The sequence below is a fragment of the Oncorhynchus keta genome, chromosome 3, assembly GCF_023373465.1.
Source record: "Oncorhynchus keta strain PuntledgeMale-10-30-2019 chromosome 3, Oket_V2, whole genome shotgun sequence".
Taxonomy (NCBI): Eukaryota; Metazoa; Chordata; class Actinopteri; order Salmoniformes; family Salmonidae; genus Oncorhynchus; species Oncorhynchus keta.
The window spans coordinates 17,618,855-17,905,493 of NC_068423.1; the positions used below are offsets into that span (position 1 = coordinate 17,618,855).

General features: G+C 42.4%; 14 protein-coding genes and 2 pseudogenes across 42 annotated transcripts in view; 8 read left to right on the top strand and 8 right to left on the bottom strand.

Moving 5' to 3' along the window:
- ccser2b (coiled-coil serine-rich protein 2b) overlaps window positions 1-8,442 on the bottom strand; it is a 120,390-nt gene extending 111,948 nt beyond the window's left edge. For both annotated transcript variants that reach the window (XM_035753752.2, XM_052491356.1), the window contains exon 1: window positions 7,793-8,442. The gene's annotated coding sequence lies outside the window, so the exon portion shown is untranslated. The remainder of the gene's footprint in view (window positions 1-7,792) is intronic.
- Window positions 8,443-9,672: 1,230 nt separating this feature from the next.
- LOC118368022 (zinc finger protein 501-like) lies at window positions 9,673-14,033 on the bottom strand. The gene is made up of 5 exons (XM_035751720.2): window positions 13,672-14,033; window positions 12,226-12,403; window positions 12,049-12,107; window positions 11,473-11,575; window positions 9,673-11,339 (listed from the first exon to the last, which is right to left on the bottom strand). The coding sequence occupies exons 1-5, from the start codon at window positions 13,861-13,863 to the stop codon at window positions 10,291-10,293; spliced, it is 1,581 nt and encodes a 526-aa protein (XP_035607613.1). The 5' UTR covers window positions 13,864-14,033; the 3' UTR covers window positions 9,673-10,290.
- A 59-nt stretch (window positions 14,034-14,092) lies between these two features.
- dnajc9 (DnaJ (Hsp40) homolog, subfamily C, member 9) lies at window positions 14,093-16,790 on the top strand. 4 transcript variants are annotated; one of them, XM_035751785.2, is made up of 6 exons: window positions 14,093-14,235; window positions 14,887-15,078; window positions 15,217-15,357; window positions 15,570-15,824; window positions 15,998-16,081; window positions 16,198-16,790. In XM_035751785.2, exons 2-6 carry the CDS (start codon window positions 14,905-14,907, stop codon window positions 16,306-16,308), a joined length of 765 nt encoding a protein of 254 aa, XP_035607678.1. In that variant the 5' UTR covers window positions 14,093-14,235; window positions 14,887-14,904; the 3' UTR covers window positions 16,309-16,790. The 4 variants fall into 4 exon arrangements, with proteins under 4 accessions (XP_035607678.1, XP_035607670.1, XP_035607661.1 ...); XM_035751777.2 differs by having other exon boundaries at window positions 14,231-14,374; XM_035751768.2 differs by lacking the exon at window positions 14,093-14,235 and adding an exon at window positions 14,273-14,479.
- Window positions 16,791-16,896: 106 nt separating this feature from the next.
- Window positions 16,897-20,665, bottom strand: nudt13 (nudix (nucleoside diphosphate linked moiety X)-type motif 13). 2 transcript variants are annotated; one of them, XM_035751730.1, is made up of 9 exons: window positions 20,556-20,665; window positions 19,915-20,012; window positions 19,660-19,802; window positions 19,319-19,426; window positions 19,041-19,147; window positions 18,798-18,923; window positions 18,531-18,642; window positions 18,165-18,319; window positions 16,897-17,583 (listed from the first exon to the last, which is right to left on the bottom strand). In XM_035751730.1, the coding sequence occupies exons 2-9, from the start codon at window positions 19,992-19,994 to the stop codon at window positions 17,392-17,394; spliced, it is 1,023 nt and encodes a 340-aa protein (XP_035607623.1). In that variant the 5' UTR covers window positions 19,995-20,012; window positions 20,556-20,665; the 3' UTR covers window positions 16,897-17,391. The 2 variants fall into 2 exon arrangements, with proteins under 2 accessions (XP_035607623.1, XP_035607634.1); XM_035751741.1 differs by having other exon boundaries at window positions 19,915-20,064; window positions 20,556-20,655.
- A 2,334-nt stretch (window positions 20,666-22,999) lies between these two features.
- Window positions 23,000-48,331, bottom strand: LOC118368064 (myoferlin-like). 3 transcript variants are annotated; one of them, XM_035751818.2, is made up of 53 exons: window positions 48,137-48,331; window positions 47,671-47,726; window positions 47,332-47,423; window positions 42,765-42,873; window positions 42,422-42,515; window positions 41,979-42,124; window positions 41,751-41,879; window positions 41,526-41,588; window positions 41,372-41,422; window positions 41,202-41,232; window positions 40,463-40,578; window positions 38,644-38,770; window positions 37,706-37,809; window positions 37,533-37,601; window positions 37,405-37,448; window positions 36,764-36,846; window positions 36,477-36,515; window positions 35,578-35,702; window positions 35,382-35,495; window positions 35,036-35,213; window positions 34,816-34,940; window positions 34,614-34,723; window positions 34,120-34,312; window positions 33,615-33,902; window positions 33,328-33,491; window positions 32,854-32,968; window positions 32,540-32,642; window positions 32,217-32,356; window positions 31,962-32,132; window positions 31,719-31,809; window positions 31,553-31,630; window positions 31,251-31,432; window positions 30,668-30,826; window positions 30,456-30,557; window positions 30,188-30,349; window positions 29,599-29,761; window positions 29,405-29,478; window positions 28,233-28,244; window positions 28,034-28,132; window positions 27,690-27,818; window positions 27,340-27,495; window positions 26,856-26,947; window positions 26,260-26,430; window positions 25,856-26,004; window positions 25,536-25,675; window positions 25,366-25,454; window positions 25,026-25,121; window positions 24,745-24,886; window positions 24,534-24,633; window positions 24,199-24,392; window positions 23,905-24,014; window positions 23,644-23,791; window positions 23,000-23,506 (listed from the first exon to the last, which is right to left on the bottom strand). In XM_035751818.2, exons 1-53 carry the CDS (start codon window positions 48,225-48,227, stop codon window positions 23,468-23,470), a joined length of 6,147 nt encoding a protein of 2,048 aa, XP_035607711.1. In that variant the 5' UTR covers window positions 48,228-48,331; the 3' UTR covers window positions 23,000-23,467. The 3 variants fall into 3 exon arrangements, with proteins under 3 accessions (XP_035607711.1, XP_052347442.1, XP_052347431.1); XM_052491482.1 differs by lacking the exon at window positions 36,477-36,515; XM_052491471.1 differs by lacking the exon at window positions 28,233-28,244.
- Window positions 48,332-48,670: 339 nt separating this feature from the next.
- On the top strand, window positions 48,671-58,847 carry LOC118368074 (centrosomal protein of 55 kDa-like). 5 transcript variants are annotated; one of them, XM_035751831.2, is made up of 9 exons: window positions 48,671-48,819; window positions 49,380-49,588; window positions 49,994-50,266; window positions 52,898-52,951; window positions 53,093-53,243; window positions 54,302-54,594; window positions 54,999-55,070; window positions 56,995-57,126; window positions 57,274-58,847. In XM_035751831.2, exons 2-9 carry the CDS (start codon window positions 49,403-49,405, stop codon window positions 57,472-57,474), a joined length of 1,362 nt encoding a protein of 453 aa, XP_035607724.1. In that variant the 5' UTR covers window positions 48,671-48,819; window positions 49,380-49,402; the 3' UTR covers window positions 57,475-58,847. The 5 variants fall into 5 exon arrangements, with proteins under 5 accessions (XP_035607724.1, XP_035607757.1, XP_035607739.1 ...); XM_035751864.2 differs by having other exon boundaries at window positions 50,012-50,266; XM_035751846.2 differs by having other exon boundaries at window positions 48,689-48,819; window positions 49,389-49,588.
- A 147-nt stretch (window positions 58,848-58,994) lies between these two features.
- On the bottom strand, window positions 58,995-60,981 carry LOC118368100 (retinol-binding protein 4-B). Its single transcript, XM_035751876.1, has 6 exons — window positions 60,898-60,981; window positions 60,528-60,634; window positions 60,222-60,358; window positions 59,880-59,986; window positions 59,457-59,669; window positions 58,995-59,291 (listed from the first exon to the last, which is right to left on the bottom strand). Exons 1-6 carry the CDS (start codon window positions 60,932-60,934, stop codon window positions 59,272-59,274), a joined length of 621 nt encoding a protein of 206 aa, XP_035607769.1. The 5' UTR covers window positions 60,935-60,981; the 3' UTR covers window positions 58,995-59,271.
- Window positions 60,982-67,299: 6,318 nt separating this feature from the next.
- On the top strand, window positions 67,300-83,695 carry LOC118363387 (cone cGMP-specific 3',5'-cyclic phosphodiesterase subunit alpha'-like). 2 transcript variants are annotated; one of them, XM_052491508.1, is made up of 22 exons: window positions 67,300-68,179; window positions 69,272-69,424; window positions 69,779-69,868; window positions 71,652-71,792; window positions 71,937-72,011; window positions 72,128-72,195; window positions 72,315-72,381; window positions 72,702-72,749; window positions 72,933-73,082; window positions 73,334-73,477; window positions 73,574-73,639; window positions 73,843-73,989; window positions 74,484-74,591; window positions 77,321-77,430; window positions 79,034-79,121; window positions 79,258-79,358; window positions 79,469-79,576; window positions 79,765-79,828; window positions 79,984-80,058; window positions 80,180-80,263; window positions 80,529-80,673; window positions 81,936-83,695. In XM_052491508.1, exons 1-22 carry the CDS (start codon window positions 67,718-67,720, stop codon window positions 81,980-81,982), a joined length of 2,541 nt encoding a protein of 846 aa, XP_052347468.1. In that variant the 5' UTR covers window positions 67,300-67,717; the 3' UTR covers window positions 81,983-83,695. The 2 variants fall into 2 exon arrangements, with proteins under 2 accessions (XP_052347468.1, XP_052347458.1); XM_052491498.1 differs by having other exon boundaries at window positions 67,304-68,179; window positions 81,933-83,695.
- Window positions 83,696-106,285: 22,590 nt separating this feature from the next.
- LOC118368109 (leucine-rich glioma-inactivated protein 1-like) lies at window positions 106,286-115,568 on the top strand. Of its 3 annotated transcripts, none has more exons than XM_035751895.2 (10): window positions 106,286-106,348; window positions 108,442-108,534; window positions 110,417-110,661; window positions 110,919-110,990; window positions 111,717-111,788; window positions 111,889-111,960; window positions 113,072-113,143; window positions 113,272-113,441; window positions 113,778-113,942; window positions 114,123-115,568. In XM_035751895.2, exons 1-10 carry the CDS (start codon window positions 106,301-106,303, stop codon window positions 114,941-114,943), a joined length of 1,830 nt encoding a protein of 609 aa, XP_035607788.2. In that variant the 5' UTR covers window positions 106,286-106,300; the 3' UTR covers window positions 114,944-115,568. The 3 variants fall into 3 exon arrangements, with proteins under 3 accessions (XP_035607788.2, XP_052347488.1, XP_035607782.1); XM_052491528.1 differs by having other exon boundaries at window positions 108,442-108,462; XM_035751889.2 differs by lacking the exon at window positions 106,286-106,348 and adding an exon at window positions 107,804-107,953 and having other exon boundaries at window positions 108,442-108,462.
- Window positions 115,569-115,902: 334 nt separating this feature from the next.
- LOC118368129 (solute carrier family 35 member G1-like) lies at window positions 115,903-119,342 on the top strand. 2 transcript variants are annotated; one of them, XM_035751936.2, is made up of 3 exons: window positions 115,903-116,318; window positions 117,485-117,587; window positions 117,687-119,342. In XM_035751936.2, exons 1-3 carry the CDS (start codon window positions 116,021-116,023, stop codon window positions 118,435-118,437), a joined length of 1,152 nt encoding a protein of 383 aa, XP_035607829.1. In that variant the 5' UTR covers window positions 115,903-116,020; the 3' UTR covers window positions 118,438-119,342. The 2 variants fall into 2 exon arrangements, with proteins under 2 accessions (XP_035607829.1, XP_035607820.1); XM_035751927.2 differs by having other exon boundaries at window positions 117,416-117,587; window positions 117,687-119,340.
- Window positions 119,343-125,514: 6,172 nt separating this feature from the next.
- Window positions 125,515-203,141, top strand: LOC118368161 (1-phosphatidylinositol 4,5-bisphosphate phosphodiesterase epsilon-1-like). 10 transcript variants are annotated; one of them, XM_035751991.2, is made up of 36 exons: window positions 125,515-126,010; window positions 132,402-132,530; window positions 135,588-137,112; window positions 163,440-163,689; window positions 179,002-179,318; window positions 181,924-182,069; window positions 182,245-182,506; window positions 182,723-182,934; window positions 184,677-184,712; window positions 185,037-185,670; window positions 185,931-186,086; window positions 186,202-186,319; window positions 186,546-186,693; window positions 186,933-187,055; window positions 187,420-187,556; window positions 187,962-188,200; window positions 188,364-188,425; window positions 188,545-188,710; window positions 189,036-189,143; window positions 189,359-189,475; window positions 189,653-189,811; window positions 189,956-190,088; window positions 191,710-191,751; window positions 192,777-192,901; window positions 193,053-193,170; window positions 193,528-193,665; window positions 194,407-194,700; window positions 196,271-196,434; window positions 197,221-197,482; window positions 197,771-197,889; window positions 198,065-198,193; window positions 198,298-198,495; window positions 198,735-198,905; window positions 199,139-199,351; window positions 199,667-199,775; window positions 200,474-203,141. In XM_035751991.2, exons 3-36 carry the CDS (start codon window positions 135,925-135,927, stop codon window positions 200,620-200,622), a joined length of 6,942 nt encoding a protein of 2,313 aa, XP_035607884.1. In that variant the 5' UTR covers window positions 125,515-126,010; window positions 132,402-132,530; window positions 135,588-135,924; the 3' UTR covers window positions 200,623-203,141. The 10 variants fall into 10 exon arrangements, with proteins under 10 accessions (XP_035607884.1, XP_035607893.1, XP_035607911.1 ...); XM_035752000.2 differs by having other exon boundaries at window positions 132,405-132,530; XM_035752036.2 differs by having other exon boundaries at window positions 125,516-126,010; window positions 199,667-199,875; window positions 200,474-200,621.
- Window positions 203,142-204,891: 1,750 nt separating this feature from the next.
- On the bottom strand, window positions 204,892-213,190 carry LOC118363392 (nucleolar complex protein 3 homolog; annotated as a pseudogene).
- Window positions 213,191-213,414: 224 nt separating this feature from the next.
- On the bottom strand, window positions 213,415-232,658 carry LOC118368201 (TBC1 domain family member 12-like). 4 transcript variants are annotated; one of them, XM_052491596.1, is made up of 15 exons: window positions 231,021-232,658; window positions 229,121-229,244; window positions 226,564-226,620; window positions 224,152-224,282; window positions 223,400-223,482; window positions 222,903-223,020; window positions 222,173-222,279; window positions 220,282-220,356; window positions 219,530-219,621; window positions 219,274-219,345; window positions 219,048-219,176; window positions 218,540-218,649; window positions 218,338-218,354; window positions 218,096-218,250; window positions 213,415-215,238 (listed from the first exon to the last, which is right to left on the bottom strand). In XM_052491596.1, exons 1-15 carry the CDS (start codon window positions 232,247-232,249, stop codon window positions 215,167-215,169), a joined length of 2,571 nt encoding a protein of 856 aa, XP_052347556.1. In that variant the 5' UTR covers window positions 232,250-232,658; the 3' UTR covers window positions 213,415-215,166. The 4 variants fall into 4 exon arrangements, with proteins under 4 accessions (XP_052347556.1, XP_052347550.1, XP_035607986.2 ...); XM_052491590.1 differs by having other exon boundaries at window positions 218,096-218,354; XM_035752093.2 differs by lacking the exon at window positions 226,564-226,620 and having other exon boundaries at window positions 218,096-218,354.
- A 1,134-nt stretch (window positions 232,659-233,792) lies between these two features.
- LOC118363398 (D(5)-like dopamine receptor) lies at window positions 233,793-235,141 on the top strand. The gene has a single exon (XM_035744223.2). It carries the CDS (start codon window positions 233,950-233,952, stop codon window positions 235,057-235,059), a length of 1,110 nt encoding a protein of 369 aa, XP_035600116.1. The 5' UTR covers window positions 233,793-233,949; the 3' UTR covers window positions 235,060-235,141.
- A 3,989-nt stretch (window positions 235,142-239,130) lies between these two features.
- LOC127913565 (general transcription factor II-I repeat domain-containing protein 2B-like) lies at window positions 239,131-240,236 on the bottom strand (annotated as a pseudogene).
- Window positions 240,237-275,814: 35,578 nt separating this feature from the next.
- Window positions 275,815-280,073, top strand: ppp1r3cb (protein phosphatase 1, regulatory subunit 3Cb). Of its 2 annotated transcripts, none has more exons than XM_035752125.2 (2): window positions 275,815-276,005; window positions 277,223-280,073. In XM_035752125.2, the coding sequence occupies exons 1-2, from the start codon at window positions 275,992-275,994 to the stop codon at window positions 278,169-278,171; spliced, it is 963 nt and encodes a 320-aa protein (XP_035608018.1). In that variant the 5' UTR covers window positions 275,815-275,991; the 3' UTR covers window positions 278,172-280,073. The 2 variants fall into 2 exon arrangements, with proteins under 2 accessions (XP_035608018.1, XP_035608028.1); XM_035752135.2 differs by lacking the exon at window positions 275,815-276,005 and adding an exon at window positions 276,320-276,481.
- Window positions 280,074-286,639: the final 6,566 nt, after the last annotated feature.

The window sequence follows — 286,639 nt, forward strand, 5'->3', positions numbered from 1 at the left end:
TAACCGGTGTCTGTATGTAGCCTCGCTACATTTATAGACTCGCTACTGTATAAAGCATGTCTTTTTACTGGTGTTTTATTTCTTTACCTACTTATTGTTCACCTAATACCTTTTTTGCACTATTGGTTAGAGCCTGTAAGTAAGCATTTCACTGTAAGGTCTACACCGGTTGTATTCGGCGCACATGACAAATTATTTTTTATTTTATCGCACAGGCGAATTCCAGTAACACAAATCCATCACAGGTACCTAGTGTTTTTCCATGGAAATCCAACAAATTGTAGACGATTTGCAAAAACAGCCACATGCTTTGTCTGATGAATTATTCAAAGACTCGAGTCATGGAAAGTGTCTAACAGAGGAAGAGCATGTTATGAGAACGGTAAAGGACGTACCCATCTGCTATCCAGATGAAGAGCCTGATAATTATGTAAGGAAAGACTTACTGTAACCAGTTTATGAGTGACTGAGTAATGTGGCCTTAACACCTATAGTTGCCAAGACAGACACAGCCTCCCATTCTCCTTCACCCCATAGACCAGTGTTTCCCAACTCCAGTCCTCCCAACAGAAAACCTTTTTGTTGTAGACCCGGACAAAAACACCTGATTCAACCTGCTTTTCCGGGGCCACAACAAAAATGTGTGCTGTTGTGGGTACTTGAGGACTGGAGTTGGAGTCATAGACAATGACTGAATGATGTACCATGGATCCACACAGGCCCACTAGTACTAGTGTTCCCCCACTACAACTCTGACTTCAGTGCTCTCAACTCACCCGAGAGACTAAGAGAACTGGGCTGAAGCTTTGACTTTTGATAAATTATATATTTTTGTATCTGTAATTCAATAAGAGCAGGAAACACTGATGGGGTTCCAATCAATGCTTCGGTTCATTAGTCTGCTTACAGTGGAAATGAGGCTATGATGTGAATCTTTCACGTCTGAATTCTCTAGGCTGTCTTGTCGATTAAAAACTCAACCTCAACAACACTGGTTAGGCTAGTTAAAGAGAAGCAACACCTTGTCTTTCCTTTTTCTTTCGCCCCAGTTCAGCGACGTTGGTCTGACTTTAAAGGTTATGAATGATGGATGTATTGTCCCAGTCAGAGTCCCCAGTAGGCCAGTCTGTTATCTGGGAGAATGGGCACCCAGCACGAGACTGAGGAAAACAGGTGCTTTCATTTTAATGATGGAGCTTGTCTGTCTGTCTGGAGCTGGGCCCCACCCAGCATGAGCAGAAATGGACAGGGAGAGGTGTCTAACTAGTCAGGCTGACAGGATCACAAGTAGTGGGTTGGAAGGATGCAGAGCAAGGCTACCTACGGACCTGCCCTGATGCATTAGGGGTCTACACACATAGGCCTACGCGTTTATGTCGTGTCCATCCAAGCAGACCGATGTACGCCCATTCTGCATTCTGTATACCCTCTGTCACCACCCCACCCTACATCCTTTGAGGAAGAGAGAACATTTATCATGCTCTAATTCACACGTCTTCGATGCTACTGTAACAGAAGTCCCCTGCCTTAGAAGGCCCATGAACCATGTACAATTTGTAACATCTTTTTGGAAAGAATGAGGTTAATGATACCAATATGGTCTAGATTTGACGCTCGACTTCATCTTTGAACTGATATGGTACTGTCATGGCGTAAAGACGTCCTTTTCAAAGCCATGTTGGTCATTGACGATGTTCACTGTTAAACAATGAAAGAAAGCCTCTTTTAGACATAAACGCTACTTGATTACTCGAGTCCAGGCTACCGCTGCGGGGAGCACAGATGGTTGTGCAGCCAGTCTGAAGAGCAGATGGTCAGAACCCTAAGTTGGCTGGCCGGCAGATGAGTGACCGGTTAGCCAGGTTCTGACATTACTGGTGTACCTTTCAACGCTGGGGGGGGGGTCCTTGGTTCTCTATCACCGATGCTAGCAGCTTTAGGCGGCAGACTGACGCTCCTACCTCTTTAGTTGACCAAGCAGATGCAACAATATAACGGTCAGTTAAATACAACAAGCGCAGGATCACGTTACATCCTCATCTATTGATCAATAGCAACATTAAACAGCAACAGAAATAAAGAATTGATCCACTCATTAACCTGTGCATGTTGCCTGCAGTCACAGGCAGTGGGCCAATTAAGTCATCAAGTAGTAGGACTCGAGTTGTGAGCACCATGAAATAAAACGTTCAACAACTTGAGTAGGATACGGCTAAGCCCTTGTTGCGTAACATGGTATGTTTATTGTGTCTGAGAAAAAGGCCATTGTCCCCTGAAAAAGTAATTGTTTCGTTTCCTCTGAAGTCAAAGCACACTAACAGAAGTAACCGAGCTACTGTGTTCTGCACTACCACGTGCTGGTCTTAAGTTATGCACTCACGTCCCATGTCACAAATGAGATGAGTAGGCTACATACAGTAAACTGTCATGTGGTTCAAGCAGAATTACAAAACAGTGCAGAGAGAAGAGGAGAGTGATGGTTTAGGAGAATCCTTTTCTACCACAGAGTCACTTGCTTATGATCAAATCCATCACCTCCTGTCCACACTTTCTTCCCTTCTCTCCTCCGTGCCGTGAGAAGAGGAGAGTACACTGCTATTCTTAGCAAAGGCCACAGGACGCCTTGAGACAGGCAGTCCTGTGGCACCGTCAGCGGAGTGGAAAACAACCGGATGCATCCTGTTTTCAGGGAAGATAGAAAGAGAGCCTGTGACACGACTCGTCAAGCAACTTTTACGGGATTGGTTGAACAGTGCAGAAGAGAACCTCCCTCGACAGTAATTTCTCTCGTCAGGACCAGAAGGAAAGAAACGCCGCTCAGGCATTTGTTAGTCGTGCTGCGTTAGATTACTCCTGCTATGTTAGGTTAGTCCTGTGCTGAATCTGAATGTTCTGTACACTCCACAGTAAATTGATCCCAGAATCCCTAATGCTAGTTCATGCTCCATATCACCTCAAAGGAGTAACATGTTCATAATACTATGAAGGATTTACCCTAAATAGCCACATTTAGAGACAGAAAAGGTATGCATGTTCCCCTCAGGAAAGGAAGAGGGGAGAGGAAGGGGGGGGGGTAGGCTACATCAGTGCCACCCTTTCAGGTGTGTTTGTTTGTCTCTCCTCCATCTTCCCTTCAACATAATGGAACAGAACACAAGGTTGACTAAGAAAATGAATACAGAACCTTACAGGTCATAGAGAATTCCCATGGATTATCACTATTAGCATCACACTAAACTCACCCTAGCCCCTACTCAAACTTAGTTTACACGATCTGTAAACCGTACTCTTTCATAGCCGTACTTGCCGTACTCTTTCATAGCGCCATACTAATGGGTAGACGCTACCCACAAAACCAAACCATTGCCCTTCCTCAATAGCAGCACAGCTGCCCGTGCCCTAAACAAACACATGACAATGCGCTCATCAGTGCTCACACAATACAAGGTTCCAAAGCACCAGCTGGGAAACCAAACAGAAGACAACTAAAGACAGAGTTACAGAGAGCTCAGGTGCAGGTTCATGAACCCTCAAATAGGCTTGGGCGGTATATACTATATCCCGGGCAATTTGGAAATAACCACAGGATGGTTTTTCAATAGCATTGAGACTATTTCTTGGAGGTTTTTCAATAAATTGTAATATCTGCAGTGGACTTGTGCAATAGGTTAGGAGATAAAGCAGATCCTGTTCTTCATTTCATCTGTCACATTATTTTACATTATGAAGCTTACTGTAGTTCCCCAGAAATGTTGAGCCAGTCGAATTTCAAATTGAAAGTCAGTGTTTTTTTGCTTCAATAGAGTGATCAGGGATGTGCAACTATAGTTTTCCTTCACAGAAAATACATTAGTGCAACGAATTCAGCAGAAAATAGCTTCATTTTCATCAGATGACAACAGAAGTACAACGGTGTATGGCTGACAGCCACAAGAGTAAATGAGCTTAAAATAAAATACAATTATTTTTTTGCTAAATAATATATAATGTTTATCAGAGAAATAATGTAGCCAGCTACATTTCCTAATGTATAGCTTAAAGTTAATCTTTCTTTTCTCTGGTAAAATGAAGGCTGGCTACACCAAGAAAAGTGCCAGAGAAAAGTAGCTACACATCAGTCAGAGAGCTATCTGCTGATAGAATGCCTGTTTGGGGAAGTGCAACTGAAGCACAAAATTAGTCTGATGCCGAGCAGAAATTACAATAAGGATATTAGATCTGCATTTGCACAACACAGCAAGAAATTTCTTACACGCCTTTTATCATTTGTGTGTTAATGCGACCCAATAGTGTGTTCGCTTTCTGCCGTGTTTGAGAAGTCAGCACTTTGGATGAGTTATTTGTACAGCTGCCACTGCTGGATTTCCTTGTGTTTTTTTCTCCTCTCGGTTCTTGGCCTGTCTACTCCTCCCAACCTCTTCTCCGAGCAGAGCAGGCAGGCCCGTTGCCCTAGCGACTCCAGACTCCACAGACACAGCATGTACACATGCTGCTCCAGAGCCAGTACTGTTCTTCCATCAGACAGCTTGTCTCAAAACTTTGTTCATTTGCATAATGTCTCTTTGCCTGTAAATGCCCAAACTCAGCAAAAATCACATTCAGTAGCTCCTACCTATATAAACGCAGCATGTAAAGTGTTGGTCATGAGCTGAAATAAAATATCCCAGAATTGTTCCATACGCACAAAAAGCATATTTCTCTCAAATTGTGCACAAATGTGTTTACATCCGTTAGTGAACATTTCTCCTTTGCCAAGATAATCCATCCACCTGACAGGTGTGGCATATCAAGAAGCTTATTAAACAGCATGATCATTACACAGGTGCACCTTGTGCTGGGGGACAATAAAAGGCCGCTCTAAAATATGCAGTTTTGTCACAACACAATGCCACAGATGTCTCAAGTTGAGGGAGCATACAATTGGTATGCTGACTGCAAGAATGTCCACCAGAGCTGTTGTCAGAGAATGTCATGTTTATTTCTCTACCATAAGCCACCTCCAACATCATATTACAGAATTTGGCAGTACATCCAACCGGCTTCACAACCACGTATAACCACACCAGCCCAGGACCTCCAAGTTATTCTTCTTCACCTGCGGGATCGTCTAAACCAGCCACCCGGACAGCTGATGAAACTGAGGAGTATTTCTGTCAGTAATAAAGCCCTTTTGTGGGGAAAAACTCATTCTGGTTGGGTGGGCCTGGCTCCCAAATGGATGGGCCTATGCCCTCCCAGGTCCACCAATGGCTGCACCCCTGCCCAGTCATGTGAAATTCATAGATTGGGGCTTAGTAAAACCTGGCTCAGTAAAACCGTTGACATTTTTGCATGTTGTATTTATATTTGAGATGGATTGCCTGTCTTTGCAATTAGTTATTTCGCTAGCAGCCTCCATGGAAATTCACTATTACTTGTGCTAATTTTGTTAGCATTCTGGTCATAAACACCCAATGGGCTTTTTCTGCATCTTTTTGGAGCCCCCTTGTGTACTAAGCCTGTAAAACCGTAAATCCCGATATGCGAGAAGGACGGTATGACGATACCGCCAAACCCTACCCTCAAAACAGAAACACAGTCTAAAAGCTGACTTCATCTCTGACTCTACCGGATAATGAAGCAACAAGGCATATTGTGTGTGTGTGTTACTATGTCATCAGATGGTGACTCAACCAGTGAAATTCATACCTCAGATAACAAACATGCAGGTCCAACAAAGAGAATGAATGGACCCTGGCCTGTGAGTGTTTTGTAAAATATGCCAACAGGCTACATCTTCTTCCCATGCTCCCACTGATAAGAACATGGGCCTAAATGTCTTCCTTTTGCTTCAGAGCCTGAGACAGACGGTGTTAACAAGAACAGCAAACACAAACCATTTCTTATCAGCCTGGCCACTTTGAATCACTGGCCAAACTGCTGAGGGGGCATTTCTTTTCAATGTATTTTCTCCATTTCCTCTGATGAAGGGCTCACAGCTGGATAGGTAATATGCCAGACTGTTTCTCAGGACAGACAGACTGTCCTACCTGACTCTAGCAGGCCACACAGGTTTGGCAGCGGACAGAGACTGCCACACCCCAGCAGGTACAGAGGCCCGGGCCATTAATTATCTATGGATAGAAGATAGGCTGGGCTGTCACACAGGGAAGAGCTTGGAGGAGAGGGAGCGGATGAGACAGAATGGGGCGTGTCCAGGCCAGTGGGCCAGGAGTGAAGATAGGCAACCTTAGTGTTCTTATTCCCCTGCTCCAGGGCCTCACGTTGCCATTCTTTAACCTAACTGCACATCCCACTGTATCAGGCCCATGTCCACTCTCTCAACTCTGGTGGGACATCATAAAGTAGGATGAGCAGGAACACTGCTTCATTATTTATCATCTTGTTAACGATCACAGTGGCAATTTAATCCCTTCCTCAGAGTGATTAAAGACACCCCAGAGAGAGCTCAGAGTCTTATGCAGGAGGGTGAAACGTTATAGAATGTTCACATAAAAATAGCCATTATGTTGAATATACTTTCTTCTTTGTCATGGCTCTAGCTCTAATACATTAGCCTACATATTTTCCATCTGCACCATTCTAAACCCTTCTGAACACAACCCCAATATCGAAACATTCAAGATACAGCTCAACCTTAGAGGATAGGAAATGTGTGGCTATATTATTTAACAGCTAGGACGGCATTTTATTTGTGCAAATTGTTCTTACTTTTTAACTCTGCGTTGTTGGGTAAGGGTTTGTAAGAAAGCATTTCATGGTAAAGTCTACACCTGTTGTATTTGGCACATGCAACAAATAATACTTGTTTATTATATAGCTGACTGTAAAGAGCGAATGTAAATCATAAACAAGCAAATGACAAGCATGCTTGTCAGAAACACTGACATAATAACATGCTAGTTACGTTGTAATAACATTGAGCAAAAACCTGAGTCACAAAATGTTCAGCATACCTAACATTGACTGACAATATCCACTAACAACTTAGGATACAGTAACCAAACAAGGACAGGCTTGACTGATAATTGTTCTCTGCGTCAGTGCATGCAGAAATCCCTGGCCTGTACTGGCTCACTGACCCCCATAACCTCATGCAAGGACTTCTGCCTCTAATGGTTACTTTTATTACGAGCTAGAGAAATAGTGTAGGTTACCACTGGGAATCAGGGTTCCCTGTGTTTTTTCTTTACAATTATGGAGCCAAATCCATACCTTAAATCCAACATAAGCTGCCTAGACCCTGACACATGGAAGGTTATTTTAAAAGAAGAAATGGCTTTTGTTCATCTCATTCACTCATGTGCAGTGTGGCTGTCCTCCATTGACCACCACACGAACAACTGAATCCATCACAGTTGCCAACTTGCTAAAGACTCTGTGGGGTCTTTTATAATGACAAGGCCAAAACATGACCCTTCAATAAGTCACTGTTTTTACAAGTTGCAGTTGGACTCACTTCCAATTGAAGTATGCATGGAATGCTGTTTCAGAGAGTAATTTGTAGCAGTAAAACAAGGGATTATTTACCTCTGGGCCAATTAGACTGGAGCATCCAAGCAGCAAGGCAAGTAAGGGGCCAACACTGGTCTGTGTCTGATGCTCATTTAGAAGTTGAAATGTTATAACATGCTTAACAGTATCTCTGACACATAGTAGTGTAAGTTAGGCATACCAATATACTGTAGCTGTCTCTTAGCTGCTGCAAAAGGCCTGAGAAGGGATTGTTAATGTAATGACAAGACAGTAGTACTTCCACTGACACACATAGGCGGCTCAAACTCGGACTTACCTATTGAAACAGATGATGATGCATTAACATGCACGACCGCAAATTCCTTAATTGACGACTGAATCGGCTGGTTTGATTGAATACCAAGTGCAGGTCCAATTGCTAACGTTGGCTAGTAAGCTAACTAGCAAATTCAAGCAAGCAGTAGCCTGGCAAGCTAGCTAGTTACCTCAAAAAAAAATTCAGTTAAATGACCTTACAAACACTGCTTGATATGAAAGCACCATATTGATGACTGAGCAAGTCAAATCCAAAACATTATGGCTAGTTGTCAAGTAAGATTAACACCTTTCCCTGAAGCAGATGTTTAGATTTTCTTCAGCCAGGCGTATGGCTATGTATGGTCCACCAAAGCATCAAGGTTTTGTCATCGCCTCTCTCCTAGTGGTCATTTGTTAATTCAAATTTCTTGTCAAATATTCATTGTCCGAAAAAACGCGAAAAAACTCGCCGCTGTCAAGTGCTCTCAGTTGCTCTGCTCACTGGACTCGACTCTCGCTGAATCATCCACAACCACATGCGCACTGCCACTGGTCTCCTAAACCTGTCCCTAGACAAAAACAGTTAGCATTGATACATTGTGGGAGAGAACGAATCTGACTAGGAAGATTTTCAACTAAACCAAGATAGACCACAGCCTGTCGTGTCAAATGGGAACAAATTAGTCATAGTGGGCAGAACAAACAGGGAGGTGGGCAGAGCCAAGCACGAGCTAGCGAGATCCTATTGGTGTGTTCTAGAAAATAATTTGCATATTTCCGTTAGGGAACGCAGACTCTGTGATTCGAATGTGTGTAATAACTCAATTCGCCTTTTCACTCATAAACGCTATTTTTTTAAACATCTTTTGCAAAGGGTAATTTCTACAAAAATTAGTTCACTCTGTACAGAACATATTTTAGTTTTGCAAACAGAAAACTGTATTGACATCAAACGTTTAATCGATGAGAAAATGTGCAGAAAATCCATCTCGTTCCAATTTCTCCCACTGGGCTGGTAGTGAGAGGAAACGCCAAGCGGATGCTTCACATTTATACATCCGGTGAAATGCAATATAATAATTTTTTGGAAGCAATAAAGGATTTATTATTTAAACGTGTCAAATATCCAGCTTTGCAACAGCCCAGACTAATGTCTAGGTTAACAGTGTTATCACATACTTAAATAATTAAAAAAAATAGGGAAAAATAAAATATGAAAACCAACCAAAATCAATTTTAATCACCAAAATGAGCCTCAAAAAGTTCTGCAACTGCAAATGTCAACTTTTCAACTGAGTTTATCATTCATTCATCAAATGTCATTAGCTGTGATTTGGACAGCAATAACGCAACATAGTATGGTTTCCATTTGAATGTGAATCCATAACTGAAACACAGTTCACACAGGTGAAATGCCAAACATTGCAGCATTGCATGTCTTTATTGATTACATTCCTGTAATTTAATGTGATATTTTTTTAACCAATTTGTTCCCTCCCACTACATATGTGTTGATTTGTCTCATTTACATCATAAAGTATAGAAAATAAAGGCTATAAAATAGTCTGTAGAAAACCTTAAAAAGGCCCAATGCAGACTTTTTTATATCAATATCAAATCATTTCTGGGCAACAATTAAGTGCCTTACTACAATAGATTTTCAATAAAATTGACAAATTGCTATTAGGAAAAAAAAGTTACTCAATAAATAATTTTGCTAGGAGTTGTCAGAGTGAGGGGAAAACTATCTGTTATTGGCAGAGAGGTTTGGAACGCTTTGTTATTGGTCTATTAACCGATATACCCCATGTTGATGTCACCATGGAAAGCGCAAAACTCCCACACATGCAAAATTGCAGATTAGATGGTCATGTGTAGATTGTATTTTCAACCAGCAACTATCAGGAAATAACACAATTTATTTTTATTTTTTTTCATCAGCTATTGTACAATATGATATAAACACAGGAACATTTTATTTAGCCTGCACTGGGTCTTTAAGAAACAAGTACATGTGGTAAACAAATTCAATCTGACTGATGTTGTGGAAGTACAGGCTAGTCAGCTGAGCGGTTCTGTTATAATACAAAACCTACAGCTTTTTCATAGCCCAACCTCCAGATTCAGTTTTACAGGCTTTTTCCAAATAATATCAATGAATCTCTGGCTGCAAAATGTTAGCTATATGCTTATTTAAGCTAAATAACTGATCTTATAAAAGTTGCATGATTATGTACAGTATACACTAACATTACATTATTCAACATAGGCATATTTGGTTTCTGCGTTTTACTAGTTTACTTTTCATAATTGCTTAAATGGGAACAAAAACACCTAGCTCCTGACAGCAAATCCTATTTCATAAAAAACAAACAAAACATTTTTGCCAAGGCTAAAATCAAGTTGAAGGGGGTTCCCCTAGAGATTAACGTGCCAGTCTTCCAAGACTCTCTTTAACAGCAACGCAATCGACAACAAAAGCCTCTCAAAGATTGAAACCGTTTGCCCATCACTATGTTAGGTTGAGGCATAAACACATTTGTGCATCTTAAGATTCCGTTTGTCTGAATACCTCTTCCCACATTTATCACAGATGTACTGTTTCCCTCCTGCGTGGACATGCCTCTTGTGTGTTCGAAGATGACTGCCCTGACTGAAGGTCTTCCCACAGATTTCACAGCTGTACGGCTTCTCTCCTGTATGGATTCTCTGGTGCAACTTCAGACTGTTGGCGTTGTTGAATCTTTTCTCGCAGAAGCTACACTGGAAAGGTCTCTCGTTAGAGTGGGTGCGTCCGTGAGACATGAGACTACTCTGCTGACTGAAGGTCTTGCCGCATTCTGTGCAGATATATGGCCTCTCTCCAGTGTGGATGCGCTTGTGTATTTTAAGATTAACCGATTGACGGAATGTCTTGCCACACAAGTCACAACTAAATGGCCTGACGCCTGTATGAATACGCTGGTGGTTCTTCAGATTGACAGCGTGGCGGAAACTCTTCTCACACTGAATACACTTGAAGGGCTTTTGTCCAGTGTGAATGAGTTGATGGGTCTTCAGTGTTACAGCGCGTGTGAAGCCTTTCCCGCACAGTAAACAGGTGAAGATTTTCTCTCCCGTGTGAATTTGCTGGTGTCTAGACAGATTCTGAGCCAGGTTGAAGCTCTTGCCACACACAGTGCAGCTGTAAGGCTTTTCACCCGTGTGGATTATCGAATGGGTCTTGAGGTGCGCCTGCTTGCCGAAGCATTTCCCACACACGCCACATATGAAGGGCTTCTCACCAGTGTGGGTGCGGATGTGATCATTACAACTCTGTTTGTGGGCAAATGCTTTGTTGCAGAACATGCACACAAATGGTTTCTCGCCAGTGTGAAGTCGCTGGTGGGATTTGAGGTTACTCTGCGTGGAGAAACTTTTCCCACACTCTGTGCAAATGAAGAGCTTCTTTTGGGCAAACAAAGTCTCCAATAGGATGTCTGTGGGGTTCACCAGGGGGCCATCGCTAATCATACCATACTGGTGCTCTGAAGAAGAGTTCCCTGCAAAAGCATCATCGGCAGCTCCTGTAAGACATGCATAAAACATGTCCGTGAACAAAATATCCATGAAAAGAATATCATCTCAGGTGGCAGTTAATACTATGATATGGGCTGATCTTATGCACTGTCAAGACACAAGTACTTGCTTTATACTTACTCTCTGCAATGGCCCCCAGGTCTATTTGCCCATGCTCGTCTTTGACAGAAACAGCCAAGACAAGGGGAGATTCTGGTGTGTCCAATTCCTCCACATCTGCAGACTACCAGCACAAACAGATTGATTAGGTGTGAAAATGTGGAGCATAATTGAATCATATTATAGAAATGGCACAGAATGGACACAGACTACAAACATTTAATGGTTTGCCTATTGAAACCAGCCAAAGTGTTTGCAGAAACTATTACATTGTGATAATGGCACCGGAGGGGATGGCTGCAGTTTTATGGGCTCTTAACAAATTACCTCGACTAACCGGTACCCCAGCGCATTGACTCTGTACCGGTACCCCCTGTATATAGTCTGGCTATTGTTATTTTACTGCTACTCTTAAATTATTTGCTACTTTTATTTTTTGGGGGGGGTGTTTTTCTTCAAACTACATTGTTGGTTAAGGGCTTGTAAGTAAGCATTTCACTGTAAGGTCTACACCGGTTGTATTTCAGCGCATGTGATAAATAAAATTTCATTTGATAACAATTCCATGACTCTTGAAGCAATCTGCAAAGAGCTTACCTCCATTGAAATAGTTTGCGCCACAGATTTACCACTTCCGCCATAAGAATGTTCCTCCGCTGCAACAATGAAAGAGAAGTGAGGCATAAATAGGTAGTTCTTCTTCAGGTGAAGCTAGTACTTTTTAGTTTTTCTTGTAGTGCAACAGATAAAGAAATAAAAACATCTGTTACTTACCCATTCCTCCAACTGACAGAATATTCAAGATGCTCGCTTGTGGTTTGGCTTTTTTCCCTCTATGGCCTTTGAAGGACTTGGATTCAAAGTCCATCAAAAACTTTGTATCATCCACAATTTTCATTATTTTACCCAATGCCTCATTGCCCAGTACCTCCATGATTGTGGCAAAGTCTGTCTGTAAATGAAAGAGATTATTTTATTTTACCTTTATTTAACCAGGTAGGCTAGTTGAGAACAAGTTCTCATTTGCAACTGCAACCTGGCCAAGATAAAGCATAGCAATTCGACACATACAACACAGAGTTACACATGGAATAAACAAAACATACAGTCAATAATACAGTAGAACAAAAGAAAACAGAAAGTCTATATACAAGGAGTGCAAATGAGGTAAGTTAAGGAAATAAATAGGCCATGGTGGCGAAGTAATTACAATATAGCAATTAAACACTGGAATGGTAGATCGGCAGAAGATGAATGTGCAGGTAGAGATACTGGGGTGCAAATGAGCTAAATAAATAAATAAATAGCAGTATGGGGATGAGGTAGGTAGATAGATGGGCTGTTTGCAGATGGGCTATGTACAGGTGCAGTGATCTGTAAGCTGCTCTGACAACTAGTGCTTAAAGCTAGTGAGGGAGATGTGAGTCTCCAGCTTCAGAGATTTTTGCAATTCATTCCAGTCATGGGCAGCAGAGAACTGGAAGGAAAGACGACCAAAGGAGGAATTGGCTTTGGGGGTGACCAGTGAGATATACCTGCTGGAGCACGTGTTACGAGTGGGTGCTGCTATGGTGACCAGTGAGCTGAGATACGGCGGGGCTTTACCTAGCAGAGACTTGTAGATAACCTGTAGCAAGTGGGTTTGGCAACAAGTATGAAGCGAGGGCCAACCAACGAGAGCGTACAGGTCGCAATGGTGGGTAGTGTATGGGGCTCGGAAGGATGGTCAGTTTTACGAGGGTATGTTAATATATGCCATTTAGCTGACGCTTTTATCCAAAGCGACTTACAGTCATGTGTGCATACATTCTACGTATGGATGTTTGGCAGCATGAGTGAAGGATGCTTTGTTGCGATATAGGAATCCGATTCTAGATCTAATTTTGGATTGGAGCTGCTTAATGTGAGTCTGGAAGGATAGTTTACAGTCTAACCAGACACCCAGGTATTTGTAGTTGTCCACGTATTCTAAGTCAGAGCCGTCCAGAGTAGTGATGCTGTAGTGATAACCAATGTATTATTTCAAAACATACCATGAATAGATTGAGGGTGGCTATTGTATTCATGCATGCCCCTTTCCATGGTATCTGCCACCTGTAACTGTTAATAAACATGATGCCCTATTGGACAACTGATCTGTGTTAAGGGAAAAGCTAGCTAGCTTGCTTCAGTATCCTAGCCAGCTGCTAGGCCTTTCCTCTCTCACTCATGGTGACTTACCATCTTATTCTGACTCTCCGTCTGCACTTTTGCCGATAATTCTTCATCCTCGCTAAGCCCCTGGGTCAGTTCCAGGCTGAACACGAAAACAGAACTGTCCTCTACAAGTTTACCTAGTTCGGCCACCGCCGCGTGAACAAGGGTCTCCATGACAGAGGCCAACTGGGTCTGCAACGCGATGAAATTTGACATTCTGTTTGTTGGTGTTTATCACGAGCTTAGCTAATTGACCACTCTTTTAGATTAGCATTTATGAAATATTAAGACAATACCACATACAGGTGAAGCTAGTACATCAATATATTTGATTAATTAGGAGTACAGAGACTCTTTTATTTGTGAATGTGCTCACACGGAAGTATTTTGTGAACTCCAAACTTCTAGTTCCGGTTTAGAAGGGAGTTGAGTTTATTAAAGAGACAGCTACTATATTTTGAAAGCTACCAAGTTGTACATTACCTTATTCAAACACACTGTAATGTGATTATTTTGTTTATTTAATACTTGACCTTCCAGGAAACCCCATACGTTTATTTACTTTGGCATTTAAACATCGGGCATCTGGTAATCAAGGGCATTGAGAATCTTTGAAGAGGCTGTTTCGAAATCCTGTGGCGCGCTCATATGAATTATACGATGACGCAAATACCGCGCCAAATTTTGTAGAGAGCTGCTTGCTTGTTGACAATTGGGAGCTAGAAAGGTACCTAGCTTGCTATCCAAAAGACACGGACACAATCACAATAATAACCTGTCATTCACTCCAGTCAAAGGACGCGTGAGTTGGGAGACATTCTTATTTTTGTTGGTATGTCCAGTCGGAATAGCTAGTTCCACAATTTCTGTAGGTAGAGGCCGGGGCCAGTTCCAGTGTCAGTGAGATATTTACGTTAGCTAGCTAGCATCAGCTGCTCGCTAAGTAGCGCAATCTAGCTAGCTAGTTAACGTTGAGCGACAAGCTAAATTATTGAAATTGACAGTCATGTTATTGACGATGTTGTGCGGTTGTAGCTCCGACTTTGTGCGTTTGGTTATTGTTTTGTGGAAGTGAATTTGAGAGAGACGCTACTGTCTGGGCAGAAAGAGAGCCAGAAATAGTAACGTTAAGGGGGATAGCGTAACGTTAGTTGGCTAGTTACATTAGCTATATCACTGCCAGTTAATTCCTCACACATTGTTTACATTTTATGTTGCATTTTTCTTTATTGGTCCTAGTTGCTAGGGGAAGCAGACATGGGTTTACTGGATCAATGTGAGGAGCTGTTCAAGACGTCAAACCTTTATGATGTAATCGGTGTCACAAAAGATGCATCGGAGGCAGAGGTTCGACGGGGTTATTATAAAGTCTCACTACAAGTCCACCCTGACAGATCACCAGGTGACGGGCAAGCCACTGCCAAGTTCCAGGTAGGCAAGACAACACTTACATTAAAAAAATAATGTGTGAACGTTTGTTTACCTTTAAAAACCTTGGTTGATATATTGGGAGGAGCAGGTGTCCGATGATAAGTTTCTGTCCTGTTTGATATCTTGATGTGTTACTAGACTCTAGGGAAGGTGTATGCAGTCTTGAGTGACAAAGACCAAAGGGCCATTTACGACGAGCAGGGCATAGTAGACGAGGAGTCCGACTCACTTGACCAAGATCGTAACTGGGAAGAATATTGGAGAACAATGTTTCCTAAGGTAGGACTTCAAGTTAAGCATTTTTCCCCCAGTGCAAGTTACAAATGGATACATTCAGTGCCTAGTGAAAGTCTTCACATCCGCCTTGCACAGTTTTCACATTCTGCAGCCTTAAATTAAAATCTCAGCTACAATGAATTAACACTGTACATTCAGAAAGTCCCATGCCTGGACATGATCAGTTATGTCAAGACTGTGCATTCTCTTTGCAGATCACACTTCAAGATATCCTGAACTTTGAGAAGTCCTACAAGGACTCTGAGGAAGAAAAGCATGATCTGATGCGGGTCTATGAGGAGCACAAGGGCGACATGGACATGATCATGGAGAACGTGCTGTGTGCCACCCAGGAGGACGAACCACGGATCAGAGCCGTCCTCCAGTGCGCCATCGACTCCAAGGTGCTGCTAGCTCACAAGGCTTTCACCAACGAGAGTGCTAAGAAGAAAAGCAGCCGCAAACGCAAGGTGTGTGAACTAATCCACCACTCTCTCTCTCTATATATATATATATATCCCTCAGTGCATTTTGAGTTTGTTTTATCTCATGCTCTTATCACAGACACATAGCTAACTTATACAGGTGAACATCAGTATGGTCACCATTGCAGCTGTCAATGTTTGTGTCATTGTGTTTCCAGGCCGATAAAGAGCGTAAAGAGGCAGAGGAGATGCAGAAAGAGATGGGCCTGAACAGCGAGGACAGCCTGGTGGCCATGATCAAGGTGAGACAGTTAGTTGACCAACGTGGTACAACGTAACTGTAAAACCATTACTGACCTTTTTTCGAAGCTGCCATTGGTTATGTATCTCTTATCCCCCTCCTTTTCTTTTATTTCAGAAAAATCAGAAGTCAAAAGAGGCAGGCTTTAACAATTTTATGGATAACCTGGAGGCAAAGTACTGCAAGAAAAGACCAAGCTCCTCCTCAGGAAGGAAGGGAAAGAAGTAACTTTTTTTTCTAACTCACCTCTGCGATGTTGCTAACAGTCATCTGTTTTCATTATATGTTATGATTAAAAGTTGATCCTGCGCAAAGACAGTTCTTGAGACCACTCTGTCATAGTGAAAGATGATATTCTGTTCATAAGTCACTTAGGACCTAAACATGGTCCGATGATTTGAGTGGCAGGGGATGTGCCTATATATATATGGGGGGGTGTCACTATGAAAGAAGTCATATGTATATTTCCAAAGATTTAATAAAAAAATAAATAAAAAAAACGATTTACTTGGTAACGGAAAGTCTTATCATACTAGCTTCTGTAACCAGTGGCCTAGATGGTTATGTAGCAACAACACATTATCAAGACATTGTGATGTAATGTTGCCGATTGGTTTTATGTATAGCCCTTAAGGATTATTTTATTTTTCACATTGCACTTAAATGTATTTGGTTTGTAAGTCAAAAAATAAAAGCGTCCAAAACGTTCAGTCTCTCTTGGTGGAAACAGCAGGCTTAAAATATGTATGTTTAGGCTTTATGGTTTTATTCAGTTAGTTTCTGTACATACACCAATCAGGCTGAAAAAAACATCAGTTTAGGTTTTATGGTTTTATTAATTTAGTTATCTGTACATACAAGTATGATATTATTACAGTACTGATACACTTACAACCATTCACTTTGTAAATCATTTTGAGAATCATTGCAATACTGTGGAGGTAGTTACAGTATTTAAACAAAATCAACAGTTTAAACTTCATAAAGGCCTAGTGATCACACAATTAAATGTATGCAAAAATGTCCTTTACAGTGTATATATATAATAAGAATAAAAAATGTTAGCTATAAGCCAAGCCCTTTGATGGTATTGCAGTATCTTTTGAAACACAATGTCCTGGTCAAATGCTTTTTTTCCTCAAGTGAGATGTATTTCCTGTCAGTTCCCCCCATGTCTGTTCTCGACCTGTATGTTTCATTCCCGTCTGTGTGTTACCAAGCACTTAAACAGTACAGTTCCTGCCTGGTCTTCTAAAATCATCTGTGTGGTGTATTTGCAGCTTTGATGCTCTCTGTTGTCCACCCATCTTGCTATGATTTGAGGTGTTGTTGATTGGCCCATTCCTGGATCAACCGGTTAGCTATGGCGTAGCTTGGTGGGACCCAGAACACAGTAGGCTCTCCTTTGTTGTTCCGTGGTGGTGCCTTGATCGTCAGCGCCTCTTGGACTTCCTCTAGGCTGAACCACCGTGCATCCTCTAACTCCACCTTATCCACACTGACCTGTTAGGCAAAGCAGTTCAGATCAGCAACGTATAATTAATTCAGTTTTCAACTTATGTTATTTATTTCAATGTACACTGTATTGACATGGAAAATATTTTCTTTATATAGAGCTTTTTTATTACAAGTATAATCTCAAAGTCTCCTTAAAAATAAAATGAACAAAAAACAATTGAACAAAACAAATGTGATCTGGCAGTTATTGGACACTAAATGTACAACAATGGATAAGCAGGGTTGGATTACCGACCTGCTTTTATGTTTGAGTAACTGAAATAACATATGAACCCTGCATTAACCATGACAAAATGTGTAGAATTGCAGAAAATCTGCTTTAAAATTGTAACACTTTATCTCTGGCCCATGGCAAAATGTGTAGAATTGCAGGAAATTAGCTTTAGAACTGCAAAATCTTCTCTCTGCCACCCAGAAATAGGTCAAAAAATGTTTGGACCTAGGCCCCAGATTTGGTTAGTCCAGGCCTGTGGAGAAGGCTTCGTCTAGATGTCTTGCTCACACTCAAGGCAAATGAATGTATGAACGCAGAGAAAGTTAGAATAGTGAGGCAGCCATTGACTGACGTGTGTCTTGTCTGGGTTGACGGTGGCGTGACAGGCCACCATGAAGGAGCTCTGTGGGAAGGGCCAGTGCTGAGAGCCTGAGTACTGGATAGACTCCACCTCCAGCCCCACCTCCTCAGCTATCTCCCTGCGGAGTGCCTCCTCCATGGTCTCACCTGTTGACACATTCAGGAACCTATACCAGTGCTTATGCCAACAGTAATATATTAGTCTTAACAAGTACAGTTATGGATAAGTGAGTTACATCTCTCAGGCTGTTTACATCTGGGTAGCATATTAGGACTGGATGTAGCCTATGTAATAGACATGTTATAAATAGTCAATACACATGCCTCATTGGTTTGAAATGTGCGGCATGAGACTCACCAATGTCACAGAAGCCTGCCAGTGCACTGTACATCCCCCGTGGAAAGGTGGACTGCCTCGCCAGCAAACACCGTTTCCCATCAGACACCAGTACGATCACCACCGGAGACATCTGTAGAAAAACAAGAGACACAACAGAACTACTTTTCACCCAGCTTGGGGAAATGTACTAACTACTCTATTTCATGATGAAAATCCAATGTGATATGAGAGCTGTTAAATAGCTGATTGACCTTTTATATTTGCTAGATAAGCCCTGTTTCTTACCTTAGGGTAATAAGTGATCCCACTGCTGTGACACACACGCTGACTGCCAGACTGGTTCCTTTGGGTGGGCTGCCCAGTGGAGCTGCAGAAGCCATTGGTCTGGTGCCAGCGAAGGAGCGCCTGCCCCTGACGATCAAAACATACACCCAGGTATTATAGCAAACACAGAGAGACACACGGTATAATACAATACTAGAAAAACACATTGCAACACTAGATTGGAGACTTGACTCCAATACCCACTCTGGCTACAAGCGGTGCCTCAGAACCTCTCAGTAGGAAGAAGGCTTTCCTCAGGTCTACGAAGGTTCCTCTACACAGCTCCTCCACAGCAGCCTGCTCAATCGCCCCTACAGCACAGAGAGACAGTCGGTCAACCTGTCGTCTGACCCAAGAGACACAGAGGACAATGTACTGTAGGTGGAGAACGAGATAGATTATTATTCCAGATGGGAATTTGATGTACCAACTAACTGTATGTTCCCTGAAGTAATGTATTACATGTCTGGATGTTCTCGTACCAACATCAAAGGAGAACTGTGCTTCGTTCTGTTCAGTGCAGTTGATGAGAATGGATTCCTTCACCATCTCCTTGTCCTCTCCAAGCTTTTCCAAAATCTCTTCTACATCTGAGAGGAACAAATGTATTTCCATGACGTGCATACTACATGTTTGTGTTGGTATTTACAGGTACATCTCTGTTGAAAGTTGTTCCTGTCAAGAAATGCCCATTTCTATTATGTCATTGCAATAATGTCACTCTCAATTTAGTGGATTCTGAAGTGAGAGGGGGCTGTCCTTGTTATATACAGTTAGTCTCAATCCTAGCTCCAATGGCACTAATCATCTGGCCATACAATACCTTTGGTCTGGAGAGCTGGGAGCTGGTATATTCCACTGTCAGTCCGCCGCAGTAGAGGAGCCAGTTTGTGATAGAGGAAAATATTCCCAGACTGCAATGCTGCTCGACATGCCACATCCTCCTCCTTTATCTTATTCAAGTGCCTAAATCAGACATGCCATAACTTTAGCATGAATGTAATCCCATTCAACCGTTATCTAACTTGCAGTATGTTTATTAAATGGGTGGGTATATCTGACAGTTGACTGAACTGACCTCATCCTGGACACATAGCTGGCGGAGGACCGTGAGACCATCCACTTGGGTCTGAAGAGAATCCTCAGTGGCTGGAGCATGTTTAGGGTCCCACAGATCTACATACAATGAGAACAATTGGTCCCAGGTGAGTTGTATTGTGTAGAACATCTGAAATAATGAACGCAATACAAATAAATATTACATGTAAACAAATTAAAAGGAATCAAGGTGAAACACAAAGTAGATGATAGTGGAAACTGTCTTTGTAGCGCTGTTCTGGCTTAACCAGGGGGCTGAGCTCTGGTTCCAATGGAGCAGAGCCTGCCAAAGAAGCCATATCGTGGTGAGTTCTAGTAAGAAACATTTCGTTTTAAACATAATTAAATAAATGCAGTGAAACCACATCTCAATCAATTTATGTACAAGTATGTTATTGCAGTCATATTCTTTGCATTTGAGTGTTGTCCTTCACGTATATGTTCATGTAGAGGACAGTGCACTCTGACAGTAGCCTAAACGTTGTACCGACTCTTTAGGACTTCAAAATGGAGGTTGTTTCGTAATGTCTACTATGTGCGGCACAAGTTCTTGCCAAACCACTCCTAGGCTAAACTAAACTGAAAACGTGATACCGTAAGACAAAATAAATCTAAATTCACCTTGCTTGCAGTCCAAATCCTCAAACGAAAAAAATAGAAAGGGAAAACAACTTGCGTCAAGGCACAGAGACCAAACGTGTTAACAGACAGAGCGTGCAGCGACCTCTGCCACTGACAGAGGGTATATCTTCTCTGTAATAGTGGAGTGAAATATAATTTTCCCTCATTCATCTGTAGTTGAGTTGTTTTTTATTGGAAAATGGCAATGGATAAGATTATTTTGTGTTGCAATAATTAACTATCATACTATCATACTATCATCATACTATCATATTAACCCACATATGCTGACCACTTCTTGGCTGCTTTTCCTTCACTCTGCGGTCCAACTCAATTGGGTTGAGGTCGGGTGATTGTGGAGGCCAGGTCATCTAATGCAGCACTCCATCATGCTCCGTCTTGGTCAAATAGCCTTTACACAGCCTGGAGGTGTGTTGGGTCATTGTCCTGTTTAAAAACAATTGATAGTCCCACTAAGCGTAAACCAGATGGGATGGCGTATCGCTGCAGAATGCTGTGGTAGCCATGCTGGTTAAGTGTGCCTTGAATTCTAAATAAATCACAGACAGTGTCACCAGCACCGTACCCCCACACCATCACACCTCCTCATCCATGCTTCACAGTGGGAACCACACATGCAGAGATCATCCGTTCACCTACTCTGTGTCTCACAAAGACATGGCGGTTGGAACCAAAAATCTCATTAAACCAAAGGACAGATTTCCACCGGTCTAATGGCCATTGCTCATGTTCCTTGGCCCAAGCAAGTCTCTTATTAATATTAGTCCTTTAGTAGTCACCAGGCTGTCCTCGCTGTTCAGGCCCATTTTCTTCACACAGTCTCCTCGGAACAGTTGATGTTGAGATGTGTTACTTGAACTCTGTGAAGCATTTATTTGGGATGCAATTTCTGAGGCTGGTAACTCTAACGAACTTATCCCCTGCAGCAGAGGTATCTCTGGGTCTTCCTTTCCTGTGGCGGTCCTCGTCAGAGCCAGTTTCATCATAGCACTTGAGGGTTTTTGCGACTGCACTTTAAGAAACCTTCAAAGTTCTTGACCTGTTCCGTATTGACTGACCTTGATGTCTTAAAGTAATGATGGACTGTCATTTCTCTTTGCTTATTTCAGCTGTTATTGCCGTAACATGGGCTTGGTCTTTTATCAAATAGGGCTATCTTCTGTATATCACCCCTACCTTCTCACAACACCACTGATTGGCTCAAATGCATTAAGAAGGAAAGAAATTCCACAAATTGACTTTTAACAAGGCACACCTATTAATTGAAATGCATTCCAGGTGACTACCTCATGAAGCTGGTTGAGAGAATGCCAAGAGTGTGCAAAGCTGTCATCAAGGCTCCGTCTTGGTGGCTACTTTGAAGAACCTCAAATATAAAATATATCTTGATTTGTTTAACACATTTTTAGTTACTACATGATTCCATATGTGTTATTTCATAGTTTTGATGTCTTCACTATTATTCTACAATGTAAAAAAAATGTAAAAATAAAGAAAAATACTGGAATGAGTAGGTAAGTCCAAACTTTTGACTGGTACTTCATATACACTGTATATATACACTGAACAAAAAATATAAACGCAACATGCAACAATATTAAAGCTGTCATTTTGTAAATAAGATTTTGTTTGTCACTGACTTGCCTAGTTAAATAAAGGTTGAATACATTTAAAAAATGAAAAACAATGCCACCATGGGGCACTCTGTTCACAACGTTGACATCAGAAAACCGCTCGCCCACATGACGCCATACACTCTGTCTGCCATTTGCCGGTACAGTTGAAACCGGGATTCATCTGTGAAGAGCACACTTCTCCAGCATGCCAGTAGCCATTGAAGGTGAGCATTTTCCCACTGAGGTCGGTTAAAATGCCGAACTGCAGTCAGGTCAAGACCCTGGGGAGGACGATGAGCAAGCAGATGAGCTTACCTGAGAGAGTTTCAGACAGTTTGTGCAGAAATTCTTCAATTGTGCAAACCAACAGTTTCATCAGCTGTCTAGGTGGTGTGGAAGTGAGGAAGCCGGATGTAGAGGTCCTGGGCTGGCATGGTACCACGTGGTCTGCGGTTGTGAGGCTGGTTGAACGTACTGCCAAATTCTCTAATACGATGTTGGAGGTGGCTTATGGTAGAGAAATGAACATTAAATTCTCTGGTAACTGCTCTGGTGGACATACCTGCAGTCAGCATACCAATTGCATGCACCTTCAAAACTTAAGACATCTGTGACATTGTGGTGTGTGGCTTTTTATTGTCCCCAGCACAAAGTGCGCCTGTGCAATGATCATGATGCTTAATCAGCTTCTTGAAAATTCATTCACCTGACAGGTGTGGCGTATCTCGGCAAAAGACAAATCTTCACTAACAGGGATGTAAACTAATTTGTGTACAATATGAAAGAAATAAACTTTTTGTGCGTATGGAAAAATTCAGGGATATTTTATTTCAGCTCATGAAACCAACACTTTACATGTTGCATTTATATTTTTGTTCAGTATATACTGTATAACCACAAAGACCCCCAATGCAATTGGTCTACTGATCATCATTCATCAGGGCCTTAAAACAATCATTTATTTAAAGAATCAGTGTGTATATGACCACATAAATGTTAATTACAAAGCACAGAGCATCCATTAAAAAGATTTTAAGTACATAAGGTTCAAGGAATGCTGATTAACTTGTGCAAAGATAATATTTAACATTGTTTAACATAATATAATTATGTCAGAGGTTGGTTTGAACAATATACTAATTATGCATTCTGTGGGACAATATTACACAAATACAGTTTAGAATACATAAAAATAGTCATGATATTTTGGGTTGAAAATACATTGGAAGACTTTGGTCTCTGTTCTTCTTGACATAAGAGCAAAATATGGCGTTTTCATTTGAATGGCTTCACAATTTTCATTGAAATGTAGTTCTGGAATGAGAAAAATTGTAATTAGGCAAGCATTAATCACATCAAAATGTACGCAATCTGTGTGTTTGTTATTTCATTCATGTGAATTTCATTTAACACAGTTTAATTGAACAGTATCCCCTCCCGCCTGTTCTTACCGGTAAAGAGTACAACAGGATTCCGACGAAGAGCAGCACTAGAATCAGTAGGATCAGTCCAATGAAAAGCCACTTGAATCTGCGCCACACAATGAACTTCATGGTCTTACAGGGGTTCGTGAACCAGAAGAAGGACGTGTCCGGACGCCTGTTGATGTTGGAAGAGAGGAGGAGACAGTTTAATATGGTCGATATCGGAGGTATACATCTCCATTAGGCCTATAAATGGGTGAATATACACAAAAGAGTGGAAAGCCTTACTTAGGGAAGTCAAGCTTTGGGTTCATGTTGGGTTCATCCCTGCCCTTCCCAGCAGGCTTTTCGTCCACTTCCTTCTCAGACACGATTTCCAGAGTCATCTCAACCTTCCCCTAAACATAACAGATATTAATTCATATTTATTCCACACAATGTATATAGTCTGTAATTTGCAAAGTAGTAACCTTCTTTAGAGATACTAAACATGGTTGAATATAAGATTACAGCTAAACCAGGTTGATTTATATACTCTTGATTTTGTCCGTTTAAAATGAATGACCTCTTAGCTGTACTCACACCAAGGACTTTCTTCCCATCCTGTTCAGTGACACATGGCCACCAGCCTCTGACAGACTTCTGAGCGAACAGTGAATTGGCCAGGTCGGATTTGGGTGGTCGTGCATCCATCACCTCCTCCATCATACTCAGGTTGCACGTCTTTGAAACCTTGGCCGGAGGGGTAAGTTTACGGAGATCCAGCTCTACCGTGCCTGTACAATGACCAGAAGACCATCTCAGGACCATGTGTTAAATAGCTGATTTGATCAGCTGGAGCAAAAATTATCATATGGTCATTTTTGGTTGAAAGAAAGTATTGTACGGTAATTCATAGTTCTAAAGAAATGTCTCACCCAGGTAGTCATCCAATGAGAACTTGTCATTATCCCAAATTTGAACAATCAACTTGGGGGGTATCCTGAACTCTGTTTTGTCTAGACTCCAGAAGTGCTCCTGTTGAAAAAAATAAGCAAGACTGACAAAATTGGCAGCAAATGAAATGTACCTCAATTTTTGTCTTACCACACTATTCCGTTTGTAATTGTTTCTCGAGCCTAAACACACCTTCTTGGAGACCAGACACAGCTGTTCAGCGGGCAGGTATTCAAAGCCAAAGACGAACCTCCAGTTGAAGTTGCCGTCTCCGTCCAGAGACCTGTAGTGGACGTCGGTCTTCTGCTTGTCCTCCTCCATACCTGGCATCCAGCTGGACCGACAGACTAACTGGTTAATTCATTTAGGTTTTCATGTGTTTGAACAAACCACAAGTGTGTTATATGCATGGCTGCCATGGTAATAGTCAGATCCTAATATCGCTTAAAAGAAAACCATTTCAACACGGATACCCTTTGACGTAGATATCACTCATGCGCTCCCCAGTAATACTAGTTTCGTCCAGAATGACATCAGAGGTGTTCCAGACAACAGCTCGCAGGAAATACCTTTAAATGGAGACATCGTATTCATGAATAGAATAGAAGATTATAGACTAGATCTGTAGCTCAGTTGGTAGAGCATGGCGCTTGTAACGCCAGGGTAGTGGGTTCAATCCCCGGGACCACCCATACATAGAATGTATGCACACATGACTGTAAGTCGCTTTGGATAAAAGCGTCTGCTAAATGGCATATTATTTATTATTTATTATTACTTTGAAATACCAAATTGTGAAATGATTCTCCTTACTTCTTGGCCTTGCGTGGCACAATGTCGAAGGGAGGTCCGGGAAGGCCCATGTTTTTGGGGAAAACATCCACCCACATTTGAAGGCATCCCTATAAGTGAGGGGCAAATACAGTTAGTCTCAGATATGGAGACATATTGAAGATAAAGAGGAAGACAACATGGATAGTGACCTGAGAAAGTTGGGGCTGGAAGCTGCTGAACAGTGTCCTTGTCTCCACATGCTCAGGCACCAGTCCATGTGTTCTGAGCACGTGCAGAGAGATCCGTTCGTCGGCAGGACCCAAGTGCTGGTGGATCTCTTTGTTGGCCTCTAAATGTAGATGGTAAACGTGAGTTACCTCATATTTAGGGTCCATGTTTTTTTTGCTGGTCAGGAAAAAAACACTACAGGCCCTACTCATGTCACACAAAACATACTCTGGTCCTCATGTCCCTAAAATGAAAGTTGAACGCTATGAAAAGTCCATAAAAAAAACAGCATATGAATTACCAAATTGAGCCAGGGTGTACTGAGTCCCATTGAATGACAGTGCTTTGCCATCATCTTCTGACCTGGGTGGAGGGACGCCTTTGAGGCGGGCCAGGTTCTGAAGGATCTGAGAGGGCTTCAAATGGTCACGCCATTGGTTGATTCCAGAGCTGTTTCATGAAGATCAACACAGCCGATCAATCAGAGTCCCCCATAATGATTATGGGCTCAATTCAATTAGAGTGCCTATCTTTCTCATTCATTTCAGATTGAGGAATGTAGTTGCTATCTGGACCTACACAACAGATGGCATGACACTATGACTCATATCAACACCAAATTAGAGTTCTGAAAATGTCTGACAAACTTAGATTTTTTGACGTGAACTATGACATAAAATGTACAGCAGGAACAAGTCTCCTCACATGCAGTATGTCTGAGGCAGGCCACAGTAGGAGCCAAAACGCGACAGGAAGCGGTTCTCCAGGTCAATCACTGTCTCTCCCACTTTCTCATCGCGGGTCAGCAGATCATAGTCATACACTGAGATCTTCAGGTCTTTGTCTTGAGGCAGAAAACATGACATCTCAAACATTCTGCAAAAAGGAGGTGTGGTATAAGTGTAGAGTAGAATAATATAAATACTGTTTCAAGTTGTACTATGCAGAAATCGTTATGGCATTTCCTGGTTGCTACAACTCTAATAGTTTACCTAATTTCAGTTTATGTGACAAAATAATATAGTATAGTGTAGAAAATCATTGTACCATCCAAACTGCTGTGGAAATATATTTTCCATTATCATAAATATTGTTGTTTCAGCTGGTGTACAAAACCGAAAGTAAAAGACGCAAAAACAACATTTAAGAATGGGAAGCATAGCCCACATAGAACATATCTACCGCTTCTTAGACTTGCTTTCAAGTAGAATGATAGATCTATAACTCACATTTCTATGTGAATTTGGTCAGGTCGCCCAAAAAGTAACATATTGCCACTTTAAATGAATGTGAGATTTTACCTTCCAAAAACAGGGTTGGTGGTATTTGGTAAGTAGTTATCTCGGTCCTCAATTGACTTCTTTCCCAGGGAAATCTTTATATAGGGATCACACTGTAAAGGAATGGCACATTTAGAAAACAAACATGTCATCATCAAGTATAGAAAAGTAGGTAAGAGAACAGCAACCTGGCAATGCACAGTGTGAGATCTTAGAATTCTAAGGTTATATAGAGCATGCAAGTTAAGCATTTCACTCTACTTGTGCATGTGACAATAAAACGTTGCCATTTTTGGCAAAACTGAGTTATTGACGTAACCTTTTTCTGTGCAACGTTCTCCACCTATATGGTGCTTTAAATACCCCAATTCATGTTGCTAAGTCAAAAAAAGAGTACAAAATGAGAATTGCTCACACCATTCAAACCAATGAGGGTTCGGAACTTTAAAGCCAATTATCTCAGAATCATCTTTTCGCAGATAGAATTCCAAGGCGCTGGACTAACCTGACCGTTGTTGTCCTTGGGCTGCAGGTCGATGCCTCTGACCACATAGATCCTGACCAGGCACTCCTGAGGCACGCTTTCAGGCAGTTCACGGAACTGGCGAGGAGGAGGAGCCACACCCGGGTCGTCTGATAGAGGGTACACCTTAAAAGAGCCCTGAAAACACAGTCATCCGTCATCAGCCATCACTGACAGGTAGCAAGTCCTTAACTCTACCACTAGAAAGGGATCGATAGCCTGATTTATGATGCGTTCTATCTTGTTGAGCCAATGTGGTTATGCACATGTATGGAGGCATGTACCAGCATGTATATGGAATTTGTGTAATAATAGTGAAACTGCTATTCCACCTTGAATTCTCCAACGACGGATGGATCATCCTCCTCATCTTCATTCTTGCCTCTCTGCAGTTTGAAGGTGTTGCAGAAATCGGTGAGTTGTTTGAACTCAGGAACATTCTCCAGTTCCTTATCATACACCTGAAAACAGAGATGTAGACAATTATATTTCACATTAACATTTTATTGGTCACATACACATGGTTAGCAGATGTTAATGAGAGTGTAGCAAAATGCTTGTAAATCAGTTATTCAATTTGAGTCCAGGAAAGAAAAACTAAATGCCAACTAATTATTGGAGTTACTTCAGATGTATGCAGCACAGGTGTATTCTGTGTGAGACATCAAGACTTCACCTTCAAAGTGTCATATCCTTTCTGAAGGTAAGGACGGCACTTCTCATGATCTCCAATGGAAGCGTAGAATTTACTCCACCAATCAACTGTCTCCTTCTCCTAATGTAAAAAAAGTGAAGATAGTATTAAATTCAAGACCGTATGTCACAGAGTGCTTCTTATGTGATAGAGAGATGTATGTAAAGTTTCCATATCTCACCTTCTCTGCATGCTTTTAAGGAAGAAGGGGATGAAAGGAAAGATAAGTAAACAAGGTATCAAGTCAATTGGAGAACCTTAATTGCATTTCCTTGATTGCACGCGTCCGCTCTCCTCGCCTCTTTCTCAAAACCCATTTGCGGAGAACGTCAGAGGGGAGGGACCTTCTCATCCAATGGGTTTTGTGAACGAAGCGAGGAAAGAGGAAGCAAGGATTCAAGGAAATGCAATTGAGATTCTCTGAATATCATGCCAGCTAGTGAATTTGTAAATCGGTGTCACATGAATCATGTGAATCATTGGAATCATTTAAAACGGTTTCACATGCATGATCAATCTGGTAGATGGTATAAAATCTGTTGTGGAGTGAAGGAAAAACTCGGCATACTTATTTGATACAATGATTTTACAGTTTGATGCAATGATCCCCGATTGTGATCCAATTTCACAATTGAATCATTATTGAATGAACTGTTAGTGCATGAGCTAAGATTGTCTAGAAAGTTGATAATTGATTAAAATGGTAATGGTATAATTTTCAGTTCTGTTATTTTAAGTAACATAACTTTAAATTATGATACTCAATTTAAGATGTTCCCCTGATCAGTAATATCGGTTGCAAATTTGGTATATTGAAATGAGTAAGCAAGATGTGAGAAAGCAAAGTCAAAATAATATAACAAAATAATATAGTTTCAATGTTGGTTTTTTTGCTTGGTTCTGAATAAGATCAGACAGAGATGTCCGTTTTTTTGTTTAAACTCAAACGTTAAACTTTAAAAACAGGTTTAAAGTTGAATTTAATTATATCTCATTTTGATTTACTTCTTTGGATGAATCACACATTTTGACTCTGCTCATACTCATTCCTTCCATATCTGTCATTTTATCTCTCTATATAAACATGTATCAGTGAGGCTCCCTCAACCCTGCGGTGTCATTGTCCAGCCTGTAGAGTTGAACTACAGATGACCATACATACAAGACGAGAAGTAGTGGTGGCCATTTTGTTGACTGCTGCTGACATGCTGTACACAAACTGCAAGTCAGAGTATCGACTATGAAATTCGGACTCTATTATTAGATGGAATAGATCTTAAAAGCTACCATAAGAGAGCGTAACAAAATATGGTGAATTTGAGAGGGGATTCCTATTCGAATGCTAAAGTATACCTGAGCTTCAAGCAGAGGCCTCCTGTCTTCCATGTCAATTCTGGTGTCGTGAGGAAAAGCAGCCATCAAAGCCACTGACAAAGAGAGATAGACAATTTTTATCTCATATTTGTTGATAAATCATTTCAATTTCACCACGGGGTGGTAGTATGCACGTGTAATAAGTAAGCGAGTCAGAGGAAGAGAATAGTTACTTTTGGAGGACATGGATGACTTCTGGATGATGTAGGGGTCACAGCGAAACTCCTCCAGAGTGTCTATGGTACACTGTCCAACCACTGGCTTCCTGCCAAATGGTCTGTGGTCGATCACCTTCAGCACGATGGGAGGTGTGTACATCTCCTCTTTGGGAAGAAGCTGAGGATGAAGATATGACAATGTTGAACTCGATACGCTGAGTGAGAAAATGAGAGGATGCCTACACAAATGTAGCACAGCCTAGTGGTTAGAGTGTGGGGCCAGTAACCGAAAGGTCGCCAATTTGAATCCCCGAGCTGACAATGTGAAATATCTGCTGATGTGCCCTAGAGCAAGGCAATTAACCTAATTGCTCCAGGGTCGCTGTTGATAATGGATTACCCTGGCAATGATCCCCCCTCTCCGAGAGTGTCTCAGGGGGAGTAGGGATTTGCCAAAAACACATTTCCCTTTCACACGTGTATAATACACACTTGTAAACGCGTGAAACAGGACAAATATAAGCACCCATCCATTGGCACGGTGTAAAAATGTAACAAAAGAACAGCACTCATGCCTGTGAGACCCCAAGCAAGCCGCTCTTACCACTTTAAGGAAGAGGACAGATCCAGGAAAGTTGGGGCACTTCTTCATGTTCTTGATGACAGCAGACTGGACCATCTCCCCTCCACACTCTACCACAAGGCTAGGGGAGGCCACAGTGGCCAACTGGTAGGGCTTCATGTTGCGCAACCCCCAGGCCAGAATCTGAAACAAACACACACTAGGTAACAAAATACATACTGTGGAAAGTGGGAAATAGCAGGTACATTTCTGTGGGAAGTTATAACATTACTGAAGTATTGCAGTTTACCTCAATAGCCATGAGCTGCACCACAGGCCGTATCCCCTGAGGCACCATGTACAGATTCTCCGCCCTCTTGGGAGGGGCCAGAGGGAGCTCCGTCTCGTTACCCTGGAGACACAGAGGGAGAGTGTTTTCACAATCCACATCACCCCTTTTCCTATAGGCCTACCCCACTAACTAACACTGCTACTCCTCCACATCCTCTTCTGCTGCTGCACCTTATCCTTCAGGATGAGCTCAGCAGCCACCAGCACCTCTCCAGCCCGCTGGTCCTTCTGTATGATGGGGGACCAGAGCAGTTTGGGGGTCTGGTCCATGCCGGGGTTCAGTTTCACCAGGGGGACACACACGCTCCGGCCCAATAGCTCATCTTTCCCCTGGGGCAGAGTGCAACATGTTAACCACCAGAATGACAATCACAGTTAATAGGGCACTATATTGATAACTCTTAAAGCTACAGTATGGAACTTTCTGGACGACCTGACCCAAATTCACATTCTCGTTGAAAGCAAGTCTAAGAAGCGGGAGATCTATTCAATGTGCGCTATTTCTATGCTTGCCGTTCTTAAGTTTCGTTTTTTGCGTCTTTTACTTTCGGTTTTGTATTATTATTATTTTAATTTTATTTTTTTCACAGTGGTTTAGATGGCACTGTGATTCTCTACACTATACTTGCCTGTTTTGTCACACATTCAGAAATTAGGCGACCTATCAGGATTCTAGCAACCAGGAAATGGAGGAGCGATTTTTGCATAGTGCATCTTTAACCTGAGTGACTGAAGGGACTTTGATCACACCCACCACCTGGTCCTTGTCATAGAACTCCAGCACCACGTCAGGGGGATACTGGGCGATGTTCTGCGGGTCCCCGTAGATCTCCACATCCTGGAAGATCAGGGTCTGGTCCCACGTGGGGTTCAGGGTAGCTTTTATGGTCTCTGTGGTTTTACTCATGTGCAGGAAGGACACATGGGCATATGGATCTAGGACAAGAGGGGAAAATGTTTTGTGTGTTAGATAATACGTCCACATTTTCATAATATGTCACATCGTGTCAACTTTCACTAAATCAAAACATGCTTTTGACAAGGAGACGTGCAGACCCGAGAAGCTGTCTTTGTCCATGGCAATAAGGTTCCTGGCCTGGTAAACGTAGACGCGAAGGTGGTAGAGGTGTGAGCCTAAAGAAAGAAAACCACCCACGGTTTAAGCCAGCATCACAAACAGAGAGAAAGATCCATGCCGACTATGTATAACTAAAGCACTCACTGTCAAACGAACAGGACACAGTAGGAGTATTGGCACCAAAGAGCTTGGAGGCATCAACCTCATCCTTTTTTTTCTCATCTACATCAACCCCCTGCAAAGACAATCAAGAATTCCTCCAAATGAATCAATAATGCATCTTACTCGACAACAGGGACAGACAACACATAGTGTCTTCATGCCAGGGAGAAGAGGAAACCAGCAGAAGCTGCAGCCCCTGTGGACCAGAGTTGTCCAGTTGCTCACCAGCGCCCCCTCCAGTTTGAATATGGCGGATGCCCCCAGGCGGCCAGCAGGGGCCATTTTCCTCCTCCAGCGTCTGCGTCGGATTGTGTCGGCTGAACGCTCCTGCCTGTGGAACTTCCAGCCAATCAGAGAGGAGAACTCCCAGCCTTCTGGGTCTCCTGGGTCTCGCTTCTGAAAATGGGGGAAATATTTGACATCCACAACATTTGATTATCTCTCAAGACAAATTGTTTCCTACTGGCACGGTGCACTGACCTCAGTGGTTGTACCAGCAGCTGATGTTCTCTTCCTGGGCCTGAATACTCTCCTCCGTCGGTGGACGTGGTACATCTTCTCTGCTGGCACCCAAGACTTGGGTTTGTCATCTGGAGGGATGGTGATTCCATACTCCCAGCCTGCATTCAGAATAAATCCATTAGAAATTGATACACAATGCTTGAAAATACTACAGGTCATTCTTACAGAAGTCGATTGCATCAGGTGTAAATGAGGACAAGACACATTAGAAATCCCAATTTAAAGTCACATTTTCCACTGCAAGGGCAAGCAGTGTTGTAGAGGTCAGTGTGAGAGCAGACCTTTCTCGTCCACAGCCCTGTTTTCATCTACGGTCCACTCATCCCCCCAGCTCCAGCCTGCAGGACACTCTATTTCCTCTGGTGTGTGGGTCTTCTCCCCATTCTGCAAACACAACCAACAACGCCTGAGAAGCCTGGACACCTTCTACCATGCCAGAGCTACAGGAAGCCCAAACTGAATAGGGGAATCTAAGTATTCATTGTACTAAATAATGATCCTGTTTTTATATAATTTTATTGCATCCAAGCCAGCGGTATGAATACACATGGTCATGATTTTTGTAGAGACACTAAATGGTGTGTGTTTTCCTAACCACGTCAGTGTAGGGCTCAGTGGCAGGCTTCCACTCTCCCCCGGGGTAGCGAGTCTCATTCTGGAAGACTTCATCCATGAACTCAGTGTGTCCCGCATCTGCCTCTGTCAACAGACTGGTCCAGCCACACAGAAAGAGATTTTATTACACACTCAACACTCCTCACTAACGGGTGGTTGATGGAAGGAGAAAAATGCTAATAACCAGAGAACTGATAGCTGGGTCATGTTCATTATGAACCAAAGGGAAGAAAACAGACTGAAACAGGGATGGACTACCTAGACTTGCCCAATAAGAAAATTATTTTTGTTTACCATTTCACTACAGTGTGCCCAACCTACTGAACATGACTGGTCTCTCCAGGGGAGAGTGAGGCAGAACCAGCCCATTTCCTTTGATTGTGATAAAGAGGGCTGATTATGTGTTTTTCTACAACGGTGGAATTCAGTAAAATTGTAAACAAACCGGTCTTACCCCTTTTCTGGGTCTATGAACCAGTCTCCCTCCCACTCCCAGCCTCGCGGGGGAATGAAGTTCTCTTGTTTCAGCTTCAGCTTGCCAGTCACATCAGAGCATTTGTAGCGTAAACCCAGACCGGTAGTTCCCCACTTCCCCAGCATGTAGGCCTGATTCTCATACTGCCAAAGGGGAAAACACACAGGTCACTTCATTGGCCATTCATATACATTAGACAACAATCTTCTCCATTACTATCAAGTAACACTCAAAAGGAAAAATGAGTCATTTTAATAGAAACATACCAATTCAGCAAACACACTGAACGTCCCTTCTGAGAAATTGTTGAACTTTTTCTCGTCTGCAGACAGGCCCAGCCACATGTTGACTCTGATCTGGACTGGAACCTTCAGACCCTTGTTTTTATCCATAGGGTACTGCATGAAGACATTCCTGGTCCTGCCACAGAACTGTCCACAGGCCTGTTCGCTGTAGGTGGAGTAGAGCAGCTGGTAGGCTGGGATGCGGCTGTACGCCACTCTCTTCTCCCCCCTCAGCATCCAGATGATCACATCAGGCATGCTGTTCTGGGGCTGGAGAGATACCATGTCAATTACTGTACATCCCCAGTTTTAATACAACAACACACAACTCTATATCTACCTTCAAGGGTAATTTAGAGGGCATTGTACATGAAAAGTGAAAAGAGACTAAAGACAAAATATTTGGCCATTATAGTCTCTGATTATTGATAGCAGCTTGCCATAATTATTTTTCATGGTCAGACAAACAGCTTGAACTCTGACCTACCTCCTCAGCGAGCTGCTTCAGTTTGTCCAGCCAGCCCTCGATGTCCCCCAGGGTATCCTTGATCTCAGTCGCCTCCTCTCTCATGCTCTTGGCCCCCTCCATGATGGTCTGCAGGGTGCTGTCACGTAGCTTCTTCATCTGGATGTCCAGGGAGGTCAGGTTTGAGTGGCCCTCCAGCTCTGGCACTTTCAAACTGGTATGATGGGGATTTGGTTAGATATGGGTAATTCCACAGTAACGGAACTACTAAAAAAAAAAGTACTTTAAAATGTATGCCGAACAAAAAACATTGATTTCAAAGTTTAACAAACCATACAACTCTATGCACAATGATTCAGTTGAACAATTTACACAGTAAATAAAACATATTTAAAAACACATTGGTATGATGGGGATTGGGTTAGATACACATGCTGGGTTAGGAGTCATCATTTCTGTGTTTATGCTAGATCTTTGAAACTCAGATTATCCCAATGTTGACTAATTAAATTTACCTGCTGAGGTCCTCGATCACCTGATTTACCAGCCTCAGCCAGATCTCAGCCAGACGGTTTTCGGGGACTTTAGCCAAGATGGCCAACTTCATCGCAGTGATGTTAGATTGCTGAAAGGAGCAATAGACTACAATTTTACACTGTATTCATACATTGTAGGCATTCAAACTGGTAAATTGGTGCACAAATCTGCATCTCGTACCAGATGTTCAGCTATGTACAGAATGATGTTGACTGCATCCAAACGGTGACTGATGTCCTCCCAGAATGATGTAATGACAACCACTGGTTTGGCATTAGCCCAGGGCAGGTAATAGTAGTGGTTACCTGTTGAAAATAAACAAATTAGTCCAATTCAAAGATTCTTGTTGAGGTACCAAAAACCAGATTAATTTGGTTCCTAAGGTGGCTTGGGCCCTTACCATCAAACACAGCACAGCTGTACTGGGTAGTGGAGGCCAGTGGTTTACAGGTAGTGTCCAGCTTGTTGCCATAGTTGCCAATGCTGACCTCAAACTGGATTGGTTCGCCAGGTTCCTGAAGCATGCTGGCACTATGGAACACTACACACAAACAGTACTTCCTCCTGCGCTGGTATTTCTGATCAGAAGATAAAATGTTTAGTTTAGATAGAAAAAAAAAACTAAAATGTAGCATGTATTTGTTTCTTGGAAATCTACACCAAAACAGGATATACCTGTAGGTAAGGCTAAAGTTGTTGTTTTTAAAGTAAAATGTATCAAGTAATTGGGGTATAGGTTACAGTACCTGGGCCACCAAGATGTCATCACTAGGGATCTCTTCTACAGTCTTGTCAGCCTTGCCTTCCAGTTTAGTTGAGAGCTCAACCAGGATTCTTCCTCGATAGGCCACCCCTTCACTCTGTCAAAAAGAAATGCATAGGTCATTTTCAATGTCAAGCTCAGAGATGGAGAGAAGTTTTAAATTCCCTTGCAGGACCTACTTTGCCATAGTTGAGCTCTTCGTAGGGGTCAGGAAGCCCAGTGAACTCTCTGGGACTCCCATACAGGTTGATATAGCAAGGCCCAAAGGCGGGCAGGAAACCCACCTCAGACTCCCCAGTCTTCCCTGTGGAGGAAATCATGTTTTTTTTTACCAATGTCTCGAAATGATGAGCTACTGTGGAGTTAGTTCTGCATGTCAGAAGCTGATGTCTTGGATGGAGAATAGTGAACATGGCACATAGGGCTAGCAAATCTTCAAAAACTACAGTTAGGGTATCTGCCCAGGCAAACTCACAGGAGTCATATGCAGTTTTGTGTGTTAGGTTACGCAAAGAATGTCAGCCTCACACAACAACTCAGAAATGCAACACATGCCGCAAATGAAGCAAAGGAGCTTGTTCTCCATCTTTGACACACACAAAAAAGGAGAGCAGTCAACTCTATAACAGCACAAACAAAACATGCAAATGTAATCAAACATGTATGACTGAATATCAAGGGTTAAAGGCAAAGCAACATTGTTTTGCTGTAACCTTTTGAGTACCGAGGAAGGTCAACTATGAACTGATATGTGTGTTTACTTCATTCAAATATCCTACTATTGTACTCAAAGGGCTACAGAAATGAGTGGACCGGGCACAACTCACGGCATTCACACATTCTCAAAGTAACCTCCAATGCCGTAATCATTGTCTGGGGGTCAAATTAGAACCATTCAAAATTCCTTTATCTCCATTCGAAATTACTTGAAATGTCATGCTGGGCTAGAATCAGTGGAATTTACTAATGTGATGTATAAAATACTGCAACTTGTTAGAGATACGGGGCCAAAAGAAGACAGATTTTTGCACTGGACAATACTTTAACAATTCACCACATATCTATTCATTAATGTAACCTTCAAGTGATGGCGAGAACCCATATCCTGCATGTTTGTCTATACCAAGAGAAAAAGACAAGTGCATGTACTCTATATTAGACAGTTACAACTGAGTATAGAGATGAATAGAGTTCCTCTGTTCATTTATCAACCAAAGTGAATGGATATAGTGTAATTATACAAAAAAAACACCATTATACTAGAAGCTACAATGACAATGGCATAGAAATCATATCCTTGAGCTATAGATATTGTGAAAGGGAGAAAGACAGTGTGGTGTAGTGTAATTAATACGAGAACCATACCTTGAACTTCGCCACCAGAGGATGCTATTTTGGCCAGATTCAAGTATATGGTGCCAATCGAGTCATTCCTCGTCAGGCGATCCCTGCATAAGAGGTGCGGTATCAATATGACATTCACACCCACCAATGTGAATGAACTTCACTTTCATCACATTTAGGGGACACATTGTTTTCCTAATCTTTGACTTGCACCCATTTCCTACTATTCCCACTTTTCCCTGTCGCAACAGACTGAGGTTACAGAGGTGTTTCCCTGCCAACAGGATCCCAGCCTGGAACAGGGAGGGACTGCCTGTCTGACTCATACTATAGCACTGCCGGGTTCCTCCCAGGCCAAATAACAACTGACTGACCACACTCTGGAGATGCATACAGGCAGGTAGCAGGGAGCGAGCACTAAGGTACTGTAAGGGGGCTGAATACACAATATGTACATTCCTGAGGTATTTATAACCCTTGTGACCAGGAAAAACTCCTGGCCCTTATTTGTGTAAAAACTGAGGAAGTGTGCATGTGAATACTGTAATAAAGCAGTGATGTGAGGCAGAGGAAAACTGCCAGAGCTCAAATGGAGTGATTTAAATGGATACATACAGTATGCCCATCATAAGTGTTCAGTGGAGGGAATGCTGTTGACTTACCAATCAAAGACGGTCAGTTTGATTCGTTCACACATGGAGGGGAACTGCAAAAAGATTTGACAGGATCATCGTTTTGAATCACAATTTACCAAAGCAGAAATCCAGTGTATTAGATTGTTTTTTTTTACCTTGACCTGAAGATTCAGCATTTGGTTCCATTCTGGGTTGGCATTCTTCTCAATTACTCGGGTGCACAGCTTCAACAATAAACATTCACATATCAACTTCACTGCACAACTATTTCCATAATAAACAAATCCTCCCCTTGCTTCGAATTTTAGGTGGAGAGCAATGTGAATACCCTTTTGCCAGCGAAGTGAGCCTCGACAAAAGGATCCACTAGATTCTTCTTGTCCCCATCCACTCCAAACATCCCCTTCAATGACTGGATAAAGGCATCATCCACTATGGTGAAAAACACACAGGTTAAAGGAGCAGTTCACTATTTCAACCTGAGGTTCGATGGTTCCTCAACCTGTAAGTTCTCTATGGCAGTTTCTCCTTTCAGGGTGAGGAACCATCTAACATCACGTAGTAAAATAGTGAACAGCTCCTTTAACTTTGATGTATTTACTTGCATCTTTGAAACAATCTTGCTTGAAAGGTACAGATTGAGACACTTCTAAATGAATAGCTAGTTCGGAAGCGCACCTATCTTTAGCGTAGAGAGAAAGCACTTGAGAGTTAGGCTGAAGAGTCTTCAAGCGTAAAAAGCCAACCACAACATCAGCAGCAGAACAAGCCAACCACAACATCAGCAGCAGAACAAGCCAACCACAACATCAGCAGCAGAACAAGCCAACCACAACATCAGCAGCAGAACAAGCCAACCACAACATCAGCTGCAGAACAAGCCAACCACAACATCAGCAGCAGAACAAGCCAACCACAACATCAGCAGCAGAACAAGCCAACCACAACATCAGCAGCAGAACAAGCCAACCACAACATCAGCAGCAGAACAAGCCAACCACAACATCAGCAGCAGAACAAGCCAACCACAACATCAGCGGCAGAACAAGCCAACCACAACATCAGCAGCAGAACAAGCCAACCACAACATCAGCAGCAGAACAAGCCAACCACAACATCAGCAGCAGAACAAGCCAACCACAACATCAGCAGCAGAACAAGCCAACCACAACATCAGCAGCAGAACAAGCCAACCACAACAGCAGCAACATAACAAGCCAACAACAACAGCAGCAACATAACATTATATATACACGAGTGGCATACTCTGGGGAATGTCTTCGGCCCGGAACACTTTGAGAGACAGGGTGACCCATCGCAGTGTAACCCCTGCTGGCAGCAGCAGGTTACTCTCTATGTCATCCTGGTCATCATTAATGTCCCTCTTCTCTACCTGCAGAAGCCACACACTGTTGTCACACTTCACTATGATAGGCACAGATGTTATTTTCCAAGTACACTACCAGTCAAAAGCTTTAGATCACCTACTCATTCAAGGGTTTTTCTTTACTTTTACTATTGTCTATATTGTAGAATAATAGTGAAGACATCAAAACTATGAAATAACACATACGGAATCATGTATAAACCAAAAAAGTGTGTATGTATTTTAATAGCCACCCTTTGCCTTGATGACAGCTTTGACAACTCTTGGCATTCTCTCAACCAGCTTCATGAGGTAGTCACGTGGAATGCATTTCAATTAACAAATATGCCTACTTAAAAAAGTCAATTTGTGTCATTTATTTTGTTCTTAATGCATTTGAGCCAATCAGTTGTGTTGTGATAAGGTAGGGGTTATACAGAAGATAGCCCTATTTGGTCATTGACCAAGTACATAATATGGCAAGAACAGCTCAGATAAGCAAAGAGAAACGACAGTCCATCATTACTTTAAGACATGAAGGTCAGTCAATCAGGAAAATGTCAAGAACTTTGAAAGGGTCTTCAAATGCAGTCACAAAAACCACCAAGTGCTATGATGATACTGGCTCTCAGGAGGACCGCCACAGGAAAGGAAGACCCAGAGTTACCTCTGCTGCAGAGGATAAGTTCATTACAGTTACCAGCCTCAGAAATTGCAGGCCAAATAAATCCTTCTCAGAGTTCAAGTAACAAACATCTCAACATCAACTGTTCAGAAGAGACTGTGTGAATCATGCCTTCATGGTTGAATTGCTGCAAAGAAAACACTACTAAAGGATACCAATAAGAAGAAAATACTTGCTTGGGTCAAGAAACATGCGCAATGGACATCAGACCGGTGGAAATGTGTCCTTTGGTCTGGAGTCTAAATTTGAGATTTTTGGTTCCAACAGCCGTGTCTTTGTGAGACGCGGTGTGGGTGAACGGATGATCTCTGCATGTGTGGTTCCCACAGTAAAGCATGGAGGAGGAGGTGTTATGGTGTGGGAGTACTTTGCTGGTGACACTGTCTGATGTATTAGAATTCAAGGCACACAACCAACATGGCTACCACAGCATTCTGCAGTGATACGCCATCCCATCTGGTTTGTGCTTAGTGGGACTATCATTCAACAGGACGATGACCCAACACACCTCCAGGCTGTGTAAGAACATTTTACCAAGAAGGAGAGTGATGGAGTGCTGCATCAGATGACCTGGCCTTCACAATCACTCAACATCAACCCAATTGAGATGGTTTGGGATGAGTCGGACCGCAGTGTGAAGGTAAGGGAGCCAACAAGTGCTCAGCATGTGTGGGAACTCATTCAAGACTCTTGAAGCTGGTTGAGAGAATGCCAACAGTGTGCAAAGCTGTCATCAAGGCTATTTGGCTATTTGAAGAATCTCAAATATAAAATATATTTTGATTTGTTTAACACTTTTTTGGTTACTACATGATTCCATGTGTTATTTTTTGATGTCTTCACTATTATTCTACTAAAATTCTAAAACTTTTGACTGGTAGCGTACATGTGACCTGACAAGGAGATTAATTTAGCTCTGACAAGTCATAATACAGGAATGGGTTCATCCAGATCATTAAAATACTCCAAATTAGTATTCAGTCACGAATCATGCCAACAGAAACCGTGAGAGGTAACCCCAACTATTACTGTACCAGTGATTCGTCTCCCGCCCCAACGATGAACATGCTGACTTTAAGGTACCCTCTGGCGCCCGAACTGGATTCATCAGGGTCATTCAGGAGGAGCCACTTCCTCATTACAGAGTGAGCTATGAGACAAACCGAGACAGACAGCCACATGCACAACATTTACCCCATTGAGGAAATGGATAACAGACACATTGTATGCAAATACTGTGGCGCTGAGCTGCGCCACCAAAGACTCTGGGTTCGCGCCCAGGCTCTGTCGTAACCGGCCACGACCGGGAGGTCCGTGGGACGATGCACAATTGGCCTGGCGTCGTCCGGGTTAGGGAGGGTTTGGCCGGTAGGGAAATCCTTGTCTCATCGCGCACCAGCGACTCCTGTGGCGCACCAGCGACTCCTGTGGCGCACCAGCGACTCCTGTGGCGCACCAGCGACTCCTGTGGCGCACCAGCGACTCCTGTGGCAGCCGGGCGCAGTGCGCGCTAACCAAGGTTGCCAGGTGCACAATGTTTCCTCCAACACATTGGTGCGGTTGACTTCCGGGTTGGATGGCGCTGTGTTAAGAAGCAGTGCGGCTTGGTTGGGTTGTGTATCGGAGGACGCATGACTTTCAACCTTTGTCTCTCCCGAAGATGTAGCAATGAGACAAGATAGTAGTTACTAAACAATTGGATACCACGAAATTGGGGAGGAAAAGTTCACAATCTAAACTTAAAAAATACTGTGCAAGGCACCACAAACATACCTGGTTCATCATAGATGAAGCCAACATCAACCTGTGGGAAGCAAAGGAAGATGGAAAATACCTCAGACTAATCAAATGCATAAGTCAAGAGTAATGGAGTGTAAAGTTAGACACTTTGGTCATTAATCCTTGAATGTTTTTGTAAGAGGTGGAAGGGAAAGATGGAGTACCTTGAACTCCCCCATGAGACTGTCAGCTCTCAGAGAGAAGGAGTCGTACACCTACAGAAGGAGAGTGCTCTTTATTAGAGTGAGAATGAAATGCAATACATAGTGACTGTTCAGATCAGCTAGTTCCATATTACTAACATTGAGTTCAACTTACCCGAATGCTGACATACTGATCAAATAGGTCCGATGGTAACATGTTGACGTTGTAAAAGAACATCTGTAAAGAGAAAAAGGAATCTGGGTGGTTTAATGAGAAAAGCAAATCCACATTAACCTTCAGGGCAAATCAACTGCAGTCATTTCTCAAGAAAGAATTCCCCATTTGCTAAGAACTCGTAGACTTAGTCAAATTAAGTGAAATCAATATGCCTCCTTTTACCTCATCAAAGAAGGGATTGTTTCCCCGCTTGATCCTTGTTCTGTGAGTCTGTCCACAAACATTCACCTTCACAACAGGTTTGATGTTATTCCCAGGGAGCTGTCGTCCCTCTAATATCCTGACACGGATCTGACGGCAAGAGATAATGAGAAAGGGGAGTCAAAACAATGTCAAATCATAACATACTTCTGATTAGATAGATGCTAGAACCACTATGCCAGAATTCACCTGAAAGTCCTGAGGTTTATTGGCCAGGGGTCGGTTCAATTTCCTGTTTTTCTTGACCAGTCTTTGGTTAGGGTTCCCAGGCTGACCAGGAGCAGAGGGACTCTGTCCTGCATCAGCGATGTCCTCATCCCCCTCTTCACCTCTACCTTCCATTGCAAACACACACAGCACAACCTCAACCACAGTCACCAGATAAAGTACAATCAACAGCACAAAGATTAGTTGTTGCCTTTAGTAACAAGGATTGAGGATTAACACAAGTATAACAGACAGCTCTTTTTCACAATCAGTTTGTTTACCAACTCATAGAAGTAGTGTAAGAAGGAAAATTACTACTTCAAAATGGAGATGGCCTAAATGGCACAGCCAGTGCTCTCACAGGCACCATAATGGAACAGATACAATGAGTCGTCTATCTAAGTCTATGAGAACATATGACGTACCAGAATCCCCTGCAGCATCTCCTGCCTGTGGGTCATTTGGATTTGGAGAGGCATTGGCTGGAGGATCATAATGAATAACAAGGCTCACCGTGGCCTGGAAGGTAAATAATTAGTGGAATAAATCAATCATCTCATTAAAATGTGCTGATATCAAAATGGAAAATTGCATGAGATTTTTGGTGCTCGTGGTTTTTGTAGTTAAGCTAATACAATGTAATGAATTCAAATGGGATAATGATATTGCAGCTGTTTAAATTTCAGCTGATTGTATGATTGTTTTGCCCATATCCCTGGTAGCTGGTGAGTAGCTGCAAACTCCATTAGTACATACTGAACAACTTACCCCAGTAGCCTGTCCCTTTTCATTGACAAGAGCCAGATCTTTACATGGAAAGGATTTGACTTGACCAGTTGCAAGGTCTTTCAGTGAGATTTTTGCAGAGCCGAGAAACCTGCAAAACAAGGCTAGACTTCACATATGGCTAGAGGTAAAAACAAATACCACATTCCTACTGTCACGTGTGCTTTTTTGGGGGGTGGTTCATGTTCCGTGTTTTGGTTCATGTTCCGTTTATTTATTAAAACACTCACTCCCTGAACTTGCTTCCCAACTCTCAGCGCACATCGTTACACCTACTATACAAAGGTGTGGTATGAACACAAGGAAATTCTGTTTGATAATGTATCTTTGATTAAACTTCAGGTGCATGTAAGAAATGAAAATACTGCAACAATATCCTTATCACTAGAAACCTTAAGAGTGGCTATTTGGCCACTAGCCAAATGAAACAACTACAGTGTCTATAGAACGTTTACAACTCCCTTGGATTTCTTCACATTTTATTGTGTTACAAAGTGGGATTCAAATGCATTTTTTTAGTCAATGATCTAGACAAAATACTCTAATGTCAAAGTTAACTTTTTCTTTTTTAAGAGTAATGAAAAATAAAACACTAATATAACTTGTTGAGATAAGTTTTCACCCCCTTGAGTAAATACATGTTAGAAACACCTTTGGCAGCGACTACAGCAGTGAGTCTTCTTGGGTAAGTCTCATAAGCGCTTTGCACACCTGTATTGTGCAATATATTCGCCCATTATTTTCAAAATTCTTTAAGCTCTTTCATGGTGTTGGGGATCATGGTTAGACAGCAATTTAAGTCTAATCTGCAATTTTCAAGCAGATTTAAGTCAAAACTGTAATTTGGACGCTCAGGAATATTCACTGTTTTCTTGGTAAGCAACTCCAGCGTAGGTTTGGCCTTGTATTGTAGGTTATTGTCCTGCTGTAAGGCATTTAGGCCATGAAGTATATTCCTTTACTGTGTTTTTGTTGCACTTTTACTTTAGTGCCTTGTTGCATACATATGCATGTTTTTGAATACTTTCATTGTTTTCACTCTGTCTTACAGTTCATTATTGTGGAGTCACTACAATGTTGTTGATCCATCCTCCATTTTCTACTATCACCGCCATTGAACTGTAGCTGTTTTAAAATCACCAATCAGAAGGATGGCTGGATGGCTCAGATCAGAAGGATGGCTGCATCTTTGATGTGTCTGAGTGGTTTAATACATAATCCACATCGTAACTATTAACTTAATATGCTTCAAGATATATTCAATGTCTGATTTGTTATTGTTACCAATCCACCAATCACTGCCCTTCTTTATGAGGCTTTCAAAAAGCTCCCTGGTCTTTTCACTTGAATCTGTGATTAAATTTCAATACTTGACTGAGGGACCTTAAATATGTTGTATGGGGGACAGAGGAAGGGGTACTCATTCAAAAATCATGTCAAGCCTTATTATTTCAGACGGAGTGAGTCCATGTAACTTATGTGATTTGTTGAGCCAAATTTTACTTCTGAAAAATGTACCCTTTCCTAAACAACAGGGCTGAATACTTATGCAACATCTATATTTTAGTTATTACATTTTTAGGAATTTGTTAAAATGTGCAGAATTTTCTTTTCACTTTGACATTATGGAGTATTTTGTGTAGATCAAAGACAACAACAAAAAAGACAATGAAATCTAGTTCAATCCCACTTTCTAACGCAACAAAATGTGAAAGAGGTTCAAAGGGATGTAGACTTTCTAAAGGCCCTGTATGAGAGTGCTGACCAGAACGATCTTTGACGCTATCAAATATGGAAGCATGGAGATTGTGATACATTAGGCTACTGACTCTAGCCATCATTGTAAATAAGAATGTGTTCTTAATTGACTCACCTGGATAAATAAAGGTTAAATAAATAAAATACAACTTCTTTATTTGAGAATAGAGATTACATCTAGTCATGAGTGCAGTGAGCAGATGAGGAAGGAAAAGCCTTCTGTGTACTCAGTGACATCACCGTGAGCAAGGCACAGGGGTGGCCTCCTCCCAAAGTTAACAAACCCACCCAGTCAAACACACCCACAAAGAACAGGGACCTGGCATCACACACGAGCAATCAAATAGAGATTTCATCAGAGGAGGCCGGTGAGAGGAGCTATAGGAGGATGGGCTCGTTGTAAAGACTGGAATGGAATGGGTGTAACGGTATAAAACAAATGGAAACCACATGTTTGACTCCGTTCCATGAACTCCACTCCAGCCATTACAATGACCCGTCCTCCTATAGCTCCTCCCACCAGCCCAACCTGGAGAGCGAAGCTAGTATATAATTTGACATAACTTGCCTTCTTACCACATCGCGTATGATCAAATTATGTTGGGAAGCAGGTAAATTAGGGGTTAAGAGCATTGGGCAAATAACTGAAAGGTTGCTGTTTTTTTCTCAATGTGCCCTTGAGCAAGGCACTTAACCCTAATTGCTCCTGTAAATCGCTCTGGATAAGAGTGTCTGCTAAATTACTAATATGTGAAATGTAATGTTACAACTTTTCCAAGGATTTGAACCTTTACCTTCCTGTCAGGAATAATGTCCATACAGATCCAGGTGGGTATTGTTAATAATGTCCTTTCTCTCTTTGTTTATTTGATCATTTATCTCTACTGGTCACTCTGCTCATGGGGAATATTACATCTCCCAGGCAGTGTTTAGACAAATCTCTTCTACATCTGGGAGGCTGAAACATGAATTCTCTGGAGAGTGACTATCAAACTGGAATGCAGGATAATAAATCAGAGGATGTTCCATCCTTTCCTTGTGACAATAGTAACATTTCTGTTATATTAACAAAACAACCCCCCCCGCAATACCTTCAGTCAAAAAAAGATTTGTGGACAATAGGGCTGGGTTAGTGAGTCAGTGAGCAGAATAGCAGAATATGTTGGTTCTTGTCTGTTGCTAGGGTAACGCAGTTAGTAACAGACCACTGTGGCGAAACTCTCTGCAATGGTATTATTGTCTGGATTACAATGCCAGCCTCTCATGATGTTATTTTCATTTCTCCCTGACTGGTGTATGTCTGTCAGCCTGACGTTCTCAGGTCATGAAATGCAGACAGGTGTGCCGTCAGAACTCGATCTGCTATTACCAAAGTGTGGAGTCCTTCCACCCACTGCCCATCATTTTCGCCAGCAGCCTTTCCTTTGTCAACCACAGTGGAAGTTTCCTTGTCGTAGCCATGTAATTTATGTTGCCCTGTTACATAGCATGAGTAATCCGGTATGTCAACACATAATGACAATGGCCAACCATAAAGTCAGGATCTGTGACAAAGATATATTATTTGTGTGACTCTATTTGTAGGGATCATTAGAGGAATTCCTGCCCAAATCTAATAAATCTAGAACCACAAGGTTAAATGTTTCTATCCCAAGTTGCTAGGGTTACAAAGTATCATAACAGACCCTGGAAAGCTAAGTGAGAGGAGAGTCCCTACACCCCCCACCACTAGTGTCAGACTAGGCTAACTCGATGGAAAGCGTTACTCGCAACTCGCAACAAACTGGAAAATCATAACCCTGATTCCAACTGTGCTGAGCTGCAGAATGTAGCTAATCTGTATGACATGCAATGAATTATACTTGCAGAAGCTTTTATCCAAAGCGACTTACAGTCACACGTGCACACATTTGAAGTGTCCAGGGAATCAAACTCACTACCCTGGCGTAGAATGCGCCATTCTCTACCAACTGAGCTACAGAGGACCACAGACATGTGGATTCACAGACATGATCATTTTACTGAATTAAATCTCACTAAAACCTGGACATTCTGTAACACGTGTGTTGTCTTCATAACAGACAAGGCTTTGACGATTTTAACTGGCAAAACCTTAGAAACTTTTTGTCTGTGATTACGTTTCCAGATTGTCACCATCTGTCTTTCCTTCTGTGAATGGAAAATACACTAGCACAACATTTAAACGTTGGTCTCTATCCATAGTGGCCTGAGCTCTCACGACTGCTTCGTCCTAACTGAATACAACATTTCCTTGTCGACAAGTGCCAACCAGCTCATCCCAACAGAACAAACAGGTATTCATTGTTGCCTGAGGCGGATCACCTCCCCAACTCACTGTGTGCAAGTCTGAGCCTAGCAAATAGGGTGTGGGAGTTACATGTTAAGCCAACAATGTGGTCTCCTGGAAGAGTGGTTATGCTAACTTACTTCATATTAACATTATCCCTGGAATCCATTGTGACCTGATCTGTCTGTCTGTATTTAACCATTTCGAGACTGCAGTTGACTCTTTCCCTTTGGGGTTAATTTGCAGGAGGTTGGTTTAATCTAATGACTACCTTCAGTAATATTGAACAGATTAAGTCAGAGATTTTGTAAGAAGTCCTGCCTCATCTTGTAACCACGTTGGAGACTAGACAGTTCTTTGCAACTTCATTTAGAGGACATCTCTGCTCTGTTTAAATGTTGAGGCAAACTGGGTTTCTCACTTTCCTAAATCCCACTATTAGTGCTGGTGTGTTAGGATGAAGTGTATGTCTGGGCCACTTACTTATCTTTTCCAATAGTTTCGTAGTCTTTCACAATCACATCAATGTAAGATGAGGAATCAAGCACAGAACCCTTCAAATCAAACTCAAGGACCTGTAATCAAACATGACATTTCTTAATTATAAATCAGGGGCACTGCCACCCCCAAGGGGTTGAGGTACACATGACACTAATTATATTATTAAGCCTATTAGAGAATGACAATATTATACAGAAGCCTACAATATCACACACACACACACACTATCAGGGTTGTAACTATTTCAAGTGTTTCAAGTCTTCTTTTGGCAATGCAACTTTCCCAAGGACAAATAGTCTGAACAGGAAACAAAGTACTTACTTCATTCCAAACTGGGTTGACTTCACTGTCAATTGTTTTGGTTTTCTTCTTTTCATCTGAAAGTTTTATGTTTTATTTAAAAAAAAACTTATTTCAGTCACCTTTTACACTTGCTAAGAATTCATTAAATTCCTAACAACTTCTAATTTACAGGGTAGAGTGGATGTCAATGCAGTCATTATGATAACTCGGGTAATATTGAATAGACACATTGATCAGTTTAGGTCCAGTGAAAAGTTATTGCCTACTTGAAAGGACTACATCCTGATTCAGCCAATCAATAGGTTACGCCATCATCATTCTGCATCTGACAACCTGTGTTCTTTCTCAATTAATAAACATGTTGTTATGACTCTACTGCCTTTTCTGCTACTGGGATGGAGACAATAAAGTAGCCCATCAGAGTTGTGTATCAAGATACAGAAAGAGAATCTTTGGGACATAAAAAGCAAGTGCACTTCCTTACCTTTAAAAATAATATTTGCTATGGGATCCGGAGTACTTCCAAGTTTACTTTTAGGCAGACCTTTCGCAGATTCTACCACAACCCGCAACATTATGATTGTCACTAACAGGAATCAGTATTGCTCTGTAATGACTATAAAAACCGAATCGCGTGCAGCACCATCACCTCCCCATCACTAAAGCCAACTGCATAATTTGAGGAAATAGCTCCCGTGTTAAATTTAGGAAAATAAGGGTGGGTGTGGATTTCTTTGACAATGGCAATGTGCTGCCATCCTGTGTATGTGTTGACAGAGGATGACAGAGGGAAAGAGTGGTTCAGTGAAAGTTGGATAAGATGGTAGATAGTTGACTAATTGCATGCTGCTATTAAAACAGGATAGTGATAGGACCAAAATAAATATAGACTTAGCTAATCGTATTTTCCATTCATATTTATCTATTCATTTGTGTTCCATGGCAAGTTTATTGTGTGCTCTGTTATTGGTCTGAGCAATAACAGTACTATGTCTCCATCTAGTGGTGGTTGATTAAAAAAGGAGTGCCCGCGTCATCTGACACCCGGATATGACGCTTGACGCGCTGCATTCAAACTTGTTTTCAACTTGGAAGCAAGAAAGTGTCCGTTTCATTCTCATAAATCAAGCATCCTAGGTTGTTATTTCGGAAACAGAGTTATACATTGTGAGTTATATTTTCTAAATATTTATAGATGCATCCATACATGTTTTATTAACAATAGAAAATAGTTTGGGTTGAACGAACAAAAGTTTAGCTAGCTAAATAAGGACGGATTGCTGGCTACCTATAGCTGTGTTGTTAGGCAGACCAGCACCTACCAGTATTTAACTTAGCTAGCGAGCTAGCATTAGCTACCAACTCAAGAAAAATATATAGCCAACAACCTAGCAGATGATCTCTATCTTGTTGGTAAGATTATGTTATATTTATGTAATTCAGTTATAACGTTTTGGAGAAATGTTTTTTTTTCCGGTTAGGCATGTTCTGTTTTGGGCTTGAGTTTGTTTTGTGTTTTGCTTGCCAATTTAAACAAATAACGTTAGCTAGGCCTCACTGCAGGTGCGACATTTAATTGGATGTATGCCTAATTAAATAAACAAACTTGAGTATTTCCTATTAGATTTACTACCTAGATGTAGTTAGCTTTGATTGAAAATGTGCAATTGAATGAGATGTGAGTGATTTGAATTGTTATACATTGACAAAAAAAAACGTAAAACTAGTTTTTCTAGGTAACACGCCAGACATGGCATCAAAAAGCACCAAGGATATCATTGTCAACAAGTTAGGCTTTAAAACCAGTGGCTCAAAGCAAGCAGACATGGAAATGGACCGACTCAGGAAGGAAAATAATCACCTGAAGAAGATGATGGATGAAATATCAAAACGAACGGCGAGGCCACCAGACTTGGACAAGAGCAACTTGCTAGAGGTAAGTTAACTAGCTAGCAAAATGACAAAGCATAGTTGCTTGTGCAGACATAGACTCTTGTGAGATGCTTAGGCTAATCTAGTATTGCCAGTCAAATGATTATTATAATGTCCAAATGGAATGGGGTTGACACCGTAGTGATGAGGTAGCCTACATCCACAAACAGGAAACATTTCAAACCAAAACAACCTTTGCACTTTATGTTCATAAACTTGTGACCACCAATCACTTTCACAATGTGGCTTTGTAGCAGTCTGTGGGTTTAGCATTGAGAACATCATGGGCGTGTTCCTTTGAAGACCGTTGGCTTTTGAAATTGTCTTGATGGAGTTGTGATAACATAAAGATGAATCATGTTCATTTAAGAAGAGAAATAAACTACCAAAATGTTGCAATTGATTGCAGAGAATTCTGTCTCTGGAGACGTTAAGGGAGAGGAACAATCAGCAGCTGCTGGCAAAGGACAAGGAGGTGGAGACTCTGAGACAACAGCTGAGTTCCAGTGGGGGAGAGGTGGTGGCATCGCTCCAGTCTCAGCTGGACCAGGGGAGGAGAGAGGCAGAGCACAGAGAGAAACTCTTCCAGTCCCTCTCGGAGGAGACGGGGAATCTGAAGAACAACTTGGTGGCAGTGTCTGCAAGGTGTCAGGAACTGGAAGAACAGTTTCCTGATTTCCAGGTTGGTGAGCGGAATCTTCAGGCTGCTGAGGAGGCCTAGAACTTGTTCCATTGTGTTAACCAAGGATCAGTTACGGAGAGAATGTATGTGTGACAGGAAGACACTTTAAGGTTCACGCCCCTCAATATTCTAACATTACAGTTTCCTGTATGAATGTTGTGGTTAGGCTGGGACATTCAAAATCTCAAGGTGAAATATTATTTTTGAACTCTAGATGGCAGCCTTTGCTCTCAGAATGTCCCCTCTGACATAATACTTGTTAACTCTCAGCTCAGGTGGTTTTAGTGCAGGGTTGCGTACAGTACGACAGAACGGGGTGCAACATTGAATTCATCTGAAAGGGCACTGTTCTGAACAACCAGTTGAAAAGCGTTGTGATTATGGTGGCCCACAGGGCGATTACTGTATGGTGTACTGCATAGGTTTTGTCTTTTTAGATGGTCACACCCATATTGATCAGGCCACAGCACCAAACGTAAGCAAATTTACCTCAAAGGCTGTTGACAAATGGTGCACACAGTTTTGGGGAAGCGTGTTCAGTACAAACCGTCACGCAACATAGCAAACGTTGAAGCTATCTGAACGCACCACAGGGGCTACTCAACAATATTCTTATGGGGGCCACTTTTTAAAAGGTAATTGCAGGGGCGCCAGACATTTTTGACATGCGATTAATCTTCCGGAGAACTATCAAAAACAGCACACACCATTATAAAGCACTTAAATGTTGCTAAAAGTAATTAGGTCATTTTTAAAATCCTTTGAAAATAGGATTTTCTTTTTACTGCCCTAACACACTGATGGTAATAACATGGACCAGCAAGCTATTTGATTCTCTATTTAAGGGGGAGGGGGGGGTAGCCTAAGCTAGGGGGAATTTCCCCCAGTCATTTTTTTCCCCCCACTCCCTTCTAATATTTCCTGCACGACTTCATAGAGAGAAACAGAAGGCACGTACGTGTCCCTGAGAGTCTTAGCTTTCAGGAATGGGGTGATATTAGCTTATTGCACACTGTTCACACAAGTCAAATTCATAGGAAGATTTATTTGGAGCTGCTAAAAACCATACTGATAGGCCTTGTCATTTTGGCAATAAACATCACAATTTTGTCTCCAGATTTTTTATATTTTTTACTAATGTTCAGAATTGATCAAGGGGCCAGTCTAAATTGATTAAAAGACCGGATCTGGCCCGCAGCCACCAGTTGAATAGGCTCTGACAGCATTTCCTATTTATCATCTTTCATGATTCAAATATTACATTTATTTTCCCAATTTCTTATCTATCCAATCTTCTTAGTGCCATATTTATAAGAGTGAGAATGACAAGTTAGCCATTTTATGATTACAGAGTTTCACAAGCATTTAATTGTTTAACCTCTTTGACCACTCTACCAGACAAGTATGACAGACCCTTCCCTCTGATAAAATGAGTTTTTCCTAAATTTAAAGCACTGGTATGGGGGAAATGGTTTACCACTAGTCTTATTCATGGATAGAGAACTATTTGTATTATCTGTGCTCTAATCCATATGTAACTTTCAAATAACCATGAGACTATGTTCAAGGCAATCCACCTCCTAACAGGCCCTCATCATCGGGGGCATTACCCTCCACAACAAAACCCCCACCGCACATGTTCAGTCATACAGGATGGGCAGACCATCTGGGAAAAGGTTGTCAAGCTTTTGATCCCAGTCCCTCTCCTCTCGAGGTGGAGTTAAGGGCCTGAGCAGACCAATGGGTTTTACAGCGGCGCAGCCTTGAGACGTACCGTCTCCTTAGGTCATAGGTATCATGTTCCTGGTCTTACCAGGCAATCAGATGTCAACCTGTGGGCCAACTTTAACATCATTATTATTATGAGATGGACCTGGCGTCGCTTTCCAGGGATTGCAGAACGAAGGCAGCCCCTCCAGGGATAGTTGGGCCTTGGTGTTATTGAGGATGTATCCCAGCCAGGCTGACTAGGCCGCTGCTGCCGAGAGGTGGCTAGGCCACTGGCTGGTTAAAGGACACCCTAGGCATTATATTATTGTATTCAGTACTTCACTAGAGGCGGCTTTGCATTTAGCTAGGCTTACTGCCCTTTTTAATGATTATATTATGTCCTTTTTAATCTTGATTTCCTTGTGTTTCTATATATATTTCCACACACTGAGTTTGGAATAATAGTGAAAATTATCATTATGCCCTTTTATAGTGGAAGAGCTGTTTGAAAAGACTGTTTTTGTGGGATGGAGTTTTGGCTTGCCTGGTGACGTCACCAGGTAGTAAATTAGTTTAATAATCCAATATGAAAGTGTTCCAAACTACTCTGCCAATAACATCTACTTTTCCCTTTCCCACTAGTCCCAGAAATTCCTAGAAATGGCTCTTTGCTAAGAAGCTATTTTTGTTTTAAATTCAAATGGTCACAGTAAGGTACTTAATTGTTACCCAGAAATGATGTGATATTCCGATTAAAAACGTCTCCATTAGACTTTTTAAGTAAAACATCCAAGACTCTTCTCCCACAGACCCACATACAACAGACCATGTCTTCATGTAGAAAGTAATTGTCTCTGTTGTGTACACCTCTGCAATTGTTTTGATATATTCTAATACCCGTGTTTCTATACTGTTTGATAGAATGGCAGGGTCCCCACCGGTGAGGTTGCAGTAGTTCAGGATCACCTGAGAGATGTGAGTTGAATAACTTGTCAAGATTAAAATTGCCATTTTGTTTTCGTCTTTGTCTGCTCAAAAATCGTAGTGCGTTGAGTGCTAAGAAAAACTGTATAACCTAACCCTTACCCCTGTGTCTTTTTTCCTGGGTTCCGTAAGGCTTTGGAGAAGAACCAACAGTGGATGGTTTATGACCAGCAGCGAGAGGCCTATGTCAAGGCAGTCCTGGCCAGAACCCTTGAGTTGGAGCAGCAACTAAATCAAGCCAACCAAGCTCTCCAACAACAACACAAAGAAGGCGATTCAGCCGGTAAAAAAACGGGGCCTCTGAGCCAGTGTGGGATCTGGCACTCGTTTGCTGTTAAGAGCAAATCCACTGTTAAAAATCGGCAGATCCCACAATGTTCTCCGCATTATAAAGGCTTATTTCACACACAAAAAATGTTCCATGTGGTTAAAATAATTACCCTCTAGGCCAACGCTTGTCAGTCTGTGAATACAGCATTTCTTAATTGGGGTGGTTCTACTAAGTGAACATGGAATTGTTTTAAGATAGTCATAGCACTGACCGTTTAGCTTTTTGATTTAGAATTTTTGGACCCTTTAGGTCTCCCCCCTCCCCCCAAAAATATATAAAAAATATTTGATGAAACATTTGGCCTTACTGCTATTAGCCTGTGGAAACGCATTGAATACCAGATTCATACATGGAAAAACTGATAGTACAAATAAATACATCTAAAGGAAGTTTGTTTTGAAGTGTCTGTATTATATTAAGAGATATAAGATGGATCAGGAAACTATTTGTATTTGTTTAAACAGATTTAACCCCTTATTTTTGGCACTAAACTATATATATAATTCCATTCATTTTTAAAGTGGTACCAGGCTGCTTTCAGGTTTGGCTTGTGGGCGTCCTAGAGCAAATGTGCGTGTTTGTGAGAGACTCACCTTTCCATAGAGGGGTCATATTAGTGTGTAGCTCGAACCGTTCGGATGCTACTGACAGAAGTTGGCAGATCGGCGATACTGACTTCAGACTACGCCTGTGACGCTTGTGGGTCTCGTAGACCTTATACTGCAGATGCCAAAAATGGCTATTGGCAGATGCGGTGGATTGAGTCGTAGCTCATGGTCAAAATAAAAAAAATTGGATATCTCCAGTTTAAACAGATGGATTTTGTATTATGCTAATTTGATTTCCTGAAATTAACTGAAGCTTATAATTAGTGTTTACAAATGAGTTATAATTAGCTATTACAAGTGGTAAAGCAAAGTATACTTGACAAACGGTACTTTCTAGTGCCCGATTCATAAGTGTTGCATAGAGGATCATATTTTATTGTAACCCTGCTTGATTTTCCCCAGCACCTGAGAAGTCTTCCCCCCAGCTGCAGGAGTACTACGACAAGCTTCTGCTGCAGGCCAAGCGGGACGTGGAGGCCCAGAAGGAGGCTGCTGCGCGGGCCCAGGGGAGGTACGAGGAGCGCTGCCGGGAGGTGGCCGAGGCCCGAGAACAGCTCCAGGCCGAGCGCCTCAGCAGGAGACACAGAGTCAGCGAGGAGAGGAAGTGCTTGGCTGACAGGATGAGGTCTGAGCGGGACAGCATGGACGCCAGGTTGGAAGACGAGAGGAAGAGGTCTGCTGAGCTTCTGCTGCAGGTACTGTTATACACCAGGGAGATACTTTGTGTGGTTTATTGTGCAACTTTGTTTGACCAGGTGAGTTCATTTATAAAACATTGTCATTTGCCACCATGACCTGTGGATGAGTTGCTGGGGAAAAGTTGGTTTTTAAATGAGTCGGGTTGTGTCTCGTTGAATATATACCGATCTAACAACAGTTCAATGTAGTTGGGGATTAAATAAAAATGTTCTGTGCTGAACCATATATACCCGCTGGAGAAGGGGGTTCGATCCCTGCCTCAGCCACTTTCTCGCCTAATGCTCCTCGTTCTTCTTCACACCCTCTACACTTTCCCACTATTCTTTCAAAAGACACAGTAATACTGAATGTTGATAGGACCTCCAATTTCCTTTAAGACAAAATACTGTTTTCTGTTCAGGTGAATCTACTCCAGAAATCTCAGTTAAATCAAAATGAGGAGCAGAGGAGAGTTGCTGTACTGGAACAGCAGGTATGTAGGTCGTTTATCCATGCATAATCACTTTACCCCTACCAACATGTACAAATTACCTCGACTGACCTGTACCCCTGCACATTGACTCGGTACCGGCACCCCCTGTATATAGCCTCGTTATTGTTATTTTTTTGTGTTACTTTTAATTTTTTTAAATCGCTTTAGTTTATTTTGTAAATATTTTCTTAACTCTTTCTTGAACCACATTGTTGGTTAAGGAATTTGTAAGTAAGCATTTCACGGTAATGTCTACAGTGCCCTCCACTTACATTGGCAAAATTGGTAAACTTGAGCAAAATGGGCTGTAAAAAAAAATGTCTTTGCTGTTTTCCTCTTGGCCTTTCATTCAAAATATTCACAAAAAATCTAACCTTTTAATTGAAGTAAAATTATTGAAAAAAATACATGTGAAATAAATATTTTTCTCCATAACATGTCTGCCACAATTATTGGCACCCCTATAAATTCTTATGAGTAAAATCTGACTGAAGTATATTCCAATTCATATTTTATGTATTTAAATTCACCTGAGTGATTAGGAATACTTAAGTGGTAAGCCATGACTTCCTGTTTCACTGGGGTATAAATATGAGGTGACATACAGGCCAAGTTCCCATAGTCATCCATCACTATGGGGAAAGACCCGAGAATACAGTAATGATGTGCGACAAAAGTTGTTGAGCTGCACAAATCAGGAAATGGCTATAAGAAAATAGCTTACCGGTTGAAAATGCCCATTTCTACTATCAGGGCAATAATTAAGAAGTTTAAAGCAATTGGAGGTGTTAACAATTGGCCTGGAAGAGGACGTGTGTCTATATTGACCCCACGCACAGTGAGGAGGATGGTAAGAGTGGCCAAAAAAACAGCTGGAGAATTGCAGATGTTAGTTAGGTCAGAAACTCTACAAAACTACGATCAGACGCCTCATATGTAACCACAAGTTGTTTGGGAGGGTTGCCATAAAAACAACAAACCCGGTCATCAAACAACAAACTCAAGCGCCTACAGTTTGCCAAACGTCACTGGAACTTTCAATGGGACCGGGTTCTGTGAGACCAAAATAGAGCTTTTTGGAAACAAACCCCAGAGGTGGGTTTGGCGTAGACAGAAATATATCCATGCAGAAAAGTACCTCATTCCCACTGTGAACTATAGTGGTGGATCTTTGATGTTGTGGGCCTGTTTTTCTTCCAACGGCCCTGGACAACTTGTTAGGATACATGTTAACATGGACTCTAAGTACCAGCAGATATTAAATCAAAACCTGACTGCCTCTGCTAGGAAGCTTAAACTGGGCCTTGGTTGGATCTTCCAGCAGGACAATGAACCAAAGCACACCTCAACATCAACACAAAAATGGTTCACTGACCACAGAATCAAGGTTTTGCCATGGCCGTCCCCTGGCCTAAACCCTATAGAAAACCTTTGGGATGAGCTGAAGAACAGTCCACAAGCATGGACCTTGGAATCTGGAGAGATTCTGGACGGAGGAATGGTCTCGGGTCCCTTGCCATGTGTTCTCTAACGTCATTACACATTATAGGAGAAGATTCTGAGCTGTTGGCAAAGGTAAGGAAGGAGTGCCAATAATTGTAGCACACATATATTTGAGAAAAAATATTTGTTTTGAGTTAAGAATTAAAACATTTATTTAATTTGTTTTACTTAAATTAAAAGTTCGATTTTTGTTAATATTTTGAAAGACCAAGAGAATAAACAAAAATAAAAAATGATTTACCAAGGGTACCAATATTAGTAGTCGGTGCATGTGACGAATACAATTAGATTTTCTATTGGCAACCTAAACCATTCCTGACTCTAGATTGTGAAATAGTCTGTTGTATAACATGTCTTATGCAATACAACATCCAAGATCTCTGCAGTGCTCTCTTGATTTGCTGTTGTCTATTCCCCCCAGATCCAGCTGTCTGCCAAAGACTTTGAGAACGAGAAGCTCGATCGGCACAGTTTACAGCATCAGTTGCACAAGGTCCTGAAAGAGCTGCGCAAGGCTCGGGACCAAATCACGAGACTGGAATCCAGCCATCAAGTAAGCAATTGCAAAATGTTGCAGTACACTTAAATTCTTTTAGACTTTTCTGCTTTTCAATTGTCATCATGAATACCTTTGCTATCTTCAGATAAGCAACTGTGGGACAATTGATTGGTTTCTATGTATTTTCAATTTCGTAAACAGCAGAGCGAGTCTCGTTTCTCTGAGCCAAGTTCTTACAACAAGCTGGAGTTTGATAGGCTGTCCATTGAGGATCCCATCCCCACCTCGCCCTCCAAAAGCCTTCTGGACGAGAGTTTCCTGGAGTGTCCAAAGTGTAGAGCCCCATACGCCACCAGTCAACACAGAGAACTGCTGGCCCACCTCGACTACTGTTTCACTTGAACAGCCTCTGGGAATTAACAAGGGAGTACATCTGGCCATTCTCAGTCTTGCTTTTGTCTATAAGATATTGTATTTATATCATCTTATAAGAGGAAGTCTATTTGGTTTGTGTTTATGCTCTTTTACATGACGATGTTTCTTTCCCATTTTATTTATGTGTCTACTGATGATCTACTGTAAGATCCTGAAGGTGTGTTTACCAATAAATCAGTGACTATTTTTGATTGACAAGAATAAACGATTTTGAATTATTATTATATATTTTTTTGTGATTTAAAAAAAAATCTTATGTGGATGGTTTTGTCATAGAACGTATGTAAGATTAGAACATGAAACAAGTGTTCACCACATAGGTCCTTTATTTTTTCTGTTGTACCTCGTCTTTCTATAAGCATTGTTTGCATTCCTAAGGTGTATTCCATCAGTTTTAAAGGCCCAGTGCAGTCAATTAAAAGTATAAAAGTACGAACAATTTTGACCAGTTTATTTAACTAGGCAAGTCGGCGAAGAACAAATTCTTATTTACAATAACAGCCTACCCCGGCCAAACCCTAACCCGGACAGTTGTGCGCCACCCTATGGGACTCCCAATCACAGCCTGTTGTGATACAGCCTGGAATCGAACCAGGGTCTGTAGTGACGCCTCTAGCACTGAGGTGCGATGTCTTAGACCGCTGCGCCACTCAGGAGCCAATGGATTGATCCCCAAGCCACAATCCTAATGCACCGCTTTAGTGTCCTCTACTCAGACCACTCTGATATTCCTAACAAAATTCTTGCTTGAGAATAGTTTTTTACTAAAAAGCCATTTTTCTTTATTTTTGACCATTTTAATGGACAACTATCACAGTAAGTTACTTGTTACCCAGAAAAGACTTGATATTGAGATAAAAATTGCTGCACTGGGCAATGTTACATGTGTGAGTGAGTAAGGCCAACTTCCGCCTCAGTTCTTACTTTGCAAACCAGCTCGAATGAGATTGCATGAGTAAGTCCTTGCATTAAACTATTTAAGGCCAAGGATTAGCGAGGCTTCTCTTGGGTAGGGGAAAAGAGGTTAATGTGTCTATTCAAGGAATGTTACAACAAGGACTTAGCTGTAAGGTTACTGCTGCAGAACACTGATATGGTTGGTTCCAGGCAGTGCGTTATGAATAATTCTCAGTTTGATGCCTTTTTTAATTTTATTTATACATTTTGAAACCAGTTTGGTGATAAATAGATTATTGTCCTTTTTCAGATAATTGGGTGTCTTTGTTTTTCATTTGATTAGATTTTTGTTTTGGCCTGTATCCAAAAGCTGTCTTTGCACTTTGTTATACACTGTACAAAAATGTGCAATAAAGATGATAGTGCAATGGCTATCAACACAATCTTTGAGTAATTGTCTTTCTGTCACTGTTGAATGGAAGCCATGTGGGACCATGCAGTTGTATGAATGGCAAACCAACCTGATGACATCAGAGCACAAAGTATGACTTGAAACCCTTGATGCTAATAACACAAAATAAACACTGAAATAGTACCATTGTGTTTCTATTTATTTCAAAAAGTAATTCAAGACTACATCATACAATGTCAATCAGTAAAGTATCCTATATCCTTCCTGATACATTCGGATACAAATCATTTGGTTGGTTGATGGCTGTCTTTGGTAACGGCAAAGTTCCCCAACTGCTGGAAGTGGCTGGCCAGTGACGGTTGGTTTGTTTTTGTTGTGGAACATGGTTTATATTTACAGCCTGATTCTGATATGTGGAATTTTACACCCATGATATCCATCTGACTAGTTCCAGATCAGCTGCTTTCACAGAAACCTGCAATGGAGGAATAAAACACGTTTACACATACTGCTTATACTGAGCTTATAATTGATATTTGGATTCCATAATAGTTAATTAGACCAGAAGTTGCACAATTGGTTTTTGCACAAAAGTAAAGTATTACTTTTAATTACTAAATTGACTTATAACGACGCTTACCAGTGTGTGAAACACGTCTGTATTTGCCGAGGAAGCAGATCTCCTTTTTCTTGTCGGTGACAATCTTCTGGTCCTCAGGCCTCAGACCGGTAGGGTGGCGGGAGAAGATGAAGGAGTATCCATCCAGGCAGGTGCCGTCCAGGTCAACTTCTCTGCAGGAGTAGTGGATGGCATAGTTGTCGTAGTCAGTGTCAATGACCCAGTGGTCATCGTCTATGTGGAGGAGAGAGGAGACAGAATAATAGCAATGGTTGGTTTAACAGCAGGCTTTGGACAGTAGGCAGCTTCATCAATGACATGCTATCATGTACAAATGAAGAATAGTCAAGTTATCCTCAATAGGTAGTGGTGTAACTCAATGGAACATTCTGTACAACAATAGGAGATTTTAGTCTTGTATTTTGAGTCTGTAGTCTTTCTTACTTCCAGACTGGAGGTATGCAGCAGCGCCCCAGTATCTCATCTTGAACTTGGCAGGGTCTGGAGTGTCCTCGAAGGTGCCGAACATGTTGGCACACATTTCCCAGTTGCTAAAGGGAGGAAAAGGAGAGTTTAAAGGGAGGATAGGGGGAGGAAAGGGGAGGGAAAAGGGAATAAAAGTGGAGGATAAAGGGAGGAAAAGGAGAGTTTAAAGGGGAGGATAAATGGAATAAAAGGGGAGAATGAAGCAAAGATAAATGAGTAAGTTCAGTAGAAGTGAATGCATGATGAATTTTAGAAGGTTTGAGAAACTATTTTGATCGTTTGGAAGTAAACAGAACTCACTTAAGGATGATAACTCTTCCCTGGGCAGTTGCAGTCATTTTGCCACTTCCATCTACTGAGAACTGAGCAACAACATTGTCCAGGAGGAACAGACCAACAGGATCTTTCTTGGCCACAGCATACCACCTACCAGTATACTGTAAGATGAAATGAGAGCTCTATCAATCTCTGCTCTGCATAACATACAATGAATGAAACTCCAGTTGCATTCTACATTGAACATTCCAAGTCTGATAGAACAGATTGGACAAGAGCAGAGATACTTTATGGAAAGTTACATTTTGGAAATGTGAATTTTGTTCTTACCCTGCTTCTGTCGAAGTTCTGCATGACCTGAATGTTTGAAACCTGACAGTCCTGTGCCCAGCATGTTGCCAGAACACAGAGGGCCACACAGATTCTCAGCATGTTGCCTTGTTGATGGATCCGTGGAAGACAGAGCCCAGAGACAAGAGAAAATATCACAACATCACAATCAGTACATCGGGCAATATACCACTCCATTACAGCTTCAATCTAAAAAGGTTGCAAACTAATCAAAAATATGAAAAGTGAGTTAAAAAGGTAATTGATAGTATTAAAAAACATCTGCCAGAAAAACCCTAAGCAGAGTACATGTAAAACCCTAAGCAGAGTACATGTAAAACCCTACTATCCCTTCCCATGTAGTTCATACCTTGTAAAGTCTGAGGTGCCTTAGAGCTGCTGTTCATCTACATACAGAGGTTTTTATAGTGTAGAGTCCTGCCACAGCCTGGGTTGAGTAAGAACAACAACAGATGTGAGACGGCCCCTAACCAATTGGGAAAACATTACGTAACTCCAACCAAGACTCCCATTTTGTCCAGATGTGTTCTGCACATTTGACCCCTGTCCCAAAAATGTGTTTTTGCTGCCTTATGAAACATCTGTTGTGGGTAAAGGCAAGAGCATATCTGGAATACTATACATTAGACATACTCACTATCAATCACTAACCGTGAAAGGTTCAGCTTCAGCAGTACGAGCCCCAGGTTAACGTCCAGATCCAGACTTTGAAAGAAATGTTTCAGCTCGCTTTTTCCCCCTGGAACAACTACAATATGTTACTTCTGGTTAGTCTCATCCCACTGGGCAAAAACTGGTCGAATCAATGTTGTTTCCATGTCGTTTCAACAAAAATGTCAATGTGATGATGTTGAATCAATGTAGAAAAGTGATTGGTTTTGAAAAAAGTAATCAATGTAAGGGAATTTTGTATTTTTTCACCCAACTTTTTACCTAAATCCAATGGCATGATGACTTCACTTGTTGATTTCACTATGAATATTCATGTTGAATTTACGTTACTTGATAACTCAACCAAATGTAAATCAAAACTAGCTGTTGAACTGACCTCTGTGCCCAGTGGGATGTCATTACTTGACTTTTCTTAAAGGTTCAATGCAACCGTTTTTATCTCAACATCGAATCATTTTTGGGTAACAATTAAGTACCTTACTGTGATTGGCTGAAATGTAATGGTCAAAAATAAACAAAAATAACTTTTTCGCAAACAGCAATTTCTCAAGTAATAATTTTGCTCGAACTGTCTGGGAGTGGTCTGAGTGGGGAGGGGAAAACTGAAAATTAGCTGTTATTGGCAGAGATGTTTGGAACTCTCTTTCTTATTGGTCTATTAACTAATTTACCGCATGGTTATGTCACCATGGGAAGCCAAAACTCCATCTCTCCAAAACAGGCAGACATTTCAGGCGGCCTTTTCAAACAGCTCTTACACTAAAAAGGCAATTTTCACAATTTCACAGTATCATTCCAACCTCATAGTGTGGAAATATTTATAAAACACAGGACGTGTAGTTTTTGACTGCACTGGGCCTTTAACATTTTTCACTTTTCACTCGAAAGCCATGTTAGGCAATCATGTTAAATATTATTTTATTGCTCAATGTTAGATAAATCTATAATAGATCCTATCCTGTATAGGACATCCTGTGGAGAAAAGAACATTGACTTCTAGTGTGCTATGCAATCAATATCAAAGAGAAAAACATTTCAGTGAGTGATCAAACAGAATGAATCAATAGTTGTATTCCATTGATCATACCACACCAGCAAATACCATAGGACATTATAAAGGCTTATACACGAAAACAAGTTATAAAGCATTATACCTGCAGGCTGTATGCAAAGTGTTATGAAATGGCCATATACAGGAAATGAGGCTGCAGGCACTTACTTTTATGGCCATAAAACCTTGATTTAAGGTGTAAAGCTGCCAGTAAGCATTCCAGGTAGACATTTGTTTTTCTTTCTCGGAATATATAACTGTCACCCAAGGGTCCAGCACCCCAGAAAAGGAAACTCGGAAAAGCCAAACATGCGTCTTATGTAACTTGGCACGGCTAAACAGCAAAAAGCATAAGTTGCCCCAAATAATGGCTGGACCAGTACCAGAGTCAGGAAAAAGTTAGATTTTTATCTGCTGGACATGTAACATAGTATTCCAAACCACAGTATATATGTATATACAGAACCAGTCAAAAGTTTGAATACACCTATTCATTCAAGGGTTTTTATTTATTTTTACTATTTTCTACATTGTAGAATAATAGTGAAAACATCATAACAATTAAATTATCATGTAGTAACCAAAAAGTGTTTATAAAAATCTGAATATACAGTGCCTTCCGAAAGTATTCGGCCCCCTTGAACTTTGCGAGCTTTTGCCACATTTCAGGCTTCAAACATAAAGATATAAAACTGTATTTTTTTGTGAAGAATCAACAACAAGTGGGACACAATCATGAAGTGGAACGACATTTATGGGATATTTCAAACTTTTTTAACAAATCAAAAACTGAAAAATTGGGCGTGCAAAATTATTCAGCCCCTTTACTTTCAGTGCAGCAAACTCTCTCCAGAAGTTCAGTGAGGATCTCTGAATGATCCAATGTTGACCTAAATGACTAATGATGATAAATACAATCCACCTGTGTGTAATCAAGTCTCCATATAAATGCACCTGCACTGTGATAGTCTCAGAGGTCCGTTAAAAGCGCAGAGAGCATCATGAAGAACAAGGAACACACCAGGCAGGTCCGAGATACTGTTGTGAAGAAGTTTAAAGCCGGATTTGGATACAAAAAGATTTCCCAAGCTTTAAACATCCCAAGGAGCACTGTGCAAGCGATAATATTGAAATGGAAGGAGTATCAGACCACTGCAAATCTACCAAGACCTGGCCGTCCCTCTAAACTTTCAGCTCATACAAGGAGAAGACTGATCAGAGATGCAGCCAAGAGGCCCATGATCACTCTGGATGAACTGCAGAGATCTACAGCTGAGGTGGGACACTCTGTCCATAGGACAACAATCAGTCGTATATTGCACAAATCTGGCCTTTATGGAAGAGTGGCAAGAAGAAAGCCATTTCTTAAAGATATCCATAAAAAGTGTTGTTTAAAGTTTGCCACAAGCCACCTAGGAGACACACCAAACATGTGGAAGAAGGTGCTCTGGTCAGATGAAACCAAAATTGAACTTTTTGGCAACAATGCAAAACGTTATGTTTGGCGTAAAAGCAACACAGCGCATCACCCTGAACACACCATCCCCACTGTCAAACATGGTGGTGGCAGCATCAAGGTTTGGGCCTGCTTTTCTTCAGCAGGGACAGGGAAGATGGTTAAAATGGATGGGAAGATGGATGGAGCCAAATACAGGACCATTCTGGAAGAAAACCTGATGGAGTCTGCAAAAGACCTGAGACTGGGACGGAGATTTGTCTTCCAACAAGACAATGATCCAAAACATAAAGCAAAATCTACAATGGAATGGTTAAAAAATAAACATATCCAGGTGTTAGAATGGCCAAGTCAAAGTCCAGACCTGAATCCAATTGAGAATCTGTGGAAAGAACTGAAAACTGCTGTTCACAAATGCTCTCCATCCAACCTCACTGAGCTCGAGCTGTTTTGCAAGGAGGAATGGGAAAAAATTTCAGTCTCTCGATGTGCAAAACTGATAGAGACATAACCCATACGACTTACAGCCGTAATCACAGCAAAAGGTGGCGCTACAAAGTATTAACTTAAGGGGGCTGAATAATCTTGCACGCCCAATTTTTCAGTTTTTGATTTGTTAAAAAAGTTTGAAATATCCAATAAATGTCGTTCCACTTCATGATTGTGTCCCACTTGTTGTTGATTCTTCACAAAAAAATACAGTTTTATATATTTATGTTTGAAGCCTGAAATGTGGCAAAAGGTCGCAAAGTTCAAGGGGGCCGAATACTTTCGCAAGGCACTGTATATACAAATGTATATACATATCTATTCAGATTCTTTGCTATGAAACTCTAAATAGAGCTCAGGTCATCCTGTTTCCATTGATCATCCTTGAGATGTTTCTATAACTTGATTGGAGTCCACCTGTGGTAAATTCAATTGATTTGACATGATTTGGAAAGGCACACACCTGTCTATATAAGGTCCCACAGTTGGCAGTGCATGTCAGAGCAAAAACCAAGCCATGCGGTCGAAGGAATTGTCTGTATGGCTACGAAACAGGATTGTGTCAAGGCACAGATCTGGGGAATGGTACCAAAACATTCCTGCAGCATTGACGTTCCCCAAGAAGCCAGTGGCCTCCATCATTCTAAAATAGAATAAGATTTGAACTGAGCAAACTGAGCAATTGAAGGATAAGGGCTTTGGTCAGGGAGGTGACCAAGACCCTGATGGACACTCTGCCAGAGCTCCAGAGTTCCTCTGTAGAGATAGGAGAACCTTCCAGAAGGCCAACCATCTCTGCAGCACTCCACCAATCAAGCCTTTATAGTACAATGGCCAGACGGAAGCCACTCCTCAGTAAAAGGCACATCACAGCCCACTTTGAGTTTGCTAAAAGGCACCTAAAGGACTCTCAGACCATGAGAAACAAATGTATATTGTCTGATGAAACCAAGATTGAACTCTTTGGCCTGAATGCCAAACGTCACATCTGGAGGAAACCTGGCACCATCCCCAGGGACTGGGAGACTAGTCAGGATCAAGGGAAAGATGAACGGAGCAAAGTACAGAGAGATTCTTGATGAAAACCTGCTCCAGAGCGCTCAGGTCCTCAGACTGGGGCGAAGGTTCACCTTCCAACAGGACAACGACCCTAAGCCAAATCAAATCAAATGTATTTATATAGCCCTTCGTACATCAGCTGATATCTCAAGGTGCTGTACAGAAACCCAGCCTAAAACCCCAAACAGCAAGCAATGCAGGTGTAGAAGCATGGTGGCTAGGAAGTGGCCTAGCCAGTCTCCAGACCTGAACCCAATAGAAAATCTTTGGAGGTAGCTGAAAGTCTGTATTGTCCAGTGACAGCCCCGAAACCTGAAGGATCTGGAGAAGGTCTGTATGGAGTGGGCCAAAATCCCTGCTGCAGTGTGTGCAAACCTGGTCAAGAACTACAGGAAACGTATGATCTCTGTAATTGCAAACAAAGATTTCTGTACCAAATATTAAGTTCTGCTTTTCTGATGTATCAAATACTTATGTCATGCAATAAAATGCAAATGAATTACTTAAAAATCATACAATGTGATTTTCTGGACCTCTACATGCTTTGTAAGTAGGAAAATCTGCAAAATCGGCAGTGTATCAAATACTTGTTCTCCCCACTGTATATAAATTATCTTTAGGGGGCAGGGCAAAGCGTATTATGAATGTTTTGTAACTTCATGAGGTGTTTTGTAACTTTGTGGTACACCCCCAACTGTACAATCCATCAGGTTGGTTACAGTCACCTGTGAAGTTTGTTTACAACCAACCACAACGATCTTCGCCAAGCAGCATCCGATCAGGGATCTACAGTGGAAAGGTGATGATAGGCTGATTAATCAGTAGCAGATGGTGATGGAGGGAAAGTCCTCCACATTTTTTATATCAACACAAGTCACCGGGTTGGTGTGGCTGCCTTTCTGGACACAGTGCTGCTTGTTCTTCACTTGGAGTCTGTTGACCCTAACAGAACTGAGAGGCAGCAGCCGGTTCACACACTACTGCAATGACAGACCGTGGGGTTTGATGGAATGGGATCGCTTTTTGAACACAACCAATCCAAATTGATTGCAGACTTTATGTATCTAGTCTATTGTTGTTTCCCTATTCGTCTCATTGGAGCCAGCGACGTTATTACCACATGGCTTTCTTCATGAGATTAACTCCTAGGTAGGGTGTCCATGTGACTAATCCATTCCACTGTACCAGGCCAGGCCCCATCTCTCTCCTTCTCTGTCAGGGAGGACATCCCACTAATCACTTTTACTTAATAAGGGATTTAGACTGCCATGTCCCATTGATACAGATATTTTATTGCCTTGCTCTCTGACTAGAATTCAGTGGCTTGCTGTGTTGGCTGGGAGAGAGAAAGACCCATTGTTCCCCGTAAACACATTATGGGCCGGTCTTAATCCCACATGTGAAAATAGACAGAGAAACTCGCCCTGTCCTGCCTTGCCAGACTGTGTGATAGGGTTACAATAGGACCATCTTTCTCAGAACTCTGATTCTCCTCACTTGGCAAGGCTTCCAGACTGCCCTATGACAGTGAGATTGAGGTCATTAAGATCAAGCACTTCTCCCAACACTGTTGACATAATGCAGTAGGTTTATCAATGTTTTAGTGGGGTGGTATGCACACATCCATGAAAAGACTTGTCCCAGGTGCCTTTTGTTCCACTCTATGTTTACCACACTGGATCCTACCAAGACCAAAACGGACTGGTCAAAGATATTACAGAGGAAACTCATTTAATTTAGCTCCTTTTTGAAATGCTTCACTGATGCATTTAACCTACCTACTTGGAATTTGTCTTCACTTTGACTGTAAATACAGGTAGGGCAATTCTTATGAAAACAAATCCCTGTGAGAGAGAGTTCTGTGGTGGGGAGGCTGGGACCAGCTATTACTTGCATGATCCCTCCACAAACCTTTCTCGAATGTTTGCTTGGAACTATAGTGGAGAACTGAAGAGTGGTTCCTTAAGGTCAACTGTCCAACTACTTTCTACTCAAGTGGGAATATTGGGTGGATAATATATTTGATGAGTCAACAATTTTGTCCCAAAATGAATATTCTCTACCACAGCTGGAGTAGGGAGATAGCGCGACAAAACAACCTGCCCTGCTTGACTCAGATTGGATTGTCCAATATAAAATTATCCGTGTTGGGATTTGCAGGTTAAGAAAGCTTAGGGCTTTAATGTCATGATGTCACATTAATTAGCGGGCCCTCTTATCCTTTCAGTCTGTAAGCCACTACATTCTGTCAGCTTGTGCAGAGTAAAGGACATTTTGGTGGTTTGTCCAGCACCACAGCAGAGGATGCAGGTCGGTGCAAACGGAGGCCACTAACTACCCACCGGTGCAAACGGAGGCCACTAACTACCCACCGTTTACACCTTGCGACTTGTCCGGGTGATGCGTCTGTGAGAGAAGGGAGGCAAACGAGAACAATTCAAAATGGGAGACAAGGATAGTGTGGAGAAGTACCTGGAGAGCAATCCCCAGTTCGCCAAAGAGTACTTTGACAAAAAGTTGAGCCCGGAAGTGATCGCGACAACGTTCGCAGAAAATCTCAAAGATCAATCTTCTTTCAAAGATGTCTCCCAAATTCAGGAGGCCAACATCATCTATGACCTGGTCAAAGAAATGCAATCGCAAATCGTTATGGAAAAGGTATTGCACAAGGTCCTGCAGAGAGTTTGCTTGATTTTGAACGCAGACCGGTGCAGTTACTTTGGTCTTCGAGCTAGAAATGGAGTAGCTGAGCTTACAACGACGCTCTTCAATGTCACCCCTACCTCCAAATACGAAGAAAACCTTGTCAACCCCTCTAATGAGATTGTGTTTCCAATCGATATGGGTGTAGTTGGATACACAGCGCACTCCAAAAAGATTCACAACATTCCGGATGTTACAAAGGTGAGTGTCATTGTCAGCAGGTGCCCAAGCGCCAACGCGCATATAAAATGGGTACATGCGCCAAAGCGGGCGTAAAATGTTACCAAAAGCAATCCCAATGTAATAACACTTGTTCTGTATGCACACTGTTCTTGTCAGATAAATGGAGACTTTGTATACATTTTTTTTAAGTCATTCGTTTCACACATAAGTTTGACATTTGAACTTATGTAGATTTGAGAAGATAATGAAAGTGCAACGTGTTCATCCATGTCTGTTCTCTGTGTCATCTATTTTTGTTAAATTCACTTTCAGGGACTTTTTTGAAGGTGTTGCCTATAGTCGTCTGTCTGGCATTGATTATCTGAGTCCAGAAGTCTGACCAATGCAAACTTTGATTAGTTCCTTTCACCAAGTATGCAGTGAAGTTACATGTATCATTGAATAAGGGATGCATTTTAAATGTTAATGTGGCCCGTGTGTCATGGTTGTTATCCCTCTATATAGTGCAGAAAATCCCTTTTACCTCCAGAAGCCATGAAACTGTCTTTATTCTGGTTAATTTGACATGAATTAATTGCATAGGCCTACATTCATTTATCTACACAGTATTTTATTCTTTAGTTCATTTCATATTTTATCATATTCAAAACAGAACTGTTTTATGATTGCAAAACTGTTTATGTTAAACTGGGGATGACTGAAGATAAATGTTGTAATTGGTCAACATATATTTCTGCATGAACACCCTACTGAATGTATAAATGAACTACAGAATTCGAGTAGGGGTTCAATCTGGGCTTTGTTAGCCAGAAGATGTCCATAATTTGGCTACTTTGATTAGCCAATGATATTTTCAGTGATATGAAAAGCATTTTTATTACTCTCGAGATAATGGTAATAGAATTGTGGCATTTCAATGACATCCATAATGTGCAGGTTACAAAAACCATGGCAAGCAGAGGTGCGTGTTTTGTCTAGTGACTGTGTGCTCAGTAGACCTTTACACACGGCATTCTCTTAATTCAGGGCTAAGGAGGCTGTTAGCCCTGGGCTTATTGCAGTGTGAACGCGACTAATGTCTTGATCCAATATACTTTATTTCACTTCCAGAATAACCGCTTCAGTGACTTTGTGGACAAGCAGACAGGATACAAAACCAAAAACATGCTCTCATTCCCCATGATGGCTGATAAGGAATGCCTTGGTGTTGCCATGGCACTAAACAAAATTGGGGCTGAAGAATTCTCAAAAGCCGATGAGGAAGTAAGTCCTGAGCTCTCAAAGGCAAATACCAGTCTTAGAAAGGTTTCTCAGTATTAGTCTTTATGAAAATACCTTTCAAATACCATACGATTAATACATAATAGCACAATTCACATGACATATACATACACTGTATAGCCTACATTGCCCTAATAATTTATATTACTTTAAAATAAATGCTAATACTGCAATAAAACTACCAGGGGCTCTCTAGATCAAGAGAGGTGGCAATACTGCATATTCATTGTTAGCACTGTGTGAGGGGTGTATGGCATCAGTAGTCTGGAGGACATCGCATCAGATGAATGCCTGTTTGCTGAACTGAGAATTGATTTAATCTGATTTGGTTCTCAGCTCTGGAACAAGTACTTGGTCTTTGCCCAAGTCATTGCCACGCAGCATCACACTGCATACATGTTCAACGTGGAATCCAGGAGGAGTCAGGTAAGAACCCAGTGTAATCCCACCATTCAGCACGAGCTGTCATCAACTGTGTCAATTATGCTGGCCCTTGAATACAAAGACAAAGTTCACCAAGGCAATTTGCTATTAGTGTTTGAAGAATATAAAGAGTGGTGTTAGGTATCAGTCATGCACTGCATTCGGAATGTATTCAGAACCCTTCCTCTTTTCCACATTTTGTTACATTACAGCCTTATTCTAAAATTGATTTTTTTTATCCACATCAATCTACACACATTACCCCATAATGACTAAAACAGGTTTTTAAAAATGTTTGCAATTGTATTAAATATTTAAAAAACAGAAATACCTGATTACCATAAGTATTCAGACCCTTTGCTATGAGACTCGAAATTGAGCTCAAGTGCATCCCGTTTCCATTGATCATCCTTGTGATATTTCCACAACTTGATTGGAGTCCACTTGTGGTTAATTCAATTGATTGGACATGATTTGGAAAGGCACACACCTGTCTACATAAGGTACCACAGTTGACAGTGCATGCCAGAGCAAAAGCCAAGCCATGAGGTTTGAGACGGGATTGTGTCGAGGCACAGATCTGGAAAAGGGTACCAAAAAACATTTTTACAGCATTGAAGGTCCCCAAAAACACAGTAGCCTCCATCATTCTTAAATGAAAGAAGTTTGGAAGCTCTTCCTATAGCTGGCCGCCCGGCCAAACTGAGCAATCAGGAGAGAAGGGCCTTGGTCAGGGAGGTAACCAAGAACCCGATGGGTTTTTCCAGAAGGACAACCATCTCTGCAGCACTCCACCAATTGGGCCTTTATGGTAGAGTGGCCAGATGGAAGCCACTCCTCAGCAAAAGGCACATACAGCCCATTTGGAGTTTGCCAAAAGGGCACCTAAAGGACTCTCAGAAAATGAGAAACAAGATTATCTGGTCTGATGAAACCAAGATTGAGCTCTTTGGTCTGAATGCAAAGCATCACGCCTGGAGGAAACCTGGCACCATCCCTACGGTGAAGCATGGTGGGGGCAGCATCATGCTGTGGGGATGTTTTTCAGCGGCAGGGACTGGGAGACTAGTCGGGATCAAGGGAAAGACGAACAGAGAAAAGTACAGAGAGATCCTTGATGAAAACCTGTTCCAGTGTGCTCAGGACCTCAGACTGGGGTGAAGGTTAACATTCCAACAGGACATCGATCCTAAGCACACAACCAAGACAACGCAAGAGTGGCTTCAGGACAAGTCTCTGAATGTCCTTGAGTGGTCCAGCCAGAGCCCGGACTTGCACCCGATCTAACATCTCTGAAGATACCTGAAAATAGCTGTGCAGCAACCTGACGGAGCTTGAGAGGATCTGCAGAGAAGAATGGGAGCAACTCCCCAAATACAGATGTGCCAAGCTTGTAGTGTCACACCCAAGAGACTCGAGGCAGTAATCGCTGCCAAAGGTGCTTCAACAAAGTATGTGATATTTCAGTTTTTTGTTTTTTTATACATTTGCAAAACCATTTCTAATTGTCATTATGGGGTAGTGTGTGTAGATTGATGAGGAAAAAACAAAAACAATTTAATCAAATTTAGAATAAGGCTGTAACGTAACAAAATGTGGAAAAGGTCAAGGGGTCGGAATACTTTCCGAATGCACTGTGTATCAATGATCATCATACTATACCTTCATATCAGTTAAAGTTTCCTGTAAAGCCGTGTTTTACCATGCAATCCATGACTTAACCATTATAACAGTTTCCCCATCAAAAACAACAACAACATCTATTATTCTCCCCTTGTTTCACTAGGTCCTTCTGTGGTCTGCCAGCAAAGTATTTGAAGAGTTGACAGACATTGAGAGACAGTTCCACAAAGCTCTGTACACTGTGAGAATCTACCTCAATTGTGAAAGATACTCCGTGGGCCTCTTGGACATGACCAAAGAGAAGGTTTGTTACTAGTGTATAATATGCTAAGGCATATTGCTGTTTTGTCACTGTCTTGAAATGGGCGCCATTTTGGATCTGCTCCCTGTGCGGTTTCGAAATGGGAACACTGAAGTCCTGATTACTGTCTTCCCTCTCTTCTTGCAGGAGTTCTACGATGAGTGGCCAGTGAAGCTGGGAGACGTACCACCGTACAGCGGACCAAAGACCCCCGACGGAAGGGTAAGTAAGCATCCATTTTCCGTTGATATGATTCTCTCTAAGCACTCTGCTCTTTTCTCTACTGCCTCGTCTATTACATAATCACAGCCAGTGAATGTTGTCCTGTGCATCTGCAGGAAGTCATCTTCTACAAGATCATCGACTATCTCTTAGAAGGACCCAAAGAGGAAATCAAAGTCATACCGTAAGTACCAGTAGCTTCTTGTCATAAACCACTCGTTATTATGCTTTCTGAAGAAACCAAAAAGTCTGAAAGTACCAAAATACATCACTCACTGTCTTACTCCCTCTGTTTCATTGTAGGGGTCCTCCTATTGACCACTGGGCCCTGGTGAGTGGGCTCCCCACTTACGTGTCAGAGAACGGCTTTGTAAGTTGATGTGAAAGAGTGCATGTAGTCCATACATTAACCACAGACCATATACTATCCTCACGCATGTAGGGCCAACTGTACATTGGAGACTTTTGAGAGTGATTTGACTGTTATTTATTTATTGATCCATGTATGTTTATTTAATTTGATCCCTCAGGTCCTCGGATTGATTGGGATGGGGGTGGGGGTGTAACTTAATTTTGTATGTATGTATTCATGTTTGCTGGCAAGATTATTCAGAAACAACAACAAAAAACATTTGATTGCGAAAAAGGAGTGATTTGACTTAAATATGTCTTCTTCTTCTTCCGCTGTAGATTTGTAACATGATGAATGTTGCCGCTGATGAGTACTTCACGTTCCAGGTAAGGACTATGGTATTGAGTATAGGATGACCTTGGTGTTACAATATATCAAGTCATCAGCAACATGTGCTATTTGAAGACGACCACCAGCCCTCAGATTGGTGTTGTATCGCTAAAACGCAATAATCTAGGGATCCTTCTCAAAGCGTTTACTAATCGACTTCATGCCGTTTTGTCTTTCAGAAAGAGGCTGTGGATGAGTCAGGTTTCGTCATCAAGAACGTCTTGTCCCTTCCCATCGTCAACAAAAAGGAAGAAATTGTGGGTATTGCCACTTTCTTCAACAGGAAAGATGGTAAACCATTCGATGAGCACGACGAACAGATCACTGAGGTAAGTGCACAGACATTCTCTCGCTCTCTCTCACACTCTCGCACTTTCTCTCTCTTTCTCTCTCTCTTTTTCTCTCTCTCTCTTTTGCATGTTCTCTCTCACACTCTCGCACTTTCTCTTTCCCTCTCTTTTTTTCTCTCTCTCTCTTTTGCATGCTCTCTCTCTCTCTGTCATATCAACCACTTCTCTCATCATTCCTGTCATGGGTTGTGAACGTATGAGGTGCTAAAGACCTGTCTGCATTGTTCCAGGCCCTCACCCAGTTCCTGGGATGGTCAGTGTTGAACTGCGACACGTACGACAGACTGAACAGAATGGAGTGGAGAAAGGACATCGCCCAGGAGATGCTCATGTGCCAGACTAGATGCACCAACATAGAAATGCAGAGTATCCTGGTGAGACCTGAGATATGTTAGATCTTAGACCTTCTAGACAGTGGAGATTCACAAAGGAAACTAGCCTCATGGGACGTACATTTTCTCTTTCCACAGAACACAAAGGAAAAGTTTGATGCGGATCCAGAAGACTGTGACCAGAAAGAGATGTACAAACTCTTGGTAGGATCATGTTTCAGGCTGCCAGTGAAAGTGGGTAGAGACACAATGATAATGTGGCAGAGTGGTGTGAGGGATCAACTTGGACAAGGGCATGATACCAAACACAGAACAGGTTATGAACAGGTTAATAACACTTTCAACTGCCTGTGAAAGTGGACTCAGCAAGTTAATAAACATTTGGTTATTCATTTGCCCTTGTGTAGAGATCAAATTGTCCTGTGGCCATAGACGTCGACCTGCTACTGTTCTCCTTCAGTGACTTCCCTGTGACTGAGCACGGCCTCATCATGTGCGGGATTCGCTGCTTCTTTGAGCTGAACGTGGTGGAGAAGTTCAAAGTGCCAGCAGAGGTCAGTCCTGAAGCCCCTGGCTAGTAAAGCAATCATGTTTATTTGAATGTAGTTATTTAGTTGTAACCTCAGTATTATACAGTAAATGTCTCCAGAATGCATTGCAATGTATAAACTGTGCATGACTCAATACATTCCTTTTGTCAAACTACTAGGCTATGTCTTACTGGTTTGCTCATACAAATCAAATCAGATGTTATTTGTCACATGCACCGAATACAACAGGTGTAGACTTTACCGTGATATGCTTACTTACGAGCCCTTTCCCATTAGTGCAGAGTTAAAAAGTAAGGAAATGAGCAAATAGAATAGAAAATAACAACAATAAAATAACAATAACAAGGCTATATACAAGGTCCCGGAGTCAATGTGCAGGGATACGAGGTAGTTGAGTTAATATGTACATGTACTGTAGCTCATGGTAAACGTGACAAACAGATCATTGGTCAAATATCCCTCATGTCATAGTGTTTCCTTTTCTCATGTACAACCAGACCCTCACGCGATGGATGTACACTGTCCGGAAAGGTTACCGTGACATCACCTACCACAACTGGAGACACGGCTTCAACGTGGGCCAGACCATGTTCTGTCTTCTACAGGTGAGTCCCTTTACTCCTACAGCACCAGTACTATCACCTGATACCTACATCGATTTACAGAATGACGGTGTATAACCTCACCAAAAGAAGAGTACAGTGCCTTGCGAAAGTATTCGGCCCCCTTGAACTTTGCAACCTTTTGCCACATTTCAGGCTTCAAACATAAATATATAAAACTGTATATTTTTGTGAAGAATCAACAACAAGTGGGACACAATCATGAAGTGGAACGACATTTATTGGATATTTCACACTTTTTTTAACGAATCAAAAACTGAAAAATTGGGCGTGCAAAATTATTCAGCCCTGTTACTTTCAGTGCAGCAAACTCTCTCCAGAAGTTCAGTGAGGATCTCTGAATGATCCAATGTTGACCTAAATGACTAATGATGATAAATACAATCCACCTGTGTGTAATCAAGTCTCCGTATAAATGCACCTGCACTGTGATAGTCTCAGAGGTCCGTTAAAAGCGCAGAGAGCATCATGAAGAACAAGGAACACACCAGGCAGGTCCGAGATACTGTTGTGAAGAAGTTTAAAGCCGTATTTGGATACAAAAAGATTTCCCACGCTTTAAACATCCCAAGGAGCACTGTGCAAGCGATAATATTGAAATGGAAGGAGTATCAGACCACTGCAAATCTACCAAGAACTGGCCGTCCTTCTAAACTTTCAGCTCATACAAGGAGAAGACTGATCAGAGATGCAGCCAAGAGGCCCATGATCACTCTGGATGAACTGCAGAGATCTACAGCTGAGGTGGGAGACTCTGTCCATAGGACAACAATCAGTCGTATATTGCACAAATCTGGCCTTTATGGAAGAGTGGCAAGAAGAAAGCCATTTCTTAAAGATATCCATAAAAAGTGTTGTTTAAAGTTTGCCACAAGCCACCTGGGAGACACACCAAACATGTGGAAGAAGGTGCTCTGGTCAGATGAAACCAAAATTGAACTTTTTGACAACAATGCAAAACGTTATGTTTGGCGTAAAAGCAACACAGCTCATCACCCTGAACACACCATCCCCACTGTCAAACATGGTGGTGGCAGCATCATGTTTTGGGCCTGCTTTTCTTCAGCAGGGACAGGGAAGATGGTTCAAATTGATGGGAAGATGGATGGAGCCAAATACAGGACCATTCTGGAAGAACCTGATGGAGTCTGCAAAAGACCTGAGACTGGGACAGAGATTTGTCTTCCAACAAGACAATGATCCAAAACATAAAGCAAAATCTACAATGGAATGGTTAAAAAATAAACATATCCAGGTGTTAGAATGGCCAAGTCAAAGTCCAGACCTGAATCCAATCGAGAATCTGTGGAGAGAACTGAAAACTGCTGTTCACAAATGCTCTCCATCCAACCTCACTGAGCTCGAGCTGTTTTGCAAGGAGGAATGGGAAAAAATGTCAGTCTCTCGATGTGCAAAACTGATAGAGACATACCCCATGCGACTTACAGTCGTAATCACAGCAAAAGGTGGCGCTACAAAGTATTAACTTAAGGGGGCTGAATAATCTTGCACGCCCAATTTTTCAGTTTTTGATTTGTTAAAAAAGTTTGGAATATCCAATAAATGTCGTTCCACTTCATGATTGTGTCCCACTTGTTGTTGATTCTTCACAAAAAAATACAGTTTTATATCTTTATGTTTGAAGCCTGAAATGTGGCAAAAGGTCGCAAAGTTCAAAGGGGCCGAATACTTTCGCAAGGCACTGTAGTTAAAAGTTCATGTTTGTTTAGAGACATTGATGCTGCCAACCAATGGCTGCCCACTAATGTAGGTCAGGGAGGTGAGCCAACTGTTTGATAATGGATCGTTCACCCCACCCCTCCCATTCTGTTTGATAGTAGATCGATCACCCCACCCCTCCCATTCTGTTTGATAATAGATCGATCACCCCACCCCTCCCATTCTGTTTGATAATAGATCGATCACCCCACCCCTCCCATTCTGTTTGATAATGGATCGATCACCCCACCCCTCCAATTCTGTTTGATAATAGATCGATCACCCCACCCCTCCCATTCTGTTTGATAATAGATCGATCACCCCACTCCTCCCATTCTGTTTGATAATGGATCGATCACCCCACCCCTCCCATTCTGTTTGATAATGGATCGATCACCCCTCCCATTCTGTTTGATAATAGATTGATCACCCCACCCCTCCCATTCTGTTTGATAATAGATCGATCACCCCTCCCATTCTGTTTGATAATAGATTGATCACCCCACCCCTCCCATTCTGTTTGATAATAGATTGATCACCCCACCCCTCCCATTCTGTTTGATAATAGATTGATCACCCCACCCCTCCCATTCTGTTTGATAATAGATTGATCACCCCACCCCTCCCATTCTGTTTGATAATAGATTGATCACCCCACCCCTCCCATTCTGTTTGATAATAGATTGATCACCCCACCTCTCCCATTCTGTTTGATAATAGATTGATCACCCCACCCCTCCCATTCTGTTTGATAATAGATTGATCACCCCACCCCTCCCATTCTGTTTGATAATAGATTGATCACCCCACCCCTCCCATTCTGTTTGATAATAGATTGATCACCCCACCCCTCCCATTCTGTTTGATAATAGATTGATCACCCCACCCCTCCCATTTTGTTTGATAATGGATCGTTTTTTTTGTGTGATGTTTTTTGTGAAGTAGAAAAACAAAAAGAGAAAATATAATGGATCAGCCCTTTTGCTTCACAGACTGGCAGGCTGAGGAAATATTACTCTGACCTGGATGCCTTTGCCATGGTGGCTGCTGCATTCTGCCACGATATTGACCACAGGGGGACCAACAACTTATACCAGACAAAGTAAGAACCCCCTTCGTTTACCTATGAGCATTCAAAGTGCAGATTGACGTTTATTGTCATGAGTCTTGTCTTGGAGGCAGAACTGAGCGAGTTCTCCTTAGATAGACCAGCTGCAAAGTCAAAACTGGTTATATTGTAAAAGGGTTAGGCATTAGGGTTAGCAGTGTGGGTAAGGTTAGGGTTAAGGTTAGGGTTAGGGTTAGGCATTAGGGTTAGCAGTGTGGGTACAGTTAGGGTTAAGGTTAGGGTTAGGCATTAGGGTTAGCAGTGTGGGTAAGGTTAGGGTTAAGGTCAGGGTTAGGGTTAAGGTTAGGGTTAGGCATTAGGGTTAGCAGTGTGGGTACGGTTAGGGTTAAGGTTAGGGTTAAGGTTAGGGTTAGTGTTAAGGTTAGGGTTAGGCATTAGGGTTAGCAGTGTGGGTACAGTTAGGGTTAAGGATAGGGTTAGGCATTAGGGTTAGCAGTGTGGGTAAGGTTAGGGTTAAGGTCAGGGTTAGGGTTAAGGTTAGGGTTAGGCATTAGGGTTAGCAGTGTGGGTACGGTTAGGGTTAAGGTTAGGGTTAGTGTTAAGGTTAGGGTTAGGCATTAGGGTTAGCAGTGTGGGTACGGTTAGGGTTAAGGTTAGGGTTAGGGTTAAGGTTAGGGTTAGGCATTAGGGTTAGCGGTTAGGGTTAAGGTTAGGGTTAAGGTTAGGGTTAGGCATTAGGGTTAGCAGTGTGGGTACGGTTAGGGTTAAGGTTAGGGTTAGGGTTAAGGTTAGGGTTAGGCATTAGGGTTAGCAGTGTGGGTACGGTTAGGGTTAAGGTTAGGGTTAGGGTTAGGCATTAGGGTTAGCAGTGTGGGTATGGTTAGGGTTAAGGTTAGGGTTAGAGTTAGGCATTAGGGTTAGCAGTGTGGGTACGGTTAGGGTTAAGGTTAGGGTTAGTGTTAAGGTTAGGCATTAGGGTTAGCAGTGTGGGTACGGTTAGGGTTAAGGTTAGGGTTAGGGTTAGGCATTAGGGTTAGCAGTGTGGGTACGGTTAGGGTTAAGGTTAGGGTTAGGGTTAGGCATTAGGGTTAGCAGTGTGGGTATGGTTAGGGTTAAGGTTAGGGTTAGAGTTAGGCATTAGGGTTAGCAGTGTGGGTACGGTTAGGGTTAAGGTTAGGGTTAGTGTTAAGGTTAGGCATTAGGGTTAGCAGTGTGGGTACGGTTAGGGTTAAGGTTAGGGTTAAGGTTAGGGTTAGGCATTAGGGTTAGCAGTGTGGGTACGGTTAGGGTTAAGGTTAGGGTTAGTGTTACGGTTATGGTTAGGCATTAGGGTTAGCAGTGTGGGTACGGTTAGTGTTAAGGTTAGGGCTAGTGTTAAGGTTAGGGTTAGGCATTAGGGTTAGCAGTGTGGGTACGGTTAGGGTTAAGGTTAATGTTCGGTTTAAAATCAGATTTGATGACTTTGTGGCTGTGCCAGATAGCGACCACTCTGCAGAGCTGCTGTCAGAACAAAATGCATGACGGGGGAAATAAATGCCAACCTGCACTCGAAGCACACAGTTTAGTTATCTGTTATTGGTTTGGAATGTGCCGTTTGGGGTCTAACGACTGGGTGTTACCCCTCTCTGACCTGCAGGAGTGGATCGCCTTTAGCCAAACTACACGGATCCTCCATCATGGAGAGGCACCATTTGGAGTATAGCAAGACGCTCATGGCTGAGGAGGTTAGAGACGCCTGACTCCAGTGTCTGTGTCCCAAATGGCACCCTATTCCCTATAGAGTGCACTACGTTTGGCCAGAGTTTGTGCACAAGGCATTTGCGGGAGTTGAACTTACATTTTTCTCTGCTCCTCCTTCAGAGCCTGAACATCTTTGTGAATCTCCAGAAGCGTCAGTTTGAGACTGTACAGCACTTGTTTGACGTCTGCATCATTGCCACTGATCTGGCCTTGTATTTCAAGTGGGTTTTTACAATTGTTGTTATCTCTGATATAGCTGCTTCTTAATATACTGAATCAGTATCATCTATCATGTGCAAACTGCTAATTTGACTGTTGGTCTGACCCCCAGAAAAAGAACAATGTTCCAGAACATTGTGAACGCCACTGAGCCAATGGAAACCGAGAAGGATAAAATCGATCATATTTCCAACAACCCAGTCAGGAAGGAAATTATCATGTGAGTAGGAATGTTCTTCTGTCCTCAATCTCGGGGGTTTGCTACGCGATTGCAAACTTGAGGCAGTTGGCCACTTTTCTTAAAGTGCACATTGCCACAGTTTACGGTTGCGTGTATAACATTAATGAAGATTCTTGTATAATTCTGGAATAATTCCTCTAACAGTACTGTCCCTTCTTGTGTGTCAGGGCCATGATGATGACAGGTTGTGACTTGTCTGCCATCACCAAACCATGGGATGTCCAGAGCAAGGTGGGTGCTATATCTGTCCACCATGTCATGAAACAAAACAACACAGGAAAACAAAATCCCTTTTTCCATTTCCTCCAAACAATATAGACCACAGGAAGCTCCGAGGTGCAGATTAGTACTGATACATTCTTTGCTGCTAATTCTCCACCTCATAGGTGGCTCTTATGGTCGCAGCTGAGTTCTGGGAGCAAGGTGACTTGGAAAGGACCGTTCTCGATCAGCAACCCATTGTGAGTTTGTGAGGGGGGGGGGGTCTGTTTATTTACAATAGATGTTTATAGAGTAATCACTGAACATATGTTAGTTCTCTGTTTGTGTTGATCTTACTCCATCCCGTTCATTGCTCCTCAGCCCATGATGGACAGAAACTGTGCAGCGGAGTTACCCAAGATGCAGTGCGGTTTCATTCAGTTTGTGTGTGCGTTCGTGTACAAGGTAACTGCCTGGCTGGTTGAAATTCAACCAAGCCCTATTTTTTTGTGTAGATGAGATCAGTTTCTCTGTGAACTATCAATATCAACTCCTGTGACAGGGCCGTCCAGTTTAGACCACCTGAGAGCCTAGTGGGCTTATTTATCTCTAAGTGTGCACCAGATAAACTCCCCGGCAGGAATGTTTGCACCGTAAAGGAAGATGTCAGGCTGAGTGACAGTCCCGGGTATGTGAATGCTTGCGATAAATGGGGCCTACTTGTGTGCAGGAATTCGCAAGGTTCCACGTAGAGATCACCCCCATGTTTGATGGGCTGAACATCAACCTAAAGAACTGGAAAGAGCTGGCCGACATCCACGCCGCCAAGATGGCGGCCATCGAGGAAGAGAAAAAGAAGCTTGAGGCACCACCAGGTGACATTTGAAATACATTCAAGTCTCAAAGAAATCAGGGTTGGAGTCAGTTTGGAATTTGGAATTTATTTCAATTCAAGCCATGAATTGAAGTTCTATTTTTAATTGAATTTAAGAAGTTTAAAAAATCTAATGTTTACATAATATTGGACGCCATATGTCAAAATAAACATTTATTATAAGATAGTACTTTAATAATCCCCCAAACGGTGATTAATAAAGTGATTTACCCAGAGTGTACAACACATTAAGAACACCTGCTCTTTCCATGACTGACCAGGTGAATCCAGGTGAAAGATATTATCCTTTATTGATGTCACTTGTTAAATATACCTCAATGAGTGTAGATGGTGTGGAGACAGGTTAAAGAAGGATTTTTAAGCCTTGAAACAATTGAGACATGATTTTATGTGTGCAACTCAATATTAGGAAGGTGTCCTTAATGTTTGTTTTGTATACTCAGTGTAATGACAGGTAGAAGAAATTAACCATTTTAATTTCATTGAATTAAATATACTTCCTTTAAAGGGTAAATCTGCAGTTGCTAGATGCATTTTATGTCTTCTAAATGAGATGTACCCACTGATTCTTGAAGAATATAACTTATAAATGCCTCATGAGCTTAGTTCAACTGTCGTACCCAATCAGAACCCAAATAAGCCTGTTTTACTCCAATGTTTGTAAACAAAGTACATGTAAACAAACACTATATAGCCTCAAACCATAGTTAAAAGTATCATTTTGATATCGTGGATGGTTAGTCCTTTCATCCATAGCACTGTCTATGAGTGGTAACATTTCTCCAGCCCCATCCCCTCAGCTTTTTACCGAAACAGGGGCGGGGAATACGCTTTGTTATTGTTTCAACTGCTGATTTCCTCTTTTAATTCAAATTCAATTCAAATTCAAGAACTGAATTAGAATTAAAGGGAATGCTATTGTACAATCTCCAGAGAAATATCCATACCACTAAGTACCATTATTTTAGACACAGTGCCTGAGGCTTGTCAATGCACACACTAGCCAAGGCTTCAGTGGTCATTCAGGCCACAAAGTTACCTAACCTTGGTGTTAAGGTTACCTAAGTAGACAAACTGAGACAGTCTTCTTACGGTTTATATTGCTGCTTCCTGTCTTGCTATTAAATCAAATCAATCAAACTTTTGATTTGATTTGTCTTTCTATGCATGTCATTGCTGTCTTGCTGTGTTGCTACTTGCTGGCTAACTGTCCTGCTGTCCGGTTTTCTAATTAAACAGCAGATGAGGTCCCAGAGGGGGGAAAGTCCAAGACCTGCACCATTGCCTAACCCCCTGGAGTGTGCCTCTGCCCTTGCCGTGTGGCGGAGGATCCCTAGGCGCAGCAGGCAGTCAGTGTGAAGTTGTATCCCTTTGTGGACTGACTCGATCGCTTCCCCTCATTCTCAGGACTTGATAAGCCAATCCTGATGGATCAACACAGATGTACCAGCAGTTGGAGCATTACCATATCTGGACAGCACAGTTAAAGTAGAGCATATCTTTCACAGATAACTAACTATAGGTACTACTTAATCGACAACTAACATCATCTATGTAATGAAACAAACATTACATCTTAACATCTGCCAAATGGCATATACTGTATTTAAAAACTATTTATTGAGACTCATTCTGCTCGGGGAAATAATTAGCTGTACATTTTTATCCATACTCTGATGGCCCATAAAGATATGAGGGTGAGAGTTCAGTGGACAAACTTTTATAACTGAGCTGTTTTATTAGAACAGGAATACTGCTAAATATCTTATATACACATCTCAAGATTTTTTTTACGAACAAATATGAGTACAAATGATAACACAAACTCTGTAGAAAGAGAGAGACAGACACTGCTCCTTTAGAAAGCTGTGCTGTAAGAGCACACGCTTCTTCCCATAACTCAAGCTTAAAAGGTAAACTTGCTACTGTGTTTTAGCAAGTGACAATTGACTTTACCGAAGGTTAATATTAGCAGCGATGCTGAAAACGTGCACACTCTTCTGAGCCTTGTGAAGGTATATTTGTGTTAATATGCTAAATATATATTTTTGGATTGTTTGTCAGATTTTCTACTTGATGTATTTTGAGAGTCTTTAGATCGTATGAACTGATGATCGATCTGGTTAGAAGTCGCGTTTGAGCATCAGGTATCCATTGCAAACTGTGTACAATTTGAAACTGCACAACATTTTCCCAATAACTTGAAAATGTAATATACATATTACTTGCTATTTATACATATGTGTATCATATATTGAAATGCAGTAATCTTTCAAAAATATAGATTATGCTATTATGTATGTGCATTCTCCCAAAAAATGTAGTTCATCACATAGGAAATGTATGTAAAATATGTACAAATTAAATCTACAATTTGCTTGTTACTAGGAGGCAAGCCTCGGAAATGTTCTATCAGGTTCGTGTGTCTTCAAGTACCTGACCATAAGATGATTTGATGGGATTGAGTTTGCTTGCCAGACAGCTTTTGAGATCTGCACAGCTTTAAACTTTAAATACCCTACTTACTGTAGATCAAGCAGGCTACCGAAGTCTTATCATATCTTTCTGTTTGTGAGGGCCATCATGTTTGTTTGATGGAGTACCAGCCTCCAATGTGGTCTCAGGCAGGCCAAAGTCCTTCTTTTCTTTGTTTGACCATTCGGGGACCTGTGTAAAATGTACTTATGCAACAGTGAGAAAGTTCATTGATGAACCCGATTGAATTGCAATGGGGTTCCCATAAAAATAACTCCTTACAAGTCCTGCCGAGACATCTCCTTTCGACCTACTGTAACAGGTGACTGAGGCGTCTGCGGAGGCAGTGGCTGTAAGCAGGAAACAATGCAGGCAAAGTTTGATTCTTTGCTTATGCAACGTGCCCGGTCAATCAAGAGCACTAATCCAATAAGAGTGGCTTTGACAGCCAACCTGCATCTTAAATGGCTTCTCTGAATCTTTGTTCCTAAAGCTGCTAGGCAGGGAAGGCCACTCGGCCTGGAAAGGTATATCTACTAAGAAAAAATGTATATAACATGTTCATCTACTAATTAAATTGAGAGAGATTAGAATTTGATGTCTGATGAAACGAATTCTACTGTATGTACGTGTCATAAGATGTAACGTGTTAACAAAATAAAGGCATACATCAAAGTCTGGGGGATTCTCGTCACATTCTTTACACCTGCCCACTGAATTCATTTTTACACTTGAACAATTTTACCCACTACCCTTGAAACAAGAGGAGATGGTGGGAGGAGCTATAAGAGGACAGGCTCATTGTAATGGCTGGAATGGAATCAATGGGATGCTACCAAACAAATCAAGCACATGGAAACTGTTCCATTAACTCCATTCCAGCCATTACCCGGTATCATACAGCTCCCCACACCAGCCTCCTCTGCCTTGAGCTTGACTAGCACATTGACATGCTGAATGAACTTGAAGAACCTTGGGGTAGACAGCCCTCCTCATGATGCCTGTATCGTGCTTGGGGATTACCCTATCAAGCTGGATTAGCCCTGGAAAAAGAAGATCAGCCGACTGGCGTGCTGCCGAGACCAATACACTTTGAGTGAGCACCTTGAGTGATGTCTGCGTGAGGTGTTTGCATCCTGTATCATCCTATAAACCTGCTAAAAAGCACATTTTTGCAGTACACTGCATTTACTATACGACAGTGTACATTTTAGGCATGACATTTTTTCAATCAAAGACAATTAAGAAAGCAAAAGATGATGAAATCAATGCAACCTTATGTCTGTGTCTGTGACCTGTAGGAACTACAGGCCTACAATACTGTGCAAAAGGAGATCCACACTCTTTAATGGGGTAGTAGGGTATATTAATGGGGTATTAGGCTATATTAAATGGGGCAGTAGGGTATATTAAATGGGGCAGTAGGGTATATATTATCATGGTTGGTTATAATAATAATAATAATAATCATGGACGGTTATCATGGATGGATATCATGGTCGGTTATCGTGGACGGGTATCATGGATGGATATCATGGTCGGATATCATGGATGGATATCATGGTCGGATATCATGGACGGTTATCATGGTCGGTTATCATGGATGGATATCATGGTCGGATATCATGGTCGGTTATCATGGTCGGATATCATGGACGGTTATCATGGATGGATATCATGGTCGGATATCATGGACGGTTATCATGGTCGGATATCATGGTCGGATATCATGGTTGGTTATCATGGTCGGATATCATGGACGGTTATCATGGATGGATATCATGGTCGGATATCATGGACGGTTATCATGGTCGGATATCATGGTCGGATATCATGGATGGATATCATGGACGGTTATCATGGATGGATATCATGGTCGGATATCATGGACGGTTATCATGGACGGTTATCATGGTCGGATATCATGGACGGTTAACAAAGTCGGATATCATGGACGGTTATCATGGACGGTTATAATGTGTTAACTCAGGGTACTTAAGGACTCCTTCAGATAGAAGAGTAGTTACTGGTGATTAAAGCCAATGTGTCTAATCCCTGGGCAAGTGACACACTAATGAAAACAGCACGCCAAGCAATGTTGGGCATAATGCACTGCTTCCTAATCCTAGTGCTACAGCATCTGAGGAACTCAGTGACATTGGTTCATATGGTCTGGGTATCTATAACCCTATACAGAACATTGGTGAACTATAACCCTACAGGAACAATATTGATGTGTTAATACATGCACTTTCCAATGCTTGGGCTTGTATTTTGTCTCTGTCTCTACTACCATGGTTGAATGTAGTGGAGGCTGGTGAGGGGAGGACGGCTCATAATAATGGCTGGAACAGTACGAATGGAATGGCATCAAACACAGAGAAACCATAGAAACCATGTGTTTGATACCATTCCACCTATTAGGTTCCAGTCATTACCACAAGCCTGTCCTCCCCTATTAAGGTACCACCAACCTCCTGTGGTTGAATGTTTCCAGTCCTTTTCTTTTCAGATAGTTTTTTCTTGGGAGTTAGTGGATTGTGCTTTTTCTAAATACACTTCGATACTGGGTTCTTACATGGTACCTCATGCATATTGTAGTCTTTATTTCAGTTATAATGAAATGTCAGGAGGCTGAATTAGAAGCTCAGGATTAAAAAATAACCTGCATTTTATTCAGCTTCAGACAAACTGAAATATTAAGCGAAGATAACCACGTCTAATAGAAAATCAATCAAATCTACTCTTGCATGTTGACTCTTGCACGTTGACTCTTGCACGTTGACTCTTGCACGTTGACGCTTGCACGTCGACTCTTGCACGTCGACTCTTGCACGTCGACTCTTGCACGTCGACTCTTGCACGTCGACTCTTGCACGTCGACTCTTGCACGTCGACTCTTGCACGTCGACTCTTGCACGTTGACTCTTGCTGGCAGAAATCCAAGGGCAGGGTGGTCAAAGAAACATGTCCTCAAAGTACTCGTCTAACTCCTCCTCCCTGGAAGACAGAAAATAGTAAAATCAAAGTTTAATTGGTCGGTACTAGTGTCTGTAAACATGTCTAGAGGCCTAGCAGGGCTTTGTAAGGGTGATATAATGTTGGACTGCTAAGCTCACCTGGACTCCTCCTCCACGGTGGGGGCTGGGCCTTTCCAGTGGTCTGCCTCCGACAGGCCCTTTGGCTCCTCACTGTGTTCTCCCTCTCCTACATGGCAGGAAGGAGAAAAACTTGATTCATAAAGAGCTTTTCATGCATTACATTCAATAATATTCATAATGCTTTCAAAAACAAACCCATAAGGGGCTTTAACTAAGGAATTGTTGCGGCACATGCAACATAGTTACAGCGCTGAAGGATTAAGGAGGGTCAAAAGAGTCAAGTCCGACTTAAACCTATAAGAGTACGGACAGGCTGCGTTGCCGAATTCTCTGGATGTCTCTTACGATAGCTAAACAACCAAAGCTTCTGCGCATGTGCAGGATTCGTTCGGCTGCCCAGAGAACAGGCTACTCTGGTGAATTTCAATGATGAATGGAGAATGGTGCTTGTTTAATAAAGTTAGATGAAAGCTGAATCAATGTCTGCAAGATCACAGTATTCATACATGACAGAACTGAATATAATAGCATAGCACAACATTAGTAAACCTGGGCTCAAAATAATCAAATACTTGTGGATTTGACTGTTATTGTTATTGAAATACTTGTTTTTTGTGTATTTGAGTATTTTCAAATAATGTGACCCGAATCAACTTCTTCTTTTGGAAGTATTTTCAAATGATTATTTCAAATACTATTTTCAAATACCTGGGTCAAATGCATGGGAGGGCATTTGAGTCAGTGTCTTTGAGTATTTTCAAATACCTACCAATACTTTCCAGGTGTATTCCTAAATACAGTACAATACTCAACTACTTGTCTTTTAAAATATCTGAATACTTACTTCAAAATCTATGTGAAAGTAATTGAGATATTTTAAATAGTATTTGAACTCTGGTCTGAATGTTACTGTGAGACAAAACACCAACTCATGTTAAGATGATTGTGCAAACAGAGTGCGCCACTAGGCAAAATATGTGCTTTAATTGAAACAAAACACAGGTAGGCCTAGGCTACACTTCGTTAACACAATCTGCTCTCAAATTTTCTTACTGTACATACAGTTCAAGTCGAAGGTTTACATACACCTTAGCCAAATACATTTAAACTCAGTTTTTCACAATTCCTGACATTTAATCCTCGTACAAATTCCCTGTCTTAGGTCAGTTAGGATCACCACTTTATTTTAAGAATGTGACATGGCAGAATAATAGTAGAGAGAATTATTTATTTCAGCTTTTATTTCTTTCGTCACATTCCCAGTGGGTCAGAAGTTTGCATACACTCAATTAGTATTTGGTAGCATTGCCTTTAAATTGTTTAACTTGGGTCAAACGTTTCAGGTAACCTTCCACAAGCCTCCCACAATAAGTTGGGTGAATTTTGGCCCATTCATCCTGACAGAGCTGGTGTAACTGGGTCAGGTTTGTAGGCTTCCTTGCTCGCACACGCTTTTTCAGTTCTTTCCACACATTTTCTATAGGATTGAGGTCAGGGCTTTGTGATGGCCACTCCAATATCTTGACTTTGTTGTCCTTAAGCCATTTTGCCACAACTTTAGAAGTATGCTTGGGGTCATTGTCCATTTGGAAGACCCATTCGCGACCAAGCTTTAACTTCCTGACTGATGTCTTGAGATGTTGCTTCAATATATCCACATAGTTTTCCATCCTCATAATGCCATCTATTTTGTGAAGTGCACCAGTCCCTCCTGCAGCAAAGCACCCCCACAACATGATGCTGCCACCCCCGTGCTTCACGGTTGGGATGGTGTTCTTCGGCTTGCAAGCCTCCCCCTTTTTCCTCCAAACATAACAATGGTCATTATGGCCAAACAGAAATGTCCTCAGACCAGAGGACATTTCTCCAAAAAGTACAATCTTTTCCCCATGTGCAGTTGCAAACGGTTTTGGAGCAGTGGCTTCTTCCTTGCTGAGCGGCCTTTCAGGTTATGTCAATATAGGACTCCTTTTACTGTGAATATAGATACGTTTGTACCTGTTTCCTCCAGCATCTTCACAAGGTCCTTTGCTGTTGTTCTGCGATTGATTTTCACATTTTCGCACCAAAGTACGTTCATCTCTAGGAAACAGTCTCCTTCCTGAGCGGCATGTTGGCTGCGTGGTCCTGTGGTGTTCATACTTATTCCCATGAAACGGATTGAGATCAAATGGTTGGCATGCAGTTGCTGCATGGATGTTTCCCCGGTAAAACTTGAAGAATTCTCTTTCATGATTGACAGTGAGTAAAGTGAGAATGTGTGTATAAAGCAGTGCTAAAGAAACATGCGTCGAACATGATTCGGTTCTTTAGCTCTGGGAAGAGGCATCCAGGGCATGGCGCCGGGGAAGATGTTTTGAGGTGGGGGTGCTGAAACATTTTAATCGTGATTTATCAGGGGGTGCTGGAGAACCCTCAGCACCCCTACTTTAGGCGGCTAAGGTCTAGGGGACGGAACAGGTCAGTTACCTTCAGTCCTGCAGCTTCAGCCGTAAGAGTATGGCCCTTGGTCTGCACCTTGGCCTTGGAACTTGGCCTTCGTGTGCAGCGGCTGCTTTTATTTACGTCACATTGAAAACCCAGGGTAAGCAGGCCCATACTTCAAGTGCAGCTGAATCCGCAATGAAAGTATGAGTGTTGTCTGACTGAGGCCTTATGACCAAACTAGCCCATGTGTTTTTAAAAGATTTTTTATTTTTTTAATGTATTTTAAAAGCACCTGTTATGAATGAGGACATTAGGGCACGTCCGTTCTGCTTGTCCTGAGGGTGTAAGGTAATAAACCGCTTGACTTTGTAGGGAGGTGGAGAGTGAGAATAAACACTACCTTTGTCTGACTGCTGGGAGTCGTCCTCAGAGTTCCTGGGGGAGGAGTCTTAGGAGGGGCCTGCTGGGGGGAGAGAGAGGGGAAACTCAGTCAGTTCAACTCAGACAGCCAACTATGTGCAGCTGACATTGAGCAACAACAAAAAGCAACCAAAGTGTTGTGATTTTTTCCTCCATGTGAAACGGCTGCTTTCAGTCAGATATTATGTCATATATAAACACTATAGTAGGTGTTTATAAGATGTTTATGAATGGGTTTGAGTTTTCAAATGCCCATGTTTCTAAATGTTGTATTACACCATTAAGACATTAGTACAAACACCTTCAGCACATTTCATTTCATCCCCATGGCCTGTTGTTTGCGTCTACCTACAGCCATAGTTGTACAAAGATATGAAATGGTGGAGTCTTGCATTTGTGTCTCTGATGTTTGTCTCTGCTTTCTTGGATCTTTTTGCCTGTGGCTCAACTTGATTTTCCTCAGACGACTTGTCTTTTTTTCTTGGCGATCACCTCCTTTCTCCTGAAAAAAAAACGAGTCCCTTGTTTAAGTTCAGCCAATCTTCAAAAATGAATTGTGACATTTTGACACCGCTAAAAGGGGCCAGAGACCCCATTAGTGGTCAATGGATGAAGATAAACTGACAGGGAACAATTAGCAAGTCAACTTCCTGGGATGATAGTTTAAAGGAGCACTCGAGGCAGAGTCCTAGAAAATACCACCTCTTTTAGTATAGCAAATAATTGGAATAGTGCTTATAGCCTAGTAGTTAGAGTGTTGGGCCAGTAACGAAAAGGTTGCAGGATAAAATCCCTGAGTTGACAAAATAAAAATCTGTTGTTCTGAGCAAGGCAGTTAACCCAAAGACGTGGATGTTGATTACGGCAGCCCCCCGCACCTCTCTGAATCAGAGAGGTTGGGTTAAATGCCGAAGACACATTTCAGTTGTAACTGACTAGGTATCCCCCTTTTATCATCTGGGAAATTATCATTTTGACAGACTGTTTGATATCAATACATAAACTTTAAAGTCCTACTCCAGTCTCCTTTTCATTTCATTTAACACCTGATTTACTTCACGGGTGTTAAAGGTCAGTCAGCACAAAGGGTGGACCTATTTTGTTCTCAACTTGAATGCTGACATGCAAAACATTTTGGGACTATGTCAACAATGGACTAATGAAACAATTACAAAAACATTGTTTTTGGGTGGAGTTTTCTTTTAAGTGTGTGAATATTACTGTACTTACACGTGGGATATTGTTTTTCAACAGGAAAAGCTTAAAAAAAAAGTTAATCTAGCATATTCTAAGTTTCCTCAGGGATCACAATACGAGAGGGAGTCATTCTTTAGGCTTCATTAATGCGATTTGCCCCACCATGATACCGGCGTGAGGCTTGAAGGCCCAGCCCTAGCTTAGACGGCCAGTGGCAGGTAGCCTAGCGGTTGAGAGCGCTGGGCCAGTTTCAGAAAGGTTGCTGGTTCGAACCCCTGAGCTAACGAGGTGGAAATCTGTCAATGTGCCCTTGAGCAAGGCACCCAAATTGCTCCTGTCAGTTAGGCTGAATAAGCACGTGTGCTAAATAACTAACATGTAAACAACAGAGCTCTTACTGAGTTTGACCCGTGTGTTTCTCTTCTCTCCCTGCTCCACATGGGCAAAGTTCATCTCCCAGCTCTTCAGGTCCTCCTCCTTTTCACAGAGGTTGTTCCCACACAGAAAGTGGCCTTCAAAACACAGTGTCAATACAATAGAGACATTATTCAACTGCATTGCCATACCATACAGAGTAGAGAAATTTAGAGCGTCAGATTAAGGTATTACTGTATAGTGTAAAAACACTGTACTTGCATGACTGTACCTCCAACCCTGCATCTGGGCAGGTTTAGTTAATGAGAACAGGCTGGAGGGAAATCATGTTCAGGTATATGAAGTTTATTCCTTATTTTGAGGACACCGTGCAGATACATAGGATAGTCTGCAATGCGAGAAATGCCAATGTAAAGCTCAACAAGGGTGTGTTCTCCTGTGCCGTTCATTATGACATTGTTCACTAATAATCAAGCTCAATGGGAGGAACATGTACATGGGTAATGTAGGAGGCAGGAACCAGGGCTGGCCAGTGGCCACGCCTTCACCCTGAACTTATGCAGCAGATTAGGAGAACTAACGCACCAGGTTAGGAGAACTAACGCATCAGGTTAGGTAGGATAACTTAAACAGCGGGTTAGGTGAATTAATGCAGCGGGTTAGGAGAATTTACCCAGCGGGTTAGGAGAACTAACGCAGCAGGTTAGGAGAACATACGCAGCAGGTTAGGAGAACGTACGCAGTAGGTTAGGAGAACGTACGCAGCAGGTTAGGAGAACATATGCAGCAGGTTAGGAGAACATACGCAGCAGGTTAGGAGAACATACTTTTTTATATTTTAAAATTTGATTTCACCTTTATTTAACCAGGTAGAGTAGTTGAGAACAAGTTCTCATTTGCAACTGCGACCTGGCCAAGATAAAGCACAGCAGATTGAACAGACAACACAGAGTTACACATGGAGTAAACAATTAACAAGTCAATAACACAGTAGAAAAAAATACATTGTGTGCAAAAGGCATGAGGAGGTAGGCGAATAATTACAATTTTGCAGATTAACACTGGAGTGATAAATGATCAGATGGTCATGTACAGGTAGAGATATTGGTGTGCAAAAGAGCAGAAAAGTAAATAAATAAAAACAGTATGGGGATGAGGTAGGTAAAAATGGGTGGGCTATTTACTGATAGACTATGTACATATGCAGCAGGTTAGGAGAACATACGCAGCTTGTTAGGAGAACGTACGCAGCAGGTTAGGAGAACATAAGAAGCAGGTTAAGAGAACTTACGCAGCAGGTTAGGAGAATTTACGCACAAGGTTAAGAGAACTAACGGAGAATTAACGTACCAGGTTAGAACTAACGCAGCAGGTTAGGAGAATTAACATACCAGCTTAGAAGAATTATGCAGCAGGTTAGGAGAACATACGCACCAGGTTAGGAGAATTAACGTACCAGGTTAGGAGAATTAACGTACCATGTTAGGAGAATTGCTAGGAAAAGTAACTTCCGGTCGTATTTGTACTCCATCTAGTCACAACCTTGGGCCTCACCTTACCACAGGCTGCTGGAGGTGGCTACATTCCATGAGCTGCCTACTGCACATGCAGGCTAATTAACACATGATCTGCCAGACAAGAATGAATTCTCTCTGATGTTGGTGGGTCATTCAAAGAATAGCGTCCCTTTGATATTTTAAGTAGGAACTGTGCATCAATACTGAATTTTAAACGTTTGTTTTATTAAATTAAGTGACCTTTAAAATAAATCACATGGAACATTTAATACATCAAAATTGTTATATGAATAAAGTCTCGCTAAAGTGGCCAAAATCTATATGGGACACCATACAGGAAGGTATGATGACTGACTGACATGCTTGATAAGGTAGCCCCAGCACCACCAGACACAACATTGATAGGTACAGTATCTCTGTACTTGCACATTGATATGTTAGTAGAACACCTCTTCTACTATATTGTGTTTTTCTGACATTTAGGAAGATTAGAACCCACTTAACCCCCACATTTCACCATTATTGATTTTTTTTCTCTCGCCCATCTACACACAACGTCCAATAACGATAGTGACAAAACATGTTTGTAGATATTTTGTCAAATAATTTGAAAATGAAATATAGAAATATCTCATTTACATATTTATTCACACCCCTGAGTCATTGGCAGCAATTACAGCTGCAAGTCTTTCTGGGTAATTCTCTAAGAGCTTTGCAAACTTGAACTGTACAATATTTGCACAGTATTCTTTTACTTTTATTCTTCAAGCTCAGCCATTTTCAGATTTTCAAGCTGATTTAAGTCAAGACTGTAACTAGGCCACTCAAGAACATTCAACGTCGTCTTGGTAAGCAACTCCAGTGTACACTTCGTGTACAAAACATTAGGAACACCTGCTCTTTCCATGACATAGACTGACCAGGTGAATCCAGTTGAAATCTTTGATCCCTTATTGATGTCACCTGTTAAATCCACTTCAATCAGTGTAGATGAAGGCGAGGATATAGGTTAAAGAAGGATTTTCAAGCCTTGAGACAATTGAGACATGGATTGTGTATGTGTGCCATTCAGAGAGCGAATTGGCAAGACTAAACATTTTTAAGTGTCTTAAAAACGGGGTATGGTAGTAGGTGCCAGGAGCACCGCCATGTGTGTCAAGAACTGCAATGCTGCTGGGTTTTTCACGCTCAACTGTTTGTGTGTATCAAGAATGGTCCACCACCCAAAGGACATCCAGCCAACTTCACACAACAGCGGGAAGCATTGGAGTCAACATAGGCCAGCATCCCTGTGGAACGCTTTCGACACCTTGTAGAGTCCATGCCCCGTTGAATTGAGCCTGTTCTGAGGAAAAAGGGGGAGCTTGCATTCAATTGCCCCTCCCCGTTGGGTACAACATGCTTCCATTCCCCCTGTCTCAAAGGGAGTGCTGGCTCTGTTACGGTCAACCCTGTTACTTTAATTGATACTTTTCCCTGTTACTTTAATTGCCATTTTTCTTAATTTGACCTCTTGAGATGGGAAAATATGTTTTTTTAATGAAGTGAAACATGCTCTTTATGACAAAATATTATAATTAGGTGAAATAAAAATGTGTTTTTAAAAAGAACTACACTACCCAAAATGCCCTCTTTTCATGGAACAACCCTGGTAGCTGTTATTATAAAGCCTATTACACAATCAAAAGTCAGTTACTCTATAGGGAGAGGCCCATTCTTAAGAGAGACAGTTCTGAATGGAATCGCCGTTTCATTTCAATTTGGACAAACTGTAGTTGCCTTCTTTTCAGTTTGACTTTCCAAAACATGTTGTGAAGCTTCACCAAACAGCTGTTCCAAAACATGTTGTGAAGCTTCATCAAACAGCTGTTCCAAAACATGTTGTGAAGCTTCACCAAACAGCTGTTCCAAAACATGCTGTGAAGCTTCACCAAACAGCTGTTCCAAAACATGTTGTAAAGCTTCACCAAACAGCTGTCCCAAAACATGTTGTAAAGCTTCACCAAACAGCTGTCCCAAAACATGTTGTAAAGCTTCACCAAACAGCTGTTCCAAAACATGTTGTAAAGCTTCACCAAACAGCTGTCCCAAAACATGCTGTGAAGCTTCACCAAACAGCTGTTCCAAAACATGTTGTAAAGCTTCACCAAACAGCTGTCCCAAAACATGTTGTAAAGCTTCACCAAACAGCTGTTCCAAAACATATTGTAAAGCTTCACCAAACAGCTGTCCCAAAACATGTTGTAAAGCTTCACCAAACAGCTGTTCCAAAACATGTTGTAAAGCTTCACCAAACAGCTGTCCCAAAACATGTTGTAAAGCTTCACCAAACAGCTGTTCCAAAACATGTTGTAAAGCTTCACCAAACCGCTGTCCCAAAACATGTTGTGAAGCTTCACCAAACAGCTGTTCCAAAACATATTTTAAAGCTTCACCAAACAGCTGTCCCAAAACATGTTGTAAAGCTTCACCAAACAGCTGTCCCAAAACATGTTGTAAAGCTTCACCAAACCGCTGTTCCAAAACATGTTGTAAAGCTTCACCAAACAGCTGTTCCAAAACATATTGTAAAGCTTCACCAAACAGCTGTTCCAAAACATGTTGTAAAGCTTCACCAAACAGCTGTTCCAAAACATATTGTAAAGCTTCACCAAACAGCTGTTCCAAAACATGTTGTAAAGCTTCATCAAACGGCTGTCCCAAAACATGTTGTAGAGCTTCACCAAACCGCTGTTCCAAAACATCCTCCACATAAACAGAGATAAATTATGATTATGTCACAAATAATTTCACAAATATTGTTTATAAAAACAAATGCTGATGCTATGTTGAACTTGAGGCAAAGTGATTAAGTGAACCAAGACTCTGTGAATTGGGTGTCTGTCCCATAAAAAGAAAGACATCTGCTGCTGAAAGATATATTCTAAACTCTGATTAGAATATTTGACAACTGTTTATATTGCTTTGGACTTTGGAACCGACAGTATCCAACTCATAACAAAAACAAATTGTGTGCAGACAGACACGTTGAAAGGTGAACTACTGGCCTTGCTGGATCAATACATCTTTCCATGTACACTGACTGTTTACCAGTGACCAGACCACTAAAATAGTAAACACAGGGATTTGACACAAGGAGTTTCACTTGTCAACCTCACAAAGCCAAAAGGGCATCAGCAGTTACAATGCCATGTCATCCTGTCTCATCATGACGTAACCCCTACATACTTCAGACTGGGGATTTTCTAAACACACGTTTAGCGGCCACGGTGTTATAGCACGGATACAACAATAATGTGTGCCTGCGGCCATTACTTTGCGAACCGAGTGCAAAACAATTTTAATGATGTCAACAGCTCACTGAAAAATCGGTACCACCTGTATATAGCCCGGCTATTGTCATTTACTGCTGCTCTTTAATTATTTGATACTCTTCTCTCTTACTTTTTGTTTGTTTGTTATTTTCAAAAAACTGTATTTTAAGGGCTTGTTGTATTCTGAGCACGTGAGAAATTAAATATGACTTGACCAAACTGTTGAAGTGTCAACTAGGTGTCAAGGAGCATGCATTGTCACATGGTAAAATTACACGGACAGACCATTGGCATATGGGGATGGACAGACACAGTCTTAGATAAGCACACATGCTTGGTTCAGAAGATGTATCAAAACAGATGGCATGTAAACAGTGTGCTATGGCTCAGACAGTAAGAGGGATGGCAGACACGAACACATCAACCAGAGAGAAGACAAGAGACACAAAGCTGAGGAGAGAAAGTCCTTACAAAAGCATCGGGTCAAAATGAGGGTGAAAAAGGCAATGGATGTTAAATAAAATATGAATCGATTATAAAACCTCTTATATGGTATGAATTTATTGTTACTGAACCCTTCCTATTATGGCCAAAACAGGCAACTGATGGTTTTTGCACATGATTAGGTCAATACTGATAGATGACCTAACTTAAAAAACATGACCTGTGACACAGCGATAGCATGAAACTAGTGAATCACTCTGCTACAACATGGCCGTGGCATTGGCCAGAGAGAGAACATGTCTGGCCTCCGACTGACTCTTACACAAAGACCATGTAGATGACCTGATCTGATTCCAGGTCACGGATTGGTCATTGTATCCCATTGAGGAGTGAAAGACCATTGGCTGTGAATCTTGATGATCTGAGTCAGCCTTTAAATCCATCGCCACTTCCTACAGAATGGCAGTAAATGAGGGCGGGATTAGCTAGTGACTTAATCAGGTACAGCATATTGGCTTATTCAGCTTTCTCAGAGCGGCAAGAATAGATCATTGTGTTCAATGCATTACTTAACGTGTGTCAGTGCTCTCACCTCGCAAAAGCACTTCTCATGAGCCTATTCTATTTATACTCTATCACCCACAAAGCTGATGAAGACATTTGGAAGTGGTAACAACTTCAAGGGTCAGTGCAGTCAAAAACGTCATTTCCTATGTTTAAAAAATATATATAACACCACCCTTTCAGGTTCGAATAATACTGTGAAAATTATGATAATGCCCTTTTAGTGTAAGAGTTGTCTGAAAAGACCACCTGAAATGTCTACCTGTTTTGGTCAGATGGAGTTTTGGCCTGCCTATTAAATTAGTTAATAGACCAATAAGAAAGAGTTCCAAGCTAGTTTCCAGATAGTTTTCTCTGGCAAAATTATTGCATTAGACAAAGCCATTTTTGTTTCTTCTTGACCGTTTTAATTGAAAACAATCATGGTAAGGTACTTTCTACCCAGACATGATGTAATATTGAGATAAAAACAGCTGCATTGAACCTTAAATTAATTACAAGTGGATAATTGAAGGTCTATTTGTGTAGTTACTTCCTGAGTACCAGGAAGATGGATATTTTTGTTGTAGGGATATACATTTCTCTGGTGATTATTTTCACAGTGTAAGTTGGGTTTGTGATTTGAGATAAGAAAATGTTAACCTAATCTGTCGTGGACATACATCCATGTAACATTGGACGGTATCGTAGTGTTCGTCAACAGACTGTGGGATGCAGCGACTAACGAGGAACTTGTTTATGGAGCACCGATTTTTGGTCACTACACATAATTTGGTAAATCACGATTTGGCAGGTGTTCGTAAATGTTACATTTCTGAAGGGGAGGAGGCATTTGGTCTATGCTTGGCTGAGAGTTTCCGTTTACGGGGTAGAGACTTCACTAGTCTTGTTAATATATTTTTTCATACATCTCCCCCAGAACCTGACGCAATTATGCAAGATTTATGTTCTCGGTTTCCAAGATTACTGTTAACCAGAAGTTGTGAACTTTGATATTGGGATGCTGCAGGTAGTTTTTTTTAACCAGGTACCCCACCTAATTCTACAAATCAACTCACCAACTAAGCATACTAATTAATCTGTGGTTGCTACATTTCACCCTCCTCTCCCCAGTCAAAATCCAAAGAGGTAAACTAAAAATCTTACGTGCCTTCCTTTTGGTATAACAAGAGCAGGTTTGCCAACCCCTGACAACTGTGTCAAAGTAAACATGTCTTGGTCTTTATCGCCATCTAAAGGTAGAGCTCTGAATGACGTCTGACAAGAACTGTTAGTTGATACAGTAGATGGGCCTACAAATGTATGTCCTTGACTCCCGGTAATGGTATTTCAATGGTGAACTGTATAAGAGATGAACGGAATAAACAACAAACTCTGCCTTTTCCCTCCACTTTGAGATGTCTCTCCCTGGCCCTCACCATCACTGAAGTCGGAGCCATACCCTCCGCCTCTATGGACCTGCAAGAAGGGTTTTCTCTCTGTCATCATGCCATATAGCTTGTGAGGGCCTCGCTAACAGTAGGCCTATAATTGATTGTTTAGCAATCAAGAACAGGTAAATCTACAGAAAAGGTGGCTAATGAAATATGAATTGTTTTGGAAGAAGCCCACTATGTCAAAAAAATCTGAGAACGCATAGAGGAATATACAGTGCATTCAGAAAGTATTCAGATCACTTCCCCTTTTCCACATTTTGTTACGTTACAGCCTTATTTTAAAATGGGTTAAATGAAAAAACTTCATCAATCTAAAGACAATACCCTATAATTACAAAACAAAAACTGTTTTTTAGAAATGTAGCAAATTCATTACAAATAAAAAACAGAAATACCTTATTTTCATAAGTATTCAGACCCTTTGCTATGAGACTCGAAATTGAGCTCAGGTGCATCCTGTTCCCATTGATCATCCTTGAGATTTTTCTACAACTTGATTGGAGTCCACCTGTGGTAAATGTAATTGATTGGACATGATTTAGAAAGGCGCACACCTGTCTATATAAGGTCCCACAGTTGACAGTGCATGTCAGAGCAAAAACCAAGCCATGAGGTCGAAGGAATTGTTCGTAGAGCTCAGAGACAGGATTATGTTGAGGTACAGATCAGGGGAACTGTAGCAAAACATTTCTGCGGAATTGAAGGTCCCCAAGAACACAGTGGCCTCCATCATTCTTAAATGGAAGAAGAGAGCTGGCTGCCCAGCCGCTCTGAGCAATCGGGGGAAAAGGGCCTTGGTCAGGGAGGTGACCAAGGACCAGATGGTCACTCTGACAGAGAGCCAGAGTTCCTCTGTGGAGATGGGAGAACCTTCCAGAAGGACAACCATCTCTGCAGCACTCCACCAATCAGGCCTTTTTGGTAGAGTGGCCAGACAGATGCCTCTCCTCAGTAAAAGGTACATGACAGCACGCTTGGAGCTTACCAAAAGGCGCCTAATGGACTCTCAGACATTGAGAAACAAGATTCTATGATCTGATGAAACCATGATTGAAAATATTTGGTCTCACTGCCAAGTGTCATGTCTGGAGGAAACTGGCACCATCCCTAAGGTGAAGCATGGTGGTGGCAGCATCATGCTGTGGGGATGTTTTTCAGCGGCAGGGCCTGGGAGACCAGTCAGGGTCGAGGCAAAGATGAGCGGAGCAAAGTACAGAGAGATCATAGACGAAAACCTGCTCCAGACCGCTCAGGACCTCGACCTGGAATATGTTCCGGGATTCTTCCGATGGCATTGAGGAGTACATAATATCAATCACTGGCCTCCTCAATAAGTGCATGGACGACGTCGTCCCCACAGTGACTGTACATACATACCCCAACCAGAAGCCATGGATTACAGGCAATATCTGCACTGAGCTAAAGGGTAGAGCTGCCGCCTTCAAGGAGCGTGACTATAACCAGGAAGCTTATAAGAAATCCCGCTTTGCCCTCTGACGAACCATCAAACAGGCAAAGCGTCAATAGAGGACTAAGATCGAATCGTACTACACTGTCTCCGGCGCTCGTCGGATGTGGCAGGGCTTGCAAACTATTACAGACTACAAGGAGAAGCACAACCGAGAGCTGCCCAGTGACACTAGCCTACCAGACAAGCTAAATAACTTCTATGCTCGCTTCGAGGCAAGTAACACTGAAACATGCATGAGAGCATCAGCTGTTCCGGACGACTGTGTGATCACACTCTCAGCAAGCCGATGAGAGTAAGACCTTTAAACAGGTCAAGATTCAGAAGGCCGCAGGGCCAGACGGATTACCAGGACATGTACTCTTGAGTATGCGCTGACCAACTGGCAAGTGTCTTCACTGACATTTTCAACCTCTCCCTGTCTGAATCTGTAATACCAACATGTTTCAAGCAGACCACCATAGTCCCTGGGCCCAAGAACACTAAGATAATCTACCTATATTACTACCGACCTGAGGCACTCACGCCTGCACTCACGCCTGTAGCCATGAAATCTGTTGAAAGGCTGGTCATGGCTCACATCAACACCATTATCCGAGAAACCCTAGACCCACTTCCTGACGGGCCGCCTCGCAGGTAGCCTAGTGGATAGAGCGTTGGGCCAGTAAACGAAAGGTTGGTGGATCAAATTCCCGAGCTGACAAGATAAAAAGCTGTTGTTCTGCCCCTGAACAAGGCAGTTAACCCACTGTTCCAGGCCGTCAATTGTAAATAAGAATTTAACTGACTTGCCTAGTCAGTTAAAGGTAATAAAATATATATTTTTTAAACACATCTGCCACGCTGATCCTCAACCCAGTGTCCCCTCAGGGGTGCGTGCTCAGGCCCCTCCTGTAATCCCTGTTCACTCATGACTGCAGGGCCAGGCACAACTCCAACACCATCATTCAGTTTGCCGATCACCGACAACGATGAGAAAGCCTATAGGGAGGTGGTCAGAGACCTGACTGTATGGTGCAAGGACAACAACCTCTCCCTTAACGTGATCAAGACAAAGGAGATGATTGTCGACTATAGGAAAATGAGGACCGCGCACGCCCCCATTCTCATCAACGGGGCTGTAGTGGGGCAGGTTGAGACCTTCAAGTTCCTTGGCATCTACATCACTAACAAATCAACATGGTCCAAGCACACCAAGACAGTCGTGAAAAGTGCATGACAGAACCTATTCCCCCTCAGGACACATGGGTCCTCAGATCCTCAAAAGGTTTTACAGCTGTGCCGTTTGAGTCCATCCTGACTGGTTACATCACTGACTGGTATGGCAACTGCTCGGCCTTCGACCGCAAGGCACTACAGAGGGTTCTGCGTACGGCCCAGTACATCACCTGGGCCAAGCTTCCTGCCATCCAGGACCTCTATACCACGCCGTGTCAGAGGAAGGCCCCAAAAAAATTCAACGACTCCAGCCACCCTAGTCATAGACTGTTCTGTCTGCTACCACATGGCAAGTGGTACCGGAGCGCCAAGTCTAGGTCCAAGAGGTTTCTAAACAGCTTCTACCCCCAAGCCATAAGACTCCTGAACATCTAATCAAATGGCAACCCAGACTATTTGCATCCCCCCGAATTCTGTGCTCTCTTATTATCTATGCATAGTCACTTTAATAACTCTACATGTACATATTTCCTCAATTACCTCGACACCGGTACCCCCTGTATAAAGCTCCGCTATTGTTATTTGCTGCTGCATTTTAATTATTTGTTATTCTTACCTCTTACTTAAAAAAATATTTTCTTAAAACTGCATTGTTGGTTAATGGGGTGTAAGTAAGCATTTCACTGAAGGGCTACACCTGTTGTATTTGGAGCATGTGACAAATACAATTTGATTTGGCGTGAAGGTTTACCTTCGAACAGGACAATGACTCTAAGCACTTCGGGACAAGTCTCTGAATGTTCTTGAGAGGCCTAGCCAGAGCCCAGATTTGAACCCAATCTAACATCTCTGAAGAGACCTGAAAATAGCTGTGCAGCGAGTCTCCCCATCCAATCTGACAGAGCTTGAGAGGATCTGAAGAGAAGAATAGGAGAAACTCCCCAAATACAGGTGTGCCAAGCTGGTAGCGTCCTACCCAAGAAGACTCGAGGCAGTAATTGCTGCCAAAGGTGATTCAACAAAGTACTGAGTAAAAGGTCTGAATACTTATGTAAATGTCATATTTCAGTAGTTTTTTTATACATTTGCAAAATTTCTAAAAGCCTGTTTTTGCTTTGTCATTATGGATTATTGTGTGTAGATTTTATTTTACATTTCTTTAACTAGGAAAGTCAGTTAAGAACAAATTATTTACAATAATGGCCAACCCTGGCCAAACCCGAACGACGCTGGGCCAATTGTGCGCCGCCCTATGAGACTCCCGATCACGGCCGGATGTGATTCTGCCTGGATTCAAACCAGGGACTGTAGTGACGCCTCTTGCACTGAGATACAGTGCCTTAGATCACTGCACCACTCGGAAGCCCTATTGATTAAAGTGGAATTAAAACATATATACATATTAGAATAAGGCTGTAACATAACAAAATGTGGAAAAAGTCAAGGGGTCTGAATGTTTTCCGAATGCACTGTATGTCACTCATTGTAAGGTCAGCTTTATCAAATGTCCATCTAAGCAGACTGGAGGAAACATCACACCAGGGAGGCATTGCAGTGATACCAACATCTGCAATTGTGAAGGTCAGGATGTGGGGCTGAATTGGTTCTGATGCTGTTCTGTAAATTGTGTCATTATATCAGTAACTACATTTGAGATATAGGAAGGATTTGATCATTTGGGGAGAAAGTAGCTAGCATTCTCACTTTACTTGGGGGCGGTGTTGCAATCTACTGCAGAGATAGCCTGCAGAGTTCTGTTCTACTATCCAGGTCTGTACCCAAACAATTTGAACTTCTACTTTTAAAAATCCAACTCTCTAAAAACAAGTCTCTCACCGTTGCCGCCTGCTATAGACCACCCTCTGCCCCCAGCTGTGCCTTGGAACTGATTGCCCCCCATCTATCTTCAGAGCACGTGCTGCTAGGTGACCTAAACTGGAACATGCTTAACACCCCAGCCATCCTACAATCTAAGCTTGATGCCCTCAATCTCACAAAAATGATCAATGAACCTACCAGGTACCACCCCAAAGCCGTTAACACGGGCACCCTCATAGATATCATCCGAACCGACTTGCCCTTTAAATACCTCTGCTGTTTTCAACCAAGATCTCAGCGATCACTGCCTCATTGCCTGCATCCGTAATGGGTCAGCGGTCAGGCGACCACCCCTCATCACTGTCAAACGCTCCCTGAAACACTTCAGCGAGCAGGCCTTTCTAATCGACCTGGCCTGGGTATCCTGGAAGGATATTGACCTCGTCCTGTCAGTAGAGGATGCCTGGGTTTTTTTAATTTTTAAATTCCTTCCTCACCATCTTAAACAAGCATGCCCCATTCAAGAAATGTAGAACCAGGAACAGATATAGCCCTTGGTTCTCTCCAGACCTGACTGCCCTTAACCAACACAAAAATGGCGTTTTGTATTAGCATATCACGGGGACTGTTCGATGCAACTTTTCAGGGAAGTTAGAAACCAATATACACAGGCAGTTAGAAAAGCCAAGGCTAGCTTTTTCAAGCAGAAATGTGCTTCCTGCAACACAAACTCAAAAAGTTCTGGGACACTGTAAAGTCCATGGAGAATAAGAACACCTCCTCCCAGCTGCCCACTGCACTGAGGATAGGAAACTCTGTCACCACCGATAAATCCACTATAATTGAACATTTCAATAAGCATTTTTCTACGGCTGGCCATGCTTTCCACCTGGCTACCGCTAACCCGGTCAACTGCACTGTACCCCCCACAGCAACTCGCCCAAGCCTTCCCCATTTCTCCTTCTCCCAAATCCAGTCAGCTGATGTTCTGAAAAAGCTGCAAAATCTGGACCCCTACAAATCAGCCAGGCTAGACAATCTGGACCCTTTCTTTCTAAAATTTGTTGCAACCCATATTACTAGCCTGTTCAACCTCTCTTTTGTGTCGTCTGAGATTCCCAAAGATTGGAAAGCAGCTGCGGCCATCCCCCTCTTCAAAGGGGGGGACACTCTAGACCCAAACTGCTACAGACCTATATCTATCCTACCCTGCCTTTCTAAGGTCTTCGGAAGCCAAATCAACAAACAGATTACCGACCATTTCGAATTCCCACCGCACCTTCTCCGCTATGCAATCTGGTTTCAGAGCTGGTCATGGGTGCACCTCAGCCACGCTCAAGGTCCTAAGCGATATCTTAACCGCCATCGATAAGAAACAATACTTTGCAGCCGTATTCATTGATCTGGCCAAGGCTTTCGACTCTGTCAATCACCACATCCTCATCGGCAGACTCGATAGTCTTGGTTTCTCAAATGATTGCCTCGCCTGGTTCACCAACTACTTCTCTGATAGAGTCGTGTGTCAAATCGGAGGGCCTGTTGTCCGGGCCTCTGGCAGTCTCTATGGGGGTGCCACAGGGTTCAATTCTTGGGCCGACTCTCTTCTCTGTATACATCAATGATGTCACTCTTGCTGCTGGTGAGTCTCTGATCCACCTCTACGCAGACGACACCATTCTGTATACTTCTGGCCCTTCTTTGGACACTGTGTTAACAACCCTCCAGACAAGCATCAATGCCATACAACTCTCCTTCCGTGGCCTCCAACTGCTCTTAAATACAAGTAAAACTAAATGCATGCTCTTCAACCGATCGCTGCCTGCACCTGCCCGCCCATCCAGCATCACTAATCTGGATGGTTCTGACTTAGAATATGTGGACAACTACAAATACCTAGGTGTCTGGTTAGACTGTAAACTCTCCTTCCAGATTCACATCAAACATCTGCAATCCAAAGTTAAATCCAGAATTGGCCTCCTATTTCGCAACAAAGCATCCTTCACTCATGCTGCCAAACATACCCTCGTAAAACTGACCATCCTACAGATCCTCGACTTCGGCGATGTAATTTACAAAATAGCCTCCAATACCCTGCTCAATAAATTGGATGCAGTCTATCACAGTGCCATCCTAATTGTCACCAAAGCCCCATATACTACCCACCACTGCGACCTGTACACACTCGTTGGCTGGCCCTCGCTTCACACTCGTCGCCAAACCCATTGGCTCCCGGTCATCTACAAGACCCTGCTAGGTAAAGTCCCCCCTTATCTCAACTCACAAGTCACCATAGCAGCACCCGCCTGTAGCACACGCTCCAGTAGGTATATCTCTGAAACTGGAAACACTTATCTCCCTCACTATCTTTAAGCATCAGCTGTCAGAGCAGCTCACAGATTACTGCACCTATACATAGCCCATCTATAATTTAGCCCAAACAACTACCTCTTCCCCTACTGTATTTATTTATTTATTTTGCTCCTTTGCACCCCATTGTTTCAATTTCTACTCTGCACATTCTTCTACTGCAAATCTACCATTCCAGTGTTTTACGTGCTATATTGTTCACCACCATGGCCTTTTTTTGCCTATACCTCCCTTATCTCACCTCATTTGCTCACATCGTATATAGAAATATTTTTCTACTGTATTATTGACTGTATGTTTGTTTTACCCCATGTGTAACTCTGTGTTCTTGTATGTGTCAAACTGCTTTTCTTTATCTTGGCCAGGTCGCAATTGTAAATGAGAACTTGTTCTCAACTTGCCTACCTGGTTAAATAAAGGTGAAATAAAAAAAATACTTTGACTCTGGTTAACGTTAGCCCAAATTTAATAGCCAGTAATTTTGCTTGCTAGCTTTAGCTACTTGCTGTTGACAAAGGCCATTGCTAGCTGGCAACAATATGCATATTTTTAGGTATACACAGTGCATTCTTTTTCCACATTCTGTTACGTTACAGCCTTGTTTTAAATTGGATTTTTAAAAACAATTTCCTCATCAATATACACACACAAAACCCCATAATGACAAAGCAAAAAAAGGTTTTTAATAAAAATAAAAAACTGAAATACCACATTTATGTAAGTATTCAGACCCTTTACTCAGTACTTTGTTGAAGCACCTTTGGCAGCGATTACGGCCTCGAGTCTTCTTGGGTATGACGCTACAAGCTTGGCACACCTGTATTTGGGGAGTTTCTCCCATTCTTCTCTGCAGATCCTCTCAAGCTCTGTCAGGTTGGATGGGGAGGGTCACTGCAAAGCTATTGTCAGGTCTCTCCAGAGATGTTCGATCGGGTTCAAGTCCGGGCTCCGGCTGGGCCACTCAAGGACATTTAGAGACTTGTCCTGAAGCCACTCCTATGTTGTCTTGGCTGTGTGCTTAGGGTTGTTGTCCTATTGGAAGGTGAACCTTCACCCCAGTCTGAGGTCCTGAGCGCTTTGTAGAAGGTTTTCATCAAGGATCTCTCTGTACTTTGCTCCGTTCATCTTTCCCTTGATCCTGATGAGTCTCCCTTTCCCTGCCGCTGAAAAATATCCCTACAACATGATACTGCCACAACCATGCTTCACAGTAGGGATGGTGCCAAGTTTCCTCCAGACGCGACACTTGGCATTCAGGCCAAAGAGTTCAATCTTGGTGTCATCAGACCACAATCTTGTTTCTCATGGTCTGAGAGTCCATTAGGTGCCTTTAGAGCAGCTTCCATCTGGCCACTCTACTATAAAGGCCTGATTGGTGGAGTGCTGGAAGGTTCTACCATCTCAACTGTGGGACCTTATATAGACAGGTGTGTGCCTTTCCAAATCATGTCCAATCAATTGAATTTATCATAGGTGGACTCCAATCAAGTTGTTGAAATATCTCAAGGAGGATCAATGGAAACAGGATGCACCTTAGCTCAATTTCGAGTCTCATAGCAAAGGGTCTGAATAAGGTATTTCTGTTTTTACATTTTTAATACATTTACAAAAATGTCTAAAAACCTGTTTTTGCGTTGTCATTATAGAGTATTGTGTGTAGATTGATGAGGGAAATTTTAAAATATATATATTTTAGAATAAGGCTGTAACGTAACAAAATGTGGAAAAAGGGAAGGGGTCTGAATACTTTCCTGAATGCACTGGAAGTAGCCAGTGTTGGGAGTAGTGAACTAAATGTAGTTTAACTAGTAATCAAACTACGTTTTGCAATAGTTTGGTGACAGTTGAACTAAATTCAAACCTTATTTTGTCATGTAATGATATTTTTTTCTGTTTTTACTAATGACCTTGAATAAAGCCTGTGCGTCTATGTACGCAGACGACTCAACAGCTCTGCTTTCTTGATATCTCACTCAACCAGACAGGTCCTAAAGTGTTGTCGCACCTCAACTACTGCCCAGTTGTGTGGTCATGTGCGGCAAGGAAGGACATAGACAAATTACAGTTGGTCCAGAACAGAGCAGCACGTATTTGCACTTAAATGTTCACAGAAGGCGAATGTCAGTGACATGCACATCAATCTCTCCTGGCTTTCCTCAAATAGGAGAGATTGACTGTATCACTATTGGTCTTTGTACGAGGTGTTGATGTGTTGAAGATACCGAACTGTTTGTTCAAGCAGTTGGCACACATTTCTGACACTTATTGGTATCACATGAGACATGCAACCAGAGGTATCTTCACGGGACCTAAGTCAAGAACAGAGGCTGGGAAATACACCTTACTAAATAATGCCATTTTTAAATAGAACTCTGTGCCACCCCAGGTAACTCAAACTAGCAATAAAACCAGATTTAAACAATCGGATAAAGGAACACCTTACGACACAACGGAGACTGTGACGAGACACAGGCATGTTTATATATTTTGTATTGTTTGTGTTGTGTTTTGTTTCCTGTTTGGACCCCAGGAAGAGTAGCCGTTACCTTGGCAGCAGCTAATTGGGGATCCTAATAAAATAGTCAATACTAAATGTAGCGGTGTAGCTAACTACTGGAACTACACACTAATTTTTTGCAAAAAGAGAAGAACATACAGTATCTCGGAAATAGGCAATAATTTCTTACTTTTTCAGCATCAGACCTGCATAATTCTCACTTGAAACATCGTTTTTGTGTTTAATGGTCTAATTACACAGTATGTTAACACCTGACCAAAGTGATCTGTCTTGCAATTTGTAGTCTATGACACTTCCGATGTAGATATGATCACTTTTTCCGAAGTAGCTTGGTGGTAGTGAAATACTTTTTCAAAGTAGCTTTAGTTAAGTAAACTATATTTTTTAAAGGGTAGCTTTAGTGCAGCTTAACTTCTTCTAGTGTGAAGTACGCTACTTGGTAGTGTAGTAAACTATGATTTCAGAGTAGGTTCCCCAACACTGTAAGTAGCTAACGTTAGCGTTGTATTGTCTCATATGTTGTACACAATGGGTCCAGCTAGCCATGTAACATTGAAGCTAGCCTATGACTGTTGACTATGGCCAGATAGTTGGCTAGATATTGTGCTATGGATGAAACAAACGGATCGAGTATAAAGCAGACATTTGTTTCTGACCTAAGGTAAGGTCGCGATTCAACTACCTTTACGAGTCTGTCCATATTTCTCGCCATGCTCACGATTAGCCTACTGTTTGTTTACATGAAGAAAGTCGCGTATGATGACGTATATGGTTGGAGAGCGTAGAGATTCTAATGGCGTATTTTTGTAGGCACTAATTCCGCCGTGGTTTCTTTGACAAAGGGTATGGGGAAAATGAATGTCGTTTTTGGATAAAATGCGAAAATAAAGGGTGTGGTAAACAGGCTTAAGATATCTTATACATGTTGTTCTATGATAATCTTCATTAGCTAATGTCACATGTTGTGAATTTTGAAGAATTTATGTAATAATAAAAAACACATAAAGGCTTCATAATTCAGAATGGTCATGTTAACTGACTATCTCATAGAACAAAAAATAAGATTTCCTAAGCCTGTGTTAACCTCAGTCTTTATTTTCGGCATTTATGCTAAAACCCTGTGTTTTCCCCCATTCATTTTCCTCGCAGGGATGGCTGAACGAACCAAAGGTAGGTAACTTGTTTCCAGGTTTTAGGGCTACAAGCTGGCAAGCTCTATTTGGGATTCACACAAAAACAAAGGTGCGTGAAAATACCACAAGTTACTGTATTTCTAACAGTGAACTGCCACAAACAATGATATACGCTGAGTGCACAATACATTAGGAACACCTTCCTTTTTTTGTGTTGCACTCCCTTTTGCCCTCAGAACAGACTCAAGTTGTCGGTGCATGGACTCCACAACGTGTCGAAACCGTTCCACAGGGATGTTGGCCCATGTTGACTCAAATGATTTCCACAGTTGTGTCAAGTTGGCTGGATACACAAGTTCAAAGGCACTTCAATATTTTGTCTTGTCTATTCACCCTCTGAATGGCACACGTACACAATCAATGTCTCAAGGCTTAAAAAGGCTTCTTTAACATGTATCCTCCCCTTCATCTACACTGATTGAAGTGGATTTAAAAAGTGATGTTATTCAGGGATCATAGCTTTCACCTGGATTCACCTAGTCAGTCAATGTCATGGAAAGAGCAGGTGTTCTTAATGTTTGGTACACTCAGTGTGTAGATATAAGACCATTGGCCACAAGCAAAATTACAGGACCTCTCCAAATCAAATAATATTTTCAACAAATCTATGGTTTATTCCATTATCACATTTGTTGAGAAGCAAATACACACACAAGATGCATCAGATATTCAAGTATTGATTTGAATAATAAAAGCATAGATTTTTTGGGGGGAAAAAATAAGTGGCAAATATAGACAATTCTAAATACAGTAGGCCCTTAGCCTATTTTGAACATGCACACACAGAGAAATCAACCTTTTAATGAAATGTATTTTATGTCGGCATGTGCAAATGTACTGGAAGGAAATGGGGTTTTGAAGTAACCATTAACCATATCTGCTATCCTGACAGTACTTATGTGGGCTTTCATAGATTCCGTTAAAGATTCCGTTATAGATTCCGTTATATCAAATGGGAACAATAGATCTCTTATTCTTCTGAATACTGTAATTGAACTCTTTGGAAAATGGTGGGATTGCAGGGGTGAACTTTTCCAGTCTTGAACAGAACTCCACTGTTATTTGAATTGGATGGGTTTGATCCCCCATTGAACTCAACAAAGACACAGCATTTGATTCAGTATGTTCGCTGAGAGAGCTAAAAAGAAAAAATAATTTGGTTGAGCACAGAAATGTAAGGCGACTTTTAGAGCCAGCTGGGGAAAAAATGATTAAAATGATTATTTTAGGATAATATTATTATAGCTGCATAATTTTACATATGCTATTATAATGTTTTTGTTATTATGATTTTGATTTGGTTTTTTATCATATTGTTATTAGCCTACATTGCTATAATTGGGATTTTATTATGCTATTCCTATTACTATTATCAGCAGCAGCAGCAATAGCAACATTATCAATGAGCGAGACGCAGGTGCTCTTCCAGCTTCCATAGACTCTTCTAATGAATAGGCCGTTCCGCATTAACCATTCAAGGATTTCGTGCGCGCATAAATAATAGTCTGTGTCTCTCAAAAAATAAGCGCCGCTCTCAGCGCGATCTCTCCAGGGACTTGAGGCTTTCATCTTTTCTTATCCGATCGAGCCAAATAGATACGTATTCAGACCTTCATAATAAAACATATAGAGCTAGCCTAGTTCTTACAAATAAGTAATACTTTAAAAACTGTGTAGCCTACATTGGATCTATTTTCACTTTTGGAATTACAACGTATTTTGGAGGATTTTAATCTGTCCAAGGATCGGAGACCTTTGTTTTATCTTCCTTCTCCTGCATTTGTAAATACTGCGCCTTGCAGAACGAATCTTTTGGATTAGTGCCTGGTCATTGAGATACAAGCTGCATTCATCACTGCAAATTCATCGAAGCAAATACAGACATCCAAGATTTGGCATTGAAACATTTTAATTTTGGATTTTTCCTTGAGGTTCATGTTCAGAAATATTCGACGGACTGGTTGTCACCAGAGAGCAACACGAGGATGGGATATGCAAGCAAAACCCTGAACGGATGCATGGTGTTGATTTGGATCGCCACGGTCCTGCTTTTATCGGAGACCAGAAGAGTAAAGCAACCTAGATGCCCCGCATCTTGTACGTGCACCAAAGATAATGCACTGTGTGAAAATATAAGATCGGTCCCTCACAGCTTTCCACCTGATGTCGTTTCATTGTAAGTGCTTTGAATTAAATATTGTTAATGATTTAAATCATAATATTGGCAGTGGCATTAATATGGGGCTGTCGTATGATCAATCGTTCTTTGTCTAGTATTTTGAAGATGTTAAATATAATAAAATAACAGTACAAGTAAAGCAGCTATTTGAAATTATATAGACCAATCAAATTACATGGTTGATAATGTATCAATAATATGAATCTATGTTCTGATATATTGCCTCATTTCATTTGTACCATGTTTCTATGCAGATCTTTTGTCAAGTCTGGATTCACCGAAATTACCGGAGGAAGCTTCTTACACACGCCTGCTCTACAGCTTCTGTGAGTTTGACGTCGTTACTCAACGATTTTTCAAAAGATCTACTAAAATGAGGGTCCATGTGCATCAACAAAGCACAGCCCCGTTCCCTCAGAGGAGGAAGAGCAGGGTTATGTCATAACAGACAGCACATGAACTGGGTGGGGGGGGTTCTTGGTTGCTGAGCTGAAATAAAAAATGTCTCAATGAAATGAAACCACAATAAACGTCTCTCAGAGTACTCTTAACATTACAGTAAAGCTATTGTCTTGAGGTTCCACCCTTTCCTCAACATGCCACAGTGTGAAAACCTACTTGAACATAATGTCCCTCATGTGAACAGATTATTCACAATTATCTATCACAAGACATTCGTTTCAGGAAAACATGTATCTTGGCATGGAGGTTTCCCTCTTAATGGTGCCAAATGAGTCAGAGTTTCTAGGAGATGTTAATAATACTGTCTGAATAGGCTGTGCTATGACAAGTTTAGTTGGGAATACATATATTATTATTAGAGGCTTGTAAAACAGTTGTTTTGGAAACTCAGATTAATAAAACAGTACATGTGTGAACAGGAGGATTAGGATAAATGAAAATTAAGGGGTTCACATTTTTTAGCAGAGGGGTTGCTTGGAAACTCAACCACTGGGAAATATGTATATTCAAGTGTGAGTAAAAACGACAATGTGACAGAGCAGTGGTAATAGAAATGATGGAATGTGAACTATTTTATATTTTCTTAACAGTCTATTCACTGCCAACACGTTTGACTCAATTGATGAGGATGCGTTCCTGGGACTACCGCATCTGGAGTACCTGTGAGTTGTACTCTCTCTAATGGATAAGATACTCAAAAATGCATAATATGATGATTTAATCCTCAAAATACGTCATTACATGTTATTACCTCATTCACAGGTTTATCGAAAACAACAAAATTGCTTCAATATCACCATATGCATTCCGGAGCCTAAAAGCACTGATACACCTGTAAGTATAAGAATGTCCTTTTCTACATTCTTACAATCTGAAATTGTGGAGAATGTGTTAGAACAATGGTCTTGTGTAATTTACATATTGTGGTTAACCATACTTGAACATAGAAATAAAGTATTGTAACCAATATCCTTGCAGGTTTTTTACTTCTGCCTACGGTGCATACCATTATCAGCAACATGGTTGACTGAGGCCCCCATAGGTACATTCAAATATTAAGCAAATGGACCTTGGTGGTGTCCACTTTATCATTGTCAAAAATGCATAGGATGCAAGTCCTATTACAGTGATATTGAACAAGGTTAACCTCCCTCCCTTCTGCCCACACTTAGTGGCTTTGGCATAAAGTTGATCTTTAAGGTTGTCAGGGATACACTATTTTGGCATAAAGCAGATGTTTCTGGTTGTCAGGGATACAGTATTTTCAACCTAACTTCTGTTTCCCCTGAAAAACACAAGTCGGGGCTACGCTCAGGCGGATTTCTACGACTGCTACGTTATGTTACTTCTGCCAGATCAAGTTGCCAAAGGACACTCTGTGGTGGGTCTAATATCACATGTAACCTTGGTGACCTCGCTGACTGTGAATATTTCCAGTTTTCACACCAGAATATTTACATCAGGCACTCAAAATAAAAACTTGAAACCCAAATAATGTATATTGGCAAGCATGTTACAAAAACATTGGTTTTACTTATCATGTGACCATCATCAGTATGCCTTGCCAACACTCTGAAAGGTATATACACTCCTTTCTTTCTATAGAAAAAAAGACAGACATGAGTGGACATGTGTTTACTGAATCATTATTCTGAGAACTTATATCCTTTCACTATTTTTTGTAGATTGAATGAGTCCACTCTTGAAAATCTAATTATATCCAAGAACGATATGACCTGGGGGGCAAAACTAAATATAATATCTGCTCTGTAACCTTACGCATACATCTGAAAAGGGCATATCCAGTGACAGGGTGAAACATAAGGCTGGGTTCCAAGAACGTCTCTTTTTGGAAGTCAGCCACAATATATTGTGTTGATTCAGGACATACTGTATTTTTCCTGTTGTGGTCTAAAACTCACTTTGTTTTTCTCTTTTTTATTAGGAGCCTGGCCTATAATAACCTTGAGACATTACCCAAAGATGTTTTCAAGGGCATGGATGCTTTGGCTAAAGTGTGAGTCTTTTTTTCTTCAGATAATCAGTGGCCTTATGGGTAACGTCAACATCTAAAGTGTACTTATGTTAAACAAAAAAAGATTCAGGTTTTGATTTATGCATACTTTGCTAACCTGTTTTTACCAGAGATCTGAGAGGGAATCACCTGGAATGTGACTGCAAACTAAAATGGCTAGTGGAGTGGATGCGCACCACCAATGCGACGGTTGACCAGATCTCCTGCAGTGGGCCCCCGCTTTTCCAAGGGAAACTGATCAATGACCTTGTGCCCGGGTCATTTGACTGCATAACAGCAGGTGATTGGTGCAAATATTATTTCACACCTTGGAATGTTAATCTCCTTAACTACTGCTGCCTTGTGCAATTCAGCACTGTGGCCATTTCAATTAAATGCAATAGACTCCAATAGACTCAGACTCCAATAGACGCCAAGACTGTAAATGAATTACTAGTCAGGATAAAGTGAAAATGATAACAATAGGGATTAATTACACTGTAGAGTATGTACCTACAGTAGCCTACAGACTACTGAAACAGTCACCAAGGAAGAATTCCAGTAATGTTGCCTTCTCTGGTAGTGATGTAAATAAAAAAAATGTAGTTTACATGAATACATCTGTTTTGTATTGCAGAGTTTGCCTCTTATCAGCCCCTGACGTTTGAATCCATTTCGGTGGAGTCCTTTACCTTTGGCATGGATCAGTTTGTTGTGTTTGCCCAGCCCTTCACTGGTACATGCAGCTTCCTGGAATGGGATCACGTTGAAACGGTTTTCAGAACCTATGACAGCGTTCAAAGTGAGCAATATGTGTTTTACAGTATATCACCAGATGACGAAATGATATGCCAAGTGTGAACTGTTATTGTAGTACTGTATCTGTCTGTAACCTAAAATGTATAGTTGTATGTTTGAAGTATTTTTCTCACAAATATTTACTTTATGTTCTAATATTTAGTTTTTGGTCCTTGATTTACAGGTACATCCACTGTGGTATGCAAACCCATGGTGATTGATAATCAGCTGTTCATCATTGTAGCTCAGCTCTTTGGTGGCTCTCACATTTACAAGCGGGACATCTCTGCCAACAAATTCATAAAAATCCAGGACATTGACATCCTGAAAATCAGGAAACCTAATGACATTGAGACTTTCCTTATAGATGGTGAGTCCTTCTTCGTGATCGCAGACAGCTCCAAGGCCGGTTCTACCACAGTGTACAAATGGAATGGCAATGGGTTCTACTCTCACCAGTCCCTCCATGCCTGGTACCGTGACACAGACGTGGAGTACCTGGAGATCTCTGGTAAGCCCCATCTGATCCTAGCCAGCAGTTCCCAGAGGCCTGTTGTCTACCAGTGGAGCAAGAGCCTGAAGAAGTTTGACCGGCGCACTGATATCCCCGAAATGGAGGACGTGTTTGCGGTCAAGCACTTTAAGGTGAAGAGTGAACTTTTCATCTGCCTGACGCGTTTCATCGGGGACTCCAAGGTGATGAGGTGGGACGGTTCCATGTTCAAAGAGGTACAGACAATGCCTTCGCGAGGCTCCATGGTGTTCCAGCCCATCTCCATCGGCAACTGGCAGTACGCCATCCTCGGCAGCGACTACTCCCTGACGCAGGTCTATCAGTGGGACTTGAAGAGGGGCCAATTTGTTTACTTCCAGGATCTAAACATACAGGCACCAAGGGCATTCTCTCTGGTGTCCATTGACAACAGAGAGTTTCTGCTGGCCTCCAGCTTCAAAGGGAAAACTCAGATATACGAGCACCTAATGATTGACCTGAGTAATAATTAATTAATGAAAACAATTAAGGAGTGTGCAGTTGACAAGTGCAGTAGCACTGAACACTGTGGAGAGGATGACTATACAGCACCGCTATTTGCATGATATAGCCCACTAATAAGAAAGAATTCCTGATGAATGCCTTGCTAGAAACATCTACTGTGTCCCTCTCTTTCACAGCACTCTTTCTTCTTTTTTTCCTCGTAGACAAAGCAATTGTTGACATACAGCAGCTAAGCCCTACACTACGGTAACTACGGTAATTCCTGTGCTATAAGATAAACTTAAGAGGTAAAATAAAGTAAACAAGAATTTTGCTTGTAAAGTACTCATTAACATTTAATTGACAATTTCCCGAATAAAATGTTTACGTTTTTACAATGATGAGTAAATTAATACAGCGTTTTGTATGTAGAGGGGACCACTCCAATCATGTTATATCTTTCATATGGAGCTATAGTTTTAGATTTTGAAATTACATTTTTAATTGAACCTAATCTAGGCCTAAATTTGTGTAATTGCAATACTACAAAAACCACACATGTATTCTAATCTGTAGTAAGAGTGTGTTTTGTTTTAAATGTTGCTGTATTTTATGTATAGTAGACTAGTAATAAACCAATTTCATAAAAGCATACATGAGTTGTCTTCAAGGCCTTGTTTAATAAACAACACAATTGCATTAGCCTACACATGATTTAAACATCTTGTTAAACATCTTGTCCCATGATGTTAATCTAAAATTGCTATCATAATCATTCTAATACAACAACCCCTCTTTAGATGAGTACACCAATAATGTCCAACATTTATTTCAGATTTTTAGAATGAGGTGAAGGTTGAACCCTTTCGTGAACATGACGTGAATTTAGGGTAACGTTTTGGTTGGCCAACTGGATTGCCTACAGGGAAGGAAATTTCGCTACCAGTATGTTGTTTGTTGGATAGCTGCCCCCCGTGGTTAAAGTAATCATTGCATGTTAATACAGTGGCCACCAAGGTTACATATTAAACCGGTGTGACACTCACTCTCAGGCAGAGAAGGGTGTAAAGCTACCTCTAAGGCATGTTCACCTGTTGCATCTTACAATGGGGGATTTGACGGACAGTAATAGCATAGATGACCGAGTTCTATCGGTCGTTCCTCGTAGAGAAGAGGACATCAAAGTTGTATTTCACAAAGTTGGCGATGACGACGACGATGAACACACAACTGAGAGAATCAATTTACAAAGTAACAGTCATGATGAGAGGAGCAATGATAAGGACGCAAGGACTAGAACAATGGAAAGCAGCGCGATGCAAAGATTCTGTCCTCTCATATATTGTAGAATTGGCGGCGGCGGGGATCCCATCTCAACGGACGCAGGAGACACAGTTGCTAAAGGTAGCCTTCACGGTAAAGTTAGAGAGGATGTATATAATTTCGCTATTTTAAGAGATCTACTAACGCAACCACGTGTGAGTTGTGTATTAATATAGTCCATTATATGACTGGATCTGCTTCCATCTAGTTGAAGTGATGAACTTTAAGATAGATGGGGTAATGAAAAGCATTGGCGTAGCCAATGACGACCTCGGTAGCAGCAAGTTATGTAACTGACGTAATCGCTGTTCTCTAACTACGGAATTACTTTACTGATAATCATACATATTGCCGCCAATGCGCATTAATTTTAAACGATATAATAATGGCAAATATATTGCAACATTGTTGTCGCGTCACCTCTCACTTTCATCAGACTGATTATTAATTATTGAACGTAATCCGGTTTAACATTTTCATCATCTTCAAAGGGGATGACGAGGCATTTTCCCACCAGTTACAATTCTATGTAGCTCTAACTTCTTGAATGGTTTTCCCAATTTTTACAACATAAAACACTTAGTAATGTATTAGGTTTTTTTTTCAACATTGGCTCCTTATTTGTAATTTTGGTATGATTACAAAATTGGATGAATGAGCACCTAGCTGACAGGTTGTAAATCAAACTCACAAAGAGGTCTCTAACAATGGTGTCATCTGTTCTCAGATGAGTAATAATCTTCTGCATCCTTCCACACTGTTTCCCACAGGTTTAGTCAGTACAATTTCCCCATATTCTTCCTGTTCAATTTGTTCCTCCTGCCAGTTAGAGGACATGGGTTCATGGCACTCTTTTTATGTTGGGAATAAACATTAGCAATCAGTGGGTACAGTGTGTGACAGGCCAATTTTCAGGTTTATGTAGTAATATTCAATACCTGTAATCCCCCTACAGCTTTTAAAACTTGTCAACGGGTTGCCTGTAACTGTAAGCCTTAGCAGGGATTCCCTTCAACAAAAGGGCTTTTAATATCACATTTGAATACTGTACCTCTTCCTCCTCCCATTTTGCCATTCCAGACAAACACATATTCAATTCCGTTTTAGTAGTAGGTCAATGTTCAGTTCCAGTCAAGCTATTTTAACCAGTTAATGTGTCCTCCTCCCTCTGTCCTCAGAGAAAAAGCATTGTCCAGGCCTGGGCCTGTTCTATGGCCTGCTGGCAACAGTGTTCTTCTCCGTTATAGCTCTTCTGGTGAAGACAATCGATGGAGTCCATGCTGTAGAAATCAGTGCCATTCGCTGCTTCTTCCAGATGCTGTTTGTTATGCCTATGCTTATCTATCACAAGTACGTTATTACAAAACTGTATTTATCTGTATTGAACAACTTGACCCCTTGACCCCTGATATTTACATACAAATATTTCACAATTTCCTGTTTTTTTAGGACTGGCTTCCTTGGACCAAGAGACAAGCGGATCTATTTGGTGATGAGAGGATTCTTGGGTTCTAACGCCATGATCCTATTGTTCTATGCAGTTCAGCAGATGCCCCTGGCTGATGCAACAGTCATCATGTTCAGCAACCCAGTGTTCACTGCCTTGCTAGCCTGGATCTTCCTCAAAGAGAAATGCACAATCTGGGACTGTGTCTTCACTGTGTTCACACTGGCTGGTGTCATAATGATAGCCAGGCCTCCCTTCATATTTGGTGCTCGTATAGAGGAAATAGAGGGAGACTACACCAATCATCTCAAGGGGACTATTGCAGCCTTTGGTGGAGCGATGGGAGCAGCTTGCACTTTCGTAATACTCAGGAAAATGGGCAAAAGTGTCCACTACTATCTGTCCGTGTGGTACTATGCTGTCATTGGTTTCATTGAGTGTTTCATCACTTTGTTTATACTTGGTGAATGGACCATTCCATTCTGTGGGAGAGACAGGTGGATCCTTATGCTGATAGCGATCCTGGGCATCGCTGGCCAAACGTTCCTCACCAAAGCACTACAGATCGAGAAGGCCGGCCCTGTGGCCTTGATGAGGACCGTCGACGTGGTCCTAGCTTTTATTTTCCAGTTCATTTTTTTCAATCGAAAGCCCACCATGTGGAGTCTCGGTGGGGCATGTTGTGTGGTCATCAGTACTTGTGGTGTGGCGCTAAGGAAGTGGTACAGCAACACACACCCAAGAAAGAGCTAAGAACCACACAAATAAATTACTTTTTTGCAAGGAATAAATTAAAGTTTATCAGTTAATATGTTAGAGTTCAGCAGATGAGTGAAAACCAACACAAAAAAAACACAGAAAACCAAAGAAGCAAATGTTACTGTAAGGGTTTAACACAAAACTGGACACATTTCAGTATTTACATCTACATACTGTACTTAGAAAATAGGGTTTCTCAAACTTTTTTCTCAACTTTGGTAAGGGTGATATGTCAAACCATAATGACTCAAAGAACACTTAAATGGTTCTTTGCATTTCAGAAAAGGGTTCTTTCATCTTTTAGTGATAATTCAAATGGAGCGGTGCCAGCTCATTCACATGTTTTGGGGCGTGGTTTGCACACAGGTCTTGTGCAGCCGTGAGTGAGTGTCATTCCAGTTTATCTAATATGTTGTGTTGTGTCATTAAAAATGACTCGGAACAGTAATGGTCTCTTGTTAAGAAGACTCACATAAAGCCTTGTGTCAATTGAGAACTGTTGACTAAATCTCAATTCTCTCCTCAGAGAACCCCAGCCGTTCCAGAGCTAGCACTTCTGATTCAACTTGTGAATTAACATAGTAATAACACCATAATTTTAACAATAGAATATGGCTAACCCCATAAGAAGGGTGTTCTATATAGCACCAAAAAAGGTTGTAACCTTTTTTTTATTGGATCTTTGTATAACCTTAAAAAATGGTTCTATTTAGCACCAAAAATGGTTCCACTGTGGTTACAAGCCAAATAGTGGCACTATATAGAATTTTTTTTTTGTCTGTACTGAGTTTATCAGTACCACGTCAGTACAGTATATGCGGTCATTAAATAAAATAAGAATTTGTTCTTAACTGACTTGCCTAGTTAAATAAAGGTAATATATATATATATATATATATATATATATATATATATATATATATACAATTCATTTTTTTTATCAGCAACATCTTATTGTATTTTAAATGGGCTGATATCCTTTATTTTAATATACTGCTGGTCAGAATCGATTTGTTGTGGAAATTTCGAATGTGACAGGGTGATTTGTTTTCTTTTCCCCCCCGCAAGTATGTTTAAAAGATTGCTTTGTACAATGTGTCACTGAGATTGCTGGATAGCAATAATATTCTGTTGACCCAACGGGTAAGCAGCATAATCAGACGACTTTATGCATAACTTATGTTTCTCCTGCCTAGTTAAATAATAGAATTTGATGGAAACGTGATATTTACAGTACAAATAGCTTTATGACAGTATACCACAGAAAACAACTCGTTGCCTTCCATTTAAAACGTTTACTAGTAATTTAGAACCAAGCACTTGAGTTTGCACATTTTTGTTACATGCAGTATCAGTTATGATGCTTTGTATAAATTGTATACTCCTAGTTCTCTCAGGGTTTCTATGCTGTTTTATAGTATTTCTTAATGTATCAATAGAAATAAATAGATATTTATGCTTTATCAAAAGCACTTTCTCCAACTGATTGGAAGTTTTTGACTTGAATTTGTTCTTGTTTATGAAATATATTGATGTTGTGAAAATGATTGTTAACTTTTCCGTGTTCAATCATTTTCAGGTAGGTTTACATAAGTTGGTCATAACGAAAGTATGAACTATTTAAATGAACCATTTCATTCTTACATTTAATTCAGAGCCTGTTTATATGACATCATACATTGTTTCTAGAACTTCCAAGTGACTTATTTTACAATATGTTGTGTTCAATTAAGGTGGACAGAGTATATCTGAACCTTTGTCTAGTTCATGTTTGATTTTATTTAACTGATACAGATTTGATTGATGAAACTGTAATTTTGGATGCACTCGCAAAAAGAAGAGCATCAAATATTTTAGTTATTACCTTCATGCCTTACTAAATCCTTTCTCATCTATGTAATTATTATATTACAGTATTTATATGACTATTTCAGATTTTATATTAGAAATAAGGATTATTCTAAATGTTGTGTATTTGTCATATTTTTTATTTTAAAATAAATTGCATATACATTTCAAATATTTGTCTTGATATCTCAAACTAAGGAAGTTTGATGTTTTCCATGTATTCATACAGTCACATGTCTGCAATCCCTGCTGTGATCCACCACAAGATCTGACCCAATGATTTTGTTCCAGCCTGGCTAGACAAAGTCATCCATTATGAACACTATAGCTTTTCTCAAAACACTGAGTCAGAGCCTTTTACCTCTAAGGGGAACCATTGTCATGTAAACCTGTGTTTAGGTTTTAGACTTTGCCAAGATCTTTCCTTGATTTTCTCTTAACCCTTCATTGAATAACAAAGCTTGTGTACTGTTGTTTTGTTTCGTTCTGTACATGGGACAGATGGCTTCATAACATGACATATATATACACCGGATATACACTGAATATACAAAACATTATGAACACCTGCCCTCATAGTGCAACTCCATATTAGGAAGGTGTAATTCATGTTTGGTATACTCAGTGTATATTGTTTTCTGTGTAACCCATGTATAACATTTGTAGCCAGCAGAGGGCAGAACAAACTTCAAAATCATCCAATGTGTTCAGACAAGAGGATGGAACAATGATGTACACTATATATACACAAGTATGTGGACACCCTTTCAAATGAGTGGATACGACTATGTCAGCCACACCTTTTGCTGACAGGAGTATAAACAAAATAGAGTACACAGCCATGCGATTTCAATAGACAAACATTGGCTGTAGAATGGCCTCACTGAAGAGCTCAGTGACTTTCAACGTGGCACTGTCAAAGGATGCCACCTTTCCAACAAGTCAGTTCATTAAAATTTCTGCCCTGCTAGAGCTGCCCCGGTCAACTGCAAGTACTGTTATTGTGAAGTGGAAACATCTAGGAGCAACAATGGCTCAGCCACGAAGTGGTAAGCCACACAAGCTCACAGAACGGGACTGCAAAGTGCTGAAGTGCGTAGCGCATAAAAATCATCAGTCCTTGGTTGCAACTCACACTATCGAGTTCCTAACTGCCTCTGGATGCAACGTCAGTACAATTACTGTTCATCAGTAGCTTCATGAAATGGGTTTCCATGGCCAAGCAGCCACACACAAGCCTAAGATCATGATGCGCAATGCCAAGCGTTGGCTGGAGTGGTGTAAAGCTCGCCGTCATTGGACTCATATCAAATTGTATTTGTCACATTTGAATACAACATGTGAGACCTTACAGTGAAATGCTTACTTACAAGCCCTTAACCAACAATGCCGTTTTAAGAAAATACTATAAAGAAATGTATGAGATAGCAATAACAAATCATTAAAGCGCAGCATTAAATAACAATAGCTGGGCTATATACAGTGGGTGCCAGTACAGAGTCAATGTGCGGGGTCACCGGTGTCGAGGTTTTATGTACATGTACGTAGAGTAATTCAAGTGACACAGGGAGTAGCAGCAGTGTAGAAGAGGGGGAGGGGGGGCAATGCAAATAGTCTGGGTAGCCATTTGATTAGCTGTTCAGGAGTTTTATGGGTTGGGGGTAGAAGCTGTTTAGGAGCCTCTTGGACCTAGACTTAGAGCTCTGATACCGCTTGCCGTGCGTTAGCAGAGAGAACAATCTATGACTAGGGTGGCTGGAGACTTTGACAATTTCTTAGGCCTTCCTCTGACACCGCCTGGTATAGAGGTCCTGGCAGGAAGCTTGGCCCTGGTGATGTACGCACTACCCTCTGTAGTGCCTTGCGGAGGCCGAGCAGTTGCCATACCAGGCAGTGATGCAACCCGTCAGGATGCTCTCGATGGTGCAGCTGAAAAACCTTTTGAGGATCTGAGGACCTATACCAAAACGAGCACACAGCCATGTAATCTCCATAGACAAGAGTTCCAGTGTTTGACATCCATAGCCAGCTAGCTAACATAGCATCCCTCTCTATTTCAGCTGGGTGTTTGAGTAGGCTAAACCAGCTAGCTGTCTGTATAAGTGAGAAGAAAAATATATATATTGCTAGCTCTCTCTCTCTCTCTCTCTTGCTTTTTCATTTTGAAGAAATTAATTTATTCAAAACTGTTCAACTATTGTCTTTCTCTTTGAGTCAACTACTCACCACATTTTATGCACTGCATTGCTAGCTAGCTGTAGCTTATGCTTTCAGTTCTAGATTCATTCTCTGATCCTTTGATTGGGTGGACTGCATGTCAGTTCATGCTGCAAGATTTCTGATAGGTTAAAGGATGTCTTCTGGAAGTTGTCATAATTACTGGGGAAGTCTATGGAGGGGGGCATGAGCCTCCTAGGTTTTGTACTGAAGTCAATGTACCCAGAGGAGGACGGAAACTAGCTGTCCTCTGGCTACACCATGGTGCTACCCTACAGAGTGCTGCTGGGGCTACTGTAGACCATTGCAAAACAGTGTGTTTTAATCAATTATTTAGTGACGTGAACATATTTAATATTGTTTTATCCAAAAAGGATCACTGAATATCCTGTACTTTGTGTAATGATAATACTTGAATGTGCATCTGACTCACGTTGCAGTTTTAAAGTCAATTGTAAAGAATCACGTTTTATTGGTGAACTAAAGTGCACAGATTTGTTGCAATTAAATCAGTAGAATTTCATGTTCCAATCTGATTGGGAGTGGAGAGCTTGCACTGCACATTCCTCCTGAATGGCATACAAGTTCCCATCAGAGGAGAATAAAGGAGATAAAATAATAGTTTATTATTAATATATCATGAATAAACTATCACATGTTCCAGGTTTAACAGAAATACAGTTGAAAACTAGCAGCGGGTAGAGTGTGTAGATTGATGAAGAAAAATAATAATTTAATCAAATTTAGAATAAGGCTGTAACGTAACAAAATGTGGAAAAAGTCAAGGGGTCTGAATACACCGTATACCACTGTCCCCTCTCACATTTAAGTAATTTAGCAGATGCTCTTATAGAGTTAGTGCATGGCAAGACAACCATATATATATATATATTTTTAATTTTACCTTTATTTAACCAGGCAAGTCAGTTAAGAACACATTCTTATTTTCAATGACAGCCTAGGAACAGTGGGTTAACTGCCTGTTCAGGGGCAGAACGACAGATTTGTACCATGTCAGCTCAGGGGTTTGAACTCACAACCTTCTGGTTACTAGTCCAACGCTCTAACCCTGCCGCCCAGTCATAGTAAGTACCCTTTTCCTCAAAAAAGACATTACATTTACATTTTAGTCAACACTATTATCCAGAGCAACTTACAGTAGGGACTGCATACATTTTCATACTGGTCCCCTGAGGTAATCAAACCCATAACCCTGGTGTTGCAAGCACCAACTGAGCCACCTATGTTGTGAAATGTAATCACAGGTGACACACCTCACAAGTCACCAAACCAGAAGGTCTGAACACACTGCCAGAAAGATGACACTCCTTTTACTGACAAATAGAATGTCTCACACGCAGCGATGCATGTTGCTACTTGGGTATTAGAATGGGGGAATGAGACATTTAGTTGAGCGTCATCCACATAGGAATGACAGTATATGACAGAGCGAAGAAAATAGTTTCCCAGGGTTGGAGGCAGAGGCATAGAATTGAGCGATAGAAAGCAGCTTTAGCAGGAGATACTGAAGAGAAGGTCGAGAGGAGGGAGTGGAAGGATGACAGGTCCTCCAGAAGTTGAGTTTTCTATATTTGTCAGCCCTGTTCTGTGAGCATGCAGTGAGTCACTCAGCCAAAGAGTGGAGGGTTGAGTGGGCCGGGAGGAAAGGGGACAGTGGGAGTCAATGTGGCGGAAAGGGAGGAGAGTAGGGTCGAAGAAGCAGAGTCAGGAGAGGGAAAGATTTGGCAGGAGGAAGAGATGATAGGATAGAAGAGGAGAGAGTAATGACAGAAGATTGCGACAGCGCATCACCATCTTGGTAGGGGGAGAGCGGGTAGGGTTGGAGGAGAGAAAAATAAACAAAGTAGTGATCAGTGACCTGGACAGGGGTTGTAGTGAGATATAGGCAAACAGTCTAGTAAAGATGAGGTCAAGCGTATTGCCTGCCTTGTGAGTGGAAGCGGACAGGGAAAGGAAAGAGGTCAAAAGAGGGTAAAGAAAGAGGGTGGTCATGAGGCTTAAGTCACCCAGTACAGTGAGTGTTGAGCCATTGGGTAGCCTAGTGGTTAGAGTGTTGGACTAGTAACTGAAGGGTTGCAAGTTCAAATCCCTGAGCTGACAAGGTACAAATCTGTCGTTCTGCCCCTGAACAGGCAGTTAACCCACTGTTCCTAGGCCGTCATTGAAAATAAGAATTTGTTCTTAACTGACTTGCCTAGTTAAATAAAGGTAAAAAAAAAGTTATTGTCAAGCTCAGGAACACCAAGTGCACATGGTGGGCAATAGATGACAACAATGTTAAGCTTGAGTGGACAAGTGACAATATGGAATTGAAATTAGATGGACAGGTAGGAGGGGGAAAAGAGAAAATCTCAATTTAGGAGAAATGTAGTAGCCCTGTGCAACCAGATGCTCCAGGACTATGAGAACACAACAAGAGAGCAACAGGAGTAGCGGTGTAATCTGGGATAAACCATGTCTCAGTTGAAGGGTGAAATAGGCTGATATGAACTCAGCCTTATTAACCACAGATTGGAGACCAGGACGTCCACATGCGTTATGCATGCAGGGTACACTAGATTAGAAGGTTTGTAGCCACAGGGTGGGGAGCATCGGCAAAAACCTACACACTTGACAAAGCCATCCAAGAGAAAAATGAGAATCTGAAAATAACAACTCCGCTAAAAAAAACAGGGGAAACTGAAGTATGAATACCCCCACTCTACACATACGGGTGCGTTCAGTTCGATTCAACGTTTGCTACGTTGCATCACGGTTTGTAATAAATGACACATTTCCACTAAAAGTTGTCCACTGTTCTTCAACCGTATTTGAGGATATGCTTGCTCCCGTTTGGTGTGTGTGTGGCCTTATCAATATGGGTTTGACTATTTTAAATCGCAAAACTATTGCAACCACAACGCCGAAAGTGCACACCCCAGGACAGGACATAGGAATGACAATTGAAGTGATTAGGGGGCGGTACTAACAACTGCACATTTTACATTGGAAGTGTAGTTACATTTAGTGGAACACTGAAACAACACTTAACCTACATAGGCAACATGTTCCACCAGCACTGAACTCATAACATGCAAGTTGTTGACAATAAGCATGGAATTGAACCTGAGTGAAAATGACACGCTTTGTCGCCACAACTCGACTGAGCAAAGCAAAACAAAAACTTTTATGGGGCACTGTCCGTAACTAATGTGCTGGTGAAACACTGTAGCCTCAGACATTCCAATGTAGTGACCGTGCATTGAATCTGCTTATCGTAACTACCCAGCGGCTATTGTCCTCCTCAGCCACAGCAATTGGGCTACTACCAACAACAGCAGCACATCCTAGTCATTGCTTCTGGGGTGGCGTTTTGGGTTCAGCTCCACATCTCAGTCAGCAACATTCACAGTTTCGTGAGGGATGTACTTTGAATAGAATCGCCTTCGAGGATAACGGACTTTTTACATTGAGTTACCACTGCATTTGTCTACATTTTTTGGTAAGTTACGCAAATTTTCTGGGAATAGTAGCTAAATGAAGAGAAGTTGGCTCGCACGTGCCAAATTTGCTAATCATAACTAGCGTCAAATTATTAGCAATTATTTACTGCGTTTAACTTCATCGATTTTCATACTCTATGACTACAGATTTATCGGGCTGTTGTATCTCGATTATTAAAGTCCCTTCATTTAATTTAATAATTATATTGACGAACCTCAATCTACACAGATGAGTTATGTAGCCTATGCCCAATTATCGGATTTAATTGCTGGCTCAACTAAATGAATAATTTGGTCAGGACAGGTGGTCCCTGCCAATGCGATCCATGTTGGAATTGACCTAGTCTTTTCATTCATTGTAAAATTAAAGCGGGGAATGATAACACAGAGGACAGTGCATCCTATGTACCGCCACTGCTTTGAGGGGAAGGGGGTGTGTAATTATTTTGGTAGGACTATTCCAAAATGTTCTGAGGGTATCACCTTTTAGCCTTTAGATTTTATGCGATTGTCCTCGGACCACTCCTCTTCCTTCTGGACATTTTTTATGTTTAATCGGGAAGAAAAACATTAACAAATCAAGTTACATTTCTTTTCAAATAGTTTCAGTGACGATTCAAAGATGGCTGACATCGCTTTCTGCCTGTCAGTTGTTCATATTGTAGCGATCCTCGCTATATCAACCCTATTGGTGAGATGCGTAGGGTGTTGAGGCACCAGCGACCGGGGTTCGCTTCCCTGCTCGCTACATTGGTGTCAGAAGTGGAATGGCATCCGTGAGGACATCGGAACACACAGACTGGACATGTGATGGGGCTGAGTAGTCGAAGCATGTGGATGTGTATTCCTGTTCGGAGGGGGTAGTGTAGCGATCCTCACTTTGAGTCACATTACAATTTTCATCAAGTGAGTTAACTGTCATCTCGCTACCTGGGCAGAGCCCTCCATAAGGCGAATAAAATAGCGGTTTACTCATCCACTCCATCCTGAATTTCAACTCCTTCCTTCTGGGCGCAGACTACCTAAATACATTTTTTTTTAAAAACGGACAAATTAGTCTTATTCCGAATGCAATTCGGCAACTTAACAAAATGTTAGACTAATTGCACTTACACTATGAAACTCCACTTAGCCTGCCTATTTGCTTGTAAATATCCTTTGCGATATGTTATATGACTGCTGCAAAATTAATTGCCTCAGAGGACGTTGACTTTTTCTGAATCTGAAAAAAAAAACAGGTTCACTACACTATAATCACTAGCACTCTATCCAGAAAGGCATGTATTTGGGGTATTGGCACAAGTATGGTTAAATGGTTGGTTGAAACCATGGTGTGGTGGTTAGAGGAATGCACGGAAAGAGAAATCCACTGCATTTAGTCAGTTGAGGATTCCAGCCTCCAAATCTGTAGGCGTCCCTCTTGAACCAGCCCTCTCTCTGTTATTCCACACAGGGTCTCTGTTTCCACTGGCGTCTGTTGCCTTGTCTTCTAATCAATTCCGTGTGATCCCAGGTCTCTCACATGAAAATAATTCTGTTTGGTTCAGTTCTTTGGGATTTCAATGTTTTGGACCTCAAAGGATTATATTGAATGGTTTTGTACAATGAAAAACACACTGCTTTTAAAGTTTACATACACATTGTCCATTTTCCACCAGTCTTTGTTTGGAAGTTGTATTTTCCACTTTCATTTAACGTTGCATAGATTGACATTTCAACTTCTTCAAGGGTGAAAGAATGTCAATCCATTGTTATCACGTGACATGTCTGTCTTTTGTGTCCTCCTATGAGGGGGATTCCTTCTGCTTTTGCTCAGTTGGCTGCACTCTAATTCTCACCCCATGGGAGTTTGGGTTAATTACATTCCCAGTGAGTCATCACTTGGATGAGTTGAGAAATAATCCCCAGTGAATTAGCCCAACGTTAGGGGTTGGTTTAGTTTTCCCTTAAATTACCCCCATTAGCAAAGTAGTACCACATTTGGAATAGTGAAGTTGAACATCTGGTGTTCATGTGAACAATATCTGTAGGTAATAAAATCTATTTAGTCTCAAATAAATAAACATGTTCAATTTGGTAAAAAAAAAAGAAGCAAAAACAGTGTTGGAGAAGTAAAAGTGCAATATGTGCCATGTAAAAAAAAAAAGCAAAAGTTTAAGTTCCTTGCGCAGAACATGAGAACATATGAAAGCTGGTGGTTCCTTTTAACATGAGTCTTCAATATTCCCAGTTAAGAAGTTTTAGCTTATAGGAATTATTGGACTATTTCTCTATACCATTTGTATTTCGTATACCTTTGACTCTTGAATGTTCTTATAGGCACTATAGTATTGCCAGCCTAATCTCGGGAGGTGATAGGCTTTAAGTCATAAACAGCGCTGTGCTTCAAGCATTGCGAAGAGCTGCTGGCAAATGCAGGAAAGTGCTGTTTGAATGAATGCTTATGAGCCTGCAGCTGCCTACCACCGCTCAGACTGCTCTATCAAATCATAGACTTAATTATATAGTAAAACACACAGAAATACGAGCCTTAGTTTCCAGATTTGACCATATATATTAGTGAAATATGGAAGCGTATTTCATCGAACGGGTGGCAACCCTAAGTCTAAATATTGCTGTTACATTGCACAGCCTTCAATGTTATGTCATAATTATGTAAAGTTTTGGCAAATTAATTATGGTCTTTGTTAGGAAGAAATGGTCTTGAAACAGTTTGCAGCAAGCCAGGAGGCCCAAACTGCTGCATATACCCTGACTGCTTGCACTGGAACGCAAGAGAAGTGACAATTTCCCTAGTTAATATTGCTTGCTAACATTAATTTATTTTAACTAAATATGTAGGTTTAAAAATATATACTTGTCTTGATTTTAAGAAAGGCATTGATGTTTATGGTACATTGGTGACGATTGACTTTTTTCACAAATGCACTTTTGTTAAATCAACCGTTTGGCGAAGTAGGCGGTGATTCAATGATAAATTAACAGGCACCGCATTGATTATATGCAACGCAGGACAAGCCAGTTAAAATAGTAATCTCATCAACCATGTGTAGTTAACTAGTGATTATGTTCAGATTGTTTTTTATAAGTTTAATGCTAGCTAGCAACTTACCTTGGCTCCTTGCTGCACTCGCGTAACAGGTAGTCAGCCTGCCACGCAGTCTCCTCGTGGATTACGATGTAATCGGCATCCAAAAATGCCGATTACCGATTGTCATGACAACTTGAAATCGGCCCTAATTAAATCAGTCGACCTCGAGTATGAACTGTGTGAGTTTCATCACTCTAGTTCAGGGATGGGCAACTGGCTGCCTGCAGACCGCCCTCGGAAGGAACTCAGTCGGGGTCTCAACTTACTGTTGCGAGGAAGAACACAAGGGGCAATTTTGAAATTTGGTTGTGCATCAGTTTCTCTTATGTTAGTCACTGATATTTACTCAGCTTTTTTATTTTTTAGATTAGATAGTCTAGCTGCCAGCTAACTTACCAAACTTGTAGTTATCATGTTTGAATTACCATGATTTTGTTAGTCACTCAGATATCATATTAAAAACTGGGAGGGGGGTTAGTAGCAAGTGTTTAAGTATTCTAAGCTCATTCAGAAAAGGTCACCTGAACATCTTCCTAATATTGAGTTGCACCCATTTACCCTCAGAACAGCGTGAATTCATCATGGCATGGTGTCAAGTGTTCCACAGGGATACTGGCCCGTGTTGAATACAATGCTTCCCAATGTTGTCAAGTTGGCGGGATGTCAAACTGTTGAGCATGGAAAAAACCCAGCAGTGTTGCAGTTCTTGATACAAACCCATGTGCGCCTGGCACCTACTACCATACCCTGTTTTTAAAGTCACTTAAATCTTTTGTCTTGCCTTTTCCCCCTCTGCATGGCATGCGTATACAATCCATGTCTCAAGGCTTCAAAAACCCTTATTTAACCTGTCTCCTCCCCTTCATCTACTCCGGCGGTAGGAAACCCTGTTCCTGGAGTGCCACAAGTACTGCAGGATTTAATTCCAATTAGGCACCACACCTGGCCAACTGAGCTAATTGATCATTTCAGTGATTGCCTAAATTCAACACACCTGATCTTCCAGGTCGGTTAAATCAAAAACATGAAGTGCCAGTGGCTCTCCAGGACCAGGGTTGCCTACCCAGATCTACAGTGATTGTAGTGGATTTAACAAGTGATGTCAATTAGGGATCATAACTTTCACCTGGTCAGTCTGTCTTGGAGAGAGCAGGTGTTTTTAATGTTTTGTACACAGTGTATATCATGTGTCCTCTATCATCACACAATCATAACTTGTGTTGTGCCATGAGCCTATATCAGCAGACTATAGATTTTGGGGCCGTACATTTCCCACATTACAATGAACAAGATTCAGGTCAGGATTCAATCCGATCTCCCCTTTTCGGCTAGGGTATGCACATGTCGGCTCATTCAGAAATGTCCTTTAAATGTCAGTGGTGCGCTATAAAGTGGATCTAACACCTCTTGGCCTCCCACATCCCAGTCAAAGCTATTCTCTGTCCTGACACCCCAATGGTGGAACCAGCTTCCCCCTAATGCCGGGTCGGCAGAGTCCCTGCCCATCTTTCGAAAATACCTGAAACTCTTTGAATATGTAGGTTATCTTAAATACGACTTCTGTCAGCCTCAGTGTGAGACATTTGATTTGTCAGTCTTTCTGGCAGTGTTTTGAGAGTTTCTGGTTTGTTGACTTGGGAGGTGTGGCACCTGTGGTTAAATTTCACAACACAGATACTTCAACCATTTCTCAACATTGTGTCCAACCAACCAACAAAAACACCATCATAATCCTGAGGTTAGCTGCAGGGATCTCTGCACTCGGTAGATAAGTAAAATGAAACATTGTACAACGGGTGGGTCTAATCCTGGATGCTGATTGGTTAACACGGGGAAGAAATCTCTTATGGAATTCAAGAATATCTGTCCATTGTTTAAGTCTTCTATGACACATCGTTTCTGATCAAATGAAGCACACATTGTTTTGATGAGTCATCCAAATGTCCTCTGCATAGATTCACTCAGACTACAGATAGTGCTGTGATAGTCATGAAATTTGGTAAACACTAGTACAAGTTGGTATTCAAATACTTCCCTTTGTAGCCTATTGAACGTTTATGCTAATCTTAACATGGTTATAGTTGAATAAATAATCATTGTATAAAAAAAAGCTGTACACAAACCTATTCCAGACAGGTCTGCACGTTTTCAAGTTTGTATGGCGTTTCTAGTGTAAACAGTTGAAGGCTGGTTACGCTCAAGTTTTGCCATGTTAACCTATGGCCATTGAAATGCATTGGCATTTATGCAAATATGGTTGTAGTGTAAAAATTATTTTTTATTAACCTGACCAGTGCTGTGTTCAGTAGCCAAGTGTTGCAGATAGAAATGCCACACCAGAGCTGACATGATTCCTACGTTTGCCAGAGAGGCATTTTTGTTCTTTATAGGGGTTTGCTATCGGACCGTTTCAAAACGCTGTGTCCTGCTTATTGCTGGACATCTGAAAGTTGTTTTGGTGTCGGTAGCTTTTAAGGTTTTGGTGCTAAAGGTTGGCCGAATTTAGTTGACATATGCAACACATTGGGATTGATGCAAATATGGTTGTAGTGGCAAACGTTTTAATAGTATCAAAGACATTCAGCCTGCACATTTGAAAGTTATTTTGGTCTTTATGGTTTTGGTGGTACAGGTGGCAGCGGAAGGAGACTAATAAGCACGCTGGATTACTAAAGTTGTTCTTGCTTCCACCCGACCAAAATAATTAGGCTTCCGTTGATAAAGATGATGCACTCCCATCAATCAGTTATCCTCATCATTCAGAGTATTTCAATTGAATCATGAAGTGTTAAATGTTTTTTTTTTTTTCTCCACGTCTACATTGTCAGTGATAAGGGAAAAGCAGCTTGACATTTATTGAGATGACTCATGTACTGGGGGCAGCTCTTCAGAGTGGTCACTAGCGGGCACAGCTACAGTCATATCCCTAACCACGCTGCTAACCCTAATGCCAAACCTTAAATTAAGACCAAAAAGCAAATGTTTGTTTTCATGATTTAAAAAAAAAAGAAATAGTCAATTAGTTATGCCATTCAACTGCTCAGTTCTGCCTCCAGGGCAGGACCTATGATAAATGTTAACCTGCGAGGGATAATGGAGACATTATCGACTTTAGGGCCGTTGTCTTTGACGCTATCTGTCACAAAGGTGACACTGTTGAAAACAATGGACAAAATTACTTTATGGAGGTAAAGGCCGCCATATAAGTCCTACGGCTGCTCTGGTTGGTTGCCGTCTTGTCCTGACTACCCAATCCCTCAGGCCTCAAGTCAGTGTCATTATGTGTTTGTGTTTTCCAGCAGTGCGCTCAACCCTGAATACCACAGGAGAGGGAGAAGTCTGGCTCTGAAGATGTTTGATCTACAATATTTTCATCACACCCTTCTCAACAGAAACCTTTTGTGTGCCAAGACCTGATAACTGTAGAGGTAAGGACCAAAGTCCACTAATTATATAAAAAGTACAGTATTGAATAGGTTTGGGTCTACTGTCTTTTCCATTATCTGATTTCCTCCCTTGAATTGCACTGTGATTGGTCCTCTGAAACCTCTTTATTTGTTTTGCCATGATTGCAGCTCAGCCAAAAACAAAGGAACTTTGATCTGTTGATGTGTGGACTTAGACGGTTGACTTCCAAACTCCACAAGAGATATCAGCGTTACCTTAGTAGTGTGTTGCATATTTTGAACGGGGCCCAACGCTCATTGCCAGTGAGGGTGTTAAGTCTGTTGCAGTCCCAGCTCTCCTTTGCTTTGAGGATTCATGTTTTTCTTCATCCAACCAGTTTAGTGTGATTGATGGATCAGAGGAGTTTCCAGAGGATATAAATTATTTTAACAACTTTCGGAGTAATTACCTTACTCCCTGTCATAATTATATTGTCACACAAAGTTGCTGTAAAGTCGGTGCCTTTCCCGTGGAGCAACAACACACTGACTTTTATTAGAGAAAGATTAAACTGAAAACGAACACATGCTTCGATCACGAGGGACTTGTCATCTGTGGAATATCAAAGCTTTTAATCAAAGGGCACAGACAGGCAGTCAAATGAATTAAATTGTATTAAGAATTGATGCAATTTCCAAACGAATGAATGGATTGCTTGTCTTTCTTCCATTGGCCAACATCATTTTCTTCCCTCTCAGAATGTGACATTGAGCCTTGAAAAGAGGCTGCATACTCTGACACTTTGATTTACTGCGTGTCTGCTGTGTGGGTGTGAGAAGTTGGCTGGCCACTAGGCCTTGACTGCTAGCTAAATTGACCCAGAATCAAGACCCAATTCTCAACCATAATCTTCTCTGGACTGGTCCTCCCCCACGGAGGCCTCACATTCCAGCTACCCACGTCTTTTTAAGAGCAGAATTTTCTGCTGCCATCCTCACGAGTGAGGTTTTGGACAGCTGTGTGTTTTTTCTGAGAGGTGACAATTTCTCTAACTTCTGGACGCTGTCAAGGTTGGAGAAAGACAAAAGACTGGAGTGTCGTTGAGGAAAAAAATGTGGTAAAGGCGTCCGTTGCTGTTCATCTGAAGCCAATAATTAAGCATGAAACCCAAATAGCGTTTGGAGAGACACAACAGAACTAGGATGTGATAACTGACATTCTACCAGCATGATGACAGTCTCAACAAAGTTTAAGTATCTGCACAATATGAAGCACATGTGCTACAGCTGATCTGAAAGGCCTAGTGAAATTGAGTTGTTTGGCCATGCTTGTTCTACTGTTGAGAGAAAGAACGAAGAAGTCAAAGAAACTTGGATTATGTTGTGGTTATTTACAATTAGTTAGGGTTTTTACTGATATTGATTGTGTTTATGAATTATGTGATTTAAAACTCAGAATTCTGTTACCAACTTGGTAACAGAATTTTTGAAAAATAGGTAAGATTTTCTGCTATTGATTTGGCTACAATGGGAAATCACAGTAGCCACAAACCCTGCTACTGTCGTCCCTTCCACTGGCATATGTTCTGCTGTTTTCTTTCTTTGTCTGTTGTCTGGTGGTCAAAGCAAGAGTGTTAAGTCTGGACATCCCCTCTCTTTCTTGCTCCAGTTAATGGCACTTCTCCTGGCTCTTACTGACACCTACCCATGAGCCCCCTCTTTCTATTAACTGTAACCAACATCCTTACTCATTGAGCAATGACAGTCACCGGACGTCCGTGGATGTTGAAAAATAGTTTACGTTTGATTTCAAGGTCCACTCCATAGGCATTTTCTTTTTGGTACTGTCCGGGCGGGGTGCCTTTAATTTCAACGTCCACTGTTGTTGATTTTTGTCCTTGTCCTGACCGGCGTTGATTTGGGCCAAACATAGACATCTATGATTGGATCAGATTTGGTCCAGTCTGGACCGGTCCAAATCTGAACCAATCATAGACGTCTATGTCTATGGAGAGTACAGTAATGTAAAACAAGTTGAGTAGAGTTCAATACACACACAGTAAAGCACACTAGAGTTGAGTACACTATAGTGTACTGTACTCTACTTTGCTGTACTCTTCTGAGCTTAAGATGTCCAAAGTTGTGAAATATAGACGGCTGTGATTGGTTCAGATTTGGTCCATTCCGGACCAACCAAATTTGGTCTTGTTTGGTGCTGGAGTGTAGAATAACTCTCAAATAGGCAAAGGAGGATATTGCGTATTTCTACCTTTTCTGTGTACCTATACAGGATACATCACCGGTAAAACCCCTAGAGTTGATTGACGCGCCCGTGTGTCATTCTAATTAACTTAAAATAACTCAAATGTATCAATGTATTTTTTTTAAAGGTAGAGAGATTTATTTGTATGGGCTGCGTCTCAATCCATTGCATCCACCATGTCGGACTTCCGCACCTGCTGTGGAAAGTGGCAGAGCTAGAGCACTGTCTGTCGGACCAGGAGACATCTTCATATTTATATATATATATATATATATACACACACACACCTACAAAAAGGAAATAGCTAAATGATGGATGGTATGACCAGCTTAAAATGTTCTTTTTTTTGATGAATATGTTCGCTAGTAGGGGTTACGAGACTGATATTCATATCCATTATTATGCATTTCTGTGTAGTACAGATCAGGGACCCATGATTACATTTCGCTCGCGCATTTCTGGGTGTAAATCCACTTCACTTACTGTAGTTAATAACTAAAATAGGTGTCATGTTATAGCTGACTTTCTATTCTTTCTAGAGTTTTTCAAACTTAATTCGGAGCAGATATTTAAGCGTTTTTGGAAAACGTGGACACAAACTGAGGAAGATTTTACCTAAATTCTCTGACCAGACATTGCATCTGCAATTCTTCGAGTAATTTAAGAAAAAGTAGTCCTTGAGCATAGAGTTGTATGGTTTATTCAACTTTGAATTTACTGTTTGTTTTTTGGACTGTTTTTTGGAGTCTCGGTGCAGATTTTGGATGGCCCTTTGTGACTGAGACTATTCTGGTGCTAATCTGCATTTTCCTCTTGTCTTCTCCTTCTTTTCTCAGATCCAGAAAGCAGGCATAGGGAGGAGCGAGCCAAGGTGTCAGTGACTACCTTGCTGTCCCACTTAGCCACACCACACTCACTAAACTCCGGAGATGGGGTATGTAAGCGCTTGACTCCGGACAGTTCTGTCAGGAAATTCCTCGTTTTGCCAAGGTGGTCACCCTTCTCCGCGCTGGTTTGTACAGCTGGAAAAGCTTCTGTTTCCACATCAGTCTGGAGAAGCATGACTGGCTGTGTATGTTCCTGATCAAGGCTATCCTCACCTCTTAATGTTGTGATCTGAAGCTTCTTGCCGGGGAGGGACAAAGAGACATTGGGGACATTCTAAGCGTCACTATGGCATCTGAGGACATAGGAGATGCTGTGGGTCGTGCGACAGTGGTGGCCTTGTCAGCCGGGTCCAGAAATAACCATGTCACTTCAGACTACGGCATGCCTCTGAGTCAAAGCAACACACGTCCCCATTCTCACGAGCCAGAGGTTAGCCACCAGGGCAGCGAAGACTGCTGCTCACCGCTCCCTCTCTATTGGAAGTTATCTTATGATAGCGGGTCTTATGATGGTGGGGAGGGGACGTTTCTGGATGCAGGATGCAAATGCTGGGAATACTCCAACCCCAAACATGCTAGTGCTGTAGCTGAGTTCGGCACCACATCTCGGGGGGAGAGGGGGACGCGTGCTTTGGTTTCCACCCAGCTGTGTCCGACATGTCATCCAGTGGAAAGTCTCTCAGCCTGCCAGGAGACTGACTCGGTCTGTTGGACCACTGGGACCGAGACAGAGCCTCGGGAGAACCAGTCCGAGAGGAGAACAGAGGGGTTTTCTTCTCCTGCTGTGACTCCCCAGGCTGGTGCTCTGCCAAAGGTGAGCTATTCCGAGGGCTCTCCCTGCCAGCTGGAGCCCAGCACGGCTGGCACACAACGCCCCTGTCCATCCTCGGTGCCCTGCAGACGCAGCTTTAGGAGGAGCAGCCTGCCAGTGGCATCTCAGTGCCACTTCTCCTGCTCTCCCATAGGGGAGGGAGGAACGCCAGGAATGCCAGCCAGGACTATCGATGCCCGCTGTTTGCACTTCCTGAAAGATGGCTACTCCAGCCTAGAGAGGCTCAACAGGAGACCCAGAGCCAAGGTCTCCGTGGAGAGATTCTTCAGGAGGGCCTCGCTGGATACCATGCTCTCTTCCTCCAAGCAGTCCACCAGCCCCCAGAAGAGCGACAGCGACGGCGGCCTGTCGGACAGCGAGTTAATCCGCAACAGGAAGGAGCGCTCCACCGTGCTGGTGAGGAGGTACTACAAAAACAACCGCAAAGTTGAGAAGTCTGTGCGCGTGGGCACCAAGGCCATCGTGAGGTTTATGCTCTCGGGACACATAGCAGAGAAGGCCTGGGAGGCTGTTTGCAAAAGGACCTGGCACCCCAGTGAGAGACCCATCGTGTCAGTCAGAGGGCATGGCGCGGGGCCTCTGGCCGTCAGCCTGTGGGGTTACAGGGGCCTGCTGAGATACACGGGGGCCAGACTCTCAGAGGTAAGCGTCTTTGTTTTTCACACCCAGGCTACAGGGTTCCTGCTGCAGCAGCCTTCTCTTATCAAAGTGTTGGCTTAGCTCCCACACACGACAAATCAACTCCTTCAAATACGGTAGTTGTGCAAATGGTACAATCTTGCAATTCTGAAAATATTTTTGTAATGTGCAGTATTTTTCTCATTATTTGGCTTCAGCAATTCAATCACTCCCAACTAAAATACAAGTGATCATTGGTTCTCAGAAAAAATACTGCATCTTCATCTGTTTGATTTAATGTTTCGCCTCTTACGCTCTGCAGGGAGAGTCATAAGCAGAATCACTCAGTCACACTGTCTCTTTGTCCACAGTAGTCCGCAGCAGTGGAAAAATGGATCTGGCCCAGTTAGTTCTGGTGCCAATATTACTAACAGCCTGAGCTACCATTGCATTGAAGTTATTGCCATAGAAATCAGTAATATCCACAGACTGAGATGGGGAGAAACCCCTGGTTCAGTGTTATGGTTCATTTCCTATGGAACACGTGCCAAATTCGGTGTGAGGAGTTTTTTGGGATGCCAAAAGGACCCGTAACAAAGCGTTTAGACGAATAAGGTCGGAGAAAGAGCACCTGGCTTCCAGTCTCCCTTGTTGAATGAACCACTGCCTTGGAGGTTTAACACGCTCCGCTCCGCTGAGTGTGTGTACGCCACAACAGAGCAAACCTCTGTGTCCAGAGAGTCTGTGCTGTGGTAACTAACCCGGGCGCTGCAGTGGTTGGAGACGCAGTGTTTTTATGGGTCCTTTGTGGTGCAGAAATATGGGCTGCATTAAGTCTAAGGCTCGCTCATGTCTTGGCTAATAATGAGGCCATTGAAAAGGGTAATAGTCAGGGCGCCTGTCAAAACACCATCTGCACTATTCCTATGGCGTTACCATAGGAACCAAACAGAATGGGCACTGATTCTTATGCCCCAGCCCCCACTTGAGTTTCTGACTATACAATAATTGAGTGGAGTTTTCTGTGAGAAATTCCAAAGTGTCCAGTGTTCCTGGGTTTATTTCCACAGCAAATGAGGTGAGCCAAGGCACACACAGGATTATGTAGTGAAGGGATCTTACCGGGGCAACGTTGGAGTAGTGAACTCAGAGAGAGGAAGGGAAATTGGGAAAAGAGATGTTTAGTGCCACGTACAGTGTTAAGAAAGATGTTTAAGTGCCACGTACAGTGTCTTCAGAAAGATGTTTAGTGCCACGTACAGTGTCTTCAGAAAGATGTTTAGTGCCACGTACAGTGTCTTCAGAAACTATTCAGACCCCTTGACTTTTCCCACATTTTGTTAAGTTACAGCCTTATTATAAAATTGATTGATATTTGTTTTTATCTAATCTACACACACTACCCCATAATGACACATCTTAAACATGTATAAAGATACCTTATTTACATACAGTGGGGCAAAAAATGATTTAGTCAGCCACCAATTGTGCAAGTTCTCCCACTTAAACAGATGAGAGGCCTGTAAATTTTCATCATAGGTACACTTCAAACAGACAAAATGAGAAAAAAAAATCCAGAAAATCACATTGTAGGATTTTTAATGAATTAATTAGCAAATTATGGTGGATAATAACTACGGAACGAAGCCAACATCGGTGTGAGCTTTGGTTGCGAATGGTATGAACTTTGAACTCTTATTCACTACAGAAGTGATACCTCCTAGCTGTTGAGTTAGCAACAGCAGCTGCAAATGAGGGTTAGGAAGGAACAGACAGAGTATCCCGTCTATCACACAACTACGTTACTACAACGTATTCAATTGACCAACAGAGACATTCTTCAAAGGACTCGGTTTGGCAACATGGCCTTCCATCTACCACCAACCTACTGAAGCGCACCTCAGTAAATATTTATTGCATTTTCCTTTTCCAAATGGGCGGTAATTTAGAATGCATAAGATACTGTATTTACGATAGCACAGCTTCTCCCTGTGTCCCTCAGTCTTCCCGCTCTTTCACTCGAATCCACCACCCTTTCTTTTGTGTAACAAGCTGTCATATCTGTTCCGCCCGCTAGGGACGTTTTCTTTATTACGTAATTTGTAATCAAGTTATGATTAATTAGGTGTATGTGCAATTCTGTGTGAATAGTTAAGTATTTAGTTAATAAATATTTAAACCCCATTTTGTATTGCTGATTCAACTTGTTAGCCAGGGTTCATGCAGATGAAATAATTTACAATTTTCAGATGAGACTGAATTAAGGTGACGATTAATATTGACTGCTATTGATGTAAAATATTACTAGGTCTTTAAGAGTTTATTCGGAAGATAACAGCTCTATAAATATTATGTTGTGGTGTCCCAACTCTCTAGTTAATTACATTTACATGATTAGCTCAATCAGGTAATATTAATTACAGAGAAATTATCTAATAGAATAGCATGTCATATCACTTAATCCGACATAGCCAAAGACACAGCACAGTACATGTCAGAGCAAAAACCAAGCCATGAGGTCGAAGGAATTGTCCGTAGAGCTCCGAGACAGGATTGTGTTGGCACAGATCTGGGGAAGGGTACTAAAACATTTCTGAAGTCCCCAAGAACACAGTGGCCTCCATCATTCCTAAATGGAAGAAATTTGGAACCACCAAGACTCTTCCTAGAGTCCGGCCAAACTGAGCAATCGGGGGAGAAGGTCCTTGGTCATGGAGGTGACCAAGAACCAGATGGTCACTCTGACAGAGCTCTAGAGTTCCTCTGTGGAGAAGGACAACCATCTCTACAGCACTCCACCAATCAGGCCTTCATGGTAGAGTGGCCAGACGAAAGCCACTCTTCAGTAAAAGGCACATGACCACCCGCTTGGAGTTTGCCAAAAGGCACCTAAATACTCTCAGACCATGAGAAAGAAGATTCTCTGGTTTGATGGAACCAAGATTGAACTCTGGCTTGAATGCCAAGCGTGTCACATCTGGAGGAAACCTGGCACCATCTTTATGGTGAAGCATGGTGGTGGCATCATGCTGTGGCAACATTTTTCGGTGGCAGGGACTGGCAGTCTAGTCAGGATCAAGGCAAAGATGATCGGAACAAAGTCGAGTCCTCGACGGAAACCTGCTCCAGAGTGCTCAGGACCTCAGACTGGGGTGAAGGTTCACCTTCCAACAGGACAATGACCCGAAGTACCTCTGGACAAGTCTCTGAATGTTGGGGCAGCGCAGAATTGGCCCAGCGTCATCCGGGTTATGGGAGGGTTTGGCCGACAGGGATGCCATTGTCCCTTCGCGCTCTAGTGACACCTGTGGTGGGCTGGGCGCATGCACGGTGACACGGTCGCCAGGTGTGCGACGTTTCCTCCGACACGTTGGTGTGGCTGTCTTCTGGGTTAAGCTGGCATTGTGTCAAGAAGCAGTGCGGCTTAGTTGGGTCGTGTTTCGGAGGACTCCTGGTTCTCGACCTTCGCCTCTCCCGAGTCCGTACGGGAGTTTCAGCGATGACACATGACTAACTACCAATTGGATACCACGAAATTGGGGAGAAAAAGGGGTAAAAAAAATAAGTATCAATGTTCTTGAGTGGGCCAGCCAGAGTCCGGACTTGAACCCGATCGAATATTTCTGAAGAGACCTGAAAATAGCTGTGCAGCGACGCTCCCCATCCAACCTGACAGAGAGGATCAGAAGAGAAGAATGGGAGAAACTCCCCAAATACAAGTGTGCCAGGTAGAGGTCGACCGATTAATCGGAATGGCCGATTTAATTAGGGACGATTTCAAGTTTTCATAACAATCGGAAATCGGTATTTTTGGGTGCCGATTTTAACCTACCTTTTTAACTAGGCAAGTCAATTAAGAACACATTCTTATTTTCAATGATGGCCTAGGAACGGTGAGTTAACTGCCTCGTTCGGCGGCAGAACAACAGACGTTCACCTTGTCAGCTCGGGGAATCTAATCTTGCAACCTTACAGTTAACTAGTCCAACGCAATAACGACCTGCCTCTCTCGTTGCACTCCACAAGGAGACTGCCTGTTACACGAATGCAGTAAGACAAGGTAAGTTGTTAGCTAGCATTAAACTTATCTTATAAAAAACAATCAATCATAATCACTAGTTAACTACACATGGTTGATGATATTACTAGATATTATCCATCGTGTCCTGCGTTGCATATAATCTGACTGAGCATACAAGTATCTGACTGAGCGGTGGTAGGCAGAAGCAGGCGCGTAAACATTCATTCAAACAGCGTTTTGCCAGCGGCTCTTCCTTGTGCGTCAAGCATTGCGCTGTTTATGACTTCAAGCCTATCAACTCCCGAGATGAGGCTGGTGTAACCGAAGTGAAATGGCTAGCTAGTTAGTTGGTTAGCTAGTTAGCGCACCTCAAACTTCTTACCTGGGAATATTGAAGACTCATGTTAAAAGGAACCACCAGCTTTCATATGTTCTGAGCAAGGAACTGAAACCTTAGCTTTCTTACATAGCACATATTGCACTTTTACTTTGTTTTTGCATTATTTAAACCAAATTGAACATGTTTCATTATTTACTTGAGGCTACAATGATTTTATTGATGGTCCTTCTGTAGCTCAGTTGGTAGAGCATGGCGCTTGTAACGCCAGGGTAGTGGGTTCGATCCCCGGGACCACCCATACGTAGAATGTATGCACACATGACTGTAAGTCGCTTTGGATAAAAGCGTCTGCTAAATGGCATATATTATTATTATTATTATATTATTATATTATATTATATTATTATATTATATATTATTGATGTATTATATTAAGTTAAAATAATTGTTCATTCAGTATTGTTGTAATTGTCATTATTACAAATACATTTTTTTTTTTAAATCGGCCAATTTAATCGGTACTGGCTTTTTTTTTGGTCCTCCAATAATCAGTATCGGTATCGGCGTTGAAAAATCATAATCGGTCGACCTCTAGTGCCAAGCTTGTAGCGTCATACCCAAGAAGACTCGGCGTAATCGCTGCCACAGGTGCTTCAACAAAGTACTGAGTAAAGGGTCTGAATACTTATGTAAATAGAATATTTCATTTCATTGAAAAAAAAATCTTTGCAAAAAAGCAAATATTGCTTTGTCATTATGGAGTATTATGTGTAGATTGAGGGACTTAATTTTTTTTTTTTAAATCCATTTTAGAATAAGGTTGTAATGTAACAAAATGTGGATAAAGTCACGAGTCTGAATACTTTCCAAAGGCACTGTAGCTGGGTTAGTAGGTTAACAAACGGTTAGTTGCGTGAGGCACCAAGCTAGTTTGTAGTTGAAAGCTCATCTTTGTCATAAGTTTGAATGTCCATTTGCATTTATTTGCAGTAAATTGACACGACAGCCTCCCATGCAAACTTTATTGGTTACTTTGCAAGTTTCCATGTTGATTTTATTCAAACGAGACCTTCTCAGTAGCTTTTATTTGTTTCTTTGGTGTGGTCTGAGAGCAGGTCTGTAATTCATCACCATGAGTGTGCTTACCTGTAAAAAAAAAACACTCCCAGCTCACCTGCCCTCGGGATCAAACATCCTTAAGATTGCCTTTTATTGTTTGCTCTTAAGGATCCTACCAATTTAGATTGGACCAAATCCTTTCATTTCCCCCAAAGCAGTTTGTCATGTCAACACATCTCTTTTGTAAGTTTGCACATGTGTAGCCTCCTAGCAACAGATGTACTAGTGGCCAGATGGCGAGAAGAGTTAGTTGCTTCCCGGAAAGTAGCCTGTGAAAATGCTGTTTTCAAATTAGCACTGGTGCAAAACATCTTGAAGGGACGGAAATGCAAACTTGAGCTGACCTCTTAAAGCACTATGACCCCACTGTCTTGTGTAATCTTTGGGGATAGTTCTCCCACGCGAGACCCTGTGTCATTAATTTACATTGGCCAATGTGGGAATAAACGTGATCCTAAGATGTTTGCTTAAGACTGGTATGAAGCTACAGTAAGTTAAACTTGTGTTTTCAGTGAAGCCCACATAAAAAAGTACTATATTTTATGGTGTAAGTATTTTTTTTTGCAGACTATGCTCTAGTATTTACAGTTAACTATAGTATAAATACTTAAGTGACAATTACTATATAGTAATTGTCACTTAATGTCAGTTTTTTTCAGATTGTAGTATACTGTAGTTTTTACTGTATTGATTTTGAGGACATCACTGTAGTGTTTTTGTATTATCTTTGACAAAGAAGTGGAGGCTTTCTCCTTGAGGAAACCTATTGGATGAATACAAAAACATCAAATTTGACGTAACCTGTAGGTAGGAAGAACTGGGTTGTGAACAGACTTGAACTCTTCTGCTATTTTCTATAATCTGTAGGGAACCCATTATATGGTCTATACCTGACATGTAGGTTTCTCACTTATGGGAGCCACACATTGGGATATGGGGGAGGGGAATGGGCAGGGTATATGCACATTTTAAATACTTTAGTGTTTATTATAGTTACAAAAGTGTTTTTGTTGACATTACTGAAGTATTTACTACGGTGTTTTTTATTTTTTTGTGGATAATAATAATTCTATAGTAAGTACTGCACATGAGCGAGGGATGCTACAGTGTGTATCTATAGTATACTACAAAATAAGCAGTGGAGTGAAACACTTCCCGCAATAAAAGGAACCTAGACAAATAGATAGCACACAGCTGTTAAATATTGTATGTGAATAAACTGATAAGCGTAACAGTCTTCAGTACATTGTATTGAGGGGGATTTCCAAAAGGCTATGACTAATATATTGAAATCTGAACTTTGACATGAATGTGAGAATTACACATGTGATTTGTCACTTTTTCTTCTTCTTCTCCACTTAACTACAGGAATCAAGTCTGCAGTTTGAATAACAGAAACAGTCGTGAATAACCCTCATGTCCACAGCACTTCCTGTCTGTGTGGTAGACGGATAACTCGGGGCCCTGTCAAGAGAATAAGAATTACAGGATTGGCTGATAAGGATGCTCACCAATGTCACTGACCAAGCTTCTCAGTCAGAGCCTTTTGAGACTGAAAAAAGAGGGACCCAGTGACAGAGAGGGGAAGTGGGTAAAAACTGGTCCTATAATTGTTTAGCTAGACCTCCATGGCTTTCTCTAGTTTCTCTTAGTAAGAAAAGTAATAGAAGGGATCGGAGTCGGTGGTATCGGCTCTGTGTGCGTGCACATAGCTGAATGTGTGCGCTTTCAGTAATGTAGCTACTAGCTGGTTGGTCAGATAGGAAGAAGGCCTTTTAAAATGGATCAATGGTTTACATAGAAGAAAAACACTGAAGTCATTGCATTAAAGCCAACTGTTCCAGCAAATCTACTGACCTCGTTAAGTAGAGGGAAGAGCCAACAAGGGCAGGTTTTAAAGAAGGGTACATTAAAGACAACTTCCTGCTTCCAGAAACTTAAAGCTTGAATCAACAATCTTCGAAGGCTGCTGTTTGACCCACTGTGATTAGCTCAAGACTAATAAATACCAGGAAATGAGTAAGATGTGTTATGGTTGTTCGTGTCAGGTAGGACTGTTGCGGTGACCATATTACCACCGGAAGTAATATGTCATGACCACAGTAAAATTCATGGTAATCCCCTCTTATGGACATGCGTTGGTAGTACCCAACTTGCTAATGACAATCAGGTCCTAATGGCCTGGTCCTCGGGGCTCTATTGTCCCTCCATCAGGTCCTAATGGTCTGGTCCTTGGGGCTCTATTGTCCCTCCATCAGGTCCTAATGGCCTGGTCCTCAGGGCTCTATTGTCCCTCCATCAGGTCCTAATGGCCTGGTCCTCGGGGCTCTATTGTCCCTCCTTCAGGTCCTAATGGCCTGGTCCTCTGGGCTCTATTGTCCCTCCATCAGGTCTTAATGGCCTGGTCCTCGTTTGGAAATGCAGGTTGAAAATGAGTGTGAAACATGGTCGTTGTGGATGTTGTTTCAAAGCCTAACACAATAAAATGGACAGCGCTTTCTAAGGTGATGATTAAAACTACCAAAGCATTTATTTAAAACACACATGCGTATTAGAGTTTATACACACGCTTGCAGTGCATTCGTTAGGTATTTAGACACCTTGACTTTTTCTTCCTTTTGTTATATTACAGTCTCACACTAAAATTGATTAAATACCCCCCCCCCTCAATCTACACACAATACTCCATAATGACAAAGCAAATACAGGTTTTTGTCAAATGTTTGCAATACAAATAATTAATCTTACATTTACATATTTCAGGCATTTGAGCATGTTGGGGATGCTCTGGATCTACGTGTACGACAGTGTGTTTCAGTTCCCGCCAATATCCAGCAACTTCGTACAGCCATTGAAGAGGAGTGGGACAACATTCCACAGGCCACAATCAACAGTTTGATCAACTTTATGCAATGGAAATGTGTCACGCTGCAAGCGGGAAATTATGGTCACACCAGATACGGACTGGTTTTCTGATCAACGCCTCTACTTTTTAAAATGTTTTCAAAGGTACGCTATACAGTGAGGAGAACAAGTATTTGATACACTGACAATTTGGCAGTTTTACTACTTAAAGCATGTAGAGGTCTGTCATTTTTTATCATAGGTACACTTCAACTGTGAGAGACGGAATCTAAAACAGATATCCAGAAAATCACATTGTATGATTTTTAAGTAATTATTTAGCATTTTATTGCATGACATACAGTGGGGCAAAAAAGTATTTCGTCAGCCACCAATTGTGCAAGTTCTCCCACTTAAAAAGATGAGAGGCCTGTAATTTTCATCATAGGTACATTTCAACTATGACAGACAAAATGAGAAAAAAAATCCAGAAAATCACATTGTAGGATTTTTAATGAATTTATCTCCTTAGTCTTGGTTACGTTGAGGGATAGGTTGTTATTCTGGCACCACCCGGCCAGGTCTCTGACCTCCTCCCTATAGGCTGTCTCGTCATTGTCGGTGATCAGGCCTACCACTGTTGTGTTGTCTGCAAACTTAAAGATGGTGTTGGAGTCGTGCCTGGCCTTGCAGTCATGGGTGAACAGGGAGTACAGGAGGGGACTGGGAGTACAGGAGGGGACTGAGCACGTACCCCTGAGGGGCTCCAGTGTTGAGGTTCAGTTTGGCAGATGTGTTGCTACCTACCCGTCGGCCCGTCAGGAAGGAAGTCCAGGATCCAGTTGCAGAGGGAGGTGTTTAGTCCCAGGATCCTTAGCTTAGTGATGAGGTTTGAGGGCACTATGGTGTTGAATGCTGAGCTATAGTCAATGAATAGCATTCTCATGTAGGTGTTCCTTTTGTCCAGGTGGGAAAGGGCAGTGTGGAGTGCAATAGAGTTTGCATCATCTGTGGATCTGTTTGGGCGGTATGCAAATTGAAGTGGGCCTAGGGTTTCTGGGATAATGGTGTTGTGATCCACGACCAGCCTTTCAAATACTTCATGGCTACAGACGTGATTGCTACAGGTCCGTAGTCATTTAGGCAGGTTGCATTTGTGTTCTTGGGAACAGGGACTATGGTGGTCTGCTTGAAACATGTTGGTAATACAGACTCAATCAGGGACATGTTGAAAATGTCAGTGAATACACCTGCCAGTTGGTCCTGGTAATCCGCCTGGCCCCGCAGCCTTGTGAATGTTGACCTGTTTAAAGGTCTTACTCACGTCGGCTACAGAGAGTGTGATCACACAGTCGTCCGGAACAGCTGATGCTCTCATGCATGCCTCAGTGTTGCTTGCCTCGAAGCGAGCATAGAAGTGATTTAGCTCGTCAGGTAGGCTCGTGTCACTGGGCAGCTCGCGGCTGTGCTTCCCTTTGTAGTCTCTAATGGTTTGCAAGCCCTGCCACACAAGACGAGCGTCAGAGCCGGTGTAGCATGATTCAATCTTTGCCCTGTATTAAACGCTGTGCCTGTTTGATGGTTCATCGGAGGGCATAGCAGGATTTCTTATAAGCTTCCGGGTTAGAGTCCTACATCTTGAAAGCGGCAGCTCTACCCTTTAGCTCAGTGCGAATGTTGCCTGTAATCCATGGCTTCTGGTTGGGGTATGTACGTACAGTCACTGTGGTGACGATGTCATCGATGCACTTATTGATGATGCCCGTGACTGATCTGGTGTACTCCTCAATGCCATCGGAAGAATCCCGGAACATGTTCCAGTCTGTGATAGCAAAACAGTCCTGTAGTTTAGCGTCTGCTTCACCTTTTGAAGTTGTTGTACAACTGACTAGGCATCCCCTTTTCTCCCTTCTCTCCCTGCTCCATAGGAGTGTTGGGCCCATTCCAGTGGAATGTGCCGAGATGGCGTGTTTTTGTCCCAGTTGGGTGATACAGCTTAAGCAGAGATTAGGGGAGTGTTCCACTGTTCTGTTTGCCCAGATGCTCTCCTACACAGAACCGGCTGAGGAGTAAACACACAATCACTGTGAGGAATCTTCTGTTTCTCTGGGATGTCCAGAGACGTTGTGGTAGGCTAGCCGAGTGACCTTATCTAGGGATTGAGCTAGTCATTGATGTCCTGATGGACTGGTTAACATTCTATTGATTGAACTGTGATCACGACATCCTCTTTAGTCTGCCATAATATGTGACTACAGTACAGATGTGGGGCCCCGCCATCACCTTGTCTACTGTGGGAAAATGTCAGAGGTCCAGAGAGAACATCCCTCTTGTCCTGTCCTATGGAGAGTTTTGGCCCCCTGAGGAGACTTTTTGTGTGTGTGTTTTTTTGTCTGGTTGTTTACCCTCACTGTGAAGCACACCATCTTCTTCTAGCTGTTTTTATGCTACTGACTAAAGCCTGTCCAAAGCTTCCCAGTGGAAATAGTTTGATATACAGCATATAATGATGCTGTTTTTAGCTGTTAGAAAAACACTGACGTTGGAGATGCACCTTCCTGAAAATCACATGGATAAGCACAAAGTTAACAGATAGTTTCCATTTTGATCTATTCTATGTTTGTTGTAACATAATTGGTATGTCTATTTAGTCTGATAGCAAATTAGGTCTCTGCTAATTAGTGCATGAGACAATCATCTCTCCATCGGCTGCCCACTCAGGTCCCCAGAGACTGTGGCTAGCTGATGATTTCTATATTTTTGTGGGGCTGTATGCGCACACATTTTTCTTTAGGCAAGTCGAAGTTGGTGATTGGTCAACAGTAGGGGTGGGACCTATGGACGTGGTTCTTCAATTAAGTGTTTGCTGTCATTGGGCTCAACGAGCAAGACGAGAGAGCACAGCAGCAGCTAGGCCTTACTGTCTGCAGTGTACTGCTAGTTTTCATGCCAATGTTTTCACTTGAGATGTACTGCACCAAACATCTAGGCTAATGTAAGATTGCGCAACAGACCCTCTGCAAAAAAAATAAATAAATTCATTACATTTGATATTTCTTAATTCATGGCTACTGTGCCTTGAGGGACGAACACAGCTTTTTTTCTCTTGTTTTTCAAGCGAAGACCTTCAGAAGGGTGTATGCGAGCACAGACGTTTGCTTCGCCTTGGTGTCTCTGATTTAGTCATGATAAACCTCATGAACTGTGGCCTCCCTAGAGTGGAGTCTTGCTATTGTTCATCACTCACATGTGACATTCGGTAGGCAAGATAACAAACTCCCACCAGTACAAGATGTTTTTACTACAGAGATGGTGCAGTTCTACAGGTTATTTGGTTATCATCTGTGCTGGTTGATTGTTTACATGAGCACAGGCTGTGGAAAGTGCGTTCTCATATCCCGGTAGGCCAGCAGCATGGCTGCTATTTGGGTGCCATCTAGTGACCACAGGCAGTATTTTTGGAGGACTTCTCAAGTGTTGCTGGCATTTGATTGCTAATGAACTGGTCCCAAGCCACATTTCTTGGTCTTTATGCAATAGATGATACCGAACCAGATATCTCTCAACTATTTCCTGTCATTCCTTCACCTGGATCAAAGTGGTATGTGTCCCTGGCTGTGAACAGTGAACACAATCAGGGTGAGGCTGGCTGTATACTGGATAAGTATGGCCTCACCCTGATACCTTTTCCCTCTGACTTTATCAGTTCATTTTATCTGCAGATTTTAGGCTCCTTCATTCTAAACGTTGTTTAGGCAGGCAGTCCAATACTTTAAAAGATGTTGCCTGTGTATACGCATTCATTGTGATATCGTCTGTTGCTGTACTTCCATGACTCACCACATGGTGGCAGTACTTATCATCTGAACCAGAACCTCAGTCTCACACGGTCCATGAAAGCTAAAGGAACACCCTTAAAACGATAACATGAATAGCATCTATCGTCACCATATCAAGGGAACAGTGTTCATCGTGTTGTACCTAATTTAATTACTGTAGTGCAGTGCATTTAATTTGACAAAGTATTGATCAAAGGCCTCAATGTGTAAGCAAGCGTCTGAGTCCTTTGTTCGTGGGATCACTTTGTTGCTCACAAGGCATGTAGTGGATTAATTCTCCCACTTGAATTAAATGGATTGAATAAGGGTCCGTGGTAAGTCTGTCTTCAGCTCCTGCTACACAGGTACTGATGATAAAGAGGTTGCAGGACAAAAATACAAGGAAAGAACATGACAATATGTTCATTTGGGATCGGGGTTAGTATGGGCTTTTTAAATTCTAAATATATAATTTTAACAGGAAAGCTGAAATGTAAGGGATTATGGTGGACATTGACATTCTGTGTTTGTGTGCACGTGGTGGCAGGAAGCTGAAATACATAAGTGTCTTTTCTAAGAGGTTCTCATGGCAACGGAGGGCAGAGCTGGCTAATGAGCAGGATCAAGTGGCCTGACATCCCAGGGTGACACGCTCATCAGCTCTCCACAGTCTCAGGGTACATGAGTGGGCAGGCGTGGAGGGATGATTGGCCCACACACTAATGATCAGAGACCTGAGACCTGATTTCATCACAGACTAATTAGACATAGCAATTAGGTTACTAAATAAACATTGTTCACAGTAGTGTTTATCTTTTCAATCTGTAATTTTTTTTTCGCCAAATGCTTATCCTTGTGATTTTCATGAAAGTGTAACTCTAACATCAGGGTTATCTAACAGCTCATTTGTTAGCATGAAGGTGAAATCGAGCAGGGTTTTTTGTCATAGCCTGGAGAATAGTTATGTATACCCCAAGAGGCCAACTAGAAAATAAATATTACCTACATCTGTGTTTTTTAAGTAAAATACATAATTGGCATTCAGCTTTGCAAGTTTCAGAAGGTTGTTATCAAACTGGTAGAATCTGTTTTGATAGAGAACTATTGTATTTGTTTTTGTTTAACATTTTTGAGCTACACAATATATACAAAAGTATGTGGACACCCCTTCGGCTATTTCAGCCACACCTGTTGCTGACGGATGTATAAAATCGAGCACACAACCACGCAATCTCCATAGACAAACAATGGCATTACTGAAGAGCTCCGTGACTCTCAACGTGGGACCGTCATAGGATACCACCTTCCCAACAAGTCAGTTTAAATTTCTGCCTTGCTAGAGCTACCCCGGTCAACTGCAAGAGCTGTTATTGTGAAGTGGAAACATCTACGTGCAACAATGGCTCAGCCACGAAGTGGTGGGCCACACAAGCTCACAGAACGGGACCGCGTAGCGCATAAAAATCGTCTGTCCTTGGTTGCAACACTCACTACGAGTTCCAAACTGCCTCTGGAAGCAATGTCAGTAGAAGAGCTGTTAGTCGGGAGCTTCATGAAATGGGTTTCCATGGCCGAGCAGCTGCACACAAGCCTAAGATCACCATGCTCAATGCCAAGTGTTGGCTGGAGTGCTGTAAATCTCGCCACCATTGGACTCTGGAGCAGTGGAAACACATTCTCTGGAGTTGTAAATCACGCTTCACTATCTGGCAGTTCGACAGGTGAATCTGGGTTTGGCGGATGGCAGGAGAACGCTACCTGCCCCACTGCGTAGTGCCAACTGTAAAGTTTGGTGGAGGAGGAATAATGGTCTGGGGCTGTTTTTCGTGGTTCGGGAAGGGAAGGGAAATCTTAACGCTACAGCATTCTAGACGATTCTGTGCTTCCAACTTTGTGCCAACAGGCCCTTTCCTGTTTAAGAATGACAATGCTCCAGTGCACAAAGCGAGGTCCATACAGAAATGGTTTGTGGCGATCCGTGTGGAAGAACCTGCACAGAGCCCTGACCCCAAACCCATCGAACACCTTTGGGATGAATTGGAACACCAAGTATGAGCCAGGCCTAATTGGCCAACATCATTGCCCAACCTCAGTAATGCTCTTGTGGCTGAATGGAAGCAAGTCTTCCCAGACGAGTGGAGGCTGTTAAAGCAGCATAGGGGGGCATTAATATGATTTTGTAAGATTTTGTAATGAGATGTTCGAAGAGCAGGTGTCCACATATCTTTTGGTAATGTAGTGTATCTTGCTGCAGGTGCATGGCAACAGAGATAACTTAGAAGAATTGATCACACTGCTCTTGCTAGTATCACTTGTTTATTGAAGCTTAATTTATCGGCCTCTTGGCGTTCGTCAAAGCTTTTTACATAAAAAAAAAAAATCTTGATCACCTAAAACATTTTAGAATTGATCTCCTCGCGGAAATTCGGATTACTTTTACAATTAGGCCTTTATGAATTGTGTACCTGCATGAAGCAAGGCACCACAGTCGACGTGACTCGTACATCATTTCTCCTCACAGAAAAACAGAGACCTTATTACATGGAGACTCTGAAATCACGTTCCTACATTAATCAGACTATTATCGTACAATCGATTTTTTTTAATGGGATGCTCATGTAATTCCGACCCCTCTGCCACAGTCTGTTTTAAAATCAACTCTTCAGTTTCTGATAAGATCTCTCTCATTGCCTCTCATTTTCAACCGGCTAGTCATAGCCAAATAAGGGGTGCCCTCATCCCTCCCAAAGGCAAAGCTCTGTGAGCGGTTACTCCTTCCTTCTCTGGTGTAGATCTCTCTTTCTCCCTCTTTCAATCTGGACTCTCCTCACTGACTAGAAAGGATTTTACATCCGTCATGGTCTGGTTTTCTCCTCTACCCTCTTCATTGACTGCCTGAGTCACAGTAAGTAAGTAAGTAAGTAGACACATTTACTGATGTTATAACTTGAACTGTAATCTGTTAGGTCTTTTCAGATGCCTTGTGAGTTCATTCACACCTCTAGTGTGAGTTTTGAGGGGGGATTTGAAAACCGCTTTTCTTTCCAAACAGACTTTTTGAGGTATTCAATCTGGCATACGGTGTAATGTGGCAGAACGTGTGTGGTATTTAAAAGGGCAAGATGGCATGTACACTGCTCATTAGAAGATATCAGACGAGCACATTCAAAGTACTAAACCTTACTGTAAAGAAAGTTGACTTTGTATTGTACACTGTGGACTTTTAAGAAATCACAAGTACCTAATGTATACCTGGAATACAGTAAGTATGCAAAATGTAACAGCTGGATGTGTGACATGAGAACGGGTTGATGAGGACTCGTAGTGCTGGGAGCTGCAGTGAGAGTCCCTCTCTTTCTGCCTGGTAATGGGTTTCAGGTTGGCTCTGCACTCTACAGGGAACTGGCCTCCCCCTCTCTCTCTCTCTCTCTCGCGCGCTCCTACAGTTCTCTCAAGGCTGTGAGATTCAACACTCTGTAGGTCAATGTTACGCTACACCTGAACATGGTTAAGGATTCTCATGGGCTTCATTTGGGGTTTTGAACCGTAGCTTCTCTCTCTACCCCCCTTCTCTCTCCTCTCAACATGCACACCTCAATTAAGCCGAAGCTTGTTAAAACGTGTACAGTGGTGTTGGGAGGGGAGGGTCTGCCCCCGCATTGGTTAAAAACAGCTCCTTGTGAAATTCAATGGGGCACTATGAAGCCTTCCCCTTCTCTCCTCCCCACAGCAGGCCAGTCTCAGATCCCACAGATGGCATCTCTGCCATTGAGCTTCTCCTTGGCCTAGATTAAAAAAGCTCCTGGTCCATCAGTACTGGCCTGGCAAACATTTTAGATCGGTCGTATTCTGAGGCCTGTGCCTAGCCTGGATAGTATTAGCTTTTTCATATCAATTTTGTTGCCACTGGAAAATCTGGATCTCTTGTTTCACACAAGTGGGGGGCTGATTGTATGTAAGTAGGCCTCTTATACATTCTACAGTCTGTTGGGGGTTTCTTTATGCCTTCTGCCTTAGTGTTTTTGCGTGCCTTCTGAGTTCAAGAAAAAAAGAGAATGCAAGAAAATAAGTTCTAAGAAGTACTTTGCCGTAGTTTGTGTTGAACTTTCTGAAGGGTAAGGGAGTTGCTAGGTCAGACTATCAGCAATTGTTGTTAGTGTTCATCGAACAGATTTACAGTCCCTCCGAGGACCTCTTGAATTGTGGGAACGATTTCCAGTATTGTCAGAGCTGCAGAATGAGATGTGTAGATTGGGTGCTAACTGCAGTCGCTGACTAGCTCTTCCTGTGTTTGACTAAAGCAAACTGTACAGAATATTCCAGAACTACACAGTGCAGTGAGTAGCCTACAGCCGTGACAAAGATGCTGAATCTACATCTCCCCCTATAGTTACTGTATACATGTCGTTCCATGACATTAACCTGGCTGGACCTAGAACATTCCATGGAAAGTCAGAAATCCACACAGGCGACACTAGGATTGGAAAACTGCCACTAGATTGCAGAACTGAGCAGTATTATTTCGGCCTAGAGGATAAGAGCAGTGCATGTTTTTCATGCTCATAGTTTCCTTTTGGTTTCCAGGAGCTAATGCAGAACATTATCCTGGATATTTCCCTGAGCCTTTTACATAACCTAGTTCTGTTTTGATAAGAACATAATTCCTTTATCAGGAAAGGTATTCCGATATCAGCCTCTCTAAACAGCATCAATTGATGCTTTTGATAGGCCCAAGCCAGTTCTCCTATCCTAGGTAAGAGGACAAGGCCTGGCCTGGACACAAAATATTTAGGCAACGCTGAAAAAGTCCAGACATCCAGTTATGGAAAGACAAACATTACCTTGTGAAGACACAGGAAGCGTGGAGGACAGGCGTTTGGGAGAGTCTCTCTGCTGCTTGAAAGACATTACAAAACAGGCTTGTCAGTTATTGACTTTGAATAGAGTGGAGGAGTGTACAGTGTTCTCTCAGATTGTCCTCATGTTCTTACAGCTATTGTAGGAGAATGATTGTCTGTGTTTACGTCTCAGGATCGTCTGGTTTACACTGTCTGGATGGACGGCTTGGTTGACTGTCTTTATGCTGAGATACTGTAGCTGACTAGCTGTAGTACAGAGCAGGCTCATTTCTGAGGGTGGTCTGGTCTGCAAGGTATGTCATGAATACCCTGTCAGCTGATACTGGAGTGTATACGCGAGGCGCTGTCTCAACACTAATTTTAAGAGTTAGCTGGGACGCATCTGCCTGACTGGATCCTGACGGGCTATTTTATGATATTAAAAACATTTTCTCAAAGGGTTTTATTGCCTCTGTTATAGCTGTTTTGGCTGAAGTTTTCAACTGTTTTACATATCAGAAATCTGTGTTTTTTACGAGACCTGTGACATTCTTACAGCTTTAAGTATGTATGACCTCTCACCCAGCGACCTCACCAGAGTAACAGGCACAGCACATTAACCGTCTCACCCTAACCCTCCACCACAATGTTTCGCTTTCTTAAACCGGGAAAAAGTAGACCTTAAGCATAAATCATAGTCCACAGTCGCTGAGATGTGGTAGTCCGGCATCCCATAGTGACGTAGCTAGACTCTGAGACACTCGTCCGCAGGGGACGCACAGCTCGAACACGCAGCTCCCCAAAATTCCTAACCAGCGTGGCTCCTAATACGCAGTTGGAGGAATTGTTTGAGCTGCGCTGAGGATTTGAAGTATAAAAGCCAATGGTCCCCGACCCAACAAACGTAATAAATATACAGTACCAGTCAAAAGTTTGGAATTTATTTTCTTCTTAATGCGTTTGAGCCAATCAGTTGTGTTGTGATAAGGTAGGGGTGGTATACATAAGATAGCCCTATTTTGGTAGAAGACCAAGTCCATATTATGACAAGAACCACTCAAATAAGCAAAGAGAAACGACAGTCCATCATTACTTTAAGACATGAAGGTCAGTCAATCAGGAAAATGTCAAGAACTTTGAAAGGGTCTTCAAATGCAGTCACAAAAACCATCAAGTGCTGTGATGAAACTGGCTCTCAGGAGGACCACCACAGGAATGGAAGACCCAGAGTTACCTCTGCTGCAGAGGATAAGTTCATTACAGTTACCAGCCCAAATAAATGCTTCAGGGTTCAAGTAACAGACACATCTCAACATCAACTGTTCAGAGGAGACTGCGTGAATCAGGTCTTATATTTTACATTTACATTACATTTAAGTCATTTAGCAGACGCTCTTATCCAGAGCGACTTACAAATTGGTGCTTTCACCTTATGACATCCAGTGGAACAGTCACTTTACAATAGTGCATCTAAATCTTAATGGGGTTGGTTGAATCGCTGCAAAGAAACAACTAGTAAAAGGATACCGATAATAAGAAGAAATTTGCTTGGGCCAAGAAAAACGAGCAATGGACGTTAGGCCGGTGAAAATCTGTCCTTTGGTCTCATGAGTCCAAATTTGAGATTTGTCCCGAAGCCACTCCTGTGTTGTCTTGGCTGTGTGCTTAGGGTCGTTGTCCTGTTGGAAGGTGAACCTTCGCCCCAGTCTGAGGTCCTGAGCGCTCTGGAGCAGGTTTTCATCAAGAATCTCTCTGTACTTTGCTCTGTTCATCTTTCCCTTGATCCTGACTAGTCTTCCAGTCCCTGGGGTTGGTGCCAGGTTTCCTCCAGATGTGACGCTTGGCGTTCAGGCCAAAGAGTTCAATCTTGGTGTCATCAGACCAGATAATCTTGTTTCTCATGGTTCTTGGTAACCTCCCTGACCAAGGCCCTTCTCCCCTGATTGCTCAGTTTGGCTGGGTGGCCAGCTTTATGAAGTGTCTTGGTGGTTCCAAACTTCTTCCATTTAAGAATGATGGCGGCCACTGTGTTCTTGGGGACCTTCAATGCTGCAGAAATGTTTTGGTACCCTTCCCCAGATCTGTGCCTCGACACAGTCCTGTCTGTTCTACAGACAATTCCTTTGACCACATGGCTTAGTTTTTGCTCTGACATGCGTTGTCAACTGTGGGACAGGTGTGTGCCTTTCCAAATGATGTCCAATCAATAGAATTTACCACAGGTGGACTCCAATCAAGTTGTAGAAACATCAGAAGGATGATCAATGGAAACAGGATGCACCTGTACTCAATGTTGAGTCTCATAGCAAAATGTTGAGTCTCATAGCAAAGGGTCTGAATTATTTATTCATATTTTCTATACATTTGCCAAAATAAAAATGAACTGTTTTCGCTTTGTCATGGGGTATTGTGTCTAGATGGCTGAGGAAAATGTTTTATTTAATCATTTTTAGAATAAGGCTGTCACATAACAAAATGTGGACAAAGTCAAGGGGTCTGAATACTTTCCGAAGACACTGTGTGTGTGTGTGTGTGTGTGTGTTAGTTAGAGGTCGACCGATTTATGATTTTTCAATACCGATGCCGATTATTGGAGGACCATAAAAGCCGATACCGATTTCATCTGCCAATTTGTATTTATTTATTTGTAATAATGACAATTACAACAATACTGAATGAACCCATATTTTAACTTAATATAATACATCAATAAAATCTATTTAGCCTCAAATAAATAATGAAACATGTTCAATTTGGTTTAAATAATGCAAAAACAAAGTGTTGGAGAAGAAAGTAAAAGTGCAATATGTGCTATGTAAGACAGCTAACGTTTCAGTTCCTTGCTCAGAACATGAGAACATATGAAAGCTGGTGGTTCCTTTTAACATGAGTCTTCAATATTCCCAGGTAAGAAGTTTTAGGTTGTAGTTATTATAGGAATTATAGGACTATTTCTCTCTATTTCATTAACCTTTGACTATTGGATGTTCTTATAGGCACTTTAGTATTGCCAGTGTAACAGTATAGCTTCCGTACCTCTCCTCGCACCTCCCTGGGCTCGAACCAGGAACACAACGACAACAGCCACCATCGAAGCAGCATTACCCATGCAGAGCAAGGGGAACAACTACTTGAAGGCTCAGAGTGAGTGGCGTTTGAAACGCTATTAGCGCACGCTAACTAGCTAGCCATTTCACTTCGGTTACACCAGCCTCATCTCGGGAGTTGATAGGCTTGAAGTCATAAACAGCGCAATACTTGACACACAATGAAGAGCTGCTGGCAAAACGCACGAAAGTGTTAGTTTGAATGAATGTTTACGCGCCTGCTTCTGCCTACCACCGCTCAGTCAGATACTTAGATACTTCCACGCTTGTATGCTCAGTTGGATTATATGCAACGCAGGACACTAGATAATATCTAGTAATATCATCAACCATGTGTAGTTAACTAGTGATTATGATTGATTGTTTTTTATAAGATAAGTTTAATGCTAGCTAGCAACTTACCTTGGCTTACTGCATTCGCGTAACAGGCAGTCTCCTTGTGGAGTGCAACGAGAGAGAGGCAGGTCATTATTGCGTTGGACTAGTTAACTGTAAGGTTGCAAGATTGGATCCCCCGAGCTGACAAGGTGAAAATCTGTCGTTCTGCCCCTGAACAAGGCAGTTAACCCACCGTTCCTAGGCCGTCATTGAAAATAATGTGTTCTTAACTGACTTGCCTAGTTAAATAAACATATAAAAAATACTTTAAAAAATTGGCAAATCAGCGCCCAAAATTACAGATTTCAGATTGTTATGAAAACTTGAAATCGGCCCTAATTAATCGTCCATTCCGATTAATCGGTCGACCTCTAGTGTATAGCTGTCCTTTTTCAGGACCCTGTCTTTCAAAGATAATTCGTAAAAATCCAAATAACTTCAGATCTTCATTGTAAAGGGTTTAAACACTGTTTCCCATGCCTGTTCAATGAACCATCAACAATGAATGAACATGCACCTGTGGAACGGTCGTTAAGACACTAACAGCTTACAGACGGTAGGCAATTAAAGACACAGTTATGAAAACTTAGGACACTAAGAGGCCTTTCTACGTACTCTGAAAAACACCAAAAGAAAGATGCCCAGGGTCTGTGGAACTTGTTCAGTTTATGTCTGTTGTTGAATCTTGTTATGGTCATACAAATATTTACACATGTTAAGTTTGCTGAAAAGTTGACAGTGAGAGGACGTTTAAGAATACTATACTATACTAGGTGCAATTTAGAAATGAGGTTGTTCATCAGTTTTTCTCGTGTGTCAGTAACCTACTACAGTCACTCAATTAGCCATGTCAGCTAACAATTTTTATTTTGATAGTTCGTCTAGCCAGCTATCTAAACTTATAGTAATCATTGCTTAATACCAACCTGGCCTCACAGGGCACGTGTACAAATGCCGGGACTCCAGTAGGCACCCATCAATTTTGTTTGTCATTCTCACTCAGATATCATATTAACATGGCATAAGTTAATACAAAATGTGTAGAATTGCAGGAAATTTGCTTAAATATGCAAAGATTTCTCTCCACCCAATGGGAAAATGGGTACAATTCCAGGTAATGAACTTTAAAACTTACATTCTTCTCTGCACTGCCACAAAATATTTTGTCACGAGATGGACGGGACTCCCAACCAAATCTCACTTGGGGCCCCCAACAGGCTAGACCCGGCCCTGCGTCCATTGCATCTGGGTGAAATCTGAGATGTACTATTCCATATCAGCCAATATCCCTATGCTCTGAGAAACTAGGGAGGAGCTCTGAATGTGACGGGTCTCAGCGGATACACCAAGCCTTGATCCAGAATACATCCACCTCCCCACTCCACCCCACTCTCTCTTGCCGTAACACTAGCCCACCCTGCTTGTCACTTCCACACCATGGGGGGCTCATATGCCAGGCAGCACAGCATTGTAACATGTTGGGGACAACTGTGTTCTCTTTGGGTCACATGACAGGGGACCGAGGGGTTCAGAATTCTAAAAGGATCAACAGGTCACTACTGTCACATAGAGGCCACGTCCCACGCATGGCTCAGCTGAGTCAGGCTGTTAGTGCACTGTCCATGCTAATCACTGCCCAGAATGGCTGGCTCACTGGCTGGTTGCCAGGCAGATAAATCTGCTGGGCCTTGATAATGGGTTAATGCATTGATATGTGTTCTATAGTTTACTGTACTGGTGCCATTTGAGTATGGTATCGGATGGATGAGGGATTTTTACATGTTAAGAGACAAAGCAAAGATATATTGTTAGGTTATATTCAAAGTTTATTTGGGACAGTTTGTTCACTTTTTAAATTTGTGTAAACATAGTGGCTCTCCCACGAAACCTGAGAGTCAAGGAGACTATCGAGGGAATTTCCCCCTCTTCGAAAAACACAATAAAATATCTCTCCTATTTCGAGCCATATTGCGGATGTTGTTTCCATGTGTGACTGACTGACATACGTGTGTGTGTGTGTGTGTGTGTGATGGGGAATAGTCAGACTGGTAAGGACTTGATGTACGTGTCTCAGTAGTGTAGGCAGCTGCCATGTGTCCATCAAACAGGGCACATTCCCTGTGCTCCTCTGCGTCTGCTGAGCCACGGCCGGGCGAGTCTCACATACAGGGCAGTTGGGGTTTCCATCCATGGTTCAGATTCTCTGGCCAGGGACCACACACACACCATCAAATTACTCAAGAGGCATGGAGGACACACACGCCAGCTCTGGATTCCAGACAGACAGACAGACCAGAGAAGCTCTCTTTAGGTGTTTATGAACTGTGATGAGCTTCTATCTGGGCCATTTCTCTTTTATTCCCAACACTGGGTCTTCGACAGAGTCTGTCAGCATTCTAGTGTATGAAGTATGAAGGGACTCCGAGGGAGTAGTAGTCATCTTCCAGTTGTACCAAGTGAGGAATACTTGGAAAAAGCTCAACAGTTCATGCAGGCCGCACTTCGCTAATATCCCTTTGATCTAGAATGGCATGGCATGACGGCGATCTAAGGCTGTTGCCAGGCAGACTGGAGGGAGACATGTTGTAATCCCTCTCAACGGCCCATGTTCTGGGTGTGTGTAGAGTAGACGCTGTGCTCAGAGAAATAAGTGCCAGTTAATGGACTTGCGCTGTCTCGGTCTGTCCTGGAACCCAGGACTACCTAGAAAAAGGTGGCAATTGTTACTGAGTGGACTATTCTGGCTAAATAAATACATGAAATGAATGTCCTGCGTGGCTCTTTCCTAACTGGTTAAGATGAATCCATATTCTGTGAGAGAGCGAGTCGTTTGACACCGAGAGGCAGGCAAACATCAAATGGACACCACTCTGTCTACAGTGGCTCTTGGTTTGTTCTCTTGCATATATCTGCTGCTGGAACACAGGCAACAAGGGCACAAGAGCTTCGCATCTTTGCTGTCCCATGTGGCTCAGTTGGTAGAGCTTGGCATTTGCAACGCCAGGCATGTGGGTTCGATTCCCACGGGGGACCAGAACATTAAGCATGAAAATGTATTCACTCACTACTGTAAGTTGCTCAGGATAAGCAAGTCTGCTAAATTACTAAATTGTAAAAAAAAATTACTTGACAATTTTGTGACTGGCTGCTGTAGCCTAATTTACAGAACGTGCAGGCTGGTAGATTTCAGGCCCCGAGGGGCAAGTTTAAAATCTGACAACAGCAAACTGGCCTTTCAGACAGGAAACCCATCCCATGAGCAGAACGTTTATCTGGGCTGGTGACTGCAGGGTCCATGACTTCTGGACTACTTTCATCATAAACAGGAGTTTTTTTTGTTTGTTTTTTTGTGTGTGCCATTTTTCTTTCAGCATCAGGGCTTTCTGTTCGTCAGACCTGGGTTGAAATGCTATTTGGGTTTGAAATCTTTCAAATACCTGAGCTTTGGCTTGTCTGGAGTGCCAGGTTTGGACGTTTCTATTGGTTTCATTGCAACAGGTAAGCTCAATCAAGCACAGCTAATGTGTCTGGTTACAAAGGACAAGTAATAGTAGAATAATTGCAGCTGGTTTCACAGAAACGTTGTCAGAGAGATGAAATGCTCTCGGAAGCCAATAAGATCAAGCTGTTGTGTTCGTCCTTTTACCTTGGCTAATTTCCTTTTCAGATGTAAAATGGCTTTTGGATATCATAAGGACGACATTATAGAGACATCATGATCTGGTATTACTGTAGCCCCTGACCATCCAAATTGCCCTTGTTTTCTTGAACAGTTCAGACACCCTGTGTATTTTTGTAAAAGCTGTGCTATGTAATGTTCTGCGGCACTTCAATAGAGGAGAAAAAATTAGAACCAGCTAATTGAATTGCCAAGTATTATAGACTGTCTGCTTATCCTGGTTGCTGTGACAATAATCTACTTAATTCTGGCTTTAACAAGGCAAGAGGAGGGTGTTATTGCACTAATGATATTGAAACATGAGATACCTGATGATTTTAGGGTTTATGTTATGAATCACATTTTTTTCAGCCCTTAAAATACATTTACCATAAAAAATAACTGGATTAATAATTCGGAATAGTTTCTTAATACAATCAAACCCAACCTGCAAAGGTCTTGCTGTCTCTCTAAGGAGTAACAGTCATCAGTACTGCTCTGACTTCAAAGTCTGGGAGCTTACCTGAGAGCGCACAATGCTCTATTTCCTTATCATGCTGTTTGGCAATAGTGAATAATTGTGCTGGAAAGTGACTTATAATAATAATAATAATACTTCCTGCTCAGGTCCTCCATTCATTCAAACCTCTTATGTCACTACCTCGGTACATGTGTATACTGTAGGTCTAGTGAAGAGCAAGGACAAATTAGCAGGGTCATTCTGTTCAGAGGAAGGGCAAAGATTTAGCTAACTGTTTTTCCTGGAACCGATTGGTAGTAATGGCAGAATAATGGCAGCTGGTTTCACAAACGTTTTCAGAGTGAGATGAAATGCACTCGGAGGCCAGTAAGATCGAGCTGTTGATTTAGTCCTTTACCTCAGCTCTTTTCCTTCTCTTTGGATATCAGAAGGAAGACATTATGAAGATCTCTTCTGATCTTTACAAATGTTATGTAACCCTGGGTGGATTTAAGATGACCAGGATTACATTTGTTAGTTGGAGTGTGTCATTTTAACTTTTAAAACCTTGTTTATACATACCAAAGGCTTGATCAGCCTGCTCATCATTTTGAGGCTGCAGAAGAAGAAATTAGAGGTGGGGTAATAATACATGTATAGTAAAAGGGTCCCAGCTGTGTTTTATGTATCATATGTAAAACATGCATGCTATGCAAATCCCCTAGGGATAAGGGGATTCCTCTATACTCAAATAGAGTAGTATTTGTATTTATTAAGGATCCCCATTAGCTGCTGCCAAGGCAGCAGCTACACTTCATGGGGTCCAAACAAGATTAAGGGTATTACATAAAAATACATTAAACGGTACGTCATACAACACATTATTACACCACTACTCTACCACTACAGATCTACAGTACCTATGTTCCTCTTTGTGGAACTTAACCAGTAGTCCAGGTGTGATAGACTTCTTCCCATCTTAGCTACTGTTACATCTATGTTTTTTACCATAACAGTTTACGATCCAGGATTACTCCAAGCAGTTTAGTCTCTTCAACTTGCTCAATTTCTACATTTTAGTTATTAGAAGCTTTAGTTGAGGTTTAATGAATGGTTTTGTCCCAAATACAATGCTTTTAGTTTACAAATATTTAGGACTAGCTTATTACTTGCATTTCTTAAACTGACTGCATCTCTTTGTTAAGCGTTGCAGTGATTTCACTTGCTGTGGTAGCTGATGTCTATGATGTGGACTCATCAGCATACATAGTCATACAGGTTTTACTCAGTGGCAGGTCATTAGTAAAAAAAATTTTAAAAAGTAAAAAAAGTCAGGGACCTAGACAGCTGCCTTGGGGTATGCCCGACTCTACCTGGATTAGGTTGGAGAGGCTTCCATTAAATAACACCGTCTGTGTTTTGTTATACAAGTACCTCTCAATCCACAATATAGCAGAGGATGTAAAGCTATAACACAAACATTTTTTCAGCAGCAGACTATGATCGGTAATGTCAAAAGCTGTTGAGTGCTCTTCCCTATAAGCGTGATGACAGTCAGTTTTTATTTTGTTTACTGTGAAATAACGTTGTATCTGGTCAAACACAATTATTATTATTAGCTAGAGGAGCTCCACTTTAACCCAGGTCTCCATAACCAGGGTTAACCAGGTAATTATTGTAGAAGATATCATTTGTTCTGAATAATTTAGCTGTATCTGGCCAAACAACTTTTTTAAAAATAAATGCATGTCTTCTCTTCTGTCCACAGATCCACCATGCGTTGAGTGTTGAGGACAACCTGCTGCAGCCGTGCAGGAAGCTCCTAGCCTTTGCTGGATGTGTGTGTCTCAGGGTGACATGCCCGGCTCAGCCTAGGTACGTGTACCGTGCCAGCTCCCAGAGGACCTCAGTGTATGCCCATCTGACCGGGGCCCTGTTGGAGGCCACCGCCGCCCTCGGGGCCCGAAGCACTCTGCCCAGTGTAACCGTTGGCTCCACTGGACACGCCATGCTCAAAGGTAAGAAGGTGTGTGTGTGTTATAGGAGGCTAGTGCATGTACAGTGCCTTGCGAAAGTATTCGGCCCCCTTGAACTTTGCGACCTTTTGCCACATTTCAGGCTTCAAACAAAGATATAAAACTGTATTTTTTTGTGAAGAATCAACAACAAGTGGGACACAATCATGAAGTGGAACGACATTTATTGGATATTTCAAACTTTTTTAACAAATCAAAAACTGAAAAATTGGGTGTGCAAAATTATTCAGCCCCTTTACTTCCAGTGCAGCAAACTCTCTCCAGAAGTTCAGTGAGGATCTCTGAATGATCCAATGTTGACCTAAATGACTAATGATGATAAATACAATCCACCTGTGTGTAATCAAGTCTCCGTATAAATGCACCTGCACTGTGATAGTCTCAGAGGTCCGTTAAAAGCGCAGAGAGCATCATGAAGAACAAGGAACACACCAGGCAGGTCCGAGATACTGTTGTGAAGAAGTTTAAAGCCGGATTTGGATACAAAAATATTTCCCAAGCTTTAAACATCCCAAGGAGCACTGTGCAAGCGATAATATTGAAATGGAAGGAGTATCAGACCACTGCAAATCTACCAAGACCTGGCCGTCCCTCTAAACTTTCAGCTCATACAAGGAGAAGACTGATCAGAGATGCAGCCAAGAGGCCCATGATCACTCTGGATGAACTGCAGAGATCTACAGCTGAGGTGGGCCACTCTGTCCATAGGACAACAATCAGTCGTATATTGCACAAATCTGGCCTTTATGGAAGAGTGGCAAGAAGAAAGCCATTTCTTAAAGATATCCATAAAAAGTGTTGTTTAAAGTTTGCCACAAGCCACCTGGGAGACACACCAAACATGTGGAAGAAGGTGCTCTGGTCAGATGAAACCAAAATGGAACTTTTGGCAACAATGCAAAACGTTATGTTTGGCGTAAAAGCAACACAGCGCATCACCCTGAACACACCATCCCCACTGTCAAACATGGTGGTGGCAGCATCATGGTTTGGGACAGCTTTTCTTCAGCAGGGACAGGGAAGATGGTTAAAATGGATGGGAAGATGGATGGAGCCAAATACAGGACCATTCTGGAAGAAAACCTGATGGAGTCTGCAAAAGACCTGAGACTGGGACGGAGATTTGTCTTCCAACAAGACAATGATCCAAAACATAAAGCAAAATCTACAATGGAATGTTTCAAAAATAAACATATCCAGGTGTTAGAATGGCCAAGTCAAAGTCCAGACCTGAATCCAATCGAGAATCTGTGGAAAGAACTGAAAACTGCTGTTCACAAATGCTCTCCATCAAACCTCACTGAGCTCGAGCTGTTTTGCAAGGAGGAATGGGAAAAAAATCTCTCGATGTGCAAAACTGATAGAGACATACCCCAAGCGACTTACAGCTGTAATCGCAGCAAAAGGTGGCGCTACAAAGTATTAACTGAATAATGGGCTGAATAATTTTGCACGCCCAATTTTCAGTTTTTGATTTGTTAAAAAAGTTAGAAATATCCAATAAATGTCGTTCCACTTCATGATTGTGTCCCACTTGTTGTTGATTCTTCACAAAAAAATACAGTTTTATATCTTTGTTTGAAGCCTGAAATGTGGCAAAAGCTCGCACAGTTCAAGGGGGCCGAATACTTTCGCAAGGCACTGTATGTATGTATGTATGTATGTATCTTTACTACCGTTCAAAAGTTTGGGGTCACTTAGAAATGTCCTAGTTTTTTAAATAAAAGCCCCCCAAAAATTCCATTTTGAAATAACATCAACTTTTTCAGAAATATAGTGTAGACATTGTTAATGTTGTAAATCACTATTGTAGCTGGAAATGGCAGATTTTTGAATGGAATATCTACATAGGCGTACAGAGTCCCATTATCAGCAACCATCACTCCTGCGGAGTTCCTCTGTCCAGTGTCTGTGTTTTTCTGTCCAGTGTCTGTGCTCATCTTAATCTTTTATTTTTATTTGCCAGTCTGAGGTATGGCTTTTTCTTTGCCACTCTGCCTAATAGGCCAGCATCCCGGAGTCGCCTCTTCACTGTTGACGGGGGAACTATTTAATGAAGCTGTCAGTTGAGGACTTGTGAGGCGTCTGTTTCTCAAACTAGACACTTTAATGTACTTAATGTCCTCTTGCTCAGGTATGCTCCCACACCTCTTTTTATTCTGATTAGAGCCAGTTTGCTCTGTTCTGTGAAGGGGGTAGTACACAGCCTTGTATGAGCTCCTCAGTTTCTTGGCAATTTCTAGCATGGAATAGCCTTAATTTCTCAGAACAAGAATAGACTGATGAGTTTCAGAAGAATGTGCTTTGATTTTGGCCATTTTGAGCCTGTAATCGAACCCACAAATCCTGTTGCTCAACTAGTCTAAAGAAGGACAGTTTTATTGCTTCTTTAATGATCACAACAGTTTTCAGCTGTGCTAACATAATTGCAAAAGGGTTTTCCAATTATCAATTAGCCTTTTAAAATTATAAACTTGGATTAGCTAACACAACGTGCCATTGGAACCCAGGAGTGATGGTTGCTGATAATGAGCCCCTGTACTAGAGGTCGAGCGATTAATCGGAATGGCCGATTTAATTAGGGCAGATTTCATAACATTTTATAACAATCGGTAATCTGTATTTTTGGACACCGATTTGGCCGATTTATAAAATAAATAAATACATTTTGAACACCTTTAATTATCCTTTATTTAACTAGGCAAGTCAGTTAAGAACACATTCTTATTTTCAATGACGGCCTCGGAACAGTGGGTTAACTGCCTTGTTCAGGGGTAGAACGACAGATTTTTACCTTGTCAGCTCAGGGATTCAATCTTGCAACCTTAGTTAACTAGTAACATTGCCTGTTACGCGAATGCAGTAAGCCAAGGTAAGTTGCTAGCTAGCATTAAACTTATCTTATAAAAAACAATCAATCAATCATAATCACTCGTTAACTACACATGGTTGTTGATATTACTATTTTATCTAGCGTGTCCTGCGTTGCATATAATCAATGCGGTGCATATTCATGAAGAAGGACTGTCGTTGCTCCAATGTGTACATAACCATAAACATCAATGCCTTTCTTAAAATCAATACACAAAAGTATATATTTTTAAACCTGCATATTTAGCTCAAATAAATCCAGGTTTGCACCACCCGTTAGATAAAATACGGAACAGTTCCGTATTTCACTAAAATAATAAACGTCTTGTTTTCGAGATGAGAGTTTCCGGATTCGACCATATTAATGACCTAAGGCTCGTATTTCTGTGTGTTATTATGTTATAATTAAGTCTATGATTTGATAGAGCAGTCTGACTGAGCGGTGGTAGGCACCAGCAGGCTCGTAAGCATTCATTCAAATAGCACTTTCGTGCGGTTTGCCAGTAGCTCGTCGCTGTGCTTCAAGCATTGCGCTGTTTATGACTTCAAGCCTATCAACTCCCGAGATTAGGCTGAAGTGAAATGGCTAGCTACTTAGCGGGGTGCGCGCTAATAGCGTTTCAAACGTCACTTGCTCTGAGACTTGGAGTGGTTGTTCCACTTGCTCTGCATGGGTAACCCTGCTTCGAGTGTGGCTGTTGTTGATGTGTTCCTGGTTCCTGCCCAGGGAGGAACGAGGAGAGGGATGGAAGCTATACTGTTACACTGGCAATACTAAAGGGCCTATAAGAACATCCAATAGTCAAAGGTTAATGAAATACAAATGGTATAGAGAGAAATAGTCCTCTAATTCCTATAATAACTACAACCTAAAACTTCTTGCCTGGGAATATTGAAGACTCATGTTAAAAGGAACCACCAGCTTTCATATGTTCTCATGTTCTGAGCAAGGAACTTAAACGTTAGCTTTCTTACATGGCACATATTGCACTTTTACTTTCTTCTCCAACACTTTGTTTTTGCATTATTTAAACCAAATTGAACATGTTTCATTATTTATTTGAGGCTAAATTGATTTTATTTATGTATTATATTAAGTTAAAATAAGTGTTCATTCAGTATTGTTGTAATTGTCATTATTACAAATACATTTTAAAATTAGGCCGATTTAATCGGCATCGGGGTTTTTGTCCTCCAATAATCGGTATCGGTATCGGCGTGGAAAAATCATAATCGGTCGACCTCTATTCTGTACGCCTATGTACAATTGAAGTCGGAAGTTCACATACACTTATGCTGGAGTCATTAACTCGTTTTTCAACCACTCCACACATTTCTTGTTAACAAACTATAGTTTTGGCAAGTCGGTTAGGACATCTACTTTGTGCATGACACAAGTAATTTTTCCAACAGTTGTTTACAGACAGATTATTTCACTTATAATTCACTGTATTACAATTCCATTGGGTCAGAAGTTTACATACACTAAGTTGACTGTGCCTTTAAACAGCTTAGAAAACTCCAGAAAATTATGTCATGGCTTTAGAAGCTTCTGATAGGCTAATTGACATTATTTGAGTCAATTGAAGTTATACCTGTGGATGTATTTCAAGGCCTACCTTCATACTCAGTGCCTCTTTGCTTGACATCATGGGGAAATCTCAATAAATCAGCCAAAAAAATTGTAGACCTCCACAAGTCTGGTTCATCCTTGGGAGTAATTTCCAAACGCCTGACAGTACCACGTTCATCTGTACAAACAATAGTACGCAAGTATAAACACCATGGGACCACGCAGCCGTCATACCGCTCAGGAAGGAGACCCGTTCTGTCTCCTAGAGATGAACGTACTTTGGTGCGAAAAGTGAAACTCAATCCCAGAACAACAGCAAAGGACCTTGTGAAGATGCTGGAGGAAACAGGTACAAAAGTATCGTTATCCACAGTAAAAGGAGTCCTATATTGACATAACCTGAAAGGCCGCTCAGCAAGGAAGAAGCCACTGCTCCAAAACCGCCATTAAAAAAGCCAGACTACGGTTTGGAACTGTACATGGGGACAAAGATTGTACTTTTTGGAGAAATGTCCTCTGGTCTGATGAAACAAAAATATAACTTTGGCCAGAACAGCCGAAGAACACCATCCCAACCGTGAAGCACGGGGGTGGTAGCATCATGTTGTGAGGTTGCTTTGCTGGAGGAGGGACTGATGCACGTCACAAAATAGATAGCATCACGAGGAAGGAAAACTATGTGGATATATTGAAGCAACATCTCAAGACATCAGTCAGTGGGTTAAAGCTTGGTCGCAAATGGGTCTTCCAAATGGACAATGACCCCAAGCATGCTTCCAAAGTTGTGGCAAAATGGCTTAAGGACAGCAAAGTCAAGGTATTGGAGTGGCCATCACAAAGCCCTGACCTCAATCCTATATGGGCAGAACTGAAAAAGCGGGAGTGAGCAAGGTGGCCGACAAACCTGACTCCGTTATTCCAGCTCTGTCAGGAGGAATGGGCCAACATTCACCCAACTTATTGTGGGAAGCTTGTGGAAGGCTACCCAAAAGGTTTGACCCAAGTTAAACAATTTAAAGGTAATGCTACCAAATACTAATTGAGTGTATGTAAACATCTGACCCACTGGGAATGTGATGAAATCATAAATCATCATTTCACATTCTTAAAATAAAGTGGTGATCCTAACTTGACCTAAAACATGGAATTTTTACTTGTATTAAATGTCAGGAATTGTGAAAAACTGAGTTTACATGTATTTGGCTAAGGTGTATGTAAACTTACGACTTCAACTGTAGATCGGCCATTAAAAATCTGCTGTTTCCAGCTCCAATAGTCATTTACAACATTAACAATGTCTACACTGTATTTCTGATCAATTTGATGGTATTTTAATGGATAAAAAACTTGCTCTTCTTTCAAAAAGAAGGAAATATACAATACATGGTATGTGTGTGTGATCAGCCAATGTTCTGTTAAATCTGAGAAGGGCCCAGAAGTCCCTCTGTGGTTTGTGTCCTCATAATAATACAGCATACTGACTACTACAATGACACTAAACCTTTTTTGGATGCATCTTGTACCACACACAGTTTATAGCAGTTTAACAGAAAGTGGTCTGAAGTTCAGATTACCTAGGTAGAACTTGAATTGGCTTGTATTTCTGTCTGACTTCGCTCTCTGTCCCCGCTCGTGTTCCAGAAGGGAAGGTCTGTGTGTTCCTGTGGGTTGCTCCTGATATTTGAACTGCAGTTTAATAGAATAGAAGAGGTTCTCATTAGTCATTTATTCCCCAGTGATCTGCTCTCTTATTTTTCCCACATGCTGGCTAGCTCAGGTCTGGCTGCATTGGGCCATGTGAAAGAGGACATCTGTCTGTCTGTCTGTCTGTCTGTCTGTCTGTCTGTCTGTCTGTCTGTCTGTCTGTCTGTCTGTCTGTCTGTCTGTCTGTCTGTCTGTCTGTCTGTCTGTCTGTCTGTCTGTCTGTCTGTCTGTCTGTCTGTCTGTCTGTCTGTCTGTCTGTCTGTCTGTCTGTCTGTCTGTCTGTCTGTCCTAGGCCAGGTCCGTCCGTCCGTCCTTCCTTCCTTCCTTCCTTCCTAGGCCAGGCACTCGGCCCTGTGGTCGTATATAGTTTGTTGTTTTAGACTTACCCAATACTTGTGAAGCCTGTGAATCACTAAAAAGCCTACTCGTTAATTGAGCTATTTCTAGCACCTTATCACTAACTGAAGGCCTGGAGCATTCAGAACTGTTCACATCTTATGTTCTCTAAAGGTCTTTATTTGTTAGTGTGGGTTTTCCAACGTTGTTATTCAGAGATATTAGATATCAATCCTTGTGTTGATGAGACTGATGGTGCCAACTAATGAGAAAAACAACCCACGCTAATCTATTCACTCTCCCTAGTTTAGCTAAGTGTCTGCAGTGAGTCACGCCGAGGTTCAACTCTGCACCTCGTCCAAATCAGAAAAGCTAGAAAATTAAAAACGCAATATGCACTTCAAAGATGGCTTCTTTTCTCCTTTGATTAGCACAAGTACTTTATTTCCCCTTTCTCCCTGATTGTCTCCTGGTCTAATCTGATGTTGGCTGACGTCTGCCTTCTTTCTGGCTGGCCCACACCCTCTCTGTGTCTCTCGCGAGAGTCTCTCGTGCTGTCTCTCTGTCTCTCTCTCACGCTCTACAATGATGATTTCACCTTGAAGTCTCCCGTGGGCCTGTCTAGCACGATGATGTAACACCCACACACACAAAGAGTGAGCGCTGTAAGCTTATCCCCCCTCTGGCTCGGACGAAAATCCTGCTGGACAGAGGCCAGGTGACAGGCCGTCTGATGCGGCTTTGACACATTGAGTCACTAGCCCCCTCGCCATCCCTGCCGTCCAAATATTAATTGCAGGAGCATTCCTTTGTTAGAGTCCGGGAAGGCGTACGGCATTCGTTCAATACCAGAACTGAAAGCCGATAGAGCCCTTTGTAGGACTTGATTGAGATGCCGGTAGCTGTCGTGCGAGGTTGGATTGAGGTGGTAAATGGGGAGAAAGAGACCCCCGATGCTATGCTATGGACTGCAGAATGTATTCACCCAGCAGGTTTAGAAACTATAGCAGTTTACTCCAGTACTTCTCTTATTCGCACAGTATGATCCACAGGAAAGGTTTTGAGTCAAAGCCCACAGAATACATGTAGACTCTACCTGCCTCGGTTTTGATTTGCAGACCCGGTTCTGATAACTAAGAGCATTTGGCCGAAGCACATCCGTCGCCTTTGATATACAGATTGATGATGATCTCTATATACGGCAGTCTCCCTCAGGAGTCCAGTTGATGTTTTCCTCTGTGGAAGAGTCTTTTCATAATAGAATGTCAGTCAGGGGTTTGTGTTGTTTGTAAGTGGAGGCTGAGTGTGTTTGGGACTGTACCACACACAGTGGATGAGTCCATCACCACCTAGCGATCTTGTTCTCATCTCTGGAATATGAAAAACATTGTATTAACCCTTTCTTCAAAGGGTGAGGTCAGTGAGGCTTGTTTTGGGATCCACCCGTCTTCTCCTCTTCCTGGCCTTCTTCCAATTGGCTACATACTGTTACTGTCATGTTCCCTTCAGTAAATTGTCACTGATGTTAAAATGCTGTTGTAGCCTTCCAGCCAAGAGCAGTGTTCCTACGACTATCTACCGTAATAAGTAGAGAACAGATACAGTGAGGTGTAGATGGCTATTGAGCGACTTATTTAGAGATGGGAACCAGCTCATTTTATGACTGGCATTTGTGAAGGCTTAGGACTTAGGACCAAATGATCAGAAGCATTCTAACACTTGATAAAGGCGTTTCAAAGTTAGGCGTTCAGAGGCACGCCGATGACCGAGAGACTCGGTGACGTCAGTGCTGTATGTGGATCGAGGACATTTGCAACCACCCTCGTCGTTATTGTTATGAGGGTTGAGGGCGACATACTGGCAGCTGCAAACGCAAATAGCGGCTTCAGAAAAATGCTGACTGGAATAGCCAGGTCAAGATCAGGTCAAAGTACAGCGAGATCCACCAGTATGCTAGAATGAAAAGCGCTTGTTTTGTCTGAAGTGCAGATCCACATGGTGAGAGGTGAGAGAGGCTGCTTGTCAGCCCAGGTTGTCAGCTAGCGTTGTATATGTTGAACTGCTTGTGGACAAAAAGCAGGTGCGGGTTAAACAATGAAGCCTTTCCTTCTCTTTTGAGGAGTCATGATATGAAAAGCCATGTTCAGTTTTTTTGTTTGTGTACTGAATAGGGTGAAGCTTGAAGCCTTTTGTCTTACAGATCATATTGTCGAAATGTGGTTTAAATGACTAATTTCAGGGAAATACTGTTTGGCTTCCTCCCAACAGGCTGTTGATATAAATTGTGTGTTTGAACCATATATTTGGCGACATGGCGGGGGAAGTCTCCAGTTTTTAAGGCTGTCAATGATGACAGAGATGACATCACAGGTCCCAGAGTGGTGGGGAAAAAAACAAAAAACCTGGGGCCAAGAGTTTTTTTCCTTATCTGGTAGTCAATCCAGGTAAAACTGGACCTTATATGGTATGAAGGTGTTTATCAGTTGGTAAAAGTTGTAATATGGGCTATGATGGGACCAGTGTTTCTGTCATCCGGTCACATAGTTTGAAAAACTCTCCTGGAAAAACTCCTGGGTTTGGGGAGGATGAAAACCCTGTCAAACTGCGACAACCTGTACTTGTTTCACATCAATTCATATGGATTGTTTTTTTTAAAGCTAGACTAACAGGGAGAGGGTTTTCCTCTGCACAGACAGCCAGCATGATTGGACAATGGCACTCACCAGGCTGAGCTTGCGTCATGCAGGTTTGCATTGTGTAGGCCTGCCCTTCGCAACTGTAGGCCTAATAAAATCATTATCTCAGTCTGTCAGCTATTGTGTTTATTGAGTAATTCAAGTTTACTCTTAACACAAATAACTGGGCTATAAATACTTAATGTTAGTGCTTTGTTTACCCTGGCCAGAGGGACAGAGAGTAGTAATGTGAATGATGTGTTATCAGTGGCGTATTGCAAGGCAACATGCAAGGTCCCCCCCCAAAGTAATAAATACATTGTATATTCATTTATTTTGCCGTTGTGAAAACAGCTAACTGCGGGGGATGTGTGGTTGTCACGCTTGCTAAATAAATCAGCTACCAGAGGAAAGTGGAGAGCGCAAGTTCCTTAAATCGGATTTCTCAAGACATACACAGAGCCTGCAGCAGCACTCCGATGTGAAGGACAGAGAAATTGTGCGTGAGTTGACCAATCATGAGGGAATTTGTTTAAGAAAACAAAAGAAACACACGTTACGCCTTTTTTTTAACACGTTAGCATCAATATTTTTTTATTAAACTAAATCAGAAAAGGTGAGGCGCTGCCCCACCTAAGTGAAAAGTGCTGCGGAAAATGCCAGCTTACCACATGTATTCTGGCAGCACTGAGTATTACCTTGATATTCTGTTAGTCAGACTTAAATGTTCCTTTGGACTGGGGAGTGACTAAGCTTTATCCGAATATATTTATCTGAAAACCATTTTACAACCGCCAGTAAATCAATGGTACACTCCTTTTCTCTGAGATTTCCCTCCACTTTGTAATGAGTCATATTTGGCTTCTAGACTACATGTTTAGATACTTGACTCCACCTCTGTGGAGGGACATGTATAGCCTTCATGTGTATGTAAACTGACCTCACAGAGAGGAGCTGGGGGAGGGAAGGGGGAGGGAGGAGTGTTGGGGCTATCGGTGTCTCTCTGTGTGGGGTGTTCTAGCTGGAGGTGGGGGGATGGCTGCTGAAATGGCTGTGAGATTTGTAGCGTGTCAGCTCGGGGAGCAGCAGAGCAACGAGAGCTGGAGAGCAGCTGCCGCTCCTGATGTGGACAAGTGCACCTCACCGGTGCTGTGTGAACAACCACAGAGCTAACAGTAACGACAGCGCTGCTCCCGCTGTCCGCAGCTCAGCCATGAAGCACTCCCACAGGATGGACTTCAAGCTGATCAGTAAGTGGGCTTTAACTGAAACCGTCTAGAGACAAAATATTCAGTGCTGTAGTCCTATGGAATGTACTATACTGTGAGTGTATGGACTATACTGTGAGTGTGGACTGTACTGTGAGTGTGTGGACTATACTGTGAGTGTATGGAGTATGCTGTGGGTGTATGGACTATACTGTGAGTGTGGACTGTACTGTGAGTGTGTGGGCTATACTGTGAGTGTGTGGACTGTACTGTGTGTGTGGACTATACTGTGACTGTACTGTGAGTGTGGAGTATACTGTGAGAGTGTGGTGTATACTGTGACTGTACTGCGAGTGTGGAGTATACTGTGACTGTACTGTGAGTGTGGAGTATACTGTGAGAGTGTGGAGTATACTGTGAGAGTGTGGAGTATACTGTGAGAGTGTGGAGTATACTGTGACTGTACTGTGAGTGTGGAGTATACTGTGAGAGTGTGGAGTATACTGTGAGAGTGTGGAGTATACTGTGACTGTACTGTGAGTGTGGAGTATACTGTGACTGTACTGTGAGTGTGGAGAATACTGTGACTATACTGTGAGTGTGTGGAGGCTCTTTTCACCCAACAGTAAGCTATCTGCCTGCACCTTAGCAGCCTTCTCAAGTGTGTGTGATTAGATTTCTTCAGTTTCTATAGCTAGCCTACTCCTGTGGGTTGTCACTTGTCTCCACAGAGTTTCTGTCTCCAGAGCTGTCACAGACTGTTGCTACTCCTGTCTCTGTCTGTGGCTAGTTTACCAGGACTGGCTGGTCACAGTATGTCCTGGTTTGTAATGGCATGTTTTATTTTGAGCTCCAAGGACAGACTTCTGTTCCTCTACAGTCTGTTGCAATGTTGTTTTGAACGATGTGGATTTGTTGACATGAAACAGTATTTTTGATGTCATGAACTTGTTGTGTGGTTTGGGCTTTAGAGAGACTCTGGTCAGGTGCCGTGGTTATAGTCTGTATCCGCTGATGTACAAAGGGCTTTCTAAATGCATTTGATTGATTGATACAAGGTTTTGGGGTGTTGTTAGGCCCTTGTCATGAGACCGATATGGGTAAAGTCAATTTATCATAATAAAGAAATGTGTATATAACCGGGATGGTTTAAGATCAAATAAAATAATGATCTCCGACTTGGTGCACCTGTTTGATTCATCCCCTACTGTAGTTGTGATTGTCATCACAGCAGCAGTGAGTAACGTCAGACATGTAAAGGTTCTGTGCTCTGCTCAGGTCAGTATAAATAGCCAGGTGATTCATCATGGCATGGCTCAAGCTACAGTAATTGCAAGCTTCTCTTGATCCGGTTTTGTAATGGTTTACATTCTGTTATTCTCCTTCGTCACGCCAATAAGCATCCTACCGACTTGCTCCTCACACAGGAAATATCACAGAGGGGCAAAGGGAAAGAACTCCCTCGACTCAGGTCTAGGCTTTCTTTCCTGAGGATCTGACCTTTGGCCTTTAAGCACCCTGAATACAGCTCTGAAGTATATTGTTGTACAGACAGGGGCCGTGACACAGGCTGACAGAAAGACGCCGAGTGTGATCACAGAGGACGTCTCCTCAGCAGGATGTACAGTGGGTAGAACAAGTATTTGATACACTGCCGATTTTGCAGGTTTTCCTACTTACAGAGCATGTAGAGGTCTGTAATTTTTTTATCATAGGTACACTTCAACTGTGAGAGACGGAATCTAAAACAAAAATCCAGAAAATCACATTGTATGATTTTTAAGTAATGAATTAGCATTTTATTGCATGACATGAGTATTTGATCACCTACCAATCAGTAAGAATTCTAGCTCTCACATACCTGTTAGTTTTTCTTTAAGAAGCCCTCCTGTTCTCCACTCATTACCTGTATTAACTGCACCTGTTTGAACTCGTTACCTGTATAAAAGACACCTGTCCTCAATCAAACAGACTCCAACCTCTCCACAATGGCCAAGACCAGAGAGCTTTGTAAGGACATCAGGGATAAAATTGTAGACCTGCACAAGGCTGTGATGGGCTACAGGACAATAGGCAAGCAGCTCGGTGAGAAGGCAACAACTGTTGGCGTAATTATTAGAAAATGGAAGACGTTCAAGATGACGGTCAATCACCCTCGGTCTGGGGCTCCATGCAAGATCTCACCTCGTGGGGCATCAATGATCATGAGGAAGGTGAGGGATCAGCCCAGAACTACACGGCAGGACCTGGTCAATGACCTGAAGAGAGCTGGGACCACAGTCTCAAAGAAAACCATTACACACTACGTCGTCATGGATTAAAATCCTGCAGCGCACGCAAGGTCCCCCTGCTCAAGCCAGCGCTTGTCCAGGCCTGTCTGAAGTTTGCCAATGACCATCTGGATGATCCAGAGGAGGAATGGGAGAAGGTCATGTGGTCTGATGAGACTAAAAAAGTGCTTTTTGGTCTAAACTCCATTCGAGTACAACCCCAAGAATACCATCCCAACCGTGAAGCATGGAGGTGGAAACATCATTATTTGGGGATGCTTTTCTGCAAAGGGGACAGGACGACTGCATTGAAGATGGGTTGTGGCTGGGTCTTCCAGCATGACAACGACCCAAAACACACAGCCAGGTCAACTAAGGAGCGGCTCCGTAAGAAGCATCTCAAGGTCCTGGAGTGGCCTAGCCAGTCTCCAGACCTGAACCCAATAGAAAATCTTTGGAGGGAGCTGAAAGTCCGTATTGCTCAGCAACAGCCCCGAAACCTGAAGGATCTGGAGAAGGTCTGTATGGAGGAGTGGGCCAAAATCCCTGCTGCAGTGTGTGTAAACCTGGTCAAGAACTAAAGGAAACGTATGATCTCTGTAATTGCAAACAAAGGTTTCTGTACCAAATAGTAAGTTCTGCTTTTCTGATGTATCAAATACTTATGTCATGCAATAAAATGCTAATTAATTGCTTAAGAATCATCCAATGTGATTTTCTGGATTTTTGTTTTAGATTGCGTCTCTCACAGTTGAATTGTACCTATGTTAAGAATTACAGACCTCTACATGCTTTGTAAGTAGAAAAACCTGCAAAATCAACAGTGTATCAAATACTTGTTCTCCCCACTGTACATTAGGCCAGCCACCTAGGCAGCCTGGGTATTCCCTATATAGAGCACTACTTTTTACCAGAGCCCTATTGGACCTGGCCAAACCTAGTGCACTACTATATAGGAATAAGGAGCCATTTAGGATGCATCCGGGTCCATTCTAAAACAGGATCTTTGCAGACAATCTCCCATGAGCCCTGCATTACCAGGCTTTTATGCAAGGCTTCTGCTGTGCTTTGAGTAGGGCATCGTGCATAAAGATTAGGGAGTGGGAGACACTTAGCCCCGGAGTATTGTACTACATAATCAAATGCAATTTATTTCCACTTCAAAAGGTAGCTCATAAAAAGAGGACATTGAGCAGATGTTGGAGATGGATGATAACAGACGTTGATTTGTTGAAAATATTTCCAGGACCATATGCCGCACAGCTTTTAAAAAAATTAAATGTTCAATATTAGTTTTGAGATATTAACTTGATAAGAAGTCAATGATTTATAGCGTTATAAAACCAAAACAAATGCTGCTCTTGTTTAAGGGAGAGTAGTGTTATTGACTACAAGGATAAAATGGCTAATATGGTCAATGGCAATGTTTGAGCTTCAACTGTTATATGGGGGCCCAATAAAACACCGAGCCCCCTTTATCAAGGTTCTGAAAATAAGAAGAATTAATCAAATGATTGTTTACGTTCTGCTTTTACGCCGTTCTAGAACTTTCTGATTATGTTCTGGCAATAAAGCGGGGCCCTTTATATATTTCAACCCACTTCAGTATCATTTTCAAGGGGCAATCTGCAGTGGCTCCGTCCATTTTTAGACTTTTAAATTCATGATATGTAGCCATTTATTCTTCGAGGATATAGGCCCAAATTATAAATGCCTTATAAGCTTAGTTCAACCATCTTACTCCATGAGAATCCAAAACACAGGCTTATTTTACTAGCCTCAAAACAGGGTTAAAACTGTCATTTTGATCTCATAGATGGTCAGTCCTTTTCATCCATAGCTCTGTCTATGAATTTGAGTAGTTACATTTCTCCATCGCCATCCCTCAGCTGTTTACCCAAACAGTGGCGAGATGGTCCCTTTTTCTTATTGTTGGACTTTTCTTGTTGCATGTATTTTTTTTTTACCACAAGTCCTAGTGCAGCCTGCGGGATGTTGTGTTTAGTTAGACTCCGCTCTAGGCCGCAGCATGATAGATCGCGTCAATCTCACAATGTAAACGGCACACAAATCCACACTCGCACACAACGTTCATTTACCGAGAGCAGTTGAGAGACTGCGCCGGATGCACAAATCGACCAATATAAATGGCCGACTTATTTATTTATTTTCTCGCCGCCAGTTATTGCGGTAGCCATGGCTACCTGGCGCACATATCAAAAGGTTTCCCAGGACATCCAGTGGTGGTGTGGGACGGCTGAGGGCTGACGATGTCCAGAGGGGCATCTAATTCCCTGTATTTATGGTATTTCTGCACCGGTCCCCCGGTCCACCATACCAACAGAGCACACAGCCATTTATCTCTGAGCAGAGACAGGAGAGCTGTGGTGTGTGTTCTCAGGGTGTGTAAACACACTGGAAACAGGGCTAATGGCTCCTGTACGAAAACCCAAACACGCACTTCTGCCACTCGGGTGGAAATGTGGGAGTCACTTAGAAGTTAGTCTGATCTGGGGAGTTTGTTCTCGACGTGTTTTGTATTCTGAAAAGCAGCAAGGGTTCAGCTTTCCTCCCATGTTTAATATTACCTGGGAATTGACGTTGGAAGAGACTTTTTAGGTTACTGTGTACATCTCTCACCCGTCTGTCTCTCTCAGAGCGTCAGCTGTGCAGCAACATGTCGGCGTCCGGCACGGTCCCGTCCAACGTGACGGGCATCAGCAAGGAGCTGGTCGAGCTGCGTCACCTGATCCAGTTCCCCGAGGAGATCGCCAGCATCCTGATGGAGCAGGAGCAGCAGCTGTACCGACGCATCTTACCCCTGGACTACCTCTGCTTCTTCACCAGGGACCTGGGCAGCCCCGACTGCAGCAGGCGCCTGCACCCCAGCCTCAAGGCCTCGCTGTCGGCCCCGGCCATGCCCATACAGACCCAGAGGAACACTGTGGAGGACCTGGTCACGCGGTTCAATGAGGTGAGACTGGTGAAGAGAGGCTGGACTAATGTGACTGCGTTGAGTGGTTAGTAACAATCTTGGTCCTACATATCTGCAGGATGGGGTTGAATTAATTAAGGTCTTGATGATTCATCTATTAGTTGAGTCATGTGTGTTAATGCCGGGCTAGAACAAAAGCCTGCACACATTGTTGCTGTCCGGGACCAGGATTGGAGAGCCCTATGATGTAAGGTTATTAAAGATCTCACTTCATGGTAATGTTAATTGTTAGTTATTATTTTTGTGGAATTGACCACCCACCCGGTGGTGTACTGTGTTTGATGGTCTTATTCTGCCAGTTTGTTTCCCACACCTGCGGTGATTAGTGTCAAATTACACTCCTAAACAGAGCTCTTTGAGCTTCCCTCTACGCTGATTGACTTTGAGAATGAACAATTAAGAGAAACATTACGGCAGCATGGGAATGAGGTCAGTCCCAAGCACACGGAGGAGAGGGGAAATGATGTCATCTTTAAGTTTCATGCCTTAACATAAGCTGGTTTTTATTAAGTGAGAATTGTATTTCCCCAAATGTGCATCCTAACCATTTTTGGGCATATGGCGGAGCTACAATCTAATGAGTGACTCTTCTCAACAGAGACCGAGTCTGACATAACCTCCGCAGCATGGTAGAGATGGACTCACAATGTGTGTGGTTACCTGCTGTGCCCCAGTTCCACGAACCGATCAGAGAAACTGGGCAGGCTGTTAGAGGCGAAATAGCTGTCTGGAGCGGTTAATTCTGACAAACACAAAATGGTCGTGTGGTGAGTTTGTAATAACTCTGTCAACCTTGATTATGTCATCGTTCCATCACGGGGGAAACTGAACCTTGACAAAGAAAACAAGATTGTAGGCACGTTGTATGTTTTTGATCACTGGTCAAATTGTGTTATTGGCATTCTCACCAAAATATTTATTCCTGGAATTATACTTCCATTGTTATTGTGTAGCCTATTTGATTTATACGGTATCATATTGGAATCTGAGTGCCGTGCGGTTTTTAGTCCAGTGGATTTGGGTTGTCATTCTGATGTATCCCCTATGTGTCGGTATCAAAGGGACGCCACATAACAGGCAGAGACCATTTTTGATCACCGCCGACTGATCTCCCACCTTTTTAATATGGACTCATCCAGTGGAGGACGGGAGTCGTGCCGTCTAGAATATCAGCCACTCGGACAGATATGCACCTGCCTCTAATCTACGGCCTACCAGTGCTTTCATGTCCACCGCCGACACTGTTTATAGCGCTGAGGGACATGGCTGTAATGTAACACAGTCTGGATTCAAATAGTTATGTACTGCAGACACTTGGTAGAGGGAGAAGTGGAATGTCATGTTTCTCTCTCGATCACTTCGGTGCCGTCTCTCATTGTCAGTCGTTCCTGGAAACGAGGGAGGAGAAGGCGGATGATATCTATTTGTCTGTGATGGCGCTGTAACTTTTTAGTGTCTGAAGTTTTCTCTCTGGAGGCAAACTGAAGTCTCCCCCTCCCCCTTTACGTCTTACATAACCCGGTAATTGGATCTGTGTTGTGTTGTTTTTTTAAGCCTACTAGCTTCTCTCTGGATGTGCACAGATGTAGGTTCTTCATTTGATTGCTCTTGTGTTGCTGAGAATTTTGCACAGCAGGAAATGCAAAGTTGTTTAGGTTTACGAAGGCTTGTAAAGTCTGTAATTTCCACTTTAAAATGTCATACTTAATTTGCTTTAAGGAAAAATGAATCAACCCCTACAAGATATTTGCATTAATTATAGTTCCCAAACAATTCACATGTCCTGTTGCTGCGAGATTATTTTCCTGCTGTAGCAAACTGGCTCAAATGAAGATCCTACATCTGTAACTGTAGACAGCCGAGCAGAGCGACAAGAGGAATGCTTACAGGGATGACTTTAGAGAGGCAGAGGGTCTGACTGGCCCTGGTTCTGATGACTGGTCCTCCCATAGGAACAGAACAGACCTGACTGCAGTATCAGGAACCTGCCTGTGGAACTGTTTATGTAACCCTCATTGTTTTAGGGGGGGATGGTTAGCCGCAACATGACAGCGGGCAAATATTTGCTCCAACTGTTATGTCCAGTCCAGGGTTTCTGCCTGAACTTGGATAAACCCTTATCGCTACTATTTTGGTTGGATGTATGCAACAAACGAGACCTGATGCAATCAAGAGGTTTCATAACTTGTTGTAGAGCCGACTACCAGCATTGTTTCGTGTTAGGTTAGAGATGTTGACCGCTAAACCTGGGTTGAAATAAGGCCTAATTCCGTTTCATTGAGTTCACCGTAAACGTTGCTGTTGTCGATGCGTTTGTCGATGTAGAACATTGACCTGCACAGTGTGAAACACTCGTCCTTTCATTATAAGGGTGTGTCCAAAATGGCACCATATTCCCTATAGAGTGCCTCCATGTTTGACCAGAGCCCCTATGAAAGCGGTGCACTATATATAGGGGCCCTATGAAAGTAGTGCACTACATGGGGACTAGAGTGCCATTTCAAGCGCAGCCTGGCTGTTTCAGAGCACTGGCAGGTCTTAAAGTAGACGATGTTGTAACTGTGAGAGTTGCTGCCTCTAACAGGTGAGCTCGTGGGTGACCTGGTTGATCCTGACTGCGAGTTCAATGGAGGAGAAGAGAGCGGTGTTCTCCTACCTGGTCCACGTGGCCAAGTGCTGCTGGAACATGGGCAACTACAACGCCGTGATGGAGTTCCTGGCTGGACTACGGTATTTGGTCCTCCAGACGCATTTCTTACACGCCTCACTTTCTTCCAACCGGCTGTAATCCTACAGCACCTGTCAATTTTCATTTTTCAGATTGCACCTAATTAATAATCATTCTGATAAACCTAACGTAAGTAAGAGGTGTGATAGATCGATATGGAATTATTCTCTGCTCCAGGTCTCGTAAAGTACTGAAGATGTGGCAGTTCATGGAGCAGTCGGACATTGAGACCATGCGCAGGCTGAAAGATGCCATGGCGCAGCACGAGTCTTCGTCCGAGTACAAGAAAGTGTTGAACCGTGCCCTTAACATCCCAGGGTGTAAGGTAGTGCCCTTCTGTGGCGTCTTCCTCAAAGAGCTGAGTGACGCGCTGGATGGGGCCGCCAGCATTATCAGCCTGCGCCACTCAACTCACGACTCGCCAGAGGACTCACTAGAGGTAAGGAAGTGGGCCAGGCCCAGGCTTGTAGCGTAGTGGGTGAACAAGGCTAGCTGGACAGACAACACCTGCTATCGCTCTGACGCTCTTAACGCAGCTTTGATGGCTCTTCCTAGATGAGCAGTTTGACCGTGTACACTTTACATCAAGTTGCTATTTTACCTGTGTAGTGCCACCTTTTATTGTTCACGTTACCCTGTTTCTCTTTCTGTGTAGTTTGTGGGGGACTACGGCGGGCAGCAGCACTTCCTGCAGAGGGCGGGGCCAGACGGGCTACACAGCCAGGAGAAGGAGGCCACGGTCAGCAACATCCTGCAGATCATCCGCTCCTGCAACCGCAGTCTGGAGATGGAGGAGGGAGAGGAGGGCCACCACGAAGGCTCCTCCACCTCCTGCAAAAAGACATTCATGGACAGGAACAGGAACCAGTAAGTGACTGGATCAGGAAGAAGTGGTACTCAGGCACAGATCTAGGATCAGTTTTGGGATTGCCAAATCCTAACCTTAACCTGTGGGGGGGACACGAAAAATCCTAAAGTGTCAGGGAGAATCTACAGTCGATCCATTCCTCTCGCCATTATATTGTGATGGCGTTCATGTAGGCGTTCCCTCTACTTGACTACTCCCCTCTAGCATATTCAGTACTTGTTTGATTCAAAGGTTATTTATACGTGGATTTTCTATGAATGTTTCACATTCTAGATCAGAATTACATGGATGATAGATTTAGATTCCACCTGTTTAAACGCCCTTTGATCTGAGAAAGTTGAGAATAACGTCTTCCCCTTTAAATCCTAAATCTTTTCCCCCCAGATGTTTCCGCAGCCGACCTCCACCAAAAGTTATGGTGTGTTTAATGTAGCTCTTATTTGAATGTCAACCCTTTCAGAAGGAATGGTGACCCTGTCTGATAGCGGGAGGCTCCCTTTAATGTCAACTCCTTTCTCTGCTGTTTCTTTGACAGATAAAGCATAGAAACAGAAGGTGGACGGCTTGTATAATGTTCAGTTAGCAGACATTGTCTGCAGACGTTGTCCATGGACCACTTCAGTTCTGCCATTGTTGCAGCTTGTCCTTTAAAAAAAATGTTGTTTTTTTTAAATGTGAGCACAATTGAATGTTCTGTCCAGCAGAGGTGTAGTTGTTATGAAATATCATTGTTTGGCCTTGTGGAACGTGCTGAATGCACAGTAACTGCAAGACAAAGAATATTTTAAGACGGGATATTTTAGAGAACATGCAACAGTAAAGCGTAAATTATAGTTGAGCAATAAGGCACGAGGGGTGTGGTATATCGCCAATATACCACGGCTAAGGGCTGTTTTTATGCAGGACTCAACGAGGAGTGCCTGGATACAGCCCTTAGCCGTGGTATATTGGCCATATAACATAAACCCCCGAGGGGCCTTATTGTTATTATAAACTGGTTACCAATGTAATTAGAGCAGTAAATATAATGTTTTGTCATACCAGTGGTATATGGTCTGATATACCACGGCTGTCAGCCGATCAGCATTCAGGGCTCGAACCACCTGGTTTATAATGTCTGATATACCACAGGTTTCAGCCAATCAGCATCCAGGACCCAAACTACCTGGTTTATGATACTGTATAATCAATGACAAGTGTTACTTGACAGGAAGCAGAGGTTCATGAATCATATTTAATGTCAGGTTATCTGGGGACTGTGAGTATTTATGATGGGAATTCTTTGTTAAGATGGCAGCTTCATTACATTCCAGTTTCCTTTTGGCTTTACAAAGCAAAGTGAATGGCATAAATGATTGTGGTAGAAATCTGAAGAGTTCCCGTTACCTGTACTAGTGTACTATACTGGAAAACAAGAGCCAGTTTTCAGTGCTGTGTAGTTTCCTGACCCTTATGGGAGATCTGTTTGTCCTCAGACTGGGGTTAATGGCTACTTGGTGGAAAAGGCTTCTGATTTATGACACCATTTTGTTTCCGACGGGGCCTCTGGATTCAGTCAATGGTTTTCTGTGGAAGTCCTCTCACAATGTTGATTGTAGGAAAGATAAGGGCAAATGTGACACCTCTCATCCTTTCAGTCCTTCTCTGTTTTACTTGTTTTATCTCAACTATTTGTAGCTCGACACTTCCTGACCTTTTCTCTCTGTTCTTCCTCCCTCCCTCCTTCCTCCTCCTACCGTAGCTCTTTCAGGAGCAGGTCAGATTCCAACCGTGTCTTGTAAGTTATCAGACTGTCGTTCAGAGCTTTCCCACTAACTGACTTTGCTTTATTTGTATGTGTCGAAGTTCCTGTTACAATTGCATGGTGCGTTTTTTGTTTGTTCAGACTGGGCTGCATTCAATGCATTTTGCTATCCTCAAAGTGATTTTCTTTTGGTAGATGACATGGCTGGGTTGTTACACTCGTTGAATAGAACAAGGTGGCGATGAGACAATCATTCCCGCTCTATGTGTCCTAGATCAGAGGCAGAACTATTAATCGATCACAAATATCCACCATTTGGTGTTCTGCTCCTCTTTGACCTCCTTGTTCGCCCGTTAGGTTTGTGGTGGGAGACCTGTCAGACTCTGAGGGCGACCTGTCTGAGCAGGCTAAAGAGGTGGAATTCCAGGGCACCGAGGAGACCCACCGGGCCTTCGGCCACGGCACGGAGCTCATCCCCTGGTACGTGCTCTCCCTCCAGCCTGACGTCCACCAGTTCCTCCTGCAGGGAGCCACCGTCATCCATTACGACCAGGAGAGCCACCTCACCGCTCGCTGCCTCCTCCGCCTGCAGCCCGACAACTGCATCCTGACCTGGGCTAATCCCCAGAGCGGCAGCCCCCCCGCGGAGCCCCCAGGCCTGGGTCAACCTGTAGTGAACAGCCTGTCGGAGGGTCTGCTGGACCTCTCGGTGGTCAAGGCTGTGTTCCTGGGCCACTCCGGGGTGGACTTGCATGCTGTGTGTCTGCAGAACAAGCTGTGTCACACCATGAGGGCTGAGGAGAATGGGCTCAGTCTGCTTTACGGGCTCCATACTACAGACAACAGGCTGCTGCACTTTGTGGCCCCCAAGCACACAGCCCGCATGCTGCATGAGGGTCTGGTGGAGCTGGTCAACGCCATGAGGAAGCTGAAGAAGTTCCCCGATCAGAGACTGCACTGGCTCAGGAGGCAGTACGTCAGCCTCTATCAGGTAAAATACTAATTCATTGAGATTGTGTAGTGGATTATATGGGATGGCAGGTATATTGAATCAGTCTAGAATACACAAGGTAGAATTGATTTGGGAAGTCTAATGTCCTGTTAATCAATACTCAAAAAGGAAACGGTGAGCCTCCTGTAACTTCAGCACAGATGCGAGGAAGGTGATTTTGACTCCTCCTAATGTCAATTAGCCTTGAGTGAGTGATCTCCTCATAGACTGCTGTGTGTTTCGTCTCCCATCTGCAATAGGAGGAGGGCAGGTACGAGGGTCCCACTCTTGCTCAGGCTATAGAACTGTTTGGGGGCCGGCGCTGGAACATGGGCACAGGGGGCACAGAGAAGCCCAGCGCTCAGAAGCACAACTCCATCTCTACCACCAAGAAGAAGAAGAAGGCTCTCACCAGGGTTAGGAGAAATATACCTAAATACAGTGTTAGTTTGAGAAATACAGCGTTCAAATGTGTTTGTCTGGGTTTGTGTAGATCTGGGTCACTGACTGGGTGTTTCATAAACCACACAGGGAGACAGCGGGGACGCTACCGATGACGAGATATTCCAACGGAAAACCAAGAGCTGCAAGGACACCCTGTGCAGGAACAGGCCGGAGCTGTGGGACGGCATGGACCAGGAAGGGCTAGGTAACCTGTCCACTACCCTACACTACACCACCTCTCACAATTCCTCAGTGACACGTAACTGTCTTTACATACCAGTAGTTTATGGTTTACAGGGAGGAATACTTTCAAAAAGGGGAATATCTGGGATTTTAAATGGACCGATTTTGTTTACTTCTGAATGACTCTTGTTCACTGTGTTTGACCATTTTCACATTGCGTGTAACCCTGTACGTTATTGATCCCATAGAGGACGGCTTCCCTGGACCCTTCTCCCTGTCGAGCTGTAAGACCCCGGGTTCCTCCTCCTCCTCCTCTTCCTCCAGTATGGGCAGCTCCAACCCCTCCCGTCCTCTCTCCTCCCCCGTCCTGTCAGGCAGCACCAAGGCCCAGCCAGGGTAAGACATGAAACCTGACCCCAGACCTGTTCTTAGAGGGGAAATATTGTATATAGTTGATAATACATCTGTAAACCTATTATCATATACTGATAGTGTAAGCCTCACACCGAATACTGTTGCCACTTTATTTAAACGTCTTTATCTACGACATAAAAAAAACACAAGAGAATAGATTTTAAATCTAGTGTTTTTAACCATAACAGTAACCAATCCCCTCTCGTCTTGTCCCTGTGTAGTGCGTGGAGCAGCAGGAGCTGGCACGGCCGGGGGAAGGGCTGTTTCAAGGGCTTCCAGAACCTCATGATCTCTGGCAGCACCATGAGTTTCATCGAGTTCGTCGAGCTCTTCAAGTCTTTCAGGTGCGCCGTCCAACTTCCAGCCTCCTCTCTTTGTAGCGCGCAGTAACTGTAGTCTATATACAGTCACTGGTAGTGATTAAATGCACTCTCACTGGCAAAATAGAGAGAATTCTCATAGCACAAGAGCACAGTTATTGCATTCCATTCAAACATTCAGAAGAAGCTTTTACAAATCCAACCAATCTTTCCCAAGGTTGTTTTGTCAAAGACACACTGTGGTTTTCTGAAGTGTCTCTCAGTTGAAAACCAAGACCAAGGCTACACGGCAGCATACCATTGTCCTCCGTCTATGTCCTCCAAGAGTGGCTGAATATTTCCATCAGTTGAATGTGAACGCCCCTGTTCTTGTTTTGATGTGCTGTAGCATTCGGAGCCGTAAAGACCTGAAGGAGCTGTTTGACACCTACGCCGTTCCCTGCAGTCGCTCCGGCACGGAGTCTGTCCCACTCTACACCAACCTGAGGATCGACGACAAGGACACGGGACTGCAGCCTGACCTAGGTCTGTCCCTCGCGTTGTTTTACTGTACTCCTATGTGTTTTTGAGTGGTTTGCATTGGGTACTGTTCAGTCATTGTTTAAAAGTAAATCAAATACATATGTATATTTAAGGTCAGAACGTGTATATATATTTAAATATATACATAAATGAGAGAACTGGATTGGTTTGGGTGGCGATGGTACAAGCTTTCAGTGCTCGGTCTGTCTAATCATGGTGAATAGGGGCTGATGGGAGCTACTTGATTGCAGAAGCACCAAACGCTCTGTGATGATTTCTCTCTAGAGGCTTGTTGGTTCAGAAGGACTCTTAACAGTGTATTCACACTGTGGTGTAGGAGCATTGTACGTTAATGTCGTTAGTGTGTTAGAGAATGACTTCTAATGATGCACTTTTCCTGTCCTCCAGACTTGCTGACCCGTAACGGTTCGGACCTGGGCCTCTTAATCCGAACACGGCAGCAGATGTCGGACAACCAGAAGCAGATCTCGGACGCCATTGCGGCAGCCAGCATCGTGACCAATGGGACAGGCGTGGAGAACGCCTCTTTAGGGGTGCTGGGGCTGGCCATCCCACAGCTCAACGACTTCTTGGTCAACTGCCAGCGGGAACACCTGACCTACGACGAGATCCTCAGCGTCATCCAGGTGCGTCACATGACGTTTTCAGCAAAAAATTGTCCGAATTAAATTTTGGAGTGTAATGTCCCTTTAACTAGGCAGACATATGATATACTGCACAGTAGACATATAGGTAAGGACCGGATGACTGTTAAATATTGTTTAATTGGGTTTCTTTTGTTCATCTCAGAAATTTGAGCCTTGCATAAGCATGCGCCAGATGGGTTGGATGTCCTTCGAAGGTTTTGCCAGGTACATTCATTTCCCAAGAAATATGAAGTTGACCGACTCAAGAAATTCCGTCATAGGAATTCTGAGATGACATTCTTCACCCGTTTAGTTAGTGACCTTTTACCTCTAATCCTCCCCAGGTTTTTAATGGACAAGGACAACTTTGCGTCTAAGAACGAGGAGTCTCAGGTGAACACGGAGGAGCTCCAGTATCCCATGTCTTACTACTACGTAGAGTCCTCTCACAACACGTACCTCACTGGACACCAGCTCAAAGGAGAGTCCTCTGTAGAGCTCTACAGCCAGGTGATGATTGATGCAACCGTATATATTTTCTTCAGGAAATTGACCTTTTTCTAGTTTTGTCTTGTAGGGGATTTCTAAGCATCTGATCATTTTACTTAACGTAACGTGTAAAAGAAAGGCCGGCGCGGGATCCCCACATCCGGTTTTCAGATGAAAAAGAAGCGAGGCTGTTTCCGGTGTGGTTTGCCATAAGCAGGGTCAGAAGTTTTTTCCAGACTACATGAACTGACCAGGGCTCCTGCTGTACTTGAGCTATAAGATTAATTCTGTGTTGGTGTGATCGTCCATCTTATTATTATGGGATGTGGTCGTTTGTGTTGTCTAGGTGCTGCTGCAGGGCTGCAGGAGTGTGGAGCTGGACTGTTGGGATGGAGATGACGGATCACCCATTATCTACCATGGGCACACCCTCACCACCAAGATCCCCTTCAAGGTTAGTCTGTAACCCTGGCACAACCCTGGCACGACCGTGGCACACTGCCACTTTTGACCGTATGTCACTGTTTGGCCTAGATACAGTACAATAATGGCCAACTTCTATTGTAGCTTGATTAATACTGCTGGAATCTCTACGGGTTGTATTCTAGAATAAATGGGACTAGTGTCATGTATGTTATGCCTCATGTATAGTATCCCGTGGTCTTCTAGGATGTGGTGGAGGCGGTCAATCGCACTGCTTTCGTCAACTCAGACATGCCGGTCATCCTGTCCATTGAGAACCACTGCTCTCTACCCCAGCAACGCAAAATGGCTGAAATCTTCAAGGTACCTCCTCCTGGCTCCAATGGACCTGATCTGTAGGGATTCTAGCTGATGTGTCCTGTCTCGAAGAACCTTGTTACTGCATTCCTTCCTTTGGAGATTGCTCGAAGCACTTTGATTTTTAAAAAGCCTTTGATTGTAGCGTGCCTGTGAGGATTCCTGTTTGTTTGTGTTTTGAAGACTGTGTTCGGAGACAAGCTGGTGACCAAATTCCTGTTTGAGAGCGATTTCTCTGATGACCCTCTGCTGCCCTCCCCGCTGCAACTGAAGGGAAAGATCCTCCTCAAGAACAAGAAGCTGAAAGCACACCAGGCTCCCGTCGACATTGTCAAACAGAAGGTGAGATCTTATACAGTGTGAACACGTGCATTATTACACACGCGTCCCTCGCAGGATGACGTCCGGTTTGTCTTAGGTAGTTTGCTTGTTGACATGGGGGGCTACAGGGCTTCCCACCAATCATACTGTGCTCTGTTCCCTCAGGCTCACCAGCTGGCCCACATCCAGGCCCAGGCCGGCAACGGGTCACCGGCTGGCAGCTCACCTGGTAACCACAATGATGATGATGAAGAGGAGGAAGACGAGTACGATGATGACTATGAATCCCTGTCTGATGGTGAGACAGATACTCGCTTTGACTGTATATAAACCCTCAGTAACAATGTACAGTCGTGGCCAAAAGTTTTGAGAATGACACAAATATTAATTTTCACAAAGTCTGCTTCAACAGGAGGGTGGTTCTTCGAATCATTGTTCTTCCTCTGTCAACCATGGTTACCTGCAAGGAAACACGTGCCGTCATCATTGCTTTGCACAAAAAGGTCTTCACAGGCAAGGATATTGCTGCCAGTAAGATTGCACCTAAATCAACCTTTTATCGGATCATCAAGAACTTCAAGGAGTGCGGATCAATTGTTGTGAAGAAGGCTTCAGGGCGCCCAAGGAAGTCCAGCAAGCGCCAGGACCGTCTCCTAAAGTTGATTCAGCTGCGGGATCGTGGCAACACCAGTACAGAGCTTGCTCAGGAATGGCAGCAGGCAGGTGTGTGCATCATGCAAAGCCTTTTAAGGGATTGCCTGGTGTCAAGAAGGGCAGAAAAGAAGCCACTTCTCTCCAGGAGAAACATCAGGGACAGACTTATATTCTGCAAAAGGTACAGGGATTGGACTCCTGAGGACTGGGGTAAAGTAATTTTCTCTGATGAATCTCCTTTCCGATTGTTTGGGGCATCCGGAAAAAGCTTGTCCGGAGAAGACAAGGAGAGCGCTACCATCAGTCCTGTGTCATGCCAACAGTAAAGCATCCTGAGACCATTCATGTGTGGCCTTGCTTCTCAGCCAAGGGGGTGGGCTAATTCACAATTTTGCCTAAGAACACAGCCATGAATAAAGAATGGTACCGATACATCCTCCAAGAGGAACTTCTCCCAACCATCCAGGAACAGTTTGGTGATGAACAATGCCTTTTCCAGCATTATGGAGCACCTTGCCTTAAGGCAAAAGTGATAACTAAGTGGCTCGGGGAACAAAACATTGATATTTTGGGTCCATGGCCAGGAAACTCCCCAGACCCTAATCCCATTGAGAACTTGTGGTCAATCCTCAAGAAAACTCCAAGCATTAACTATGCAAGAATGGGCTGCCATCAGTCAGGATGTGGCCCAGAAGTTAATTGACAGCATGCCAGGGCGGATTGCAGAGGTCTTGAAAAAGAAGGGTCAACACTGCAAATATTGACTCTTTGCATCAACCTCATGTAATTGTCAATAAAAGCCTTTGACACTAATGAAATGCTTGTAATTATACTTCAGAATTCCATAGTAACATCTGACAAATATCTAAAGACACTGAAGCAGCAACTTTGTGGAAATTAATATTTGTGTCATTCTCAACTTTTGGCCACGACCGTACACAGCACATGCATGGACCAGTAATGTACACAGCACATGCATGGAACAGTAATGTACACTGCACATACATGGACCAGTAATGTACACAGCACATGCATGGACCAGTAATGTACACAGCACATGCATGGACCAGTAATGTACACTGCACATACATGGACCAGTAATGTAGGAGTGAGATGTTGTATCTACACTCTTCTTTTTAACATCTTCCTTGATTCTCTCTTTTTAACACAAGTTACCGTAGCTCTACTTGGAGACTTTTCTGTTATTCCTGTACTCTCTCCTCCCCTGTCCCTCTGTCCCTGACGGTTCCTTTGTGCTTCCTTAGCTGACGTTCTTACAGCGTCCACTGCCTCGTATAGCCCTGAAGGTAAACTGAACACCATAACCAGCCGCCCCGCCTTCACAGTACCAGCGCTACTGCATGGCTCCTACTGTAACACTCTGCCTGTGCAGTGAGCTTGGCCTGGGTGCTGTACGCTTTGCATGTCTCCGTCACGCTATCTGGAGTGAATTCAAGGCTTTTAATGTTCCAAGTGTGGGTACTGGGTGGGTTAGAAGTCTGGAACTGTTACATTGTGTTTGGGGTTTTGTTGTAGTACTACGCTGCAGATGGGATGATGGTCATGTCGCTCGGGGGGGGGTCATGTCTAATGATCTGTTTGTCTCCGTGTTGTCAGTACGCACAGGGCCAGTATAGTGTAAATACGCCACCCCCCATCCGCACTGCTGTGTTTTGATGTGTACGTCCTGACCTCGCTGGTGGCAGTGGCTCATCAGAGAGAGAAAACAAAGACATCTGTTTTCTCAGGCCCCTGCGCGCCCCTGTCCAACGGGGAGCCGCGGGGGTTAAAAAACTCTACTGTTAGGAGCTCTGGGGATAAGCGATGCTCTCACCAGCCACTACCACATGTAATCAGAGCAGTATGAGACACAGACAGACGACACTACACTGTACTGTAACTGCACTGAACCGGTGGGATTCCTCCTGTGAAATAACTGTCATGTTGGTGAAAATTCCTCTTTAACCGCAAAGCACTTTGACTTTGGATGTGTGTGATGGATGGTTTACATTCATGTTTTGTGTCCTGCTGTGTGTGGGCGAGAGAAGAACAGGAGGCTCAAACTCCCAGCTCTTTGTTTACAGAATCTGCATTGCATTGTGGTATTCGTGGGGGACCAATGTTTTCCTCGGAATGGCATTTCCCCAATTCCCAGCATTGCAAGCAAGCTATCTGATATGGGATGGAGTTCTTCCCAGTTTAGCACTTATGGTTTGACAAGGAAGACTCAATGTGAAACCATTGACTAACATCACATTGAAAGCAGTCTGTTGATTAAATAAAGCTGGTCTGCCTGACTCCCTCCCTCAAAATTGATGGTTCTGTTTCTCAGATAACATCCTAGATGATAAACCAGACGGGAAGTCCCCGGGTGACAAGGATGATCATCCCATCATTGATGAGATGCCCAAGAGGATGAAGAAAGCAGACAATGCTGTAACCCAGAGCAAAGGGAAGGTTGGTTTCACCTCTAACCCTTGACCTCTAGTCTCTGAACCAAGAGAGACCATTGAGAACTAGGAGACACCAGATTTGACAAATGCACCGGAAATGTTTTTATTCTTGGAAGTAATCCCAGATGGAGTGACTGACTCTGCTCCTACCCCAGGTATTTGACATGGAGCTGGGAGAAGAGTTCTATCTCCCCCAGAACAAGAAGGAGAGTCGACAGATCGCTCAGGAGCTCTCTGACCTCGTCATCTACTGCCAGGCCGTCAAGTTCCCTGGTAGTCCTCCTTTCATTTCATTTACTTTACTGTATGGCTCATTCCAGCATAGAAATGGTTTATGTTCAAAATGTTGTGCGCTTGCTTATTCCTAGAGTGTTTTTATTCTGCCTGGTGATTTTTCAATCGTGAGGGATACAGATTAAAAGTTCACAAAGGAATAAAATACAGGTCTATGAATTGATGGTAAATTAGAATCAGGTGCACATCTGCTAGGGGTATACTTCTCCAGAGCGCAGCCAGAACAAACAAGCAACATTAAACCAGCGAGAGGAGGAGAGTTGGTGCCCTTGTCTTACACTCTCGTCTGGGGCTCTCTTTCTGTGTGTGTGTCCATCTGTCTTGTGTGGGAAACAGGCCTCTCCACCCTCTCTCCTTCGGCTTCTGGCAGAAGAAAAGACAGAAAGAGCAGGAAGTCCATCTTTGGCACGGTTCCTGGTCGTAGCGGAGGCAGCCCCGGGGAGGCGGTGACGCTGGGCCGGACCCCAGGGAAGGGTACGTATGGCCGGGCCTTTCCCCATGACCCAGACCCCTAGACCTGGAGCTGGGGGACGGGATGTGATGGGACAGGGAAGGACACCCACATAGTCGGACTACACCCCATGGGAACCAGCCTGTTAACTTTTCCATACTTAAAATGGCCCTCTAAAAGTGATGTAATCAAAAGTATACTGAAAGATGCTGAGAGGAGCTGTCGTGACATTTGTAAAGGGTTTGTAGAAGGGTTGAAATGGGATTTTCTTTTTGGAGTCCCCTGTTCTTTCTGTCTCAGCACTGAGGCTTGGCAGAGCGTTTGAATAGTATTGTAGCTAAGGCCTCTTTCATGATCAATGAGAACACTAAGGAAGTTACGATTAGTATTATTTAAATGTCCTACCTAATGAAATGTTAGTGTTACATTGTCTTTAAGGTCCTGGAAAAAAGCTTTTTTTAAATGTGTTCAAATCGTTATTTGATCTGACCTGACACAGTTATTGCTCTTGATAAACGTATCAGAATGAGTATCAGAATTAGTATCAGTGTCAGAATCAGTATTTGTATTAGTATTATAATCATAATCAGTATTAGTATTAGTGTCAGAATCAGTATTAGTGTCAGAATCAGTATTAGTGTCAGAATCAGTATTAGTATTATAATCAGTATTGGTATTATAATCGGTATTAGTATCAGAATGGGAATCTGCTAAATGACTTGCTAGGTTGTAAATGTACATTTGTCCGTCTGACTGACCTCCAGGTGGTGTGGAGGCCATGCGTCTGGGCTGGGAGGAGCAGACGTCGCCCGTACTCAGCCCCAGCGCGTCACTGAGCGCCATCATCCGCACTCCCAAGTGCTACCACATCTCCTCGGTGAACGAGAACGCTGCCAAGCGCCTCTGCCGTCGCTTCTCCCGGAAGCTGATCCAGCACACCACCTGCCAGCTGCTAAGGACCTACCCGGCCGCCACGCGCATCGACTCAGCCAACCCCAACCCTCTGCCCTTCTGGCTCCACGGCATGCAAGTGGTGGCCCTCAATTATCAGACTGACGGTAAGGTGATGGAGTGGAGGTTTACTGAGAGGGTCGGTACAGGTTAGTCCCTGGATGAGACTATGCTCAATTGTGATTCTTCATTGAAATTATTATTTTTAAAATTGTCCAGGACCTTGGCTGGGACTTTATCAGGAAGTAACCCATGAAGTCTATAACTAGGGCTCTTGAGTTCTTCCCTGGTCAGGTGACATGGTAATAAAAAACTCAGGGCCCTACTTCTTGAACTCAATTAACTTTTCATGAATCTCTAGTTGCTTACTCATTGGAAATGGCGTGGGCAGGGTACATTACAGTATCACCCTGTGGAGATGTATTGGAGAAACACTGGCAGGGTTGTGCTCGCATGCATGTCATGTCATTTCTCTGTAAGGGGGCGCTCTGACCTTGGCAGCACCTAGTCCACTCAGTACACTGAACATGGTTGTGATACTGATGGGCCTGATGCATTTTATGGGGTTTGTCTGTTTTACACTAATTTACAAAGCTTGGACGCAGCTTTGCAAGCTGATATGTTTTTCCACTCACCTGTGCCAATTCAGCGTTTCCAAACAAAAATGATGTTAAGTGATGCTTGTGGAACAATGGATTTAGAGTGGAAAGTCTGCAATTTTTTTTCCTTCTCTCCTTTTCTCCCCTCTTTCACTCACTTTCTCCATCTCTACCTCTGCTTGCTCTCTGCTCTGCTTGCTTTCTGCTCTGCTTGCTCTCTTCTCTGCTCGCTCTCTCTCTGTTCGCTCTCTGCTCTGCTCGCTCTCTGCTCGCTCTCTGCTTGCTCTCTGCTCGCTCTCTGCTTGCTCTCTGCTCGCTCTCTGCTCTGCTCGCTCTCTGCTCTGCTCGCTCTCTGCTCTGCTCGCTCTCTGCTCTGCTCGCTCTCTTCTCTGCTCGCTCTCTTCTCTGCTCGCTCTCTGCTTGCTCTCTGCTCGCTCTCTGCTCTGCTCGCTCTTCTGCTCTGCTCGCTCTCTTCTCTGCTCGCTCTCTTCTCTGCTCGCTCTCTTCTCTGCTCGCTCTCTTCTCTGCTCGCTCTCTTCTCTGCTCGCTCTCTTCTCTGCTCGCTCTCTGCTCTGCTCGCTCTCTGCTCGCTCTCTTCTCTGCTCGCTCTCTGCTCGCTCTCTTCTCTGCGCGCTCTCTGCTCTGCTCGCTCTCTTCTCTGCTCGCTCTCTGCTCTGCTCGCTCTCTGCTCTGCTCGCTCTCTTCTCTGCTCGCTTTCTTCTCTGCTCGCTCTCTTCTCTGCTCGCTCTCTGCTCTGCTCGCTCTCTTCTCTGCTCGCTCTCTGCTCGCTCTCTGCTCTGCTCGCTCTCTGCTTGCTCTCTGCTCTGCTTGCTCTCTGCTCTGCTTGCTCTCTGCTCTGCTTGCTCTCTGCTCTGCTCGCTCTCTGCTCTGCTCGCTCTCTGCTCGCTCTCTGCTCTGCTCGCTCTCTGCTCGCTCTCTGCTTGCTCTCTGCTCTGCTCGCTCTGCTCGCTCTCTTCTCTGCTCGCTCTCTGCTTGCTCTCTGCTCGCTCTCTGCTCTGCTCGCTCTCTTCTCTGCTCGCTCTCTGCTCTGCTCGCTCTTTTCTCTCTCTCTCTCTAGACCTGCCCATGCAGTTGAACACAGCTCTGTTTGAAGCAAATGGGCATTGTGGTTACGTTCTGAAACCTCCAGTGTTGTGGGATCGCTGCTGTCCCCTCTACCAGCAACTCTGCCCCCTGGAGAGAGATGTAGAGAGCATGAGCCCAACACTCTATTCTCTGACGGTGAGCACTCACGCACACCTCTCTATGTTTTTGGACTGCAAACAGGGTTTTTTATACTCCAGCATTTTGGATTTGACAGTACGGAATGTCACCTTTTATTAGAGTGTATTTTCATACATCTCTGTTTTACCGTTTAAGAATGAAAGCACTTATGTATCTAGGTCCCCCCATTTGAAGGGCATTAAGTAGTCAAAGGTTTAGTATTAAGATCAATGTTCAGTTTGTTTTGGTTATGTTTTAGATTATAGTTTGTCCAATAGGAATTGACTGGACGTGGATATATGGATGGGACTGTACATGGACGCATGTACACACACACACACACACACACACACACACACACACACACACACACACACACACACACACACACACACACACACACACACACACACACACACACACACACACACACACACACACACACACACACACACACACACACACACACAGTGCTCTGGGAGTACACACACAATCTCTCCCCCTCTAGGGATACCCAGATACTCAACCCAACAAAAACTAGAATGTAGCCAAACGCACTTCAATATGACCTATGTACTGGTTTCTCCCACTAACTACCCTTCTGGGTATTAACACACACTTACCCAAGGTCGCTGATTCAAACCAGCGACCTTTCAGATACTGGCCCAACGTGCTTAACCACTAGGCTGACAGAAGTATTATAAAGTACTAAGTAAATAAGTCATGTATCTGTATTAAAGTGCTTTGAGATGATTCAATTCACTTTTGACATGGAGTAAAGATGTCCTCCCCATTCTCTGTCAGATTGTGTCGGGGCAGAACGTGTGCCCTGCCAACAGCGCGGGCAGCCCCTGTGTGGAGGTGGACGTGCTGGGCATGCCCGTGGACTGCTGCCACTTCCGCACCAAGCCCATCCACCGCAACACGCTCAACCCCATGTGGTCAGAGCACTTCCTGTTCCATGTGCACTTTGAGGACGCCTGCTTCCTGCGCATCGCTGTGGTTGAGAATAACAGCTCCCAGACCACCGCTCAAAGGACGCTGCCTCTACGGGCCTTCAAACCAGGTGAGGAAGAGGAGGAGGGGAATAGAGGAGGAAGAAAGTGATTCATTTAAACTGTTCTATTTTCACTTTAAATATTCCTGACAAATGTTCTCAAGCGACAGCATGAAACCTATCAATAGGCTATTTGTCCACACGCTATGTAGCAAAACGCTACTGTATTTATCAACATGCTATGTTGCAACACACTATGTACAGAGTAGGCTAGCAGCTATAGCATGACATGTGGCCAGGTTAATACACTTCTACTCCCTGTTGTTAATATCTGTGGTTGGTTGTGTATTGTTCCAGGTTACAGGCACATCCAGCTGAGGACACAGCACAACGAGCCCCTGGAGGTGTCCAGTCTGTTCGTCTACAGCCGCAGAGTAGAGGAGAGCTCCACCGGCACAGCCCTGCCTGCTGCCATGGTAACACACGCTCACACCCCACTAGGGAAGGAACATCTAGGGATTACTTAGATTTTTTTGGAGCTCGTCGAACAGCATCCAATGAGCTAATTAGCTAGCAACCTTAAAGTGCATGTGAGGACTGTGTAAAATAGTCTGTCTTATCTATCTGTATGGAACACTGTATCCCTGGCAGCTGTTCAGTTCTGAGGAGCGGAGGACAGCCCAGCAGCACCAGGTGACAGTCCATGGTGTCCCAGGTCCAGAGCCTTTCACTGTAGTGTCTGTGAAGCAGCAGACCACCGTCAGACAGCTACTGGATACGGTCAGTCCCAGCCCTCCCACCCACCCACAGACTGACGCACGCCCACACACACCTGCCACACTCTGTTCAAAGTGGCTCATGGATTTCCCCTCTCCCAACTTTAGTTACCGACGTCCACAGAAGGTGCCGGTGAGTACTTCCTGTGTGAGGAGAAGGTGCCTCTGGTGAAGGAGCGCAGTGACAGTAAGCGGTGTCCTCAGCAGCGCCCCCTAGCCTCCGAGGAGGAGATCGTCAGGGTGGTCAACAGCTGGCAGGCTGAAGAGGGATATGTGGGAAGAATCTACCTTAAAACCAAGGAAGAGGTGCCACTTTTTTAATCAACACTGTTCTAGAGTCAAGATATTTATTTGAGAAATAGGTCAAGCCCATTCATTTTCAAACAAATCGTATATTTTTTTGTTCTATAGAATTGTTATGAATTTCTTCATGTTCTAAGGCCCCCCTCTTGTGGACATGTTCTGAATTACACACCACTTTACTTTCATACAGGGGAAAGTCTCAATAACGAAACAATTTGAATAATGAAATGCTGTGTTGGCAGAACCTGAACTATAAGAACAGAGTGGTGGAGAGAGTGGAGGAGGGCGTGGAGAGGGTGGTAGCAGGGGAGGACGACACCTTCTTCGTCCAGGTGCACGACGTGTCCCCAGAACAACCTCACACAGTCATTAGAGCCCCTCGATACAGCACGGCGCAGGACATCATCCAGCAGGTGATGATGTGGCGCTGCACATTAAAAACAGTAATCACAGGAGACTGGCTTTTATATGCATATTTTCTGACATCAATTCATGCACTAAACCGGTGTATGCGATTCAGAACAAGTCAAACCTACAGATACACATGAATGAATGAACTGTTGACAGCTGATTTTGAAATGGCTTTGGACTGAAAGGACATGGTCGTTGTTAAAGAAAAAGATCTTTCCTCGGGTCTCCTTTACAGACGCTGAGCAAAGCCAAGTACTCCCTGAGCATTCTGAGTAACACTAACCCCAGTGACTATGTGTTGGTGGAGGAGGTGTCGAAGGAGGCCAGCAGTAAGAAGTCTTCTCAAGCTAAGCCCTTCCAGAGGGTCCTCCTGGACCAGGAGTGTGTGTACCAGGTCCAGGGCCGCTGGAGGGGCGCAGGGAAGTTCATCCTCAAGCTCAAAGAACAGGTACACAGGTTTGGAGGGAAGGAATGAACTGTGCCAGTGTGTGTGTATATATGTATTAGTGTATATCTCTACTAATTGTAGAGAAATGACTTCTAAAAATAAAAAGAGCTGAATCTGAACTTGAAAAAGAAGCATGTAATAACTGAAACGTGTGTAAATGATACAATTATGCCAATGTTTGAGAGACCCAAGTTCATATGAGCAGCAATAATCTTTCTCGCTCTTATCAGGTATAACACTGACTGTTGTGTGTGCGTGTGTGTGTGTGTGTGTGTGTGTGTGTGTGTGTGTGTGTGTGTGTGTGTGTGTACTCAGATGGCCCGTGAGGACAAGAGGAAGGGCATCTCGTTTGCCAGCGAGCTGAAGAAGCTGACGTGTCGCAGCCGGTGCATCCCGGCTCCAGCCGCCCAGGAGAGCAGTCACAGTAAGGATGAGAACTGCAGGGCAGCATGCAATGTGCCTCTGACTGAGACCCGTGAGTGAGAGACGTTCGGTCGGCAGTGTGTGCATAGAGTCCCCAGAAGGTACGGAAGTCCCTACAGTTTCCTGTTGTCTTTACAGCTAGGGCTTGTCCTTCTTCTTCGTGTCTTCCATAGTCAGTTTTCTTTCTTCAATTCCTTAACTTCTGACATCTTCCTTTGTTTACACCACGCCATATATTTAATGAGATACTTTATCACCCCACAAATTAGCATAAACGTGTCACCCAGGGACCAGTAAGGGTATGATTTACGGCTGTTGGGTTGCTGTGTTTAACAAGGCTGTGGAGTGCCAACGGGTTTATAGATATGAGGTGTGGTTAAGTGTGAGTGTAATATTCTAAACCGGAATGCAATAACACCAGCAGCACTCCATAACATGTCTAAATAATCTATTTCTCTCTGTAGTGTTTTGCATCTTGGCTACAATGTGCTTTATTTCAATACTGTTTGTGTGTTATTACATTATACTGTAGTATGACATCTACAGATACACAGTATTTTTGTGTGGACAATGACACGGGCAATTGCGTATTGCATCATGCATCTAAAGTCTTCTCTACTATACACAGAGTGTATGTCTGTGTCGTCCTGTTGTCCATGTCTTCTCTCTAACCCCTGACTTCCGTCTCTCCCTTCGCAGGGTCTCTCTCTGCAGGACTCGAGGCCTGGGTGAGGGAGGGCCGGGCTGAGGCAGAGAGGCTCCTCCTGGGGGGCGGGGCCCACACCGGCTATGTGACCCCTTCTACTTGGTCCCTCCCTCTGCTGAGGAACTGGAAGATTCACAAATGAAGCTAGGTCCCCTCCACCACCCTAGAGAGCACCTGTGTTCCTGAACACACCATGATGAGTCGAGTTACTCCCTCCCATGCGTGAAGAGCTTCCCCCAGAAAGTCCCACCCAGACTGGCTGGTTGATTTGGAATGGCGGCTCCAGGATGACGGTTCTGAGTGAAGGAAGACCTCGTCATCTACAGGGTCGTTAGCCGTCCCCCCTCTACCTGGGTCATATTCATTAGGGTACGCTGTAGCGGAGCATTTTGCAACGGAAAATTAAACAAATGTTTCTTACTGGACAAGTTTAGGTAGTCCCTCTGTTTTAGTTTTCTTCCGTTTGGTGCCCAATGAATACACCCTTGAAGTGACGCCCAGGGATGAGGTAGCAATGTTGAGGAGACAGATACTGGATGTAGCAGCCAGCCTAACCCGGTTCAGCCTGGTTTCTTTGAGAATGAATACCCACAGCTGAGTCATGCCCTTGCTGTATGTCGGCTGGTGTTGAATGTCTGCATTGAATCCAGACAGCGTATGTCGTTGTGGTGCGGGAGGCAGCTATAACTGCGGCTCGCAGCCTTTCTCCTGCTAAGAATGAGGGCATTGTGAATGTGGCCAACAAGCTGGCTTGTTGTATGATTCCCTTTGTGACCCAGTTTTCACAGTACTGTAATTTCTAACACATAGTTGTGTATTTGGAGATGTTCAGTGTTGCACGTAGCTGTTCTGCTGTTACGCTCAGTACTTGCTCTCTCTACTTTGAGGGTGAATCATTGTTTGATATGAAGTTGTGAGGTCACCTTGAATGGGTTTCCACCTCAATGTGATTTTGGCTTCAAATTCAAACATTGCATCAGGTCAAAGTTGAGAACCACCTCTTGAATGTCAAACGCAAGAGAGTTTTTCGAATCCCCAGATATAATTATTTTCGTTAACATAAAAATCTCAAGTGTAGTTTTAATGTAATGTTATTGATTTCTTTCTATTGGAGCACATAACCAGCATAACAAGGTCAGTACAGGGTTTTAGACTTTTCTGATATTGTTCCCAATTTATTGATTGGCATATTGATTGCAGACCCTCAGCATTATCTAGTAACATTTGTTTGAATTGTTTGCTGATGAAATTGATTAAAGTAGTAAACCGTAGTCTACTAACGGCTCTTGTCAATCTGGATTGCTGAAGCGTTAGATTGCGAGATCGAAATTGAAACGTCCTTTCGCTAACACGTGAACTTTTGCCTTTTAAATTTCAGTCGCGATACGGATTGACTCGAACCCTCAAGTGTTTTAACCGATGTCCATTTCAACCAGTTGTCAGAAACATTGTTTAATCGGGGCCCATGTTGTTTCCCTCCTTGGTTTGGACTGTGGATCACAGTGTGAGAGACATGTATAACAAAGTCATTGTCTGTACTTTTTCCCAACTTAGTACATGTTTTAAAATATGAAGGTTTGGCATTTTCTAATTCATTCTTTATGTTGTACTTTGTGTGTGTATCTTGTCTGATGGTTGGTACTGCCCAGATGTCCACTTCCTCAGGGCATTACAGATCTAGATACATATTTCAGCCTCTCCCCTGGGTCCATACAGTCTCACAGCAGACAAAGTGATGGGCTTTTATGCAGCCGCTGTATGAGATCTGTAGATGCTACAGTACTTAAATGTCCAATATCATCAAATTAGCAACCAATCAACTACAACTTTCCATCATGACAATATTATGGAAAAAGTATCAACAGACTGCATTATAACTATCATTTTTTACCAAGGTTTTTCTTTTGGTATGTTTTGTCACCCCTTTTATTTTGAAAAAAAAAGTTTTAATTTGACTTGGTTGACTATGGCCTCTGGCTCTTCATTCAGTTTTGAGTAATAAAATCCAAACAGTAATTTTACCTTATGAGGATTGTAATGCCAATGACATTTGGCTGACAATGTAAAAATAATTTGCTTTTTGAAGGGGTCAAATTTCTTTCTCTTCACCTTTTAGACCTGAGTTGTAATATAACATGAATATTGTTGTCGAGATGTTTTGTATGTTATATTTATTTGATTGTGTAGCCCTGGTTGGTTCTTTCCTTTATTATTTTGTGTACAAAGCTCTTATCGAGTTTTTCCTGCAAGTAGAAAAAATATTTGAATTGTCTTAATTTATTTGAAGGCGTGGAGGAAAAATGCTTTCACTGCTGTGACTAACTTTATATTTGTAATTGAAATATGTACTTTTAACATGGAGGCTTTAATATATAGCTAGTATTAGTTATTCTGCTGCTTTTCATGTAATGTTTCTTAGTGTCAATGCTGAACATTTAACGTTTGTCAAGTTGTGTCAAGCGCATACCGTTATGGTAAATGTAATTTCAGCGACTAAACATTTCCACATTTATGTTTTTAGCTCTTGGAGTCTCACCCCCATGATGAATGTCATAGTAACGTGTTCACTTCATGTGATGTGACCGTCGGGGGACTACTGTCTTAATTACTTGGGACTATTAATTGTTCTATATTATGACCACAATAAAATCATTAGTCATATTTCATGTTTGGATTACTTGGTCTAGTAAAAGGCATAAACTGATGCACACCCCAAAAATGTTTTGTAGAGGTGCTGATTATTGGAGAGTAAACTATAAAAGTAATGTTTTACACTATGCTCCCAAACATTTTAGTGGGTATAGCAACCTACAGTGCTGTCAAAGTATTCACACCTTGATGTTTACATTTGGTTACAGCCTGAATTTATAATTGATTGATTATTGTGTCACTGGCCTACACACAATACCCCATAATGTCAAAGTGAAATGTTTTTTCCCCAACATTTTTACAAATGAAAAGCTTAAATGTTTTAAGTCAAGCATTCAACCCCTTTGCCACGGCAAGCCTTAAGTTCAGGAGTAAACATTTTCTTAAGTCACAAGTTGCATGGACTCTGTGTGCAATTTAACGTGAGTTTTGAATGACTACCTCATCTCTACCCAACACCTACAATTATCTGTAAAGTCCCTCAGTTGAGCAGGGAATTTCAACCACAAAGACCAAGGAGGTTTACTAATGCCCCAAATGTCACCTATTGGTAGATGGGTAAAAGACATTGAATATCCCATTGAGCATGATGAAGTTATTCATTGATTTGTATGGTGTATCAATACACCCTGTCACTAGAAAGATACAGTCATCCTTCCTAACTCAGTTGCCGGAGAGGAAGGAAACCGCTCAGGGATTTCGCCATGAGGCCAATGGTGTGTTTAATGGATGGCTGTGATGGCAGAAAACTGAGGTTGGATCAACATTGTAGTTACTCCACAATACTAACCTAATTGACAGTGACAAGCCTGTACAGAATAAAAAAATATTCCAAAACATGCATCCTGTTTGTAATAAGGCACCAAAGTAATACTGCAAAAAATGTGGCAAAGCAATTTCTCTTGAATAATGTTGTAGTGGTGTCTGCATCATGTTATAGGTATTCTTGTAATCCTTAAGGCCTGGGGAGTTTTTCAGGAAGAAAAATTAACGGAATAGAGCTAATCAAAGGCAAAATCCTACAGGAAAATTTGGTTTCAGTCTGCTTTCCACCAGACACTGGGAGATGAATTTACCTTTCAGCAGGACAATAACCTAAAACGAGCCCAAATCTACTGGTGTTGATTGCCAAGTTGCAAGAATTAAATGGTTGTCTAGCAATGATCAACAACCAATTGAGTTAAGAATGTTGACAATTATAAATGGGCAAATAATGTACCATCCAGGTGTTAAAAGCTCTTAGAGACTTACCCAGAAAGACTCAAAGCTGTTATCACTGCCAAAGGTGATTCTAACATGTATTGACTCAAGGGTGTGAATACATCTGCATTTCATTTTCAATATATTTGATAACATTTCTAAAAACGTGTTTTCACTTTGTCATTATGGGGTATTGTGTGTAGATGGGTGAGAGGAAAACATATTTAATGCATTTTGAATTCAGGCTGTAACACAAAATGTGGAATAAGTCAAGGGCTATGAATACTTTCTGAAGGCACTGTATAACCATGAAATGTTTGGGTGCATAATTAGTGTGCAACTTTCTTTCTGTGAAGACATTACTCTGAGATTGAGGTTTATAAAGGGGTGTACAGGACTGTAGGGAAATGAGTAATCAATGGGGCAGGTGGTTTAACGCAACATTACTTTAATGTTCTTCGACACTTAACTGTATCAAATGTTTTTGTATATTCTCAGGTGTCAAAAGTGTCTGAACATCAGCAAAGAGAATGATTAAAAAGCAATGTCAAACAGAAACCAGTTCGCGGTTGTTATTTTACAGTCCATTTAAATGAAATACAGGCAAAAGAAGGGAGGTGTGAAGTGTTATGTGCTGAAATCCATCGACATAGGATCCTCTTCCTCCGTTGAGAGAACACGATCAATCGGCTTTGCCGATCGTGAAATAATCCTGGGACAGACATTGCAGAGGTAGGAGACAAAGACAACTCACTTAAAGGAAATTCCTGCATCATACCGGGATGATTTCTGTATTTTGAAAGTTACATATCTTGAAAACATGATTGCTGACAAAAGCTAAAGATTCTGGGACTATATCAACAATGGACTAATGAAACAGTTTTTGGGTGGAGTATTCCTGTAAGTGGGGCCTAATAACATTGTGGAATATATATATATATTTTTCACCTTTATTTAACCAGGTATGCCAGTTGAGAACAAGTTCTCATTTACAACTGCAACCTGGCCAAGATAAAACAAAGCAGTGCAACAAAAACACGAGTTACACATAAAACAACGTACAGTCAATAACACAATAGAAAAATCTATGTACAGTGGGTGCAAATGTAGAATAGTAGGGAGGTAAGGCAATAAATAGGCCATGGAGGCGAAATAATGACAATTTAGCATTAACATCAGAGTGATAGATGTGCTGATGATGATGTACAAGTTGAGATACTGGGGTGCAAAAGAACAAGAGGGTAAATAACAATATGGGGATGAGGTTATTGGGTGTGCTACAGGTTGTGTACAGGTACAGTGATCCGTAAGCTGCTCTGACAGCTGATGCTTAAATTTAGAGGGGGAGATATAAGACTCCAGCTTCAGTGATTTTTGCAATTTGTTCCAGTCATTGGCAGCAGAGAACTGGAAGGAAAGGCGGCCAAAGGAAGTGTTGGCTTTGGGGATGATCAGTGAAATATACCTGCTGGTGCGCGTGCTACGGGTGGGTGTTACTATGGTGACCAGTGATCTGAGATAAGGCCGGGCTTTACCTAGCAAAGACTTATAGATGACCTGAAGCCAGTGGATTTGGCGAGAAATATGTAGCGAGGGCCAGCCAACGAGAGCATACAGGTCGCAGTGGTGGGTAGTATATGGGGCTTTGGTGACAAAACAGATGGCACTGTGATAGACTACATCCAGTTTGCTGAGTAGAGTGTTGGAGGCTATTTTGTAAATGACATCGCCGAAGTCAAGGATCCGTAGGATAGTCAGTTTTACGAGGGTATGTTTGGCAGCATGAGTGAAGGAGGCTTTGTTTGCGAAATAGGAAGCCGATTCTAGATTTCATTTTGGATTGGAGATGCTTAATGTGAGTCTGGAAGGAGAGTTTACAGTCTAACCAGACACCTAGGTATTTGTAGTTGTCCACATATTCTAAGTCAGAACCGTCCAGACTAGTTATGCTAGTCGGGCGGGCGGATGCGGGTAACAATCGGTCGAAGAGCATGCATTTAGTTTTCCTAGCATTTAAAAGCAGTTGGAGTCCACGGAAGGGGTGTTGTATGACAGTGAAGCTCGTTTGGAGGTTTGCTAACACAGTGTCCAAAGAAGGGCCAGATGTATACAGAAAGGTGTTATCTGCGTAGAGGTGGGTCAGAGAATCACCAGCAGCAAGAGCGACATCATTGATATAAACAGAGAAAAGAGTCAGCCCAAGAATTGAACCCTGTGGCACCCCCATAGAGTGCCAGAGGTCCGGACAACAGGCCCTCCGATTTGACACACTGAACTCTTATCTGAGAAGTAGTTGGTAAACCAGGCGAGGCATTTATTCGAGAAACCAAGGCTATTGAATGTGCCGATAAGAATGCAGTGATTGACAGAGTCGAAAGCCTTGGCCAGGTCGATACATGGACAGGGAGGGAAGGGATGTACCTCTTTCTTTGTGGAAGGCGCTGCCACTGGAGGGTTGAAGGTCATGTCTTTAGCTCTGTAGTCCTCAAACAGCTCCACTGGGTGCCTGAGACGGGTCAAAAGTAATGTACACCATTCAATCATAATACACCCAAGAGACGCTAGGGCTTTTTATATACTGCACATGCACATGTCTTTGGTTAGCGTCTCCTATCTCAGCACTGTTGAGAAAGACTAGTCTTGTATGAGTATTTGTAAAAGAGCTGGAGGAGCAAAAAGGGCTTTTTATAGAGGATGAATGAAAGGTGAGATTTAAATTGATGGTGAAGAGGAGCCCCTGCACAGAGGTGAGCGGCAAACCTGACTACTGGGTGATAGTGTTTCTGCAACGCAACAACAACAACGCCATCAGCTATACCTGTGTGTGTTTTTCTGTGTGTGTGTTCGCTTTGTGAGTTTACCCTGAGTGTGTGTAGCTCCCACAGGGCAGTGTTCTGAGGGTTGCAGTACTCCGGCTCGTCCAGCTCAGGAAGGAACACCCCACTACCCTGAGCCTCATTGTCCAGGAGGATGTTACACTTGGGGAAGGTCTGGGAGAGAGAGGGGGAGCACAGCTTTCTTAAACCACAAACGTATGCTCTCACACACACTCTCTCTCCATCCATCACACAGACGGTAAACACTTACATGTATCAACATCTTGTTGGATGCCAGGATGCCCACGGTGGCGTTGGGCAGGGTGTGCAGACTGAGTGTGCTCAGTCTCTTGACGAAAGCTAAGGCGCGCTGCAGGTTCACCCGTTTCCTACGCTTGGTCAGCATCACGTCGAGACATGTGTTTGTTTGTTGTTGAAGTGTGGCAGGGCCACCAGCAGCTCACAGATGCAGTGGATGGCCACTTCAGCCAGGCCCTTATAGGACTGCAGAGACACACCGCCTCGCTGCGCTTTCTCTTCTTCTGCTTCCAGTCTACAGGGCAGGGCGTTCATATAGCTAATCGTTACAACCAACAGCAGCCAGTCATTATTAATATCAACCAGTCATAACAAGCACAACAATAAGTCACAACAAGTCATTAATATCAACCAGTCACAACAAGTCATTAATATCAACCAGTCACAACAAGTCATTAATATCAACCAGTCACAACAAGTCATTAATATCAACCAGTCACAACAAGTCATTAATATCAACCAGTCACAACAAGTCATTCATATCAACCAGTCACAACAAGTCATTAATATCAATAGATAAAAAGAAAAGTAGGTTCAGCGTGAGAGTGTGTCCATGTACCTTTGACTGCCTGCTCTAGGTTCTCCGGGTAGAACTTGTACTGGCTCACCAAGCCCTTCTCAAACTCCCTCAACTGCTGTGTCTCTTTCTTCACTTTTGAGGCTTTCTCTGTCTCTGTCAGGGGTCTTATCCTGTATGAGAGGACGATGTCCTTGAAGACCTCCATCAGAGAGAACATGACCAGCTTTCTGACCGCCACGGCCATGTAGGGGTCGGTCTCCATCAGCATGGATCACAGCTCTTGCAGCTTCTTGATCTGAACACAGACAGACAGTGGTTTCATACAGAAACCATCAAGGAGAACCAAACAAAACATTTCACAAGTCCCCTTCTATCTGCTGAGATTAATGGTCTATGTCACATAAGATGATACTTTAAATGTTCCTATGGGGACAAGGAAGTAACAGTAACCCAGGCAGCCTTACGTTGATGGTGGGTTCTGAGAGGATGTCTGATCCTAGACTGGCGATGCGTAGCATCCTGTCTGTCAGCTTCTGTGTGCGGAGCTTTAGCTGCTCCTGAGGGGTCAGGGCCAGCCCAGTCACAGCCTCATCCTCTGTGGACACACATCAGGGTTGATTTCATTACGCCTTGCAACATCTTGCAAAACGGAAACTGTTTAGCGTTTGAGAACCAAAACGGAAGCAAACAAAACGGGGCAGGACCTATCTGAATTTGTCCAATAGAAACGTTAATTTCCGTTTGCCGTTTCTGTTCTAACAGAAACAGCGTAATGAATACACCCCAGCAACATCAGAGTGAAGAACCCTATCTACTGACCAGGACTGGGCAACCAAGAGTTGGTCTTACAACGCATTCTACACAGAGAGGATGGCTGACTCAAGCCAAGAAGGGGTTCATGGGCTCCAAGCCAAGAAGGGGTTCATGTGCTCCAAGCCAAGAAGGGCATCTGCTTCCTCCTCAGCTTTTTTGGGTTCAACTGAAAGAGGCAAAACCATAAAACCAATTTGGATCAACAGAGTTGTAAATTCTAAAACGTTTTAACAATATTTACAATTGAGTCATTGAGCAGACACTCTTATCCAGAGATACTTACATTTAGTACAATATGACTTTGGTAAAAATGGACATTTTCTCTCTCCATTGCTCTCTCTCTTTCTCCATTGCTCTCTATCTCTCTCCATTGCTCTCTATCTCTCTCCATTCTCGCTCTCTCTCTCTCCATTGCTCTCTCTCTCTCTCCATTGCTCTCTCTCTCTCTCTCTCCATTGCTCTCTCTCTCTCCATTGCTCTCTCTCTCTCTCTCTCCATTGCTCTCTCTTTCTCCATTGCTCTCTCTCTCCATTGCTCTCTATCTCTCTCCATTGCTCTCTCTCTCTCCATTGCTCTCTCTCTCTCTCCATTGCTCTCTCTCTCTCTCCATTGCTCTCTCTCTCTCCATCTCTCTCTCTCTCCATTGCTCTCTCTCGCCATTGCTCTCTCTCGCTCTCTCTCCATTGCTCTCTCTCTCCATTGCTCTCTCTCCATTGCTCTCTCTCTCTCTCTCCATTCTCTCTCTCTCTCTCTCCATTGCTCTCTCTCTCTCTCCATTGCTCTCTCTCTCTCTCCATTGCTCTCTCTCTCCATTGCTCTCTCTCTCCATTGCTCTCTCTCTCTCCATTCTCTCTCTCCATTGCTCTCTCTCTCTCTCTCTCCATTGCTCTCTCTCTCTCCATTGCTCTCTCTCTCCATTGCTCTCTCTCTCTCTCTCTGTCTCCATTACTCTCTCTCTCTGTCTCCATTGCTCTCTCTCTGTCTCCATTGCTCTCTCTCTGTCTCCATTGCTCTCTCTCTCTCTCCATTGCTCTCTCTCTCTCTCCATTGCTCTCTCTCCATTGCTCTCTCTCCATTGCTCTCTCTCTCTCTCTCTCTCTCTCTCTCTCTCTGCTCTCTCTCTCTCTCCATTGCTCTCTCTCTCTCCATTGCTCTCTCTCTCTCTCCATTGCTCTCTCTCTCTCCATTGCTCTCTCTCTCCATTTCTCTCCATTCTCTCTCTCTCTCTCTCTCTCTCTCCCTCTCTCTCTCTCTCCATTGCTCTCTCTCTCTCCATTGCTCACTCTCTCTCTCTATTGAAGTTTCCCCCAAAAAATGTTTTACTTTCAAACATAATTAGACAATCCAGATATACAAAAACCTCATGCTTAGGGACATGTAATAAAATGCTGGGCAGACCATTATTTTGGATTCCATGGCTATGCCCCCATAGGATGTCAAAGCCCCCATCCACAGGGTACGAGTGGTTGATGAGCATGAAAACGATGTAAACCATACGCCAACCTCAGTCACCAGATCTCAACTCAATTGAACACTTATGGGAGATTCTGGCGTGGCCCCTGAGACAGCGTTTTCCACCACCATCAACAAAACACCAAATGACAGAATGTCTCATGGAAAAATGGTTTTGTATCCCTCCAATAGAGTTCCAGACACTTGTAGAATCTATGCCAGGGTGCGCTGAGGCTGTTCTGGCCCAACGCCCTGTTAAGACACTATGTTGGCGTTTCCTTTATTTTGGCAGTTACCTATAGCTATAGACAGATGGTACATCACACCATAACACTAAAAAGAAATCCTAACAGTCTAAAAACAGTATGGACTGTGTCATTTCCTCGATGACAGGTCTCTGGTGAGGAAGGAGGCTTAATCTGCTCCAGGTCATCTTCATCCATCATGTCAATTGGCAGGGACTCCACAAACTCCTCCTCCTCTTCATCCTTCAAGGCGGCAACTTTGATAGCTGCCTGGAGCTTCTTCTGCTCCTTGCGGTGTTTCTTGTCTGTGCTCTCCTTCTTGAACTGACGGTTCTTCAGCTTGTGGTCAAGCTTCACGTTGCTCGTCTTCAGGAGCCTGCGAAAGCTCCACTTCCTCTTTTTGCTCCTTGGCTGTTGATGACAAAAGGTCGTCACTGCTTTGTATTCAAAAGAACAACTTGGGTGATGAATTGGGATTGAATAGTCACTCGCTACAGTTTATTTTTTTTAAATGTTTTTATTTCACCTTTATTTAACCAGGTAGGCAAGTTGAGAACAAGTTCTCATTTGCAACTGCAACCTGGCCAAGATAAAGCATAGCAGTGTGAACAGACAACACAGAGTTACACATGGAGTAAACAATTAACAAGTCAATAACAAAAATTGGGGAGTCTATATACAATTGTGCAAAAGGCATGAGGAGGTGCGAATAATTACAATTTAGCAGATTAACACTGGAGTGATAAATGATCAGATGGTCATCTCCATTGATATTGGTGTGCTCAGAAAAGTAAATAAATAAAACAGTATGGGAATGAGGTAGGTGAAAATGGGTGGGCTATTTCCATTGACTATGTACAGCTGCAGCTCGGTTGCTGCTCAGATAGCTGATGTTTCCATTGCTGAGGGAGATAAAAGTATCCTCTTCCGATTTTTGCTTCGTTCCAGTCACAGGCAGCAGAGTACTCGAAAGGCTCGAATGAGGTGTTGGCTTTAGGGATGATCAATGAGATACACCTGCTGGAGCGCTCTCGGATGGGTGTTGCCATCGTGACCAGTGAACTGAGATTGCGGAGCTTTACCTAGCATGGACTTGTAGATGACCTGGAGCCAGTGGTCTGGCTCGAATATCTGCGAGGGCCAGCCGACTAGAGCATACATTGTCGCAGTGGTGGGTGGTATAAGGTGCTATAAGGTGCTTTAGTGACAAAACGGATGGCACTGTGATAGACTGCATCCAGTTTGCTGAGTAGAGTGTTGGAAGCTATTTTGCTAGATGACATCGCCATTGCTCTAGGATCTCAGTTTTCTATTGCTTCGGCGTGAGTGAAGGAGGCTTTGTTGTGGAATAGAAAGCCTCTCTTGATTTGATTTTCGATTGGAGATGTTTGCTGAGTCTCTTTGCTCTAGCCAGACACCTAGGTACTTATAGATGTCCACATATTCAAGGTCGGAACCATCCAGGGTGGTGATGCTAGTCTGGCATCGGGTGCTCAGCGATTGGTTGAATTGCATGCATTTGGTTTTACTAGAGTTTAAGAGCAGTTGGAGGCCACGGAAGGAGTGTTGTATGGCATTGAAGCTCTTTGGAGGTTAGCTAGCACAGTGTCCAATGACTCTCCATTGCTAGAATGGTGTCTCTCTCTAGAGGTGGATCTCGCCCGCAGCATGAGCAACATCATTGATATATACAGAGAAAAGAGTCGGCCCGAGAATTGAACCCTGTGGCACCGTCATAGAGACTGCCAGAGGACCGGACGGCATGCCCTCCGTTTTGACACACTGAACTCTGTCTGCAGATCAACAGCAGGTAAAATGGCGTTGACTAGGCAACGGGGCCAACAGATAAAACAAACAAGCAGAATGGAGTACCGTGATTAATGGACAGTCCAGCGTGCATCAGCTATGTGGCCAAGAGATCAGTGTCCAGGGGGCAGCGGTGGATGGGGCAGGGAAGCTGGACTGGCAAAAGTGTTTCCAGGTTTCAAAAAACTAACAATGACTGAATAGCAAAAAGCTCAGTTAGCTGGACATGTTCTAAAATGTGTTCTAAAAAATTAAAAATAATAGCGATTCCGTATCACATTGGGTGAGGCAGGTTTCCGGGAGGTATAAACAAATTAAAAATCAAAAAGAGATAGAAAGTAAATATGGGCCTGTGCTAGCAAGCTAACAGTAGTGTGTTGTGAAATCTGTTGTGAATGTATTGTAATGTTTTTCAAATTGTATAACTGCCTTGGTTTGGCTGGACCCCATGAAGAGTTACCGTGCAACTGCAGCTAATGGGGATCCATAATAATAAATACAGTAGCTGAATGTATGGCAGCAGATAGCCTAGTGGTCAGCATTGGGCCAGTAGATGAAAGGTTGCTAGATCTAATCCCTGTTGCCGACAAGGTAAACATCTGTCGTTCTGCCCCTGAACAAGGCAGTTAACCCACTGTTCCCAGGCCGTCGTTGTAAATAAGAATTTGTTCTTAACTGACTTGCCTAGTTAAATAAAACGAAAATGTCTATCAATGGGACTATTGGTGTGGATATTAGTATAATGGTGAGTTACATTAGTAGACCAAATGTTCTGTTCAGTGAAAAGCCATTGACTGCTGAGAAACTGCACATACATTCTGTTGTGCTACTAGTACAGATTGTCAAGTTATCTAGCGACCATCTATAACAAGAGGTACTTGCCGGAGCCATCGTAAAGGACTTCTTCTTTAAAGGATGGGGTGCCTGTTTGAATCGATATATAGTTGATTATTATAATATAAACTGTATAACGTTGTCACACGTATTTATGTTCAACTAGCTAGGCGTAGGTGAAGACCATTGAAGTAAACTGTGGTCTCTACAAATTGATTTGAAAACACCGCCACCTACTGGTTGAGAACTGTTGTGCGGCAGTCAGGAAAAACTGTTGACCATTTGGGAATAATCATCTTTGATTTATTTACATAATTCATAACTTTTGGTCTGATACAGTATCACAGAGGTACTTTTGAATTCATTTAAAATATATGTACAATTGTTTTTAGTACTCAGTATGAAAACTATACAATAGAGAGCATAAGAAACAATATACAATCAGATATGAAACATGTACTGTAGAAACGAACTACAGTATTGATAATAAAACATCTTGGACCTCAACATAAGTGTTTGGTCAAATGTAAATTAACAATAGATGTGAGCAACATCACAAACAAGACCAAGTTTTAAAAAGTGAATTATGTTTCATGAATAGGTACTTTGAAAAGGTGTCCCATTGCTGTTTTATTCACAACAATATAATAGCTTCACTGTGGACTCATCCAGCAAAACACTGAAACCTCACGTGGCACAACAGCCCTTGATCATAACTCAGTTTCTTTTACATTACACATAAGAGTCATTGGATGAGGGCGTCTTCTGTACGGGGGTGTACGAGCCGCGACGCTCGTTCTGAACATTAACACGCGTCGCTTACCGTACGATTTCGGAAGCATAACCTTTCACACCTGGACACTGCTCTTGCTAGTATAACTGCTCTTTATTTAGCTAGCTTTACGCATCGGCCTCAATGTCTTCATAAAGCTAGCTTAATAAAGAGAAGTGATAGTAGCAAGAGCAGTGTGCAGGTTTCTTTTTTTTCCGCATCGTATTCAACTGTTGCCCCTGCAACAAAGATAGCTCATATGTTCGAGTGCCTTTTAAATGAAAAAAAACAAAACAAAAAAAAGTCAAATGTAAAGGGTTGGGGTTCCCATACGGACATATTTCCATGTTACAGCGACTGTTTACGGAAAACAGACGGAAGACAGAGTGGACTATCTGTGCAAATTTGTGATCTCCGTATCCGAACACCTGTGTGTAAACGGAAGACAGGCGACACAAACGTGTTGTCACTGAAAAATACTGTCGACTGCAACTGTGTTAAAACCCGTGTGTATTTTGCAGTTGTGAAATTATTTAAATGTGATATGAAAGTAGAGGGATCTATGTTTCTAGAACCGTGACGCAATTGAGAATCGAATCACGTTTAGATGGGAGTATTTGGCAGTTTTGTCTTTCAGAGCCAATTAGCCCTTTAAACAGAGCATGCAAGGACTAAGGAGTAACGGTAGGCTCCTTTAGTCCAATACTGGGCTAGTGCCACATGTCACACATTTTCTCTATTCGTTTCGGAAACAATTGCTCACTGCTCACTGTAATGAAAACCTATTACTGGTAGTTTAGTTAAACTATTCGATGTCAAGCTTAAGATACTTAAGAAACGGAAGGGCTCTGTCACTTAATTATTTCATAATTGTCCTATGTTGTAAAATTGGCTTGGTCAATTAAGTCATATAAATATATCTATGCTTGGAGGTGCACTTTCATAAAATATATATTGTAATGTTAGTGAGATAAAATCCACAGGTGTAACAAAGGGCCTCACTCAATCTAAGAAACTCCATACCTTTCTGATGGTACTAGACAGACACACTTCATCACATCTACCTACAGTATATCATCATATATTCATGGTATACTACCATAAAAACTCTCAATTCAATCAAACTGGCAATGGTGTCTGAGGCCTCCATCTTCAAGTATGATGTCATTCTTTAAGGTCCATTTACCATTGTGACTCTAATGTGGTCAAAGGCTCTCATTTAAAGAGAGGAACGTGATCATAAAAATATTCCACGGCTGAATCAGGAACTCTTCAGTACTTGGCTGCAATTCCTGTCCACATCCTTGTTCTCCTTTATCAATGCATTAAACACCTGGAGAGGAGAGAGAAGGAGATCAAATCTCAATATAAAACTGCAACCGATCATTCTTTTTAGGCACACACAATACATACCTGTAGGTGGTGCTGCATTTCCACAAAAAAGGCAGACTATCATATGGGTTATTTCTTATGTATTTCTTTAACTGACATACATTCACCTCTGCAGGTGCTGTAGTATATGAATTGTAGGACCCAACAAGTTTGAATCTATGACAAAGGTGGGCCGAACAGGCCACCATTAATTCACTTTGATGGGGCTGTAGTGGAGCGGGTCGAGAGTTTCAAGTTTCTTGGTGTCCACATCAACAAACTATCATGGTCCAAACACACCAAAAGTCGTGAAGAGGGCATGAAAACACCTTTCCCCCCTCAGGAGACTGAAAAGATTTGGCATGGGTCCCCAGATCCTCAAAACGTTCTACAGCTGCACCCCCGAGAGCATCCTGATCGGTTGCATCACCGTCTGGGATGGAAACTGCTCGGCATCCTGCCATCCAGGACCTATATAATAGGCGGTGTCAGAGGAAAGCCCAAAATATTGTCAGACTCCAGTCACCCAAGTCATAGACTGTTTTCTCTGTTACCGCACGGCAAGCAGTACCGGAGCGCCAAGTCTAGGACAAAAAGGCTCCTTAACAGCTTCTACCCCCAAGCCATAAGACTGCTGAACAATTAATCAAATGGCCACTATTTACATTGACCCCCTTTCATTTGTTTTGTACACTGCTGCTACTCACTGTTTATTATCTATGCATAGTCACTTCACCCATACCTACATGTACAAATTACCTCAACTAACCTGGCCTCGGTACTGGTAACCCCTGTATATTACTTTTATTATTTTTTACTTCAGTTTATTTGGTAAAAATGTTCTTAACTCTTCTTGAACTGATCTGTTGGTTAAGGGCTTGTAAGTAAGCGTTTCACGGTAAGGTCTACACTTGTTGTATTCGGCGCATGTGACAAATAAAGTTTGATTTGATTATAACCTGAATTATTTGACATTGCAGTGTCTGAGTGCCGTATCACTCCCAAACCGCTCCTGGCCACACCAGTATCACATGTGACGGGGCAGACCAAGGTCTGAACATAAATACAGGATATGTGTGAGGAATTCTGGGAACATGTCCCAGGTCACATAACAGACTTTAGAAATGGCTTTACCTTAAAAACATAATAATATTCTTATACATTCAGAAAGTATTCTGACCCCTTCAGTATTTCCACATTTTGTTACGTTAGAATCTTATTCTAAAATTGATTAAATAAAAAATGTTACTCAATCTACACACAACACTCCATAATAACAAAGCGAAAACCAATTTTTAGAAGGTTTTGCAAATGTATTACAAATAAAAAACAGAAATACATCATTTACATTGCTATTCAGACCCTTCGTTATGAGACTCGAAATTGAGCTCAGGTGCATCCTGTTCCCATTGATCATCCTTCAGATGTTTCTACAACTTGATTGGAGTCCACCTGTGGTAAATTCAATTGATCGGACATGATTTGGAAAGGCACACACCTATCTATATAAGGTCCTACAGTTGACAGTGCATGTCAGAGCAAAACCAAGCCATGAGGTCGAAGGAATTGTCAGTAGAGCTCCGAGACAGGATTGTGTTGAGGCACAGATCTGAGGAAGGGTACCAAAACATTTCTGCAGCATTGAAGGTCCCCAAGAACACAGTGGCCTCCATCATTCTTTAATGGAAGAAGTTTGGAACCACCAAGACTCTTCCTAGAGCTGGCTGCCCAGCCAAACTGAGCAATAGGGGGAGAAGGGCCTTGGTCAGAGAGGTGACCAAGAACTCAATGGTCATTCTGACAGAGCTACAGAGTTCCTCTGTGGAGATGGGAGAATCTTACAGAAGGACAACCATCTCTGCAGCGCTCTACCAATCAGGCAACACGGAAGCCACTCCTCAGTAAAAGGACCATGGCAGCCCGCTTGGACTTTGGCAAAAGGTACCTAAAGACTCTCTCAGACCATGAGAAAAGAGATTCTCTGGTCTGATGAAACCAAGATTGAACTCTTTGGCCTGAATGCCAAACGGCACAGCTGGAGGAAACATGGCACCATCCCTACGGTGAAGCATGGTGGTGGCAGCATGATGTGGGGATGTTTTTCAGCGGCACAGACTGGGAGACTAGTCAAAATCGAGGGAAAGATGAACGGACCAAAGTACAGAGATCCTTGATGAAAACCTGCTCCAGAAGCCTCAGGACCTCAGACTGGGGTGAAGGTTCACCTTCCAACAGGACAACAACCCTAAGCACACAGCCAAGACAACGCAGGAGTGGCTTTGGGTCAAGTCTCTGATTGTCCTTGTGTGGCCCAGCCAGAGCCCGGACTTGAACCCAATCAAACATCTCTGGAGAGACCTGAAAATAGCTGTGCAGCGACGCTCCCCATTCAACCTGACAGAGCTTGGGAGGATCTGCAAAGAATAGGAGAAACTCCCCAAATACAGGTGTGCCAAGCTTGTAGCGTCATACCTAAGAAGACTCGAGGCTGTAATCGCTGCCAAAAGTGCTTTAACAAAATACTGAGTAAAGGATCTGAATACTTATGTAAATGTGATATTTCATATATATATTTTTTTATACATTTGCAAAACTTTTCTAAAAACCTGTTTTTGCTTTGTCATTATGAGGTATTTTGTGTAGATTGATGAGGGGGGGGGGGGTTATTTAATCAATTTTAGAGTAAGGCTGTCACGGAACAAAATGTGGAGAAAGTCAAGGGGTTTGAAAACTTTCCAAATGCACTGTATGTTTTGTCACTCGGTGCAAACGTCTCCATTTTCTCACTTCCCTGTCTTCTTATGTTTAGAGGAACTGACCTGGGACCATTTCTTGTTTCCGTTGAGCATGGGCATGGCCACGATGCAGGTGAACAGCCTATCAGAGTCTATATCCTCTGGGAGGCGTGTCAGAAACTGGGCGCTATGGATGAAATCCATCTGTAGGAGCACATCCTCGTAGAGACGCAGGATCCCTAGACCCGTCCGGAACAGAAATTCCTCGCCGTCACGACAGAACACATCCCACACTCTACATGCCACGTCCAACGGCAACGACTTACTGTACAGAGTGAAGATCCTGTAAACAGACACAGACAGGCCAAAAAAATGGCAGTTAGCGGAATGGCGCAGCAGCTGTGCTCTGATAACTGTGAATAATGACCTGACAGCATGGCTGGTGTTAAATGTGTGAGAAAACAGCTTGAAGGCCACACTAACAGAGAACTGCTGCATGCTTTCATATAGAGATCTATAGTTACTCACCAGTCGATGAGATAGAGATCTGGGGTGAGGTTGGAGATCTGGAAGTGGTTAAACAGTCTAGGGAGGTTCTCTTCAAAGAACACCTCGAACGCAGCAAAGTATTTCAGCATCTAGAGGAGAAGAAAAAAAGGTCAGAGACAGATTCAGGGACTACTAATTCAGTACTGTTAAAGAGCTAATCGTGTATCATGTCAACATCGTCCAAAAGTATTTCAAATTTATTGTGAAGCTCAACAAAGTCACTTATAGATGATATGAACATGATGTGGGAAAAATGCTAATATCAGTCCCATGATTTGAATGGGATTTGTGCTACAAATGCTAAAACGTTAGCATGTGGAGACAATGCCTGGGAAACTAAACCAAAGCATGGATTGCTGTCATACCTTGTCCATAGACTGCGTACAGGGTAAGGAACCCAATATGTAATTTGGGTGGAGTATCCCTTTAAATTAGTTTTAGAGAGGACCGTTTTTTTTACTGTGGCCACTGTGGAAGTAGGACTCACTAGATCATGATCCACTCTGAAGAAGGCCAGCTGGCAGGGCTTGTTGAGCAGGTTAGCGAAGGCAATGAAGGCGTCAGCTTCCTCCAGGTTGAGGATTAACACTGCAGCTATGAAGGACATGCCCTGAACCTGAGAGAACAGAACCCCCATTTTAGTTCACAATCACCGCATGTACAGTATGGCATAAAATAAAGACTTAAGAGTGGCGTTTTGAAGTGTTACTCACATATCCCACATCAGGTCTGTAACAGGTGTAGGCCCCCAGCACGCTGTGGAGCAGATCATGATATGGCCCACCCTGTGGTGGAAGACAATCAGAGGATGAGAAATGTCATGGAGCGCACGCGCGCACACGCACACACACACACACACACACACACACATACACACACACATACATACATACATACATACATACATACATACATACATACATACATACATACATACATACATAGTAGTGGGTAAGAGATGTACTGTACCTTCTGGAATATAAAAAGAGGTGGGAATGTGCGGGATATGTCCAGCTTGATCAGGTCCAGACTGGACTCTCTGTCTGCCAGCGATGTCCCATCTAGTATTGAAACACAAACAGATTAATAACGAGAGGAAAAACTTAATAATTTCAGTTTACTCAAATAAACTGATCTCCTGCTGGTTCGACCTCTCTGTATCGTTGTCTGTGCATGAAAGACAGAGTAATTCGGTAATCAATGATACATAGAGACACTGATGCCGTGCCAATATTTTGTAACCCTAAAATGATGCCAAGAGGAAGAAATCCTGCAAATATTTCTGTTCAGCTCCATTAAGTCCTGTTGGATCTATCTCCTGAGGCTCTCGTTGGCAACAACACAGTCTTTCTGATGAGCTAGAGGAGAGAATGTGTCACTGTTGGCTCTCAGCACTACACCAATGGCCAGTTAGTCTGACATGATGGCAGAAACAGACATTTCGCAGAACACTGGAGTAAAAACAACAGAAACCCTTTGCAGAAAGTTCTCCGGTCTCCTCCAAGCCTGCAGATGATTGCTGAACGAGGGGGATTTGTGCAGCAATGCGGGACACCAATATGGCCGATAGATGTGAAGCAACGAGAGGAAATAGCTTTGCCTCAAAGAGGAAGAGAGGAGAATGGATGAGTCTTGGGTCTGGGGAGTTCAGTCTGACATGAGAGGAGCTTGGCTTTAATTCACAGTCTTGCCACGTGACTCCCCCCTCATCTTAGACGTACCATCGGCCTCTGAACCCGTCTCACTGAAACTCCTCCACCTCTCCTTGGCTCTGGAGAGGAAGATGTCATACAGCCCTGTAGAGAAGAAAAGAGGGAAATGAAAGAAGATCTCTCGCAATGAGTCAGGCGGTGGGTCCTCCAGCTGAGACTTCTATTATGCTTTTTTGTGTAACCCACAAAGGCACTTCCTGGCAGTAAAACCAGTCGGCCATTTCATCCAGAAATTCCTTCCACTACATACACAACAGGCTCGTAAATCTATTCCAGCTGAAAGAGGTGAACGTGTTGCTTTGGTAGAAAACAAACAATATGGTACTACATTTCTACAAGTATAACCTTGGCTATTTTAATACATTTCAATGTAAACTCAGCCTTTCAAAGATAATTCTTATGAATCCAAATAACTTCACAGATCTTCACTGTAAAGGGTTTAAACACTGTTTCCCATGCTTGTTCAATGAACCATGAACAATTAATGAACATACACCTGTGGAACGGTCGTTAAGACACTAACAGCTTACAGACATTTGGCAATTAAGGTCACAGTTATGAAAACTTAGGACACCTTCCTACTGACTTTGAAAAACACCAAAAGAAAGATGCCCAGGGTCTCTGCTCATTTGCGTGAACGTGCCTTAGGCATGCTGCAAGGAGGCATGTGTACTGCAGATGTGGCCAGGGTAATAAATTGCAATGTCCGTACTGTGAGACGCCTAAGACATCGCTACAGGGAGACAGGACGGACAGCTGATCGACCTCGCGTGGCAGACCACGTGTAACAACACCTGAACAGGATTGGTACATCCAAACATCACACCTGCAGGACAGGTACAGAATGGCAACAACAACTGCCCGAGTTACACCAGGAACGCACAATCCCTCCATCAGTGCTCAGACTGTCCGCAATAGGCTGAGAGAGGCTTGATTGAGGGCTTGTAGGCCTGTTGTAAGGCAGGTCGTCACCAGACATCACCGGTAACAACGTTGCCTATGGGCACAAACCCACCGTCGCTGGACCAGACAGGGCTGGCAAAAAGTGCTCTTCACTGACGAGTCACGGTTTTGTCTCACCAGGGATGATGGTTGGATTCACGTTTATCGTCGAAGGAATGAGGGTTACACTGAGGCCTGTACTCTGGAGCGGGATTGATTTGGAGGTGGAAGGTCCGTCATGGTCGGGGGCGGTGTGTAACAGCATCATCGGACTGAGCTTGTTGTCATTGCAGGCAATCTCAACGCTGCAAGCTCATCCTGACATGACACTCTAGCATGACAATGCCACCAGCCATACTGCTCGTTCTGTGCGGAATTTCCTCCAAGACAGGAACTGTTCTGCCATGGCCAGCAAAGAGCCCAGATCTCAATCCCATTGAGCATGTCTGGGACCTGCTGGATCAGAGGGTGAGGGCTAGGGCCATTCCCCCCAGAAATGTCCGGGAACTTGCAGGTGCCTTGGTGGAAGAGTGGGGTAACATCTCACAGCAAGCACTGGCAAATCTGGTGCAGTCCATGAGAAGGAGATGCACTGCAGTACTTAATGCAGCTGGTGGCCACACCAGATACTGATTGTTACTTTTGATTTTGACCCCCACTTTGTTCAGGGACACATTATTCCATTTATGTTAGTCACATGTCTGTGGAACTTGTTCAGTTTATGCCTCAGCTGTTGAATCTTGTTCTGTTCATACAAATATTTAAACATGTCAAGTTTGCAGAAAATAAAAGCAGTTGACAGTGAGAGGATGTTTCTTTTTCTGCTGAGTTTATGTACATGACATCCTTCACTTTGTATATCTTATTCTGAAGGCAAATCATATTTTGGCATGCCAATGGGAATAGACAATTACGATGGGAGTTCTATGAGTTATGACTATTGAAACACCATACATACCTGGGGTGATGTTGAGCTCGTTGCCGATGGCTAGGCTCCAGACCTTTCCTCTGACGTTGGGGGGCAAGCCCTGCCACCAGAGCTCTCTCACCCGCCGAGTGTTACGCCTACAGGGGGACACAAACTGACTGGCATGGGCCTACTGAACAACAGAGCCCTGACCTATGCCCACTGACTTACTGGTTCACTGACTGACTGGCTCACTGCATGACTGACTGGCTCATTGCATGATTGACTGGCTCATTGACTCACTGACTGGCTCACTGCATGACTGACTGGTTCACTGCATGACCGACTGGTTCACTGCCTGACCGACTGGTTCACTGCCTGACTGATTTACTGACTGACTGGCTCACCGACTGACTGGCTCACTGACTGACTGACTGATTTATTTATTGACTGACCGGTTCACCGAATGACTGATTTACTGACTGACTGATTTACAGTCAGACTCACTGACTGACTGGTTCACTGACTGACTTGTTCATTTACTGACTGACTGACTGGTTCACTGACTGACTGGTTCATTGACTGTTCATTACAGACTGACTTGTTCACTGACTGACTGACTGGTTCACTGACTGTCTGGCTGGCTGACTGGCAAAATAACTGACTGACTGACTGAGTAACTGACTGAATATTGTACTGACAGACGGACTGCCTGACTGACTGGATAGTGTACATAGCTGCTCCGTGCCAGTGGAGAGTTGTTTCGCAGGAAGTGGCTCACATGTTGTCCCAGTTGGGCAGAATGTCGTGGTTCCAGACCACCATGGCGTTGGCGATGCTGTCCTCCTGCTTAAACCTCTCCTTCATCTCTTTCCTCTTCCTCTGGGCCTCCTTTAACTCTGTGGGGATGGTGACACAAATTCTTTGGTTACACTTTATAATAACTTCAATGAATAAGCCATTATACATGCTTATAAATGTTAACAGATGCTTATAAATGTTAACAGATGCTTATAAATGTTAACAGATGCTTATAAATGCTTTATAATAATTTGCATAAAGCTTTACAATTGTTAAAGTACATGTAAAGTTACAAAAGTATTTGCAACAGCTACAACAGACAGACTGAGCTAAGTGCCATCTGGAGATCTGTTCAGTCGACAGGCCAGATGCTGCTGACCTCAATTACACAGCTATTACACAGCTCTGAGGAGATAGACAGTGCAGTACCAGTACCAGCAACAGCAATAATACCAGTAACAGTACAAGTACCAGTACCTCTCTTCTTGGCCTCGGCCACCATCTCGTCATACTCCTGACGGTGACGCTGGGCCTCCTCCACAGGCTTAGCAGGAAGGTTCCTGCAGAGAGACAAGAGGAGATGGGACACAGTATCAGCCGGTTTCACCGTAATCCGTGCATATCACAGCAACTGAGGACACAAAATGGCTAGTTTAACACATTGAGGACTTAAGAGAAAGTAAGACCTACAAATGAGAGAGACTTTGCCTTGCAGACAGTGTGTTTGTCATGGTTCAGGCGACATGCTCATATTTCATATACTGTATCTATTCTTAATGAGGGCCGGAGGTCTTGGATCAGAAAGCTGAGGAGAAACACAACACGGCTCGTCTCTGGACGCTGCGTTTCTTACTGTGTAGACACCACACCCTGGCCTGAGCCTAGTTGAAAACAATGGAATGTGTGTAAGTAATATGGATGCAGGTATTATTTTTTACATTTATTTTACCTTTATTTAACCAGGCAAGTCAGTTAAGAACAAATTCTTATTTTCAATGACGGCCTGGGAACTGTGGGTTAACTGCCTGTTCAGGTGCAGAACGACAGATTTGTACCTTGTCAGCTCGGGGGTTTGAACTTGCAACCTTCCGGTTACTAGTCCAACACTCTAACCACTAGGCTACCCTGCCGCCCCAGGGCAGGAACGGGGGGGGCAGAATAAACTAAAAAAAGAAAAGAGGAACCAACAAAGAAAGAGAAAGAAAAAAGGAGAGATAGTGGGGACTTACGAAGGCCTGTCCTCTAGTATAAGAGCTGTGGTGGACAGTGGTTCAAAGACCAGGTTCTTCTTCCGGCCATGTTGAGGCTGAGTAGGAGACGTTCCTCCAGATCCAGCCTTGCCCGCCCTGGCCTCGTACTCCTGCAGATACATCAAAAACCTAAATCTCCATAGAAACTGGAAAACACAGCCCCAGTATATGCATTTCAACTAGTCCAACTAGACTTATGGTTTTACATTTGAAAGGAAGGAAAGAGAGTGGGGTTAGCCACGAGGGGCGACAGGAACAGCTGACAGGATGATGGAGATCACAAAGCCCATACAGGCAGATAGAGAGAGAGACAGAGGAGAGAGAGAGAGCGAGAGAGAGACAGAGAGAGAGACAGACAGAGAGCGAGAGAGAGACAGAGAGAGAGAGAGAGAGAGAGAGAGAGAGAGAGAGAGAAAGAGTGAGCGACAGAGAGAGAGAGTGAGTGAAAGAGAGAGAAAGAGAGACAGAGAGCGAGAGAGTGAGCGACAGAGAGAGAGAGTGACAGAGAGAGAGAAAGAGAGAGAGAGCGAGAGAGAGAGCGACAGAGAGAGAGAAAGAGTGAGCGACAGAGAGAGAAAGAGTGAGTGACAGAGAGAGAAAGAGAGAGAGAGAGAGAGAGAAAGAGAGACAGAGAGCGAGAGAGAGCGACAGAGAGAGAGAGTGAGTGACAGAGAGAGAGAGAGTGAGCGACAGAGAGAGAGAGAGTGAGTGAAAGAGAGAGAAAGAGAGACAGAGAGAGCGAGAGAGAGAGCGACAGAGAGAGAGAAAGAGTGAGCGACAGAGAGAGAAAGAGTGAGTGACAGAGAGAAAGAGAGACAGAGAGCGAGAGAGAGCGACAGAGAGAGAGAGTGAGTGACAGAGAGAGAGAAAGAGAGAGAGAGAGAGAGAAAGAGAGACAGAGAGCGAGAGTGAGTGACAGAGAGAGAGAGAGTGAGCGACAGAGAGAGAGAGTGAGTGACAGAGAGAGAGAAAGAGAGAGAGAGAGAGAAAGAGAGACAGAGAGCGAGAGAGAGCGACAGAGAGAGAGAGAGAAAGAGTGAGAGAAAGAGAGAGAGAGCGACAGAGAGAGAAAGAGAGAGAGAGAAAAAACAAATGGGGGGACTGAGGAGTATGATGGTTGTTGATGACTGGAGAGAGATCTTATTGGTCATTTATAGAGGGGTCAATAAATACCTAGCCATGCTTAATGAATCAGAGCCTGTTGAAGGAATGACTTTATGTTCAGTTCGCTCTACATGACGCCACTGATATCCTATGGGTTTGTTTCGTGCGAGTTGATACATTGAGTATCTTAGACTTAGTGACCATACATCCCTCACCTCCACTACACAATAAAAAGTTTCACCTTTGGCCTTTCACGATGCATGAAACTGCTTCTGTATGGATAGCAATGGCTACATTGTCTTGTGTTGTGGCTGTGGCTCCTTCCAGGAATTTATTGGTATAGTTTGGGGAACTGAGTGGCGCACCGGTCTAAGGACCTGCACCGCAGTGCTAGAGGCATCACTGCAGACCCGGGTTTGATCCCGGGCTGTTTCACAACCGGCCGTGATCGGGAGTTTGGCCCAGCGTCGTCCGGGTTAGGGGAGGGTTTGGCTGAGGTAGGCCGTGATTGTAAATCAGAATTTGTTCTTAACTGATTTGCCTAGTTAAATGAAGGTTACATAAAATAAATAAATAAATGACATCGGTGCTATCAGAGGAAATGGCTGGTATGGACGGGGGAGGGGAGTGCCATCTAAGGAGAGTGAGATTTACCAACACCAGTGAAGAAGAACAGCCCCCCCCCCATAGTAAAAATTGAGAAATAGTCACAGCTGCTGTCCCATAGTACAAAGGAAAGTCAGATATGAACTGTGTATAACCAACACTCATGCACTTCTATTCACAAATGGTATAGCAGAGAAGCAGATAGAGCTCTGGCACCACTTGTAATGTAAATACAATCACATAATCAACTGTGTATTCATAATCTCAAGTCAAATACACCCGTAAACCAAAAACCCTTACATTCCCAGATAAGGAATAAAAGGAATACAATCGATATGGAATAGATCTATTGCACTAGAGAAACATGTGGTCGCATGTACTGTATGTTAGGACAACTGGAACTAAAACCTAGTCATACTTTGGATTCCAACATTTTGAGCCACAGAGACTAAGCTGCTGGAGCTATGGCAAGAGTCTCAGAGACCATGGTATTGTTGAAGAACCTGCGATTAATTGTTATTTGTATTTTTTCTAACATGCATTTATTTCCCTTCCCCTGTCAAAGTGCTACGGGTTGTCATGGGCATGAGTTGGATGTGCAATGGAAATGGTTGCTTGGCAACCCCATGCAGATAGGAAAGTGAGAAGATGACTGAAAGGGAAACTTGAGAAAGTCCATACCCCTTCACTTAAGAGATTGGGTGCAGACACAGACGTGAGACCACCTGGAACACTCTCCTGATGAAAGAAAAACAGAGTTTGCACTCAAGAGTTAAATAGCTCAATCCCTCCAAAAAAACAACTCCAAACTGTCTTTCAAACTAAACAATTATTTAAAGTACTTCTGTACACTTCCAATCCACATAAGCATCTTTGCCCTTCGGATAGAGTTAAGAAGATAGTCAACTTTATTTAAAAAAGGCCTCTGTTGGAGATCCAACTCAGTCCCTCCCTCCCCTTGCACGTAGGATAACTGCATGAATAAACGTCCCATCATCTGAGTTTCTGTACGGCACATTTGTGTAACACATTACAGATGAACCCTGGGGCGGCAGGTGGCCTAGTGGTTAGAGCGTTGGACTAGTAGAGCGTTGGACTCTGTCATTCTGCCCCTGAACAAGGCAGTTAACCACTGTTAACCACTGTTCCCAGGCCGTCATTGAAAATAAGAATTTGTTCTCAACTGACTTGCCTAGTTAAATAAAGGTAAAATTAATAAAACACTTACACTCTTAGAAAAAAAAGGTGCTATATAGAACCTAAAATGGTTATTCGGCTGTCCCCATTGAAGAACCACTTTTGGTTCCAGGTAGAACCCTTTTCTATAGAGGGTTCTACATGAAACCCAAAATAATTCTACGTGGAACCAAAAATAGTTTTTGGAGTCCCCTAATCCCCGCTCTAACCCACGTAGCTCACTGTAGATGAGATCACTCTTGTCAAGTCATAATCTCAGTAGTGAGGCAGATACATGCTCTCATCCCCGTCTGCAGCTGTAGAGTACTAGAGTTAAGTGCACTACTAATCCAGTGAAGGGACAAATGTAATTGGCTTTAGTGTCTGTTTCCATCCAGGCATAAAAACATGTATTATTGCCTCCGATAAGTGTGGAGACAGATCAGTAGCTGCAGGGTAGAGTGGGGGAGGTAGAGCGGGAGAGAGAGAGGGAGAGGAAGAACAGAGCTAGGGGCTAAGGGCAGGAGACAAGCCTCATGGCTGAGGCTAGGAGATGGGCATAATTCAAGCCCAGCCGAGGCTCAACACAGCAGGCAAGAGGCATCCACCTTGAGTAAGACCAGCTCCTTAGTTACCCAGCCAGGTAGCCAGGCACAGAGCCAGCTGGAGCATACACCCTCAACAGCTGTAGTGGGCTGCCAGCCTCCAACATGGAGGACCTGAACCCTACTCCTACCACACCCTACTCGCTCTTGTCAAGTGATGGGAAGGAGTAGGCCAAGTACAGACTGACTACAGCCTTTGCAACACTTATCTATAAGCTGTGATGTCATCATTACAAGATGTTCTATTACAGGATACACAGAAGGATAGATAGAAAGAATTTACTTGAGCTGTGAGTTGCTATCAGTTTGCTACCTGGTCAGACTGGTATAGTTATTGTGAGAATAGGGCCTAGGGAGTGATTGCTATGCAGTGGCATGACATATTGCACAAGGCTGCGAATAAACTAATGATTAATGTGATACAATATAAAACAAAGGCCTGTAAATGCAATGTATCATTGGTGAAGGAGTTGAACAGAAGGGGTGTAAATGACTTGATTTAAATGAAATAACGGTAGTTCTGGACTTTCTTTCAAGCTTTAAGCTACGTATGTTAACAAAGTGAGGTTAATGTATGTATGTAATGCTGACATAACCTAGATGAATAGGGATTAAGTCCTGACTAGCAGGTAGGGGACATTATCTGGGCTAAATATTGAGCTCATTGCATTCAACTAGACTTGCTGGCTTCACTCCAGGGAGGGTCAGATAGCGTTCTCTCCCATACACAATACTGTACAGGAAGTTAGACGGTCAGTTAATAGGTTAGTGAATAACTACTGTAGACTTAGGAGCACAGTGACATCAGAGCAAGCATTCAAAAAGCTTCTGAGCGCAACACTTGATTCAAAAACGTAAGAGTTTCTCCATTTAAATGATTATACAAAATTCAAACAGAATGTTATGTATATGGGGCATAAAACCAGCTCAGCTCTGCAGATTTTGCTACGAAGAGAAAGAATAATTTGATCACTTATTTGGTATAGCCTCTATGTAGCTTGTTTCTGATCACAGGTTCAGGAATGGCTGAAAAATCACAACATTTATCTAAAATAAACACTACAAATAGTAGTGTTGGGAGATTTGAAAAACCACAGTCAATCAATCAACAATATAATAATACTTTTAGTAAAATACTTATCTTGAACTTACAATCTGTAGATACTATGCGATTAGACAGGTTCAGAATCTATGTGACACATCACAGCACAGTTGAAATATATATGGCACATGGAAATCATAACAGGGAAATTTACGTAGATAGGTGGAATGGACTGAAAGTAGCTGAGGGGTGGGTTTAAAAGCTAGATCAGCACTCCAACGATGCGATTCTTGATGTATACGGACCCAGGTCCTCCATGTCAATGAAATCGTAGTTATAATGGTTTAAAAGACAAAACTGATCCTAGATCAGCACTCCTAATCTGACAAGAAGAATAGAGGACCAGGATACCAACCTGCTGTATGGTCCTGGAGTCCTTGGGAGGGCTCTCTCTGGCAGCAACCTTTCCAAACAGCTTCCACCCAGGTATATTCTGGGATGGACTCTTTGGCTCTATATGCTTCTTGGAAAATAAACCCCTGAACAGACAGAAAAACACACTTTCATTTATTCCTCTGGTCAGCAAAACAGTTTTGATGAGTAGACATACTGAGAAAAGAGGGAAATTAAGGTTTCTCTGAGTCTCTGAATCATTTCCCTGATCTGACATACAGTCAGGTCCAAAATGATTGGCACCCTTGATGAAGAGAAGCAAAAAAGACTATCAAACAAATAATAGAAATACTGAGCTATATATGCTCAGGGAAAGGGATTTTGATTAACAAGTAATACAAATTTTTAAAAATTTAAAGATTGGGATAAAAAATTATTGCCACCCCTATTTTCAATAGATCACCTTGCGAGGATAAGAGTATTTAAAAAAAAATGTTTTATGAGATTGAAGAAACACATTGGGAGGGAACTTAAGACCATTTCTCCATACAGAATCTTTTCAGATCTTTGGTCCTTCATCTGCACTTATGGACTGCCCTCTAAAAACATTTTTAGAAAAAGTGAAGTTATCCTTGCAAAGGGAGGTATTGAAGAGAATAGAAAACAGGGGTGCCAATAATTTTGACCCCAATCTTTTTTATTAAAAAAAATATATATATTATTTCTTAAACAAAATCTCTTTCTCTGAGCAATACATATATACAGTACCAGTCAGAAGTTGACACACCTACTCATTCAAGGGTTTTTCTTTATTTGGACTATTTTCTACATTGTAGAATATTGGTGAAGACATCAAAACTATGAAATAACACATATGGAATCATGTAGTAACCAAAAAAGTGTTAAGCAAATCAAAATATATTTTTATATTTTAGATTATTCAAAGTAGCCACTCTTTGCCTCGATAACGGCTTTGTACACTCTCAACCAGCTTCATGAGGTAGTCACCTGGAATGCAGTTATTTTTTTGCAGATAATATAGCTCAATATTTTGATTATTTATTATATACAGTATGTTTTGCTCATCTTTCTCAAGGGTGCCAATAATTCATACTAATAAGTCAAAGTGATATGGTCCGTTCAGCTGAGTGAGTGATTTGCTGGCACTCTTATTTCATCAATTGAATGAATTTCACCTGATCCTATGTGGGATTATAAACCTAGGGGTTAACGCTTCACATTAAGGTGTACTCAAAAGTGTTTATGAAGGAGTTATACGTAGTTTATAAACTGTTCATTATTTTATTATATATACCAAAATGTATTTATTACATATTTATAAACAATCTATGAAGTAATAATTATCTGTTTCTAAATTGTTTACACCTTAAAGCAGGGCTCTCCAACCCTGTTCCTGGAGAGCTAACCTATTGTAGGTTTTTCAAACTACACGCAGAGACATACAAATGGTATCCACTGGTTCATCTGACTCTTGGGAAGTAGATAAAGGGCTTCATTGCCAAAATCCTTTAATGTAAAGAGTACGCACCTAGGGGATGTCCTTGTGGGAACACCAATATAACGGTATTCACTGCAGCTGGCTCCATTTCCACCAGGTGGGTCTCTGCCTGCGCTAAATGTTGACTGAGACCTAGTTCTAGTTCTGGCTTTGTTCATTATGTCCTGGTGTGCTGTTACAATGTCAGGACACATCTCTGTTAGGAGAGCATGGTTAACAGAAGTGACTGCTGTTGTAACGGGTGTATATTGCAGCAATAATGTGGCTATACACAGTGTAAATTAAAATAAGACGTGAAGAGAGGTAAGCAGACTTTAAAAGTGTGTGCCGTTCTTGTCCTTGTAAGAAATCCTCTCGGCAACCTGCAAATAACCTCAGACCACAAAGAAAAAAACTAATTTACCTGCCGAAATACTCAGCGATGCCAGGTCTTTTTGACTGTAAGGCCAGTTCAGAGGAGTCCACACTCAGTCCTATATGTCCTGGGGCGGACTGACGTCTGCTGGACTCATAGGTGTTCCTGGAGCTCAGACTGACGTCCATAAACCTGAGGTCACTGTAGCCTTGGGCCCCCAGCTCCACGAAGGTCTCCCCATCCTCATCCTCGTCCCCTGGGCTGAGAATGCTGGACGGGTCATAGTTCAGACTGGTGGTCTTGTGGGACTGAGGATGGAGGCTGGAGGATGGATCCCCTCCTGGGTGACCAGATGTTGATGGTTCTGCTCCCTGCTTGGTGTCTGGTTTGACACTGCAGGGGTCTTTCCTTGGTGCTGGGCTTGATGGTAAACCCTGAGAGGTGAGACTGGAAGTAGCCCCATCAGATAGCTCTCCTGCCACGTTAACTTGTTTTCTAGGCTGGGCCCCGGCTCCATAAGGTTCCTCTCTGATATTGCAGGATTCGTGATGGCCCTCCCTTGCACTCACTGCAGACATGGGGAGTTTTTCACATTGTGGGTTAGAGATAAAGGTTGCAGCTCCATCAGAAAGAATTGTTCCAGCTGTCTCTGTGTGTAACTTTGCGCTGTTGTATCCAATCAATAATCCACCGTTTGCCATTTTGTCCTCCTTGTCAGGGGTCGTACTTCGGTTAATATGTGGTCTAATAACAGCATCACTGTCCTCCTTGTCAGGGGTCGTACTTCGGTTAATATGTGGTCTAATAACAGCATCACTGCGAAGAGGACTCTGTATAACACACACTGTGTCTCCAATCGAGAACCCCCTCTGTCCAAGCTGTCCATTCCAGGAGTGTGCCAATGACTGCAGTGCCTCAGCTGCTGTCACACAGACATCTAGTCTTTCTGCAGAGCAATCATTGTTCTTCTGAGTCAGTGAGGTCCCCCAGAGACCACTTCTGTCCATTTCCTCTCGATTCACTGCAGTGATAGTAGAGCAGCTCCCTGCCTTGGAGGCAACCACTATTGACCCAGTAAACCCGTTTGTAGCAGAGTCGCTACCTGGCTCAGGAATGACACAATTGCTTACAGTGCCACCAGATGGGCTGTCAGTAACTAAATCAAGCATTATCGTACTCCCGACACGTACACACGCTACTGTGGAACGGGAAATATCCTCTCCTGCTTCACGGGCTGCGTCTGCTGTCAGTCCAACACGTCTCATCCCTGTTGACATGTTTAGAGAGAGGACCTGCGGCGTCGGCGATATCGTCAGACAGTGGCTGGTTGAGAGATGTGCTGCTGGTCCACTTTTCGTTCACAGACAAAGCCGGTGGAAAAATGCCATTCTCTGCCTTTTCCATGTCATTCACATTCCCCACACCACCGCTCCACAACAAAAACGCTGTGGCGGCTGCATAAGATACAATTGCTTGGTCCCGGTTGTTCCCTGTAGGCTATGCCTATCATGATCTCAGCGTATCCCTAATTACATGATGATGACGCTAACAAATTACGGTTTCTATTTCGAGAGATAGCGGCAGGAAAAGAGAGAATGTCAGTCGTATGGTCGTGTGTAATTTCTGTTAGAAAAACCGGCAGCCGCCCCCACTTGGACGGCGAATTTGAGCAGGAGCCATTTTGAGATTCCAATGACGTAGGGGGGAGAGCAAATCCCCCAGCACGCAGACGGAAAATCTGGGATGAGGTGACATCTGGTGTCCGTGCGGTGCTATAACAAGCCTGGTTTATCCGAAACACTTTTTTTAAACAGCACAATGCGCAGGTATTCAGGATTTGTTCGTTGTCGGTTTTTAAGATGTAGTATCCCGTTGGTCTCTTGTAAAGGGACTCACAACAATGGTGGCAGGCCAAGACCTGGAAAGAGTTGATCACACAATGGAGTAGTTTAATTTGTTTCACTTCATAGCCTACAAAGGTTACCTATAGTGCCCAGTTTAGTTTCAGCACCATAGACAGCGCCAATGAAATAACGTTTTATTTAGCTGCTTAGAGGCATCTAAATAACAGGCTATTCCATAGGCTACTGAAAGTGCAAATTATGTCCGCATTCATTCAATAGCTAACTGATTGATTATATATTTTCTTTAAATGTTCTATAATCAATATATAAATATATTGTATAGATGTTTTTCTTGTCCGATTTCCGAATTTCTCTGAAATTGCCTAGATGTCAAAACTTCTGATAATATCGCAATCATGGGGCATCATTAACTGCATTTTCTACGGTTGATGGTATTACCCCTGATCAGAAAACATTCACATGTTTTCGTCATATCTCATTGTTAAGAGGAGGGGTATTCATTGCCATCATCAAGCACCGAGAGTCGCTATTAAACCACTGAGGGGAGACTATTCACCCATACACTGTCAAAAAAGGCGCGATCGTGCAGAATGGGTTATGTGCAGTGCACTAATTCACGACCATGGACAATGTTTTACTGGATCAGAGTAAGAAAATAACGGAGATTACGTTATTGTTTACGTACTGTTTATGATGTAGATATGCTATATTTCAAATGAAAAAATACATTAAGCAATTTATGAAATAGCTACCGCATGAGTTCCCAAATCCGCAAGTGGGTTCTCCAAAACGACGTGGAAAGAATCATGTATATAGGTAGTGCTGAACGCCAAGTGTAGAAGATGCAAACTTTTATATGTGCAGAAAAGCGGATCAATTAGTTGTCAATGGAGAAATCTGACAACCAAACCGCAGGTGCTGAAACGGACAGCTCCGGGCGCAGCGTCCGTGCGCTCACCGGCTGCGTCCTGTTCATCCTAATCGTTTCAACGCTTCTTGGGAATACACTCGTTTGCGCCGCGGTGATCAAATTTAGACACCTTCGATCTAAAGTTACCAACTTTTTTGTCATCTCGTTGGCGGTATCAGATCTTTTCGTGGCCGTTCTTGTGATGCCGTGGAAGGCTATGTCTGAGGTGGCCGGATGCTGGATCTTCGGCAGCTTCTGTGATACCTGGATTGCTTTTGACATCATGTGCTCCACCGCGTCAATTCTCAATCTTTGTATAATAAGTATGGACAGATACTGGGCAATTTCGAGCCCTTTTCGATATGAGCGTAAAATGACCCAGAGGTTTGCCTTCGTTATGATCGGAGTGGCATGGACCCTCTCCATTCTCATCTCCTTCATTCCAGTTCAGCTCAATTGGCACAAAGCAGAGGAGGAAAATGCAACAGGGAACGAGATGAATGAAATCGAGGACTGCAACGCAAGCTTGAATAGCACATATGCCATATCTTCCTCACTGATTAGTTTTTACATTCCCGTCGTTATTATGGTTGGCACTTACACTCGGATCTACCGGATTGCGCAAACCCAGATCCGGAGGATATCATCGCTGGAGAGAGCGGTGGAACACGCGCAGAACAATCAGCACGCAACCGAGCAAACAAACTCATTTAAAAGAACTTTTAAAAAAGAAACGAAAGTTTTAAAGACACTTTCTATCATTATGGGAGTTTTTGTATTTTGCTGGTTACCTTTTTTCGTGGTCAACTGCATCGTACCTTTTTGTGACATCAATGATGTTGGTGATCGCCTGTGCGTAAGTAACACCGCGTTTAACATGTTTGTGTGGTTTGGCTGGGCCAACTCATCATTAAACCCAGTCATATACGCTTTTAATGCTGATTTCAGGAAAGCATTCTCCACCATTCTGGGCTGCAATAGATACTGCTCCAGTTCTACTGTAGAAGCTGTCAATTTCAGCAACGAGTTGGTGTCTTACCACCACGACACTACGCTCCAGAGAGACACAAATATCACAGCCTCTGCGCACTGTGCTCAACGCCAGCCCGTGGTCTCACACGGTGAAGGCTTGGACGTACCGTTTGACAAAGTCTCCATGATCTCGGATGTTTCACGTCACCCAAGAAACCTTATCCTGCCTGCAACACTGCAGTTTGAATGTGAAGCAGAAATATCCTTAGACATGATGCCTTTCCCCTCAACTGGGCCCAGTGAGTGCTGTGTGATTCCAGGTCAAATTGAGGATATGTGAAACTAGTCTACTTTGTGTTTTTTTCATGTTTGATATACAGTACACTATTATACCTCTTTTCTGATCTTCACATGGTGTTATAGTGTACAATATTCTGTCTAGCATTGTATATAAAAACATTGGTACAAACCTCAGGTAATTGAGTTGAATATGAAATAATAAATAAATGACTGATCAGTAAATTGCTTCTTTTTAAAAAAAAATACAATTTATAACAAAATGTAATAATGTCGGTACCATATATTGTCTATGTAAAATACCATGCCACTCAAAGGAAATAAAACAGACATCATCTCTGGGTGAGTGAGTCTTTGATATGGTAAGATACACGAACCAAGAAGTATAATTACAGATAATTGCCTGTTTAATTGCAGTGGCAATTCTGTGGTAGTTATCTTGGGAATGTAGCAGCAGGTTTAACTATGAAAGCATACCCACCGCAGATAAGAGGTCGAGAGTAAAGAGCATAGGTTTGCAAAACATATGTTGATTGAAAAACAATTAGGCTTGAGTAGGTTACTTTCTAAATGTAATCCGTTACAGTTACTAGTTACCTGTTTAAAAAATGTAGCGGCAACATTGCTTTACTGAGTTTGGGTAATCTGAAGGTTATCTGATTACTTTCAGTTACTTTTGGAGTACTTTCCCCTTAAGCGGCATTAAAAGAAGGCTAAAATGATTCTTCAAAAGCATTTGGTGAGTCATTATAGTGGTCTTTGACTTGTGGTCAGACTCGCTCATGTGGAACAAACTTAAACTTGCACCTTTTTTCAATGCTGAATTGAATGTCATTGAGAAAACAGAAATGCGTCAATTTATTTTTCTCTCTCGCAAACATCCTTTCTAAATTTATTAAAAGTAATCCAAGATATAATAATTTAGTTTTTCAAAAGTGTCTGTAATCTGATGACAATATTTGTACTGGTAACATAACTGATTAAAGTTACTGGTTTTTGTAATCAGATTACATGTAAGTGATTATATGTAATCAGTTACTCCCCAACCCTGAAAACAAACATACTTTGGAGGCAAAGTAAACGGGGCAGTTTCCTGGACAATGGAGAGTGTGCTTTTTAGTCCAAAACCAGGCTTAATCTGTGTCAGTGGGAGTACAATTTGGCCTGTACTCACAAACCGTATCAGAGTAGGACTGTTGATCTAGGAACAGCTCTGCCTAAAATCATAATGAATAAGAAAGGGCAGGATGTGATCCTAGATCAGAACTCCTTCTCTGAGATGCTTCAGTGAACAAGGGCCCTGGATCCTAGGCCCTACTGCACAGATCTCATCCAAACTGTGTGAACAGCAAGCAGGAGATGGAAGGTCATTGCTCCTCTGCCAGTGTGCCACTTTGTAATGCAACACATTTGTACCTCCTCTGCTTACTCCTTACTCCCATGCGGTTGTAAGGACAGGCAGAATAATCCAAAAGGCCATCCACCATTCACTTTGGCTGCTTTTAATTTTGCATTGCCCTCACATACATTACCTTTCCAAACTCATTTCCTGAATCTCTAATCAACTGATCGGTATTCCTCAAAATAAGTTTCCATCCACCAAACTCTCCACTTAAAAAAAAAGATGGCCCCCCTGCAGTATCACCTCTCTGGTCAATGCTTGTCAATTTTTGAAGTGTTGGATTCAGTTCTTAGAATAGAAGCACCTTACTGAATGGTATCTCAAAGATCTCAAAGATACAAGACAGATACAAACTCATCAGATTTCCACCAGATTTCCACCTACTGTGTGTTGCGACATCATTAAGATTTTAAGCACACGCCAGGTCTGAGTGCGGTTCAAACAGATCTCTAACTGGTGAGATACTAAACTACACTTCAAAGGCTTTTAATATTATTTTATTCATTTTTTTTCTGTCACTGTTGCTGTAGTTCAGCAAATCTTTGAAGCCTTTTTGGACGTTCAGAAGCACACTTGATCGACAGGGTGTCAGTTGAAGACGTAGAACAAACAAAACTGTCCCTGAAAGCTATTTTACTGCTTTCATCTCTATAGAACAAAGCACACACACAGAAGCTGTTTTATTTTATCCAGAAATGGGGACTGTCTGAAAGCTTCTCTGTCTGTCAGCTGGCTGGGCTGAGCTGGGAGGAAGTGAGTGAAATTGAAGGGTTGATCTGATGAGGCAGATACATTATCACTCTGTACAGGAGCTGTGGTGTCAAAGATATGGCAACGGTTTGATTCACAACATGCCTTTTCTCATTGCCACCTGTTGCTCAAAGAATAGATTTCACCTAGATAATATGTTTCTGCTTCTTGCTCAAACATTAACAGAGAAAATTATAATGTGGGAAAAAATACATAATCAGTCAAGAGGGTGAAGTCAATATATATATATATATATATATACATGGATAGTTCTTTTCAGTGAAGTGACTCTTGTAGTTACCATGGTGACTTAGAGAAAATCTAAAGGATATAATTTTGGCAGTAACACCGGAAAATAAATTGAATTCCAGTGAGTTTAATTTTTAAACCTTACATTACAGACAGAACACACACACACATACCCTCAAGTATTCACATTTCTCCTTGTAATGTCATTATAGTACAAGGAGAAACCAGATGTGTGTTCTGGAGAAGCACCTACTTGTGTGAAACAGGATTTAAGCTGACAAAGGTAAAGATCTGCTAATATTCACAAGAGAAGTCCATTCGAAGTGATATTCTATTTTCCCATGTCAGCTTGAGTGAACTATTGTGTTAAAAATGGTCACCTAGTTATTAAAGCAAGGGGAATGAAAATTCATAAAACATTGAAAGAGTAGCATCTTCAAACACCGGAGTGTTACAGTATTGTATAATAAGAAGTATTAAAAATCCGAAATACTTTGCATCTGCATGTACAGTTCCTTCAGTAACTATTCATACCCCTTAACTTACTCCACATTTTGTTGTGTTACAGCCTGACTTCAAAATCAATTAAATCTATTTTCTTCCCTCGCCCATATACACACAATACCCCATAATGACAAAGTGAAAACGTGTTTTTAGAAATATGTGCAACTTTATTGAAAATTAAATACAGAAATATCTCATTTACATTAGGTATTCACAGCCCTGAGTGAATACATGTTAAAATTACAGTATCAGTCAGAAGTTGACACACCTACTCATTCAAGGGTTTTTCTTTATTTTTACTGTTTTCTACATTGTATAATAATAGTGAAGACATCAATACTATGAAATAACACATGGAATAATGTAGTAACCAAAACATTTTAGATTCTTCAAAGTAGCCACCCTTTACTTTGATGACAGCTTTGCCCACTCTTGGCATTCTCTCAACCAGCTTCACCTGGAATGCTTTTCCAACAGTCTTGAGGGAGTCCCCACATATGCTGAGCACTTGTTGGCTGCTTTTCCTTCACTCTGCGATCCAACTCATCCCAAACTATCACAATTGGGTTGAGGTCAGGTGATTGTAGAGGCCAGGTGATTGTGGAGGCCAGGTTATCTAATGCAGCACTCCATCACTCTCCTTCTTGGTCAAATAGCCCTTACACAGCCTGGAGGTGTGTTGGGTCATAGTCCTGTTGAAAAACAAATGATAGTCCCACTAAGGGCAAACCAGATGGGATTGCGTATTGCTGCAGAATGCTGTGGTAGCCATGTTGTGCCTTGAATTGTAAATAAATCACAGACAGTGTCACAAACAAAGTACCCCCACACCATCACACCTCATCCTCCATGCTTCACGGTTGGAACCAAACATGCAGAGATAATCCGTTCACCTACTCTGCATCTCACAAAGACACGTCGGTTGGAACCAAAAAATCTCAAATTTGGACTAATTAGACCAGGCCTGAGCAATTATTTTCTATGGAGGGGCACATTATAATATATTAACTACACGGGGGGACAGTATACTGTGCTGAATGCACAGAACTCTTCTTAACGGGTATGCACAGAAGTCTTCTTAACGGGTATGCACAGAACTCTTCTTAACGGGTATGCACAGAAGTCTTCTTAACGGGTATGCACAGAACTCTTCTTAACGGGTATGCACAAAAACACAAGAAAGAGCGGGAGCTCAACATTACGTTTAAACTACTCAATCAGTGTAAGGAGTGAAGTCTGATGGGCTTTGACTAGAGCAGTGAAGTCAGGTATAGTTTCTGACGTCGCTATGTGCAGGATTGCTGAGAGGTGAGAGTCAGTAAGAGATGATCTGTGCCTTGACTTGTCATATTTCATCACTGAAAATGTCTGTTCACACACATAGGTTGACCCAAACATTACAAACATTTTCTGAGCAAGTTTTGTTCGTCAAGAGATGCATAGAACCTCGTCGGTGACATTGTTTTGAATAGTTCTCCAATCACTGCATCAGACTGAAGATCAATAAGTTCAAATTGCAGGTCAGTGGGAGCGTTATCCACATTGAAGGTGAAAGGAGAGGAAACCAACAGCATGTCATTTTCCAACACTTTGAAATCCCCAAAACAACAAGAAAACTCACAGTTCAAAGCACTCAGCAGAGATATATACTTCTCCCGCTGGTCATCTGAGAGGAACAGACTAGTAGTGTCGGAAGGTGGGTCAGATTGTTGGCTTCTACTTGGTGGGTAATTTTCCCTTGAAGGCTTTGACAAGGCTGTACAATTAATGTGCAAAAAAGCCCTTCCCTTGTAGCTTGGAATTCAGTTCATTCATGAGGGCCATGATGTCCATGGTGAAGGCAAAATCAGCCAACCATTCTTTATCTTGCAGTTGAGGGAAATACACATATTTGTCTTTCATTTGCAAAAACACAGCAATCTCCGACTTCAGGTCCCACACCCTTTTTAAGCATCTTCTCCAAGGGGGAGATCTGCATGACCCGACTCTGTCTCTTCCAACAGTGAGACAAACTGCCTGTGGTTTAAAGATTTTGCTCTTATGAAGTTCACCACTTTAGTGACTGTATCCACAACATGGCTAATTTTCAGAACACATTTACAGAACACCTTCTGATGAATAATGCAATGCAGGAAAATACTTTTCTGATCTGGGTTCAGCTCAGCTACTTGATCTTGTGTCCTTTTCAAGAGGCCAACGTTTTTTCCTGTCAAGTTTGGCCAGCTTTGCCACACACTAACTAACCTCCAATAAATATTTCCATGTGGTTGTGCTCTTAGTTGACTACACTGAAGCAAGCTCCTCTGTAATATCATAGTCTGGGGTTTTGCCTCGTAAGAATATCAACAACTCCGCCGTGTCACGTGCATCACTGCTCTCATCCAGGGCCAAGGAGAAATAGATGAAATCCTTTACCTTGTCTTTTCAACTGTCGTTCCATATTATCTGCGATGTGCCCAACACGCCGTGCCACTGTTCATCTTGACAGGGAAACATTTTCAAACTGCTCTTTCTTGTTGGGGCAAAGTATGGCTTCGGAGTCAATTAAACATTCTTTAATGAATTGACCCTCAGCGAATGTCTTGCTGTTTAGCAATTTTGTGAGACAATACATCTAGCTCTCGCAATGCCGTCGTTTGCTGAATGCAGTTATGTGAAAAGTCCTTGCTGCTTTTGCAACTGAGAAAGCAACTCTTAAAATGCACTTGCCCTCTGCTCAGAAGACATATTCCTATATTTCTCTGCACGTTTCTTTTGGGTGTGTAGGGATAAGTAATAGTCTTTCACGACAGCGATGTTCTCTTTTTCTTTTTCTTTAACTAGGCAAGTCAGAGAACAAATTCTTATTTTCAATGACGGCCTAGGAACCGTGGGTTAACTGCCTGTTCAGGGGCAGAACGACAGATTTGTACCTTGTCAGCTCGGGGGTTTGAACTTGCCCAGCGCTCTAACCACTAGGCTACCCTGCCGCCCCTCTTTGCACACTAAGCACACAGCTTTCCAAGATACCTCAATTAAAAAATATGTCGATATCCACTCTTGCTGTAACACTCTACATTCATTGTCTACTTTAATTTTCTTTGAAATCTTTTTTTTTTTAACGCAATTTCTAATGTCCCACAAGCGTTGGGAGTTAAATCATTACACAAACGCAAATATTCTTGGGCTTTTAATTTGAATAACAAATACTACTATCGCAAATTTTTTATTCTTTATGCATGATTCCGCAGGCGGTATTGAATCACCTCAGGCATGCCTTTGCCCTGCATTCGACCAAAGGACAGATTTCCACCGGTCTAATGTCCATTGCTCGTGTTTCTTGGCCCAGGCAAGTCTCTTTTTATTGGTGTCCTTTAGTGGAGGTTTCTTTGCAGCAATTCGACCATGAAGGCCTGATTCATGCAGTCTCCTCTGAACAGTTGATATTGAGATGTGTCTGTTACTTAAACTCTGTGAAGCATTTATTTGGCCTTCAATTTCTGAGGCTGGTAACTAATTAATTTATCCTCCGTAGCAGCGGTAATTATTTGCTGTGGCGGTCCTCATGAGAGCCAGTTTCATCATAGCGCATGAGTGTTTTTGCGACTTTCAAATTTCTTGAAATGTTCTGCATTGACTGACCTTCATGTCTTAAAGTAATGATGGACTGTCGTTTCTCTTTGCTTATTTGAGCTGTTCTTGCCACAATATGGACTTGGTCTTTTACCAAATAGGGCTTTCTTCCGTATACCACCCCTACCTTGTCAAAACACAACTGACAATTGATTGACCCAAACACATTAAAAAGGAAAGAAATTCCACAAATGAACTTAAATACATTCCAGGTGACAACCTAATGAAGCTGGTTGAGAGAATGCCAAGAGTGTGCAAAGCTGTCATCAAAGCAAAGTGGCTACTTTGAAGAATCTAATATATATGTATATATATGTAGTTATATATATCATGTAGTTATATATATATATATATATAACTACATGATTCCATGTGTGTTATTTCATAGTGTTGATATCTTCACTATTATTCTACTCCTTTGTTAATAGTTTGTAACAGTTTCTAAAAACATAATTCCATTTTGACATTATGGGGTATTGTGTGTAGGCCAGTGACATACAATCTCAATTGAATCCATTTAAAATGTAGGCTGTAACACAACAAAATGTGTAAAAAGTAAAGAGGTGGGCATACTTTCTGAAGGCCCTGTATTCAGTTTACGACATACTGTTCCTCTCAAAATGCATACCAATGGGCAAAGTCTTCTTCTTCCTATTTTGTCTGATCAGATAAAATGTTTTAAAGGCTAAAGTGATTATTCTATCCATGGTCTAAAATAATTGTATGGCAGAAGTTTACAACTGCCCACACACAGCTAAGGCGACAGTGTCTGCATATTGCTGTTCTAAAGCCTTGAGTCACTCTACGTGACTATGAAAAAGGGACACAAAGCCTAATGATCAATAACTGTGGTGAAATATATTTTTCTAACCACAGGAATCCAATTACATACAGTATGAAACTCAGTTATTAATCTCAGATATCAAGCATCATTTTTAATTGAAGTATAGACTGCCATAATAGTCAGACTGCCAACCAATAGTTTATTCCTCTCTAAAGGTGGCCATGACATTTTCTCCAGAGGTATTACTGGACAGAAGATGTATTCTTTCTGAATGGAACCTATTTCAACTGAGTGTTGCTCTTCACAAGCAGTTTGTCAGAAAACATTTCTGTTCATGGCTGTGTTGAAAGATATGTGTGAGACCTCTAAAGGGCTCATTTCTGACAATTACCACATATGTGATTTTACTTGTTGTTGTTACACTATTATACTTTTGATTCTCTCCTTCCTCTCCTCTTTCCATAGTTGGCCTCGTTTGGACATGATCCGGGCATCAGTTTTACTGGAGTACAGTGTGAACATCATGTCCTGAGTGTCTATTAAATCTGATGTGCATGACAACCCCCCCCCCCAGAGTAACTTAGAAATGTCTATGTTTAAGTTATTCAGCCAGAGGCAATGTACCACAAGTTAAGCTTTAATAGTTTTATGGGAAAGGTTCAATGGTAAAAGAAAGTAGTATTTGGCTCCACAGTGTGCCTACAGTTGAACAATCTTATTCTGGTTGCATGAAAGGGGGAAGTTTCCATGGAAATACGTCAAAAACGTGTACTTGAGTGCCTCTTTCTAATAGCCACCAATCAACAGCTTAAATCAGCTGTAAAGTTTGATTGAATGACAGGTCCCCCAGTGTATCACCTCCCGGGCTGGCATCACAATCATTTCATCCACTGTAACTACAAGAGCCTTGCATTATCAGAGGGGTTAATCTCTTGGCAGGGGAAAGAGGAGAGGAGGGATGGAGGGAGGGAGGGAGAGGAGAGATGAGAGAGAGAAGGAGGAGATGTGATGAGAGGAGAGAAGGGAGAGGAGACAGGCGAGAGAGAGAGAGAGATGTAAGACTGAAAAGGAGAAGGAAAATAAGGAGAGAGACGAGAGAAGAGGAGAGAGACGAGAGGGGGAAGAGCCTTCTCCGCAGTAGCAGAGGTCTGAGGAGGAATAGTGATGAAGTGCTGATGACTGACAGCTCTCCCCCTGTGGGCTCCACCAGTATCTCTATCTCTGAACCTGCTGCTACACTTGCCAATTATATCCCACAGACATACTGCAGAGAGGGTAACAATGAGGCACCCTACCCTGAAAAACAAATTACACCATGAATATATAAATAATAAGGAAATATTACAAAATCATAGATGGAAGAATTTGGGGAAACTGAAACACAGACAGAATGCAAGAGAATATATGAAGATGAAATTTGATTTGGGGCCATTTTCACATAAGCATTTTTTAAAACTTGGGTTAGGGCTTAATACAGTAAACTCAGGTACATAGCCTATAAACAAGCCTGGGGTAACAACATCAAGACCAAATCTTTTATATTATTTTAACTTTTTCATTTATTAATAAAAGTAGAGGCAAAACAATGTATTTTGTGAAACACTTTGTACAGTTGCACTGTAATATATTTGCACCATTGCAGGTTTAAAGAATAATTTAATATTTTTCAAAAAATGGAGAAAAAAAATGGTCTTCACATGTGAATTTGTGTGATTTACAACTGCACAGGACCAAGAAAAATGATAGCAGAGAACATGTACAATATGGCAAATTTAACAAAAATAAGAATTTGTTGTAAGTGCACAGGGCTGCCATTTTTAAACACCTCCTTTATTGCTTAATCCTTGAGGATTGCATAAAAAGGTGACCATGCCAACACACAATATAAATGGGTTGAAAATGTAATTAAGTTGTTGGAGACTCTACCTGTAATATTTCACATTCGGAGGGGGATCTGTCTGTGAGATCAGAATAGCTAACTTCGAAATCTCTCTGAATAATGTATGGTAACAGAGTAGAGGACTTCGACTAGAGACTAGAGACCTTTTGATTTACAGCAATTACACACGGCTAAAACAATAAGCTGCTCAAAACATTTAACCGAGAGTGAGCGAGGAGAGAGACAGAGCGAGACAGAGAGAGACAGAGAGAGACAGAGAGAGAGAGAGAGAGAGCGAGAGAGACAGAGAGAGAGAGAGCGAGCGAGGAGAGAGACAGAGTGAGACAGAGCGAGACAGAGAGAGACAGAGAGAGACAGAGAGAGAGCGAGAGAGACAAGAGAGACAGAGAGAGACAGAGAGAGAACGAGAGAGACAGAGAGAGACAGAGAGAGAGAGAGCGAGCGAGGAGAGAGACAGAGCGAGACAGAGAGAGACAGAGAGAGAGCGAGAGAGAGAGAGCGAGCGAGGAGAGAGGCAGAGAGAGCGAGGAGAGAGACAGAGAAGTTTCTCGAAAGGCATCAAGAGAAAAAGCTCAGCTAAGTTTTTGTTCAAAGCTGCGCCATTGCCAGTCTCCGACAAGACTTATGACGAGAGCGATGAATCTGGGAGTTGAAAGTAGCGGAGAACGGGATGTGAGAGGAGACATCTGTGTTTCCGTCAGATGAATGGGACGAGAGACGCTGATTAGACGAGAGATTGTTGCTGTGAAACTAGACCAGCTAAAGTAACACCTGCATTGGACGAGTGCCCAAAAAATGATCAAAATCTTATCTTCGTTACACACAGTAAAGCTTGCAGAGTACACAAACACACACACACACACACACACACACACACACACGCTTATTTAAGGTCAGAAGTGAAAAGGGCAGGGGTCTTTCTGGGAAAAGTATCCAGTGCTCCATCTCTGTCTAATCATGGTGAATGGGGCCTGATGGAGCTCCTTGATTGCAGAAGCACCAAGCGCTCTGTGGTTATTACTCTTAAAAGGTTTGATGTTTCAGAAAGACTCCAACAGTCACGCTCATTCATATCAGCACTCTGCTGCCTGCATATACACTCCCCTCCCGTTGTTTTTAGACGGTCAAGCTATTTTTGTTGTTTTTATTTGGCTTTATACTCCAGCATTTTGGATTTGAGGTCAAATGTTTCATATGAGGCGACAGTACGGAATGTCATCTTTTATTTGAGGGTATAGAAATTAATGGTGAATAACGGTGAATAATGAATGTATTGTGTCATTTTGGAGTAACTTTTATTATAAATAAGAATATAAGATGTTTCGGAACACTTCTACATTATTGCGGATGCTACCATGACTATGGATAATTATGAAAAATCATTAATAACGATGAGCATATCCCCCAAAATAGATTTAGTAGATTTATTCGATTTAATGTTGTATTATTTGTATTTTTATTTTTTTTTACATTTGAAGATCTTCAAAGTGTTTGCTCAACAAACCTGGCTTCCTCCTTTTGTTGTGCATTTATTTATTTTTCCTCTGTGGGGTCGAGGCCAGGTTACTGTAAAATCACTTTGTGGCAGCTGCCAATGTAAAAAAAAAAAAAAGCTTTATACTTTTACATGTATACATTTATACATTCTATTGATTGAAAAAGGTTTCTTAATCTACTAGACTGCCAACCCTGAAGCACAGTCACACTGAAGAGACGTGAGGAGTAGGTGAATACCCCAACACCGTGACTCAGAGAAATGCTACAATACACCGTCTGACTTCACCTCCTCTTCCAGTACTGGAAAGCAACATTTGGATGGCAGACAGTCGCACAACCACTTTATGGAGCAAACTGTGTGTGATTAGCTGCAGCACACCTCTGTGTTGTGTGGGTTGTTTTATTCTTATGTCCTCTTTTTTATCATCTTTTCTTTTAAGGGGTGGATCAGCTTTAATATTGTGAATAGATTGTTGCTTCCATCAATGTAATTGTCTGCATCATTTCCAATCCCCCCGGACTGGGGACTGTCGCTGGAGACCCCGGGCTGGGGATCATCACTGCATGGATCATCACCGGAGGCCCCGGGCTGGGGACCATCACTGCATGGATCATCACCGGAGACCCCGGGCTGGGGACCGTCGTGGGAGGTTCCGGACGGTGACCCGTCGTTGGAGGTTCCGGACTGTGGCCCGTCGTTGGAGGTTCCGGACTGTGGCCCGTCGTTGGAGGTTCCGGACTGTGGCCCGTCGTTGGAGGTTCCGGACTGTGACCCGTCGTTGGAGGTTCCGGACTGTGGCCCGTCGTTGGAGGTTCCGGACTGTGGCCCGTCCTTGGACGCTCTGGACTGGGTACTGTCGCCGGACGCTCTGGACTGGGTACTGTCGCCGGACGCTCTGGACTGGGTACTGTCGCCGGACGCTCTGGACTGGGTACTGTCGTTGGATGCTCTGGACTGGGTACTGTCGCCGGACGCTCTGGACTGGGTACTGTCGCCGGACGCTCTGGACTGGGTACTGTCGCCGGACGCTCTGGACTGGGTACTGTCGCCGGACGCTCTGGACTGGGTACTGTCGCCGGACGCTCTGGACTGGGTACTGTCGACGAACGCTCTGGACTGGGTACTGTCGACGAACGCTCTGGACTGGGTACTGTCGCTGGATGCTCTGGACTGGGTACTGTCGCTGGATGCTCTAGACTGGGTACTGTCGCCGTACGCTCTGGACTGCCGAAGCCCACTGTAAGCCTGGTGCGTGGTGCCGGCACTGATGGTACTGGGCTGGGGACACCCACCTCAGGGCGAGTGCAAGGAGTAGGAACAGGGCGTACTGGACTGCCGAGGCGCACTGTAGGCCTGGTGCGTGGTGCCGGCACTGGTGGTACCGGGCTGGGGACACGCACCTCAGGGCGAGTGCGGGGAGGAGGAACAGGGCGTACTGGGCTTTGAAAGCGTACAGGAAGCCTGGTGCTTAGTGTTGGCACTGGTGGTACTGGGCTGGTGACACGCACCTCAGGGCGAGTGCGGGGAGGAGGCACAGGATACACTGGACCGTGGAGACGCATTGGAGATCCAGAACATAGAGCTGGCTCAATACGTCCTGGCTGGATGCCCATTCTAGCACGGCAAATGCGAGGAGCTGGAATAGAGTGCACCGGGCTAGAATAGCGCACTGATAACATGGTGCCTGACCAGTTACACGCTCCCCACGGTAAGCACGAGGAGTTGGCTCAGGTCTCCTACCTGACTCAGCTAATCTCCTCATGTGCCCCCCCCCCAAATAATAATCTTGGGGCTGCCTCTCGGGCTTCCGTGCTAGCCGTGTACCTTCATATCGTCGCTGTTCCTCTATTCTCCTGTATTTCTCCTCATAGTATCACCGTTCCGCTTTCGCTGCCTCTAACTCCTCCTTAGCGCGGCGATACTCTCCCGGCTGTGTCCAGGGTCCTGCTCCATCTAATACCTCCTCCCAGGTCCAGGATGTCCTTCACTCCTCTTTCTCCCGGGTCCAAGATGTCCACTCCTCTTTGGCACGCTGCTTGGTCCTTTTTTGGTGGGTTATTCTGTCACGTTCGTCATAACGAGGAGACCAAGGCTCAGCGTGATATGAATACATTCCTCTTTAATGAAAGAGAACACTGAACAAATTCTACAAAACAACAAAACGAACGTGAAGCTATATATAATGAGTGCTGACATGCAACTAACCATAGACAATAACCCACAAAATACCCAATGAATATGGCTACCTAAATATGGTCCCCAATCAGAGACAACGATAAACAGCTGCCTCTGATTGAGAACCAATCTAGGCAACCATAGACATATAAACCCCTAGACTATATAAAAAAACATAAACATACAAAAACCTTAGACAGGACAAAAACACATATACCCACCCTTGTCACAACCTGACCTGACCAAAATAATACAGAAAACATAGATAACTAAGGTCAGGGCGTGACAATATATACACACACACACACACACACACACACACACACACACACACACACACACACACACACACACACACACACACACACACACACATATACACACACACATATATAGTGCCTTGCGAAAGTATTCAGCCCCCTTGAACTTTGCGACCTTTTGCCACATTTCAGGCTTCAAACATAAAGATATAAAACTGTATTTTTTTGTGAAGAATCAACAACAAGTGGGACACAATCATGAAGTGGAACGACATTTATTGGATATTTCAAACTTTTTAACAAATCAAAAACTGAAAAATTGGGCGTGCAAAATTATTCAGCCCCCTTAAGTTAATACTTTTGTAGCGCCACCTTTTGCTGCGATTACAGCTGTAAGTCGCTTGGGGTATGTCTCTATCAGTTTTGCACATGGAGAGACTGAAATTTTTTCCCATTCCTCCTTGCAAAACAGCTCGAGCTCAGTGAGTTTGGATTTAGAGCATTTGTGAACAGTAGTTTTCAGTTCTTTCCACAGATTCTCGATTGGATTCAGGTCTGGACTTTGACTTGGCCATTCTAACACCTGGATATGTTTATTTTTGAACCATTCCATTGTAGATTTTGCTTTATGTTTTGGATCATTGTCTTGTTGGAAGACAAATCTCCATCCCAGTCTCAGGTCTTTTGCAGACTCCATCAGGTTTTCTTCCAGAATGGTCCTGTATTTGGCTCCAACCATCTTCCCATCAATTTTAACCATCTTCCCTGTCCCTGCTGAAGAAAAGCAGGCCCAAACCATGATGCTGCCACCACCATGTTTGACAGTGGGGATCGTGTGTTCAGGGTGATGAGCTGTGTTGCTTTTACGCCAAACATAACGTTTTGCATTGTTGCCAAAAAGTTCAATTTTGGTTTCATCTGACCAGAGCACCTTCTTCCACATGTTTGGTGTGTCTCCCAGGTGGCTTGTGGCAAACTTTAAACAACACTTTTTATGGATATCTTTAAGAAATGGCTTCTTGCCACTCTTCCATGAAGGCCAGATTTGTGCAATATACGACTGATTCTTGTCCTATGGACAGAGTCTCCCACCTCAGCTGTAGATCTCTGCAGTTCATCCAGAGTGATCATGGGCCTCTTGGCTGCATCTCTGATCAGTCTTCTCCTTGTATGAGCTGAAAGTTTAGAGGGACAGCCAGGTCTTGGTAGATTTGCAGTGGTCTGATACTCCTTCCATTTCAATATTATCGCTTGCACAGTGCTCCTTGGGATGTTTAAAGCTTGGGAAATCTTTTTGTAACCAAATCCGGCTTTAAACTTCTTCACAACAGTATCTCGGACCTGCCTGGTGTGTTCCTTGTTCTTCATGATGCTCTCTGCGCTTTTAACGGACCTCTGAGACTATCACAGTGCAGGTGCATTTATACGGAGACTTGATTACACACAGGTGGATTGTATTTATCATCATTAGTCATTTAGGTCAACATTGGATCATTCAGAGATCCTCACTGAACTTCTGGAGAGATTTTGCTGCACTGAAAGTAAAGGGGCTGAATAATTTTGCACGCCCAATTTTTCAGTTTTTGAGTTGTTAAAAAAGTTTGAAATATCCAATAAATGTCGTTCCACTTCATGATTGTGTCCCACTTGTTGTTGATTCTTCACAAAAAAATACAGTTTTATATCTTTATGTTAGAAGCCTGAAATGTGGCAAAAGGTCGCAAAGTTCAAGGGGGCCGAATACTTTCGCAAGGCACTGTATATATACACACACATATATATATATATATACATACACATACATACGTACATATATACATACATACCAGATGCACACCTTTTTTAGAATATACCTTTATTATTCCCGGCAAACCCTACCACCCCTCCCCCAATTGGAGTAAACTAATAAACAATAACACTTAGGCTTCCACCTTCAGTTTATACATCTTATACACATTTTACAGACACTATCTATTTTACCATAGTTATATTTAGTTTGTTTTTAGTCCTTTTAGGACCACTATTTCTAATGTCAGTTTGGAAATCAATTCAGTTTAATTTCTATTTGTAACTGTGCTATTTCACCAAATTTCTGAACCTGTATACATTTTTACAGACCCCGTATGTTTTACATCGGTTATCTTGTTATTCATCCCACCCTTCAGCTCCATAGAACCCCTCCCATCTATCTCTTAACACCATTCATTTTCTATTTCTATTTGTCATATATTTTTCAAATGTGTTGTGATGCTTCACAAAAGTACTGAACCTTTCTATTCTCATAGCTTCTACAGATTGTAAATTAAAGATGAATATTTTTGCTAAAATAATGATTATATTATTGATTGATTGATTGACTATGACTTTTCAAATCACCCAGTATTGCTGTCTGCAGCTTTAATTCTAGACAAATGTTGCAATTCTTAAGCCACTCCTGGAGCTGTGACCAAAAACGAGCTACATATGGACAGTACCAAAATAAATGATCGAATGACTCTGCCTCCTCACAGCAAAATCTGCAGAGCTGGGAAGATTGTATCCCCCATTTATATAACATTCTATTGGTTGCAGGAATTTTGTATAATAATTGAAATTGAAAAATTCCAAGTTTTGAATCCGGTGTTGTTTTGCGTGTCAATTCATAAACCATGTGCCATGGAATCGGTACATCGCAAATCTCTTCTCAACCATTTTGCAATTTATATTTCACAGCTGTCAATTTTTTGGTCCTTAAATAAAATTGGTATATGTTTTTAGTTATCTTTAACCATTTACGGTCTTTAATGCCGACAGACAAAAGTTCCTTACTTTTTCCCCCTTCTACTTGCCTCTTCCATTTTTGTGGTAATGCTGCAATTAGTTGGTTGTAATTTTGGGTAGAGCAGACATTTCCATATGTCTCTGTTAGCTGCATGTGTGACAACTCCACCAGTCCAATTTATGATATCATTTACAAAAATTATGCCTTGTTTTTATATTGAAAAATGTTTTTTTTTAATCAATTAGTATATTTGAGTTTAACCACGATATTTGTTGTATCATTTGTTCTGTCTTTTCAGGTGGATTAAACTGAAATTGCAACTAACTTTCTAAGGCTTGTTTAAAAAATAACGATATTTTGGAGATTATTTCATTTTCAAATAACCGAAAGTGAGCAGTGGTTATCTGACTAAAGGGAAAAAGCCCATTCTTGAACATGAGGTGAGATATTCTTACTAATTTACTAGAGAACCATTTTGGATTTAAGTATAACTTAAGATGTCCTCCTTGTGCAGGAGGTGTAATTGTTCGTTGTAAACAAGGTTGAATAGTTAAAGGGGGCTGTTGGCATTTTATCATATACCTGTATCACACATGTCACCAATGCAACATCTTTCTCCAACACACAACATACATTCTTTATCATTGGACAATACATCTGTCTCCAGGAAGTATCCATCATATAATGAATGCAGGGTGTACACCAGAATCAGGGCCCAGATAACCAAAGCTGACATACAATCAATTCCAATAGGACAATAGGTTCCACTACATAAAACTTCAACAAGCCCACTCCTATGCCCCAAATGTCTTCTCTTGCACGCCAAAACGTCTTGAACTGAAGAGTGATACAGTGCCATCTATTGGATACTCAACAACTTCAAAAAGAAAACACTGGAAGGTAAGCAGTAGGTATGACGGAAGTGATGCCCTTTGGAAGCATCACACTGACAAGGGAAACGTTTTTAGTCAACAAGGACAGTTATTCCACCGCCTATAAAAACCTTGGGATATCAGACAGAGCATAGTTTGGTGCAGAATTTATGACATGTAACTTAACAACAAATGATTTACAGTACATCAAACAAGGATCCAAGGAATCACAAATAGCTTGTTTATTTTAGATGAGGCAGTTTGAGTTGAAATGATTCCCCACCAATATCCAAGAAGCACCAAGCCAACTGTTCAAACCTGAGATCTCTGTAATGAACATTAACCAGACAGGAATACAATGCAGAATGAACAACGTGATGCCAGAACATTAAACAACCACAGCATATACGTGTCAATTAACTTCACATTATTTCAAATGACTGACAGAGCTCATACAAACAATCTAAGGACAGGGAAACAGTTACATGAACTACATGTGTTGTTTTCGCTGCACAGTCTCATCCGTGTGTTGTATAAAACAAACAGCATTCAAAGCAACAAAGACTTTTGATTATCCTTCACTGCAGGGAGGCTTGAGATGATGACAATTTGAATGAAGCTCTTTGTAGGCAGTGACAAAGAGACATTGAGAATCGCTGTGGCCACCATTACTGAATGAAAGGACACTGATCCTAATGTTTTAACTGTCACTATGGAGACCAAACATTTCAACCTCTAACTGGATAATAATCTAAACTGTGTCCAGCTGCTGATTACAATACTGGATAAATAAGCCAGGGTTGTGTTCATTAGGAATAGTCACCAAAAGGAAGAAAAACTGACTGAAACCACCTAGGCTTGTCCACTAAGAAACATTAACATTTACATTTACATTTAAGTCATTTAGCAGACACTCTTATCCAAAGCGACTTACAAATTGGTGCATTCACCTTATGACATCCAGTGGAACAGCCACTTTACAATAGTGCATCTAAATCTTTTAAGGGGGGGGAGAAGGATTACTTTATCCTATCCTAGGTATTCCTTAAAGAGGTAGGGTTTCAGGTGTCTCTGGAAGGTGGTGATTGACTCCGCTGTCCTGGCGTTGTGAGGGAGTTTGTTCCACCATTGGGGGCCAGAGCAGCGAACAGTTTTGACTGGGCTGAGCGGGAACTGTACTTCCTCAGTGGTAGGGAGGCGAGCAGGCCAGAGGTGGATGAACGCAGTGCCCTTGTTTGGGTGTAGGGCCTGATCAGAGCCTGGAGGTACTGAGGTGCCGTTCCCCTCACAGCTCCGTAGGCAAGCACCATGGTCTTGTAGCGGATGCGATCTTCAACTGGAAGCCAGCGGAGAGAGCGGAGGAGCGGGGTGACGTGAGAGAACTTGGGAAGGTTGAACACCAGACGGGCTGCGGCGTTCTGGATGAGTTGTAGGGGTTTAATGGCACAGGCAGGGAGCCCAGCCAACAGCGAGTTGCAGTAATCCAGACGGGAGATGACAAGTGCCTGGATTAGGACCTGCGCCGCTTCCTGTGTGAGGCAGGGTCGTACTCTGCGGATGTTGTAGAGCATGAACCTACAGGAACGGGACACCGCCTTGATGTTAGTTGAGAACGACAGGGTGTTGTCCAGGATCACGCCAAGGTTCTTAGCGCTCTGGGAGGAGGACACAATGGAGTTGTCAACCGTGATGGCGAGATCATGGAACGGGCAGTCCTTCCCCGGGAGGAAGAGCAGCTCCGTCTTGCCGAGGTTCAGCTTGAGGTGGTGATCCGTCATCCACACTGATATGTCTGCCAGACATGCAGAGATGCGATTCGCCACCTGGTCATCAGAAGGGGGAAAGGAGAAGATTAATTGTGTGTCGTCTGCATAGCAATGATAGGAGAGACCATGTGAGGTTATGACAGAGCCAAGTGACTTGGTGTATAGCGAGAATAGGAGAGGGCCTAGAACAGAGCCCTGGGGGACACCAGTGGTGAGAGCGCGTGGTGAGGAGACAGATTCTCGCCACGCCACCTGGTAGGAGCGACCTGTCAGGTAGGACGCAATCCAAGCGTGGGCCGCGCGGGAGATGCCCAACTCGGAGAGGGTGGAGAGGAGGATCTGATGGTTCACAGTATCGAAGGCAGCCGATAGGTCTAGAAGGATGAGAGCAGAGGAGAGAGAGTTAGCTTTAGCAGTGCGGAGCGCCTCCGTGATACAGAGAAGAGCAGTCTCAGTTGAATGACTAGTCTTGAAACCTGACTGATTTGGATCAAGAAGGTCATTCTGAGAGAGATAGCGGGAGAGCTGGCCAAGGACGGCACGTTCAAGAGTTTTGGAGAGAAAAGAAAGAAGGGATACTGGTCTGTAGTTGTTGACATCGGAGGGATCGAGTGTAGGTTTTTTCAGAAGGGGTGCAACTCTCGCTCTCTTGAAGACGGAAGGGACGTAGCCAGTGGTCAGGGATGAGTTGATGAGCGAGGTGAGGTAAGGGAGAAGGTCTCCGGAAATGGTCTGGAGAAGAGAGGAGGGGATAGGGTCAAGCGGGCAGGTTGTTGGGCGGCCGGCCGTCACAAGACGCGAGATTTCATCTGGAGAGAGAGGGGAGAAAGAGGTCAGAGCACAGGGTAGGGCAGTGTGAGCAGAACCAGCGGTGTCGTTTGGCTTAGCAAACGAGGATCGGATGTCGTCGACCTTCTTTTCAAAATGGTTGACGAAGTCATCTGCAGAGAGGGAGGAGGGGGGAGGGGGAGGAGGATTCAGGAGGGAGGAGAAGGTGGCAAAGAGCTTCCTAGGGTTAGAGGCAGATGCTTGGAATTTAGAGTGGTAGAAAGTGGCTTTAGCAGCAGAGACAGAGGAGGAAAATGTAGAGAGGAGGGAGTGAAAGGATGCCAGGTCCGCAGGGAGGCGAGTTTTCCTCCATTTCCGCTCGGCTGCCCGGAGCCCTGTTCTGTGAGCTCGCAATGAGTCGTCGAGCCACGGAGCGGGAGGGGAGGACCGAGCCGGCCTGGAGGATAGGGGACATAGAGAGTCAAAGGATGCAGAAAGGGAGGAGAGGAGGGTTGAGGAGGCAGAATCAGGAGATAGGTTGGAGAAGGTTTGAGCAGAGGGAAGAGATGATAGGATGGAAGAGGAGAGAGTAGCGGGGGAGAGAGAGCGAAGGTTGGGATGGCGCGATACCATCCGAGTAGGGGCAGTGTGGGAAGTGTTGGATGAGAGCGAGAGGGAAAAGGATACAAGGTAGTGGTCGGAGACTTGGAGGAGTTGCAATGAGGTTAGTGGAAGAACAGCATCTAGTAAAGATGAAGTCGAGCGTATTGCCTGCCTTGTGAGTAGGGGGGAAGGTGAGAGGGTGAGGTCAAAAGAGGAGAGGAGTGGAAAGAAGGAGGCAGAGAGGAATGAGTCAAAGGTAGACGTGGGGAGGTTAAAGTCGCCCAGAACTGTGAGAGGTGAGCCGTCCTCAGGAAAGGAGCTTATCAAGGCATCAAGCTCATTGATGAACTCTCCGAGGGAACCTGGAGGGCGATAAATGATAAGGATGTTAAGCTTGAAAGGGCTGGTAACTGTGACAGCATGGAATTCAAAGGAGGCGATAGACAGATGGGTAAGGGGAGAAAGAGAGAATGACCACTTGGGAGAGATGAGGATCCCGGTGCCACCACCCCGCTGACCAGAAGCTCTCAATTGCACAACTTTACGATGTGCCCTAATGAATACGACCCAAACATTCCCACAAGGCAGACCTTGAGATCACGGATTTTGACAGGAATACATATCCTATAGGTCATTAATTTATAATAACTCAGACCTAGGACACTTTGGCATAGACATGTCAATAAATGAAAAAGCTAGTACAATAAAAATAAATACTTAAACTTTTTGCAATGTGCTCTAATGTAACAAATACTTTTCTTTAATTACAGTGATAGACTTGAACTAGTTGTACTTGACCTACATAGTCTTTGCATGGATACAGTCTTTGTTAGAATGGATACAGTCTTTGTAAGAATGGTTAGGGTACCATTGTTTGTACATGCATTTAGTAAAGCTGTTGCTGCACCGAACATAACAGAAACAGGCTAAGAGGTTCTACTTTATAATTCAACCGCTGTGCTTCCCTCCTCGGTACCACTGTTATCCATCCGCAGAGGCATCTGATAGGTGATCAAAAACTCTTGACAGGCCTAGAGAGGATCATTGACAGAGGTGTCAGATTAACCCAATTTAAACTGCTTGGTAGTCCAAAGGGCATGCTACCAATTCAATTCAAGGGGCTTTATTGGCATGGGAAACATATGTTAACATTGCCAAAGCAAGTGAAGTAGATAATAAACAAAAGAAAAATAAACAATAAAAAAATGGACAGTAAACATTACACTTACAGAAGTTCCAAAATAATAAATACATTTCAAATGTCATATTATGTCTATATACAGTGTTGTAACGATGTGCAAATGGTTAAAGTACAAAAGGGAAAATACGTAAACATACAGTAAATATGGGTTGTATTTACAATGGTGTTTGTTCTTCACTGTTTGACCTTTTCTTGTGGAAACAGGTCACAAATCTTGCTGCTGTGATGGCACACTGTGGTATTTCACCCAATAGATATGGGTGTTTATCAAAATCGAGTTTGTTTTCTAATTCTTTGTGAATCTGTGTAATCTGAGGGAAATATGTGTCTCTAATATGGTCATACCTTTGGCAGGAGGTTAGGAAGTGCAGCTCAGTTTCCACCTCATTTTGTGGGCAGTGTGCACATAGCCTGTCTTCTCTACAGCAGCCTTTCTCAATAGCAAGGCTATGCTCACTGAGTCTGTACATAGTCAAAGCTTTCCTGAAGTTTAGGTCAGTCACCGTGGTCAGGTATTCTGCCACTGTGTACTCTCTGTTTAGGGTCAAATAGTATTCCAGTATGCTCTGTTTTTTTTGTAAATTATTTACAATGTGTCAAGTAATTGCCTTTTTGTTTTCTCATGATTTTGTTGGATCTAATTGTGTTGCTGTCCTGGGGCTCTGTGGGGTCTGTTCATCTCTCTGTAGGTGATTGCTTTGTTAGGGAAGGTTTGGGAATTGCTTTCTTTAAGGTGGTTGTCGAATTTAACGTCTCTTTTCTGGATTTTGATCATTAGCGGGTATCGGCCCAATTCTGCTCTGCATGCATTATTTGGTGTTTTACGTTGTACATGGAGGAGATTTTTTGCAGAATTCTGCATGCAGTCTCATTTGGTGTTTGTCCCATTTTGTGAATTATTGATTGGTGAGCAGACCCCAGACCTCACAATCATATAGGGCAATGGGATCTGTAATTGATTCAAGTACTTTTAGCCAGATCCTAATTGGTATGTCAAATTTGATGCTCCTTTTGATGGCATAGAAGGCCCTTCTTGCCTCATCTCTCAGATTGTTCACAGCTTTGTGGATGTTACCTGTGGAGCTGATGTTTAGGCCAAGGTATGAATAGTTTGTGTGCTCTTGGGCAACAGTGTCTAGATGGAATTTGTATTTGTGGTCCTGGCGACTGGACCACAAATACATTATTTTGGTCTTACTGAGATTTACTGCCAGGGCCCAGGCCTACCCGGACTATTTGCATTGTGTGCCCCCCAACCCCTCTTTTTACGCTGCTGCTACTCTCTGTTTATCATATATGCACGGTCACTTTAACTATACATTCATGTACATACTACCTCAATTGGGCCGACCAACCAGTTCTCCCGCACATTGGCTAACCGGGCTATCGGCATTGTGTCCCATCCACCACCCGCCAATCCTCTTTTACGCTACTGCTACTCTCTGTTCATCATATAGCATAGTCACTTTAACCATATCTACATGTACATAATATCTCAATCAGCCTGACTAACCGGTGTCTGTATGTAGCCTTGCTACTTTTATAGCCTTGCTACTGTTTATAGCCTCGCATATAACACTACTGTTATTTTTCACTGTCTTTTTACTGTTGTTTTTATTTCTTTGCTTACCTATTGTTCACCAAACACCTTTCTTGCAATATTGGCTAGAGCCTGTAAGTAAGCATTTCACTGTAAGGTCTACTCTGCACCAGTTGTATTTGGCGCACGGGACAAATACACTTTGATTTGATATATGTTGAAGAGAGTGGGGTTTAAGCCTTTGTTTTGGATTGTTTGTCAATTGGGGTGTGCACGGTGAATATGTGGTCTGTCATACGATAATTTGGTAAAAAGCCAAGTTGACATTTGCTCAGAACATTGTTTTCACTGTGTAAATGTACAAGTCTGCTGTTAATGATAATGCAGAGGATTTTTCCCAAGGTTGCTGTTGACACATATCCCACGGTAGTTATTGGGGTCAGATTTCTCTCCACTTTTGTGGATTGGGGTGATCAGTCCTTGGTTCCAAATACTGGGGAAGAGCTAAGATTTATGTTAAAACTTTTTTAGGATTGGGGGTCCCTTGCGGGATGGTTGAGCTAACGTAGGATAATGTGATTAGCATGAGGTTGTAAATAACAAGAACATTTCCCAGGATATAGACATATCTGATATTGTCAGAAAGCTAAAATTCTTGTTATTCTAACAGCACTGTCTAACTTACAGTAGCTATTACAGTGAAAGAATACCATGCTATTGTTTGAGGAGAGTGCAATATTTCGGCAGTCATGATACAACATTTTGAACAGAAATACAATGGTTCATTGGATCTGTCTAAAAAGTTGCACATACACTGCTGGCATCTAGTGACCAAAATCTAAATTGCACCTGGACTGGAATAATACATTATGGCCTTTCTCTTGCGTTTCTTTGTATTATCTTTTACCAGATCTAAGGTGTTATATTCTCCTACAATCCTTTCACATTTCCACAAACTGCAAAGTGTTTCCTTTCAAATGGTACCAAGAATATGCATATCCTTGCTTCAGGGCCTGAGCTACAGGCAGGTAGATTTGGGTATGTCATTTTAGGTGAAAATTGAAAAAAAGGATCCGATCCTTAAGAGGGTTTATGTACAGCCAATTGGAATCTGTTGACTGTAGATTTTATCATTTCATTGAGGATACCATCAACACCACAGGCATTTTTGGGTTGGAGGGTTTATGTTTAGTCCTATAGTTCATTCAAGGTAATTGGATAATCCGGTGGCTTCTGTAGTCTTTAATAGTTTATTCTAAGACTTGTATTTGAACATGTACAGTTGAAGTCGGAAGTTTACATACACCTTAGCCAAATACATGTAAACTCAGTTTTTCACAATTCCTGACATTTAATTCTAGTAAAAATTCCCAGTCTTATGTCAGTTAGGATCACCACTTTATTTTAAGAATGTGAAATGTCAGAATAATAGTAGAGAGAATGATTTATTTCAGCTTTTATTTCTTTCATCACATTCCCAGTGGGTCAGAAGTTTACATGCACTCAATTAGTATTCGGTAGCATTGCCTTTAAATTGTTTAACTTAGGTCGAACATTTGGGTAGCCTTCCACAAGCTTCCCACAATAAGTTGGGTGCATTTTGGCCCATTCCTCCTGACAGAGCTGGTGTAACTGAGTCAGGTTAGTGGGCCTCCTTGCTCGCACATGCCTTTTCAGTTCTGCCCACAGAAAATTATCTATGGGATTGAGGTCAGGGCTTTGTGATGGCCACTCCAATACCTTGACTTTGTTGTCCTCAAGCCACTTTACCACAACTTTGGAAGTATGCTTGGGGTCATTATCCATTTGAAAGACCCATTTGTGACCAAGACTGATGTCTTGAGATGTTGCTTCAATATATCCACATAATTTGCCTTCCTCATGATGCCATCTATTTTGTGAAGTGCACCACTTCCTCCTGCAGCAAATCACCCCCCACAACATGATGCTGCCACCCCCGTGTTTCAAGGTTGGGATGGTGTTCTTCGGCTTGCAAGCCTCCCCCTTTTTCCTCCAAACAAAACGATGGTCACTATGGCCAAAGAGTTCCATTTCTTTTTCATCAGACCAGAGAACATTTCTCCAAAAAATACGATCTTTGTCACCATGTGCAGTTGCAAACCATAGTCTGGCTTTTTTATGGCGGTTTTGGAGCAGTGGCTTCCTCCTTGCTGAGCGGCCTTTCAGGTTATGTCAGTATAGGACTCGTTTTACTGTGGATATAAATACTTTTGTACCTGTTTCCTCCAGCATCTTCACAAGGTCCTTTGCTATTATTCTTTGCATTTTTCTCACCAAAGTAAGTACATTTCTAGGAGACAGAATGCGTCTCCTTCCTAAGCGGTATGAGGACTGGGTGGGCCCATGGGGTTTATACTTGCGTACTATTGTTTGTACAGATGAACGTGGTACCTTTTCAAGCGTGTGGAAATTGCTCCAAAGGATGAACCAGACTTGTGTAGGTCTACAATTTCTTTCTGAGGTCTTAGCTGATTTTACATGTTTTTCCCATGATGTCAAGCAAAGAGGCACTGAGTGTGAAGGTAGACTTTGAAATACATCCACAGGTACACCTCCAATTGACTCAAATGATGTCAATTAGCCTATCAGAAGCTTCTAAAGCCATGACATTATTTCCTGGAATTTTCCAAGCTGTTTAAGGTAACAGTCACCTTAGTGTATGCAAACATATGACCCACTGGAATTGTGATACAGTGAATTATAATTGAAATAATCTGTCTGTAAACAATTGTTGGAAAAATGACTTGTGTCATGCACAAAGTAGATGTCCTAACCGACTATAGTTTGTTAACAAGAAATTTGTGGAGTGGTTGAAAAACTAGTTCTAATGACTCCAACCTAAGTGTATTTAAACTTCCGACTTCAACTGTATATGTTTTTGATGTTTGTTCTTTGATATAGAACCACAAAGATTGGAGAAGTGGTTTACCCATACATCTCCATTTTGGATAGATAATTCTTTGTGTTGTTGTTTGTTTAGTGTTTTGCCATTTCCCCAGAAGTGGTTAGAGTCTGTGGATTCTTCAATTACATTGAGCTGATTTCTGACGTGCTGTTCCTTCTTTTTCCGTAGTGTATTTCTGTATTGTTTTAGTGATTCAACATAGTGAAGGCGTGGACTCAGGTTTTCTGGGTCTCTATGTTTTTGTTTGGACAGGTTTCTCAATTTCTTTCTTAGGTTTTTGCATTCTTCATCAAACCATTTGTCATTGTTGTTAATTTTCGTCAGTTTTCTGTTTGAACTTTTTTGATTTGATAGCGAAGCTGAGAAGGGAAATACAGTTTAGTTTTTCTGCTGCCAAGTTAACACCTTCACTGTTACAGTGAAACGTTTTGTCCAGGAAATTGTCTAAAAGGGATTGAATTTGTTGTTGCCTAATTGTTTTTTGGTAGGTTTCCACACTACAGTCCTTCCATCTATAGCATTTCGTAATGTTACTCAGTTCCTTTGGCTGTGATGCCTCATGACTGAGTATTGCTCTGTTCAAGTAGACTGTGATTTTGCTACAATCTGATAGGGGTGTCAGTGGGCTGACTGTGAACGCTCTGAGAGACTCTGGGTTGAGGTCAGTGATAAAGTAGTCTACAGTACCTACTGCCAAGAGATGAACTATAGGTGTACCTACCATAGGTGTTCCCTTGAAGCCTACCATTGATTAGATACTTACCCAGCGTGCAACAGAGCTGCAGGAGTTGTGACCTCTTTTTGTTGGTTATGTTGTTATGTTGTCATAGTTGTGCTTTGGGGGGCATATGGGGGAGGGAATGCTGTCACCTCCAGGCATGTATTTGTCCCCCTGTGTGCTGAGGGTGTCAGGTTCTTCCATCCAACTAACACATTAGGTCTAAGAGGAGAAGTATTACAACTCTAATGTAAGTCTGATGACTTAATGATAATCCAGTGACGGATGACTTAATGATAATCCACGGCTTGATTTAGTTGAACTGTGGTGACTATGACCTAAGCTGTGATATTCTTCACTGTAGTAGAGAAATATCAAAATGACTGGACGGCTGGTTTACCTTCGGCACACGTAGCAGGACTCGTCTTTGTGCAGAGGGCAGCCTGTGCCTTCTCCTATTCCGTAGACGTACTGGTTCACTTTTCGACGAGTTCTCCGTAAGGTAGATTGCCTGCTCCAAACATGCCCTCCTATGTAAGTGTGCCTCTCATCGAAACCCTTGTGGATGATGGCTTTTACAAACGGTAAACCTGTTTGGCCAAGAGTGGATGAGCCATCCAATGAATGCTGGAATGACCACTACTGTAAATTGGATTTCTGAGTGTTCAAAACACAAAATAAAAGGGGATGCACAAGAGAAAAGATCAACCTTGAACACAAGAACATGGGGCTTTTGAAGTGTCATGGGTTGATGGGACTCAGTGGAATGTGGGCTGTGCTATTGGCTGTGTTATTCTTTCACCGTGGAACACCATCCGTTCATTGGAATGAACGAGATTCTCCTTCGATGGTTGACCTTTCTGGATCTGCAGTTCAAGGGGGGGAAAATGGTGAATGAACAAGAATCTACTCTCTAAAAGAGAATGCATTCCAATGGTGGTCAATAATGTTGTAATAACTTGAATCGAATTGAAAGTACGGTTGAGAATCGACTTCCATTAACTGGCCGGAATTGGTTTAAAGCTGACAGGATAAAGGCAGAGCTGGCCTTCCTAATGTGGATGAAACCAGCCAACTGTACCGTAAGAATGTTGTATAAGGTGAAAACCCCTCCGGCATGTCCTCCATCTCTGATCACAAAAACAGAACAGGACTCAACGTTGTGTCAACTTTGACTAATTTACAACAAGATATGATCAATAAGATACAAGGTTTTGGTAGTGATTCATCTTGTTGGTCTTACCTCCTCCTCCACCGAAACACCTTGTCGTCCGATGTCAAATCTTTCAGTAAGATTCAAATGTTCGCCGTTTTCAACACGAGGTACAGGTTCAAACCTACATTACATGAATGTGAACTTATATATATATATTGAGTAGAACAGAATTTCATTCATGATGTGAACTTCAATCCACTCAACGAAACACGTTGTCTTTTCATACACGAAGATCAAGTAAAAATCAAAAACCATGAGGGTTACATTCACCACTAAGCAGATGGTCCTAGGAGAGCAGATAGCTCAGGGAAGGCAGTGCATGTTGTTGGCCTGGTTGTCCAGGCTGCTGCTGGACAGGGGCGTCGAGCTAGTTGAGAGGCTGGGGGGGACCAACAGGGGCCGTCATAATGATGACGTTGGGTTTATAGCAACCGGGCAGGGCTGAAGGTGGCCTAGCCGATGTCAACAAGGCACAAACATCGTCTGCCCGGAGAAAGTTGACTCCAGGAAGAGTAGCTGCTGCTTTCACAACAGTTAATGGGGATCGTAATAAAATAGCAAAGACGAAAGTTGAAAAAAAGAAAAGAGAAATGAAGCAAAAAATGGTGTATTTGACACTTATCGACCAAGAGGAGAAATTAAGAATGACACAAAATAATGAAGACAATCACAGTACAACTGTACAGAGGAACACGAATAGACTGTTAGCCGTTGATGCCAACGCCTCAACGACCCATGAGTATGAATAAGGCTACATGCCTCTATATGAGCTCACCCATGACATGCATACAGTCCATTCAAGTCATTTATCAATGTGTGATGGAATTGAGAGCACATTCTAGGAATTTATTTGCCAGGCACAGAGACAGGTCCTCTCGTCTTTTCAGAAAGAGGGCATGATTAGGGTTGCAAAGCTACCTTTAATTTAATTTAATTTAATTACTAATTCTTTAGTAATTTTGGTAATTAACAGAACATCTATGGCAATCGATTGTAACTTTAGAAATGTATACTTTGAATAACTTTTGTTTAATTCATATAGCATATAGCATTCCTTTTTGTATATCTGCATCCATATTGCAGGTGAGTGTGGTGGCTATCTGTGAGGTTGACAGACAACGTAACCCAGGAGTGTCAAACAGCCAGCAGGACTGATCTGGTCCGCGAAGCGGGGGAAGAAACAAACCCAATAACCTTTGAAATGGCTAAAACCAAATTGAAACGGTAGAAATGATAATAGATCTACATACATATAGTTTCTTCACTGTTTCCAGCTCGCTAATAACCACCGAAATGAAAGCTAGACCGTTAGGGAGCATAGAAAATTCCCCAAACTATGGATAGAGGACTATTCTTTGTAAATTTCAACGGCAAGGAATATATATTTTTTAATCAGTGCGAGTTCAGAATAGCAAGCGTGTGAGGATGGTTACCTTGACGAGGTCCAGTAGTGACTAGCCTTCCTGGTTGTGGAGGATGGTGTCGGCCCCATGAGCCAATAGCAGGGCACATAGCTGGGTTTGTCCCTTTCTGTGCCACCTCGTGCAGTGGGGTGAACGCCTACTTATCTGTGGCGTTCACGCATACGTCGTACTTGATGAGCAAAGCAGACACATCTATGTGCTACAAATGTGAACACATTGGACATTGGACTCTTTCTTCCTCTTGTTCTTTATGTCAACTTGTATCTCGGACTGGGATATACAGTTGGTCTTGTACTGGGCCTCTACAAGTCAATTCACTCTTTCTGTTTTTCTCTCTGGTTTGAGATCGAAACCCAACCAACAGGCTGAGGAAACAAAGCAAAGAAAAAGAGGGAAAACATCTCTTGGGACAGAAAGGGTAACTGTAACATTCGTTCATAGACCTCTCTCAACTGCCTTGCTTTCTCCGAGTGCAGCACTTATCTGTATTGCAATCCTACTTTGCACTCTCTACCACAGTGAACTGAATGTAATGCATGACATTGTCCAGACGAAACCCCTTTATTTGACAGAGTTAGAGCGGGCACCAGGCAGCGGGGGAGGACAGCAGTGTGATGAGCTCATTTCTCAAGGGTCTTTGGAGAGGACCCACACTGATCAAAGCAATCTAGTAACCGTTTGTGTCCGACAGTCTTTTGTGTTTGAGAGAGACATGAGTGCTAATCATTTGGCCAATACACATACTTCACCCCTCGCCTCATCACTGAAACCAATTCACAATTACAGTCTTTTTAAAAGGAGACACGGATTTTTCTGCCATTGAAATTAGGGTTTTGAGTTGACTTTTACACGAACAGTGCACATGAATCGACTAATCTTCAGCCGCAGTCCCTGGGCAGGTAATTAAAAACGATTACAATAACAATACAGGCAAACAATGAGCAGTGAGCACATCAAATCAAATCAAAGTGTGTCACGTGCGCCGAATACGACAGGTGTCCTTACAGTGAAATTCTTACTTACAGGCTCTAACCAATAGTGTGAAAAAGGTGTGTGTGTGTGTGTGTGTGTGTGTGTGTGTGTGTGTGTGTGTGTGTGTGTGTGTGTGTGTGTGTGTGTGTGTGTGTGTGGGGGGTAATAAGATAAGATAAGACCTAAACCAGGCCAGAACATGTCCGTGTAGACCAATTTGGGTTTCCAATCTCTCCAAAAGAATGTGGTGATCGATGGTATCAAAAGCAGCACTAAGGTCTAGGAGCACGAGGACAGATGCAGAGCCTCGGTCCGATGCCATTAAAATGTAATTTACCACCTTCACAAGTGCCGTCTCAGTGCTATGATGGGGTCTAAAACCAGACTGAAGCATTTCGTATACATTGTTTGTCTTCAGGAAGGCAGTGAGTTGCTGCGCAACAGCCTTCTCTAAAATCTTTGAGAGGAATGGAAGATTCGATATAGGCCGATAGTTTTTATATTTTCTGGGTCAAGGTTTGGCTTTTTCAAGAGAGACTTTATTACTGCCACTTTTAGTGAGTTTGGTACACATCCAGTGGATAGAGAGCCGTTTATTATGTTCAACATAGGAGGGCCAAGCACAGGAAGCAGCTCTTTCAGTAGTTTAGTTGGAATAGGGTCCAGTATACAGCTTGAAGGTTTAGAGGCCATGATTATTTTCATCATTGTGTCAAGAGATATAGTACTAAAACACTTGAGCGTCTCTCTTGATCCTAGGTCCTGGCAGAGTTGTGCAGACTCAGGACAACTGAGGTTTGGAGGAATACGCAGGTTTAAAGAGGAGTCCGTAATTTGCTTTCTAATAATCATAATCTTTTCCTCAAAGAAGTTCATGAATTTATCACTGCTAAAGTGAAAGTCATCCTCTCTTGGGGAATGCTGCTTTTTAGTTAGCTTTGCCACAGTATCAAAAAGGAATTTCGGATTGTTCTTATTTTCCTCAATTAAGTTAGAAAAATAGGACGATCGAGCAGCAGTAAGGGCTCTTCGGTACTGCACGGTACCGTCCTTCCAAGCTAGTCGGAAGACTTCCAGTTTGGTGTGGCGCCATTTCCGTTCCAATTTTCTGGAAGCTTGCTTCAGAGCTCGGGTATTTTCTGTGTACCAGGGAGCTAGTTTCTTATGAGACATTTTTTTGTTTTTAGGGGTGCAACTGCATCTAGGGTATTGCGCAAGGTTAAATTGAGATCCTCAGTTAGGTGGTTAACGGATTTTTGTCCTCTGGCGTCCTTGGGTAGGCAGAGGGAGTCTGGAAGGGCATCAAGGAATCTTTGTGTTGTCTGTGAATTTATAGCACGACTTTTGATGTTCCTTGGTTGGGGTCTGAGCAGATTATTTGTTGCAATTGCAAACGTAATAAAATGGTGGTCCGATAGTCCAGGATTATGAGGAAAAACATTAAGATCCACAACATTTATTCCATGGGACAAACCTAGGTCCAGCGTATGACTGTGACAGTGAGTGGGTCCAGAGACATGTTGGACAAAACCCACTGAGTCGATGATGGCTCCAAAAGCCTTTTGGAGTGGGTCTGTGGACTTTTCCATGTGAATATTAAAGTCACCAAAGATTAGAATATTATCTGCAATGACTACAAGGTCTGATAGGAATTCAGGGAACTCAGTGAGGAACGCTGTATATGGCCCAGGAGGCCTGTAAACAGTAGCTATAAAAAGTGATTGAGTAGGCTGCATAGATTTCATGACTAGAAGCTCAAAAGACGAAAACGTCATTTTTTTTTTTGTAAATTGAAATTTGCTATCGTAAATGTTAGCAACACCTCCGCCTTTGCGGGATGCACGGGGGATATGGTCACTAGTGTAGCCAGGAGGTGAGGCCTCATTTAACACAGTAAATTCATCAGGCTTAAGCCATGTTTCAGTCAGGCCAATCACATCAAGATTATGATCAGTGGTTCATTGACTATAATTGCCTTTGAAGTAAGGGATCTAACATTAAGTAGCCCTATTTTGAGCGGCAGCGTAGCCTAGTGGTTAGAGCGCTGGACTAGCAACCGGAAGGTTGTGAGTTCAAACCCCCGAGCTGACAAGGTACAAATCTGTCGTTCTGCCCCTGAACAGGCAGTTAACCCACTGTTCCCAGGCCGTCATTGAAAATAAGAATATGTTCTTAACTGACTTGCCTGGTTAAATAAAGGTTAAAAAAAAAATATAAAAAAAAAAATGTGAGGTATTGTGATCTCTTTCAGTAATGACAGGAATGGAGGTGGTCTTTATCCTAGTGAGATTGCTAAGGCGAACACCGCCATGTTTAGTTTTGCCCAACCTAGGTCGAGGCACAGACACGGTCTCAATGGTGATAGCTGAGCTGACTACACTGACTATGCTAGTGGCAGACTCCACTATGCTGGCAGGCTGGCTAATAGCCTGCTGCCTGGCCTGCACCCTATTTCATTGTGGAGCTAGAGGAGTTAGAGCCCTGTCTATGTTGGCAGATAAGATGAGAGCACCCCTCCAGCTAGGATGGAGTCCGTCACTCCTCAGCAGGTCAGGCTTGGTCCTGTTTGTGGGTGAGTCCCAGAAAGAGGGCCAATTATCTACAAATTCTATCTTTTGGGAGGGGCAGAAAACAGTTTTCAACCAGCGATTGAGTTGTGAGACTCTGCTGTAGAGCTCATCACTCCCCCTAACTGGGAGGGGCCAGAGACAATTACTCGATGCCGACACATCTTTCTAGCTGATATGCACGCAGAAGCTATGTTGCGCTTGGTGATCTCTGACTGTTTCATCCTAACATCGTTGGTGCCGACGTGGATAACAATATCTCTATACTCTCTACACTCGCCAGTTTTAGCTTTAGCCAGCACCATCTTCAGATTAGCCTTAACGTCGGTAGCCCTGCCCCCTGGTAAACAGTGTATGATCGCTGGATGATTCGCTTTAAGTCTAATACTGCGGGTAATGGAGTCGCCAATGACTAGAGTTTTCAATTTGTCAGAGCTAATGGTGGGAAGCTTCGGCGTCTCAGACCCCGTAACGGGAGGAGTAGAGACCAGAGAAGACTCGGCCTCTGACACCAACCCGCTGCTTAATGGGGAGAACCGGTTGAAAGTTTCTGTCGGCTGATTGAGCGACACCGGTTGAGCGTTCCTACAGCATTTCCTTCCAGAAACCGTGAGAAAGTTGTCCGGCTGCGGGGACTGTGCCAGGGGATTTATACTACTATCTTTACTTACTGGTGGCACAGACGCTGTTTCATCCTTTCCTACACTGAAATTACCCTTGCCTAACGATTGCCTCTGAAGCTGGGCTTGCAGTACAGCTATCCTCGCCGTAAGGCGAGCACAGCGGCTGCAATTAGAAGGCATCATGTTAATGTTACTACTTAGCTTCGGCTGTTGGAGGTCCTGACGAATCGTGTCCAGATAAAGCGTCCGGAGTGAAAAAGTTGAGGAAAAAATAAATAAATATATGAACGGTAATTAAAAAGTGAAACCCGTAAAGTTGTCAGGTAGCAAAATAGGTTGGCAACAAAACGCACAGCCTTGTCCAGCGCTGTCCTCCCATCTGTGTTACGAATCGTTGTCTCTGCTCCATGTTGCAGCAGATATACAACACCAAATCACCATTTACAAGATATCAAGAAATAGCCTATGTTATACAGAAACAATAAAGAGAGGGCACACCCGTTGCCACACTTGGCTCTTAAAAAAGTGGGCCTTAAAGCATATTACAGATTGGTGTATCAGTCTGAGTCTTCTGGAGATGTGACCACTTTACTTGAAGCCACAAGAGGACAGTCACTGCTTAAACAATGCACATTTTCCAAGGGGACAGCCTCCAACAGTACCTATGTAGACATCGATCGTGTAGTTCTAGTTGTCCCTGGGTTTGGAATCAGTCTTGCACAGGTTGATCACCTCAGCATAGCCGGAGGAGCGGGCGTTGTGTAGGGATACGAGGCCTCCGCCATCCTGGGAGTGCACATTGGCTCCATTCTGTATTAGGTAGTCCACCACATCCCTGCGTGCAATTTCCTGACGCCAAATCCTGAGGATGAAAGATGGTATTTATTTATAGGTGCACGTGGTCCACATTGAGGCTTAAGTAGATCCATTCAAGGATTATGCCTGGATTCATATTCGAAATTAGAAAAGGACTGTTGCTGTTTATAAATAAATCCATTGATAAATAAAATATCAGTTGTAATATAAGATATTAAAATAATAACAATACATATTTTATTAATCAAGAGGATCAATTTATTCAGAGCTAACTTGATATTTTCAGGCAATGTATTGTGGGTGTTGTTCACTGCGGTCTTCTTCCTCATTTATCACTAGATGGTGCTATTAGTCACATTTTAGCAGCAGCAGACCCATCCATGCCGACTACAATGATACATACCACCTATTCAACACTTCAGAAAATAGTAACAAATTGCTTATATTTCAGGTGGAAAAAATATTATCAAGTTATTAACACAATATTATCAAGTTATTAACACATCCTCTCTGATTCATCTAAGATAAGTTAGCACCAGTTTTCCCAAGTCTTAAAAAAAAAGGGAACTTGACCTTGAATTTGCTGTGTAAATGCCGGTGTGTCATTGGCATTGGCTCTATTTCAAATGGTTTGGACAACTGAGCGGCGTCAGGTCTATCATAGGTCATTGGTAGCCAGTTGTGCCATCCCAAAACCTGCACATTAAATGAGCCATGAATGGCTATTCAATGTCTCATCTGTAGTGTTCTCTTTGATAAATATTTAAGGAGGATAACTGAACCCTTCATTCAAATAACCACATAGATATGCAGGTTTTACAGATTTTGTATCTTATTACAAATTCACCGACATGGAAATGTATTATACATGTTGTATATTTATAGTATGTATGCAATATCAAGACTCTGAATTATTCATATTGACTATACTACTAAAAATATACCATACCACCAACATTTTCCAAAACTGAAATATACCAACTAGAAATAAACCTTCGGTTGAAGGGTTACACACACACACAAAAAAAATCTAAAGAAATTGATGATATGAAGTAACTTCTATTTCCAATGACCTATGTGGTCAGGACATGGCAAAGGAATCTGAACTTGATGTGCTAAAACAACTTCTCTCAGTAGCTGCCAGGCCCCTGTCTTTGCCCTCCATTCATATCCCTGACTGAGGAGGATCATTTTTCAGCACCTCCTATAGCAGGGTTTCCCAAACTTGGTCCTGGGGCCCCACCCTGGGTTCACGTTTAGTTTTTTACCGCAGCACTACACAGCTGATTCAAATAACCAATGAATCATCAAGCTTTTGAAAAGTATCTTATACTGAGCTATATGTGGGTTGGTTTTTGAATGTGGCCTGGTTGGTTGATATACAGTAAATAAATAAGCTGCTGCTTCACACTACTGTCTGAAATGACATCTGATCATGGAGTCCTTCCCATGTTCATATCTTCCCACATCAAAGTACTCTCCTAACAGCTTACAGGTACTATGGGACAGGGTTTTCCAACGATAGAGTTTGGCGTCACTTCGGAGTCACTTTTATTGTAAATAAGAATATAATGTTTCTAAACACTTCTGTGGATGCTACCATGATTATGGATCATCCTGACTTAATTGTGAATATTGATGAGTGAGAAAGTTACAGATGCACAGATATCATACCCCTAAGACATGCTAACCTCTCACCTTTACAATAACAGGGAAGGTTAGTATTTTTGGGGGGGGTACGATATTTGTGAGTAATTTCTATATTATTCATAATCATGCAGCATCCACATTAATATATAAGTGTTTAAGAAACATTCTATTCTTATTTACAATAAAAGTGACTCCAAAATGACAAGACATTATTTACAGTTAATTTCTATTGGACACAAAATAATCTGAAACAAAACCGAAATAAACAGTAAATGCATCCAACAAATGTGTAGTCACAAGCTTGATGTAGTCATTGTGTGCTATGAATATGGGAGCAAATACTTCACTTTCGCTTCTTTAATACACATATAAGTGAATTTGTCCCAATACTTTTGGTCCCGTAAAATGTTGGGACTATGTCCAAAAAGTGTTGTAATTTCTAAACTGTTCACCCCATGTGGATGAAAACACCCTCAAATTAAAGCTGCCAGTCTGCACTTTAACCTCATAGTCATTGTATCATTTCAAATTCAAAGTAGTGGAGTACAGAGCCAAAACAACAATAAAATGTGTCATTGTCCCAATATTTTTGGAGTTTACTGTATGTATATGATTGTGTGTACGGTCTATAGACAGTATAGACAGTATATTAATAGGAAAGGTGTGTACAGCAGTAAATGTGCCTTCACTAGAACACAATATATACAGTGGGGCAAAAAAGTATTTAGTCAGCCACCAATTGTGCAAGTTCTCCCACTTAAAAAGATGAGAGAGGCCTGTCATTTTCATAATAGGTACACTTCAACTATGACAGACAAAATTAGAAAAAAAATCCAGAAAATCACATTGTAGGATTTTTAATGAATTTATTTGCAAATTATGGTGGAAATTAAGTATTTGGTCACCTACAAACAAGCAAGATTTCTAGCTCTCACAGGCCTGTAACTTCTTCTTTAAGAGGCTCCTCTGTCCTCCACTCGTTACCTGTATTAATGGCACCTGTTTGAACTTGTTATCAGTATAAAAGACACCTGTCCACAACCTCAAACAGTCACACTCCAAACTCCACTATGGCCAAGACCAAAGAGCTGTCAAAGGACACCAGGAACAAAATTGTAGACCTGGACCAGGCTGAGAAGACTGAATCTGCAATAGGTAAGCAGCTTGGTTTGAAAAAAAAAATCAACTGTGGGAGCAATTATTAGGAAATGGAAGACATACAAGACCACTGATAATCTCCCTCGATCTGGGACTCCACGCAAGAACTCACCCCGTGGGGTCAAAATGATCACAAGAACGGTGATCAAAAATCCCAGAACCACACGGGGGGACCTAGTGAATGACCTGCAGAGAGCTGGGACCAAAGTAACAAAGCCTACCATCAGTAACACACTACGCCACCAGGGACTCAAATCCTGCAGTGCCAGACGTGTCCCCCTGCTTAAGCCAGTACATGTCCAGGCCCGTCTGAAGTTTGCTAGAGAGCATTTGGATGATCCAGAAGAAGATTGGGAGAATGTCACGTGGTCAGATGAAACCAAAATATAACTTTTTGGTAAAAACTCAACACGTTGTGTTTGGAGGACAAAGAATTCTGAGTTGCATCCAAAGAACACCATACCTACTTTGAAGCATGGGGGTGGAAACATCAGCTGTTTTTCTGCAAATGGACCAGGATGACTGATCCATGTAAAGGAAAGAATGAATGGGGCCATGGATCATAAGATTTTGAGTGAAAACCTCCTTCCATCAGCAAGGGCATTGAAGATGAAACATGGCTGGGTCTTTCAGCATGACAATGATCCCAAACACACCGCCCGAGTAACGAAGGAGTGGCTTCGTAAGAAGCATTTCAAGGTCCTGGAGTTGCCTAGCCAGTCTCCAGATCTCAACCCCATAGAAAATATTTGGAGGGAGTTGAAAGTCTGTGTTGCCCAGCAACAGCCCCAAAACATCACTGCTCTAGAGAAGATCTGCATGGAGGAATGGGCCAAAATACCAGCAAGAGTGTGTGAAAACATTGTGAAGACTTACAGAAAACGTTTGACCTCTGTCATTGCCAACAAAGGGTATATAACAAAGTATTGAGATAAACTTTTGTTATTGACCAAATACTTATTTTCCACCATAATTTGCAAATAAATTCATTAAAAATCCTACAATGTGATTTTCTGGATTTTTTTTCTCATTTAGTCTGTCATAGTTGAAGTGTACCTATGATGGAAATTACAGGCCTCTATATATATACATACAGTATATGTGTTGGAATTTTTCCACACATCTTCCACGTTGACGTTACATAGTATTTTGTGTAGATCGTTGACCAAAAATGAAAATTAATTCAATTTTAATCGCAATTTGTAACACAACAAAATGTGTCAAAAGTGAAGGGGTGTGAATACTTTCTGAAGGCACTGTGTGTTGCTACTGTAAAGCAGTGAACATGCATTCTGTGGACGTGCAGACTGGCATTAAAGTTAACTTCCTGTTATGCATGAACCAATGAATATGCAGGAACTCCTGACCGTGACCGCTAGACATATTACTTTACCGAACCAGGGAAGCACATACTTTATGCCAAATGGTTGATATATGGAAATATGTTGCAATAAGAAAAATGTTTTTAGAGAGAATCAGTGGTGGAAAAAGTACCCAATTGTCATACCTGAGTAAAAGTGAAGATACTGTAAAAGATACTGAAGATACTGTAAAAGAAAATGAAAATCACCTAGTAAAATACTACTTGAGTAAAATTCTAAAAGTATTTGGTTTTAAATAAACGTAAATATAAAAAATATTCAAATATTCAAAATTAGCTCCATAATATCGACAGAAACATGGCAAACGTTGTTTATGATCAATCCTCAAGGTGTTTTTCAAATATCTATTCGATAATATATCAACCGGAACAATTGGTTTCTCAGTAGAAGCGATTGGAATAATGGGAACTCCTTTCTCTGGGAGCATCAGGTGACCACTTGCGCAATGAAGCCGCCTATGGGTATTCTTCAACATAAATGAGTAAAACTATGTCACAATGCTGTAGACACCTTGGGGAATACGTAGAAAGCGTAATCTGGTTGATAGGGCATTCACAGCTCAATAGGGACGCATCGGAACGCAGGGCTTTCAAAAGATGAGTCACTTCCGGATTGGATTTTTCTCAGGCTTTTGCCTGTAACATCAGTTCTGTTATACTCACAGACAATATCTTTACAGTTTTGGAAACTTTAGAGTGTTTTCTATCCTAAACTGTCAATTATATGCATATTCTAGCATCTTGTCCTGACAAAATATCCTGTTTAATTTGGGAACGTTATTTTTCCAAAAATGAAAATACTGCCCCCTAGTACCAACAAAGTAAAAGTATAAATAATTTCAAATTCCGTATAATAAGCAAACTAGACGGCCCCATTTTCTTATTTTTTAAATGTATGGATAGCCATGGGCACACTCCAACACTCAGACATAATTTAAAAACAAAGCATTTGTGTTTAGTGAGTCCGCCAGAACAGATACAGTAGAGATGACCAGGGATGTTCTCTTTATAAGTGCGTGATTTGGACCATTTTCCTGTCCTGCTAAGCATTCAAAATGTAACGAATACTTTTATTTAATTTTTTACTTTTATTTTATTTAGGAATGTAGTTAAGTAAAAGTTGTCAAAAATAAAAATAGTAAAGTACAGATACAAAAAAACCTACTTAAGTAGTACTTGAAAGTGTTTTTACTTTAAAAAAAAAGTACTTTACACCACTGGAGAGAATATTGTCTGTGTGAAAAACCTTGTGTTGGCCTTTGTGAAAAAAGATAATCCAATACAGTTATAACTGAAGTCAGTACCAATGAACTGTGTGGTGAAATGGTTTCCATTTTCGCACTGCGATTACGTAAGAGTCACTCACAGCACCTTATCTCCCCACAGAGACAAGAGCTGATTCACAGAGACATATCTGAGTTGTAAGGCTTCTAATGCCAGACATTTCACTTGACACCCTCTCTCGCACTGTCCTCTCCAAGGCCTCTCCTCTTCAGTGCCTACCACATTCATGGTTGTGGTGAGAACACTCCTCCAGCCCATCACAAGCTAGAAAGAGCTACAGTAATCTGCACCGCTCTAAGGCCAGCATGACCTACAGAGACAGAATTGAACAATGTTTCCCCGGGACGCTTCTGTGTAGAGTCCTCCTTACTAGCTTTAAATGGCATCTTGCAGATGATCATACAATCCCTATGATTAATTTATACACTGCTCAGACAAGTTCAGATAGATTTGCTGTGTCAGGGTGGAGGTATTTCAGAGCCTGAAGTTGCCTAAGGTCTCAATAGAAATGTCTCCCAACCCAGGCTTATATTTTGATTGTGGTCCCATACTTTCCCATACAAAAGGAGTCAACTAGACCTGGAATTTCACCAATGGGCTAATGAAATGTTATGAAATGTCTCAGGCCTATCTTCCAAATATTATGAGATTTGATTTGATTTGAGATATGATAAGCTTACTTTAAGGAATAATGTATATAATGTCTACAAAGTCTATAATGTATAAACACTGAGTGTAAAAAACACTCAGAACACCAGCTCTTTCCATGGCATATACTGACCAGGTGAATCCATGTGAAAGCTACGATACCTTATTGATGTAACTTGTTAAATCCACTTCAATCAGTGTAGATGAAGAGGAGGAGACAGGTTAAAGAAGGATTTTTAAACCTTGAGACATGTATTGTGTATGTGTGCCATTCAGAGGTTGAATGGGCAAGACAAAATACTATGGTACCTTTGAACAGGGTATGGTAGTAGCTGGCAGGCACACTGGTTTGTGTCAAGAACTGCAGCACTGCTGGGTTTATCACACTTAACAGTTTCCTGTGTTTATCAAGAATGGTCCACCAACCAAAGGATATCCAGGAAACTTGACACAATGTGGGAAGCACTGGGGAGGGGAGGGGAGGGGGGCAACACAATATTATAACTATGTTATTTACATGCTAGTTGTTTCTAAACAGAAAAACAACCAGTAGAGGTCTATCATGACTCTGTCAAGCCATCTCCGCCTCCACTCCCCATCCTTCAACGTAGCCTGAGCCGACTAGACGTTTCAGCACCTGGGGCGGACTGTAGACAGGCAAAGCTGCTCGCTGATTGCTCGAGCCATCCTCGTTTGGCTTCTCCATTGGCTCTCATCCTGTATTCACGTGAAGCAGTATGCAAATCGTCCGATGTAGCCTACCGATTGAAAACGCGGAGGCCATTAACAGTACAGTTGGACTTCAGAGGGGAAGGGGGCGTGCCACGCAGCATTCAGGAACCTCAACCATATTTCATCGGAATGGCTAAATAACATTTTTTTCGATTTAGTTTTTAAAAAGTTATTCCGTTTATTCACCAGCAACATTTAAAGTGTTTGTCTTTCCAATGAATTGCACAAGGTAAGCTCACAGTGCGTCAAAGATGAAGCGCTTCGATGCACATTAAATAGATGGGACAATTATTTTGAACTGCGCAATGAAAGAACATGAAACGTTACTTAAATATAAACGTTTTTGAATGCCAGGTGATATTACCTCTGGCTGAAATATGATAAACTCACTCACTCACTGACCAATTTTATTTGACATTGGAGACTGTTTCTTAATTGTTTTATTGACTGGCCATTCTATAGTGCAGGGTTTCCCCAACTCTGTCCTCCCCCCTTCCCTGGGTGCACGTATTGGCTTTTGCCCTAGCGCTACACAGCTGATTCAAATAATCAATGATTGATGATGTTTTGGTTATTTGAATCAGCTGTGTAGTGCTAGGGCAAAAACCAAAATGTGTTCACCCAGGACCAAGTTTGTGAAACCCTGCCCTAGGCTACTGCCCAAAACCATTGCTACGAACTTAAACCTGTATGTGCCATTCTAGTGTAAGTAAAAACGTTTTAAAGGTTGATAAGCTATTTATTTTCTAGATTTTTGTAGGCCATTGCTTATTATAAACAGGGTGGTTCGAACCTTGAATGTTGATGGGCTGATAGCTGTGGTATATCAGACCGTGTACCACGGATATGACAACATGTATTTTTACTGCTCTAATAACGTTGGTAACCAGTTTATAATAGTAATAATAATAGCAATAAGGCACCTCAGGGGTTTGTGACTGCGTTGCATAGTGCATAAGGACAGTCCTTATCCATTGTATATTGAGAATTTGTTCTTAACTGACTAGTTAAATAAAAAATATTGGCCATATACCACACCTCCTCCTGCCTTATTGCTTAATTATTTTTCTTGAGAATGAGGCCTGTTTATAATTCTTTAAATTATGCAAAATAGCTCCCGACAACTAATTATTATAGCCTGCTGTAAACTATTTTGAGCATTATTGTCAGTGTAGATTTTCAAACTGTTCCAGGAACAAATGTATTATATATACTTACAAATCTGTGCCAGATTAATTTGGATGACAGGTCTCTTAAAATTAATGACCTACGTCAGCAGGGGTCTGGGAGAAGGTAGCACGTCCAGTGAAATCAGGTCAGGGTTTCACAGCTGCATTCGGAACGTTCCATTACTTAGTTAGACTACATTTGACTATTTTCAGTCTCACCTAAACAGATAACTATTTAGCCTTTAACCTTGTCTGGTGCTTGCTTGTTTTTCAACAGGGTCCTCCACATGTTGAACCCCAGGCCAATGCCAGGTCCCATAATGCCAGTAGATGTAGCCATGAGGATCTGCCTGGCAAGCTCTCCACCCCTCCGCAGCTTCCTCAGCACGTACGAGGACTGCCGATCGCGAAACCTGGTCAACCGTTACAAACCACTGAGGCCATGCATCAGCTCCAAGCAGCAGCTAGAGGACTCCAGCCTGGGATGGAAGAGCGCCAGGGCCAAGGGGAAGAAGCAGGTGGTCTTTGCCGATTCAAAAGGCATGTCCCTAACGGCCATCCACGTGTTCAAGGAGTTTGAGGAGGACCCACTGTCTGACCTGCAATTTGACCTGTCTGACCTGGCCAATGCCACCGCTGGCCTCAAGGTCTCCGTGGAGAAAAGTTTTACTCTGGATTTCCCACAGCCCGCTGCAGATTATCTGGACTTTAGGAACCGGCTCAAGAAGAACCAAGTATGTCTGGAAAACTGCATACTCCAGGAACGGTCGCTCACCGGCACTGTGAAAGTCAGGAACGTAAGCTTTGAGAAATCGGTCTCCATCCGGCTAACGTTTGACTCGTGGAAAACCCACACGGACATTGCTAGTACGTACCTAAACAATGTGTACGGTTGTTTGGACACTGACACCTTCGCGTTCACTGTCGACCTGCCAAGTTCTGTGCCCTCACAGGAGCGTGTGGAGTTCTGCATATGCTTCACCACCCAGGATCAGACGTACTGGGACAACAACGATGAGAAGAACTACAAGTTGCTCCACAACGACACGGATGCAAACCAGACCAGCAACCCCATCATCCAGACCACCGCACCAGTGGAGTTCAAGAGCGACGGCAAGAGGCCGGAGATGGAGTTTGACCAGTTTGGGAGCCCGAGAACGTCCAGTGGATTCTTCCCTGAATGGCAGAGCTGGGGACACATAGAGAATACAACCCCATACTGGTGAAGCAACAACGAGGCTTTTATGAGAAATCCACAAGCCTCTCCAACAGAATCAACTCCTAATTGCTTGATGTAAGAGGAGTGACAACAGAAAATGTAATAGTATGTACACATGAGTGCTGGCTGACCCCCCCCCCCCCAACAGTGAAGATATAACCACAATCTGAACAGTTAAGATGTTCAAGTCAACAGTTGAGGTCATTGTGGGGCTTTAGAGTGGGCATGTTTGTTTTGTCACAATGGAAAGGTTCAGAATGGGTTTCTTTCTCTTCATGTTTGGGGGTATATGTGAAGGTATAGAAATCTACAAACAACAGTTTGAGCCTGTAAGCATATTATCATCCAGTTAACCCCCTAATCACTGTGACCAGTACTCAACATAAAGCGTTGTGGTAAAATGCCGCCATAGCCACAAAAATATAGCTAGAATTAACGATAAAATAGCAAAGTGCATTTTAAGGTTGAAATATCTAGAAATTGGTTTAGACTTTAAAAGTGTACACAAGTTTTGTAGTGAATTTAAAAAATGTGGTAAATCATGAGTTGTTGTAACATAGATGCCTTCCTTTATAATGTTAATTTGATTGTCCATTAAGCTGTTTGTAATCTCGGCCACCAGCCCGCTCACTCTGTCGAGACTACTCTATGCGCCAGCAATCCGAGCCTGGGGGTGAGGTTAAGCTGTTGGTAATACAATGGCATTACTTCACCACCTGTATACACAGCGAGTAGGGACTGGATTCAATCCGTATCGCGAAAGATCTGTTAAAATTTCAAGGTAATTTCCGATTGAGCCGACATATGCAACGTTTACCGTAAATGCAGTCTCCACGAACATAGGAACATTACCTTTTTAAATTTAATTTGCGCTATAACTCAGATCTGTCGCAATACTCCAGCTCTACGGATTTAATCCAGCTCTAAGGCTTTTTCAAAAAGAGAAAGATAACTCCAGATTTGGGAGCCTGCACTTAGCATTTTGTACATGGAGATCTGTTTTGGTGAGTTTTATATCAACAGAATTAGCTTTACTTGCCCTGTAAGAGATGGAACTATTCCTTGCCGTTAGACATAAAGGTAAGCCATCAAAATGTCAGTTTAACGTAAGTCGCCCGAATGTTGACGGACATGGTTGACAGTTCCAGGGCAGTCTTTGCACTGACCGAAATGCAGTATGCCTTTTAAATGTGAGAATGTGAAAGAATGAGACGTTGAAAGTGGAATAATTTGGTACAGCATGACAAACTTCATATTGAAGTTGCTTCAGTGTTTCATGGCACCGTTTGAGTGAAGACTTTCAGGTAAACAAAAAAAAGCAATACAGGTAAATATGCATGACTATACCCCAGCATATTATCAATTAGGTGTAGGCCTAAATGGAGCACCTACCTTTGTTTTGCACAAAGCATTTCATACATACGTCCATTGTATTTTTGAAAAGCCTTTACATGCAAACACATTTTATATGCTCTTCCTAACCTCTTAATGTTTGCTGCTACTGTATGTAAGTGCTTTTCTATCTTCAATGTGTTTCATAAACCCGTGGTATGTGAATGCTCCTATGGGAAATAGGGGAAAGAGATTAAGGAGAGTGGGGATGTTATTTAAGGAATGTACGACTAAGTAAGGGAAGTGTTTAAAAGGGAAATGAATGGAAAAGAGGTCAGTGTTAGAGGGCTATGCCTTGGGACTGAGGCTTCAGAGTTTACCAGGAAGTGGTGAACATTGTCAGCTGCTTTGTTTGTTCAAGTGTAAATAAGCATGAGGCAGAATGCAAAGGGCTATGACACGAGCCATGGTGTCTAACCGCCAGCATCTTTTTCTACTGCAAGGAAGGGTCTCTGTGTGTGAAATGGTTTACTGTTTTCTCTGTTCCTTTCAGAAATAAAATCTAATGTTTATAGTGTGACAGACTCTTGACTTTTCAATCTGGATTTTAGGTTAACGAATATATTTTCTAAGAGGAATTATCCGGCTGGCATCACCTTCTCATGCAATACCATTGTCTAAGCCCAAGTAGAACCTCCTTAGACCTAGATTCAATCAGATCAAAACCGGCATGCCTGACGTTTCGGAGGTGGAACTGCATTGGAGCTGTCAAATTTGTGAGTAGCTGCTCTTGATCATTGTCACGAAGCCACACCTGTCCCACTCTCATTAGAAGTTTAGAACGAGGAAGTGTAGGCTATATAGAAATAATGATGCTCAAATGTAAAATCATTAAATCAAATAAAAGAGGATTTCTATCAGCTTAATTGAGGTCAAGACTACATCTACCATTCCAGTGTTCAAACTTGTAAACAAGGCTGCGTGGGAGTTCTCGTAATGCAACTCCGTGCAGCCAATGGCATGGTCCGCTTTATATATGCCAAAAGCCTCTTGCGGATTTGACAATTCTAATGCAGTTCCACCTCCGACACCGCGAAAACAACTGCTATGCAGATGTCCGCTAAAGCGCATCTGATTGATATAGAGCCCTTAATTAAATGTTTTTGACTAAACTGTGAACAAATTATTAAAGTGGTGTGACTCATAACAAAGTTCATATATATACAGGGGTGACCCATTCAAACAAGGAGTTAAGAGAATTTATAATGAACACAAACATCCCGAAACCTCGGGACTGTCTCTAAATGGATGCATCATAAATGTGGTCACCATAGCTGAGAGCAGTAGGTCAGGGTCTGGTCCATGCCTTGATGGTAGACTATGTTTCCAGTGTCACGTGACGCACGGCGCGCAGAGAGCCTCACTTGATTTGAAGAATCCTGAAGAGACGAATAGCTATGCAGGGTAGGTTCATGGACAGCACTGGACAGACAGATGCCTCATTAACCAAGATGTGATGAGCTGCCAGATGTTTGAGCATACCCTAGACGGGTTCAGACTGGACCAGACAGGTCAGTGATATTATTAGAGACAGAGAGAAGCTCAGAACATCACAGACGGTGTGTGCAAACATTTAGGACTGCCTGCTAGTCGTTTGCCCACAAAGCTGTTGAGGTATTCTGTTTTCTTCAGGATGCACTGACCTGGAGTAACTTGGCATGTCTGACTTGGCATTAATCAAAGTGTAGAAAAGTGAGCATTCTGTTGAGTCACAGAGATGAAGGGAAATAACTCTCCCGGATAGGTAGGGTGAGGAGGCTTCTGTGTTTGCTGTTTGAAGGTCAGAGGTGAATTGAGCGAGTGGCTCAGGTTTAGATTGATTAAAGCAAGGAGCAACTGTAGATCTCCTGATTAAAGTAACTAAGAAGCATTTTCTTGATAGGCCTCAGCCAGGGGACAGACTATCATTTATTTTTGGTGTGGTCTTGTTCTGATGGTCAGAGCTCGATGGTCAATACACCCAACACATTCATGCATCGATCAGCACGTGAACAGATGTACAAATATCACACACCAAATATGACTATTTCAGTTCAGATCAATAGAGTACAAAAACATTGTTGGATTTGGCAAAGCCTACCCTGCAAATAATGGGATCCTGAAATGAATTACTGCTGGACATAAACAGCCTGGTCCAGTGAGCTCTGTTGACATTTTATTTAGGGGTCTTGGGTAAAGAACAGCGACCCACTGCTGTGCTTTACTGTCTGAGTCGGATTCCCATGATGCCTTACAGTCAGTCCTAAGGATGGCTGGATAAAACAGACTGACTGACTAACTAAAAATACCTCCTCTGTTCTAGAGCAATCATCCTCATAGGCCACTGAACACAGAAAAACAACTACTGGGTTTCCTGGGTATCCCAAAAGCAGTTTTAAAAACAGCATTAAAAACTTTTTCTTATCAGAGTAGTCCAAACATGAGTACCACTATCCTACTGCTGTGATGTTTATGTTAATGATACAGTTCATATATTATAGTAAATAGATAATAAATTACGATAATACTGCATTTTCTTAGGTAGTCCAACTTTCTCATAACTTGCTCATAATAATCTACTATAAGTAATAATGCAAGATTTGCAGTAACCAAGCCAAGAGTCCATGGATCGTTTCACCTTTCTGCAGGTCAAAAGGTCAGGTATGTCAGACAGCAGCTGTGGGCGATAAGCCCTGTCCAGTCACTACTTTTAGACACGTTATATTACTCCCACTCATTCATACCAATAGACCCCTTTACACTGCCAACGCCTCACCTTAGCCAGCATCCCAGAATGGCTCCTCTGCTATTCGCTCCATGTGAATGAGCCCAATAGCCTCACAGATGTGTGTTAACTTTGGTTACTCATCAGATGAGTTGAATGAGTTGTTATGGAGAGTAATGTTTCCAGACTTTATGGTGTTATAATGACACATCAATTTGAATTCCATTACAATTCAAAATATTTCCAGACACGGTAACAGGTGCCTTTCAGCTGGACATAGTATTTGGAGTTGTCAGTGGTTCTCTATTTTTAGAAAATCCCCCACTCAGTATTGATACTATCAGCTTGACCATTGAAGCCAATGTAAGATCTGTGTTTGTAACCGGGTTCTTGAGAAACAGGATGTTTCATCATTGTTTACTGACATATTTGAGTCATTTCCCTTTTGCTCATTGCAGTGAAAATTGTTAATTTGTCAGGGACTATTTCAATCTAATGGTCTGTCTTAATTAATTCTTACTGGAGTCTTTGTCAACTGAAATGATTGCATATCATTTCTGGTAGAGGTCAAATGAAAGAATTCCTCTCAAGTCTATGGAACTATGCTGATCAGTCAAATGTCAGTCTTGTGTAGACATAGCCTTTCCTTACAAAGGTAGGATTTTCTGTTATTTCACTAGGTCATTTCATTAGTTCACGTCACAGTGCAATGTGTCAGCCATTTCATCACCTTGGAAAGAAACACTTGCCCTCTCCCACACTCTTCCTTCTTAGTATTAGGATTTACTTCATGTGGTTTTGATACACTCCACTCTGATGTGAAAGCATTGTAGCCGTGTCTAACGAGACATGGCATATTGGCAGACAAACACATGATTAAAATTCCATTTCATTATCTCTTCATTATCAAGTTGTCCACAGCAGAACGTTCATTTGAGACAGAGTTCTGATATACAAAACAACGGCTGAGAATGTGTCCTACTAATAAGTCCTACGAATAACGTCAGGCAACCCCAAAATACCAGACACTACCCCATAGGTGAAACATTGCATAGTAACTCCTGATCAATAGTCAAATGCATCTGAGTGACTGTTGTAATGTCCATTACTTTAATGGGCCAACTCTGTCACTAGTTGATATTGGTGACATGGACTGGTGAATGGGACACATCTCCAAGATACTCCTTTACTGTACATCGGTAGAGGTGGAAACTCATTGTGTAACACATACTTTGTCTTTATGTCACACGCTGTGACCAGATAATGTTTACGACCTCGTCTCCTATTTCGTCCTGTCAAGCCCTCATGTAGAATGTAATGACATATTTAAGGGTTTTAAAGATGATAATCAAGTTTGGTAGATATCACTAGAGAGTCATAGAGCACAGCACACAATAACGAATGTTATCCACTTATAAAAATCATTTTCAATGTTCTAAGCTCTGTAACATTTTAAATTGGACCTTTTCCCAGAGGTTTCTTTGTTACTTATTTGCATATTATTCTTGGCGCACGCCTCAGCTGCCTGGCATGGTGGAAGAATAATCTAAATGTCAACTGTCACTCACATTAGTCAGAGTCTTGGGCTACAGTGTCTAGAGAAAGTATTCACACCCCTTGAATTATTCCACATTTTGTTGTGTTACAGCCTACATTGATTTATTTTTATCACCCAAAAACCTATTTTTTGCAAATTTATTGAAAATTAAGTTCAGAAATACAAAATTTACATACGTAAGTATTCACACTCCTGAGTCAATACATGTTAGAATCACCTTTGGCAGCGATTACAGCGGTGAGTCTTTCTGGGTAGTTCTATAAGAGCTTTGCACACCTGGATTGTGCAAAATTTGCACATTATTATTTTTAAAATTCTTCAATCTCTGTCAAGTTTTTGATCATTGCTAGAGAGCCATTTTAAAGTTTTTCCATAGATTTTCAAGTTGATTTAAGTCAAAACTGTAACTAGGCCACTCAGGAACATTCAATGTTGTCTTGGTAAGCAACCCCAGTTTTTGCTTTGTGTTTAAAGTTATTGTCCTGCTGAAAGGTGAATTTGTATCCCAGAGTGTGTTGGAAAGCAGACTGAACCATGGTTTCCTCTAGGATTCTGCCTGTGCTTAGCTCTATTACTCCCTAGTCCTTGCTGATGACAAGCATACCTGTTAAACCTCTTTCAAACCCTCTCTCTGGCCCTGGGACATAGAGGCACAAACTTTAGAGAGAAACTCTCCAGCTCAGCAGAGGCTACCATCCTCCGGTTTCACACCTCTGGCCCTTGGAAACTCTGTTGCTAGGGGCAACTCTCTCCTGACCTGTGTCATGTGACACATACCTTGCTAGCCAATCAGTGGCCTAGCCAGGGGCAGGAGAACCCCCAACATAATCTTTGAAATCTTCAGTTGCATTTTGGAGCCCAGGTTTGGAGCCACTATTATTACAACTATTCCAGTAGTCCATCCTTCTTCCTGTTTGCTATGTGTGTGTGCCCGTCTTGTGTGGCAATAAATGTGTGTTCTCCTACTGGTCATTTCAGTCCTCTTACCGGGACGCTAGGTCAGTTGCACTTACAATCTAAACCGGCACCTCTATCGGAGTCCATCACCAGTTGGTGGCTCTCTTTTTCAATACCCATAACATGATGCAGTCACCACAATGCTTGAAAATAATGAAGAGTGGTACTCAGTGATGTGTTGGATTTGCCCCCAAACATAACGCTTTGTATTCAGGAAATACAATTATTTTCTTTGCCACATTATTTATATAGTTTTACTTTAGTGCCTTATTGCAAACAGGATACATGTTTTGGAATATTTTTTTATTCTATACAGGCTTCCTTCTTTTCACTCTGTCATTTAGGTTCGTATTGTGGAATAACTACAATATTGTTGATCCATCCTCAGTTTTCTCCTATCACAGATATTCAACTCTGTAACTGTTTTAAAATCTCCATTGGCCTCATGGTGAAATACCTGATTTGTTTCCTTCCTCTCCAGTAACTGTGTCTTTGTAGTGACTGGGTGTAATTGAGACACCATCCAAAGTGTAAATTAATAACTTCATCATGCTCAAAGGGATATTGAATGTTTTTTTTTTTTTTACCCATCTACCAATTGGTGCCCTTCTTTGCGAGGCATTGGGAAACCTCCTTGGTCTTTGTGGTTGAATCTGTGTTTGAAAGTCTCAGGGACCTTAGGTGTACAGAGATGAGGTAGTCATGAGGTGTCCATGCAACTTATTATGGGACTTGTTAAGCACATTTTTACTCCTGAATTTATTTAGGCTTGCCATAACAAATTGGCTGAATACTTATTGACTAAAGACATTTCAGCTATTCCATTTTTTATGAATTTGTACAAATGTATAAAAACATAATTCTATTTTCACATTATGGGGTATTGTGTTTAGGCCAGTGACACAGAATCTCAATTTCATATTTTTGTATTCAGGCTGTAACACAACAAAATGTGGAAATATTCAAGGGCTGTGAATTCTTTCTGGAGGAACTGTACTGTAGCTGCTCGTAATTGTACAGAGAGCCATTGTTATACGAAGAGAAAGGGTGAAGAAGATACACTGTACATGAAGTTATTGTATGAGTGTTTGATATTGTTTTATGCAGTTTACCATGATAAATCAAATACAAGTTTATTGGTTGGGTCAACAGATTTGCAGATGTTATTGCAGGTGCAGCGAAATTCTTATGTTCCTAGCTCCAGCAGTGCAGTAATATCTAGTAATACAATAACAATACACACATAATCCAAAAAGTCAAAAAACAAACAAGAAAGTAAGAAATATCAGAATGAACAATATCAGTCTTGAATATAAATATATCCTCTGAGTATACCAAACATTAGGAACACCGTCCTAATATTGACACCCCCCTCCCCCACTCTATCAGAACAAATCCAACCCCTTGAACCCTCACAGGGCTACGTGACATCTGTCTACTCCACTGGGACCCTGGAATGTCGAAATGGCACGAGGAAATAGAAAGTAAACAAACAGTATGATGTAAACCACACAGAAAGAGTCACAGAGCTCTTGAGAAAGAATGCCGTTTTATTGCTTACAAGGAATAAAGGAGACAGGAGTGCTTGAGACAGTCATCTTAGGCCAGCCTGTCATATCAACAATGAGAGTGAGGTTTGATTTCACATCGACATGCCACGAGCATTAATGTCAACACGCCCTGCGAATATACAGGTGAGAAACATGAAAAGGAGTGAGTGACAAATGGCTTAGTCAACGTTGACTTCGGCTAGAATGAGTTCTCACAATGAGTCAGAAATGTCTACTGTACTGCACATGCCTGTTGCTTTCAGAGTGGCATGACTGCACGTTCTAATTGGCATGGCACATGTTCAATGAACATG

Excerpts from the sequence above, each read along its gene's own strand:
- LOC118368064 (XM_035751818.2), bottom strand. The coding sequence starts at position 48,227 with ATGTTGCGGGTTGTGGTAGAATCTGCGAAAGGTCTGCCTAAAAGTAAA. Across the intron at positions 41,423-41,525 it reads ATCAGTATGTCAGCATTCGG|GTGTACGACTCCTTCTCTCT; the intron begins GTAAGTTGAACT and ends CTCCTTCTGTAG. Across the intron at positions 24,015-24,198 it reads ATGGGAAGAAAGTCCTTGGT|GGGAAGGTTGAGATGACTCT; the intron begins GTGAGTACAGCT and ends TGTTATGTTTAG.
- dnajc9 (XM_035751785.2), top strand. The coding sequence starts at position 14,905 with ATGGGTTTACTGGATCAATGTGAGGAGCTGTTCAAGACGTCAAACCTT. Across the intron at positions 15,079-15,216 it reads AAGCCACTGCCAAGTTCCAG|ACTCTAGGGAAGGTGTATGC; the intron begins GTAGGCAAGACA and ends ATGTGTTACTAG. Across the intron at positions 15,358-15,569 it reads GGAGAACAATGTTTCCTAAG|ATCACACTTCAAGATATCCT; the intron begins GTAGGACTTCAA and ends TTCTCTTTGCAG.
- LOC118363398 (XM_035744223.2), top strand. The coding sequence starts at position 233,950 with ATGCCGTGGAAGGCTATGTCTGAGGTGGCCGGATGCTGGATCTTCGGC.
- LOC118368022 (XM_035751720.2), bottom strand. The coding sequence starts at position 13,863 with ATGTCAAATTTCATCGCGTTGCAGACCCAGTTGGCCTCTGTCATGGAG. Across the intron at positions 12,108-12,225 it reads TCTGTCAGTTGGAGGAATGG|CGGAGGAACATTCTTATGGC; the intron begins GTAAGTAACAGA and ends TCATTGTTGCAG. Across the intron at positions 11,340-11,472 it reads CCTGGGGGCCATTGCAGAGA|GAGCTGCCGATGATGCTTTT; the intron begins GTAAGTATAAAG and ends CATGTCTTACAG.
- LOC118363387 (XM_052491498.1), top strand. The coding sequence starts at position 67,718 with ATGGGAGACAAGGATAGTGTGGAGAAGTACCTGGAGAGCAATCCCCAG. Across the intron at positions 72,012-72,127 it reads CAAAGACCCCCGACGGAAGG|GAAGTCATCTTCTACAAGAT; the intron begins GTAAGTAAGCAT and ends GTGCATCTGCAG. Across the intron at positions 80,674-81,932 it reads GAAGCTTGAGGCACCACCAG|CAGATGAGGTCCCAGAGGGG; the intron begins GTGACATTTGAA and ends CTAATTAAACAG.
- LOC118368109 (XM_035751895.2), top strand. The coding sequence starts at position 106,301 with ATGCACCTTAGCTCAATTTCGAGTCTCATAGCAAAGGGTCTGAATAAG. Across the intron at positions 106,349-108,441 it reads TAGCAAAGGGTCTGAATAAG|GGATGGCTGAACGAACCAAA; the intron begins GTATTTCTGTTT and ends TTTTCCTCGCAG. Across the intron at positions 113,442-113,777 it reads ATTTGACTGCATAACAGCAG|AGTTTGCCTCTTATCAGCCC; the intron begins GTGATTGGTGCA and ends TTTGTATTGCAG.
- LOC118368161 (XM_035751991.2), top strand. The coding sequence starts at position 135,925 with ATGGCATCTGAGGACATAGGAGATGCTGTGGGTCGTGCGACAGTGGTG. Across the intron at positions 188,201-188,363 it reads AGATCCTCAGCGTCATCCAG|AAATTTGAGCCTTGCATAAG; the intron begins GTGCGTCACATG and ends TGTTCATCTCAG. Across the intron at positions 188,711-189,035 it reads CTGTAGAGCTCTACAGCCAG|GTGCTGCTGCAGGGCTGCAG; the intron begins GTGATGATTGAT and ends TGTGTTGTCTAG.
- LOC118368074 (XM_035751831.2), top strand. The coding sequence starts at position 49,403 with ATGGCATCAAAAAGCACCAAGGATATCATTGTCAACAAGTTAGGCTTT. Across the intron at positions 50,267-52,897 it reads AACAGTTTCCTGATTTCCAG|AATGGCAGGGTCCCCACCGG; the intron begins GTTGGTGAGCGG and ends ACTGTTTGATAG. Across the intron at positions 53,244-54,301 it reads CAAAGAAGGCGATTCAGCCG|CACCTGAGAAGTCTTCCCCC; the intron begins GTAAAAAAACGG and ends GATTTTCCCCAG.
- LOC118368100 (XM_035751876.1), bottom strand. The coding sequence starts at position 60,934 with ATGAACAGCAGCTCTAAGGCACCTCAGACTTTACAAG. Across the intron at positions 60,635-60,897 it reads GGCACCTCAGACTTTACAAG|GCAACATGCTGAGAATCTGT; the intron begins GTATGAACTACA and ends TCCATCAACAAG. Across the intron at positions 59,292-59,456 it reads CAGACGTGTTTCACACACTG|GTTTCTGTGAAAGCAGCTGA; the intron begins GTAAGCGTCGTT and ends CCTCCATTGCAG.
- nudt13 (XM_035751730.1), bottom strand. The coding sequence starts at position 19,994 with ATGCTCCAGCCACTGAGGATTCTCTTCAGACCCAAGTGGATGGTCTCA. Across the intron at positions 19,803-19,914 it reads AGCTATGTGTCCAGGATGAG|GCACTTGAATAAGATAAAGG; the intron begins GTCAGTTCAGTC and ends TGTCTGATTTAG. Across the intron at positions 19,148-19,318 it reads ACAGTTCTCCTTTGATGTTG|GGGCGATTGAGCAGGCTGCT; the intron begins GTACGAGAACAT and ends TCTGTGCTGTAG.
- LOC118368129 (XM_035751927.2), top strand. The coding sequence starts at position 116,021 with ATGGGGGATTTGACGGACAGTAATAGCATAGATGACCGAGTTCTATCG. Across the intron at positions 116,319-117,415 it reads AGGAGACACAGTTGCTAAAG|AGAAAAAGCATTGTCCAGGC; the intron begins GTAGCCTTCACG and ends CTCTGTCCTCAG. Across the intron at positions 117,588-117,686 it reads CCTATGCTTATCTATCACAA|GACTGGCTTCCTTGGACCAA; the intron begins GTACGTTATTAC and ends CTGTTTTTTTAG.
- LOC118368201 (XM_052491590.1), bottom strand. The coding sequence starts at position 232,249 with ATGTCAACAGGGATGAGACGTGTTGGACTGACAGCAGACGCAGCCCGT. Across the intron at positions 223,021-223,399 it reads GGCCGAGGCCAAGAAGAGAG|AGTTAAAGGAGGCCCAGAGG; the intron begins GTACTGGTACTT and ends CCATCCCCACAG. Across the intron at positions 220,357-222,172 it reads CGAGCTCAACATCACCCCAG|GGCTGTATGACATCTTCCTC; the intron begins GTATGTATGGTG and ends TCTTCTCTACAG.